This window comes from Sander vitreus, chromosome 8, assembly GCF_031162955.1.
Source record: "Sander vitreus isolate 19-12246 chromosome 8, sanVit1, whole genome shotgun sequence".
Taxonomy (NCBI): domain Eukaryota; kingdom Metazoa; phylum Chordata; class Actinopteri; order Perciformes; family Percidae; genus Sander; species Sander vitreus.
In genome coordinates, this window is record NC_135862.1 from 6,929,390 (window position 1) to 7,217,747 (window position 288,358).

The 288,358-nt window shown below is 40.1% G+C and overlaps 8 protein-coding genes across 17 annotated transcripts in view; 7 read left to right on the top strand and 1 right to left on the bottom strand.

Moving 5' to 3' along the window:
• The window catches only part of slc6a15 (solute carrier family 6 member 15), a 33,275-nt gene extending 17,858 nt beyond the window's left edge, over positions 1-15,417 (top strand). Inside the window, exons 7-12 of the mRNA XM_078256528.1 lie at positions 1,583-1,824; positions 3,911-4,109; positions 4,816-5,008; positions 6,937-7,096; positions 7,933-8,095; positions 14,102-15,417. Of these exons, the coding sequence (XP_078112654.1) occupies positions 1,583-1,824; positions 3,911-4,109; positions 4,816-5,008; positions 6,937-7,096; positions 7,933-8,095; positions 14,102-14,482 (1,338 nt within the window). The 3' untranslated portion in view covers positions 14,483-15,417. The remainder of the gene's footprint in view (positions 1-1,582; positions 1,825-3,910; positions 4,110-4,815; positions 5,009-6,936; positions 7,097-7,932; positions 8,096-14,101) is intronic.
• Positions 15,418-15,737: 320 nt separating this feature from the next.
• Positions 15,738-65,626, bottom strand: lrrk2 (leucine-rich repeat kinase 2). Of its 4 annotated transcripts, none has more exons than XM_078256525.1 (52): positions 65,057-65,620; positions 63,449-63,531; positions 62,410-62,519; positions 61,817-61,905; positions 60,664-60,798; positions 60,352-60,486; positions 58,653-58,784; positions 58,013-58,132; positions 57,328-57,488; positions 57,138-57,217; positions 56,810-56,916; positions 55,523-55,652; positions 55,149-55,273; positions 52,857-52,984; positions 51,740-51,884; positions 50,829-50,968; positions 49,509-49,634; positions 48,729-48,899; positions 45,475-45,739; positions 45,113-45,292; positions 41,503-41,618; positions 41,206-41,278; positions 40,613-40,800; positions 40,273-40,523; positions 39,019-39,167; positions 38,137-38,248; positions 37,790-37,976; positions 37,317-37,498; positions 36,529-36,752; positions 35,787-35,914; positions 34,166-34,384; positions 33,531-33,732; positions 32,426-32,514; positions 31,318-31,505; positions 31,025-31,179; positions 30,799-30,930; positions 30,209-30,400; positions 29,527-29,673; positions 29,315-29,427; positions 28,353-28,543; positions 27,895-28,055; positions 27,338-27,508; positions 26,668-26,768; positions 25,709-25,921; positions 23,265-23,458; positions 22,297-22,369; positions 21,835-22,025; positions 21,373-21,525; positions 20,520-20,746; positions 19,601-19,669; positions 19,378-19,514; positions 15,738-16,620 (listed from the first exon to the last, which is right to left on the bottom strand). In XM_078256525.1, exons 1-51 carry the CDS (start codon positions 65,202-65,204, stop codon positions 19,390-19,392), a joined length of 7,626 nt encoding a protein of 2,541 aa, XP_078112651.1. In that variant the 5' UTR covers positions 65,205-65,620; the 3' UTR covers positions 15,738-16,620; positions 19,378-19,389. The 4 variants fall into 4 exon arrangements, with proteins under 4 accessions (XP_078112651.1, XP_078112650.1, XP_078112652.1 ...); XM_078256524.1 differs by having other exon boundaries at positions 63,449-63,534; positions 65,057-65,619; XM_078256526.1 differs by having other exon boundaries at positions 38,137-38,230; positions 63,449-63,534; positions 65,057-65,618.
• A 20-nt stretch (positions 65,627-65,646) lies between these two features.
• LOC144521884 (proton myo-inositol cotransporter-like) lies at positions 65,647-78,480 on the top strand. Of its 5 annotated transcripts, none has more exons than XM_078256532.1 (13): positions 65,647-65,729; positions 66,739-66,836; positions 68,251-68,714; positions 68,837-68,996; positions 69,520-69,728; positions 69,910-70,018; positions 70,250-70,413; positions 70,770-70,884; positions 72,059-72,184; positions 72,612-72,730; positions 74,975-75,127; positions 76,415-76,587; positions 77,536-78,480. In XM_078256532.1, exons 3-13 carry the CDS (start codon positions 68,276-68,278, stop codon positions 77,626-77,628), a joined length of 1,860 nt encoding a protein of 619 aa, XP_078112658.1. In that variant the 5' UTR covers positions 65,647-65,729; positions 66,739-66,836; positions 68,251-68,275; the 3' UTR covers positions 77,629-78,480. The 5 variants fall into 5 exon arrangements, with proteins under 5 accessions (XP_078112658.1, XP_078112659.1, XP_078112657.1 ...); XM_078256530.1 differs by lacking the exons at positions 65,647-65,729; positions 66,739-66,836 and adding an exon at positions 67,789-68,119 and having other exon boundaries at positions 77,536-77,604; positions 77,703-78,480; XM_078256533.1 differs by lacking the exon at positions 65,647-65,729 and having other exon boundaries at positions 66,234-66,900.
• Positions 78,481-81,668: 3,188 nt separating this feature from the next.
• On the top strand, positions 81,669-136,085 carry kif21a (kinesin family member 21A). The gene is made up of 36 exons (XM_078256534.1): positions 81,669-82,042; positions 102,916-103,138; positions 106,911-107,093; positions 108,569-108,709; positions 108,943-109,074; positions 109,467-109,637; positions 110,369-110,484; positions 111,126-111,321; positions 111,482-111,671; positions 111,885-111,951; positions 112,889-113,075; positions 115,319-115,408; positions 115,499-115,613; positions 117,216-117,404; positions 118,036-118,235; positions 119,142-119,249; positions 119,371-119,439; positions 119,583-119,728; positions 120,086-120,230; positions 121,071-121,265; positions 121,434-121,535; positions 123,611-123,776; positions 124,414-124,434; positions 125,129-125,186; positions 125,542-125,596; positions 125,690-125,892; positions 126,514-126,639; positions 128,509-128,661; positions 128,966-129,040; positions 129,997-130,133; positions 130,631-130,805; positions 131,165-131,329; positions 132,355-132,472; positions 133,627-133,797; positions 134,063-134,262; positions 134,534-136,085. Exons 1-36 carry the CDS (start codon positions 81,999-82,001, stop codon positions 134,622-134,624), a joined length of 4,923 nt encoding a protein of 1,640 aa, XP_078112660.1. The 5' UTR covers positions 81,669-81,998; the 3' UTR covers positions 134,625-136,085.
• Positions 136,086-146,881: 10,796 nt separating this feature from the next.
• Positions 146,882-215,139, top strand: LOC144521887 (copine-8-like). The gene is made up of 20 exons (XM_078256535.1): positions 146,882-147,160; positions 163,580-163,620; positions 171,785-171,831; positions 173,112-173,215; positions 179,535-179,574; positions 185,305-185,381; positions 190,899-190,962; positions 192,272-192,375; positions 193,343-193,447; positions 194,593-194,634; positions 195,587-195,662; positions 198,055-198,111; positions 199,811-199,872; positions 200,146-200,192; positions 202,475-202,656; positions 209,663-209,790; positions 211,913-212,015; positions 212,984-213,041; positions 213,766-213,839; positions 214,273-215,139. Exons 1-20 carry the CDS (start codon positions 147,078-147,080, stop codon positions 214,483-214,485), a joined length of 1,707 nt encoding a protein of 568 aa, XP_078112661.1. The 5' UTR covers positions 146,882-147,077; the 3' UTR covers positions 214,486-215,139.
• Positions 215,140-234,646: 19,507 nt separating this feature from the next.
• On the top strand, positions 234,647-243,122 carry cpa4 (carboxypeptidase A4). The gene is made up of 11 exons (XM_078256538.1): positions 234,647-234,711; positions 235,792-235,873; positions 236,457-236,591; positions 236,718-236,816; positions 237,872-237,973; positions 238,071-238,172; positions 238,854-238,964; positions 239,198-239,288; positions 241,220-241,419; positions 242,113-242,197; positions 242,822-243,122. The coding sequence occupies exons 1-11, from the start codon at positions 234,647-234,649 to the stop codon at positions 243,007-243,009; spliced, it is 1,260 nt and encodes a 419-aa protein (XP_078112664.1). The 3' UTR covers positions 243,010-243,122.
• A 1,880-nt stretch (positions 243,123-245,002) lies between these two features.
• On the top strand, positions 245,003-264,643 carry smc1b (structural maintenance of chromosomes 1B). Of its 2 annotated transcripts, none has more exons than XM_078256536.1 (25): positions 245,003-245,126; positions 245,537-245,725; positions 246,214-246,326; positions 246,636-246,839; positions 248,343-248,581; positions 248,843-249,101; positions 249,755-249,919; positions 250,063-250,145; positions 251,065-251,272; positions 252,492-252,677; positions 252,835-253,026; positions 253,340-253,486; positions 253,777-253,914; positions 254,141-254,257; positions 254,634-254,740; positions 256,488-256,629; positions 256,739-256,884; positions 259,824-259,977; positions 260,279-260,377; positions 260,996-261,152; positions 261,349-261,503; positions 261,745-261,896; positions 262,607-262,676; positions 264,227-264,337; positions 264,438-264,643. In XM_078256536.1, the coding sequence occupies exons 1-25, from the start codon at positions 245,018-245,020 to the stop codon at positions 264,528-264,530; spliced, it is 3,735 nt and encodes a 1,244-aa protein (XP_078112662.1). In that variant the 5' UTR covers positions 245,003-245,017; the 3' UTR covers positions 264,531-264,643. The 2 variants fall into 2 exon arrangements, with proteins under 2 accessions (XP_078112662.1, XP_078112663.1); XM_078256537.1 differs by having other exon boundaries at positions 245,018-245,126; positions 249,779-249,919.
• An 811-nt stretch (positions 264,644-265,454) lies between these two features.
• On the top strand, positions 265,455-272,792 carry borcs5 (BLOC-1 related complex subunit 5). Of its 2 annotated transcripts, none has more exons than XM_078256540.1 (4): positions 265,455-265,988; positions 266,487-266,699; positions 267,622-267,779; positions 268,681-272,792. In XM_078256540.1, the coding sequence occupies exons 1-4, from the start codon at positions 265,931-265,933 to the stop codon at positions 268,912-268,914; spliced, it is 663 nt and encodes a 220-aa protein (XP_078112666.1). In that variant the 5' UTR covers positions 265,455-265,930; the 3' UTR covers positions 268,915-272,792. The 2 variants fall into 2 exon arrangements, with proteins under 2 accessions (XP_078112666.1, XP_078112667.1); XM_078256541.1 differs by having other exon boundaries at positions 265,460-265,988; positions 266,487-266,630.
• Positions 272,793-288,358: the final 15,566 nt, after the last annotated feature.

Below are 288,358 nucleotides of genomic sequence, written 5' to 3' on the forward strand. Positions count from 1 at the left end.
GTAATACAAAACTTCAACATGGAAACTGTGACGATGCCAACTGTCATTTGGCAAGACGGCGCATTGAGAGTCTGCATAATATAGTCTACAGTATATCCACGATGTTTCACTTCCGGTATTACTCCGGTGCCGCCAGAAATTCCACCTGATGTCCCTCATTCAGGCCGGATGTCCGTTAACTTGGGCTATCTTTGTGTTGGCATTTTAAACTCTGGTGGATTTCTGAGGACTATGGTTAACTGCTCCTCAGATCTGTGCAGGGTAAATCCAGACAGCTAGCTAGACTATCTGTCCAATCTGAGTTTTCTGTTGCATGACTAAAACAACCTTTGAACGTACAAATGTTCCACCAAAACAAGTTCCTTCCTGAGGCTATTTTGCAGAGGCGGCATTGCCGTTGCTCTGTCTGGCGCTTAGCACCGCCCAAGACGATATGTTTAAAGAAATACCAATAAACCAGAGCACCTTTTTCTCCCTTCCCGGAATGCTGTGTGGACTGGTCTGGCAATGCTAGACTAGCTAAATACAAACAGAAATGTTAATGTTACTTATTAAAAAATAATTGCGATAAAGGATTGTTGATCGATATGCCTCTTTAAAGCAACGTAGTAGACATATACATACATAAAGCATATAATAAAAATATGGAAAATGTATGCGAAACCACAACCCACACTAGCTAGTGATAGCATAACATCCAGCCATCATCGCCCCAAACAAATTTAAACATGTATTGGATGTATTTACGATATTAACAAATTAATTATTTACATTGTCAACTTTAATTATTAAATATCAGAACATTGCATTAATAAGTCTTAAGTTAATAAGTTTTGCCGGACCAAGAGTCTCAAACCTAAAAAATATTCAATTTACAATTATAAAAAATGAGAAACACGAATACACGTAATCTCAACTCAAGGTCCACTTACTTGCTGTTTTTGCACTTTCAACCACATGTCACAGTTCATCAGCGATTGGAACTGGCTTCCGTGTCATCATGACCCGCACAAGTGTAGAACATTTGTCAAATGCAAATCACTTACATTCACGGACATTTTGCTGCTCAGACATTTTATAATCTTGCTTTCGTCAGCTATAAATAAATAAATAAATGGATACCAAGCCCCAAAGTCCTGAAAAGTTTTTTTTTCTTGTGCATACAGCATTTTATCCTATTTGGTCATGTGGTGAGTCAGTGTGGAAAGTGATATTACTTTAAAGAAATTCCTGTGTAAGAAAATATCAGTGTTTCAACCTTGAGAGATGTATGTATGTATGTATATATGTATGTATGTGTGTGTATATATGTGTGTGTGTGTATATATATATATGTGTGTGTGTATATATGTGTGTGTGTGTATATATATATATATATATATATATATATATATGTGTGTGTGTGTGTATATATGTATATATATATATGTGTATATATATATATATATAAAATCAAAAGAGACATGAAATCTTTTTTGATATGGGATCTATAAAACAAATATAACCATATTCCTTCAATGATGACCCTAAATGTAGACTGTATTGCCAAACTAAGCCAACTCTTCCTGTGTTGTGTTTTCAGTTGGAGATCATGTTGGAGGCCAAGGTGTGGCGAGAGGCGGCCACGCAGGTCTTCTTCGCCCTGGGCCTCGGCTTCGGCGGCGTCATCGCCTTCTCCAGCTACAACAAGCGGGACAACAACTGCCACTTCGATGCCGTCTTGGTGTCTTTTATTAATTTCTTCACCTCTGTGCTGGCCACCCTGGTAGTGTTTGCAGTGCTGGGCTTCAAAGCTAACATAATGAACAGCAAATGTGTCGCACTGTGAGTAATACAAGCTTCCTCTTTTATTTACATATTTATAGACTGCAACTGCACTTCCTGCAGACCATCAAAGAGCTGATCAACAAGATCAGGTGGGAATGTAGCGGACAGTTAAGTGGTGATTGTGGCTTTTTGAAAGGCAAAGTGGCTCTGTAGTATTTGTATTCTTTAGACGTCGGAAAACAGTTTGGGGGCAAATCTCCTGCAGAATTTGATCAATTCTATTTTAGATAACTTAAACTGTTAAAGGACAATTCCAGCTCAAAATGAACCTATGGGTTAATAACATGTGTACCGAGTCGACCGTTCTCTGGGATATGTTTTCATGCTAATCGAATGTGACCAGTTTTATCGCAAACCGCTAATTAGCTTATAAAGCTAGTAGGAGTGGAACGGTACACTGAAGTCACGGTTCGGTTCATACCTCGGTTCAGACATCACGGTTCGGTTCGGTACAATGGAGGGAAAAGCATAACAAAATGCAGAAGGCAATTGTTTTTATTGTGCATGTCTCAGGCTGTACCACCAAGTGTCATCCAGTCTCTCCCCTGAGCTAGCTGCAACAGCCTGAAGTGTATAAAGTAAGATGTAAACAGTAAACAATAAGTAGGTTACCCCACATCATCTCCAGACTCCATCTGGAACTTGTAAACAAAATAAGACAATCAGCTAGTAGTGTGATATGGGAGACAAGCGCTGCTCTCATATGTTGATGCACAGAGCAGGGGTGTTAAAAGAGCAGCTTCGGTTACACAGAGCAGTTGGCGAATTGTGGCGTTAGCTTTACACGCTAACAGCGGAGCTAGTAGCAAACAGCAAAGCTAACAGCGGCGCTAAAAGAGGAGCTAACAGTGGAGCAAACGGCGAAGCAAATGGGCCTGGAAGCCATTTGTGGTCGAGGCAAGAAGGGATAGAGCTACAGTACATCCGTGTTTGGTTGTATATGGAAGGGACTAGTTTGCTGTGTGTGGACTCACTGGACCGACTCGACATGTAGGCGGACCTTGGGAGCTTCAGAGCTAAAGCGGGGCTACAGATTAGGTGTCCCTAAGAAACGCGTATGTAACAGTAGTTCCACATTACATTAATTCATTTGCACGCAAGTTTTATTTATTTTTATACCGTGTATTCTCCGTGTAAATTCATGTACCGAACCGAGACGCCTGTACCGTGTTTACATGTTTACTACATGTAAACTGAAGCATTAAGAACTTTGTAAGTGTACAGACAGTTTATTAAAAAGATGGTTTAGAAAGACGGTACCGTTCGGTATACAGGCAGGTGCCATCTTGGGAAAACAATCATGACCAGTCGAACGACGAACGCCGTGCTTGAGCTATGTTACTGGTTACTGGTTACACGGTGTTCGTCGTTCGACTGGTCATAACTGTTTTCCCAAGATGGCACCTGTTAGTGGTATAGAAATAGCGATTTCTTTTTACTTTACCAGTGGCCCGACAACTAGCTTTATAAGCTAATTAGCGGTTTGCGATAAAACTGGTCACATTCGATTAGCATGAAAACTTATCTCAGAGAACGGTTGACTCGGTACACATGTGTTATTAACCCCTAGGTTAATTTTGCGCCGGAATTGTCCTTTAACAGTAGTCTATATCCACGACGTTCCACTTCTGGGATTGCTTCGGTGCCGCTGGAAATTCTGCCGGATGCATGTCTTTTTAGGCAATGTCCGTTACCTTCCCCTTTCTTTGTGTTGGAATTTCCAGACAGCTAGCTAGACTAGCTGTCCAACAAGTTCCTTCCCGAGGCTATTTTGCAGCGGCACCGTGGTTCTGTCCGGCACTTAGCCCCGCCCAAGACGATTGTGATTGGTTTAAAGAAATGCCAATACACCAGAGCACGTTTTTCTCCTATCCCGGAATGCTGTGTGGACTAGCCAGTCCCTCCTCCGCAGCGCTGTGGAGGAAGGTCTGGCAATGCGAGACTAACTTAACATAAAGTCATAAAATCTGCTATTGACAGTCGTCATTTCAGCCAGCAAAATTTATGTTTTGATGTTATATATGCTGCGCGACAATGGAAAGCTCGACATGCTAACAAACTTCTGCCTGTTTATTTTTGTTAGAAACACCAACAAGATAGTGTCGTTGTTGGGGAATGGTATTGAACCAGGCCTGATCCCCCACCACATCAACCTCACTCACGTCAGCCAGGTCAGTGCTGAGGACTACCAACAGATGATCGATATCATCAGAAAGGTTAAGGAGGGCGAGTTCAACACGCTGGAACTGGAGTCCTGCAGCATTGAGGAAGAGCTCAATAAGGTACATGCAAAAACTGCAAGTCTTAACACATGTCAGTTTCATTCATATCCATTTAAACTGTTTAGTTTCTTTACTTACATGGGTATGGTATTTAGTCAGTGTGGTAAAGCATTAATCATCAGCGATTGGTACTGGCTTCCATGTAATCATGACCCTATCACAGGGTTTCCGCGGCCCTGCGGGGTCTTAAAAAGTCTAACATTTCAAAATCAAAATGTTAGGCCCTAAAAAGCCTTACATTCGCTGTAGTATTGTGTTCTAGGTCTTAAATAATTTTAATCAGGTCTTAATTTTCCTACGTCCATGCAACACTACCTCATTTTATTCTGTGGTGTTGTAGTTCGTTCTTCTGCTAGTCCAAATATAATTTCACTGTATTATGACTACAAATGAGACCAACATGTAACATTGCACCCAATCAGCTATCGTGTTATTGGTGCTAGTCTCGTTCTGATTGTACCACAGACATAAAACATGTGTCATGTGCTCACTTCACTACTGCTTAAATTTTATGTTGTTAAGCTGCTATGAAAATCCAACACTTTATGCTAATGTTTCACAATAAAAGCTCCTGAGAGGGTTTTAATGTGAAACAGATGAGTGTCGAGTTTTCATTATACTTACAAAACAAGGGAATTAGAAATAAAGGTTCATAAAATCCCTAAAAGTCACCCATGTCAAGCCAAATCTTCTCTCCCCCTAACAGGCGGTCCAAGGCACAGGCTTGGCCTTCATTGCCTTCACAGAGGCCATGACCCACTTCCCAGCATCGCCCTTCTGGTCCGTCATGTTCTTCCTCATGCTGGTTAACCTCGGCCTGGGCAGCATGTTTGGCACCATCGAGGGCATCCTCACTCCGCTGGTAGACACTTTCAAAGTCCGCAAGGAATTTCTTACAGGTTAATGAGACCTCTAAGTACCTCTTCTTTAACTCTTGCGAGGATCAAATGACTTTTAAAATGGTGATCTGAAGTGCTCTGAAAATAGTTTGAATGAACACATTTCATTCTGTAAAGTCAGTGCAATTGTACTATTTTTTTTTTTATATATATACTTAAATTAAGTCAAACAAACCGCTGTTTTGTCCTAGTCTGCAATTTGAAGGTATTCTGTAGAGTTATTTAAAGGAATTGTGATCCCTGTGTCACAACAAATGTCGTGGGTGCAGGAATTAGGGAGGCAGTAAAGTTAGGAAAATCTTGAAAAATTGGGGATTGGATTGCAAAAAGTCCCGTGCAGACTTCTTGGATGTTGAATGTTGAGGTTGGCTTAGTTTACCTTAATCCCTGGATGTCTATGAAGTGTGAAGCAACTCACATAGGAAATACACTCTTCAACTTCAAAGATGGATGGGTTAGTCTCATAATAATTTGAATATATTTGTTTAAAGAGAAATATGTATATTGTAATCCGTGTTGGGAAGGATACTTTCAAAACGTATTCCGTTACAAATTACATTTTTGGGCATGTATTCTGTAACGTATTCCGTTATGTTACTCAATCAGAGTAACGTATTCTGAATACTTGGATTACTTCCACATTGAATTGCATTTTATAAGTGTAGGAATGCGGCCATCACATACAGCTTACTAAACAGGCCTATTCTGGTGTGTTCTTCTGTTCCAACTGGCTGAATGTGTACCTAAACAAGCAGATAGATTGTTGTATTTGTAGTCCCGAACTGCATACTACAAAAATCTAACTGCAGTCTAAGCTACCATGAGCTAATTTTAGCTAACGTTAGCTAACATGTCAAACGGGGCTAGTCAGTCTTTCAACGGCTCTGGGGCTAGTAAATCAGCATGTAGGAGAATGTAAAGTCGCACGTCAACTATAAAATAGCAAGGTGACCAGTAAAACTACAGCAGACGACTACCCTTTGCTCATTTACTTACTTTAAGATGCTTCTTCAGGTTGGAGGTAGAGTAATTTGGACGCTGAAAGGAAGTTGGTTGCTGGCAAGCAGAGGTTGCACTGCACAGTTATATTTCGTTGTCCCTTCTCTTTATTTAATGTGAAATGCTGTTTGAATTTCCAAGATAGAAACGCATTCCTGCCCTGGCTCTGGGAAATGCATGGAGTTGCGAGAGTGAATAAACTCGTGAAACGGAGAAGGATCGTCATGTAATCCATTGATTTCAACAATGTAACTGTATTCTAAATACCAACTATTTAAATTGTAACTGTAACGGAATACAGTTACTCATAATTTGTATTCTGAATACGTAACGCCGGTACATGTATTCCGTTACTCCCCAACACTGATTGTAATGTTATGATGCCAAAGTCATAAACCCTCCACAGACATGAACTAAAGCTTAAACAGTCTAACCTATCATTCAACTTACCTTTACACTGCATTCAGAGAGAAAAAAAGGGATAAAGTACCCAAGGTTAGGAGAGTAGTAGAAATATTTCAGAAAATGACCACAGAAAACATGACCGGTTTGATTAATGATGGCTCCGTGGCTGTTGCACACTACCGTGAGCAGATGTGGGCCATCCCACTGGTCTTTTGACTCAAATAGCTTTAAATGGGTCCTTTTTATATAATATATATACTCTTACATATTCTGTTTGAGCTAGGTTTATCGCTACTCTTCTTATCTGAGTTTGGGTGTTAGTGGGGGGGGATAGTGCCACCTCACCTATTGAATTTACCAGTCATAAAGATGTACAGCATTGCTGTTTCCATCTGAAACTTATGTATGAATGTATCGCTCAATATAATACTTTTCACATTGAATGTGAACCTTTTTAGAGTGACATGTATTGTAAGATATCTGTCAGTACGCGCTGTAACTAACAACCTGCTCCTCTCCTGCAGTGGGATGCTGCACGTTGGCCTTCTCCATTGGCCTCCTGTTTGTTCAGCGCTCAGGGAACTACTATGTGGCCATGTTCGACGACTACTCGGCTACTTTGCCTCTGCTCATCGTGGTCGTACTGGAAAACGTGGCCATCGCTTGGGTCTACGGGATTGATAAGTAAGTACAGTACACAACATCATCATTACCTCATGGGTTTTCCTGCGTAGAAGATTTTTTGGCACCCACCCCCTAAAGAAACCCCCAAAGGAAAAATCCCTAGCACTGAAATGACAAGACTTATTTGACAGAATAGATTTCTGTCAAATAAGGTAACACAGACTCTTTGCCTTTACTGTACGCAGACTCATCATGCTTACTTTTGTGCATAGTCATTCCATCCCCCCCCCCCAAAAAGGCCCATTCTGAGCCGGGAAAAAACCTGCATCAACTTTTTATGAATTACTAATCTCTTGGAAACTGTAACACTGTGAGATATAATTTGATTATTTGGTAAACAAAACAAACTGCAGCCACAACCATTGCATTCTGTTTCTGTTTCAAATATTTTTGTCAAACAATAATTAAAACTTTAAATTAAATATTTGAATATGTATTTTTTATTTTTTTTTACACAAAGTTGATCACAAACTGAGAGCTGTGTTTCTACCTGGTATGAAGATTTGAATAGGCTTAAAAGCTTACAGTCTGCTCTCAGTTTTGTCTTCTACATGCTGTGAGTGATTCCCATAGGAACAAGCCGTTACTGAGATGGTTAACACAAACTCTTAGCCTGCGAAACCACTACTTATGGACCCATGAATGGCCATATTGTTTGAATGAAACGATTTAAAAGGAGCCATGAAAACACCATATAAATAGCATGTAAAGGCCATCAGGTATACTATAAAGCATCCATGTGAAACTATTGTGAGTTCTTTACCACAAACATCTGATCTCACCTCCTGCTGCGTCGCTCTGTTTTCTCCCCTCCCGCCTTGCCGCCACTCTCTCAGATTCTTTGAAGACCTGAAGGACATGCTTGGCTTCACGCCGTACCGTTTCTACTACTACATGTGGAAGTACATCACACCCATCCTGCTGCTGGTCCTCCTGTGCGCCAGCTTCATCCAGCTGTCCATGACGCCGCCCAGCTACAGTGCCTGGATACAGGAAGAGGTGAGTCAACGTCTCCGGCTCGTCTCTCCAGGGACCGGGGATCAATGGGGGTTGGAAGTTCTCCCACTTGTTGTTAAAAGCCTGGAACAAGTAAAAAGCAAATTTTAAAAAGGGTTCAAAGTAAAATGAGGCAGTAGATAGAAATGTGGGGGGGGAGGCAAAGTTTGCTCACGTTCAGTGCGTCCTTTAACCCTCAGACAATCAACAGGATGTGCCGTCTACCACAGAGACCTTCAAGCACCTGTTTGATCACAACAAGAGAAAACTAAGTCATTTTATAAGAACATTATACTGCATATAGGGTCACATGATGTTGTAAAGCAACAGTCTGAATTGCAGAAACTGGACTTTACGGATCTGCTGAACACAGTCAGCTCCCTAAATGCGGAGGTGTTTATCAGTGGCCCTCTACCGCCAGTCAGAAGAGGACTGTTGGCACTGAACAGATGGCTTTCAACTGCATGTACCGTCCACTCTCTGCGGTTCATTAACAATTTTAACATTTTCTGGGACCGCAGACATCTTTTTAAAGCAGATGGACTTTTCCTTAACGAGCCAGGAGTAAAGCTGTTCAGCGCTTCCCACACATAGACTAATGTGTGGCGGTGCGCCGCACTATCAACACCGGCCGCCGCACATTGCGTTTCGTTATTATTTATTTTTTTAAACGCTATTTAAAACACGTTCTTCTGCATTTCCGGCCCTGCTCTCCTCCGTCTCTCTGTCACTTGTGTCTCGCTCACACACACACACACACACACACACACACACACACACACACAGCCACTTAGCTGCCTGTAAGGCGACGTTGGAGGCTTAAAACACCATTGAGCCCACCATGCACACAGCGTCTGTCTCCATAAAGGAGAGAAGACGGCTGGTGAAATTCACAAGTTCACGAAAGGTTGGTGTCTATCCCCTGAACACCTTTTACACAATCACACATTCACAATCACCGACCCGTATTGAAAAGTATTTTCCGCGACTGAAAAAGGCACGTGTTGAGGATGAGGACCAGCCTGAACCAAATTGCTTTCTAATCTGTGGGAAACGCTGACCTCTAACCTACTTTACTTTCTGCGCCACACATCTGCTCCCTCGGCCAAGGACACGAGACAAGAGGAATCTAAACAAGAGGAAGACATAACAAAGCACGGCAGTGATTCACCAGAGCCCCCACCTGAGCAAAGATCTGACCATGGGAGACCACAGAGCAGAGACGAGAAATCTCAACCCCCCTCTTCACCCTTTCCCCTCTTCCCCCCCATCCCCATGTTGGAGTTCACTGAACAGATGAAGCAGCTGGTAGTTGCTGGAACCAAATTTACCCCCCTTCCTTCTCCCATCATTTGCCCCCGGTCAAAAGTAAAATGCCAGGCACCTCTGCCCCCTCAAGGACGGCAGCCAACTCCTCCTCCCCAGACTGATAAGGATGCTTGTGTACAAAATGCAACAAGCTTTAACCGATATATGCCGGGTCCAGGCTGCACGCCTAGTGGCACTCATTACTTTTTCCAGGCCAAGCCTGGGCCCTGTGTATTCAATTCTTCATCAATGTATGTTGTGATAGGTAATAGAAAAATAATGGTGAATCCACTAAGTGAGAAGAAGCACTTAACTGCAAACTTAGCAAATTTAGAATCCATTCCTGGTCAGCCACAGCCTGTCCCAAAAAATGGGACAGATAATTATTTTAACACACTAACACTAGCCTTACTAAACGTCAGGTCTTTGGCAGGAAAATCATTTTTAATCAATGATTTTATTATTAAGCACAATCTTGATTTTATATTTTTAACTGAAATCTGGTTGGACCTGCTGTTCTTATAGAGTCAGCTCCCCCTAACTTCAGTTTTATGAGTGAGAATAGAGTGAATAAGAGTTCAATTTTATTTATAGTATCAAATCATAACAAGAGTTATCTCAGGACACTTTACAGATGGAGTAGGTCTAGACCACACTATAATTTACAAAGACCCAACAATTCCAGTAATTCCCCCAAGAGCAAGCATTTAGTGCGACAGTGGCGAGGAAAAACTCCTTTTTAGGAAGAAACCTTGGGTGGTGGGGAAAAACTTCCTTTTAGGGAGAAACCTCGGACAGACCCAGGCTCTTGGTAGGCGGTGTCTGACGGTGCCAGTTGGGGGTGTGATGAACAATGGCAATAATAGTCATAATAAAGATAATGGAACAAGAGCATAGCAGGGCGTAGCAGGACGCAGCAGGGCACTGCAGAGCGTAGCAGGGTGTAACAGGGCATAGCAGGGCACGGAGCAGGACCACCGCGACAGCTGCAATCATGATTTAGGTGCCACCCTAATCCAAGGAAACGCATAAGGACTCCGGGGAATAAGCTCCCCAGAGCTAGGTTAGCAACAAGCATTTCTGGGACATGGATGCACACAGATGGAAAGAGAGAGGAGAGAGGAAAGGAGGTGGAGTCGCTATTTTGTTTAATGACTCGTTGCAATGTACGCAAATATCTTATGGAAATTTGGCTTCTTTTGAATATGTGGCTCTTCAGCTTAAGGTCCTCCCCTCGAGCTATATTTCTAAATATCTACAGGCCACCTAAATACTGTACAACCTTTTGATGACTTTACTGAACTGCTGTCTATACTCTGAATAAAAAAGTAATTATTGCTGGTGATTTCAACATTCATGTTGACAACCCCCAGGATAGAAGGACCAAAGAACTGTGTTGCGTTTTTGAGAACTATGGACTGACTCAGCATGTGACACAACCCACGCACAATAAGGGGCACACTCTGGACTTGATTATCTCCAAGGGTCTAAACATTTCCAAGGTTGTGATGACTGACGTTGCTCTCTCTGATCATTCCTGTGTTTTCTTTAACGGCACTATCTCTGTGCCCAAAAGTGTTCAAACAAAGGTAATCAGAAAACGGTATATCACTGAAAACACCAGTGAAACATTCATTCAGCTTTTCTCCTCCACACCCACCCTCTCAGGGGTCTCAGTCACTGAGCTTGTAGATAATTTCAACTGTACAATTACAAATGTTATTGACGCCATTGCTCCCATTAAGGTCAAAGATGTCTCTGGTAAGAAAAGATCTCCATAGAGAAATGTTATACTGGTGAGAACAGAAAAAAAGAGTGTTGAAAAGCTGAACGCAGGTGGTGAAAAACTAATCTCCAGGTCCATTATAATAACTATAAAGAGAGACTTCGCATTTATAATTTGGACTGCAAGGCGGTCCTTCTTCTCGGACATTACCGACAGAAACAATAATAATTCACATGCTTTGTTTGCTACTGTTGATAGGTTAACAAATCCTCCAGTACCAGTAGCATCTGAACTTTTGTCTACCAAGGCCTGTAATGAATTTGCCTCCTTCTTCAAAGACAAAATTCATAAAATTATACAGTGCCTCCATATCGAGTACAGGATGTGTTGTCACAGTGTTCACGCAAAACAAATTCCAATATGACACAATTTCATATGACCAACCATAAAAACCTGGAGGACATTATACAACATTTGAAAACCTCCTCCTGTTGTTTTGATATTCTACCAACGTGCGTTTTCAAAAATGTTTTGAATTGTTTGGCTACAGATCTTCTAGAGATTGTAAACACGTCTCTTCTCTCAGGTATCTTCCCACAGGCCCTGAAAACTGCAGTCATCAAGCCACTCTTAAAAAAAGAACAATCTAGACACGTCACTAATGAGCAACTATAGGCCGATATCAAACTTTCCATTTTTAAGTAAAATCATTAAAAAAGTGGTTCTCCAACAACTCAACCTTTTCTTGTCACTAAACAACAGTTTTGATGCCTTCCAGTCGGGTTTTCGACCACACCACAGCACTGAGATGGCTCTTGTTGACATCCACTTAAACACAGATAGTGGCAAAACTACAGTCTTAGTATTACTTGAGCTCAGTGCTGCATTTGATACGGTCGATCATGACCATGAAATATTACTAGACCGATTTGGAAAACTGGGTTGGCCTTTCTGGTTCAGTACTAAACTGGTTTGAATCATATTTAAAGAATAGGGACTACTTTGTGTCTATAGGTAGGTAATTATACATCTGAGCATACAAATATGACGTGCAGAGTTCCCCAAGGCTCCGTTCTGGGGCCTCTTCTGTTTAATATCTACATGCTTCCATTGACTCAGATTATGGAAAACAACAAAATAAATGTCCATAGTTATGCAGACGACACACTAATTTACATAACCTTATCGCCAGGGGACTATAGTCCAATACAAAAACTGACTAAGTGCATTGAACAAATTAACGACTGGATGTGCCAGAACTTTCTTAAATTAAATGAAGAAAAAACTGAGGTGGTTGTTTTTGGAGCAAAAGAGGAATGATTAAAAGTCAGCGCTGAGCTTCAAACAACAATGTTAAAATCAACAGACAGAGCCAGAAATCTTGGTGTAATTATGGAACAGCCACATTACGACAACTACAAAGTCAGCCTATTACCACCTTGAGAATATATCAAGGGTTAAAGGACTTATGTCTCAGCAGGATTTGGAAAAACTCTCACTAAGACCAAGAAAGTGGATCACATCTGAAGTCTTTACACTGGCTTCCAGTGCCTCAAAGAATTGATTTCCAAATACTTTTGCTGGTTTATAAATCATTAAACGGTTTAGGTCCAAAATACATTTCTGATCTGCTACTACACTATGAACCACCCAGACCTCTGAGGTCATCTGGGACAGGTCTGCTTGTTGTCCCCAGAGTCAGAACTAAAGCAGCGTTCAGTTTTTATGCTCCACATATCTGGAACAAACTCCCAGAAAACTGCAGGTCTGCTGCAACTCTGTTTTTTTTTTAAATCAAGGCTGAAGACCTTTCTTTTTGATGTTGCCTTTATTTAAATAATTGTTAATTTCTTATACTGAAGTTGCATTGTTGAAACTGTATGAAAATCTATATAAGCATATTAAGAGAAATTAAAAAGTAATACCGGTGGGACCGGCCCGTTCTGAGAATGGCAAGGATTGCGGGTGGATTATGTGTATAGAGCAACGGCATATACATTGTCCCATACTAGCGCCATAAAATCTCGTATTATATCTGCTTTTATATTTTTAACTGTTTTTAACTGCTCTTTAATGTTATTCTCATACGCACTGTAACTTTTATTCTTGTATTTTAATCGTTTTTATGTAAAGCACTTTGAATTGCCCTGTTGCTGAAATGTGCTATACAAATAAAGCTGCCTAATTTGTCCAGTGAGGCTAAAGCTTCTCAGCTCACCAAAGCAGCTAATTAGGTTCACCGGCAGCTGTACTAAGCCTCACTGTGAGACACCTTTACCTTACCTGAGTGAGCAATTGGTCATCATTTTTCTTGTGCAGGCTCTTAATTCCTTCAAGTAGACACCTGAAATAAAGTGATGAGAGCAGGGCTGCAACTAACAGTCATTTTCATTATCATAAAAAAAAAGTGTGATTAATAGATAATAGTTATATAAAATTCAATTATTCACAAAAACATGTGGAAAATGCCCCTAACGGTCTACAAGTCAAATGTATTCAGAGTACAGAAGAGTAAAACAGCACATCCTCATATTTAAAAAGCTGAGACAGGCTGTGTAAAACATATCAATAACAACCAATGGTGTCAGCATTTGGTGAGCACAATTGTTTATTTTCATAGGGCAGTATTCTATAACCTAGGTCTGAAATTGAGACTACTTCCGCTCAAATAATGACTTTTAACATCAGCCTTCAGGAAAAAAAGCAGAGGAGCCATTCAACACAATACAGTCAATATATTTAATGTATGTGGCTGTTGTTGAGGCCACCTACTAAATACATTGTTCACAAGATGAGGTAGGCTGTTACAACCTGGATGGCGTACTACCTCTGCTGAACAGTTTGTCTTGAGATAAACAAGTGTTGCCGCATTTAGACTCTTGAGTTATCACTAGGACTTTCAAAAATGACATTTCAACATTTGAAACCAGTTACAAACTTTGCTGTTTTTTTTTTTTCTTGTGTCTGTCCTCCAGGCCAAAGAGCAGACCTTGAACTTCCCTCCATGGGGCATCGTAGTCTGCATCTCCCTGGTGGTGATGGCCATCATGCCTGTGCCTGTGGTCTTTGGCCTGCGCTACTTCAACATCATCGACGACAGCCCTAGCGGCCTCTCCACCGTCTCTTACAAAAAGGGCCGCATCATCAAGGAGACCGCCCGGCCGGGTGAGGATGACGACACCAGCCTGATCCAAGGCAAGTCGCCCAGCGAGCAGCCCTCGCCAATGCCCGGCAACAGCATCTACCGCAAGCAGAGCGGCAGCGGTGGCCCCGACGTGGACACAGCACCCAACGGCCGTTACGGTATCGGTTACTTGATGGCCGACATGCCGGATATGCCCGAGTCGGACTTATAGACTGACTATAGTAAGCCCTGCCCGGCCATACCGCCTGGCCACTCTTCCCCTCTACCCCTCTGCGTGCGTTTAGTTGGCCGTATCATACATGTATATTTCACTTGTACTGTATATTCTTTGTAGCTATCGTAGCTGCTCTCTTATTTGTCGTCTCTGAACCTTATATAAAAAAAAGGTGTGGCAATAAATATCATCGTTGTCTAACTCTTTACCCATTTGCTTGGCTGCGTCCCAAACTCACCTCTAGCTCCTGCTCCCTCTTGCCTTTGCTCCCTCCTCCTTGTAGGTGCTACAGGAGAGATGTAAACAATAAGGTGGACGCTCCACCAGGCCTACTTGAACAAGAATCTGCAAAGAGCAGTCTGCAAAGGAGCGAGTTAGGGGTTCAAAAGGTCATCTTGGGACTGCACCGGTGTCTGTGAGCTGTGTATATCAAGCCAGCTTCAAATCCTGCTGTAAAAAAAAAACGGTTGTGTATATTATGATCCCTAACTGCTGGCCAACAAGTCCTGAGATTAGTAGCAGTGCAAGGCTCAAGAGATTTTTCTTGGTGAAAGTTCAGGTCAACTTGGTTCAAACAGTGAGAGGATGGCCTTTGAAAACCACTCCTGTGATTGTTTCAGACAAAAGTGTGCCTAAGTCATTTATATTTGTTTATAGAATACATGATGGACGTTGTATATTTAAAGTATTCTGTAAATATAATATAAATATTATAAATATATTTATCTTGATAGTTTGGATATCAGAACACCATGTTTTTAAGGTTCAGAAGTACTTCAAATCCTTAACTCGTGTGTCTTTGTTTTTTACTAATGTGCTGTCAATGTTTGTGAGGACTGAGTTCTCTTTGTAAATAATTTTTCCATGAAATAGCTTCAAATGCAAATGTCTTTTTTTCCCTGTCAAGATTAAAGATCTAATATGGTCCATAACCTGAAACTAATGTGATTTATTTTTTTATTTTTTTTGTCTATTAGAATGGCAGTTTTTCCTCAGTCCAAATTTCAGGTTCCCATTACATACATATGTCTCTACTCCTCTAACATACTTTTCATATATTTTAATGTGAATAACACAAAAACCACTATATCAAACATACAATATCACAACCACAAATACAAGATCCTTAATGTAAAGAAATGTACTCTTAAAAGAACAGAGGAGCAAACAAAACTGTATTTAAACAAATCTGTAAATCAAATAAGTAAATGTAATTTAAGCACTTCTACTTACAAAATTACACTTCTTCCACCCTGTTTTACTGTTTTTATTTTTATATTTATAAATAATGCTCTGACAATATAAACAGAGAGCCATCACAGTACATAAAATAGTTTGACACCATCACAAGCAGTTACTTTAGGTAACATGTCATAAAAACTTTGTACAAAGTCGACAGCATCTGATAAGTCCTGTGGAGTGAATGAGCTCACAGCCAAACACACACACACAGACATGAGAATAAATAATCAAATATACACATTTTTAGAGGCTTTTTTTTTCCTTTGGCTTTCTTTCCAGTTTGTTTCTTTTTCAAAAATCATATTATGGGTAAACAAACATCTTTATTCATTAGGAGCAGGAGGTTTTCCTAAACATCTGTGCTGCTCTCAGCCCGGAGAACAACGCAAATTAGACCAGCTGTGTCCCTTTAAGAAAAGTGTCTCTCTTCACACATTACAAAGATTGTTTGGTTACACTTTACTTGAAGGTATCTACATAAGAGTGCCATGACACTGTCATGAATGTGTCATAAACATTATAAACAAGTCATAAACGTTTGACATAACGCTTCTTTAAGTGTCATTCGGTTTTTGTCATGACAAGTTAGGGTTAGGGTTCATGTGTCATGACTGTCATGACAGTGTCATGTCACTCTTAAGTAGATACCTTCAAGTAAAGTGTTACCGATTGTTTTCCTTTTTTTTCATAAAAAAAACAAAAATCTTCAATCAATCAAGCATCAAGTTCATTTGATTGATTCATTGTCATATGTGCCCCCCCCCTCATTAGTTCTGGGTCAGTGCACTAAGAAGTAAGTATGGCTGTCACAAAATGAGGTAAAACATCTCCTTCAATGGGTTCTGCTGACACATCGATCCACTGGAGAGTTGATCCCTTTTCCACCAACAATCCTGTGAAAAACAGACAAAGCTAACTGGTATTGATATTACTGCCACCGCTACCACTACTGCTACTTAGGGTTGGGTCCCGAAACCCGGTTCCACTATGGAAATGGTTCCTGCGCAACCGGTAGGAATCCGACCGGATTAGAATGCAAATTTCGGTTTCTCGTTTTGGTTCCACTTAATGTGTCGACTAAAATATTTTACCTCCGTCTCTCTGAAACGGACGTAAAAATATTTGATATTCTCTGTAGTCTACCGTTAGCTAGCTACCGTACTATATTTTCCCTCTGGGCTCACCACAACGGACGTAAAGGCATATTAACCATTCAACAACTCAACATTTATTCTGTTGTTACTTGTTAATAGTGTGTTATTTATTGTTAAAGGTCCCATGACATGGTGCTCTTTGGATGCTTCTATATAGGCCTTAGTGGTCCCCTAATACTGTATCTGAAGTCTCTTTTATATAGGCCTTAGTGGTCCCCTAATACTGTATCTGAAGTCTCTTTTATATAGACCTTAGTGGTCCCCTAATACTGTATCTGAAGTCTCTTTTATATAGACCTTAGTGGTCCTCTAATACTGTATCTGAAGTCTCTTTTATATAGACCTTAGTGGTCCCCTAATACTGTATCTGAAGTCTCTTTTATATAGACCTTAGTGGTCCCCTAATACTGTATCTGAAGTCTCTTTTATATAGACCTTAGTGGTCCCCTAATACTGTATCTGAAGTCTCTTTTATATAGACCTTAGTGGTCCTCTAATACTGTATCTGAAGTCTCTTTTATATCGGCCTTAGTGGTCCCCTAATACTGTATCTGAAGTCTCTTTCCAAACATTCAGCCTTGGTGCAGAATTACAGCCACTAGAGCCAGTCCGACAATGAGCTTTCCTTAGGATGTGCCATTTCTGTGTCTGTAGCTTTAAATACTATTGAGGAGAAGAGAGGGGGGGGCAAGGTGGAGGGTGGGGGTGTGGCCTTGACCAACTGCCACTTTGCTCGTTTTCAAGCCATGACGTCTCTCTCTCTCTCATGAGCGGGCCAAATTATCTGGGTGGGAAAAGCAGAGAAAAGGGAGGTAACCTTTCCCCTTATGATGTCATAAGGAGGAGATTCCAGATCGGCCCATCTGAGCTTTCATTTTCTCAAAGGCAGAGCAGGATACCCAGGGCTCGGTTTACACCTATCACTATTTCTAGCCACTGGGGGACCATAGGCAGGCTGGTGGAACTCATTTTAATGTTAAAAAACCTCATAAAGTGACATTTTCATGCCATGGGACCTTTAAATGATTGTAGTTGTGAGTTAGGTGACTTAGGTTTACTTATTATATATTGAAGTACTTTAAAACGTTAATATATTGTTACATTTAAATAATGTTCAATTTAAAAAAAAAACTCTCTAAAAGAGCCTTTCTTTGAGGTAATTTTTCAGATTTTCAAGAATCGGTTTAGGAATTGGAATTGTTTTAAAAGTACCGGTTCGGCATTGGAATAGTAAAAATCCAAACGATACCCAACCCCACTACTACTACCACTGGTTCGGGCTGGGCAACTTGGTTGAAATAATTATCATGATACACAATAGGGCTGTACCAAATGTCTGGTTTTTTTTTTTTTACATTCAAAGCTTCTATTGAGGTTTTCGAATGAAGCTTTGAATGTCCGTCGTCATATTTTCTGAGGTCACCATCGCCCTAAAAACAAAACAAAATCCTGGAACAAAATCCTCAATTTGAATAAAGTGATTCATCAGATTAAATGAGTTAAATGAGTCATTTCATATTAAATCAATATTATCCTTTTTTTCGTAACTACTTTAGTAATTTACTGTAATAGTGTTAGAGCCGAAATAGGTTTTTTGTTTCGTTACTGTGGTTGTATAAATGTAATTTATGGTGCTGCTAGACCGCCTCGTTAACACAGGTGCTTCTTCTTTTTTCTTTCTTTCTTTTTTTCAATACACTTTAACTTTAACTTTTGGACTAACCCCGTCAGAAATAATCCTACCCAGCAATCACTGCGATCTAATTCTACAAATAGTATAATACTAATAACATTAGTGTAGCCTAATTGTCATCTGCAACTGTGCAGAAACACTGGGTTTAAACAGAATGAATGGACATGGAAGGAAAAAAAAGCTGTGCAGCATTCAAATATTGATTTAGAATTCGGTAGGTCAACGTTACTGGAAAATAAAACCATGTCAAATATTATTTTTGTCAACCATATAACTGGCCAATCAGGGCCTAGACAAAATGCCATGTTGTTTTTGCAGCAGCAGGCAGTGGTGGCCTACAGGTTAAAGAAGCGTGCTTGTGACCGAGTGGTCGCCGGTTTCAATCCCCAGACCGACAGGATAAAATGTGGGTGGGAAAAGTGAAAGAGCAGCACTTGTTCCTCCCTCATCACCTCCACCACTAAGGTGCCCTTGAGCAAGGAGCCCTTAACCCCAACTGCTCCAGTGGAGCTGCTCAGATCAGACTGGGGTTGGTACTGGGCAGCTTCCAGGTATGAATGTGGAACTGTGTGAATGTGACAGGTCGTCGTTGCAAATGAGAATGTGTTCTCAATTGACTTACCTGGATAAATAAAAGGTTAAAAAAAAAAAAAAAAAAAATGAAGCTTCAAACTTTTCGGTACAGCCCTATCATGGTTATATTACAGACATTTATGGATATTGTTAAGTGTGTGCAAAATGAAATACATGCCAATAACATTAAATAACAGCAACAGACATGACGTAATGGGAATAAAACATACAAATGTGTGGGCTCAGTCACGCTGGAGCTGCTCTTTCATTTTGGCTGCGATCTGCTCTCTTTTCTCGCAGTGTTTGTTCAGGTCTTTGCCCTCCATCGGCAACGCGCCGTTCCACACCATCAGCACCGACTCCTCGTCTAAGAGCAGAGGCAGGCTCACACTTTAGAGAAACTCACACAGCGAGACAACTGCTTTCATACAAACAATGAACCATTGGACTCACCAAGGTGATTTGTGTCTTGTGGGAGTCTTCTGCCCAAAATCAGCACCACATTCTTCCAGTTTAGTGTTTCTATTCATTAAAAAAAAAAGGATCTGTAGTCACTACCGACAGAAAAGCTTGTTTAGAGGGGGGGGGGGAAGAAAGACATATTGAATTTAATACGCAGGCAAACTGTGAGCAGCATGCTGGGCTGTTTCACACATTCTTTCACACAACAGCCCCAACAGACCATGACTCACTATAAAAAAAAAAGCCAAAAAGAATAACCCAGCTGTAGTAGAGTCTCCTTTTTTGTTTTCATTAATTTTCCTACTCAGTAAGTGTTTCTGCTGTGGCATTATGTGTGTCTTTAATTTACTCTAGGCTCAAATACTTAAAGAAATGAAACTAGTTTGCTGCTTCTCTAGAAACTCAGTAGAAAGCAAAAAAGATTGAAGTTGTGGAACAGAATGCAAATAAAACGTTTTTTTCCTCCAAAGTCTGAAGTTATCTAGAGGCAACTGAGATTATAACCATCACATAAAACATTAACATGTATGCTAATTAGGTCAATCATAAGGGTAAGGATTGTATTAGTTGGCACAATCCCTATATTAACATATATTATATAACAGATTCAATATGGAATGCAGTTACCTGAAGAGGGAGCCGTTACAACAACATAACCCACAACGTCTCAACAAAATACATTTTCGCTATTAATATGCAAATGAATGCAACATTGTGCCTCAAAAATCCATGAGATCATTTAGCAGGACTTTGAGGTTTCCATTCCAATAAATGTAAGCCAGTTTGTGTTCTAAGTACTAGAATGTGCCCTCACACAGACACCATGGCAACATATCGCCTGTATGACTTGTACATGTTGCACCATAAAAATAATACTAAATACACAAATGCATCAAAGTTAAGCACCCACCTATGAGTGCAGAGGCGATGCAGCGGATGGAACTGCAGACAGGGCCGATGACCTGCAACGGCTGGTGCTTGGAGAGCTCCAGCAGCAGCAGGTGGCCCCCTCTAGTGCCGATCCAGAGAGTTGCTGAGCTCTGCACCAGCAGGGCCTTGACTCTGGCCCAGGAGGGAGCTGCGTCAGCGGGCAGCTCCACCTCGCTGCCATGCCTACCTCTGCAGCCCGAGTCATGTCTGCAGGGACCAGGGAGAGGAGATACAGCTGCAGTCACAAAAACACCAGGGGCACGTTCGATCTCAAAATGGTGCACCGTTTTGTTACGGTTTCTTTGTTGAACGACGATATTTCTTTCTTCTTCTTCAGTTTAACAAAACGTGTTGCTACGTTTTGTCTGGGCTTAACATGGCCCTGAATCTCCAAAATGTCAGATTCTGGAAGGCTGTCAGTCTACAATAGCAGACAATGGACTATATTAAAGAAAGAACACCAGTAATTAAACTGTTTTTGTCTATTCAAGGCACAAACATATGTTGTTAGGCCCCAAGATCCTGTGTTGCTGTTGTTTCTGTACTATCCAACTTGATTTGGTCTTGACACACACACACATTTCCCTACATGGTGCTCATTCTCTTTTGTCTCTACTTTAATCTTTTGTTTTTGATAGCCAAAATGCAAAACACATCACTTCCTTTGTGCTGTGATGATGATAATATGATGGCTGTTTGGTCTTCAAGAAAACATTAAAAAAAACTGAGCCCTGATAACATTTATTATAAATAAATATATAACAAATATGTGTGTATGTGTGTGTGTGTGTGTGTGTGTGTGTGTGTGTGTGTGTGTGTGTGTGTGCGTGTACCTGATGATCTGAGCACAGTCAATGCAGTCCACCATCCTCTCGCTTCTCTTATCCCAAACCTCGACGGTTGTTGTCCCGGCTTTGCTCAGGTAAACATATTTGTCCACAACCATTCGAGACACACACGCTTCACCTCCCAATGACCGCGCCTGCCTGAAGGACACACACACACACACACACACACACACACACACACAATCCCAATGATGAACAGGTTTTTTTGAATCTTTTCTCCAAACAGCTACATTTTCATTTCACGCAAATAGCATTTATAATCTTTTTTACGCAGGAAACTGTTGAAATAAGTACAAAGTACAAATGCTCATTCCTCAGTCCTCATTCGACCTCAATAAACATCAGCTGTTTGAGCTGATTTGAACCAAAAACAAATGCTCTCTTTGCAAACCTGTTTCAGTTTAAACTACAACCTGCCCCTCATTCCCCTTCATGACATGGACTCACTGGAAGATGAGGTTTGGTCTTGTGTCGATGCTCTTGTAGACGTCGTAGTCGGCGGTGAAGGAGAGGATCTTGGTCCCGCAGCCGGCCCACACCGACCTGCTGTCCAGCGAATGCACCGACTGGCCCAGACACATGACAGGCGTGTTGACGGTTCCCACAGTGAGACTTTTAACCGGCTGCCCGTTCTCCTGCTGGAGGGAGGAGACCAAGAAGAAAATGAAGTTCCAAACTGCTGCTGCTGGATACAGTATCGGACATTTACAGCATGGGAGGACAAGGTGGGCAAATGCATGCTCTCGGGGGAATTGTTAGGTCTCTGTAAAATATACAGTGTGGTCTAGACCTACTCTACCTGTAAAGTGTCCTGAGATAACGTCTGCTATGATTTGACACAAAAAAAAAAATCTGACTGAATTTTGAGAACAAACACACTGGATTGTTTATTTAATATCTAATATTCACCTTGAGTACAGAGTCCTCATAAACAGTGAGAACTCCATCCGCTGTCCCCACCAGCAAGTAATTCTTCCTTTGGCTGAAAAGAAATGAAAAACATCAAAAGGCACTATTTAAAAAAAAAAAGAGTTGTAGATTCAGCATAATTATCTTGTTGTATCATAATGCACATACTGTATTATGTCATTTGCAGACTGACACAAAATGTATACTCAAATGAATTCTCATTGTTTCTACACATTCTCCTTCTGCAAACAGCCCTTAATCAATGAAATCAAATTATCAAAACTAGAATGTATCGATATGAAACATATCTCGTTGTGCTACACAATGAAAATAAAGTGCTTGAACTTGAACATGCTACAGATTATTAGTTTTATTTTAACAGCCATTAACTAGGATGCCACAATTTGTAGCCACAGTTATTCGGTAATGTGTTTCAATAGTCCTTGATGTTCAAGACTAGGCTGACAAGCCAGACCCACATCAAGATGTCGGGTCTGGGAACTCACCATTGGCAGGGCTCAATCCGAGGGGCGGGATAAACGGTTGTCTTTCAAATTCCCTCTGCGCGCAATAGGATAGCACTACAACCAACCAGAGCAACGAAGAAGGTAGCAGAGCTAGTTGATAGATTAAACTTTTGCCGTATCCGGTCGGCAAAACTCCGAACCCATCTTCCTTTTTTAAGAATGACTTCAGTGCCGTTCTTTGTCCTTTTCTCAAAGAAAAGCTTAACTCCAAGTCTTCCTCAAGACCGCTGTTCCCAGCAGCAGCAGCCATAAGCCCGCCCACCGACTCTATACATGATGTGATTGGCCTGACTAGAGTTTGGTTTTTCCAGCTCGCAAGCCAACGGAGAGTGCCTAGGACCCCCCCTGGCTGTAAATTAAATTTGCTGCCGCTAGGGTGCGTCTAGATTTCTAGGCTAGTACTCGTAGTCAGGCCAAAACCTAAGTAATATTGAATCTTACGTGTGATGAGGGTGTACATGGAAGTACAGTGAGGTGACAGCGTCTCTGACACTCTGCAGGTGGTGCCAAATCGATGTGTCCTGAGTGCTGATGACCACTAAGGAGCCGGATTGGGTGCCTGCCACCAGCCAATCACGGGACTCGGTCCGGATGTGGACGGTCACAAGACACAAGACGGGACTGTTGTCGATCTCCTGCAAGAGCGAGAGAGCCAACTTTAAAAACATGAAGCGAAGAGGCGTGCTTGATTTATGGAAAAAGGTAATTAGTCACCGTAAAAAAACACTCAAAGGGTTAAACAGTTAGTAAGAACAAAAAAGAAAACCCCCTGCCTGACTTAATGAAGTGATTGTGCACTCGTGTCATTGTGTGTCTGTGATAGAAAGCCTTCTATAAGCTTCTCCAGCATCTCTGTGGCAGGTGGTAACACCACCGAGTGATCCTACTGGGAATTGAATACTCAGCATCTAATTAGAGATGTTCCGATACCGGTATCGGTATCGGCTCCGAAACCGATACTGCCTAAAACGTTGGTATCGGGAAGTACTGGAGTTTATGCACCGATCCGATACCACGTAATAAAGCCCTAAAGAATATCTACGTTAAAGTAGTTTATTTATGTTCTTTTTCCGTTATAACTGACTGTCAAACTGGATAAAAAAAAGAACGTTCTGTGGCGTTCATGTTTCACAAAGAGTTTAACCTGAGTCAGACCGACAACAAAGATAGAAATAATATCACATCCATACAGGGATAGTAGTATACAGTTGTTAAAACATATTAAAATATATGACACACTGGTATCGGATCGGTACTCGGTATTGGCCGATACACAAGTTCAGGTATCGGAATCGGTATCGGGAAGCAAAAAATGGTATCGGACCATCTCTACATTTAATGATAGGGCCGCCTATCAGTGACACGGGTAAACCTAGTAGGCTGGACGACACCAACATAAATTTAAATAGCTGACTAAACATTCATAGATGGCACCTTATACCTGGTCACCGTCTATTCTCTGCATGCACATTCACATGGCTGCTATGATCACAGAATAAATGGCTATTCATTTACTAGGGCTGCAACTAACTGTTTGCTTCATTGTTGATTATTTTTTCGATAAATCGATTAGTTGTTTTGTCTATAAAATGGTAAAAAAATGTCAATCAGGGTTTAAGAGGTTTAAGATGACGTCCTCAAATGTCTTGTTTTGTCCACAACTCAAAGATATTCAGTTAACTGTCACAGAGGAGTGATGAAACTAGAAAATATTCACATTTAAGAAGCTGCAATCAGAGAACCATTTTTTTCATAAAAAAAACACTCAAACCGATTATCAAAATAGTTAGCGAAGGGTTGACAACTAATCCATGAATCTTTGCAGGTCTATAATTTCCGTGCATGTTTGAGGCAGTTTATGTACGAAACTTGTTTATGTGGTGCAAGTAATTTGAGTCACAGTCAATGCCACACAGATTATGCACAACTTTGCATCTTCATCGTCGTCCAGTAAAGGGAAAGATGTTTGATTAGAAGTGGAATGAGAAGGTAATCCAACCATATGTCACCTCATACTTCCTCATACTTAGAGGGCCATTATGCCAAGCGTAACAGAATGAAACTGCACTGCACTGAAAAATGCACTGGACTGATGCTAATATTAGGACATGATTTTAACGCTGAAGTACAGCGTCCAATATAAGAGTGGCTTTAGTTTTTGTTAAAGCCTCTGAACACAGAGGTAAAAACACAGGTGTTTCTGGTTATTCTGGCTGATTAGACTCTTTTCAGGTTGAATGTGGGCCGGAGCTTTGATGGGAACTTATAAGGTCACAAATTCTTTCTACCAATAAGGATGACAAAGGTGTCATTTGTCCCGCCCTAACAGGTGCAACAACACTAACAGTGGACTCAAGAAGATGTCAATCTCTCAGTCTAACCACACCCACACAGGTGTTTTCAGTTAACCTGGCTGATTAGAACTCTTCCCAGGAACGTGTGGGTGTGGCTAGACTGATTGACTGACATCTTCCTGAGTCTCCTGCTAGCTTTGCTGGACCTGTTGGGGCATGACAAATGACACCGTCATCATTCTTATTGGCAGAAAAGATTTGTGACCTAATAAATACCCAGCAAATCTCTGGCCCACCTTCAACCTGAGTCCAATCAGCCATAGTCTATATCCACGACATTCCACTTCCGGGATTGCTCTGTTGCCGCCGGATATTCCGCCATATTTCACTCTTTTCGGCCGGATGTCCGGTACCTTCTGCTTTCTTTGTGTTGGAATTTTAAACTCCAGTCGATTTATTCCTTCTCGAGGCTATTTTGGAGGAAGATCTCGCAAAGTAAGACTACATCAGCAATAATAAGCCCTGCTTTCCTCAAAATAAAACCGAACCAAACATGTGAGATCGAGAAAAGGTTAATGGCGCTGTTGGTACCTGTGTAGTGACTGTGCTGGTGTCCAGGTCCACGGCGGTGATGGAGCCTAGCCTCTGGGTGCTGCTGCCTCCACCCAGCCAGGCTCTGTGCCTGTTGGAGGGGCCATCCCTGCTGCCGGAGCTCACTGTGAAGCACTCAGCGTTGAACGCCCGGGGAACCACCAGCTCCCTCATCAGGCACAACATCTCCCCCGAATTCAGCCTATCAAACACCTACACACATCACAGAAGACACAAATACTTAAAGGACAAATCCGGCACAAAATGAACCTAGGGGTTGATAACACGTGTACCGAGTCGACCGTTCTCTGGGATATGTTTTCATGCTTATCGAATGTGTCTGTAGCTTGAAACAAGCTAGCGCAAACCGGTGATTAGCTTCTAACGCTAGACTATAAAGACAGTAGCGTTCATGTATACATGCGGGCACCATCTTTGGAAATAGTCATGACCAGTCGAACGCCGTGTAACCAGTAACATAGCTCAAATACGGCGTTTGTCATTCGACTGATCATGACTGTTTCCCAAGATGGCGCCCGCATCGCTACTGTCTTTATAATCTTCTTTAAAATCTTTTTAATAAACTGTCTGTACACTTACAAAGTTCTCAATGCTTCGGTTTACATTCGACCTTCATTATGCTACTGTGGAAGTGTGGTGCTATTTTCAGCCTTGTTAGTGGTATAGAAATAGCAATTTACCCTCTGCCCTGAAGGCTAGCGTTATAAGCTAATGACCGGTTTGCGCTAGCTTGTTTCAAGCTAGAGACCCATTCGATTAGCATGAAAACATCCCAGAGAACGGTCGACTCGGTACACATATGTTATTGAACCCTAGGTTCATTTTGTGCCGGAATTGTCCTTTAATGATGTGTTAAATGGTCTCTGAAATCTATACTTAAAGCCACTATGTGTGGTGCTGCATCGCTTAACGCGGTTACACGGTGTTCCGGTCCTAACCTGAGCAGAAGTGGGTCGACCCTGAGGGCTTTCCCTCAAACAGTCCTTCATCAGCGTCTGGAAGCCCGGCCACGGCGAGCAACCGTAGTGTTTCACTGGATCTGTGTAGAAGGCGGTGAACATGTCAGTAAATGTTCTGACTTTACCTTTCAAATCAGTGCAGAAATGAAAAATGAAAAATAAAAAAGAGATATATGGCATTCATAACTCATAACTTTGAACATGACTATTTATCTCACATACTATCAGAAAATGTTAATACAGTCAGATACGGTAAAAAAAAGAAATGTAATGATTTAATTAAATGAGATTCAAATATCTAGCAAGCTGTTTAACATAAAACTGGTCGCCATAAAATCGTGGTCAAATGAAAAATCTGTGATCCAAAAGACAACTACATTTAAAACACAAGAAGAGAACCTGTCATGACTGTCAAATCAATTGTCAGGTATTTTAATAAAAAGGTGCGATGCTGATGATGTATTCAAGTGCATCATCACATTTAAGAAATAGCATTTGTTTGAAATAGGAGTAAATTCAAATTTGATCTCACATCTCCCAAAAAAATAAATAAAACTCCGACAAAAATATTGGTGGGATAGTGGCTAACATCAGTTCAGACTTGCAGCAACACATTAAACACTGTACAACAGAACTCTTTCATTATTACCTGGCAGTTTCCCCTGCACTGCAACCTCATCAAACTCACTGGGGAACTTCATGCCGTCAGAGATGCGCTCACCACAGGTCAGGAGGTCGTAGAGCAGCAGGCCGAATGAGAACACATCAGCCTGCTGGTTATAGATCACGTTGCCTCGGGCAACCTCTGGTGCTCGGAAACCTGCCAGATATACAGCAATCCATTTTAAAAGCTATACAAAATGTCTTACACACAAAATAAAATCTGATTTGTTAGAATAACCTTACAGTATGTGACTGACAGTTTGACTGCAGTTTCTCAGAGGTGAGAGGTTTCATTTATTTTATTTTTTTATTGGGCCAATGCACATTAATCAACATTTCTGTAAATGTATGTCTTTATGGTGGGAGGAAACCGGAGCACGCGGAGGAAATCCCACGCAAACACGGGCAGAACATGCAAACTCCACATAGAAAGGCCCTGCCCAACTCTGCTGTGAGGCAGCAGCGCTAACCACTGAGCCACCGTGCCGGCTTATAATGACTCATATATAATAAAGATGTATAAAGTTTGATGCGGCGTCTAACCTGGCGTGCCCTCTGAGGTCCTCACTCCCATGCTGCAGCAGTACTGAGCGATGCCATAGTCGGTAATCTTGGCGATGATCTCGGAATCGGTCTTCAGGTTGAACAGAAGAACGTTGTGGGGCTTGAGATCCCGATAGATGATCATGGCTGCGTGAAGGTACCTGATCACACAGGTTAAACAATGAGCAGAGCAAGTTCCTTTCCAAACTGTCACATTTTTTCACAACACATATATAATGTGAAATGACAGTAGCTCTGCACTTAGCCTACATCAGATTTACACTGTATTGTATCATGTTGTAATGTGGACTGCAAAAGACTTCAATCACACTTTCCATAACTCGTCTGCAATCTCCAAACCTTTCGAGGAAACTTTGCAATACCTCCATTTATTCTAAAGAAAAAATGTAAAGTTGACAGGCTGAACAGGACAAGGAATGTAATGCCCAACTCTGTACCTGAGTCCGTCGGCAACATGCAGGGCGATTCTGTGCTGGAGCTTTAGGTTCAGGCTGCCGTTCTCATGTTCAAATAGGGAGTCCAGTGAGCCTCGCAGTGCCAGCTCCATCACCAAGACCTGAGGAACTGAGCCGGCTGCCAGCAGACCCACCAGGCTGGGGTGACGGAGGCGACCCAACACCGCCAACTCCTGCAGGAAAACAGACAATGAAAAGAAGTGAAGTAAGTCAAAGATGGTGGCAGTAAACTACATGTAAATAACTAGATTTCCCAAAGATGCACAAAAAATAGGGATTGGATTAATTGATGAATGTGATGGCAAATGTTGTTAAACAATTTTAGGCAACACTTGTCTTCCTGTTGTAGTATTCAATCATCTGCAGATGGACTCAGCAACACACGTACACGTACGTAAGTGCATGTATTATTATTATTATTATAACCTTTATTTATTCAGGGAGGGCCATTGAGAGCAAGCTTTTTTTTCCCAATGATGCCCTGATTACAGCACAAATAAATAATCTGATCATAAAACAACACACAAATTACAATGTGTAAAAAAAAAAGGAACAGTCCCAAAATTACAGTACATATAAACAAGAGCAGTCCCTACAGTACCAGTCAAAAGTTTGGACACGCTTTCTCATTCACTTGAATGGGAAAGCACGTCCAAACTTTTGACTGGTACTGTATGTAACACATTTTCAAGCATCCTCTTGATTGGAAACGAGTTGTTCTAATTTGAGAGAATCCTGAAATAAGATCCATCGGACAGGAGCGTAAAAGTTTAAAGCACTCTTTCGAAATTTACAATTGTATGCTCGAATGAGTGAGGATAGCTCTGAGAGCCTGTTATGTATTTCATTTCAGTGACTGCTGAGGTTGTCTTGAGCAAGGCACTTTGTCAATGTATTGTCCAGGACACATGCATCATGGGGTTTCTTATTTTAGTCAGTGGTACCTGTCTGAGGAGTCTGTAGATGTAAAGCTCAGATGCATGCTTGTTGAATATTTTCACGGCTACTTCTTCATTTTTGTAGACACCTCGATAGACAGTGCCAAAGCCACCGTCCCCTATAAAACAAAATATATTTATGTGTTATATATCAGTTGTATTTCAACATATATTTATTTTTCAATAACAGATATTATGTGGAAATGAGATAAACGAACCCAGACGGTTCTCTTTAGACATGTCTACATCCAGCTCTTCACTGTCCAGTATTGTCCCTGCAGGCTGGTCACTCAGTACCAAGTCAGGGGCGATCTGAGAGATGGGAAGTGTGCAGCGGGGGTCCTTTGAGTTCACCAACAGAAAATCTACGATCATAATGTAATAGACATAATAGATTTTAGATAATTGGAACCATGCATGCGGAATGATTCAAGTGAGGTGCTTCTGAACACTTTTGTATTTTTACGCCCTGCAATGCCCTGCTACGCCCTTCTACACCTTGTTATGCCCTGAACTGCTATTCAACTATCATTTCTAGTCATAGTTCCATTATCTTTACTGTTACTATAATTGCCACATACCAACTGCTATAATTATTATGAATCATATTTCTCTATATCTGTATCAGTGTCTCTGTGTCCCAACTGGCAGATGGGCGCCCACCAAGAGCCAGGGTCTGTCCGATGTTTCTGCCTAAAAGGAAGTTTTTCCTCACCACTGTGGTCTAGACCTACTCTATCTGTAAAGTATTTTGAGATAAGTCTTGTTAATATTTGATATTATAAATTAAATTGAATTGAATTTTAGAAACCAAACAATGTGTTTTGTACCAAAGTTTTATGGATTAAAAAAGAAACCGTCTTCAATTCATACTGACAAAACGTGTTGTTTTTTATGTACCATTGTCAAAATATGTGAAGAGGTCCTCGAGCAGAATCTTGCTCCACTCCTGCCCGTCCTCAAAGCTGTAGAGAGCCCACTTTTTCAGGAGAGCCTCACCACTGCCGTGCATGTCAGTGTTCAGCAGGCCAGGAAACCATTCCTCCAGCAGGGAGTCGATGTGATCCACCACCTGACCCAGCAGCACCTGGCCTGGGGGATACACATATAAACATATGTAATCATTGATATGAAAACAATAAATACATAAACAAATAACACATACATATAACTAAATAACATTAAGAAAAACGCTGCATGGGGCGCCCTGATAGCTCAGTTGGTAGAGCGGGTGCCCATATATAAAGGTTTACTCCTCAACGCAGCGGGCCCGGGTTCAACTACGACCTGTGGCCCTTTGCTGCATGTCATTCCCCCCTCTCTCTCCCCTTTCATTTCTTCAGCTGTCCTGTCAATAAAGGCCTAAAAATGTCCAAAAAATAATCTTAAAAAAAGAAAATGCTGTATGGATTATGGAGGCTGTGTGTCCAGCAAGATTTGAGTTTTTTTTTTTTTTTTTTTTAAATCTTTTCTTTGTTTTTTATCCACACCTTTGCGTGAAGAGGGCACAGTTATTCTGACGAAGCTGGAGGGGTTCTCCTCCACCAGACAGTAGGCCTCTGGGGACCAGCTCAGGTACACGCCTCTCCTCCAGTAGATCCGGTTCGGTCGCACCGCTTTTCCTGGATAACAGCGAGGGAATTTCTTTAAAATTTGTATCTGCAGAGTAGCATCCCCAATGAAAGAGTGGCTGTTTCTGCTGTACGTCCAATTTACCTCTTCCACAAAGCAAATAAGAAGAGACCTCCAGTAGGCGGCTGATCTGGCGAGACCAGTAATCCATGGGGAAGTACGGCATCTCGTACAGACGCACAATCACCTCTGAGTTCTCACAGTGAGGCAGCTCTATCACCGGTCTGTGTTTGGACAAACTGTAAGAGAAGAGATGAGTGGATAGAGATATGGTGATATGCCAATTTATTTGGTCCCTCTACAACAGCACAATCCAACAAAAAAAAAAAAAAACACAGACATCTGTAGCCGCAAAAAAACTGAATATAAAAACATACCTGCTGGGTATCAGTAGCTGGTCCTCGCCAAAGGGTAGAGCGATTTGAAACTTCTCCAGCAGTTTGAAGAACTGCGTCACGTGGCTCTTGGGAAAACATTTGGTCTCAAACAGAAACTTTTCCACCACTGAGCGCTGAACAACTCCTTTAGGATGCTCCCAGAACCCACAGCTCTTTAATGTCAGTTTCTACACAGAGAACAGACATCACCTGAATTTGTGCACCGGACAGATCTGACACATTCATTAGCAATCATGTACCTGCATATATGAGTGTTTAAAGAGGCCTTTTATGTGGCCTCTGACTGGCTCTCTAAATCTAGATTAGCTATTTAATAGAGTAGAAATAATGTGAATAATTTCTGCACCCTCTTTGGAGGCATACTTGTTTTTGTAACAGCTGAGGTCTGAGTATGTACAGTATAGAGCAGTGGTTCCCAAAGTGGGGTCTGGGGACCCTCAGGGGTCCTTAAGGGGGTTCCCAGCAAAAGATGGAATAATTTATTTTCACTATAATTCCATCCATTAGTAACACAGTCATGACTGTATGACTATTTTGGCCATGGGTTTCACACTTTCTGTAATAAACATGGACAAAATCTTTTCAAATGGGGGTCCGTGGTCTAATTTGTGTCAGTTTAGGGGTTCTTTATGTGAAAAAATTGGGAACCATTGGTATAGAGGATATGCAGTTGAATCACAACAATCTCTTTTAGATATAAAAACAACTAGGCTAGAACAATTGCCTACTAACGTAAAAGTGAGAATAGTTTGTTTCGTAGTTTAGATAAAACTGTAAGATGCCGTTTTATTTTATTTAAAGATTATTTTTTGGGGGCTTTTTCCCTTTATGTAGAGACAGTGGATAGACATGAAAGGGGGAGAGAGATCGGGGATGACACGCAGCAAAGGGCAGCAGGTTGGACCCGAACCCGCGCCTTATTCAACTCTAAATAGTTCCTGTATACTAAATAGTTCCTCTATAATCCTGTCTATTCTCACTTTCAAGATTTGAATCTGTTGCTTTGTTTGTTGTTGTTGCTAAGCAGAATGAGCTCAGTTAGCCTGAAGCATGTGTGATCGTGTCTGGGTGTTTCGGATGAAGCTACCTGGGAGATGATGTTGCACAGCCACTGTGGGTCGATGAAGTAGAGCTCTTGAAGCTGAAGTGCAGGATCATCAAAGTGCAGTAAAAGCCCTTCAATGTCAGAGGAGGAGAAACAAAAAAAACTGGCTTGGTCAGATATATTGTTAGTCTGGCTATCACCAGACCGAGCTCAATCTTTTAAGATTGAACATTAGTCTGGGGAGTCTGCTCGGTATTTCCTACTGCACAAGAGGCATGATCAACGGGCATAGTTCAAATGACTCTGTACGCAATTGGCTAGTCCTTCAACCAATCAGACCAACGATCCGGGTGACGTAGCAGCGACAGCGGCATCAACGGGTTGCTGTGCTTCGGTGGCCGCTATGTTGAATGTAAACAAGAAGCTGCTTGGTCGCTTCTCTATCGTCATCGTGTTAAACCCGCCAATAGCGCGCCAGGTGGATAAGCCAGTTTGTCATTGGTCCCCGCAAAATTGTAACGGAAGCAGGATAGATAAACGTACAGGTTTCCAGCCTGAGCTGCAGGGCGAAATCAAATCGCCGGCAGATCGGGCTGGGTTTACCCAGTCTAATATATTGTTGATCCCTGAGACAATATTTCAAAACAAATCAATCATGAAATGTCAGTGTGTTGTGGAATACCTCCATCTCCATATGGATTACTATTTCTCCTCCTACCAGCATATGAAAAATTGACTGCACGTGTTAAAGGGAAGACACAGTTAGATTTAAATTCATACAATAACAGGGATGTTATCTGAGCAAGACACTGAACCCCAAGTTGCTCCCCAGATGCTGTACGTAAAAAGCTGCCCGCTGCTCCTGATACTTAGGATGGGTTAAAATGCAGTAATAGAATTGCACTACATCATACTGTGTGTATGTGCCGATTAAGGAATACAGTTAGTTTGTTTTTGTTTTGAACAGCTGTGACTCAAAGGGAATCCAGGTTATACTGCAGAGTATTGTCTTGAAGTGCTGATGCTAAGACGAAGGAGAGCTGGGTGATATTATTGAATTAGGACGCTATATTCAATTAAAAAGGTATATCAAGGTAATGTAAAGGCCGGTTTGATGTTGAATGCAGCAGCCCAGAAACTGACTGACCGGCTTCACTGAGGAAGTGGACAGCGTGGGACAGCTCAGCTTCCTCCAGCTGCAGCTGACTCTCCTGGATGAGCTGCAGCAGCTCCTGGTGCCTGAGAACGGGGAACTCTGGGGGAACCCTGGTTCTCTCCTGCAGAACCCGGCGCTCCAGCTCCACGTAGCTGTCTGGAACCAACTGGCCCATCACAGGCTGGCCCTGGATCTGTGGAAGGGGAAGGAAATGATAAGATAAGATAAGATTAGATAAGCCTTTATTGTCTCCTACAGGAGAAATTCATCTTGGGCAGTCGAGAGAACAAAAAATGGCACATAAACACACAATAAACACACAGTAAACATGCATAAAACATAAGCACACATTTCTCATCCAAATGCGTTGATAAACGTCACACAAGATCCCCCTACCTTCTCCCACACTCGCAGAAGAAAGAGAACCCACTACACATCCTCCCCCTCATATTGCACTTAATTCTACCCAGATTGCACATTTCCCATTAAATCATGCTGCGATCAATAACTTTTAACTACTAATAATTAATAGTAATAATAATAATTATTAATATATTAATGTACAATATGTAGACAGAGGAGAGCAAAGAAAGAAAAGGTTTAATCTGCTGTTTGTGTCCTTTTACCTTGAAGCTGGTGACTTCCCTGGCGATGGCCTTGCGGAGCTTGGCCATGGCGTCCGAGTCCTCGCAGACGGAGACCATGTGGTAGTCCCGGATGGCAGGGAAGCCCTGGTGGTTCAGCAGCTCCTCTCTGATCTTGGTCAGGCAGGCCTGAAGTTGCAGCTCATCACTCACATCTGTGTGGGTTCCTACCAGGATGACGGGAGACAGAGGGGCTACGGCCTGAAATAGAGAGGAGTGTAGGGATTTTTCAAAAGAGGGAAGAAACAGCTACACATGTACATAATTGACATTACAAAGTTAGCTGTGGTTCCCAAAACATTTTTTAAGTTTGAAAAGTTAAAAAAAAGAATTTTGTAAAGGTCCTATAATTATGTTCATTTTCAGGTTCATACAGCTGTCTGAAACACTCCATTCTAGCGCCTGTCTCTATAAGCCCAGTCTGCTCCGATTGGTCAGCATTCCCAGGTATTACGCATCTGTGCTCTCATTGCCTCTGCACCGTCACTGCAGCCGGGGAATGACTGTAACAGCACTTTAGTGGCACTTTCTACCTATATGTAGTATAGTCGTTACATTACAACCATACGGACGTCCTGACAGCTCCTTTTAAGGCGCAGTTACTGAATGCAGCATTTCTCTGTGGATTGAGTGCTTTGATGTTTTCACAGTATTTATATACACCCCGATCTGCTTTATAATAAAAAAAGGCATTTTTTACAATATGGGACTTTTAATACAAGTGAAATAAATATACCAATAATGTGACACATTTCAGTTTACAGTTTCCATTATGAGATGCAATTTTGAAAGGTAAATACTACTCCAGTATTTAGTTTAATGCAGTGGTTCTAAACCTTTTTGAGGCCCCCCCAGAATAATGAGGTAGGTGTTCGCGATCCCCCCACCCCCCCCTCGACAATGAGAAAGAGAGCTGCATACCGGTGTAAGCTGTTTCGACACGCCTCCCCCTGCTAGTTTTGAGTGTTTTTTGTGAATGCTCTGATTCATAAATAAACACAAACAAATAATAATGCTTTGCTTTAATAATGTTCAGTTTAGTTTTAGTAGCTCTTTCTGTCCCCTTTCTGTGTTCCGGGACCTCCTGATGTACAAATGAAGCTCTGAATATAACAAATGAAAAGTACAAAACTCACACAGTAATGTACAAACCATTCCCCCGTCTAGTTGTCTTCATTTTTTGCTCCCAATCCATCTGGCGACCCCCAGAAATTATCTTGCAAACCCCTTGGGGGTCCCGACCCCCGGGTTGAGAACCACATGTTTAATGTATGTTAATAGTAGACAGGCTTGTTAACAAAGACCAAACACAGACTAAGTGGCAGCTGACTTAAAAGTACACAGAACAAACAAAAGAAATGTATGCTCTTTCCCATATCAAATTTTGTATCCTCCGTTACAATTATCATTAACTTACAATATATTGTAAAACAATGGCCTAAGAAATAATCAAAGCTTAGCTTCTACCAATAGAAACGTGATATTGCTGAAGCCTTTTGTTTTATAAATTGCTCAACAGGATAAAAAAAAAAAATATTTTGGAATTCAACGCTCCACTCCGATAGTCATGAGAACTACGTGAATCTTTGGTTCTATGACTCACTTTGATGTTGAAGAGCCAGGGCTTGAGTGCGTCCACCTGACTGGCTCCTTTGCTGATGTTGTATACCACCAGGTAGAGAGCTCTGGAAGTCAGGAAGTGAGGGTGAGAGCCACTGAACTCCTCTCCACCTGTGTGGTAAAGACATCACACCAGCTGAATGATGACCCAACATACCTCGCTATAAAACGTAAGTAAAACCCATTTTAATCAGTGTCACATGCATGACATAAGACGTATAAATCAAGTGATTACTACTGAGAAGAACTACCTATTGTTGATGACTTTTGAGCTAACTTCAGGAACAGAATTCAATCACTTTATACACAGTTCATACGGCTTTTCAGTGAACTTAAAACATCTCCATTAAAGTTTCTTAGGTTAAGTACCGCAGTGTATTGCTGCAATGTCAGAAAAAGAGAAATGGTTCGGTATCATGTTATAATAATGATATTTTCATGTTAAAACAAGATGTGTTTCATGTTACTACAACATACAAACGTATCAATACTAAACAATATACTATTTATTTATAACGTGAAACATTTTCATCTTAAAACGTTATAACTTACCCTTTATTGTTAGAATGAGGAAACTGTGTGCAAAGAATGGATAAATTGAGGAATATGGCTCATCTGTTTTTTCTTTTTTGGGCTGTGGCAGCAATAAGCTGCCGCAGTCAAGACATGAGGCCAACAGTTAGACATGGAAATGATGAATGAAACAAGACTACATGAGAGCCAACCTGAGAAGTCCCAGACGTTCAGCACCACTTTCTTTTTGTCCCGCTCCCTGATGGTCCAGTCCCGGACGTCAATGCCAACGGCATCCTGCTTCGAGTTCAACTGGGAGCGCTTCAGCTTCATCAGCTGCTGGATCAGGGTGGTCTTCCCGCTGCCAGCATTCCCCACCACGATGAGCTTCATCCGGTAGTACGGCACTGCCTTCTTCAGCCGCTGCTGCAGGAACCTGGGAGAGAGGGTGGAGGAAAGGCATTTATTATAGGGCTGCTCGATTATGGAATAAATCATAATCACGATTATTTTGGTCAATACTGAAATCACGATTATTCAACACACTTACACATTGACTTTAGACATTGACTGAAATATGATGCAATTATTGAACTTAAAAACAGTTAAACAAATCAACAGTGAGAACACCTAGAACTGTGAAATTTCCCTTAATACTTTTACCATTTGGACTTTTTTTTCTCACTCAGAACACAAGACAAAATAAGAGTATAGTAATGTGCAAAATAATCGTTTTTTTCTCGATAACTCTGTTTTCGTGTCATTAGGAGCCAAAATCGTAATCGCAATTTAAATTTTGATTAATTGCACAGCCCTGTTTTATTATGAGATTTATTTCATTTGATCTCTTCTTCTATATATTCAAGACAGAGTGATCAAACCCTGTAGCGAAAATAGCCCAGATGGGATTTGAGATTAATATCTAAAGAAGTGACATTCAAATAGCATTTCATTTTAATATCTTAACAATAAAACCCCAGCGGTTTGTAAAGCCCCTGACCTGACTATGTCTTTGGTCTTGCTGCCAATGAGTTTGAGGTCCAGCTGGAGTCGAAGGCCGTCCAGCGGCAGGTCCCACAGTCTGCCCAGTTTCCCCATCTCGTCAGGGAAGGACCGCAGGTCGGTGTTACGACTCACGTCCAGGGAGGTCAGATCTTCCAACACGCCGATCTGTGGAGGGATCTGAACAGAGACGGTACAACCATCAGAGTTATACTGCGCTTTCACAGCATTTATTAGTTTGATACTGATTAGTAATGGTAATCATTATTATTATTATTTATTTTCTCAAGAGCACCTTGGCAGTGCCCAGGAGGTGAACTGGCATCTCTCCAGCTACCGGTCCACCAGCGAACCAGCGACCCTCCGGTTACCAACCCAACTCCCTACCGACTGAGCTACTGCCACCGCCATTTGTGTTAGAACAATTAAAAAAGGGCTCATGATAGCTAGAGAAAATCATGTAAACTTTACCTCCGTGAGCTTGTTGTCACTCAGGTGGAGTTTCTCCAGTCTGGTCCATTTGTAGGTTGGCCCACTCAGATCCAGAACTTTGATACAGTTCTGACTGAACATCAGCTCTCTGAGGTTGCTGGACTCCCAGAGTCCCGGGCCAGGAAGATCAGAGATGCTGTTGGTTCTCATGTCCACTGACCGCAAGCTGGACACGCAGAAGGGAAAAATGTTTGTACCATAAGAAGAGGGATGCATGGAATCTTTATTATAAAAAGGTAAAATCAAGCTTTGAGAGTAAGTTAGTGTCCATGAGACATTGTGATAGCGATATGGAAATGTGAAAACCAGCTGAGTATCTGACTTACTTTGGGAGATTAAGGATCGCCTCAGGAACGCAAGTAAAGCTGTTGTTTGCTAGTTTCAGTGTGGTGATCTTGGATGGGAGATGTGTCAGGGAACCTGGAGAGGACAGTAAAGCTGTTTCAGGTTCAATTCACATAAGTACAATCTTAAGTCATAATGCAGTTGTGTGAAATGGGACACCCTGGTAAGCTATTTAAAGCTTGCGTAAAGGGGCCCAGACACTAGCCAATAATACACATTATAAATACAATCATATTGTTTGAATAAAAAAGTCAACAAGTATTATACAATAACATTTTCAACCTACCCAAAACGAAAAGAGAAACCATAACTACCCTAATCTTACCTAAGAGGTCCCAAAACATTTAGTCCATCAGTGTAAGTATTGGTCAAATTAAAGAAGCAATAAGCATTACGTTCATATTTTGTTTCTCCACGTCACAAAATATGAACGTAGAACAATTGCTCATTGCATTTTGGAGAAAAAAAATCCTCTCCTGAAATTCAACACTAAATTTATCAAGATTGTATGGATCCCAATCTCTAATATCTTTGACGGACAACTTTGATAAAAGCTCTTTTTTCAGTTTTTAAATATCGTCCGGACTGACCTGATAGGGGTGTTGTAATCAAATGAATTTCTTTCAAAATGTAAAATGCCTTTAAAGCTATGCCAACAGTCTGATCCTAATGTGTTTTGGAGGGAACAGTAATTCCATTTTGCTTAAATATTCTCTAAAACTGGGCGTTTGCTTGGTCTGTCCACAGAATCTTAGTCACGTGGTGCTTGAGTGTATTCCAGAGTACATAGCAGGCAGACGAAGAAGGCCCAATGCTTTTCAATTGCAGATTTTTGTATCTTCTAATCAGTTAATAGTACTCACAGATTTTGTTCATGGAGGCACTGAAAGTTTCTAGTTTGGTGCAGGCGGTCAGGAAGTCTGGAGAAATATTCTCCACGCTGTTCTTGCTCACATCGAGCAGCTTGATCTCGGGCAGAATCAGAGGCACACAAAGCTCAGTTATACTGTTACTGAAAAGAGAAGGAAAATATAAAAAAAATTAGACATATGGATGCATGATGCTTTCATAAAATAGTATGGTTATGTTTTTACTGAGGAACCTGATTTAACACGAAGAATACAAAAAGGTTAGATTTGTCCTCGGTTATTCAGCACATAAGAATAAGGAGTATGACTGCATGGAGGGGAATGAGATGCTAATAATTAGAGGTGTACAAAAAAATCGATTCACATTCGAATCGCGATTCATATGGAGGAAATATTTATTCATAATTCAAATTGAAAGTCCAAAGAGAAATTGAAAGTCCAAAGAGAAAACGAAGCAAGATCAAATTAAAAATATTATTTATTTTTTTAATTTTCCATTTAGCTTTTCCATTTGGATTTAATAATTGGCTTTTCAATTTCAATTTAACATTGGCTTTTCATTTGGACTTGACACGTCAATGTAAATGAGGAGGCGTGGCCCAAAGGCTGGTGGGAGGGTCTGAAACGAAAGGGGTGCAGAGGCACCTTATGAACAGCAGGGGGAGCTGACTGCTGGGGAGCACACTGTTGAGCATCTATCTGCAGCTTGGCCACCAGGCTGGCTTAGCCTCTTATTTCACATGATAGAAACTGATGATGTAGGCTAAACACAAACGACATTTCATATTAATCATATTACCTCTCTGTACTGATATAGAAGTTCATATCAGAAGCCACGACTTATACACAATTTAAGTCATTACACAGACCATTAATGAGTTGGCCCATCTCTGGAAATACCCCATAATCACTGGAGACATGCCCAGTGTTCTGCTATGCAATAAAATGTGAAAATCCAATTTCATAATTTCAAAATGTCCACGTCCTTCTATCTGAAATGCAAAAGTCCAGAGAAAATCTTATTATGTGTCTTTGTCATTTTCATAGCAACCAATACATCAAAACAATAAAAAGGGACATTCATGTGGGTGCTTTCACTTACAAACTGCCAGACTGACTTCATAACAACATAATGTAAGTGCTCAAATAGAAGAAAAAAAACACTAGAACACTACACTTGAGTGTCATACAGCCACGATGAACTCTTCGATTCCCTGCCCATCTGAGAATTTAAAACCAGCAGCCTACCCTTCCATAAACAGCTCCTCCAGTTGACACGTGGCACGGCCCAGCTCGTGAGGGAACGTGGTGATTTTGTTGAAAGAAAGATTGAGCTGCCGCAGTGATCGGCAGGTGACAGCAGGGTCAAAGGTCAGTAGGGGACCCACACAGTTACGCGAGACGTTCAGCATGCTCAGTGAGAGCAGAGACAGCAGCTCCACTGGCAGCGACTGGAGCTGGTTGCCCTGCAGGTCCAACCGAGTCAGACTCTTCAAACTCTGTCAAACAAAAAACCAAAAAGGTTCAGTGTTCATGTTCCTTTTATTATTTGATTCAGTCTAGTAATTCGAGTAAGACTGGATGCCACCTGGCAAAGAGCTGAGGGAAACGCCAGCAGTCTGTTGTGGCTCAGGTCCAGACGGAGGAGATGCCCCAGCTGCTGCTGGACGAAGCCATCATCCATCAGACAGGACAGGGAGTCCAACTCGTTCCCCGACAGGTCCAGAAGGCGGATCCTTTCCTTCTCTTTGGGAGAGCTCTCAGCAAATCCAAACCCTGAGGGGGCGACAAATCGTTAGCTAAAATCTGGAAAGACGGCCCCATAGGTGAAAAAGATTTCACATCGGCAAAATGTGTGTAGAGCAAGAAGCCTCTGTTGAAACAAAAACTAAAAATTGCTGCTCTGAAAAACCCTTTTAGATTAACTAAAACTTCTTGCATTATCCAACTTAAACTGGAATAATTATGGATGGCAAAATAACATGTTTTGAAATGTACACCTAACTTTACCTCCTTTTTTCATCTGTTAGTAGGCAGAGTGAGTATCCTGTTAAATTGTAGTAAGAACTCTCTTTTTTTGCTGTTTATTTTCTGTCTGTAAAAGGTGCTATAATCAAATACATTATTATTTAAAGAAAAATACTTTTTAAAATAAGTAGAAGTTGAATCTGATGGAGAAACCTTTTTGGCTTGAGCCAGTCCTTCCGTATCTCCTGTGTACATGCTCGCTGTGTTCCTTCTCAGTTGGACCACTCTGCAAAAGAAGAAAAACACCAGAGAGAAAAACTAAACAACGAGAGAAGAGGTGTACATTTGGGTAGGATTTACAGTTCTGTTACTGAGAGACTGCAAGGATATTTCACTTAAAAGTAATTGAAATCCTATCCTTTGTGATGTTAATTTGAACGCACTCCAACGAAAACAATATTCTGACCACTGTCCTAAACACAAGATGTAAATGAAGACGTTTTACGGTACCTCTGCACTGGCATGTCTGCGGCGTCCCTGCTTCCTTTTGAAGGACCCTTCTCTCAACTCTTCTGTCGAATTATTATGCGGCTTTGGAGACGGAACCCCTGACAGGGAATCACTTCCTACAGAAGGAGCAGCACACATTATTATCATCAGAAGGTACACAACATTTCAGTTTAGAAACCAATTCAAACCAAACTACCTCATATATCCTTTCACTGCCACAAAACAGTATGTTTATCCTCTCAGTTTGAGGTTCAGGTTTGTTAGGATAATATTTGATACTGTTAATTTAATTTTCAAAGGGTACTGAATATCATTTGCAATATGAAAAGTGTTGCTACTCAAAGCCCTCATTTCTTTCTTTGTTTATTCTTCAATTATCCTTTATATTCTAGGATTTTCACATTTATTTATATTTATATATATTTATTTCACATATTTTTTTGATAAGCTATCTCCATTGATTTAAAAAAAAAAAAAAAAAAGAATCTTTGTAGCCTTATGGCCCTGACACACCAAACCGATAATCGTCCGTCGGACAGTCTGGCGAGGTCAGTGACTCGAGTCTGTTCGGTGTGTTCCGTGCCGTCGTCCGTCGGAGGAGCTGTCAGCCTTCATTTTGGCCATCCCGACTTGCTGGGTCGGGGGGGGGGACAGTCGGACTCGGCTTCGGAACAGTGCTAGCCCGGAAATAACGAGCGGGATGAGTGACGAACGCCTCTCAAAATCTGACGAAAATCTTTTAAACTGACCTTTGTCGATCTGAAATGAAGACAGACTCAGCAACTGCATGGCCTATTTCTCGCTTAAAATGCTACTATTACTATCGGCTGGAGAAGCCAGACCCACGTGACGCGTTGTCATTTCCAGGTTTTCGGTCGGCCGTCTGGTTGGTGTGTCGGGGGCTTAAGACTGCTGAGCTAAAAAAATCTTCCAGACAGATGCATATCGCAACAAATCTATTCATAGGCAATGACAAAACGCACACTTTACAGAGAGCCTCTGTAGATGCTCATATTTATATCATGTGAGGCACTATATAATCACATATATTGGATGATCAACTTAAAGCTGGGGTTAGGCAGTGTTTTTGGCGTCATTGGGAAAAAAAAATCCATAACCAGCATATTGTGATTAAAGTGGTCCAAGAGAAAACTAGACTTCTGCAACTCCTCGTGGCTCTGCATTTAGGCTTGAGAATATCTAGCCTGTGACGGGAGACTTTTGCCAATCACAGGTCATTTTAGAGAGGGAAAGCCTTCCTATCCTCTCTTCTACAAATGCAGAAGCGTGTGCACATCCCTTCAGATGGTGAAAGCCTGATTCAATGGCAGAAAGTCCTTCAAGTGCTGCTATTCCAGCATTGGCAACAACTGTAACGCTGCAAAGGAGCGCAAAAAAGGGAAGACGGACTTCTCAAAAAGGGTCTAAAAGAGAGAATGACAATCAACGCAATAAACACGTGTCAATATCGGTGAAGCGTTTCAGAGATGGAGAGAAAATGTTGCTAATAGTTTCTGCTAACAGTAGCCAAAGGCTCATTAGCTAAGTCAAGTTCAGGTTCCCCGGTAAAGTCTACTCGAAGGTGCTGGAAAGGAGGGTTCGGTCGATGAGTCGAATCTCAGGTTGAAGAGGAACAATGCGGATTCCGTCCTGGTCGTGGAACAACGGACCAGATCTTTACTCGCAAGGATCCTGGAGGGAGCCTGGGAGTATGCCCAACCGGTCTACATGTGTTTTGTGGATCTGGAGAAGGCGTATGACCGGGTGCCCGGGAGATACTGTGGGAGGTGCTGCGGGAGTACGGGGTGAGGGGGTCCCTTCTCAGGGCCATCCAATCTCTGTACGACCAAAGCGGGAAGCTGTGTCCGGGTTCTCGGCAGTAAGTCGGACTCGTTTCAGGTGAGAGTTGGCCTCCGCCAGGGCTGAGCTTTGTCACCAATCCTGTTTGTAGTATTTATGGACAGGATATCGGCGTAGTCGGGGTGGAGAGGGTTGCAGTTCGGTGGGCTGGGGATCTCATCGCTGCTTTTGCAGATGATGTGGTCCTGATGGCATCATCGGCCTGTGACCTTCAGCACTCACTGGATCGGTTCGCAGCCCGAGTGTGAAGCGGCTGGGATGAGGATCAGCACCTCTAAATCGGAGGCCATGGTTCTCAGCAGGAAACCGATGGAGTGCCTTCTCCAGGTAGGGGAATGAGTCCTTACCCCCAAGTGAAGGAGTTCAAGTACCTTGGGGTCTTGTTCGCGAGTGAGGGGACAATGGAGCGGGAGATTGGTCGGAGAATCGGCACAGCAGGTGCGGTATTACATTCAATTTATCGCACCGTTGTGACGAAAAAGAAAGCTGAGCCAGAAGGCAAAGCTCTCAATCTACCGGTCAGTTTTTGTTCCTACCCTCACCTATGGTCATGAAGGCTGGGTCATGACCGAAGAACAAGATCCAGGGTACAAGCGGCCGAAATGGGTTTCCTCAGGAGGGTAGCTGGCGTCTCCCTTAGAGATAGGGTGAGAAGCTCAGTTATCCGTGAGGAGCTCGGAGTAGAGCCGCTGCTCCGCTGCGTCGAAAGGAGCCAGTTGAGGTGGTTCGGGCATCTGGTAAGGATGCCCCCTGGGCGCCTCCCTAGGGAGGTGTTCCAGGCACGTCCAGCTGGGAGGAGGCCTCGGGGGGACCCAGGACTAGGTGGAGGGATTATATCTCTAACCTGGCCTGGGAGCGCCTCGGGATCCCCCAGTCGGAGCTGGTTAATGTGGCCCGGGAAAGGGAAGTTTGGGGTCCCCTGCTGGAGCTGCTACCCCCGCGACCCGACCCGGATAAGCGGATGAAGATGGATGGATGGATGGAAGTTCAGGTTTATGTAGCTAGAGCCTCGAATCACAGAATTTCATCTCAGAGGGCTTTACAGGGCCACAAGTTTGCAAAGAAAACAGGAGGGTGATTCTCATGGAATTGGTGCTATATAAGGGCATCGGGATTACAATCACGATTGGGATGTTTGATATGAATGACTATAGTACTAGTTACTGCATGAAGGGAGTGGCTTGGGACAGGGAAGGGGAGAGCTGCAGGAGGAGGGCTGTATTTTCAGATTCTGATCTTTTGAAGTAAGCGGTCACACTCCAGATGAGCATCGCTGCACTCAGTAATACACTGAGACTAATCCCAACTCAAAAACATCTACAACTAATCAATGTGGCTTCTTTAACGCGCAACAGACTGTGAAAAAAAAGTTCAGATGGATGACGTTTTGTTAAATACTGAAGTGGAAAAACACAGGATATTACAGAGTATAAACGTCAGTGGTGTTTCTGAGAAAACAAAGTTAGAGTGAAGAGATATTACTGTTTCAACTGCTGGAGCACAATAGAACTACAGTATTAAATTTAACAGATTATTTCTCCTCAGTTCAGTTTTAGAAGAATTACATCTACTATGTATTTCTGTTATTCAGGCGTATACATGTAATAAAGTTCCACTTTAAGTCTGAAGGCATTTGTTCCCTGTGTTGGAACTAAACAGTGGATCATATTCATTTATATAGGTTAAACCGTTACTTTTTCAACTAATTTTAACTCCTGATGCATAAAAGTCTGACATCTATGAACTTTACCGTCACTCTCCATATCGTCAAATAAACTGTCGTCCATGGAGACGAAGCTGAAGTTGGAGTCGTCGCTCTCGTCAGAAATGTAGCCAGATGTGAGACACGGGTCGCCCAGAGATCTAGGACCACCGAGACTCTTGGACCTCTGGAAAGACTGAATGTACCTCGCCAAACTCATACCCTTACCTTAAAGACAAAACGCGGTACATGTACATTAGGACAGGGCTGCAACTAAATATTTATTCCTAACTGATCAACTGCTTGTTCGAGAAAATGTCAGAAAAGTCGCTCAGTTCAAATGACTCGTTTTGTCCAAAACCTGAATTTACAATGTTATAAAACAGAGAAAAGCATCAACTCCTCCTCACTGTTCTTGTAACGGAGACTGTATGTTCTGCCTCTTTCCGTCAGCAGGGGGCTGAGCCAGGCGGCATCCAGGCGGCCCAGCCGGAAGCCCCCGAGGCAGAGGGCGCTGTTGTTGAGGTCCAGACCCAGACGGCCCAGTAGCTGAATGACTGTGGGTCCTTCGCCCCGCTTCACGCTCACAGCCAGTGCCCTGCGGAGGTGCTGCTCGTGGGCACCTCGGCTGAGCAGGAGCTCCACCAGCTCCAGAGGGCCGCCTCGCTCACACACCTGAAAAAGAAAGCACAGAGTTAATGATTGAGATTGAGATTAAGATTGAACTTTATTCTATCTATTAGGGCTGAGTATTGAAACTGAATTTTGGTACAGCTTGAAAAAAACTGTCCAGTACCAACACCTGGCCTAATGTGTCTGGTTGCATTGGCAGTTTTGTTAGCTGTACTATTTGTATTGGCACTGTATCAAACATTTTCTAATTGTTCCCAGCTTTATCTATTAGTCTATAAAATATCTAAAACAAACAACGAAAACCCAAACAAACGTCCATTACAAGTTACGGCAGAAAAAGTTATTTTTCAATTTACAATCAAATGAAATGGAGAAAAGCAGCAAATCCCCACATTGGAAAAGCTGGAACCAGGAAATATGAAGTATTTCTACTTATTAAATGACAAATGTTATGAAATAATCCGATCACAATTGTTTCGTCGATCCTATCCTATTCATCTTCCGCAGAGCAGCTGGAGTAGATATCTTGAATGGAAGTCTACTTGAATCAAACCTCATATTGGTTATATGTGTTTAAAATTGGTGCACTGTAATTTGTTATGTGCAATACACTTGGCACATGTTTTATCTCGCCCCTTTTTATTGCATTTTTCGTATTTGTTCAGTTCTTATTTCAAATATTTTCTTCTTGCATACTTATGGATCGCGCACCTTTTTGTTGTTGTTGTGCTTGTCATTGATTACTGGCAGTATGAATGTGTGTATGTCTCCGTGGACTGCAGAAACTGAATTGCCGTTCGGGGATAAATAAAGCTATCTGTATCTACTGGCTTGACCTCTGTGAGCTGACTCTTAAAGCAGTTACGAGATCTCGGAGAACATAGTGACCCGAAGCAGGGTTGAGTTCACAATGTTCTCAAGGTTTAAGAGACACACAAGACTATGTACCTTTTTTAAGAACCGCTCCATTCACTTTGATGACGTAAGAGTAGATAGATAAGAAAGGGGCACCAGAGGAAAAGAGGATTGGTTCAAGGTAGGTTCACGCAGATAAATCTTCAGGAAGGCAACATTTTAACAATTTATGATACCAATACAGATAAGAGAATGTAACATTCACATCAACAAACAACCACATTCTGCTGATCCACTGACTAATGGTTCTTTTAAAAGGTTCAGCATTAGGGGTGGAACGGTACACTGAAGTCACGGCTCGGTTCATACCTCGGTTCAGACATCACGGTTCGGTTCGGTACAATGGAGGGAAAAGCATAACAAAAATGCAGAAGGCAATTGTTTTTATTGTGCATGTCTCAGGCTGTACCACCTAGTGTCATCCAGTCTCTCCCCTGAGCTAGCTGCAACAGCCTGAAGTGTCTAAAGTAAGATGTAAACAGTAAACAATAAGTAGGCTACCCCACATCATCTCCAGACTCCATCTGGAACTTCAATCAGCTAGTAGTGTGATATGGGAGACAAGCGCTGCTCTCATATGTGAATGCACAGAGCAGGGGTGTTAAAAGAGCAGCTTTGGTTACACAGAGCAGTTGGCGAATTGTGGCGTTAGCTTCACACGCTAACAGCGGAGCTAGCAGCAAACAGCGAAGCTAACGGCGGAGCTAACAGCTAACGGCGGAGCTAAAAGCGGAGCAAACAGCGAAGCAAATGGGCCTGGAAGCCATTTGTGGTCGAGGCAAGAAGGGACAAGCTACAGTACGTCCGTGTTTGGTCGTATATGGAAGGGACTAGTTTGCTGTGTGTGGACTCACTGGACCGACTCGACATGTAGGCGGACCTTGGGAGCTTCAGAGCTAAGGCGGGGCTACAGATTAGGTGTCCCTAAGAAACGCGTATGTAACAGTAGTTCCACATTACATTAATTCATTTGCACGCAAGTTTTATTTATTTTTATACCGTGTATTCTCCGTGTAAATTCATGTACATAAAATAAAATAACCGAGACGCCCGTACCGTTCCACCCCTATTCAGCATTATCATCAAATAAGTATATTGTTTTCCAGGTTTGTTTACACAAGAAGTGTTTGAGCCAAATGCTAACTTCAGCATGCTAACATGCTCACATAACAATGCTAACACGCTGGTGTTTAGAAGGTATGTTTGTTTAGAGTGTTAGCATGCTAACAATTGCAAGCTAGGGACAAAACAAAATGTTGTCCACTCAAACATTATTATTACAATTCATCCTGAGCATCCTTTTTTTTTTTTTTTTTTGTGTACCAAATTCTATGGCAGTCCATCGATTTGTTAAAGACATATCGGTCTGGACCGAAGTGGTTGACCAACCAACTGCCAATCCTAGAGAACCATGCCATTAATGTGAAAAACGTCCAAATATCCCACATCTGTTTTCAAAACAAGACTTTTTGAATTCTGTTTTGCGCTTTTTTGAGATAATATGCTAAAAGAACACAGAGTGTCAGGAGTGAAACCATAACTTCCCTCAACAAATTAAACATGATGTTATTTGACAAACATGATGACATTTGTCTAACTTTCCCTAGCCTAAATCCACGACATTCCACTTCCGGGATTGGTCTGTTAATTTGGTCCGGAAAATTTGCCGAAAGTCACTCTTTTTGGCCGGATGTCCGTTACCTTCCCCTTTCTTTGTGTTGTAATTTTAAACTGTGGTGGATTTCTGAGGACTATGGTTAACTGCTCCTCAGATCTCTGCAGGGTAAATCCAGACAGCTAGCTAGACTATCTGTCCAATCTGAGTTTTCTGTTGCACGACTAAAACAACCTTTGAACGTATAAATTTTTGACCAAAACAAGTTCCTTCCCGAGGCTATTTTGCAGAGGCCCCATGGCTCCTTCGGGCGCTTAGCACCGCCCAAGACAATTGTGATTGGTTTAAAGAAATGCCAATAAACCAGAACACGTTTTTCTCCCATCCCGGAATGCTGTGTGGACTAGCCAGACCCTCCTCCGCAGCGCTGTGGAGGAAGGTCTGGCAATGCGAGACTAAACTTTCCCTAACCCTGGCATGTGAGGTTTTGTGACCTCTGACCTGGTAGATGAGAGATTCTGTTTTGGTTTTCCCATTGATGTCTGCGCCCAGCTCGATCAGACACTCAGCCAATGTTGCGTCTCCGTCCTCGCAGGCCTTTTCCAGCATGCTGTAGTGTAGCTGTGAGTCGCACCACATCTTAGACAGAGCCAGGCACACCGATTTACGCAGCTTGACAGCAGACAGAATGGGAGGAGAGAAAATTAAACATGTTCCCGTACAATTCAGTTTTGTACTCTATGGTCCTGTGTGTGTACAGTACAGCCTGTGGGTCAACATAACTGCCTGCTGATACATAGTATGTGACTGAGACTAAAAATCTTGATATTTCCATGTAGATATGTCATTTTTGTTTTGTTTTTTAAAGAAAGAAAGGTAACACTTTACTTGAAGGTATCTACATAAGAGTGACATGACACTGTCATGAATGTATCATAAACATTATAAAGAGTCATTAACATTTATGACATAACGCTTCTGTCATTAAGTGTCATTCGGTTTTTGTCATGACAAGTTAGGGTTAGAGTTAGGGGTTAGGGTTCATGTGTCATGACAGTGTCATGTGTTCATGACAGTGTCATGTCACTCTTATGTAGATACCTTCAAGCTGCCCTGGTTCTTTTTGAAAGTAGCAGTTAAGAGACAAATACTCATCAAAAGTTAAGGGCTTTTTTTAAATATTTGTTGTGGTGAGAAGAGAGACACAGAGACACACAGAAAGAGAAACTGAAAAAAAGAGGAGGAAATAGTGGTTTTGTCGTGTCTAACCGTCTAACTCACAGCATTGTTGTTCTGGTCAGGAGTCTCTCTGAGGTGTTGGAAGATCTGCCTGTCGAAGTCTTCTCTCTGCAGCTCAGCAGCTGCTCCTGAACAGGCGTCCAGCATCCTTAAAGCCACCTGAAAACACTGCGAGACACAAAAACCACAGACAAATCATGAGTTTGCAAGCACTGAACTATAATCAGTGGCAGTCAAGAGAAGCCAATTCGATTTTACTCAAAGTATATAGCCCAAAATACAAATTTGCATCAAAGGGCTTTACAATATGTACAGCATATAACCGCCTCTATCCCAAGTCTACACTACTGTGACTGGATGTCTTTATCCAGACCACTAGCAATCAAATCACATCTACGTCTATATTTAAAGGTCCAATGTGTAGGAATTTGTCCCATCTAGTGTTGAGATCATATATCGCAATCAACTCTCTCGCGCCACGCAGTTCAAAGTACGTATTACAGCTACGGTAGCCTTCACGCTTCAAAAAGCCGGTCTCCTGCTCTTTTCAATATCCTTTTTCTTTTTCTGGGCGAAGAAGAAGACTCCTGTTCCTGAAATTTGGATTTTGAAGACGTGTGGTCCTCCATGTTTCCTTCTTCAAACTTGCCGGGGCCGGGAGGCGACGATACCCATTAGCAGCGTTAGCAGCACCTGTGAGTTTATTATGTGACAGCGAAAACACGAAAGGCGGAGCAGCATGTCCTGTGTGTCCCTTACCGGCTAACGTATTTCAAGATGGCGCATGAATATGGAACATCTACCCCAGTTCATGTGAATGCAAATGTAAAATTTCAAGCCAATAGGAATCCTTGGAATTGATGGTGGAGGTGAATATTCATGAAAAAGGACAAGTTTGTGAACGGGCAACACAGATTTAGTTAATGAACAACTAAACACGTTACACACTGGACCTTTAACATCATAAGAAAGCTGCCTGTTGGACTACAACTGTAAATGTAAAAAGTAGGGTGACAATATGTAAAGATATGGAAACAGATGTTATTGTGGTTTCTAATTCTGAGAAAAAATATGTAAAATTGTAAGACAAGTTCTCAAGTTTAAAGCAGGGCTGCTAGACGTGGCAGTAACAATATGTATTACATTTTGACATATTTTGTGTTTTATTCTCAGCAGTTAAGATGTTGTAGTTTGTGTATTTAGTGTGTAGTTAGTATTTTGTGAGTTTCAGTGGAGAGCTGCGTTGCCCATCTAACTGCCAGTTCTTGTCAAGATGTTAAGAATAAAAGATTTTAGGGTTTGCACTTGATGACAAAAGATTAGAACCAAATCATTAAACATGCATTGCGTTTCAAAGGTTACCTTCAGGAGCATCTCAGACTCTTCCCTGTACTGGATGAGTGAGGCGACCACAACGGAGGCCAGAACAGGTACGATCATCCTCGACAGCTTCTTCTTGGTTACGAGGTAGTTGAGCAGGGTGAGACCCCAGTAGTGTATCTCTGGAAGAAGTTAGGAAAGTTAGTGAAAGCACGATTAATCATCTTTAATATAGAAATAATCATATTTTAAATGTTCTGATGGGGAAATGTCTTTTGATTCCACTATCCAACAACTGTACATTCAGGTTTTTGCACACCTTTAGTCAAAGAAACGCAGATTTTACTTTTCCTCTGCATCTGATCATCATTCACCACATTCACTACAACTAAAGTACTTCCAAATCTGCTTTTATGGACCTAAACCTAAAGAGGGGGGCATAATGTTCTGTAAGTGAAATTATTTATTAGCACTTGCACATTGCACATTTTACCTCGATAACGATAATAACAATATTTTTTTTGTGATTGTTTTTTTTTGTCCTCATAGTTCATTGGCAAGGTATGTACTGTAAATACTCTCAAATAGGTGAGATATTTGAGATATTGGGATTTTTTCTAATTCATAAGTGCTTATTTTTGTGATTTTTAAATAATTGAAGGAAACACACAAAGCGGGAACTATTATGGCTATTTTTTTTGAAAAAGTATGAAATTGAAATGAAAGCACACATTGCTTGAAATGAAAATGTCACATTTTAGTTTTATAAAAATGACAGCTTCAGTATTTCGATGTCGATACATTTTCGATTAATCGTCCAGCCCTACTGCGCCATCCTGGTGTTGATCTTGTTTAAGACATTTAGCAGATTTTTCCTCTCCAATTCAATATTAAAACCGACAAAAATCTAATTTGGGTTAATTCAGGCTATTAATGACAATTATATACTGTACCTCGTTCCTGTGGGAACATTTGTAGTGTATGCAGCACTGTGTCTATCGCCCCCTGCTGGCAGAGCAGGTCCACTGCACCGGAGCAGTCAGCCAGAGCAGACAGCACCTTCAGACCGCACGTCTGTATGGTCGAGCTGCTGATGAACTGCACACAGACACAAACATATATGCTGTAAAAAATAAAAAATAACCTACAGCCCACCTACACCTTCAGATAAATGGTTTTAAATCATCAAATAGATTAATGAAATGGAAAGACTGACTTTTTTACTAAGACCGAGAATGATTTATACATTGAAAAATAGAAAGAATTGATAATATTGTTGTTGGGATAATGAAAATGGCAGTTAGATTTCCCCTCTCACCTTTAATTAATCTTTGACTTCATGCTTTTCTTTAAATGATTAACAATATCCAAATGATGTAGCGCTACATACAGAGTTGCCGTCTATAATTTTCCTATATTTGTGAACAGTATTGTTTCCTTTGTTACTTATGACATAAAGATAAGATAGAAAGAAATAAAAGGGTATTATCAAAAAAGGAACTGCGTAAATGTACATTTTGGAACTAAAGTCTTTATATGGCACAAAAGGCAGTTAAAAGTTGTACATATTATAGTTTATAATGGGGGTTGGACTTCCCCACTGACATGTGATGCCTTTTTTCTTGTTTCTACCCTTTTCAGAAGCTGTTTTTGTCAGTGTTAACCACCCAGCCCTCAGGCAGAGGGCTACCAAACATTCCTTCATACCAGTACAGCAACTGGCAAATTATTTTTGTTAATGCAATTACACCCTTTCAAAGTTCTGGTTACATGACAATTACTGTATAATTTCTACAATGAATGGATGAACTGTGTTGAATCTACAGTATGTAATGAATAAGAACTGTATGTACTGGCTGAGTATTTGTTCACTGCTTCTCTTTATGTGCAAAACAAAATCCCATGAGGGCGTTTTTCAAGCTCTGCCTTCATGTATTCTTGTTGGTTTCTGTGATAACTGTGCTATTTTATCAGGCCACATTTTAAAAAAAAAAGCCCGCACGGACAAAAAGGTGTAGAAAGGCTGTAAGAAAATGGGTAATATTTTGGGGTTGGTCGGTGTGTTCATACCCTGTTGAGAACCTCAAGGTAGAGGGTGTGAGCTCCTTCCACCACACACTGGTTTTTTAGGACCTTCAGTGACACGTCGGCCATGTCCGGATCTGCGACCGAGACGCCGTGCTCCCTTAAACTCCTTTCTAGGAATACAAACACACCAAGGAAACAAGTGAAGACAAAGAGGGAAACAAACCTATACACATCCGCTCTGTTATCAATCACTAATCTAATAAGGAGTGCTACGAGTGCAGTACTTGGAGCACAGGAAGAGCACATTATTAACTCATTTTGACAGAAATTTAAACAAATCGAGCTCCACTGAACCAGCTTTGTTCCATTTGTATTCCGAGAATCCTACATAATGTAAATGGAAACTTGTATTCGTAACCCTTCCTGAAAAGTAGCTGAAACTATCAGATTCCTAAACATGCACAACTGTATTTAGAGCTGTTCCCCCTTCAGTTCAATTGCCTAAATTTCATTCAATGTCCATTATTACAGCTACAGTTTATTTCCGCAACAGATTGAAAGACACAGATAAAGCCTATCATGTCATTACAGATTACTAAGGAGCAACATTAGCATTCATCTGGACTTTTGCTTCTGTCCACCTGACGAATCCAAGTCCATTATTCACTCTCATTTTAGCTAGTGAAAAATATCTGTTTCTTAATCTGTTAGATGTTCCGCTTTCTTCACCAGCTAGTCGCTAACCGAACTGTCTGATGTTTGGTGCTGGACCGAAGCACGTCAAGCCTGAGCTACCACCTACGAGCTAAGCATAGTACAGTTAACGTGACTCAGGATGATGCTAGCGGGCTCAGGCAAAGCACTATTTGGTAGAGCGCTACTCGCCGACCTGTGGATGAAACCAAATACCAACTACAGCTCTTGTGAAATGGGTGGCAACTAACTGCAGACCTGTCAGCATCGTAGAAGTCTCGGGTCTTAAAGACGCAATACGGTTGGCATGTTCTGAATTGTGCAATAATGACGGATTCATACATTTTTCTTTTGTTTACAGTAAATAAATAATAAACAAATACAAATCTTAAAGTCAAGTTCATAAAGCAACTTTCTTTGCATTCATTTAATTCCCAATCAAGATACACTGGTAAGAACTGCTTTCCATTGTTAATATGTACTTAAAAACTGTTCTGAAATGCAAAATAATAGAATTTTAATCATGTGCTTTTGAAATTTAGCGATTAATCGCGATTAAAAAAATTAATCGTTTGACAGCCCTACTAATTTCACATCACACACGTCATTTGGTTAAGTGTTGATGAAGAAAATGCTGATTAGTGAAACAAGCTTGCTGACTGGCTTTTACTTCATGTTCCACGAGCTCGGTCTGAACTTGGAAAAAACTGCTTTTAGTTTTAGTTAGGCCTGTCAAAATAACGCGTTAATTTCGATTAATTAATCTGAGAAAAAATAACGCAGATTAATCCATTCCATATTGACGTTTGACCTGGAGCCGTTCTAGCCACCATTGGACTGTAAAATGAAGGAGGGAGACGAGAATGTGCTGCCTGGATTATTAATTGGAACATTTACTTGTAAAAATCTTCTTCCTGGCTACCGAAATCTGGTGCCACTGATATGTCTGCGCTGCTCTCTGATGCTCTGAAGATGATACAGGCAACACAAACACCGCTGCACGTGACGCTAGTTAACACTATACTCAACAGCAGCTAACGTTAGCCTACCGCTAGCTAGTAGCTGGATTAAACACGGTTACAATGCTGACAGCTAACGCTAAACGGTGTAAAGTTTGACTGTGTTTTACTGTAGAGGATATATAGAGGGAGAGATGTAGAGGATGGATATATATATATATATATATGTATATATATATATATATATATATATATATATAGTGCACCCGACTCCTGGAGCAAATTACAGCACTTTCTTAAAATCAACTCAATTGTGCCTCTTGGACAATTTAGAAATCTGGTTCTAAACCTGCAAACATCTACTTGTAACTGCTTTACATAATTGTATTTTCTTTTGCATCCCTATTATCCTAATTTATTCATCAAATCTTTTTCCAATTCTGAATGTTTTATTGTCTTTCGATGACATTGAAAACTGAGAGTCGCCCTCAATGATCTCCCCAGGATAAATAAAGGTTGAATGAATTAGCGTGAGCAGAAATAGCCACCTTGGAGTAACAGAAATACACCAAAATAACACCAAAAATCAAACCGAAAAGATCAGCGTATCACCATCATCTGATTGGCAGGCAGGTCACCTATGGGCCGTGCATGAACACGACAGAAAGTGCACTTATGTTACCCGGGCAGAGGAAGACCAGGCTGGCCTGCAGAGCCTCCAGCTGGACCTCTGCCTGGAAGTTGTGGACCTTCATGCTGCTGAGGATCTGACTCATGGCCATGGTCAACTCATCTAGACTGGCTGTCCTACAGATATACAGTAAATCAATTATGAATGTCATTATTTTTGAACATTTTGAGGAGATACTGTTGCTTGATGTTCATGACATGACATTTTAATAAGCCAGAAAACAAAAATCCTACAAAGTACAAAAGGTGTGGATGATCTGTGACAAACAACTCTCTACTCATTGCGTCTGTTTTTTTGTTAGTTATACTAACTCGTGTTAAAACCAACAAGGAGGACATCATAGAATGGAAACGGTTTGTGCCCACCTTCCCTGGAAGAGCAGGTTGAGCAGTTTACAGGCGCTGACTGAAACTTCAGCTGAGGTTGAATGTCTCTTCATCATCTCCACTAAGTTGACGTGGAGGCCACTGGACAGCAGCAGAGAGCGCATCTTACCTGCAAACGGAGCAGAGCAGACTTTCGCTGTACGAGCCAAGATTTTTTTTTTTAAATATATATATATATATATATATATATATATATATATATATATATATATATATATATATATATATATATATATTTTTGGATGTTAAACCTGCAATAACCGATATTTTTTGGCAACTTGGGAGGCATATCATCACCTTTTAAGTTGATATGTGGAATTTGTTAGCAAACAGTTAGTCTATAGCCACAACTTTCCACTTCTGGGATTGCTCTCGTTCTGCCGGAAATTCTCCCCGGATGTCACTCTTTTCGGATGTTCGTTTTCCAATGTCCCATTACCTTCCGCTTTCTTTGTGTTGGAATTTTAAACTGCGGTGGATTTATGAGGACTATGGTTAACTGGTCCTCAGATCTCTGCAGGATCTGAGTTTTCTGTTGCACGACTAAAACAACGTTTTGAACGTATACATTTTTGACCAAAACAAGTTCCTTGCCGAGGCTATTTTGCAGCGGCACCGTGGCTCCGCTCGGCGCTTAGCACCGCCCAAGACGATTGTGATTGGTTTACAGAAATGCCAATAAACCAGAGCACGTTTTTCTCCCAACCCCGGTATGCTGTGTGGACTAGCCAGACCCTCCTCCGTAGCGCTGTGGAGGAAGGTCTGGCAATGCGAGACTAGCAAACAGGTGAATGCAAATCCAATATTCGCTCTCTTTTAGTTAGCTGTGTTTTTGGACTGTACCAATTCCTGAGGGAAATATCTGGCTCAATAACTGTTAAATGCTCCACTATGTTCACCAGCTAGTCTCTAACTAGGTTTGTCTGCTGTTTGGTGCTGATCAGGTAGTGTACAATAGGTTTTTAGAGCCTTTTCACTGAAAACAGCTGCGTGCTGTGGCAAAAATGGCACTATAAGAGGCGAGCTATAAGAATGAACCAAGACAGCAAAGTTGTGGGCCGGCCAGCTAAACATTAAGTTAAAACTCACTATAAAACTCCACAAAGCCAAACGGAGCTGCAGATTCGGGTGATAACTCTCTGTAGGTTCGCTACGATCAACTCCTTTCACATCATCACATTGTTTTCACATTGCAGTTTGTTTGATACATTGTTATGTTTAAAATATCAATTATAGCTGCTTTAGTGTGGACTGTTGAAGACTCACTGTTGTGTGTGAGGAGTATGGCGATGGCACTGGTAGCAGCTTGAAACACACTGGGGGAGGAGGAGTGGAGCAGCATGGCCGCCATCAGCTGTCTGTGAACAGGAGTCCTGAAAACAACCACACAACATCCAACAAATGACATTACATTCTCAAAACAGACATTAATAAATACAATATTTGTTACACATCTCTCATGATAGCACAGCACTAAATTAAACCATCAAAATCTGATGTCCCGCATTTACCTGATTCTAATGGAGGTCACGGATAAATTATTATATTTCTTTTGGGCTTTTCTGTTTTAAACATCTGTAGAAGATGTGTGTACCTCTCTTCCTGTTCCTCTTCTGAATGCTTCACGCCAACTCCATGCAGTAACAGATTGTGAATGGCCCAGCTTGCAGCTTCCTAAGGTAGTAAAAGTGATTTGCACAAGTTAGACACTTAGATGTTTTCATAAATGATTCTATGTTAAGTATTGGCTGTAGCTCCAGGGCCAGAAAAAACTTGGGACTGACCTGAACATCTGGCTCGGCAGCGTGGAGCTCCAGTGCCGTACAGCAGTCCTCCATCCAGCCCAGGCCCATGTCTTCCACCTCCTCCCTACCCCTGTTCTCCTCCTCCTCCCCTTCCTCCAGACCCTGCTCGGCCACTGCTTTGTTCTGCACGATGGTTGCGGCTGACAGACGGAGACAGTAAGGCGGAATTACAACGCTGTACAAGATCTAATCCAACCATCAAAGGTCTTCTGTTCTTTAAAAACATACAACTTGTTCTTCTCAACACTACCGAATAAACAATTTCTGTGCAATTTCCTACTGAGAACTTTGTTTGTCAGCTTGTTTTGCTAATCAGTAGATCATATCATAGCTAAAAAAGCCAACTGCATTTTGTTGGTTATAAACAAAGTCAAAGACTAGTAGTTTGTTTCGTTTAATTGGGTTAAATCTTCAGGATACACATACCCTAACCTGGAAACACAGTCTAGTCATGTCATGGCTATATTCAGCACCCTGGAAAAAACAAGCTGGTGGTACACGGCTGATGACTTGATGAAATCAATCAGCATAGTCCCAACATATAGAGAATATGCTGTTTTTGTACCCTAATGTAATTTTTCTTCTTGTGTATAATACAGTTATGTGCCGATGTGTAGGTCAAGGCATCAAGTTCAATAAAGCATATGGGAGTGTGCATCCTCACTGAGGTCAGCCAGACAGGAGAGAGCGGCGGCTTGCAGCTTGGCGTTGTCAGGGAAAGTCTGACAGGCTCTGACTACGACCCTCAGGACGCCGTTCAGTACCAGGATGTTGTAGTAACTCTCTACGAGATGACACAAAACAAAAACTGGATTAAACTGATGCATCCAATGAACCAGTCAATCTTAATTTGTCAACTGGCAAACATTGTCTTATCAGGATGAAAAGAAAATCCAAACACTGCCATACTGAAGGAGAGGATTCATTGATTTCGTAAACTGTGTTATCACCGACTGTCAACAAGCGTGGAGATAGTCCAAAGTTATTCAATTACAGACCATCTGAGAGTTTTAAACTCTCTAAAAAAGTGTTGACTACAGTTTACATCGGTTCCAGTGAAGTAAACTACAGAAACATGCAACCAAAACATATTTCATCTCACAAAGAATAAGTATTCAGCTAGTTGTGTACGTACTAGTTTATTTCTAACAACATGAAATAAGAAGCTTTTACATATACAGTACAATGTAAAGTATCTATCAAATAAAAAGCTAACTATAAAAAGCTAGAAATAAATAAATATATATATATATGTGTGAGTCTTAGTCTGTGGACATTTTGAACATTTGACCTGTGGGTCTGACCTGATGTAAACCTCCTGAACAGGCAGCAGGCCGTTTCCTGCAACTCCTCCACCTCGGAGAACGTGTCCATGGCGGTGACAATCACGCTGTAGCACCGAGCGCCTCCCGACATCAACATCTCCACGTTACTGCCTGGAAGAGAAAAGCTATACAACTCAAAATAACTACACCATCTCCGTTTTTTGTTGTTGTTTTTTTTGTTGTTTTTTTGCATTTCAAATTACAACCTTCATGTTATAACATGTAAATAAAAAATGTATGTTATTGTCATAATATGCATATTTAAGATTCCTAAACCAAAAAAGAATGGACTCACGATGGACAAAACAAGGAAGTAATAGGAAGCAAAGAAAAGACAACCAAGGGGTTTAGAAAAAGTCCCTCACAAATGACAGAGAGTGGTATCTCCTGGAATCCCCCCATGAACTGTGATAAATCGTACATCCGTGAAAAAACACAGATGAAAGTGGAAGAAAAAAATGTATGACTGAAAAAATGTATGACTGAAACTCTTTCATGTCTTTTCTTCATGTCCAGCTCCACTTATAATGCCCAAAACATGCAGTTAATTGGAATTCCAGTGTACAGCAATGTCTTGGTTTATTCTTTGTCATTTTCAACCTTTCACTGAAATAAAAGTAATATGTCATTTATTATGTTTCCTTATTTTACAACTGTAAAATATCCTTCTCAATAAATATTTTGGTCTTTAATACCCAAATGGAAGCTATCCCAAAGATGCTTGATAATGGTATGTTTTTAAGTCAAAAACAAATATAGGCTAGAATGCCATTATTTGATTGAGCTCAAACCTTCAAATATTAATATTGGGAACAGCCTTACAATCCACAGGGTTTATGTTACATGTTAGCTCAGTTGGTACAGTGGCCGCACATTAGAGGTTTACTCCTCGGCGCAGCGGCCGTGGGTTTGACTCCAACCTGCGGCCCTTTGCTGCATGTTGTTCCCCCCTCTCTCTCCCCTTTCATGTCTTCATCTGTGGAAATAAAGGGCCTAAAAATGATTTTGGAGAGCAAATACATAGTCTCACTAAATGAGTTGCTGTGTTAATCACCCTCCTGTCCCACAAAAGGCTGTTCTGATGCAGCAGCACGGCGCCACACATGTTTACTGGCATTTAAAGTATAATCTGATTAACATCAAGACATGTTTAAAAAGCGTTACAGTGACATCATGGTCTGGTGGTGAGGTTAAAACTAGACCATGTGAAGTAAAGAAAGAAAAGAGTTGATGTTTACAGCTTTAAAGCGTAACTTTTTGATATTAATAAACGTCTGTTACATTCAAGCCATTGCCAAATGAGTTGCTACAAAGCTAATTAAGACCATCGGCTCCACACAACTCTCTCTGTATTTCTCAGTATGGCTATGTTCAGAAGATTGTGTCGTCCGGTGACTTTCGCGCGCAGAAACTCGAGTGAAGATAATTACCTCTTCTGAAGAGTCCATCATGTTTTTTTTAATCCTCCTTGTCCTCCTTGGCTACTAGCAACTGCGTGGAGGAGGGGTGGGGGCGAGTATCATGTTGTGTAACATATCAACCAGTACATCAGTAGAGTGAAGGCACACATTCCTAAACTCCTCCACATGAAGAGAACTACTGAATAAAGTAGTAAAGTTCGTACTCCAGTTCTTTTCTCTCCCTCTGACACCTTGGTGTGTGTAAAATGAGGTCTTACCAGGACGAGCCAGTGGGAGCAGCACCTTCATGGCCTGCAGGTGCAGTTCGGGGCTGTCCGGGAACTTTTGCAGAGCCGCCAGAACCACAACGTGATCCTGGTTCTCCACAAACTCCACCAGGTGGTCATCACTTACTGGGAACACAGGCACAATAAAGATATCCAGCTACTGTACGCAACATTAACATTTAAGAAAATACATATCACTCTACACATTAGAATACAGTATAGGAGGATAGAGTGTGTGTGTGTGTGTGTGTGTGTGTGTGTGTGTGTGTGTGTGTGTGTGTGTGTGTGTGTGTGTCTGCTCACCTCTCTCCAGGAGGAACTGCAGAGCTCCACAGCCTTGGAGCTGCACCTCTTCACTGTTAGGAAACGTCTTCATGGCCTGCACCACCAGGCCAAACACATCCTCTTCCTCCTCCAGCACCAGCAAAGGAATCTTGTCTACATAACCATGAATTAAACAAGCATAAAAAATAAGTCGGATGCCTGTAAGAAAGCAGGAGTTAGGGGGAAAAAAAGGTAAAGCAAAAATGAATTATACCTTCAGGGCCACGAATCAATTATACAGTTTTAAATCACAATTTATCCACTAATTATTTTGTCACCTAATGGTTGTCTTCAAACTTTAAGTTTCACAATTTGTCGTGTGATAAGTAGTGAGTAACAATTGTAGATTTTTTCTTTTTGGAAGGAAGTATTTGACTTACTTGCTTGATTATTATCCACAGCAACTGACATTGTAGTGTCACAGATAAATCAGTCTTTTTCAGAAGCTTCACATCACACAAAGCAGGATGAACATAGGTCATTGCACATTAGATAACAAATGAGTTTTGTTTAACAAATAGATTATTTAAAGAAAGAGATGAAGGTGTTGCTCTAAAAATAAACTACAAAAAGACAATGAGCATTATGGAAGTGGCCTTTAAAAGATGAACCCAATACATACTAAATACCAGAAATGCTGTGGCATACACAGATTTATGTTATAACCAGATAATTACATTTTTACTCGATTCATTTTCTGTCAATAGTCCTTTTGTTTTGATCTGTGGCTTTGCTCTACTAATCAAATAATCAGATGAATAACAATAATCACATCCTGTCAGCTGGGCTTTAGCTATAAGTCAAAGAAAGGCTATTCAACGCGACTTTACTGCAAAACCATCCAATTATTAAATGGCTCCCCAATTTTGCACCAGTACTTTTCCGAGAGCTTGCACTATCTAACATTGTATTTTAAAGCACCTCACACGTTATTCTGTACTGCCTGTTAATATATTTCATCCATTGACCTTTAATGCTGTGACTGTTTGTTGTTCTGTCATGGGCACACTGAGGCAAATTCTGAACAACAAAGTATGGCAATAAAGTACTGAATCTTGGATCCATCTTCTAGTGCTCATAGCAGGAGTGATGCCCTGACGTGTTGTAGCATATCTCCTGTGTAGTCCTGTACCTGATCGGAGCAGGAGAGCCAGGGCTCGGAGTCCAACCATGGTCACTCTGCAGTCTGTCCTGTACTCAGATAGTACTTTCAGGATCTGCCTGGAAAACACAGCAGGACAGACAAAAAAATGAACCAAGGCTGCAGCCAAGACACACTTGTGTACTCAGAACTTCTTGAACATTTGGTGGAATACAAAGTGATATGAGATTTTCTAAGAAACCTTAAAATCCATGAAACTCAACATCACAAAGCAACCAACAAAAATCAACATTATGCTTAATAACTCTCAAAGTTTTTACTTTTGTCACTTCTTTTTGGGACAATTACCTTTTGAACTAACAAGACTAAGAGTTTACAGCCATGCCAGTAGCGCTGTGAGGTGCTGCTTTGAGCTAAATGCTAACATCAGCATGCTAACATGCCTACAGTGACAATGCTAACATGCTGATGTTTTAATGTTTACTATGTTCACCATCTTAATTTAAGGTGTTAGAATGCTAGCATTGGATAATTAGCACTAAAACACAAAGTACAGCTGAGGCTGATGGGAATGTCAACTAACAGTAGTTCATCACAGCTACAGCACCTATGTATTTACTTACTGGTGCACTCCCAGTACATCCCAGTCCTTGGCTGCCTGCAGGGGTCTGGTCAGCTGGTCCAGCGTATCAGGGCATATTTCAATTAGACGACACAGCAATGACCAACCCACCTGTAGCAAGAAGATTACACCGTCACACAATAGAGGCCAAAAGGCAAGTCAAACTATCAAAATAAAACTATAGATGAAGAAGAAGAAAAAATCAGCTGGTGGAAGTGCAACTTAACCTGCAGATGCTTGCCAATGTGAGGAGTCAATGTCTATTTTACATTTAAGATGCTCGAGCAATTTTCCAGCTGAAGACCTAAAAATGATTTAAAAACTTGTTTGACTTGATTGTAACAGAGCCAAAAGCAATAAGCCTTTGTCCCTATCTAAAGCGTTATACATATGTATATAAGCAACAGCTGAATCGTTGTTGCTGTATGTAAAACAAATGGTCAACAAAAACATGTTTGAGACAAAATCCTGCTAAATGAGCATTACATGATTTACAGTATCTGACAAAATACAACACACACAGCTCTGACAGCTCAAAAGCCCAAATAAAAAGGAGACAGCTCTTAGGGAAAACTGTGTAACAGCAACAGGCGAGAAACTCAGAATACTTCAAAATCTGATTTTTTTTATCCCTAAAATGAGTCTGTTATGACTGACTCACAATCTGAGTTTCGGTTTTTGTTATGCTCCAATCTCACCTCTGATAAGCTGCAGTCACAAGACCCCATAAACATGCTAGAGCAGGTGTAGGCATGTCACCTTTGGATGACTTTTAAGCTTAGTAGGTGATGTTGTTGTACAAACTTTAACATCTGTGTGTGTAGTTTAAGATTGCACACTATTCTGTTTCCTTTCAGAACATCACAAACTGATACTTGGACATTTGTCATTAAAAAAAAGCTGTGTTTAAAGCCACCACATGAAGTCTGTTCTCTCTGTTTAGGCAGACAAAGTTCAAGATGGCCGAATAGCACACTGCTGATGCAAAAAGACAACAAAATAACACAATGTGAGATGAGGTTTCTGATGTCCTACAGTACCTGCTGGACTCCTTTGCTGTTGATGTAGGACACCAGCACCACCATGAGGGGGACATGGACATCTTTGTTTTCAAACAGTTCAGCTGCTGCAACAAAGTATAAGACGTGATGTGACAAGTTAGCTTTGAATGAAAGGGACGCAGTCTTTTACACTCATTTTTATTTTTGAATGCGTATAGTAAGGCTCGGATAATAAGCAATAACAAGGATCAATCAATCGCCAATCAACTAAATGTTTCAGCCCTAATTACAAGTCCTGCGTTGAAGATTTGAAATACATTAAATAACATTAATATTATCAAAGAAGTATGCTTGAGTACAAAAAGTAAATTATGCATTTTGATAAGTTGTGTACCATCTTAATATTAAAAACCAGTTGTTGCTCTGTTGGAATAAACACATACCAAACTTTACTATAGCAATGCGTCTGTGTGTCTCTATGTGTCATATCTTTATCTGCAAACTAGCAACTACAATTAGGTGTTGAATGTAGTGTAGTAAAAGTAAAAGTACCTAAGGTTAAAATTTCAGAAAATAGAATTAGTAAAAGTCCTATAATTATACTTAAAGTTATAATCAGTGCAGACACCCAAACTGCCAAGTAATACTATCTTACGACCAAACAAAGTCACTCTAAAGCAGTGGTAAAGTGTTGCACTTAAGTACATTTTTGAGGTACTTGTACTTTACTTGGAGTGTTTCCATTTCCTGCAACTTTTTGCTCAGCTCCCCTACATTTAACAAGAAAATATTGTACTTACTTCTCCTTTACATTTATCTTACACCTGGTTACTTTAGAGAATAAGATCTGACCTACAAATATATGATCAGTTTATAAAATATGATGCACTATTACAGATTAAACTACTGTACCCCACAGTGTATGAAGATAATAATATCAACTCCACCAACATTAAAAGTAGAGATGTTCCGATTCCGCTGGTATCGGAAAGTACTGGAGTTTATGCACCAATCCGATACCACGTAATAAAGCCCTAAAGAAAATCTACATTAAAGTAGTTTATTTATGTTGTTTTTCCGTTATAACTGACTGTCAAACTGCATAATAAAAGAACGTTCTGTGGCGTTCATGTTTCACAAAGAGTTTAACCTGAGCCAGACCGACAACAAAGATAGAAATAATATCACATCCATACAGGGATAGTAGTATACAGTTGTTAAAACATAATAAAATATATGACACACTGGTATCAGATCGGTACTCGGTATCGGCCGATACGCAAGTTCAGGTATCGGGAAGCAAAAAATGGTATCGGGCCATCTCTAATTAAAAGTATGCTTTACATGCTAATGCATTAGAAATAATAATCCAATAATATAACAATAGAAGTGGACATTTTTCTGCATAATGAGTACTTTTATATTTAGTAGCCAAAAAATAAATCTGACAATATCTGTACTACGATTTTAAATGCAGGACTTGTGATGGAGTATATTTACACTGTGGTATTACTGTTTACTTAAGTAAAGGATCTGAGTACTTGTCCCACAAATGCGGTTTAAGTCAAACAACATGGCTAAAGGAAATCGTGCCTGTTCATGATGAGCAGCAGCATGATGCACATGCAGGAAGAATGGGTTTCCTACCATTGTCGGTGTGCGCCATGAAAAGCAGGTCCTCGATTATTTGTATTAGTGTGCACAGTTGTCTGTCTTCTTGCAGGATTTTCAGCCTCACCAGAAGTTTCTTCAACCTTTCTTCTAACTCCTCGTTGTTAACCATGGTCTTTAACATGCTGTTTTCCAGCTGAGGAGTTGCATTTAAGTCAATCAGTAACGTTACAATCCCTCAGAACCGAGCTTCGGGTGGGCCAAACTGCTGCAGCATTATGCTACAGTAGCATGGGAAGAAACGAGTAAAGTGGCACTCATTTCATTACATCACATTACTTAATATTAGCTATGTTACATCATGTTACATTAGCTACAGTAACATTACGGATAAGTGGCAGGCCGTCACGACTAGAGAAGCTGTCAGTGTGACGGGGTTTCGGTTCAGATGTTGACATCACCGTCCTCGGCTAACTTTCTTCTGGCAGAGAAACATTTTCCTCCTCTGTAGACTCTCTGTTGTTTCTGTGGGAAAAAAACACTTCCACGTCCTTTCTGAGATTACGACAGCCGTGTTCCTTCTTCCTTAAAGTCACATCATATGACTCCGGTTAGAAAAAACTTCCCGTCTGTTAAAGAGGAAACTCGAAGCAGACCGCGCAGCACGGGGGGGGATGAGAAGAATCCGCGAAACCGCGTTCCACTCTCGGTAAAGTTTGTAGGCAGTAGGCTATATAGATTATAAAACCGAATAGTTTTTTAACTCGATTTACGTTGGCTGTGATTGACAGTTTACACTTTTAGGGGCTATCGAGTGGCATTAAGCTGCCTCCCACACCGGAGTCTGATGTCAGTTACTGATTTACCGATTTATAAAACAGTTATAGACTTGGCAGTGATTTGCGCCGTATTACATTCAAAGCAAATGCAATTTGAATGTTTGTTTGCGAATGGACAAATATACTAAGCCAGTAGAGCAAATATCCAAACGTTTTACAGCTAAATTGAAGCGATATCTAAATTCGGCATACATCACTTAACACAAAACTGCGATTAATTCTTCATTTCTGTCGGTTCTTCTCTCGCCACCGTCGTCTTTAATTTGTATTGCGCATCTATCAGTGTAACTGCGGTTTTGTGTCATATTACCAAGTGTCCAATTTAGTAACTGAGTAAATATTTTTTGTAAATAATAATAATAATAAATAATAAACAGTGAAAGATAGGGACTAAAAAAGTGTTTTATTGAATGTCTAAATCTTTTACCACATTAAAATGTTGTAATTCACATGATTTTTTTCCTGCTTGTTATTCCTGGAATGAAGGCAGGTTGAATTAGTCAAAAATGGAAATAGCAAACTTCTTTTAGGGGTAAAAATGCAAACATAAAATAACTTTAATTTGCCTATGATATACAAATAACCAAATAAAAAAGACAAACAGTTAATCTGATCTTCTAATAAAAAAGAGGGGAATGTCCATACTAAATAAAACCCAAATTCATCAGTCATTTTCTAGGATAAGAAATCGCTTAATATGGAAACATGTTGTGAGTGCTTCCTCATACTGCGCCGCCTTAATATCTAATTCGAGCAATGCAAATCCCTACTGTTTAACAAGCATGATAGGGTAACGCAGCTGTCTGCTGTGAGAATCATAGTGGAGGCACAGGTAAGTTATCAAACAATGTAAATGGGCGTGTTCCTCCTTTCCTGAAGACTGCAGGCTGAAGCAACATCATATGATCAGTCCATCGATCCGGAGCTATACGCCAAACTTCCTGTTTGTTGAAGAGGACACAACAACATTGTTTCAGGTCAGGATACGCTTTTCACTGGTCTAGTTCGGTTAATTTTGCACGGATATCATCTGTTTTATGTGTGAGTTTGACGTTTCATATTTATCTGCCGTGAGTGATAATATTTGTTCCAGCCTGTAGCTAGTTCAGTAAAGTTGGAAAGATTCGAAGTTCCGGGGTTCCGAGTAATGTCTCCAAAACTACTACTCCAAAACTAAAACAGCTGCTGATATAGGCTACAACACAGCCTACTTTTGAAAAAAAGCGTTTGCTTAATTCTGGAAATATTCAATATAGTTAATAAAAAAACTAAGCTACTTCACACATAGCCTAACTAGTTAGGTTCATGCTTGTACACACTTAGGCTACTTTTGAAGAAAGAAATGCTTTTGCATAGATTTTCTCACATACTTTACTTGTAAGTTGTAAGTAAGTTTGTATCAATAAATAAAGCACTAGGTTACCCTACTACTAATACATTCTCAGATATTAGTTGGCTTTTGAGATATTCTCATCACCCGCCCAAACTGGCAACCCTCTGTGTAAAAGTGGAATAGATTTACTTATGTATAGGTCAATTAATCATGTAAATAAAATAAGTATATATTTGTTTTATACAATTAAAAAATAGAGGGATAAAAATTGGTCGGCCACATGTGTGCCGATTTGTCGAGTAGACAAATAAATGGTCCGAACTTCTGTTTTCACATATATAATATTTACCGATAAACAAGGATTTACAAAAAATGATAGATTTTAAAGGGAGTTTGGCGCTGCGTTCTAAAGAAAGTGACAGTTTCTTCCAAAAATGAATGGGTATGGAATGATTTGGAATGCTAATGACGCATCTTATTTAATAGTTATTGTATTTTTTTTTTATTTTTTTTTTTACATTATAACTCGTGAGACAACTTTGTTTTTTATTTTGTAGGCGGTTGCTCTTTTTGCCTCTGGGCTGGCAGCTGGCAGGTGACGTAAACATTAAACATGGCCGCCGCTCTCAGAGCTAAGCGGTAGCAGTTGTAAACATTCGTTGAAAGTCAATTTGAAGCTATGGTGTGAAGCCATTAAAGTGCACTGCCACCGTTTAGGCAAATTTCTCACATGACATGACAGTGAAATCTGCTGTAGTCCTACTAACAGAACCGCAAAGTCGACCACAGGGGCTTATAACGAAATGTTGTCGTTAGCTAAATTTAGTTAGTATAGCTGTTAAAATGTCGAGTATTTGGCTTGCTCCCTGTTTCTTCTCTCGAACTGGACCGCAAGAAAATGCCAGTTGAAGATTATTTGGACGTCTGGTATTGCAAATAATGCAGCATAAGTATCTCCTTTTGTTTGGGCCCACTTTGTTACCAACTGCTATGTTTTGAGGCGGATTGTATGCGCTGACAAATTATCTTAACTCCTGGTTTTCCCCCATGTCCTGCAGCCACGATGAATACAGTTTGAAGCACATGAGCAACTCCATGGGCGGCAGGAGACAGAAAGCAGAGGATGGCGGAGAGCAGACTCTTATTGCACCTCTACCTGCTACTGGTGGGGACCTCCTGGACCAAGATGCCTCCACACCAGGGTTCATCTATGTGTTGGCGTTCTTCTCTGCCCTGGGAGGATTTCTCTTTGGTTATGACACCGGGGTGGTCTCCGGGGCTATGCTGCTCCTGAAGGAGGAGATGAACCTGAGTGCTCTGTGGCAGGAGCTGCTGATTTCCAGTACTGTTGGGGCTGCGGCGCTCTCTTCCCTGAGTGGAGGCTTCTTAAATGGTTGGCTGGGGCGCAGGATCTGCATCCTTTTGGCCAGTTTCATCTTCAGCATCGGTGGCATCGTCTTGAGTTTAGCCCCGAACAAGGTGGTTCTCCTTGTGGGCAGAATCACAGTTGGTTTGGGCATAGGTGAGTTGGTGTCATTTGGATACATACATCCAGGTAAAGTGAGGGGAGTATCACATAGGACTGTGGATCATGTAACAGAATAGAATTAGAACTTATTGTCCCTTTCTTGATTTCCGCATCAGGCATTGCCTCTATGACAGTTCCTGTATACATCGCCGAGGTTTCTCCCCCTCACCAGAGAGGTCAGCTGGTCACCATAAACTCCCTCTTCCTCACTGGTGGCCAGTTCATTGCCAGTGTAATCGATGGAGCTTTCAGCTACATGAGCCACGACGGCTGGAGGTATGCACATTGGTTCTACCACTACACTGTCTTCACTGCTAGTAACTTTCCAAGAGAGGTGTTTTTCTTTAGTTTTGTTTACCCTGTCTCTTTATTTGTGAAGATCGTGACTGATACATCTGCATTGTCAATATTAGCTTGTCCCAGATATATTGATATTGGCAAATTGTTACAAGAAACCGCAGTAGAGAAATGCCAAAGGTTTTGTTTGAGGTTATCTAGTATTGGGGTTGCAGTTCTATAGTTTGTCCACCTGAGAGCACTGACAAGTTTATTGTTCAACTGTGAGATATCTTGGTCACACTTATTAAACTTTTGCAACTCTAAAATATTGTTATTGGGGCTCCGCTTAAAAAAAAAAAAAAAAAAAAAAAAATATCCAATATTGGTAGGCTTTTTGTGCACTCTGATGTTTGCTTGCTCACAACATTGTATGGCTTTCAGCGGTGGCAGATGTCTCTTGTAGCGTCTCACATCGGTATCTTTCACCCCTTCACTCCTTCTCGTTCTCTCTGCACTGTAGGTACATGCTGGGTTTGTCCGTTTTCCCAGCAGTGCTGCAGTTCGTCGGCTTCCTCTTCCTGCCGGAGAGCCCTCGTTGGCTTCTCCAAAAGGGCAGGAACCAAGAGGCCCGCCAAACTCTGAGCCGGATTAGAGGGGGCCAGAACATTGACGAGGAGTACGACACCATCAAAACCGTCATCGAGGAAGAGGAGAAAGAGACTGGTGGAGGTGAAAGATTTCTGTGAAAACAGAAGAAAAAAAAAATGCCTTGACAAAATGAGCTTGTCTGTATGGGACAAAACTGCCTTTTGTGCAAAGTGACATCGATAGCCAAACATAAAAAAAAAAAGTAGGTACATGAGTGGAATTTTTAATAATTCTTAAAGATTTTTGGCTGTTTTTTCTTTAGGACGCTTTGTTATTTTGCGGATCCTTCGCCATGGCCCGACTCGAAGGGCTCTTATCGTTGGCTGCGGCCTCCAGATGTTTCAGCAGCTGTCTGGGATAAACACCGTCATGTAGGTCGATCCCATCGATTTACCTTGTAATAGCTCCCGTTTAATTATCTACCTACTGTCTGACAACATCGCCCACTATTGTAAAAAGCTCAAGTGATAGATCAGAGCCTTTGTGTTTTTAAGATGTCCTGACCTGTCTAACTGGAAGACCCTCTGCTGAGATTTGGTTGGAGGTTGGAATGCAAATTGATTTGGCTTTTCATTGAACCTCTTCACTCTTTTTTTTTTTAGGTACTACAGTGCAACCATTCTGCAGATGGCGGGAATACGGGATGTTAAACAGGCAATCTGGCTGGCTGCTGCAACTTCTGCTACCAACTTTGTGTTCACCTTAGTTGGAGTCTGGCTGGTGGAGAGAGTGGGCCGTAGGCACCTGACCCTTGGCAGTCTTTTTGGTTTGTAATTTAGATATTTCTACAGTCATTTAAAGCTTTTCAAAATCCAGTGATTAGTTGATTTAAGTCCATAACAGCATAGAATCATTCTAAAATAGAGCAAGTCTTGCTTAGATTTTGATGTTTTATTGAGACACTTTATATCTATTAGGTATTGTGTCATGTTACCATAGCATTTAGTTATTATTAGTATTCAGATGGACAGGGAAAGCCACTAGGATACAATGTCTTTCTCTATATTTTATTCGTAGTCTTATGCAGAAGTCTCTGTAGAATTTATTTATCCAGAATTTATGGAGACATTTTTTTTTCTTCATCAGAGCTTTATTTAGTGTGTTTTTTTCTCTCTAATGCAGGTACTGCTCTGAGTCTGACTTTGTTGGCCGTCGGATTCTTGCTATCTGCCCAGTATTCTCCGCCTATCACCCTCCACCCAGTCGACTCTCAAAACTCAACCTGCAGATTGTATGGGTAAGAGAAGCTACACAGTCATTAGAATTATTACCATCAACCATTCATATTCATTTTGAGACATTAGTTTACAGTTTTTCTCAGTGATCCTGATATTGCTCCTGGCATATGTAGGCAATGTGGCTTCATGTCAAGATATGGCCAGTCCAGTATCCCCTTGGCTTGGTTCGTTGTTCAGTCCCAAAGAGTGAAATCTTCTTTTTATTCTCACAATTTAGCTTCATAAAGGGTGCAATTCATCGTACTTTCTACACTGACAGAAGCCACAGGCGTGTTTAATGTTGATTTAGTGTAATTCACCGGACATGACTCACTTTTTCTCCACAAGCAAAATTTCTCGAATCACCATCACTCTCTTCGCCTACACATGACCCAGAGCTGAATACATCAAATCTGGCCACCTTTTCAAGTAAAATGTTGAAAATGTTCCCGAAAATTGCAAAGATTAAAGATGATTTTTTTTGGGGGGCTTTATTGGTAGGACAGCTTAGACATAAAAGGGGCGAGAGAGGGGGAAATAACATGCATCAAAAGGGCGCAGGTCGGAATTGAACCCGCGGCCGCTGCGGCGAGGAATGAGCCTCTGTACATGGGGCGCAAGCTCTATCAGGTGAGCTACCCAGGTGCGCCGGAAAAGTAGGTTTTGACACTTGACTTCAAAAGAGTTCCTGTAATTACTTAAATATCATAGTGATACTTTCTTTGTACAACAGGCTTCAAATTGTGAAGTTACAATTCATGATTGATATCAGTGAAAAGCTGCTCCTTGGTAAACCTTTCGGAATCAAAAAGTATATTTCTATCTTTACATGAGTCCTGTTTCTATTACACAAATATTCAAATATCCAAAAGGCTTTTGGAGCCACCCATATGATCCAAATGCATAAAAAGCACTTAAATTGAGCTACGTTTGACTCCCGGAGGTGTACCTGTATTCACTTGTGTTACGATTTGACCAAAGATCCATCTCATTGTTCTTCCTGCGTCTGTGGTAATTGTTTTCAACTCGATGTAAAGCTTTACTACCTTATCACGAGTGAAGTTATTATCACTGCTGACAGAGCGATACGTGTGCTCGTCTGTTGCTCAGCCAATAGCGCGGCATCCTTGTGTGGCTAAGTGTGTATTTGAGAGTTTGTAAGTGAGATGTTTCACATTCAGCTCTGTCCTCAAGGTCCTGTGAATTCTGCATGTTGGATCCGGACTGTGGATTTTGTTATCGTGAAAACAGCACCGGAGTGTATGACTCCTCCTGTGTTCCTGTCAATCAAGTGTCCACAGAAGACGCCGCCTGGGGAAGGTCAGACACCGCTTTTTCTGTCTAGTTGTGTCACAGCACATACTCCCAACATCCACGTGGCTGTCATTACAACATTATCATTATGTTTCAGATATGTCTTTAAAATATACCTACAGTAGAAGCAGCTGTGATCTGCACTGCAGTTAGATTGCTTTACACATGACATAATATCCAAAATAGCAGTTAATAAAAGCAAAAAAAGGTGAATTCACTCGCTTTCAGCATCTCTAAAGTTGAAGCTGAAGGAGTCACATCGTCTTTGTGCTACTGTACTTGATGCTCAAAATGCAGAAATCAAATGCAGCAGAAAGAATTGCCTGCAAACCAGATTTTTTTTTTGCTGGACTATCAAGATTGAGTTGAAGTAGGTCAATCGGCAAAACCTTTAGAGAAATGTTCAATTCCTTGCAATGTTTCTTTCATCCAGGTGTTCCAACCAGACAGAGGCAACTGATAGCCCCCTCTGGGCCTACAACTACTGTCCAACATCGTACTCCTGGGTCGTCCTGCTGGGCCTCATCCTCTACCTTGCATTCTTTGCTCCAGGTCTGGAACGACTTTGTCATTGTCTTTCAAAATTCTCATATCCAACAGTCTTCATATATATATATATACACACACACACACACACACACACACACACACACACACACACACACACAGTGCTCAGCATAAATGAGTATACCCATGCTAAATTTGACTAAAAAGAGGAATAAAAAAATCATCTTTGGAAATTGATCTTAATGCCTTAATTAAAAAAATTGTAAAAATCCAACCTTTTAACAACACCAATTTTCTTTGTGAATGAATAATGTATCGTAAATAAATAAATGTTCTTCCTTAAAATACAGGGGGCATAAGTAAGTACACCCCTATGTTAAATTCCCATAGAGGCAGGCAGATGTTTATTTTTAAAGGCCAGTTATTTCATGGATCCAGGATACTATGCATCCCTTGGCCTTTTGGATCATCACATCCCCTTCACCATACCTAGAGACTGGCATGGGGTACTTTCCATAAAATCATCTCTCAATGCAAATCAAACCAGCTATTAGGCTAACTGAAATAAAACCATGTCAATCTCTAGGTATGGTGAAGGGGATGTGATGATGTGGGGCTATTTTAATTCCAAAGGCCAAGGGAACTTTTATCAGGATACATAGTATCCTGGATCCATGAAATAACTGGCCTTTAAAAATAAACATCTGCCTGCCTCTATGGGAATTTAACATAGGGGTGTACTTACTTATGCCCCCTGTATTTTAAGGAAGAACATTTATTTATTCACGATGCATTATTCATTCACAAAGAACATTAGTGTCCTTAAAGATTGGATTTTTCCTCATTTTTTTAATTAAGGCATTAAGTTCAATTTCCAAAAGATGATTTTTTTTTTATTCCTTTTTAGTCAAATTTAGCATGGGTGTACTCATTTGTGTGTATATGTGTGTATGTATGTATGTGTGTATGTATGTATATATGTGTGTATATGTGTGTGTGTATATATATATATATATATATATATCTATATATATATATATATAGATATATATATATATCTATCTATATCACACTACAACCTAAACCATCTGTTATTGTTCTGAGCTATTTTCCGTTTAAAAATAAATAAATTAATAAGTCATATTTATGCAATACATTCGCGAGGCATGAATGGCAGTGTGTATATGAATGGGAATATACTGTATTTGTTTTTTTTTTGTTTTTTTTTACTTCTGCACATATGTGTGATAATATGTATATAAAATACAGAAATGAATGATAATACATTTTATAAAATTGATAATATTCTGAGGGTCCTAAGAACAAAATAAGAATAAAATAGAATGTAAAAAGGATAGGTGTAATAAGCAAATGCTTCAACCTACACCTTTTCGATCAGTATTGATTATAAACGAGTTAAGATGACACTGCATGAACTAAGGTGACACTTTTTTTTTTTTTTTTTTACCATTTATGTTATGTATTTTTATTTTATTTTTATTTTATTATTTCAGGACAATGCACATTTGATGAACATGTACAGCAGTACACGTAAAAGTGCCAGATTGTAGCCCAAGGGCTAATTTCCATCTGTAGTCCATTAGGCAGATTGAAATTACAATAAAAAGGACAAAAGGCATATAGTAGTAACATTTGTTATATAAAACAGAGTAAAACAGGATGAAATTCATTAGTATGTTCTACTGGGCTAATACGGTACAGCATACAGGTAGAGGTGATTATATGTTTGGTTAGCTCTAAGCCAGCTCTAAGACAAAAGATATACAGTAGTAACATTTGCTATATAAAACAGGGAGAAACAGGATGAAAGAAAAAGAAAAACAAGACAATTCATTAGTAAGTGTTAAAACAGAGACACAATTCATTAGTATGCTCTACTGGGCTAATACGGTACAGCATGCAGTCAGAGGTGATTGCACGTTTGGTTAGCTCTAAGCCACACCTTTACCTGGCTCTTAAAGGTGGCCAGAGTGGGACATTCCCTTATACATACATGTAAGTGATGTTGTGTATTTATGTGATTGATTGACTCATTGAAATAAACTAAACTAAACTCAGAAAAACACAAAAACATCACACACCTTTCACTTCACTGTGACACAAACCCTGTTGGCTGATACAGGAAACAGTTGCCAGATAAAGGGAAGGCTTGTTTATACTGGACCCTGAAAAAAACAATCTTCCTGCTAACAAATGCCTAACCCATTTATTATGTGTATGATCACGAAAGAATAAGAAAAAACATAATGTGTTGCCTCTGTGTGTTAGGTATGGGCACCATGCCTTGGACAGTGAACTCGGAGATCTACCCACTGTGGGCTCGCAGCACCGGCAACGCCTGTTCAGCCGGGGTCAACTGGATCTTCAACGTCCTGGTGTCTCTGACCTTCCTTCATGTCGCTGAGTATCTGACCTATTACGGTAAGATGATGGTAATTACATGTCACATCATGAACTGCTTTTACGTGTGAGGTGAGGCATTTTTTTTTTTATCAGAAAAGCATGTGTTCGTTTTTATCATTATAGGTCGATTTTAGCTTTTTTTGAAATGGTTTTAACCCTCATTGTGTTGTTCCCATTTCAAACTCAGCTATACATTATTCTGTGTTGCTCACCCGGATTCCCCTGGTTAATCAGTTCACTTGGTACAGTTTTCTTCCAGTTCTGCTACTGATGTATCTCTGTTTCTTTATTTAAGAATGTGTTGTCTGGGAAATCATCCCCTGGAACTTTAGTGGGAAACTTTTGCTTTAGCCTGATCCTAAAATGTTTTTAGTTTTTTTTACTCCTTGTATAACCAGGCGTGGATGCCGTTTATGGCAACAGGACAGTGGTGAGGGAGATGAGATGAAGTCCTGGTTTGCTTTTCTATAGAGCAGTGTGAAACACCAACTATGCAGCAATACATGTTTCATTCATTCTGTCAAAGTGTCCTCGTGAGAGTGAGACATCTCACTTCTGTTCCATCTTTGTTGGGAGTCGCACATGCGCAGCAGCTAGGTAAGGACTGCTAGCCAGTCAGAAGCAGAGTATGAGGGCGTGCCGCGCTAGCAGCTAGGCGAGCATTATAACGTGTGTTACAAAGTGACGCACGTTTGTCTCTGAAGTAAAGGCTGGACTACAATAGAGCTGTTTGGAGCAGTTTGTGAACAGTGTTTTCTGTTGGAGATGGTAAGTCACTTTGCGGTGGACTTTGGGCTTTTTCACTATGTAAACCTATAACTTGCACAAAGACAAGAAAACAAGATATATAACACAATGAAGGAAAGGGAAAAAGCCAAAAAGCATAATATGAGCACTTTAAATTGAGCAAATCGTTGGGTCGTTCACAAAACCAGCTTGGGGCATTTCATTTTCATCTAACAAAGATTGACATTGTGACATTAAATAAACTGAAATGCTAAACCCCAGTTTGCATTTTCCAGTTTTTAGGTAGCACATTGTCATTTGTTTTTGAAAATGAAAATGATCTTTTTCTGCTGGACGCCAGTTGAATTCGGTAACACCTTTTGCCTGTGTGGATGTGGAAGTCATGTCACCTTAAATCTCATATGAACCCAAACCTATCAACCAACATTTATCCATTGATCTTTTTCATTTTTTATGTTAATGTTGTCCCATATTATGCATACGCAAATGGCAGCCATAGCTCAGAACCATGAACTGTAAAAAAAAAAATAAAAATGTACATGTTCATCTCTCTTCCAGGGGCGTTCTTTATGTACACCGGCCTGGTTGTTTTGGGTATCCTCTTCATCCAGGGTTGCCTCCCAGAGACCCGGGGCCTGCAGCTGGAGGACATCGATAACCTGTTCACCGGTCAGCTCTGCTCCTGTGGAGCCTCCTCACCCCATGACAAAGGCCACGTCCACTACATCCGGGTAAAAGGCAGCAACCACCTCCAGTCTGACAATGACGCTTCAGATGTAGATTAGACTGAGGAGATTGTCTCTTTCCACTCTGTCCTTTGGTTTGCTGATGTGGGGAGGAGAGATAATCACGTTGCCTTCTGCTGGATGCAATCAAGCACCAGCTAAAAAGGCCTGAGCTCTCCGGTGATTGGCTATAAGTGGAACTTTCCCCTCACTCAACATCTCTGCTTTTTTTCCGTTTGCCTTTGTCTCACCTGGGAGTTGGTCTGCTTTTCATTTTTGCTTTTAGATAGATAGATAGATAGATACTTTCTTGTGTCCCATCATTCCCTCTGTCATCATAAACGGGAAATATTGGAGCAAGACTTTCCAGGGTTATGGTGAGCAGGGTTGATTGGACCGGTGTTGCTGATAATGATTATTCCAGGAGAGTTATAGTTTGTCATAAAAAAATCAGGTGACACAAACAGATTATGGTACTTTAATGGAAAGTCATTGTTTACAGTAGCAAACTGATCTGTATTTTTAAGGACATTAAATATAAACTTTGGGGAATGACTTTTGTCATGATTGCCGTTGAGCATCCATCTTTTGTCTGGACTCTCAGACTTTTATTTAGATACCACGCTATAATACGTTTGTATTCTAGCCTTAATGATCTGTAGTTTTAAATTCATGAAGATTACAGATCCACACATGGAGAAGTGAACAACTCTATCATTGATTTAATTTATTTTGACTTTTTCATATCTGTACACATTCTGTAGAACTCGTTCAAAACACATTCCTGCTGAAATCACTAACATGGGTTTAATCTTTTAATCTGTGCTGGTGTAAAACAAAAGAGTTGATTAGCCGCTGCTGCTATTGTTTGCACAAAGGGTGTCTTCAAATAAAAAATAAGATATTTATATGGCAGAGTGCGAGAACGAGTTGCTCAAATCTTTAATTTTCTAGCAAGGTTCAGAAATCATCCCAGCACAATATGGAGCGGTGGGGTCAGACAGTGCCATAGCCTACATAACTGTAAGTACTGCATCAAGGTGCTAATAACTTCTGCTACCCTACATACACACACACATACAATATGCCTTTTATAATGATTAATATCTTTGTTTTTGCAGCTCAGATAATGGTGACCAAGTAGCCCTGAACAACTTAATAGCAAAGCACCTTTACAACATCCTATTTGCACAGGCACGCTTCAATTTGCACTTCAAAATCTTAACTACAAGATTTGTTTAAATTCTGATGCAGTCTTGTTTTTTATTAAACTGCAAGCTAGAAATTGCCATGCCATGTTTGTGCAACTGATGTGTTCCCTTTTTAAATGTTTTATTTTAGAACAATCATTATTTTCTAGTGATGTTTTTTTTTTTGTAATGTACGGACATCTGGGGATGTCTAAACTGAAGTTTTCTGATGAGTAAAATATTTGGAAATAGCACAAAAACATTAATATTATGGGAACAAAATCTTCCAATATTTCTAAACACATTTTGTGGTTACAGATTTCACACATAATGTCATATCTGTGTGTGTGTGTATGTATGTGTATATATATATATATATATATATATATATATATATATATATATATATATATATATATAGTTGTTGAAAACTCACCAACCTGTGCAAGAACTTAAAAAGGGAAAAAGTATTACATTTTGTATTGGACATTGTACATGTATTCAAAATACTGACACAGACATTTTGTACACTTATGAAGTTAATGTATTGTTAGGTGGACAGTAATGATGAGTGTTATGATGTTGGTACTGTTTTGTTTACATTTTGCGTATGAAATGCTCATGCTGTATGTACAATTACATTCCATGTCTCTTTGATAATGTTCTGTTCTGTGATCTTTGGGAAATAAATATACACACTTTGAAGCAATTTAAGACAATGTATTGCATTTATTTTGCAAAACGTAAAGGCTTTGAGTAAGTGTTTACATTTCAAAAGTCAGATGAAATAAAATAATAGCTTCTGTGTTAGCTGTGTTAAAGGCAATCTTTACCAGGTTAAAGGGTCAGTTTCCCTCAAATTACAAAAAAAAACAGTATTGGGGCAGAAACAACCCATTTTTTCCTGAATCATTAATTTGCAATTAATCTAGATTAAAGGTGCTCTAAGCGACGTTGGGTGACAGCACTTCTTGTTGACGTTCAAAGTATTGTCAAACAAAACAAGGCTAGCTCGCCCCTCCCTCCTCCTCATCCCGCCCCCTCCCTCTCCCTTCCGTGCACTAACCCCCCCCCCCCAAATCCTTCTTGTCAGTTATTGGCTGGAACACTGTTTGTTATGCTTGGTGGTGCAGGTTGGCCAGTTTGTTTTTGTTGCCGTTTGTGGAGGATGGGCTGTCTACAGAGACTGTGTTTTTTTTTTTTTTTTTACAGTGTGTTCAGGGGACAGGCAGCTAGCGGATAGTGAGGAGATGTTTGCTGTATGCGACAAACAATTGTGTAGCCTACAAAACGCGTCCCATCGCTTAGAGCACCTTTTAATTGAAGCTACAAATGGAATTCCCTTCACCACAAAATTGTACTGGGGTGAAGGCAAAGCAGTATCTGCAAACTTGGAAAAGTAAAACCAAACCTATCTGCAGGCTAGATACCACCAGAGTTCAATTATTTGTATATATAATTTGGGTGAACTAGCCCTTTAAATGTTGTTTTAAGGTTCAAGAAAATGTGTCCAACCATTGTGTAACCTGTGAGAGCTTCAGCTAAGGGAAGTCTATGATTTGGAGTGTAAACGTAACAGTTGTAGATGTTAACCCGAGCCAACACATCATCAAGTTATGAAGTGATAACTAACTCAGGCTGGGATGGTATTTCTGACCACATTGATACCCTGACCGGCACAGTGCAGGTTAGCAATGAATGGGAGAAAAACCAAAAATGTTTTGACTAAAAAGTCATATTATTTGGTTTCATTTCTGTTTTGTGAAGTTAAACTAATTTGGGTATACATTTTCAAACAGTCTTTTGAAAACTTAGTCAGATTTTCAGTCTCTGTGGAGCAGCCAGCATGCAGTCTTTGGCTTGGCTTCACTATAATATGCACTGACGTGTGTGTAGTCATTAGTGAGCCTGTAGTTTGCCATGCCTTCCCTGTCCCGGTAACTTGATTGGGCTTGTAACGGGATTCCTGTATTCATGGTGTTATTACAGCTTTGCTGTGGCTTAGTTTTTTTTATAACAGTATTTTTACTATGCTTTTTAACACATAAACACCAACACGGACAGACAAACAATACACAGTGGCCCCAGAAACTAAATATCTAAATATAAATGCTATTATTGCAAGCTATGATTTCTTTTTAAAACAATATTTCCTTGTCTTTGACCAGTATTTAAGTAAGGGTGTCCAAGTCTTTAAAAAATGTCATCCATTGTTATATTGTTGCTTACAATTGTGTTGATAAGTCATGTCCAGCAGTTTTGCCCATGTAGATGTTACATTATGTTTAGGTTAGATTGAGTGTAATATACACTGTCCAATTTTAAATATATCAAGTTTCCGCAGAGCAACAAGATACGTGTGCTAACAATTACACAGTAAAATGTGCCAAAAGTTGGGTGAGCATTCCTATAGAAGCCCAGTATTCATGTTAAATGTTTCATGTTCAGTGTTTACCTATCAACAAGCCCTGCAGTGGGTGTCAACTGGGCCCTCTGAAGGGAGACACCATTCTCTTTAAAGCGTCCTTTAAATCCTGTATGTAATCAAAAAGACATTCTGCATCAGCACCTAAGAAACTTCCTCAAAAATCAGTTATGGTCCCTGTTCTTGTTGTAGTGTACCCACTGTTCCACCACTTAGTGTCCTCACACAGTGCCATGATGGTTCATATCCACTAGGTGGCACTAAACGTTCCCATAAGTGAGTAAGTAGTGAACTAGCATACAGACCATTACTTTATAGATTGCACTAACCTGCAGGTATGTATTTCGTATGCATAGTTTAATACTTTTTAATGTTTCATATGGACTTTATATACAACACTTTTATTCTAATTTTAATATGTTTATGCAATATGTATCTTGTAAATTGTCTATGTAGTTTGTAAGTTTTGCTTTTTATAATAACAAACTTCAGTAGGCCTAAATGAAACCAGTTTAGATCCATGTTGGTGTTTTAGAGATACAACCTCATCATAAAAGTATTACACAAATGGCAGGATGTGTTTGTTTGTCTTCATGCCAAATAAAACTAACTATATCAGATTGATAAAAAAAAAAAACTACCCCAACATTGAAACATGTTTGATTATTTGCTAACTAATTTGTATTGTTTATTATTACTGCTTTAATGCTGTTTCGTTTTCGTTGTCTGTTATTTCTGTGTTCCTTTAATTGTAAAGTGCACTAAGACCATGTTTAATAGTGATTTTACACTTTAAATACAATAAGATTGATTGATTGTTTGATGGCAATGCATTTAAAAAATTGCATTAGTTAAAAACATGACGTAAGATTAAGATAATGTACTTTTGATCAATTACAATAAGAAAAACAATCTGACTACACAGCTGGAACAAAAGGGGAATTTCATATCAATATCACAACAAAGGAAATGACAAAAATGATGATATTAAAATAAAGTTTGAAAAAAATACAAAATAAGAAATCTCTAAACAAATTAATTAAAATAAAAACCCCAAAGTGCTGCAGAGACTTGTTACATTTGGCAGTATACTGTTCATGTGTTGACACTTAAATCAACATTTTGATTGATATATGACCTGATATAGTGTAATCAAATGTATCATGTTTTTAGGTTGATTGTGCAATTAACTGTATAGAGCAACCTAAATCACGTGATTACGCATTTAAATCTTTACAAAAATGAAAGTGTATTTCCAGTTCTATACAAAAAAATGTGAATAAACACCCTTGTTATGACGTCATATCGCAGCCGTTTTTCCTGGAGAGGGCGTGGCTTGCTGACGCATTGCGGCTCCCTCCCAAGTGCGTAAACGGGCAGCAGCAGCAGAGAGGCACGGCTGCGCCCGTGAGTGCATTTTTGTATGTGTGTGTGTTCACGTAGACGCGCGCGGCAGTGGCTCACCTAGCAGCAGCAGCAGCAGTAGTCTACATGTGGGCTCGAGCCGGAGCTGAAGCATCCGGACCGAACTGCGCAGAGATGCGGTGCACGTAAACGCGACATGAGGACACACCACCTCACCTCCCCACGCTGATGTCATGGTTTAAAAACACCGTTAAGATATATTTTGTTTGTTTTGCAATGGCGGCGCTGAAGTCGAAGTGAACAGCTCCGTTGCTCGGTCCGCTCGTCTGCCCGGGAGTGCACAGTTTTTTTTTCTCACTCTTTTGCCAGGGCAAGGAGCCAAAACAGATAAATCCGTTTTTTTTGTTCTTTTTCAATCAAGTATCGTATAAGGAATCATGACTTCGGGGCAGGACGATAGCTCAGTCCGTGTGGCACTGAGGTAAGTCACAAACATTCTTTTAATTGTCCATTAACGCTAAATGCGTAGCTGTGTCTTAATTGCCCGGTGCCACCTGTCAGTCAGTGCTGCGGGCCTAGCAAACACCTGCAGGTCAACAGCAGCATCTGACACACACACACACACACACACACACACACACACACACACATATATATATCTATAAATGATCAGCCTCATTTCATTTTAGCACGGTGGCCCAGTTCCAGCAGGGCACCTCTTCATGCTGCCACCGGCTTTTCAGGACAGATTTTCGGTCTGTTTTGTGGTGTACCTCCGCTAGGATTTGCAGTTTCCCAAAGTGCGATGCACAGTATGTTTTCTGTGTATGCACAGATACACACACACATGTCTCCAGCACACTGACTCTGGCATGCACGAAGATGGATGATATCATCTATTGTAAGGGCTGAGCTATCAGAGAAAGATGGAGTGAGGGTGGGAGAGAGACAATCAGCCAGTGTCTCCCCTAAATCCTGGCCTCTCCTCAAAGCCTCCTGCAGAGAGACAGTTAGTCGATGAAAGAAGAGCTTCACTGACAGCCAGGTTTAAGGAAAGGACAGTGGGCCGTTCAGTGCAGCTCGGGTAACGCTGTCAAGTCTGCTCTTTGTTTGTAGACAGCCCAGTCATGGCTCTAGTGATTCAAGCCTGTTAGAATCTTAGACATGTTTGATGTATCAGAAAAGAGACTTCCTTTCCTCCAAGTACATACGCTTAATGTACTATTGTGCTAAGTAGGCCGCTCCCACCCAGCTGGTGAGGTGGCACAGTGACAGTGGCATAATGGAAAACCAGTCTGTCTCTCTGTAGCTAGCACTCAAGGCCACTCAGGGACATTTAGATCATTATGAAATGATAGAGAATGGCTGTATTGTTGCATTCATCTAGTCTCTTTCTTCTGTATCCGTTCGTCGTTTTCCTTCTTGTCCAAGCTTGGATTTGCTCATTTGTGTCTAATACTCAACCTCACGCGCACTTGTTCACAAAAGTGCATCATCATCTTGTGTGCATGTGGAGCAAGTTTGTCCAGAGCTTCCTGATTCCATTTACCATTTTGAAGGGGGAAATCCACATTTGCATCCTGTTGATGCTGCTTTTTGTTTGTTTTTGTGTGGGTTGTTTTATTCTCAGAAATTTTGCCTTCCTTTTCCAGCGTGTTTTAGCAGAAAATGTTTAATTGGGTAAAACATATCTTCAGCAAAAGCCATGTTTGATGTTTGGACCATTTTTAAAAAAACAAAACCACAAAGAACAAGGGTTTCTTTCTAGAGAGGCCATTTTGTGCCAACATTTAACATTCATACAGGGAGAAATCCACCGTAAAAGAGAGACTGAGAGACACCAGTTTATACACCAACTATGTCAATAGATGTCAGTTTGTTTTGAGGAACGGGGCAAAAGTCATCCAGGGGGGTTGCATGAAATCACCAGGCTGCCTAACTGACGCAGAGTAGAACATGCATCGATGAGGGAAAGTGATTCATCCAAGGTGAATTACGTTTTAATTACTGAACAGTTCCTGGAGCGCGCTGCAAATCACAAATCAATATCTATCTATTACCAGTGGGACCAGTGTCGCAGAGTATCGGAGTGTGCCACGTAATACAGTCGGGTGTCTCTAGCAGGTGACCTGCTTGTGCCTTTTTTGTTTGTCCCTCTGAAGCTGCACTGTTAGTGGAAAGAAACCTCCTGGTGGTAGCACTAAGCGACCATAAAAATAACAACTCCTGTACTTATGTAATGCTATACAATACAGTTGCCTGGCAATTAATACTGCCAGACTCTGAAAGGTCCATTTATGTTGAGACTACTGTGGTGTTTTAACTAATTTCTGTGGGACAACTTGAGGCTGCAATTTGTAGTATTGTTGCACAGGACTGGATCTATAGAATACAAAATAAATATTGAATTATTAACCTATCTCAAATGGTGTCTCAAATTTCACAACTCTTATGAGTGTGTGAAGCAAAATAACTGACACATAAAGCCAGTTTCTTACCCTAAATCTGATACAGAAACTGCTAAACTAATTCTGGCCACTAACTAAAGACACTCACACATACATGCTTGTCCAAACTGGACATAAGTATCTGTTCAAAATGACTTGCACTTTCTAAAAGACTCTTTCTAAGAGCGTGCAAATTGCAGTAGAAGTGTGGATAGCATTCATCCAGTAAGAGGTGGATGTTTTGTGTTGTGGTTCCAGGGACTAAAATTACAGCTCTGATTTTAGCACGGTACAGTAGGCCTACATTTCACTCTGTATGTAAAACTAGTTCTTTTTATAAGACATACCAAGAGAAGCACAGTTGATCTTTCTCAATAATATATTTTAGGCTTTAGACCTTGACTAATCTACACCACTGAAGCATTCAGGATATAATAATGCCTGTTAAACCAGGGTTGTAATCAGTATAATGGGGTTTATGCAGCTTTTTCCCCATGTAAGACACCTAGCTCTAGTGATAGGTTTGCAGTGGCATGTTTTAACTGCTACTAACTGAAAAAATAGTTTGTCACGACTGTTGACAAGTCTCACCTAGCACGTGCACAACCAGTTCAAATTGGGTGTGACAGTTCATTCGCTCAGCTGCTTAAAAAAACCAAATAAACCCAACGGGCTCCAACATATTTGGGTATGCTCACTATGCAGGGTAAGTGTGTGTCAACAAAATGGCTTAAATGCAGTGGAAAACATGTTGCGCTTATCTTGGAGACCAGCGATTGCAGTGTGCAGTTTAAGCCATAATGCTTGATCCCAGACTGCATAGTACCTTAAACAGGGTTGCTTACGGAATGAGGGGTCCACTTGAGGTTGTTTAATCGGTTTAAGACCCAAGCTTTTCTCAACAGAGGCCGTCCTGTTCTTTCAAACTTCCACATAGGGAAAACCGAGTTCAAAGCATTTGCTTCCAACTTACGTTTGCTTTTTACATTTGAGTTTTCCCATTCACAGAAAGGCAGAGCGCTGATGGTGCATTGAGAAACGCAGTACACCTCAGTATATAGGTTTTACTGCAGTGGGCTTATTTGCACAGTGCAAGACGCCACAATAGTCTGTCTTAAATGGTAGGTGTACATTGAGGGGAAGGGCTCGGATGCAAGCAACTGAGGACTTGTTAAACCTGCCTGCTTGGGGTGATTACTGCAAACAGCAAATGCTGTAGTATATAGCAGCTATCATTTATTTTCAAGGCGGTGTCACATGAGCAGTGCAGATCAAAGCGAGAAGGAGTGACTTGGTCTCTGTTTATATCTGCTGTAATAACTTTGTGTGCTGCTGTTGCCAAGCTCATTAACAACACAATAACATGAAGTAGCCTTGAAAATCAAATGATGTATCGCATCATGAAAAGTCAGTCTTTTTTTTTTTCTTTCCCCCTGTAAGAACTTGATTTTGATGCTCAGCTGGAGGGCATAACAATGATGATAAATAAATGAAATAGGCCCCTAAACCTCTTAAGGCTTAAGTTGCAGGCATACTTTAATGTAATGACATGGAAGCATGCAGCAACTGGTACGTATAAGTGGCTAAGTCTAAGCCTCAGGTTGTAGCTCACAAGCCAACTGTAGATAGGGTTAACTGTGGTAGAAAAAGCTTGTTAAAATGAGCTGCACAATTAGAGCAGATATCTGCTACTACTTAATGACCAGGCCTTAACTCGGATGACCCTGACAGCTGACAATAGCTGTCAGGGTTTACAGTGCAAACGGAGGCACGGGGCCTCTCAGCTAAGAAGATAAGTGGGTTGCAGAATGACAAAAAAACTAAACTGGAAAAGAATAGGTTTCCTCAAAAAGTCCAATATAGCACAAATATGCTCATTTTAAATTAAAACTATATTAAAAAAAACAAAAAAACATGACAAATTGCCAGGTTTTTGTTTGAAAAATAATCATGGTTTAGCTTTTTAAATAAATCCTGACAAAATGTAAGAGTAGGATAGTTATTTGAGCAGAATAAAAATACCAGCAACATGGTCAGGACCAGTAGTAGGACTGGCAGAGGACCAGTGGGAGCTTGGATACGGGATGTTGAGATGTGTGTTTGTTACCCATGGCATCACCATGCAAACACAAAAGCCCCGACGGGTCTAAAGCCTCTCCAGACCTCATGCTTTGTTCACATTCACTGAGGTGTGTGTGTGCTCGTGTGTGTGCTCCCAGTATTGTAACTATTAGTCCGGTGTAATATTCATACCCATTTGTGTCGATACAGTTTTTACATGTTGGTGATGTATGTATGGATATGACACATGCCTTTGGTGTGGGAGATCTGGGTTCGATTCCCACTGCGGTACATCAACCAATGTGTCCCTGAGCAAGACACTTAAACCCTAGTTGCTCCAGAGGCGTGCGACCTCTGACATATGTAGCAATCTTTCAATTCAATCTAATCAATTTTAAATCTTCCACACCACCACCACCGGGGAGTCTGGGTTATTCTTTGTTGCTTTGTCCGGAGTGATGAGCGTTGGCTGTGACTTTTGTTGTTTGCATCCAGCTCTGCATCCTCGTGCTGTGATCCACATGGTTTTAGTGAAGAAATGGCCTGAAGGGGAGCTTGCATTGCGCTGTACTGTATTACTTCTCTACACATGCCACACTTGAATTTTAAGTGTTAGCCAAAGTGTTAGCCAAGTTACCCTGACGGAAGCTATGAATAACACCTGCTTTGCCTGCAGCACTAGTTGAAGGAGGTGTGTGTGTGTTTCCAGCAAGCCAGGTGGAGCTCAGCAGAGGCCAGCTTTGAATAGACTCTGCTCATTACAGTGGAAGATAAACTACATCACTTTGTTTTTTATGGTACTACAAGGAGTGCTCCCAGACAGTATTATTTAATAGTGTTGCCATTAGAGTTGATATACTGTGTGTATGGATGGATGGATAGATAGACAGATAGATATGGATGGAGGTATATGCTCTCTTTTTCTGTAACTAAGCCCTTCAGATGATTTGCTTAAACTGTCAAAAGTGCAGCAGTTAATAAAACGTACAGTCCTTGTTTAGTCTGTCAAAAAAAAAAAACGGAGACAAATGTTCTTTTGCAAGTATCCGAGCTTGAGGGGACATCTTTGGTTTGCTTGCTTTGTCTAACCCAGCAATCCAAAACCCAAACATATTCCATTTACAATGATACAAAACAGAAAATTGCAGCAAATTCTAACATTTGAGAAGCTGGTATAGTAAATGTTTGACATTTCTGCTTGATAAATGACTTAAAGTGTGTGTGTCTCTCTCTCTCTCTCTTGACATTTAAACTGTTAGTTAGACAAAACAAGTAATTTGAAGATATCTCCTGGTTCTCTGGGAAACGTTTTATAGACTAAATGGTTAATCAAAGAAAATATTTTTTTATAAGGAAAATAATCATTACAGCCCTACAAACATTCAAAACAAAGTTGGGGAAAGTAGGACAACAGACTTCTCTGCAGTAGAGTGTCCCTGCAGCAGGACTCCAATGATCACATATTGAAATGAATCTTTAGTAACTGACTTCCGTCATGGTGACAGGCTGCCCTGTAACACAGTCATTTGAGTGAAACCCTGATACATTTTTGTTCCGCCGCCATGACCCTCTTGCTAAACCGAAGGTTCTTCTATTCCAAGACGATGCCTAGCATAGCCTACACTTAAACTCAACTTGCCCCAAAATAGACTCACGACTGGCCGCAGCATTGCTGGAAGACCTCAGTTATCTATATCACAACCTCTAAAGAGTCAGCGCATTTCTGCCAGACGCATCTGCACCGATGCAGAGAGCCTTCAACTGTGGAGCCACATGTGGACACGTTTATGACAAGGAATGGATTTCCCCCCCTCCCCAATTATGTAGCATTTAGGAAACAAGCTTGTCATGTAAAATGATTTAGAGGTAATTATAGAGGAGCTTACATGTACACCACACCCATGCAAATATGTTGCTGCCTTTTGTCTTCCTCCGCTGCTCTTTTTTTTTTTTTCATTTTCTTCCTCCTTGCTTCTTTTTTCACTCCAACACAACTCAGTTGGTGTGCTCACTCAGCCTTTTCCCTCACTGACTGTACAGATCCGTCCAGTTAAGGGGCTCAGCTAAAATGGATGAGGGTCTAAATGTGGATCTGGTGCCACAAATAGGATGTGGATGTAACTTAACGTCCATCATCAAACTGCCAGCAGAACGTCACAAATAGGCCTAAGACAGTCACAAATAGCTCTTGTTTGCATAGTGAGCTGCCACCTTGTTATTTATGTCAGGAGGCTGTCCCTGCAGTTAACAGGCAGGGCGCTGGTCAGGCTGTGTCCATTAAATGTGATATTAGACGTTTTATCTGTGGTATCGCCGACATCACTGGCCTGATTTAGATGATGCATCATTTATTAAGTTTATTAAAAACCAGCCTAATGGGTTGATTGAGGTGGTATAATAAAAACGTTGTACTCAACGGTAACATCTCAGATGGGGCAGGTAACCAACACTTATTTTCATCCTAAAGAATCATTACACCTATAAAATGTTAAATACATCGCAAAAAATACCCAGAGTCCAACGTCATGCCTTTCAATTGCTTGTTTTATCCGACCAACAGTCGAAAACCAAAAAAGGAAAGCAGAAAAGTTGTGGAAAACGGCAATTATTTGGCATTTTTGCTTGATAAATGACTTCAGTGATTCATCATTTACCAAATTGTTACAGATTGCACTTATTGTTTCAGTGCTCATCTAGGATACCACTGGCTCAGTTTTTATAGGATACTTTGAGAAATTAGCCATAATTGCATTATGTTGTAATGTAAAAAGAATTGCACACTGGTGAGACTGATGAAGTTAAATCCTAAAGTTTCAACCTTTTTAAGGCAGCTAGGGTTAGGAGATTGTTTCTATTTTCATATCGTCCAATACAGGTAACTCGAGAATGGTGATGGCTTTGTCATTGCAAGCAATACAGTTAACGTTACATGAATAAACATTTATAAAAGAGTGTGAACATTTTATTCAAAATATTTAAACATTTAAAGAATGTATTTAATAGCAATGTCTCCTATGTTCAAGCAACGGCTTCCTTTTAAATCAGAATCAGCTTTATTTGCCAGGTATGAGGACACATACGAGGCATTTTGCTTTGGATTATACATTGCTCACCATGTGCTTACTCATACAAAACAAACAATATACACACACTATAAACAGAAACAATATAGACAGGTTGAGGTGTATGTGCTTGCTTGGTGTGACAATATCCCAGCATCATGTTCGGTTTAACATTATGATCTTATCTTTTAATATCCCAATCCATATCATAACCATAACGTTATCTACGCTTATGGAGTGCAGAGCAAAACCTTGATGAGCAGGCATATGGAGAGCAGAGACGCGGGGCGTCAGATCCATGGAAAAGAGACAATAAACTGGTTTCAGCAGGCGGACATGCAGCTCCACCAGAAGCTTTCTAAGAGAAAATGTAAGTCACCTTAATATCTGCTTGCCAAAAACCGAAGAAAGAAGAAAATACGATTCATACGATACAATCGGCACAAGCACACAGGCAGCCACATGAACTATACAACAGCTTCTTCTCACACCTTTTGTACAGTGAGGTTGTCAGACACGTTCCTGTGTCAGACAGTCTTGCACCTAAAATGCAGCCGTGGATTAAACAGCGCGGAAGGCAGTGTATGTAAATGACCTGCTTCACCACCTGCTGGCATCATGTAGCAGCTGTCTGAATCTGCATTTTCACGAGGTGTTAGTAATTAGAATTTTGCTGCAAGTGCGTACGCTCAGCGTGGGTGTGTCTTTTATTAAACGTTTCGGTGTTGATTATCCACCCGCTGGCAAATAATGGCAAGAAAATAAAATCGTATAGCTGACAAATGGTTAACTGTATAGCTGAACTGACTTCTACTCGACCTCGGCTGATGTGTTTACCTAACCTATTATCTGCTATCTGGCTGCCTTGAAAGCTGCAGATGGCGGCAGGCTGATGTGTCTCACACACTCACACTCACTCTCAGGGCTAGCTTTTGTGTCGCTGGCCTGTGGTTGACACAGAGATGGGACTCCTGTGTCAACACCACATGGTTGAAAGACATTGCAGTCCAGACTCGGCAAAGCAGGCAGTGAAGTGAAATGTTTGAGTCCATAACATGCAGCCACATACATCATACTGTTATTTCTTCGCTTTTTTAAATTATTATTATTATTTATTATTTATTATTATTTTATTATTTATTATTAAATTGGATGATATATGTATTTAATATTTGTAATAAATTATTATTATTGTTTATAATTATGTGGTCTGGAATAAGCTCATCTGTGTCATAGTACAAATTCAAGGGTGACTGAGAGGCATATACAATACGTTTTGTAGTGAAATTGTATGTCTAATACAGACATTTTGTGCACATTTCAAACATCTTTAAAATACTATTATTTGTGAGTTTTGGAAAGCTTCTCTAATAGCATTTAAGCATGTCTGTGACACTTAAAGTGCTTATATTATGCTTTTTGTTTTTTCCCTTTCCTTTTATTGTGTTATATATCTTTTTTTGTGCACATTAAAGGTTTACAAAGTGAAAAAGCCCCAAGTCCACCCCAAAGGGACTTACCATCTCCAACAGAAAACACTGTTCACAAACTGCTCCAAACAGCTCTATTGTAGTCCAGCCTTTACTTTCGTGACAAACGCTCGTCACTTTGTAACACACGTAACGCAATACGCAGTAACGCAATTACAGTAATGTATTCCTTTTTGCTGTAACGCAGTAATATAACGCATTACTAATTACAATTCGGTAATATTATAGCCTACCCGTTACAATTTCAGTAACGTGAGTTACAACGCATTTTAACGCAACATTTAGTGGTGTTTTGTTTTTTTAAGAATTCACCAACACCGCGAAACATTTCTTCACAGAAAAAAAGAAGCTGTGAGTATTATTTTCTGTTGCTGTATTCGATGGTTGAGATGAGTGCAGAGACAGATACATTTGCGAGATGGACATTATTTTCAGGAGTTATTACGCTGCGTTGAAGCGAGCTGTCCCGTCACTGTTTCCATGGTCAGAACCAGAGACGCTACAGACAACATCTGTGTGCCAGCAGGTGACGGTGCGTCAGCGCGGAAAGCAGTGTGTCCGAGCTGCTGACAGATATAAACATGTTGGGAATTAATGTTGAGGCTTGCACGTAAATAGCATTGCATTTTATCAGCCGTGGAAAGTAACTGCTGTATAAAGTAAGAGTTTATTTGTTGTGCTCGATGATCCAAATTTAATTAAACACCCCTCATATTAGGTTCAACGTGTGTGTGTGTGTTTTGGATGAGTGTTTCCACTCCTGAAAAGGATGCATCATTCATGGCACACCGATGTGTCTACAAATAAAGTGCAGGCTAGAAAAAGAGGGAGGCTTTAAACATATTGCTGTACCATAACTTTTAAGTAATGTGATCATTTAGAGTTAAAAGTCTGATCTGCTATCTTTTCTGTGCCATGTTCACACCAGGCATTGTTTGGACCAAACTCTGGGACATTTTACGCTTCAGTCAGATTTGTTGTGGCAGGTGTGAACAGGCGATTTAAACGTTACAGCAATGAGGGCTCTGAATATTTTCAGGGTGCTCTTCCAAGTGAACTTGCAGAGAAACAGTTGACTGTCTTTGCCACAAAAGTCTGTAAACTTGCAAGTAACAGATCCATGTGATAATACACCCCTACTAAATACTTAGTAGGTTTATTCAAACACTACATTTAGGTTGCACTGACATTTTAAAATGCCTGATGTTATCTTTAGTACTGGTCTTATTTATTCTATTAGTATGAGTCAGCACAGTTAACCTTTATACCTTTTTATAAACAAAAGCTGATTTTTGGCATGCAAGTTGGCTTATCAAAATCCAGAATTAGATATGACCAACAAAAGAGAGCCCTTTTCTTAATAATTGTACATGCATTGTGTGCATACAAAATGTGCCACTGAGGGGAAGAAATCCCCCCCCAACACTGACTCCAGCCCGCCTGCCAGTTTTTCCTCTCCATGTCGACAGCTACAGATGATCCCTGACACCTCCTGTCGCCTAACCTTCCCTTCCTCTGCCCGCCCCTGGTAATGATGGGGTGGTCTGCTCCCTGACCCTTGACCTGCAGGAAGCAATAAAGCCGTTATCGGCGTGCCACAGGGACTTTGCGCAGCCTCGTTTGTTTTTGAAAGCACATTTTCCAAAAGGCTCACAAGCTCCAGGATCAGTGGGACATCCATGTATATGCAAAGCTTTATTAGAGGAAGATGAACCAACAAGCTTATGTCAGCAGCAGGGCAGTGGCGGCCTCCATGAACTTGGTGTGCAGATTATACAACACAGCAATGTGTCCTGGCAGAGGCCTGGGTGTGTGTCTTGTTTTTTCAAGCTCTGGCCTCGTGTAAAAAAAATGTGATGAATTTGTTCTCTGTATTTAGTGTTTCTCTGTAGCACACCTAGTAACACACATGTCTGTGGAGATGAAACCTATGGATAAAACCATTAAAAAATATGACTCAGATTGAGGTTTATGATCCTCTGTTCTAAGAAAACGTATTTGAGTTTGATATCCTATCCCTGTTCTTGCTGTAGCACGCCAGAGTTTGTTTTGAGCGCAGACCTGTATTTTGTGGCAAGTCTAAGTCAAGTCTGTCAGAGTAAGTTTCATGTCTCAGGTCCTTGACAGCAAGTCAAGTCATAAGTCTTTTATTTAGAATTTTGATTATTTTTTTTGGCCATTTTAGGTCTTTATTTATAGGACAGCTGAAGACATACGTCTTTAATAAGCCAATTACAAGTCAAGATTCAGGTCTAACGTGCCATTTCAACAATTTCCTTTCAAAGCTGTGTTGATACTGTTTATGTTACCTGGCCTAATGATTTTCAATTTTTGGCTGTAAGTGCTTTGAGTGGTCACTAAGACTAGAAAAGCGCTATATAAAGGCAGTCCATTTACCATTGTGTGACTATGCAAAGGCCTGTCTGTCATTGGATTTATTTATTATTCTGGGATTGTACCAGGTCAAAAGTTGTGAATTGAATGTTTTTGCTTTAATAAGTCTGGCCTCAGAGCAGTCAAGTCTCACTTTGAGTCCAAGTCTCAATTCTCTGTCTAGGGAAAGCTTGGTAGCATGTTTGTATATGAGGACATCAAATATCGACTATTTTTCAGTAATATCATATTTCTGCGCAGAAATGTTTTGGTTTCAGTCATTTTAGCTATGCAGGAAGAATTTAAGGAGTTGGGGGTTTGGTTTCCTCCCGCTCTGTCTCCCCACAGAGGGACAAGCTTTTACCTGTTTAAGCGCACTAAGAAGGCAACCTTCGTTTGTCTTCAAGTGATTAGAAACCCCCCCCCCCCGGATGTGTCATTAAGATGTTTGACAGGTTTAAGGCATATTTATTTTTTCTTTCCTATGTGAATTGTGGGTCTAGTGCACTGGATAGTTTTTTTTTTAATGTTGTAAAGATATGTACATTCACAACTGATTTTGGTGAATGTAAAAAAAAATATGAATGTAAAAAAAGTCTTTTTCTAACATTTGTGATTTAAAATTTGCTAATTTTGAATAGAATTTCCTATTCTTTATTTATTGACTTAAATGATGCTGCACAGACGCTAAAAAAGTCTTTGCACTTGAACTGGGGCTAACCCTCTCTTCCAACTCGGCTTTGGGCTAATTAATATTTCATATCTTCTAAACGCAAGCTGGATTTTTAACCCAGACTGAGTTGGCAGCTTTGTGCAATTTAACAGAGTCTAAAGGCCTGGCTAAGTGGTGGTTACACTTTAAAAGAGGTAAAATGATCCCTTTGGGTAAAGAATAATTAGATCATAAACCCTTTTTGATGCTTGTGCTTCAGTCACGAGGATGGAGGCACAGAGCAAACGTTTAATTCACCGGTTGGGTTGGGAGTGAATTAACCTCATGCTGACGTCTCTGACGGGTGGCAGGATGCTGAGCGAGTGGGTCTCTCTCTGGTGCCCCTCCTCTTGGCATCTTTTAGTCGGCCAGACCAGCTTTATATCCCACTGGGATCGGATTATGACTTTAATTCTCCACTTCCATTACCGGTCACCATAGCAACCCCATCCTTTATGTCACGGAAAGTACAGAGTGTTTCAGTGCTGCACAGACATAAAGACATATTGGTACAGTATTAGTAAATATTGAATCCCCACAGATAGGAAGTCCAAGCTTTTATCAGTGATGGATGCGTTTTTGACTGTGGCACAGTTTGCATGTGCTCGTGGTTTTCTTGCAGCCCGTCTGTGGCCTGGTGTTCAGTTTAAGTACACGGTGCTCTGAGCTCTTTGTCTGGTGCTGTAGGTGGTCCTGTCTGGCTGAATAGGCAGAGCATGAAACCACTTCTAGCAGGGTTTCTGATACTAAAAATGTACCTCGTCATTGTACTGCCAAGCAGTGTAAAAGCATCCCATGCCACGGAGGATCTTTGTTATGCCTTTTTATCCTGCACTGGTAATGCAGAGCTTTCTTTTAAATTCTGTATATTTGGGCCAAAGATGTCTTTCTTTAAAACAAAAAAAACAATGTTGCCAGGCAGTTTTGAGGCTGTGGCCAAAATGCAGTAGTCCTCAAACATGCTGTGAAAACCAGGACTGTATATTAATATCCACTTCTGCATATTGATGTCCTGCTTCTGCACAGTTCTGACAGGTGACTCACTCGCCTTAAAATGCACACATGCTATCAAGTCTATCACGTGAAATCCAGATCATTCCAGCTCCCACAGTGTTAAGTCTTTCTCTTTAAACCTCCCCTATTGACACACACACACACACACCAGCTGAGCTCTGTTGCACTAATCCACGTAACGCAGAGGTGATTTCTTGCATATCAGCATGAAGTGTCTTTTCTATGACGGCAGTAGAATTGTGGGATAGTATAATATAGTGCAGTTTAAGTGTGATGGTAACAGTACCTAATTAGTTTATGTTGTGTTTAAGTGCTGTGGAAATGTTTAAAATGAATGGCAAAGATGCAATCAAATAAATTGTGATGTATAAAGCCAGACCTCACTGTAAAGGTCTGCCATACTTATATGCAAGTATTGTAAGGTAGGAAGAAGGGTTTTAAACAGCAGCTTCAGGCCTTATTCCTGCAAAGAAGGCCTTGAAAACAAACTTCTTTAAATCTTCATTCTGTTTAAATTAAGTGAGATTTATGGTATTTTGGCCAATGTACCATCTTATGGTTTTTAATATCATACTGTATGTTTGGTTGGTTTTTATGTAATGTTAAAAGTTGGTTAGCAACATTGTTATTGTTATATTGCATGGGAGTGAAACTACTGTATTGTGTACTGTATGTAGAATAAGTTCAGGCATTTTTTTTAGTTGTACTACCGTTATCTTTTATTTACCAGGAAAAGTAGTTGTTGGTTAAGGTAACAACTAATAGGGATTCAAATAAACCATAAACAATAGCCTTTTTGTGACAGTGCTGGATGCAAAAATTAGTGCAATAAAGATTTTCTTTATTAAATGTGAACGTTTTGCCTGGAAAAAAAGACCAGTTAAAGCTGTCTTATACAGCAAGTGAGCACAAACACAAATTGTGGATAGTACCTCTCCAGTTAATGCAGCTTTTGCAGTAGTTTCATATTTCATGCAATAGAGTGATCTTTGGATCTATGGCCTCTCCCTTGTGGTGTTTTGAAAGTTCCTTTTCTGAGGTTGCTTTACACACCTGAGTTGAGTTGTATTTTTAAATACTTAAACGTTCTCACCAAAGGCACAGAGGACTGCGGGGTTTGCCATTTCAGGACAGTGATTGACAGATTAAGACAATGACAGCAGTCAAAGAGCTGTAATTAAGTACATGTTCCTGTAATTTGTAATTTACCTAACCAGTTCTGAATTGTCCTGATGTCGTAAACCGAAAAGGTAAACCCTGCCCTTCTGTGACACGATGCCCTGTTAAAAATGATTTTCTGATGTGTCTAGAGTTGCAAAGATTAATCAGTTAGTTGTCAACTATTAAATTAATTGCCAACTTTGTTTGATAATCTATTAATCGGTTTGATTTTTTTCAAAATTCTCGGATTCCAGCTTCTTGAATGTGACTATTATTTTGGTTTCTTCACTCCTCTATGACAGTAAACTGAATATAATTTGAGTGTGGCCAAAACACATTTGAGGACGTCATCTTGGCCTTTGGAAAACATTGAACGCCATTTTTCAACTAATCGTTTAATCGAGACAGATTAATCAACAATTAAAACAATTGTTAGTTGCAGCCCAAATGTGTCCTACAGTGAGTGAAAGGTGGGAAAGGAAACGGGTGAAGGCTGACGGCCTTGGAGCAATCACCTGCCCAATCAAAGCTTCCCTTTCCCGGCTGCCTCACTACGTTTACAACCACAAGGAGGCATGTAGACGCCGACCTTCAGTGTCTGGCAACGAGCCGACGAAGACCCACGCGCTTTCTCTCTTATTACCTTTTCTTTCTTCTGCACACGCTCTCTTTCTCTCTGTCCTTCACATACGCCTGATTGTCTCCTCAATGAAGGACAGTTATGCTTAAAGTTGAGTGGGAAGCCCAGTGGCAGGTGACATCATCCCATGCAGCCGCACTGCTGCTCTCAGCACATCTCCACATAAAGATCCTGTTTACTCTACAGTCTGCAGCGACCACTGGAGCTTCAGCTTGTGTGTGTGTGTGGCTTTGATTTTTGGCGTGTGTGTGTGTGCATGAACAAAGGTTGCTCTCTATCTAAGCAGTGGCCAGGTTCTCTGCAGTATGGCTCTCTTTCTCTGCAGACACAAATGAAGTGAACCTAAATGACTGTGAAAAATGTATGGCTTCATAAATCTAATTTCTACCTTTAGTATTGTGATGAGCTTTTATTTATATAATAGTTGTCAGTACATGGAAACAACAGAATTAATTTAATAGTCACCGGAGCAGATATTCTTTAATGCAAGTGCGATAAAAAGCACTTTCATGGAATGACTAGCTTGACAAAAAAAAGTAAATAATATGAAAGTGATATCTGGCGTTAATTATTAATCTATTTGTCTTTTATATGGAAACATGACCACCAGATACTGTATGATAAGAATAAGTCTCCTGACTACTAATAATTTCTTTAAATACTTATTTTTGTCTTTTTGTATTTTCATTTATTTGATGCCATCTATCTGTTCCAAATCCTTAAATCTCGTTTTATTTTTTGCAAGATTAGAATAATTTACTTACTGGATAAGAACTGTAGATGAAGCTGAAGGTAGTTCTCTCACACCTCTCTGTCCTTCACCCCTCCCTTGATGATTTATTGAGTGCAGTGAGGAGGAGGAGGGATTGGGTGGGGTGGGGGGGGGGTTGGCAGCAGGTTTGGGCGTGCTCTTGTGTTCATAGCTGAACGCCAGCAGCTCAGAAACAAGCTGTGAAGTTTAGGTGCATCTTTATCTGCTCCTCATGGCCAGACATCAGGTCTCTGCTACAGAGACCCTGCATGACCCTTGACCCTGACCCTCACCTCAACTCTGCCCCGGCTCCCCCCTGCAACGCTCAAAATCCAGAGCCCCTGAAATAGGCAAGTCACCACTGTTGCTCAGTTTACTCTGCACTTATTATGCATTATTGATGATAATCAATGGGGTCTATTAATCTAAACTTATGCTTATGAAATGGCTGCAATTTCAGCTGGTTCTTAAACTTTTTGTTATCAAAATGTACACATTTTCCCCACACAAATAGTCTAAATCCACACAATGCCTACATTGTAACTTTTGACCACTCATTTCAACATAGTATTATTCGCTTGTATTTTACAAAAGAAATCGACTATCTTACAACTAATGAACCGGCCATAGAGCCTTATTTAGTGTGGTTAATGACACTGGATTTTGAAATGGCAAAAAAAAAAAAAACTCACTTTGTTGTATTTAAAATGTGCTTTATAGCATTCATTTGGACAACAATGTCTTTTAACGCAGTATGTTCATTATCATTATGATACAACGAAGTACGTACATCTGAAAGTTGACAATGTAATTTAAATCTTGTAAAATAGATGTCTGGAAAAAAAGAATATACATTTCCTACAACTTCACTCCAAAAACGGCTACAATTTCGCAAATTGTATTGTCATTATTTTAGACAAAACTATCTAATCTAAATGTTTGCATTAATGGGAAACAAATCTCCACCAAAATCCTGATGGTGCAGCAAGAAGTCTGACTGTACATGTATAGATGAGAAGAGAGTACATTTGGGAAATGCCATCAGATTCCCGGGTGTGAAAGTTCTGTGGGAGAGTACCAGACAGGATTACACACCCAATTAGTGAGCTAAATTGTCTGAAACAAAGACCCTCCCCCCCCACACTTGTGGTTACTGGAAAGGATTAGATTTCTTAAATGCTCTTACGGTCCACAGAAACATGTAATTGGTTGAATACGGTGAATTTGTCATGGAAGATAATTGACTTTCTTTTGACTGGGGATCACGTTTATTGTGCATTAAAACAGCACTGTGAGCAGGGTCCAGAATTAACTTTTTTGTCCACCAGCCAAATGGCTAGTGAATGTTCAAATGTTACCAGCCACTCACAAATGGATTACCATTGTTTTTTGGCTGGTGAGTGAAGCAAATCTACCAGCCACTTGCATATATTTTACCAGCATTTGGCTAGTAGATGGTGCTAATTTTGGTCCCTGCCCGTGAGATCCAAACAATAGAACACCAGCTCTGTACAGAGAAGCATTAAAGAGATTTGTTTCTTTGTGTAGTGTTGTTTACACGGGGTTTAGCTATATTCTTAGGATGTATGATTATAACATCCAGCTACTCTCACTCGTACCTGAAGTTCTACAGAGGACACTTCAGAATCACAGGAGATTGTTTAGCAGAGATGGTAAGCCACTCCTGAAACATTTTATGTTTTATATCATAAAAGTATATTTATTTTCATGATGTTAGCAGAGGTGGTCTATGTTTCAGGTGAGGAACCACAGCTCTGCTGTAACACTATGGGAAACACTGTTGTGCCAGTAACCAGATAAGTTCCATAAATAAACTTAGAAGGGCACTCGGAGAGCATAGATCTCCGCCAAGACCATGTCCTATCTCGCAGTGTTAACGACAGTGAAAAATAATTGTGTATCCACCCTGTGATTTGGATCTGCTCCAAAGTTTAATGGTTTCTTCCTTGGCCCATGCCACATCCTTCCATCAAGTTTCATGGAAAAGCGGGCCAGTAGTTTTTTTTCGTAATCCTTTTTTCCTAAACGGAGCCAAAAACGAGGTAAAAAGAGATGATTGGGACATCCCGAGACATAAGTCTCTGAAATCAACCGAGTAAAAAGACTTTGGTAAGACGTGCACCTAATGTACTTTAACCTAAAGCTTTCATTTTCTCGTCGTTCTAAAGATAGTATGAAAAACAAACTTTGTGCTGATTGTTCATGTACTCAAAGTGCAAAGTGATCTGACCACAGCACTCCTATAAAACTGTAATTGTAGATTTAAACCAACTACTAATCTTCGCTAAAACTAGCTAACGACCAGCTTCTACTTCATAATGAATTCTTAATTGATACTGAACGCAGCTTCCTCACGTGTAGTGCTCCCTTATTATAATTTATCCAGCAGTGCTTTCATGTCTTACATGATTCATTATGCTCATGTTTATATTATTCAACTCAGCTTTTTAGGCTGTAAACAAAATTGATTTCCCAGGAAAATCTTCAATACTTTAAGATATTAGTCTTTGTCAAGTGCAGCTTTTACAGTTTAAGCTACTGTTGTATCATTACTGTACATTAAATGTGGTTTCTTGATATTTTTTGAAACGAAGAGTGCAACACAGGAATCAGCCTAAATTTCATGATGACCAACATTAGAAGCAACCAGCAGTCCAGCAGCCTGAAAATGAATGTAACAACACATACTCTTAACCCTTGAAGGACTGTGTGTTACCAAAAACGGCCACTAGAAGAAAAAAATAATAGTTTTCATTGTAAGCAACAATCTTTCATCCTCTACACCACTCAGTGAGTTGTTTTGTAGAGTTATTTGCGGACATGACCTCCAGGCAGGACATTACCTCTCCTCCCTCGCCTCCGTCCAGCCGTGTAATCCTGCAGCCACGGCGTTATTGTCAGCGCTGGGATCCAGTGTCACACAGACGGACACAATGGCCGCACTGTACTCCCCTCACAGCATTGTTCTCCCCTATATTTGGAGGCACAATGAGGTCCTTATCCACACAGTACTGAGAGGCTGGCAGGACCGCTGTCAGGTGCTTTTCTTCCAGGCTTGTTAGTGAGCTGAACCCACGAGGAGAGTTTGTTTTAAACGTCAAAGCGATAACTTTCTGAAAGATTGGTCCACTTGGTCACAATTAACAACAATGTGAGGAGAACATAGATGCTGATGCTGCTGTGTTACATTCTAACACTTGACGTAAGAGTAATCCTGGCCCGTGGCTGGTTTTTCTCCTACCAGTAAAATTACTTGAATTGCATTACTCAGTTCCTTCATTCAGTTCATATTGTGATGGGACAACAGCAAAGTTGTGGTGCTTGAGGTTTAGGATTGATATCCACTACATTAGAGTATGTTTAATGAAGCATGAGGTTAAAAGTAGAAACGGCTCTGTAGATTCCTGCACACCGCTCTTGGAAGATATTTATTGAATCCGTACATCAACACTTCGGTCCCTACAGAACCTTTCCAGAAAATGAGTTCTTATGTTTTCATCATCTCTAACCTACTCACAGTCTGAGGAAGGCCTGAGGGGACTGACCCATTTATTTGATCTACTGATTCAATAAATGTCACCTTGAGCGTAAGAACAGTGTGCAGGAGTCTCCTTTAGATCAGCTTCTCCCCAATGTGCATAAGAAATATTGGATGTGCAAATCTTTTTCTTAAACCTTCCCAAAGTAAGAAGGGAGATCTTATGTTAGGGATGAATTATAAAAAATATAGTTACAATATAAATATGTATAACAATATGACACATTTTGGCAAAATCAAATTTAAAATGACCAACTCAATGCAATGGACTGTGTTCTATACAGTATGTTATGCTTTACATCCGTCAAAACCAATACTTCAATACACAATTTTATTAGTTTTAAAATCCTTAATATAAACAATAACCGTGTGTAAAATGAAAACAATAACATCATATTGATGTTTTTTTTCACCGAACAATAATGTTGATTTGGAGCTGGTAGTCTTTTGATTCACAAATTCCTAAAATGTAATGTCATTATTTCAATATAACTATGGTATTGTTTCAAATATAACTGTTGTGGGGGGTGAGAGTCGTATAACATGCTCAAATAAATGATCCCTTTTACTGCAACACCATCTCTCTTCTTCCTCTCTCACGTCAATATTAAACTAGTTAATCCCTGCCAGATTTCAGTCATTCAGGCCAAAAGTACAGTAAAGCAGTACAGTAAATCAGTACATATTAACCCAGCTGGCAGGTTTCATGGGACAAAGTATTGGGTCAGATTAAAATGTTGACCCTGCCATCTTTGCTGTACAAAAAAAAACGCACATCTGCAGCAGATGAAAATGTTTGCAATTACAGAAACAAGTTCAGTATGTTTCTGTGATTTAGGACGGTCAAAATAACATGGATTTTGGAATAATAGTTTCACCATTTAGATCTCAAAGAGGGTTTGTTTCCCAAATACTGATCTGTAATGCTCTGCAGGCACTGGACTGAACTCAAACTGTCAATCATCATCAACTGAACTGTACATATCCTTTGTAGGGGTGGGCCATATGGCCCTAAAATATATCATATTTCAGGGTATATCTGCGATAATGATATTCTTATATGAAAAAAAATGCTAAACAATATTCTATTTATTTTCTATTTTAAGAACATACAATTGAAACAAAGTATGTGTTATAGTGTATGCCAGCATTTTAAAAAGTAAAACAAAGTTATCTTTCCGTTCTTTAGTTTGTAAACAACAGTAACTCGTAGTGAGATTCAGATTCTGTATAAAAAAGTGTGTGTGTGTGTATATATATATATATATATATATATATATATATATATATATATATATATATATATATATATAGTACGACAAAGTACACATCTAAACAGTTGCCAAATTAACAGCCATTTACCCCAACGAGTCAGACTATTGCCATTCTCACAATATTCATTTTATCATATCATTATGATATTAAAAAAATGATACCGAATTATACTGAACTCCTTATTCTCTATACATATTTTTCCGTTCATGTTTTTTCTTGTGTGTCCATTGTTGTAATAGTTTATGGTGCCTGTTTGGTTGTTTCTTTCCTCTTTTTCTTTTGCACTAGAATTGAGCTACCATGCTAATGGGCGGGTGTCAAAAATATGCAAATGCAGTGCTTTAATTACCATGTGTGAACCAACTCTGTCTCCAGTTTACTGCTTAATTAAGCAGCTCCCTGATTGTGCTAACTTATTCAGCAGCGCGGTTAGAAAGATTGTGGGGTGTGATTCACAGGTTTGATGCCCACAGCAATCACTGTACTTGTCAGCAGCTACAGTAAATGTGCCACCTGTTTAATGTGCCCTTGAACATAAAAAAAGCGACTCTCAGGTGTGACTTGAAGGGGGAAGAATATTAAAAACGCATCAATATGATGCAGTCCAGGACTAGCTACTTCTGCATTAATAAACACACCATTAAATTAACACTTCTCTGAAAAGCTTTAACAAAAACTGGCCATTATAAGCTTTGTAAAGGTAGAATATGTGGCAGATCTTTAAGATTTTAAAAGTGTACCTAATCAAGTGTACTTGTGTACCTCAACAAGCTCTCGTCTCCGTTTTTTTCCCCCTGTTTTTTCTGTAGGATCCGCCCTCAGCTGGCCAGGGAGAAGATAGAAGGATGTCACATCTGTACGTATGTGATGCCCGGGGAGCCTCAGGTGATCCTGGGGAAAGACAAGTCCTTCACCTACGACTACATGTTTGACATGGACTCCCAGCAGGACACCATCTACGCCGCCTCCACGGAGAAGCTGATTGAGGGCTGTTTTGAGGGCTACAACGCCACCGTCTTTGCATACGGACAGGCGAGTCTTTGTCCTCCGTGTCACAGCAGCAGTGCTGATGGTGGTGCTTTTATAGCTGGGTGGATGTACGTAGGGAAATGGGCTCTGTTCATTTGTGTGTCTGAGGAGAGAAAGATAAGGGGTGTTTGAGAGGTGGGGAGTGTTGGCCTTTGGGTAAAAGGAGACCAGAGGAGACTTCAGTTGTGGAATTTGAACCGTATAACCCTAGTTTTAAAGGAATATTGTTGAAATATTTTGGGAAATACACACAGTTGCATGAAAAAAAATCAATGCTACCCTGTTGTCAGTACATATGCATTCATACAATATGAAGCTACAGCCAGGATGCATTTAGCTTAGCCTAGCAAAAAGACTGGAAATCGCTAGCCTGGCTGTGTGTGTAGATAAAGAAAACCTGCCTACGTATCATATAACGTGTTACTTAGAGATACTGGTAGTCAGATTTTTTAACATTTAGACAAAGCCAGGCTAGCTCTTTCCCCTGTTTCTAGTCTCTGTACTGAGGTAAACTAACTGCTGGCTTTAACAGATATGAGAGTGGTATCCAACTTCTCTTAGCAATAAAGTGAATAAGTGAATTTGCCAAAACTATTCCTTTTTTATTAAAAATATTTTCTAAACAATATGTATGACAATATAGCAGTGTTGGTTTTGTTTGTTAAACCCCAAATCAGTTGCAGTTCTAAAAGGAAAGAGAGGCCCCAGGAAGAGCAGCTGAGGAGGATAAACATGCAATAAGAGTACACAGAAGTAACAGTACAATAGAGAAGTGATCCCTACCAGTGGTACTTGTACTTGCTAATTTGGGAAAATGGAAAAAAAATAGATAAATATAAAATAAAACCACAAATCGGATTACGAACTAGTGTTAATCCTGTGAAATTAATATTTAATATCAATATAATGCCTAATGTGTTCTTGGTATTTCTTGTTTATATCCAGTGGCGTTTCTCTCTGAAGTGGATTAATCGATTTGTTTATTGACAGAATTTTGATAATTTATTATTTCAATAATTTTTTTTTAAGCAAAAATGCCAACATTTTGCAAGTTCCAACGTGCAACCTTTCTTTGTCTTATATTGTAGTAAATCTTTGGTTTTTGGACTGTTGGTCAGTCAAAATTAGAAAGTTAAATATGTCACTTTGGGCATGCTTCACTGTTTTCAAATGTTACATAGCTCAAACGATTCATTTAGAAAATAATTGACAGAATAATGGATACCGTACATTCTTTCTTCAGTTACTCCCCCTTCTCTTCCACTCCCCCGGCCCTCCAAGTTCAGCACATTGGGCCTCATAGCGCCCCCTCCTCTCCTTTACCTCCTCTTAGGTTTCCGTGGTGACAGAGCTCCTGCTGTATGGCACTCACATGATTCAAAGTGAAGTGAAGCGCACACACACCTTTTTAGACAGCTATACATCTTTAATGCGTGTCCATATTAACCCATATGTCCCCAGTAACTGCTTCTGTCACTGCTGAAACACAGAGAGCACAGACTGCTGTTGGTTTGGCCTGGATCAGACCTGTTTGCCTCTGTGGCTTCACAGGGACTAATCTAGATTTAGACCGACTTACTGCATCACAAGAACCCTGCCCGGTTGGGTTGCAGATATAAACAGAAAATAATGATGTATAGAGTAGACCGTACATGTTCTGTCTTCTCAAAAGGACTTTGGTATTTGGTGGGTATCTTTTTTAACTGGTTTGTTCTTTTTGCAATGCTAAACATAACATGCTAATTGGAAGCATGTCTATGCAATGCTCTTAGATGTAAGCAATACATTTCAAAATTGAAGAGTGAAGGAAGAGTGCAGGTAAATGGTTAAAAATATCTTCACTGACACAATTGACTCGATTGGCCTGAATGAGACGACATTCTTTTTAAATAAAGAGACGGAGGTCACCTTTTTTCTTGTCTGGGAAAACTCGCTCTACAACTACATGCATAGCCCCCAGCTTCATCTCAGGGGATGTCAAAAGGCATTCTGGGAATTTTAGGAAGTAAAAAATCACATTAAAATAGATGGAAAACAAAGTAAAAGTAAGTAAATCAGAACTCTACAGAACTCTATATGATGAACTGTAAGTTCCGATAATAATATTTTTTTATTTGTGTAGCTTTATTAAAAGCTGATTTACAACGTGTGCTTTACAGGGCCGAAGCATTTGTGGACATTTCTGTCCCATCACGGACTCTTTTTTTTATTTAATTTTTTTTATGGTTCGGGCCCTTTAGTTTCAATTGTGGAAAGTCTTAATGCTACAGCACACAATGATATTTTAGACAATAGTGTTTTTAGACAACTTTGTAGCATCAGTTTGGGGTAGACCCTTTTCTGTTTTAACATGACAAAGTCCGCTCTATAAAGAAATGTTTCCCCCAGTTTGGTGTAGAAGAACTTGACTGGCCTGCACAGAGCTCTGACCTCAACCCCATCCAACACCATTTGGGATGAACTGGAACGCCGACTGTGAGCCAGACCTTATTACCCAACATCAGTGGCTAATCTCAGTAATGCTCACTAATCCCTGCAGCAAGGTTTCAAAATCTGGTGGAAAGCCTTAAATCAGAAAAATGAAATATGTTATAGCCGCAGATTAATGCCCATGGTTTTGGACCGATGTTCAGCAATCACGTAATGTTCGGGTGTCCACGTACTTTTGTAATTGTAGTGTAAAATCAAACGGATATCACAATAAAACATTAAGACAAGACAAATCTTGGAAACAGTTGTGATATTTCATGGCTTTTCTCTACTACAAACTGTCAAAGAAGCGTTTAATAAATATAAAAACAAACAATATATACATAATAATTCAAGAAAGAATTTAGTAATTAACATTAACATTTAGTTAGTCTTTGCAACATTTTACTCCTCAGGAAAGTAATCCAATTAGAGCTGAAGATCTTTGCCTGAACCCGACGGGACCCAACGGGTTCGGTCTTAATTTTGTATCATTTTACACGGGCTCGGGCCGGGCTCGGTCTTGCGCTCTGGGTTGCGTGGTAAATGAGCGGTCAGGTGATGTGTTTCGATTAGCGCGAAAATGGATGCTGAGGAGGTGAAACAGAGGCTGGCCTCCAACTTCCAAGTGGCCTATAGCCTACGTTAGTCATGAATAAATGAAAAAATAAATAAATGAGTCATTCTTGACGAAAGACACAAGAGCTGTGTGCGTGCGGCGCAGTCTCCTTTTTTTTTTTTCTTTCTCTCCCTTTTCCACCGAGTGGTGCGTGTGCCCGCTCACGGTGTGAAGCGCGTGTCCACGCTATTCTCCGACATGCACTCTAATCACTGCTGATAGACGGCCTTTTGTGTAAACGGGTTTGGGCTTTTAAAAAGCTGTCAATCAAAATGTACTTGTCGGGCTCGGTCCTTTTCGGACTGAACTTTTAAGGCCCAATTACAGCTCTAATCCAAGTCTTTGAACCCTTTAACAGCGTACTTTGATTTAGCATTGCGGGGACTCCACGGTAAAAAAGACAAAAATTGATACAGCATAACCAGAGATATCTTTTTAATTCCACACATTCTTCTTTCTTGTCAAACCTGACTCTTTCATTACCCACAAAGGGACATCCCTTGAAGCAGTTTATGACACAGGCATCTCCCTCTGGAGCCACAGAAAGCTCAATACAACTTCCCAAGACCTGTAAAAAGTCTTTGTTGAGTAAAATCGGTGGAGTTTCCCTTTTTTAAGGCAAAAGCACGGTGATCCTGAATGAATGAATTGGTTCTTTTGTATGACATTTTTCTTCGCCCCATTCAGACGGGTTCAGGGAAGACCTACACCATGGGGACGGGCTTTGACGTCAACATCGAAGAAGAGGAGCTGGGTATCATCCCCCGCGCCGTCCACCACCTCTTCAAGGGCATTGAGCAGCGCAGACAGGCCGCTCAGGAACAGGGACGCCCCGTACCTGAGTTTAAGATCAACGCCCAATTCCTCGAGGTACACAATGCTTCACTGCACCACATTTTCTTACTTTACATGCTTCTTTAAAGCTATAGTAGTTTCTGTCGCCCCCTTGAGGAATTCTAAGTAATGACAACCAAACTGATACAAGCCTTCCGTGATCGCGCTTCACGGAACCTGGGTATCTGCAGTCCGACATAGGTTATAATGTATCCCGGTCAAAAATTCCTGGACCTTATCACAGGATCATAGGACATGAAGTAATTGGCCATCCTCTGTCTTACGCAAGTTATGTTTTTCAGCATTTTGAGTGTTATTTCTTATTATCTGCTCTAGCTTTTCCATTGAAGTTGCTTCTTTTATTGAAAAACATAACATTTTCTTGAGGGAGGACCCCCAAACCCCCTGCCAAATACGTACACACAAGTCTTCCACAAACCTAGGGAGAACACTGACAAAATAAAACAAAGTATAATCTTTCTCTCACTTGCATTAGGCTTTACAGATATGTCATGGGTCAGGTTTATATTGTTGACACTGCTTGTTCAACTAGCTTTGACACCAGCGCTCCATCATTTAAGAAATATCCACACTGACAATTGAACTGCAGCAGCTGTCATCGTAGGGGTTGGGAGGTGTTAAAGGGGGGGATGGTGGTGTCTCCGTCTGGACAGGAAGAGTTAACAGGAATGATGCGAGTAGACAGTTGTGGCGGTCCATCAGACTGTTACAGTGTTCAGATTCCTAGAGAAGACCCAGAACTGAAGAGCTGAATGAGTTGTGGCCAAGAAATATGGATAGGCACAGAAATCAAACACTAGGCAGATGGCCACACCATTTTTTTTTTTTTTTACATGGCAGTAGTTCATATCTCTCCAGATTTTTTTGTTAAGATGCAAAAAGCTTTTTGGAAACGGCATCCAAATCTTTCTGAGGCACTGAAACTCAATGAAACCGTTTTTTTTACCATGCGCTCACATCCAGAAGCTTAACGAGCAGCGAGTTTGGCCTCTCAGGCAACAAACAGGCTGCTGTCGAAGACTTTTCAATGCTGAGGATGAATCAAGGAATTTTTTCCAAGAGGCTGAGAGGGTGCAAATACGATCTTTTTTTTTTTTTTTTCTTGAAAAGATCTGAGTATGTTCTGCAGAAGAAAACTGACTTGAGAGTGCAGATACATGACAATATAAACCTTTAAACTTATTGGTAAAGCTGGTTGGGTCTGAATATAAGTGAAACCTCCAGACAGTTGCCAACTCAATTTTTTGGGAATACATTTATGTACAGTTAATATTCTCTTAAAAAGATGCTAGAGTAAAGCTCAGTGCACTTTGTAGTAAAGATGCAAATTACAACATTATAACCTATCAGGTGCCTATAAAGGGGACTAAACATGATTTTAGAATTAGTTTAACAATACATTGCATGATGTATCTGCCTGCTTAACAACCGTTTTTCTTGCACTGTGTGTTTGTGTGTGCGTGCGTGTGCGCGCTATGTCTCTCTTGTAGCTTTATAATGAGGAAGTTCTGGATCTGTTTGAATCCACACGAGACACGAAGCAGAAATCTCACATCAAGATCCACGAAGACGCCACAGGGGGAATCTACACAGTAGGAGTGACCACACGGAACGTGTCCTCCGAGGCTGAGGTGTGTAATTGCCATTGTTAATGACTAAAATGTATATTTATTATTGGATTCAAACTCTTTAAAGTCAACCTATTCGCCACCACAAGTCCTTTCCAAATTACTCATTATACTCATAGTATTCATTCCTGCACTGATTTTAACTTTTATAGTATTTTTAGTTTTTTCCTCCAGCTGTATCAAAGTAAGTTCGACCAGTGTGTTAAATATTTAAAGCTCTTTCTCTGCCTGTTCAGATGATGCAGTGCCTGAAGCTCGGGGCTCTGTCTCGCACCACAGCTAGCACTCAGATGAATGTCCAGAGCTCTCGATCCCACGCCATCTTCACCATCCACCTGTGCCAAGTTCGAGTCTGTGCCTCCGACAATGTGAGTACAGGCTCGGTATCATTTAAAAAAATAAATAAAAAAGTGTGTGTGTATGTATGTATGTATGTGTGATATGTGTGTATATATATATATATATATATATATATATATATATATATATATATATATATATATATATATATATATATATATATACATACATACATACATACATACATACTCATACATACATAAACAAACAAAGTTTTCATTTGCTGTTATTTTTTTTTTTTAAATAAACCTCCTTAACATCCTGCCATCTAATTTCTCAGATGGCAGGAATCCCATTTTGCAAAGAAATTAAGATGGCACCATTATTGGAACATGCTATCCTTGCAGTATCCTGTATGTCTGTGTATCTAACAGTGTTTGTGTGTGTCATTGTCACTCAGCAAGAAAGTGAGACTGATAACAGAGTCTCCAACGGAAACTCTGAGATGGACGAGTACGAGACGCTGACAGCCAAGTTTCACTTTGTGGATCTGGCCGGTTCTGAGAGGCTGAAGAGAACCGGAGCGACGGGCGATCGAGCCAAAGAAGGCATCTCCATCAACTGTGGACTGGTGAGCTGCCTCTGCCTTCCCTGCATCACTTCAGTAGGATTTGTAAAGCCACTCAGAGAAGCCAGAGTCAATGATATGCTAGGGTTTGCTTGCCATCTAGTGGCTGTTTTTCATAAATGTTCACCCTGCACTCAAAGGTCAACAACTACACAACGAGAAAAATACTCCACAGAGAAAAGACAACCGCATGTCAACATTTTAACATTAAACACATGAGTGGCAAGATTTACTGAATAAAACCCTTTAACTGATCTTTACTCTTTAACATGCACAATCTTCAGTCTGGCGCTCTGTCAGTATCAAATCAGTTTAAAAGGGTTCTTTCTCTTGAAAAAAGGACATATACTAAGTATTTTAAATAATTTGTAGAATTTTATTTGTTGATACCCCTGTCATTACAGGGTTCCCACTATTTACATAAAGTTCTGGAGTATTTTGAGATGTGTTTTCCCGATGGAGAATGTCAGCACAATTAATACATTTAGTGGTAAAGGCAGGGATGACCATGGGACTTTACAAATGGAGCAACACATTTGTTGCATTTAATGTTGATTGTTTGGCTCTTTAACATTTTACAATGTATCCCCTGCAAGCTTAACTGAGGTGAAAACCAGACTTAACAAACACACGTATTTGGTTAATGATGTCATGGAGTAAAATGCAACAGATCGAGAGCCTGTTTAGTGAACCGTTGCATCACCTTGAAACATTTTTCCTCTCTGTTGCTGCAGCTCGCTCTGGGGAATGTAATCAGTGCTTTGGGCGACCGGAGCAAGCGGTCCTCACATGTGCCTTACAGAGACTCCAAACTCACCCGACTTCTACAGGATTCATTAGGAGGAAACAGGTCGGTGGAAAACTGATTTCACCTTTTTCATAAAGTACCATCTGTGTCATTGTGGACCCAGAGAAGTATTGGTGGTAAAGGGTTTCAGAGTTGTTGTTTTTTAAATCAGCAAACCAAACTTTTCTCATCTTTAAAGGAAAATAAGAATTAAACCCCACATTTTATTACAATATTAATGCAAACATGAATTGCAGAAGAAAGTAAAAAAGAAAACGTAACACAAAAAGTTCAATATCAAGTTTAAATGTTTTTCTTTCTCATCATAAATGAAGAAATCTAGCATTTCTTTTTGTAAAGCATGTGCAATATTGACATACGTCCATTGGTTAGGAATAGGAAGAATATTCAGAAAGAAATGGACATTTTAAAATCAAATCAAATGAAATAAAAATATTACTCATACTTCCACGAAAGCGTGCAGCGTTTTATCAGAATTAAAGCGTTCTGGTGTCTTGTACCTAAACATGAGCATTAAAGTAGTTTTTCTCTGCTGACTTTCACTTTGTTTGAATTGTGTTTTCCCAAAATCTATTATACATCAAACACATAGGTTTATACATTTATCAAAATGTGCATCAGTCTTTGTCAGAATTGTGCAGCTGAACAAACATGAATAAATATCCGTCTCCTTCTTGTCTCAGCCAAACAGTGATGATCGCCTGCATCAGCCCGTCTGACCGGGACTTCATGGAGACGCTGAACACGTTAAAGTACGCCAACCGAGCCCGGAACATCAAGAACAAGGTGATGGTGAACCAGGACAAGGCCAGCCAGCAGATCAGCGCTCTGAGGACGGAGATCGCTCGACTGCAGATAGAGCTGATGGAGTACAAGACGGTGAGGAGAGAGGGGGAGTTCAAAGGGCATGGAGTGCATTGATAGAATGAAATAAATAAAAAAAACAACCAGGGAATATGTCATATCAAAGGGAGCTATCTAAAGAGAGTAACAATCTGTTTTCTGTATTGCCTCCTTCCACCCCCCACCACCCCTGCAGGGTAAACGCTTGACGGGTGAGGACGGCGTGGAGAGCTTCAGCGACATGTTCCACGAGAACTCCATGCTGCAGACGGAGAACAGCAACCTGAGGGTGAGAGTGAAGGCCATGCAGGAGACCATCGATGCCCAGAGGGCGCGCCTCACCCAGCTGATCAGTGACCAGGCCAACCAGGTCCTTGCCAGGGCAGGTAGGTAGAAACCTGCAGACTCTTCTGAGTAACTGGCAAATAAGTATTCCACATTTTATTATTATTTACTTTGGTCTCTATCTTGGGTGTGAAGTGCTTTATTCTGCTCATTGCAAAGTCCCAGTGAATACAGGATGTGTGCAGTTGGTTTGGTTAGAAAAGCCATTGTACTCTTCCTCTGGCTCATCTAAAATTGTTGAGATTCTCTTCCAGGTGAAGGTGGAACTGAAGAAATTGGAAACATGATTCAGGGTTACATCAAAGAGATTGAAGACCTCAGGTAAACAAGTCTAACTAGGTTATGTAAATGATAATTGTGCCCCAATTCCATTCTACATACTGTACTTATTCCATAAGGTAAACTAATAATACTTTGTAATAATCTATACAGAGTTTTTTTGTTAGCTTTTACACAAAACATTTGACTTTTTTGTATCATTAATTACTAATAGAAAATAATACAAGACCTGCTGAAGGATGTTAATCAAACTGTGAATATTGAATATTACAGCAAACTTTTTTTTACAAAGGATTTAATAGGTTTAATAACATTTCATTAGAGCTGGCTTTTCTGGCTATTATCAGCTCTTTTTATTGCTGTTTTGAATAGCATTGTGGGACAATAGTGTCCATCAACATGACATGATTTTGTGTACATTCCAACAACTTTGATTGTATTTAACTGTACGTTACTTTTCCAGTGTGAATGCACTGCATACACAAAGCTTACTGAGATGTTGTATGAAAGTGGATCACATTTCTGCAGTTTGTCTCAATGCCCTCTTTTTTACAGTTGTGTACTCAACCCCATTATTTATCAAGTGCTCCTCTCGAATTACTCTTAAAGTAAATGATGACTTGTAAGCAAATATAAAAGATGTGTCAAATTTGTAAATAGTTCTTAAACATGAATTTATCCTACGCTTACCGTATAAGTGGGACAGAAGAAACATTTTGCATCATACTTAAGTGTCTGGTTTACAGAATTTTTGGGCTCAGAAATATTTACCTCCATGAGAGACACACAAGAGTGAAAGGAGGCATCGGAATATCCTTTGGGGTTCCTCCTTTAAGATTTGGTGCACATAACGACAAATAAATTAAAAAAAAAAAAAATTAAGGCAACTTGGTATATTTTCAAGCTCTCTGCCTTGGTTAATATATGTATGATTATATGTGTGTTCCTCCCATTTGTGCCCCTGGATTTCCCCCATCAGAGCCAAACTCCTGGAGAGCGAAGCCGTGAACGAGCATTTGAGAAAGAATCTGACCCGTGCCTCCAATCGTCAGTCGTTGTACGGAGGGCCCGCGCTGCTGGCCCCCGAGAAGGAGACTTCTGACATCATCGAACTCGCCAAGAAAGACCTGGAGAAGCTGAAGAAACGAGAAAAAAAGAAAAAAAAAGGTAATAAGAAAGGGGGGAAAAAAAAAAAAAATGAGATCTAGGATCGGCTGTTTTTGACTGGAGGTGTTATTGCAGGTGTGCATACATTTGAGTAACGTTTCAAACTGGAATGGCACTTTGATTGACTGTGATTTTTACAAAGTATAAACCATTCCAAACATTTCAAAGGCACGTCACTGACTGCTTCACCCAGATGTCAGTTTGACTTTTTGTACATTTTAATAAGAAATATATGGCAACAGATTTTGTACATTTGTAGGTGCATATTTAAATACAAGTAGACCTTCAGACATGATTGTAAACTGAGACACCGTGTAGCTCATAGATGCTTAAATAATTGTGCGATTTTATTGACTTAATTTATAGACAATATAGAAACAGTTGACATACAAATGTAATGTTTGTTATGTAGACTAATGTTGTGACAGTATTCTAGTGCTGATAAACATAAGAATTTCATTGCAAGGAGTAAATCCTGATGAGAAATCTACAACAGCATTAGAGACTGAGGCGAGGCTCCAGGTTTGGAAAGATCAGAGTTGTGCTGTGGGGCACTTTTAACGGGGATTAAAGGTGGTGTTTTCAGTGCAGAGCCTCCTCTGATCATTCTTCCCTCCATTCTTTCTTCCTTCGTTCATCTCTTGCTCCCTTCTCTGGTTTGAACCTTCACCCCTCCCTGAAGACTCCAGCTGCTGTTGGAGGAGAGAGAGAGGGAGGAAAGGGAGGAGGTGGTGGAAGAGGTTGATGACGCCAGGTTTGTCAGAGCTTCCACCCTCCTGTTGCCATTCCCATCCTCTGCTTCCCCTAATCCAGCATTTAATTTTGTACCTTTTTTTTTTTTTTTTATTATTTATTTTGCGCAGGTATTTCCCCACCTGGAGTGAGACTCGCTACCATAAAAACACTTTCCTTCCATAAAACACTTCTTTTTACTATATATTAAGCTCTTGTCTCTCTTTGGATCTTCTGTGTGATCCCCTCAGCTCACTCTGACTCCTCACGCTACATTCCTGCTTTCTTTTTAGTCTTTGTTTTTATATATATATATTTTTAAGACAAACTAGAATGTATCTGTTAGGAGTGCTTTTCAACACAAGATAAGATTTGACAGTGAAGAGGTAGAAAGGAAATAGGGAGAGACATGCAACAAAGGTCGGCGGTGACATTGCACAACGATTCAGCTGCTACCAAGGCACTCCACAATTTTACTTTTTAACATCAACCTGGTCAGGGAGTGCAGAAGAAGATTTGCCATTTGGCAAAATCTGCCACATTTCACAATGAGGTCATTTAATATAAATGTTCCCTAAACAAATCTCTTAGTATTTCTACATTTTGACCAATTAAAATACATTTTGGATCATGAAGAAGAAAGAGAAGTGAGTTTATGTATTTTGCTAACTTTTTTTTCCAGCGGAAGTTCAGAAAAATGCATCAGCTAGAGATCGATATGACTATGTATGATATGTAGTTACACATGCAGTTATTTTACCTTATGGCAGAGATGTGGCAACATTGCGGTTACGTGGCATGCACTGTGAGCACTTGGCAAACAAAGTGCTCCAATGTTTTTATTTTTTTAACATTTTTCCATTCAGATTATTAATGTTGAGTGTTTGACACTTCCTAAAATATTAATGTCTTTCCCTCATCATAGACTTTAAAAAATATTCCAACATTGGATGATAAATGCCTCTTTTCCCTTTCTTGTGTTATTTCTTTTTTCATTTTGGTCCGCTTATCCAGATGATTTTGTGCGAAACACCACCTAAACATTACAAACCCTCCTTGTTTGGATACAATATTAATCCAACAGATATGCTCCATGGACTTGATTCACTTTTTTTTTTTATTCTTTCCATGTTATGTTTTGCTTTTGCTGGTTTTGTTCAGACTAATGAGATGCTCCCCTCCTTTGTTAAAACAATACGCTGTCTTTTCCACAAACAAGCTCATGAAAACAGAGCAGCGTCATCTCTGTGTATAGTTCATCATGTCACGACATAATATATTTTCTCAACAGTACAAGTTTTATAGCTACATAGTGGTGAAGTCCATAAAAGTTTGTTTGCCAAAAAGACAGTGTTGCCATGCATTATGTCGTTTACAAAACAATATCTTTATTACCTGCAGATGCTTCTTGTTCACATGTGTTACAGTACTTTTGGAGGTGTACCATGTGCTCTGCTCAGTCACACAGGATAAATGACGTCTCTGATTCTCAACCATGTCTGAATCTTTCAGTGCCAGCAAGGAGGAAGTTCCTGACAACGAGCAAGAAAAGGGCACAGAGAAGGAAATGACGGAGCGAGTCCACGAGGAAGCAGAAATTGTACGATTGACTGCCTCTTGTGTCATCTTTACATTCAAACACCGTAAAGAGTGCCTTCAGATATTAAATCATTAGTATGTTATGTTGTAGGAGGTCCAGGAAGGCAGCGACCACGAGGAAGGGGAAGAGGAAGAGGATGAGGAGGAAGAGGAGATGGATGTGGAGGATAGCTCAGATGATTCTGACTCTGAGTCAGATGAAAAAGGTATGAGGGGTAGAGTGTCTGGTCTCTCTAACTCTTTCTTTTTAAGAAGCTGCTGATTCTCCACAAGGGGGAGCTGTTCAATCACTGACAGACCAGTTTTATTCTCAGACTAGTTAACTCTCCAACCAACATGTTCAGTTCAACTGTGATGAAAGCTGACCACTTGTAATGGTTTCACTCAAGATGCATTAAAGTGCCAGATAAGCAGCAACAACTGTTGCTGTCGCATTAACTCTTGATGTTTGGACACAGCCTGTCTTGTATACAATGTACTACAAAATGAAGAGTAATGATACAGAATTATTGTACTGCAAGTACAACCTTTAAGTCTTCTTCTAGCTACCATACATCTCTACTTGTGTATTTTGGATGTCCGGCACCAGCACACTGACAGTAGTTAAGATGGTGTTACAACCCAGAAACACTGGTCGAGGAAGAAAAACAACACAATGCCGACGTAATAAGCATAATTCATTTCGTAAACTTGATGAATGAAATTGTTCCGCACTGAGGCGAGCAACGAAGGGAGAAAGGGCCAGTGGGTGAAGCCAAATAATCAAAATAATTTATTCCCTAAATGTTGAGTCGAGGCTGTTTTGCTCACTGAGAATTGTTAACTGTTGTCTTGCAACAGGGCACACTTGAAATGGTTTGCATTTAAAGGAACAGTGTGTAGGATTTAACGAAATTCAGCCTTGGTGCAGAATTACAGCCACTAGAGCCAGTCCCACAATGAGCTTTCCTTAGGATGTGCCATTTCTGTGTCTGTAGCTTTGAATGCTATTGAGGAGGAGAGAGGGGGGGGCAAGGTGGCGGGGGGGTGGCCTTGACCAACTGCCCCTTTGCTCGTTTGAAAGCCATGATGTCTCTCTCTCATTGGTGGGCCAAATTCTCTGGGCGGGGCAAAGCAGAGAAAGGGGAGGTAACCTTGCTCCTTATGACCTCCATAAGGAGGAGATTCCAGATTGGCCCATCTGAGCTTTCATTTTCTTAAAGGAAGAGCAGGATACCCAGGGCTTGGTTTACACCTATCACCATTTCTAGCCACTGGGGGACCATAGGCAGGCTGGTGGAACTCATTTTAATGTTAAAAAACCTCATAAAGTAAAATTTTCATGCCATGGGACCTTTTATTTAGTGTATAATCGCCTGAAACTAAGACTCATTTTAGCTAGCTTAGAAGTAGCTCTCCGTATCTACATATGTTAGGGTCCTCTTCCACGGAGTCCACCATGCACCGCCATGTTTCTACAGTAGCCCAGAAGGATCAAACCAAACATTCTAGAGAGGGCCTTCCGAGTTTTTACGTTACCTGAAGGCCACCATAGGTTCTTCTACACGCTTGGAAAGGCAGGGGTGAAGAAAGGAGTATTCATTACTATACCTCATTACTATATGCCACTAAATCCTACACACTGCTCCTTTAATCTGCAGAAAACAACCATCAACTCATGTTGATAGCATACATTGGATAGTGGAAATAAAAGAAAAAGGTTCTTTTTAAGTAATAATTCCAAAGGGGCATGTACTGTAAAAGAGAGATTTGTGACTTTAACACCACTGTGGACGTGAATACGTAATCTGATCATGTGTGTCCAACAGAGAACTTCCAGGCCGATCTGGCCAACATCACCTGCGAGATCGCCATCAAGCAGAAGCTGATCGACGAGCTGGAGAACAGCCAGCGGCGTCTGCACACGCTCAAACAGCAGTATGAACAGAAGCTGATGATGCTGCAGTGCAAGATCAGGGACACCCAGCTGGAGAGGGACCGCGTCCTCCAAAACATGAGTAAGACAAAGACGCCAGAAGGGGGAGTCATGTATCGCTCACTGGGAAGAGAATTGTGCTAATACCCTGTACATTTATTTACTGGTGCTCAGGCAGTTTGGACAAAAACATCCACCCAAATGTGGGTTTGGCTTTTAATGTCGGTGCTTTTTTGATCATCTTATTTCAGTCTTAAAGCGTAGTGTATTTAAGTTTTAGCCCGTCCTACTTGCAATTAGAAGTATTTATATCTTACCCTTATGTTTGATCTCAGTTTTTGTTCTTTAGTAATGAAAAAGCACTGCAGAAAGCTCGATACTTTATGTACTTCAGAGAATCCTTTTAAAGTGAATGCTGTCCGCCAGCAGCCAGATGGTGACAGTTTATATTTATCAGCACTAATGGATCAAAGCATTGTCTCTCTTTAAAAGCATGGAGGAGTTTTCAACTTGTCTAATTAAAAAAAAAAGCACACAAAAGAGACTTTGACAACTGGAGATAAAGGTTTTTGACTGTTTAACCCATTGCATAGAATATGCAACGCAGTGTGGGCGCTACATAAAAAAGCTTCCAAGCTTTTTAAGCTTTATAGCATTCTGTCTCTTTAAAAAAAAGATCAGATTTCCATGACATTTGTGTTGCATACTTTCAGATACAGTAGAAACTGGCACAGACGACAAGTCTCGCAAGATCAAGGCTGAATATGAGAAGAAGCTGAGCGTCATGAACAAAGAGCTTCAGAAGCTCCAGTCGGCTCAGAAGGAGCATGCCCGTCTGCTGAAGAACCAATCTCAGTATGAGAAACAGCTGAAGAAGCTTCAGATGGACGTGGCGGAAATGAAAAAGACGAAGGTGTGATTGGTTGTCCTCTTTTAAGGGTGATTGTGATAACACTACTGTAATGCTTCCGGTGGAAATTTGAGGCCTCTCTTACAGCTGTCTTCTTTTGATAGTAATTCTTTTCTAGAGTTAAGTGTGTTTGGAAGGATGTGCTTCTATTGGGATTAAAATAAAAGTTGAGATGAACTTGATATTAATCAAGTCTGGGCAGCATCAGAAACGTGCATCATTTTAGCTTATTGTCACATCTCTTCTGTCGTGTGTCTCAACTATCTTGTCTCGATTTGAGGGTCTTAAAATAATGAAAATGTACAGTAGGCCAGAGTGGTTGCTGACAGTAGTCAAAGGATGAAGAAAATGTAAAGAGAAAGGATTCAGCAAATGCACTATAAATCAAAAAGGATTTGACACATTTTATTTAAGATTACTTTATTTGTTCCTAGGGAAATTTGTATTGGACATTAAGGCTGCCACATAAAAATACATACAATGATAGTGCAGTAACAGACGTAAAGTGCATTCAAATACGTGAAACCCTGCCCCTCATTTCACACCCTCTATGTCCTGAGTTTAGGGGATTCACTGATAGAGGGATAAAAAGGTTCTATGCCTAGTCAGGCAGCTTCTCCTGTATTTATGGAACCCTACAGCGTCTACCTGTTGGGAGCGGTTTGTATTCTGAACAGGACATGGGAAGGGTCCACGATATGATTTTCTTACCCTGTTTACCTATAGTCTTCTCAAAAGAGCATTTAGAGGGAAGCTTCCCCACCCACGTCACTTTGATTGCTGTGTGTGTATTTGTAAGAATGAACCTGGCTAATGAGAACCTTCACATCAGGATATTGACTTACTTTCACTATATTTATGTGTGTATATAATATGACTTTTTCGGATTTCTTGATTTGATTGTTCCAGGTCCGTCTCATGAAGCAGATGAAGGAGCAGCAGGAGAAGAACAGGATGAACGAGTCTCGCAGAAACCGAGAAATTGCTTCGTTAAAGAAAGACCAGCGCAAGCAAGAGGTTAGCCGTCTACGTACATCCTTTTTTGCTTTAGTTGGCTGTAATTACAACTTAATTTAACCTGAGTCATGAGTTTCAGTACCATTATTTAACTGTTGTTAATACTGTCATTGTGTTACAGCACCAGCTAAAGTTACTGGAGGCTCAGAAAAGGCAGCAGGAGCTTATTCTGAGGAGAAAGACAGAGGAGGTGAGTAGCAGCAGAATTGGGTTGGATTGTATTTTTACATGGTGTCTGCAGAAATACTTGCTGATACATTATAGATGCAGAAATGCACGTGGTATGCTTTTAATGTTCACCTGTCATGTTTCTGTTTGCCATGTGTGTGTCAGGTGACGGCTCTGCGGAGGCAGGCCAGGCCCACCTCAGGTAAAGTCATCAGGAGAGTCAATGTCCCAGAATCCGTGCAGGACTCCACCCACAGACCTCCATCTGGACGCTTGTACTCCTCCGGCAACGCTGCTCCCAACGGCACTCGGTGAGTCTGTGTGTGTGCATGTCACGTTTCCAGCGATCCTACTAAAAATAGATGCTTTTATCAAACCAAAATAGGCCAGGTTTTACCCTTGCAGCATTGAAATACTGTACACGCAAGTGTTCATAAATAAGACACCTGCAGCATCATAAATCACCCTGGAATGTAAACTCCTCCAAACCCCTAAAATGTAACATTAATCTCTCTTTGCACGTTTTGACATTATTATGATGGATTCTAATGCATAATTCTGCATCGGGAATCTGCATCTGAAACATATTTATGAATTATGCACATCATCCCTGAATGTTAAATGTGTTCAAGTGTTAAATCCATCACTGACTGATGTTGTGTGTGCAGGTATACCTACAGGCGCACAGTCGGTATTTACTCCACCAGAATCGCACGTAATAAATGGCAGTCTCTGGAGCGGCGGATCACGGACGTCATCATGCAAAGGATGACCATCTCCAACATGGAGGCCGACATGAACCGCCTCCTCAAGGTAAAGCTAGAGCAGTGCGTTGTTCTACTATAAGATGTCCTAATCTGTCAATCACAGGACTAAAGAAGGATAATGACCAGCTTGACCAGCAGGAATTATCTATGAAGGCAAGCAAAGGAAAAGGGTAATATGCTCGCCATCCTCAACATCAATACTGTCAAGTGCCCTCAGGCAAGGCACTCAACTGTCAACCTGCTCTGGTGCAGCTTCTCATTGGTGGAAAACGTGCACTTGGACCGTCTGTTGCAATAAATGTGTGACTACTGTATATATGACCATATATGCAGTATATATGCATCACCAACAAAAGGACATACCAAGTGTAAAACATAATCCTACACACAACAGTTTACTTTTAATATAGATTTACACAAATACAACACGTTAATAGGTAGGTATTAGGTTGCTGTTTACATTTGATTACTGTTAAGCCTGAACAGTCTAATACCCAAATAGAAGTATACACTTACTTTGTGTTTCAGTTGCTAGTAAATTCTGACTAAATTCTCTGCTGAATCAAAATGATCTGGCATTAAAAATGCTTGAGAAGTGTCTGGCTGATATATGTGAGAAGGCTGACACGTTAATGCTGTTTAGTCAGTGAGAACTGAGGAGTTGAAAACAAAGGTTTGTTTTGGGGAAAATGATGTCAAATCCTGACCTCAGAGGAGGCTTTAACTACTGCTACATCATCTGGTTTTTGCACGATGAAAAAAGACCTTGGCTTGTTCCCTCCCCTGTACTTCTGCAACATTTACCATGTTACACATTTAGAAATGACTTGATGGACTGCAATCTGTTAAAATTTCTGAAGTCAACAAAGTGTATTTGTGTTCATAGCAACGAGAGGAGCTGACCAAGCGTAAAGAGAAGGTCATCCGGAAGAGGGAGCGGCTGGACAGGGAGGGCCCAGAGGCCGAGAAGGCAGCGCTTCCCCTTAACGAGGAAGTGGATGCGTTGACGGCCAACATTGACTACATCAATGACAGCATCGCAGACTGTCAGGCCAACATCATGCAGATGGAGGAAACCAAGGTAATAACTTTGGGAATTGGTTAAATGGAGGAGAACATGAATGAAACCAACTACTTTTTAACTATTTTATGTGATGGAAAGTATTCTTTGTCTTAGAGAGTTTCAGAGAATTTAGTTCTTCACAATTTTTTTTTGTTTGTATGAATTTACACTGGGTTTTTTTTCCAGGAGGAAGGCGACACAGTGGACATTTCTGCTGTGATTGGTTCCTGTACCTTGACAGAAGCTCGTTTTCTGTTGGATCACTTTATGTCCATGGCTATCAACAAGGTACCAGCCCCACAATCACATTGGTACACCACAGTCTGGGCTTCTTGTTGCTTTTCAAAAAACGTGAATACAATCATGGATCAGCCAATGTTACTTGGTCATGGTCTGTAGAAGCCATTTGGCTAAATCTGTGAGATTTACAGTTGTGTTCAAAATAATAGCAGTCCAACATCACTAACCTCCATAAATCAAATTTTTTGGTAGAAGTGATATTTCTACATGTAAGTGTTGTAGAGTCAGAAAACCAACAGACCCAACAGTCATGACATGCATGCTGCTCATTCTGTGTAATTGAATCTGTAATTGAAAGGGGCATGTTCAAAATAATAGCAGCGTTGTGTTCAATTAGTGAGGTGATTGATTCTGTGAAGAAACAGGTGCCAATTATGGCCCATATTTAAGGAAGGAAGAAAGCAAATGTTGTACATGCTGTTTATAGTGCATTTCACACTGAAATACTCAGCAAAATGGGTCGTTCCAGTCATTGCTCTGAGGAACAGCGGACTTTGATTAAAAAGTTGATTGGAGAGGGGAAAACATATAAAGAAGTGCAGAAAAGTATAGGCTGCTCAGCCAAAATGATTTCAAATGCCTTGAAATGGCATCCAAAGCCTGAACGACGTGGGAAAAAACGGTCAACTACCATTCGACTGGAACGAAGAATAGCCAAAATGGCAAAGGCTCAACCAATGATCAGCTCCAGGAAAATCAAAGAAGACTTAAAGTTACCTGTGAGTACTGTTACGATCAGAAGAAGGCTATGTGAAGCAAAGCTATCAGCTAGAAGCCCCCGCAAAGTCCCATTGCTGAAAAAAAGACATGTACCATGACAGTTTGTCCGACGACCCCCATGCACTGAATTCAAGCCACAGTACACTGTGAAGACAGTAAAGCATGTTGGTGCAAAAATCATGTTATGGGGGTGTTTCTCATACTGTGGTGTTGGGCCCATTTATCGCATACCAGGGATCATGGATCAGTTTCAATACATCAAAGTACTTGAAGACGTCATGTTGCCTCATGCTGAAGAGGAAATGCCTTTTGAAATGGGTCTTTTAACAAGACAATGACCCAAAACACACCAGTAAGCGAGCAAAGATTGATGTTATGGAGTGGCCAGCCCAATCCCCAGACCTCAATCCCATAGAAAACTTGTGGGGTGACATAAAAAAATGCTGTTTCTGAGGCAAAACCCAGTAATGCAGAGGAATTGTGGAATGTAGTTCAATCGTACTGGGCTAGAATACCTGTTCACAGGTGCCAGAAGTTGGTCGACTCCATGCAACACAGATGTGAAGCAGTTCTCAGAAATAACGGTTATGCAACTAATTATTAGTGCAGTGATTCAAAGTAAAGCAAACACTTGAGACATTTTTCAGTTTATACAGTAAATGTTTGAGTTTGTAAAGAAAAATGCAAATACTGCTTAATGTTAACAGCCTAATGTTCCTTTTTCTTCACTTTCTGTAAAGGTATAACACAAACTTTGGTCATGTTTTGATTTGGAATTGAATGTGCAGTGTTCCAATGCAATGATATTATGGAATTAAAAGCTATTCTAAGGATTTTAAACATTATTCACTTTTTTTAAAATCACACTGCTATTATTTTGAACACAACTGTACATCAAGATAATGTCCTTTAACATACACATGAATGGATTACTGAAGGAGTCTACCAGGCCTACCAAGTGGCAGGGGCCCCCCTGGCCTTCACCTGCCAGATGTCACTTGAACGGACACATACTGACCACGAAGAGATGCAAAATGACCAGAAAGAAATGCAAAGCAACTGCAAACAGACAAAATAACTACAAAGAGACACAGAAATACTACAGAGACACAAAACCACAACAAAAGATGCATAACAACTTAGAAAGTAAAGTGGCTTTTTTTTTTTTTTTGTAACCTTTCAATTCCAGCAAAATTTCAGAGAAATGCAGATTGATAGGACTATGGATGCTATGTAGTTACACATGCAACTATTTTACCATATCGCAGAGATGTGGGTGTAAATTTGAGATGGACAGTGAAGAAGAACATCAATATTGTATGTCTGCGGTCTGACCTCTTCAGGGTCTCCAGGCAGCCCAGAGGGAGTCTCAGGTGAAGGTGATGGAGGGCCGGCTGAAGCAGACGGAGATCACCAGCGCCACACAGAACCAGCTGCTCTTTCACATGCTGAAGGAGAAGGCCGAGTTCAACCCCGAGCTGGATGCCCTGCTGGGGAATGCCCTGCAAGGTAACGACAGCGTTTGTTCGGGTTGAGATTGAAGTGAAGATGAGGATCAAAAACCCGGGCCAGAGCCCTGGTTTAACCCAGCACACCTCCTGGAAGTCTCATTAATATCAAGTCAAGGAAAACTGGGATTCAGATTTTATTCTGGGACGACGACGTTGTTTCTCTCCCACAACAATTCTGTTAAATACTGTAAATTTACCATTTACACGCGTGAGTTACAAAGCACTTGGCCTTTCAGGAAGTGTACTGGGTTACTGGTCAGTTGCATGATTGGGTTCTAATGACATGCTCTCGCCTGTTGCCTTCTGCTGAATAAAAGCTGGCCTAATTATTGTCCAACTGGCACATAATCCCACTGTTAACGTTATATTACTATAATACAAATTCCTAAAAGTGTTATAGATTACAGTTTATTTGACAGAATTTTTTACCACCACATTTCTGCAACTTTTTGTGTTGTAAATGCAAAAGTATGTTTGCCAGCCTCTCTTCAGTAGGATGCTCTGTTTACAGTAGTTGCACTTTATTTTCTTTTTTAGAATTTCGGGGGACAGTGTTTTTGATTTGTGCATTGCCTTTTTTCTGTTCCCCCAAATTTTCCTTTTTTTTTTTTTTTTTTTGTCTTATGTTTATACAGAACTAGGTAACGTCCCGGCTGGTAAGTGAAACCACATTAGACTCTTATCTGTGTTACGAATGCATGGTTCCTTCCCTTTGCACTTTGAAAACTAACGAAACATAATATGGAACAGGTGCATGAGGTGCAATGCAACCAAGGCTTCCCTCCATCCGTCTGCTGACCTCTCCCTTCCCTTCCCCTCGTCTGGATACTCTACCTCGTCCTCCTAGCTCACCATGTGCTACAGCCTCCATGCTTTAGCATCCTGCTAACAAAAGACCCTTCCACAGGAACCATACAACATGGATATTTTAGCTTTGTCAAACCCTGTAGGTCAGCGGACCCCATCAGGAGCAACGCACTGACTCCTCCACCTTGTTGTCTCATATACACATCTCTCTTTTAACCCTCCCCACCTGGCCGCTCTCTGACCTCTGACCCTTTCCCATCCAGTGAGGACCAAGTTTCTGTTTGTCAATAAAACAGCATGGCGCCGCGCTGACATCGCCCTCATCTGCTTCCCTTGTTCATCTTTCTTCATCCATTTTGAGCTCTGTAAAAAAATTAATGAAGTAAAGAAAATTGCATCACCCTTTGGTGAAAGTGAACAAAAGGATACGTTACTTAGCCGTAGGAAAAGTGTACTTGCTAAGAACCCTTTTAGAAAATCATAAGCAGTGATCTTAGGGTTTTCTATCAACTCTTCATATTATTCACTGATCTCATTTGGCAGACAATGGGGATGATAGCAGCAGTGATGAGTCAGCCCAGAGCCCTTCTGCAGAGGGAAAGTAAGTTTAAGTATTTGAATCTTATGATACGTTTATATTATGTTGCATTATTTTATGTGTTATGTTGTTCTTTTATTTATGTCTTTGTTGTGTTGTCGTGGGGTTATTGTATGTACTGTATATGTCTTGTTCATGTAAATGTTACGTTATTTTATTATGTTTAACTTTTATGTTAATGTTATGTTACATTATTTTATTTGGATGTTGCATTTCTGTTTTGTGTTGCGTTATATGATTTGTTAATGTTATGTTTGTATTATAAGTTTATATTTAATGTTACATTGTATCTTTTCTGTTATGTACTGTGTGTTTTTACAAATGTTTATGACATATAAAACTCGTGTATCCCCTTTAGCACCTTGACGTCAGATCTCATGAAAATTTGCGGAGAAACCAAAACAAGAAATAAGGTATTACAATGTGTCTATGCCGTATTCTCCGCATACACCAGTATTTCCTAAATTACTTCTTTTCTTAATTTCTTTCTTATCTGTGCTCCTCAGGCTCGTAGGAGGACCACCACTCAGATGGAGTTGCTGTACGCAAACAGTGACTCCGCCCCTGACGCACCCACCGCAGACTTCTCCAGTCCGATGCTGCCGTTAGCTGAAACACCGGATGGGGGAGGAGACATGGAGTCGTCAGGCTCATCAGTCAGGGACTACACAGCTCTCTCTCCCGGCTTTTCCTCTAAAATGGGCAGCATGTAAGTCCAGGCGCGGCACTCTCTTGCTAACACAATAATAATTACTGCTTCCTTCCTTCCTGCATGTTTGATTTTGCTGCACCGTCCTCTGCTTTAGTTAATTTTGTTTCACATTATTCATGAGCATCCTTACATCAAACAGCCATACCTTACTCCAACTGATGAGTCCTTTGAAGTAAAAGCATGTAAAGAGGAGACAATATTAACATTTGTATGGCTTATTTATTACATACCCTGCAAAAACGGCCTTTTTTATTCCTTAATGCAGCTCGGTTACACACTGAAAGCAAAAATACTAACCAGACTGCTTTACTTGGCTTGTGAAAGGCCATGCTTCAAACAAAACAAAAAAGACTAACTGACTAAAGTAATAGAACTATGTTTTAGTGTAGCACAAAATCGACTGTCCTCAGTAGTTAAACATGAGCTTGTCGAAGAACCACCTCTGTTTTGGGACTTTAAATATCAGGTAACGTGTTTCTGTGTGTACTGCATGCTAATCTCTTCATTGTTGCCGTTATTTTATGATCATTTTACATCCTTCTGTTGTTTTATCATTATTTTTTTGTACACTGTCTTTTGTGTTGTCTGTGGATAACTTTATGAAACTGAAACGATCAGTTCTGGATCCAGAACTTCGTCAGGGATGGAAAAGCCATCGCCAGAGCCTTCCCCGTTTTCTCGCAGGAAGACGTATAACAAGTCACAAGCAGCGGCTGACAGGGCAAAGGTCAAGGAGATTAAACAGTAAGAGCTTGTCGCTGACGTTGTGGCTGCAAAGCCGAGAAAAAGCAAAAATAACTTCAACTCTACTAATTTTTCTTATCTTGGTTTCCTGATTTGAAGAAGCATGTGGTCTCAACTAAATCAAAAATGCTCTGCGCCTGGTGTGATTACCTTTAACTTGCCAAGTTCTATGCTGAATTTAAAGTCCTAATGTTCCTACCTAACTTGGATGTCTCTTTATTGAGTAGTTTTGACTCAAATTCAGTGTTCAACTTGCTGATCAACCCCTCTGCTGCTGATCTACTTGTGATACACATTTTTATTTATTGAGGAAATCTCTGTCCTTTCCCTTTCTTTGTCTTAACAGTAGATATTTGTAAGCGAGACTGAAATGAAAGAATGTGCCGAGTAAACTGCTCTGATAAATTTGGCTTTGCATCTGCTGAAAAATGATTGTGTTTAAAACGTTTCCCGTCATCCTGTCTTACAAAATATAACACTGGAAGACCGAGATTACTTTATAAATTGATAACTGAATTGTATTTTCGTGTTAATGATACTATTGAAAACAGTTACTTAAGTTTAATAGTTACTTAAGTTTCATTATTTTTACTTAAGTTGTATTATTTTTAAGCATTTGTTGGCACGTTTACCTCTGTGCTTTACACATCGGCTGTTTTCCAACTTGAAGCAACATTTACTTTCATTACTTTACTTTCACTCTGCACTCTGACACGCATGTTCAGTGTGTGATGCACTCACACACTGACCGTACTGAATATTGCTGCATTCATGTCATATCTATGCACTATGCAATCTCAGATTTCCACTGGTTACCAACACTACTCAGATTGTCTGGTTATGCATTTAAAGGTCTCCGTCACAGTGTAGAGTGGTTTATTAAGTGGCATACAATAGTTTTATGACATGGCATTTTGTGATTTGAGGAGGATCAAGCTATTATTCCTTTTGTTTGGAGGTTTACCTTTTATTGATCGACCGATTTTGTTTTTAGATTTATTGTAGGGACAGACAAGAATCCTGAAGAAAGAGAAGGAAAATAACATTCAACAAGAGCTCCTGAGCAGAACTGAACCAGGGATGCTGTAATTACACGGTATATGTGTTGACTACTAGGCTACAAGGACTCACCAGAAGAACTTAAAGGAGCCCTTTTGGCTACAACGTAGCATTTACTCTGCCACCACCCAGGCTAGATGTGACATTTTTTTAAGGATAAGAATCTAAGTAGTTTATTCATTTTTCATCCATCCGACCATTTTATTTTCTGGTGCATGACGGCTTCAGTTTGATTTAAGCTGCTGATAGAAGATGGTTTTTATATAAGGTGCATTATGCTAGTGTTAAATTCGTCTTGGTATTATTGTTAGACCAATAATTGTAAATAATTGTTTCTCTTGTTACAGTGAAAAGCCTTCAAAACAAACGCTGTAGCTTGACAACACTGAAGGAGGGTCAAGGGTCTGAGGATTTCTTTTATGTAATTTTGGGCTGTAAAGATAAAGTTGACCATGCTGAAACTGAAACTAGGCTATGAAATCTCTGGGATGTGTTAGGCTTTTAAATAATTAAAAAGAAGACCTTTTGAATAGACTGCTGTGAAATGTACTAAGGAATGTTTTCTGTGGAGCTCCACTGAGGCAGGATCTTTCACATTGAACAGGAAACCTCAGTAATGTCTTCTTTAGGGCTTCAGATGAATCTGAATGCGCTAGACTTTTTTTTTTCCTGTCCTGGTGGTTGCTCCCATATGACGTGAATGCTGCATATGCATCTCCCTTCTGTCTCCATGTAGTCCTCCCACACTCCTGCAAATAGTGTGTAAACAGCTTAGCACACACTTTTATTATGCTGCAGCTTAATTGGCAGCCCTACTGTCTTCCTCCACATCCCAGTCATCAGGAACCAGAAGAGCAGCCTGCCTCTTCCTCTCTCTGCTACCTCTTGTCCCAGTAACCACGTTGCTGCGTTTAGCCGTATAACAGGGTATCTGGGCCATACTGCAAACGTCCTACAGGATAAGTAAGAACTAGAGATAAGCAGAATTGAAACAAGCCTGCAAGAGAGTCACATTAGAGTTTGGAAAAGATGCTGCGGATGAGTAGGAGCATTGCATTCCAAAATCTGTCACTTTTGTCAAATTCCTGCCTTATTTCCCAACTTACTGTATCACATAATACATAGGCTCACTCTAGAGTTAGCTCTTCTTGAAGTCAAGTTGTACCCAACACAGAATGATTAAGGATAAGGAACTTGGTCAGAACAGGAAGTAATTAGTGTTTAATTCAGTAGCTAATCAGGTATATTGGATCCTCTTACTCTCCAGGATGAATCGATGCCGCCACATGTCCTTCAACCACATCCTGCGTTCTGTTTCCCCTCCTCTCACCAATCCACCCAAGTACAACGTTTTGTCTTTTTTTTTTTTTTTTTCCTCTGCCACAAGGTTTACTAAAATTTCACTTCTGGTGTACAGGGGACCACAGACACACGCGGTGTGGATTTCATCTTTTTTCTTATGAAAAACAAGCATTTTATCAAGCTCCTCTCCCAGTGGTTTCGTCCCACTCTGCTGTGGTGTCCTGGCACAAAACCCTAGATTTACCAGACATGAACAGTGAATGGGGTTAAAAACAATAAATGCATTTCCTTTCTATAACCAATAGGTAATTACACTAAACCCAAACAGTGTCATTTTGTTAAGCGTGTTACTGCTATTGAGCCTGAGCCCTCAATCTCTTTTTATGAGCTGTTTTTTTATTTCAGTGAGCCTTTTATTCTGCACAACACTTCTTTTAAACCTCATTCATTGAAAACTCCTAAATATCGACGTCTGGATCCGTGGTACACCATCAGCTCATCCTGCTGCTCTGCTGATGCTGGTAGCTACTGTTGGAGAGTTAGAGAGTAATGATTTGTACAATTACACTATCCGATGCCAATTTGTCAACACGACCAGCCAATTAGTGATCGATGTGGGTTTCGGTGATGCTTTAGAACTTAAGGTCCCTGATGATCCGACACCGCTGGTTTCAAATGATCATCTGTCTTTGTCTCCTTGGGTGTTTTTTAAAATAAAAATCTATTATAGGCTGGAAATGCTTCTGATGGTGCAGGGGTATTATGGACTCTCTTCTTTTCTTCAACACACTAAGGGTGACTCTGTTCACAACTGTCTCATTAGTCTTTGGTCTGTTCTGTCACCTCTTTCTATTTTTGATTCAGTCACAAGAGCTGCATGCTGTGCATGACTGGTTGTGTGGGTGTGATTTATATCTGAGCTGCACTCAGATTATTAGACAGTGTTATGTCCACGCTGCACCTATTGATGTGTGTGTGTGTGTGTGTTTTCTCCAGGGGCGTCATTAACCCGGTGCCACCCACTAAAAGCAGTCGGTCTGCGACGTTGCAGTGCGTCCACGTGGCAGAGGGACACAGCAAAGCTGTTCTCTGTGTCGACTGCACTGATGACCTTCTCTTCACCGGATCCAAAGGTAAATACCCACAATCCTCTCTCCCTCCTACCTTCCCTCACCTCTTCACTTTTTATTACACTTTGACAAGCTGTTATGCTTTTATATAACCGCCAATAAAACCTGACAGGTATTAATGAACATTGTCATATGCACAGTGTGTGGATAAATGAGGTAATAGGATGAAATGACATCGTACATACAGTAAAACTCTTATGGTGAAGGAGCTTTTTATGATGATGACTGGAGGTAAATATATTGGCAATCAACTAGATTAAATATTTAAATGATCATGTATCCCCATAGCTTCTTATTTAATTTATTTTTTTACCAGATAAAACCATTGCTCTTTGTAACTTTTGTTTTGTTATCATTGGGAACAGGGTTTGTGTTTTATGCCTTGCTGCAGAGCTGCACTCTGTTGCTCCAGTTTTGGCCTCCTCTTCTCAGCATCTTCCCTGCATTCCCTAAATATGTAACAAATGGAGATGGAGATGATAGACTGTGTCTTCTTGCAGACCGGACCTGTAAGGTGTGGAATCTGGTGACGGGTCAGGAGATAATGTCCCTGGCTGGTCATCCCAACAACGTGGTGTCAGTCCGCTACAGCTCCAGTTTGGTCTTCACTGTCTCCACCTCCTACATCAAAGTCTGGGACATCCGGGACTCGGCCAAGTGCATCCGGATACTAACGTGAGTGCGGCGGTCTTGGTGGAGGTCTGCGCTCTCCAAGTACCATGATTTCCAACGTTTTTTCAAAAGTAATATGTACAAAAAATGCCCTTAATTATCTTAAAAGAAGCTAATACCTAAATATAAATTTACATTTAACAGTATGCTTCAGCTCCACGTCTGTAATGAGATTTTTTTTTATTTTTTTTTTTATTTTTTTTATTTTTATATAAAAGTAACCGTTTCTTGACAAGATCACAAGTAACAAATTCGGACTAATGTCACATCAATTTGAAAGTCGCACCTACATCCATAACGTCTGGGTGAGTGTGGGAATGCCTCTGCAGATTCATACATCAGTGTCCTCCATGTGGCTCCAGGTCCTCTGGTCAGGTTACTGTTGGGGATGTCTGTGCGTCTAACACCAGCCGGACGGTCACCATCCCAGCAGGAGAGAACCAGATCAACCAGATCGCTCTCAACCCCAATGGGACGGTTCTGTACGCCGCCGCCGGAAACTCAGTCAGAGTCTGGGATCTTCGAAGGTAAGCAGAGGGGCTGAATTTAAATACATCGTCAGAGAAAATTCAGACCGTGATACTGCACATTGATCATTTGGGCTTTTGGCAACTGTGTCTGTGTGTGTCTGTGTGTGTGTGTTTTTTAGTCGCTCTAGCGATGTGGTTTTGGGATGGCAGTCTCTTTGATCTATAGTGAAATGTCTTCACAACTGTTGGATGGATTGTCATGACGTTTTGTACATGAAGTAATTATCCCAGAGAATGACTTTAAATGAGTTTGGGGATTTTTCTTATAACGCCACCAACCAATACAATTTTTTACTTGCCTTTAAAACTTTATGATTAAAAACATTATTACCATTTAGTTAATTTGAAATTCAAGGCTTGTTGACTATTAACATTGCCTCACTTTGTTAGATCAAAGAACATACTTGTTATTTGTAGATTACTCTCAGCATACAGTAGCATTACAGTCAACAGTAGTCGTTTGTTGCCGTTTGTTGTTTTTTTTTAAGTGAAAATATCTACAAAGTCAATATAAAATTGCATTTTTACTGGAAGAAAATGTAAATTCAAAAAACAGTGTATTAAAGTCTTATATGAAACAGTGCTAACCGTTGATCATTCTCTGCATTTTTACTGCATTCTGATACCGCTTCAACATTTTCAGATGTACACACACCTTGAGTTAATTTACCGCCCAATTTCATTACGATGTGAAACCTGACAGGCATCCAATCCAAAGCTGTCATCCATTATTTACAGCCAGCTAGTATACGTTTTGATGAATTGTTCCTCTTAGAAAGTAAAAACATTTTATAATCAGCAGTCTGGATGATTGAAATAACTTTAAATCAATATGCACTAAGATGAAATGCTCCGAACTCAATTCACAAACTTTGTTTACCCACGTGACTTTTTTTTTTTTTTTAACATGAGTGAATTATTTATGAAGTAAAAACTGTTTAGGCACCATAACCCGGTATTTAAAACCTTGTATTTGATTTAATATCATTTTGTTTTTGACGTGGCGTTCCCCTCTCTGTCAGGTTTGCATCCACAGGGAAACTTACCGGTCACCTGGGTCCGGTGATGTGTCTGACTGTGGATCAGTCTGGAAACAACCAAGACCTGGTGATCACCGGGTCCAAGGACCACTACATCAAGGTGGGTTTGTCTGTCTGTATTTACACCCAGCACATGCTCTTAAAGGGATAGATCGGATATTTTGAAGTGTGGTTGTGTGAGGTACTTATCCATGCCGGTTGGCACGCCCCCAGTTTGGGAATGCAGATAGGAGTACAGACACGGAAGCTAAGCAATGTTCTGCTGTGGACAAAGGCAGCACGGGCAGCATCCAAACGTATTGTAATTTTGTTGTGTTACTGTTTTGAGTTTGGTGAATTCAAACTAACTCTATAAAACACCAAAGTCGCACAATAACACAAATAAACTAACCGATGGAGGCAGCGGTAGACCAGCAACTCCGGAGTTCTGCAAGGTAAAATGACTGTTTTTGTCAAAGGAGTCTGGTGGCTTTGGAGAAAGCATATATGGATATAGCGGCTAGGTACAAGGTAAAGTGGTTAAAATATTGTATATAAAATGTACACTTAAATTGATATTGATTTTTTTTTTTTTTTAGATGGCTAAAATGCATTTTGCTGCTGCCCCTGACCACAGCAGTAAATTGCTTAGGCACTGTGTCGGCACTCCTGCCTGCTCCGCCAAACTGGGGGCTTTCCGACCGCCATCTACTGTAGGCAGTACAGTGACTATGGAGAAGTACCTCATACTGAAATACCCCATATCACAAAAACAGAACTATCCCTTTAATGTTTCCAGTGAGTCCTGTCTAAGAAAGCCAAAACATTAAACGTATGATTTATGGGGGCGCCTGGATAGTTCACCTGTTGGAGCGGGTGCCCCATGTACAAAGGCTGAGTCTTTGTCGCAGCGTCCGCAGGTTCGGCTCCAACCTGCGGCCCTTTGCTGCGTGTCATTCCCCCTCTCTCTCTCCCCCTTTCACGTCTTCAGCTGTCCTATGTAATAAGGGCCTAAAATGCCCAAACAATAATCTTAAAAAAAAGAAAAGAAATTGTGATAATGACGTAGGGTATGATTCAAGGTTTAAATATACCATATAAGGACTTTGGAAGTTCCATCATGCCGGGTTAACTTGAGTATAATAAAACTAATGCTCTAATCCTCTTTGAAAATAAAGAGCTGCTGTAGCAATGAAGTTTATATGTTGGATTTCCCAATAACAAAGCACTGTATCTGTAGCATGCCTTTAACATGCCGTGTTCTGGCTGTTGCAGCTGTTTGATGTGACTGAAGGCTCGTTGGGGAGCATCGGCCCCACACACAACTTTGAACCTCCCCATTATGATGGCATCGAGTCACTGGTGGTCCAGGGGGACATTTTCTTTAGCGGCTCTCGAGACAACGGCATCAAGAAGTGGGACCTGGACCACAAAGACCTGCTGCAGGTACTGGATGATGATGATAGAAGATGGTAGATAAACTGTATACATACATTGCAAATATAGATCGAGGAGACTGATGAGGGATGCAATGAAATATTTGTTTTGGTATTTGATTGGATGCAGAGTTCTGAATTCATTTGTAAGTTTGTGTGTCATCAACAAGGCAGCTCAGAGTGCTTTACACAACACATGAAAATGCATTGAGAAAACATAAAATAAATAAAATAAAAAGATGAAAATAAAAACCTTCATTCCTTCTCTCCAACAGCAAGTCCCAAACGCCCACCGTGACTGGGTTTGTGCGCTGGGTGTTGTTCCCGGGTCCCCGGCCCTGCTGAGCGGCTGCAGAGGTGGGGTGCTCAAGCTGTGGCACACGGACACACTGGGGACTCTGGGGGAGCTGAAGGGCCACGAGAGCCCCATCAACGGCATCTCTACCAACAGCAGCCACCTGTTCACCGCCTCTGAGTGAGTCTCACAACAACCAGACACACACCAACACACACACTTTCCGTGGCTGTCAGTTAGCTTTAGCATACATTTTTAAGATTCTGGTACTAATGTCCTGCTTCACTTGTCATTATCACGTAATTATATTTCATATGTTTTGGAGTTTTAAGTTCAGACGCATCACTAGGGTCTGGAAGATTACGTAGCATCAAACCTAGTGACTTGCCATCTGTTTACATATGGTTACTAATTTTGCTCTTTCTCACTGTTTCGTGTTCCTGTCTTCCAGTGACCGGACTGTGAAGATCTGGCGTGCACGTGGTGGTCTGGACAGCACTTTAGAGGCGGTTGACAATGCAGACGAGGTGGCCAGTAACTGAACACCCTGGAAGGACACTAAGAGCATCTTTTGATGCTGCTGCCCTGCACTTTGACCCTTAACTTCTCAAGCCCAATGCTGACTCCTAAAACACATACTCTCCACGCCATGTAACGTTTATGTCTGAGCCAACAGGAAAGTAATCTCATCTCAACAGAAACTAGCACATTCATTCTTTTCTTAGACTCTGTGTGCTCAGAAAGTCGTAATCGGTCTTAGTTCACCGTATCGTTAACGATTCTTTGCAGGATAAACTCATATTTTTCTCTTTTGCGCTGTAGACGTTACGTCACCGTGGATCATGATAAGAACCTGTACTCACAAGCTGTTTATTTAAGAGTTGAACATGTCACACACACAGAAAATATTTCTGCTGCTCAGCTCTGTGCCAGCATAAAGTACACCTGCGGGCACATAATTACCCAGGAAAAGGGTAGCAGTGTTAGATTAGAAAAAAAATAGACAGGACGAGGAGTTAGAGGAGAAAAGTGTGGCAGAGCTAACGGGTTGGTAGCTGGTCTTCGCAACCTGGATTGTTTCTCTGCAATCGGAGCAGAACCAGTGTGCCCCCCCCCCCCCCTATCTAACTAAATCTATCTTCCAGCCCAAAGGTAGAAAAAAAATGACTTTGTATGGTTTTGCTCACAGCCAATCACCGCAAGCGTTCTTCAATTTAATGTGAATAATGTGATTGGCCCACTACTGCAGCAACTACACATACTGTGGTGTGCTGAAGTTGAGCGTGGTGTATTTGACCGAATTGGCAACTCAGCGTGCCGAGATGCTTCCGTTTACATGATGGGTATCAAATGAAGTGAAATAGAACAAAAGAAATTATCAAATGAAATACTCTATTGCTATCACTTCAAGGGTACTGTGTGGTAATTTTTCTAATTATACACAGCCCTAGTAACTTCTTTTCCCAACTCTATTTTTACTTAAAATTAATTGAAATTAAATTAACCTAATTGGGGGGGGGGGGGGGCTTGGGAGGTGCTGCTTGGCTGATTTTATTACCTTAAGTCAGCCCTAGCTGCTCCCCATCCCCCCCCTTTCCAGTCTTTATGCTAAGCTAAGCTAACAGGCTGCTGGCTGTAGCTGGTATCAATCTTCTCATCTGATTCTGTAAGAAAGTGAATAAGTTTATTTCCCAAAATGTCAAACTATTCCTTTAACTATTGAGCACTTGTGAAAACCAACACAATTGGTCTTTGAGATGCACTTAATTCTTCGTAAATGTGATCAGGGTATTCTACACTTATTTCATCGTATGTAAAATTGTATGTTCACTCTTCACATATTGCAGTTAACACTCACTGAATCTACACTACTGAGTTGTCGTCTAAAGCCCATGCTGCTAAGTTGTGTGCTCACCTTCTTCTCTCAACCCTACAAGAGGGCTTCTTGTCATGGACTCCGGGTGAGGTCCGCTCAGTACTGAGCAATGTGTGTGTGTATGTATGTATGTATATATATATATATATATATATATATATATATATATATATATATATATATATATATATATATAATGGTATCTTTTTGTTTTTGGAGAGGAGAGGCCTTCAGACTCTGCCCGTGTTGTGAGCCTAACCACATCTGTCTCCCAGTTCTAATCCTTGTGGGGCCTTCCTGGAGACACCCCTGGTCTCCCTGATGTAACTGATGTGTCTGTCGCGATTGTGAGGTGTCACTTTTGAATGTAGGCATTATCGAAGTACGTATCTGATGTATGTAAACAACGTATTAAAAATGAAGTCTGACTGAATGTTAGTTTTGCGGGACCACGATCTGAGCAGTCTCACACGAGAGCCGAGAGGACCAGAGTTGGAAGTAAGACTGACGAGCTTTAAAGCTTTGGACGGAGCTTTTCCTCCAATGAGGTGGCAGATTGTGTTTACTGGCCTACGGTTAGTTTCTTTTCTTTCTTGGTTTCGTTTCAATGCTGTCCCTGTTCCACATAGCCTGGGTGTTCCCTCTCTGGAGTTCTAGAAGCCATTCCCAAGTGGCGGACTCTGTAGCGATTCTAATGTCAGATGCCTTGGTGAGAATAAACACCATCTGTCAAAAACAACCTACTCTGTGTTTTTTTTTCATTTAAAGACGTATTAGTTGTATTAATATATCTGCAGGTTGGTTACATACTTACAAATATCTACAGTTAAATGTGTTGTGTGTTTTTTTTCATTCAAATCTGCCTTACATTATTTTTAGTTTTTCTAATTTTTATTTCTGGCCGTTGGTTTTCCTCAAGTTTAGACAGAGCGTTCCATTTGTTGTTCATTTGCTGCACTTTAAGTCGCCCTATTTAGCATTTATGAGCAGTATACAAACGTTAATAAATCCTTTATACTACACCATAATAGCCATTTTTAAGTGCTTATTGATGTACAGGGAGTTAACAATTATAACCTCTCATACAACTCTTTTACTATGTTGTCCATTATTTGTTTATACACCAGCCTCCACTTATGGGTGCCGACGGAACTTGTTGTTGTTGACAAATACATTTAATAAGCAGTTATATCTGCTTACAACAACATGATGGTGTTTATAAAGCAATTATCAAATGTTTGCTATAAATGCTTAAAAGGGGGGGGGGCTTAAAATAAAGAGTTGCCCTTATTTTCTTGTCACTTTCTTTGTAAGAGTTAACATGCATTCTGCTAGAGACAAGCATGGGAACATCCCCTACAAGACTCCATTATTGCTTATTTTTGCTGACAACCCATAGCTTTTACAGAGATGAAGGTTGTTTCCTAATGCCACTTCTTCTGTTATTAATCAAATATGCAATATGTTGCAGTTCTTGGGACTGTGTCTACAGGTTTCTCCAAAAATCTTAAATCTTTTCACAAGACCAGAATGATTAGCATGCAACACTGCTGTTAAGAGCTCTTCATCCATATATATATATATATATATATATATATATAAATAAATTCCCAGAGTTGCTGTTTCTTTTCACACCTGTTTGCTGTAGGTGAAGCTACTTTCTGTGTAGCAGATACTGAGGTTTAAGTGAGGAAACAAGTCTTGCCTTCAGATGTTTGAAGCGATGACCACAAGATGGCAGTAGCAGCACCTACAGGACTGACCAGAAGGTTTTTTTCCTCCTTTTTTTTTTTTTAAATCCTCAGAGCTGTCATTGTCCAGAAATACTTTCATTTACATTTTAGGCATCTGGCTAATAAGAGAAGCAGTAGAATAGCTTAGATTCCTTCACTGACAAACCCAAGATTCACAAGGAGGCCACAGGGCAAAAATGAGCTGTGGGTTCCGTTGACCAGCGAGTTGGACAATAACAAATCTATTCAGGTATTTACACTATGTAAACTTTGACACTAGACCATCTACAAGACTGTATTATTACATACCATCTGACATAATGATTATGGAGCTGTTGGAGCCCCTGTGGGTCTGGAGCATGAAGGCTTTGCCCAGTCAGTAATTACAGGCAACCAGGCAGTGAGGAGTGCATGGTTAAAACAAAAATTATAACCTTAATTACTGTACACATTACATTTCAAGTACTTTAGTTTGGTCCTTTATGTTGTATAATTAGGCTGTTTTTAAAACTATTGTAGCAGCAATAATTCCACTAGCCTATGTTGTTTTGGACTGTTGCAGTTACATTTTACTGCACATTGTACTGTGGAACAAGAACTTTGAGTCCTCCAAACCATAAGACAATATACTGTAGTTTATTGCGTGTTTCAGGGGAGGACAGTCTCCTTTTAAAAGCAGATTTAGCTGATAATACTTCTGTACTTTTACTTGAGTATGATTTTGAATACAGGACTTGTAATGGTGTATTTTTAGATTGTTGTTGTTGTATTGGTACTTTAACTTTTAAAGGGTCTGAGTACTTATTATAGTGGTACTTATTATATTGGTAATATAACTCTACTTGTTGCCTGGCCCCAATGTTACTACTAATATAACATCTTACCAGTTATAGTGTACTGTAGACTGTATACAATAACACGTATGTTGCTGCTCCTTTTTTAATAGTTGTTTTTGGCGATGGGGAAGTTTCTGATCCAAACCAGGATCTGAGGGTAGAGGGTGTCGCATGCTGTAGCCTACATATCGTAAAGCCCAGATTTTGGGCTGTATAAATAAAAATGACCCAATACTTACAAGTCTAACACATAGCTGTGATAGTCCCACAATCCAGAGAGAACACTCATACGGAGACTTTGCCTAATGAACGACTCGGGGGGGCCATCAGTGTCTGTTTGACAGGCAGCACCAATCACCGGCCTCCTGATGGGAATGTTACAGCGTCGACTGTGTGGATGACACTGAGATAATGTCGGGTTGAATTTGACCCAAACAACTCAGCAGTACTTTTTGTGCCAGGAGTTTACAGACACCAACTCTGAACAACTTTAAATCACTTCCACTATACACAGACTTACCTCTTGTTTAACAAAGCCGTTACCATTACTGCTACTCTTGCTGACTTTTTCCACAAACGGCAGATGTGTTCATTGGTCAGTAGCCTCTTTCTTTGATGTAAGGCTATTAATCCTCATTTAAAAACAGCACCACCAGCTGATTCTCAAGATGCAGAGATGTGCACAATTTTACTCGAGCCCTGCTGCTCACTGCTGAGCCCCTTAGAGAGAGATTTTGACCTGCCTCAGCACAAGCTAGATATGAAAGACCCTTTTACACTGAACAATGTCAAATCATCATGAGGGTAACTTTCATTAACGTGGCTGTGCCCTTATCAGTAGACTACTAATATTTGACTATCATTACTATTGTTTTGGGTCTACAAGCCATTCTCTTAAAAAATGCTAAATGCAACTTTGTGAAGAAAAACAAACAAACTTAAAATGTAGTGGTAGCAACTGTCAATCAAGTCATTTTTCAAGTAAAACTGCTAAACATTTGAACATTTCAGCTTCTCAAATGTGAGAAGTTGCTGCTTTTATTTGTCTTACATTACAGTAAGTCGGATATCTTTGGGTTTTGGACTGTTGGTTGGCCAAAACAAGGCATTTTTTTACGCCAACTTGGGCTCTAGTGGGTCCTAGTGATTTTTGATGTTTTAGAGACCAAACGATTCATGAATTAATTCAGAAAATTATTGGCAGATTAATTGATAATGAAAATAAATGTTTGTTGCAGCCCTAATATATACTACACTGTATTTAAACACCATTACATGAAAACAAAAGTATCATTTTATTTACTTTTTCTCAAATTTTAGCTTGATATATTTAATATCTTTTGAAAGTTTGGGATCTTAACTAGAATTTAAAATAAAGTTCAGCGGGTTTGAACAGCTGCACAACATGAGCTTGTAATAATGGACCCACCCAGGCAGGGTTAAGGCCGTTAATAGGTTTTAGAAAAACTATCACAAGACCATGTTTCTTTCTGGCAAATTAAAAGAAAGGGAGATTGAAGAGACAGTCATTAGACGCTGTCAGAGCAGCTTCGCACTCTGATAATTTGAAATCTATTTGTGGCACTGAGGCAGGAATATAATACAATTCTGTCAGTCCAGATACACTGGCAGCTTAAAGCAAGAACGACTTTACAATGTAAGGGATTAAACCCAAATTCAAGTCATGCAAGCATTTTGATTAAAGTCAAACTACTTGCTCAACTCAAGCTTCCGATTCAGATATTAAAAAGAATCCTAAAAAGTAATATTTCTGCCATCCAAGAAGAAATTGGCAAAGTTTCCAATAACTTTTAAATACTGTATCAATCAAAGTGTAATACCAAAATTATTAATGACTCCATGGCCAATATGGATCTCCAAAGACTTAATAACAAAAGCTTGGGAAGAATTATAAATTTATCTTGGAGGAAGTACGAGCAGTTCCCCGGTAAAGTGTTAATAGAATAGTTCCCTAATATTAAAGCTGTGTCAGGCAGCTACACCAAGGAGTTGGACAAAGCCCTCTCAAATCACCACTTCATCTGGATCACTCCCTCAGCTGCTGTACAAAGCTCTTATTGAACTACTGAATAAAGGCTGAGATCATTTAGACCCATCATGTCTTGCTCTCAGCTAAACAAAACAGATTAAAACAAGACACGTGTCTACAGCCATGTTAGCGCCACTGTAAGAATGTACTCAGGCACAGCCGAGCTTTGAGCTAAATGCTCATGTCAGCATGTTTTTTTTTAATCTCAATGAGGCCCTTTCCTGGTTAAATAAAGGTCAAACACCTGTTAGATTTGCCAAATAAAGAGCCATGTGTTTTTTGTGGGGTGATTTTGGTTTCACTGACATGCATGTTCCAGACCCCTGAGTGATTAAAATGGAGCTCCGCAGCATCCTTTTAGCTAGTCGTTCCCAACCTTTTTTTTCTTATGACCCCTTAAAATTAAGCAGTTACAACTTCTCATCACATATCTCATAAAGTCCTATGTCAGTAAGTAATTCCACCTTCTCTGATTGTTTTAATAAAAATATTTGTAAAGGCCTTAGAGGAAAAACAAACAAAATGTTATTACCCCAAAGAGGATACAGCCATGTTAGCAGCTCTGTAAGGCTGCACTAAGGCAGAGTGGTGGTTAAAATCTCATTTTATTCTCTTAACTGATTTTATTTTGGTGTTTTATTGTTTATTGTTTTGAAATGTCATTCTAACACTCTCTGAATTGCCTCTGTGTTAGCCCCCCCCCAGAAGGAAATAAAGGGAAAAAACAACTATTTCTCGGTGCTAAAACGATACATTTAAAATGGTGCCTGAACTGAAAGAATTATATATATATATATATATATATATATATATATATATATATATATATATATATATTTCAAATTAAATGATTTATTAAAAATGTAATAGCAATAGCTTATAACAATAACTTATTTCACCAGTAAATTCCTGTTAACGACAAAAAAAACACTGGATGGGAAAAGGGTATTTTAGAATTACTTTGAATGCAGCACGAGGCTGAGTCTGTGTTGTTTACAGCGGCAGCTACAGTCTGGTGTTACAGTCCTCTCCAGTGAAATACAGACACACTTTTACACCGTTTAGCTGTCAGCATTTTAACCGTGTTTACTCCAGCTGCTAGCTAACGGTAGGCTAACGTTACCTGCTGTCGAGTGTAGTGTTACCGTAACTAGCGTCCCGTGCGGCGATGTTTCAGTTCCCTCTAACGTCCGTTACGTAGATGACATTTTCCCATTCAAAACGGCGATTTTCGCCGAAAAACGACTAGTTTGCAGGTATGTAGCCTAAATAAATAAAGCTGCCTTGCTTTTAAACTGAACGTTGTCAGCATGCTAACATGCTCACAATGTCAATGCTTTTTGTTATGTTATTCATTTATATGCAGATCAAATCCACAAAATACATTACATACAGTATGATGTATGTGCGATCACGGAAGGCTTGTATCATGTGGACGCGCCAACAGTTTTGTTGTCATTACTTAGAATTCCTCATGGGTGCAACAGAAACTACACACTATGGCTTTAACTTTAGTTTCTTAAAATCCCAACCGACTTGTGTTATTCATTTTTTCTTAATGTCTTTGAGGAAAATAGGAGTCAGATCATCTTGTGGCCATTGTGTGCCATGTGCTGAATTCAGGATGAGGCTGTAGTGTAACTAGGCATAATTTTTGCCAGACAATTACACTGAAATTGTGAAAGCCTCATTCAGTTACTTCATCCAAAATGTGACTCAGAGAAATGCAGAAATATTGAGGTTTCAGCTCCGTCATAAAAAAAGAGTTATGTTATAGCTGTTAAATGGTAGTAGCAGATTAATGCTCATGGTTTTGTATTTCCAAGTGTCCAGATACTTTATTAGGATGCCCACATACTTTGGGCCATGCAGTACTGTAGATTATAGCCTATACATAACTTTATGCTTATGTTTGCAGTTGTTTTGCTTGGTTTTAGAAATAGAAAAGGCTGAAAAGTGGGGATGTATTGACCAAATTACCTGATCTTAACATTATATCAACTACTACAGTGCCCGTTGAAAATATGGGGGGGGGGCGGTCTCTAGCTCACCCAGTAAGAGCGTGCGCCCCATGTAGGCTGAGTCCTTTGCAGCGGTGCAGGTTCGAATCCAACCTGCTGTCCTTTGCTGCGTGTCGTCCCTCATCTCTCTGGCCCTCTCTCTCCCTGTCTATCCACTGTCACTTTCTAATAAAGGGAAAAAGCACCAAAAAATAATCTTGAAATGTGCTTGTTTGGAACGGGCTGATTGCTTGGCCTGTGGTATTGCTGCTTGTAGAATTCTTCAAAACCAAATTGTACCCCAAAATTACTTACAGAAGGACCCCAAACCACTTAAAGCAACACTAAAGCACTTTTCCCACTTCGGTCCCCCTACAGGTTGGAAGCGGAATTGTCTATTACCGCTGTTGTAATGTCTCATTATGTCTCATTCGAACTACAAAGCCGCTACCCGATCTGGCAAACAGCGGTAATGAACAATTCCGCTTCCAACCTGTAGGGGGACCAAAGCGGGAAAAGTGCTTGTTGCTTTAATATGCAACTCCACTGTAGCCTGCTACTGACTTTCTGATTTGCCTGATCAAGAACATTGCAGATTCAGAACGTAATCACAAAATATCACATTGAAAATGTGGAGTAATCAGACATTAGCATCATGGACTCATGGCAGTGCGCTACCCACCCGGCCCGTTATGAGAGCTAATCAGCACATGCTGTATCTGTGTTCATCAACCACCAGAACTTTTGGTTAAGGGGTCTTAAGACGAAAAGGTTGGGAACCACTGCTCTGGACAATAACAGGATGCTGAGAAGCAACATTTTGATCATTCAGAGGGCTGGAACATGCAAGTCAGTAAAAAACACCCCACAGAATACACATGGCTCATTTTTTATCTAACAGGTGTTTGACCTGTAGAATGAACTTTCTGTCTATTACTTCAGACTAATTGGAGCTGACACATTAATTCCCATTTTTAGCTCTCATTTCCATGCTGGACTGGTTAATTGAGTTTGTTTTGCTCATCAAGTGGTCTTTGTCATCTGGCTCTGAAACTGGCCTCAGCTCACGTGACACACCTTACCTGACCTTACCTTGTTGATGGAAGCAGCTAGCTTCATGTGGGCAGAGAGGAAAGTGTGTTGCAGCAGGTACACAGAATAGTTATAATTCATGTACAGCCCAGTGATTACATAATTACTTTTGTGTAATTCCGTTTGGTTGTCAGGTGTAGACGTTTTCAGGTAGGGCTGGATGATATTGCCAAAATATTGTATCCCGATATATAGCCTAGGTAATTTCATATTTTGATAACAATATACATGACATAGCATGTTTTCTGGTTATTCAATAAATAAATTATATATAAAATAACCACATGGTAAAGCCTAATTGTGTATACTCCTGTGTAAATACTTGACAAATGAAACATACTGAGTATTTTCTCATTTTATTAAGAACTTTAGTGCAAAATGAAAATAACGTGAAAGGATCAGAATGTAAAGCGGCTCCCAAATGACGTAAATATTGCCATAATGCAGTTCGGCTGCTGTTTTTTTCAAAAATGCAATAGAAATGATATCGAAAAATATATAGGCCTTCGATGGGCATTTTTTTAAGGAAGGCTCAAGCTGATACGCATTGGTGTATTTCTAATGTCTTACCCTGCTAATTAAAGGCCTTTTATCATTTTTTGGAACCAACCTTGAGTGTCTGGACATAGTTTTTCTATGAGTTTTTTGTCATAATTCTTCCTCCATTCTGTTGAAATTTGTATATTGTTTTGATCTATTTTCAACAACACAAGGCCTCTTCACCCCTTATATCCCTCTGAATTAACAGTCAATCATGTCAAAGTCTCATTTACATTAATTCCGTGGAGGCCCCTCACCTTAACTATAACTAAAACGTGTCTAATCCAAACTCTTAGTAATGAATTGATTACATGGTTTCCTTGAACCCTAATTTTAACTTTTTTAACAGACTTGGATGGAGGATTAAAATTTAAGTCAAATTCGCAGAAGTTTTATTCTTTTCCCTTGGAAATCCTTATATTTTCATCATATTTTCAGACATAGTATAAAATATCTTCCTTTAGACAGTATTCTCAGTTTTTCCTGAGAGTTACTTTGTTCTTATCAAAAGATAGCCTACATGTACTTCCGTTGATCCACACCAGTGATCCCTCTTCTAGTGTCATCATCAGGTCAGGTTGACAGAGAACATTAGCTAGCTAACCATCTAAAAATAAATAAATAAATGAATTAACTTGCCAATACCCAGAAGGTATTTAAAGCACTTCATTGTTCTAAAGGTATTTCCAGAATCCAAAATATTCCTGAATGATAAAAAAGGCTATACATAGATGTATGCTGTATATATATTTTTTACTTGTCTGCCGCAATTTCCTTCCGTTTTCAAAATCAAAACAAAGATGGCTGCCTGCCGGTTACTTAGACAAGAAACTTGGGAAAAATCCCATTTTATCGTGTAACGTTAATGTTAGAGGATACATTATTGTTTCATCCAGATGTTTAGAATAATATTCGAAGATTCTGTTCTGTACATTTTTAAAGACCTTCTGGGTTTTCCAAACATGACCGAAGCACCAAAAACGTTAGTTTAGCTAGCTAAATTAACGTTAGCTCTGTGACCTGAATGTATGCTAAAGTTAGCATGTCTGTCCTGTGTTAAAGGGGTGGTTCAGAATTTTGGACATAGGACCTCATTTCCAAGTTAGCCAGTGTGTTATTTATCAGTGTAGACCATTTTCAACACTTTTCATCCAGTCCTTCCAGTTGCAGAGTTCGCTGGTGCTAGGCTAGCGCAAGTCAACAGTATCTGCTAGCCTGCCACTAAAAACAGTGTTACCCACTCCACAGTATACCCGAGGCAAATAAATGATAACGCCAGACTATCGATGTAAATGTCTGTGTTGATAGAATAATGTTAGAAATAAACTACCCTTGCATCACATTACAATAGTTATACTTTGTTCCCTGTAGTTGGTAGCATAGGCTACAACAGTGGCAGAGTGATATTACCTAGGCTACTGAGAAAGCCAGTTTCCATGACAATCACATGAGTTTATTTAACTGCCGTTGCAATTTGCATGTAAACTGTCCGAGCTTACATGACTTTTCTGTCAGCAGTTACCTAAAGTTAGCAGTTAGCCCAGCCAGGTATCTACCAAGAGTGTAGCTATACCGTTAGCTAACGTTGTCACTCTCCACAATGCATTGAACGGTAACGTTATCTCCATTAAAGTTGTCTGTCTCAATCTATCAGTAGCAGCTAGGCTGTTATGAAAGGGGCTAGCTTTATTAGCTAGAGTAGCCTACCAAAAGTTATTACCTGTTCATCAGTAGCTGTTGGTGCATCTGGAAAGACTGATGAAACCGCATTTGTTGTCAGTGACTTGTGGTCCTTTAGATTGTGGGGTTTTTCAAAGTCGTCTGGTCTAAAATGATCACTACACATTTTCCACTTGAGTAGAGTCTCCGCCTTGATGTCCAAGCCAGCAGCAAGAAGCCACAGTTGGTTCCTTTCTGGATCTCCCAATGGAAATTTGTGGAAACTTTGTGGTGCCCATCTGTTTGGTTTATTTTTTACAATTTCTAAATGCACACTGAATCACCATGTTGCCTAGTCCTTAGTTTCCAATCCAATGCTTCAATACCAATGTACTAGGCTTCTACTAAGGTGTCCCGACTGTAGTGCACATTTACATCGATGGTCTGGGGTTATCATTTATTTGCCTCGGGTGTACTGTGGAGTGGGTAAGACTGTTTTTAGTGGCAGGCTAGCATACTGTTGACTTGCTAGCCTAGCACCAGCAAACTCTGCAACTGGAAGGACTGGATGAAAAGTGTTGAAAACGGTCTCCACTGATAAATAACACACTGGCTAACTTGGAAATGAGGTCCTATGTCGAAAATTCTGAACCACCCCTTTAAGCTGACTTTTGTGCTTTTTAAAGTTGATTTTGACTTATAGTTCTGCAGCTCAACCCTTAACTAAACTACACTTTTCCGTTTCAAGCCTTTACCCGCCCAAAATAATCCAACGTTAATTTCCAACACCAAAACCTTGAATTTGAACTAAACATGGCCCTTCTTCTGATTTTTTTATTGGCGGTTGGTAAACATGGCCCTAATCTAATCTAATGTATCTTTGTCAAGCTATGTGATCCTGTGTGGATGAATACTGTACACTCCCCCTTTTATATGTAGCCTATGTGTGTGCATGTGTCCTCCCTCCCCTTCACACAGTCCTCTCTCCTCCGGAGCACCGAGGCGCACAGAGACGCCACTCCAGCGCGCTGCAGCTTCGCGTTCCTCTATCTCTCTTTCTCCGGTGCTTCGCGCTTCCAAAAACAAACGACTTGTTGTCTTTTCGTTGCAAGGCTCCCCCCCTCCCTTATCATCTTAACTCGGTTCCTCTCATGTCGCCTTTAAGGCGCTGGATACGGGGCGATTTGTGATCGACCAAGCAGCAGCTCGATGAATATGGCGTGTATTGGGGACGCAGACCCTTTTACCGCTGCGATACCTGCCACCAAAGTTGAACTCACGGTTTCTTGTCGGTGAGTACAAACTGCTGTTTTCCACACAGTCTACTGCTGTTAGAAATACAAATGACATGTTTATATATCTGTTTGAAATTGTTGAATAGTTTTGATATTTGACACTTGACCGGGAGTAAATGTCGGTCACTGCTGGATGTAGTGGAGAATAAAGGCACCAGGAACTACGTTCGCTACCGTTTAAATTGCTGTTATTACTGAGTTTAGCCTGATATACATCCTTTTAGGGTTCAATTATCTTTCTATACAGTAGCCTAGTGGAAGTTGCATGGTAATATAGGGACTTCGATAGGGTTTGCCTATGATCGCCAGATGGAAATCAGAGTTGACATGTATTTACTGTACTGCTCTGATACAGATGCCATATGCACATCTGTGGGAATTTATGTTTTATCACAGCAAATAGCCACGTTTTCGTGCCTGGTAATAATCCACAAATTCTATGGATGCTGTGGGTGCAGACTGGATGAAGCAGGCATGGGCAGTGTGTTTGGTTCGGATGGTAGATTTACTACTGAAGCACTATCCTCTCCACTCCGTTGTTATAGCACTAATAGTAGAGGGATGTACTGTAGGTGGGGTTGGGAGGAAGAGAGTTATTTCTGGATGCTGCAACTGGCCGATAAGACACACCTCCTGTAGTCACCCCTAATCACAGTTTATGTATTTTATTAAATAGTCTATCTATCTATCTATCTATCTATCTATCTATCTATCTATCTATCTATCTATCTATCTACTGTATCTATATTAGAGATGAGACACTTGAAAATCCACAGATCCACAGAAAATCATTGACTGTTCCGATAATAGATTAATTGTAACTTTTCAATCAAAAACACCAATCGTTTCTGGGTACAGCTTCTCAATGTGAGGATTTGCTGCTTTTCTCTGTTTTATATGACAGTAAAGTGAATACCTTTGGGTTTTGGACTGTTGAACAGACAAGATAAAGATGTCATCAGATGGGACTATGGGAAACTGTGCTAGACATTTTCACTGTTTTCTGGACCGATTGATCAATTAAACGCAAATAATGCATAGAGATGAGTAACACAAATTAAGGTAAAAACCAACATAAAGTGTCTTTTTAAGGTGTTTTTCCAACACATGCTTGCAGAACAGCCCCAGTTTAGGGCTGCAACTATTATTTTCAATATGGATTTACCTGCATATCATTACCCTGAATATAATTAACTGTTTATTATCATTTATTCCTACTTTCTAGCATTTTGTTGACCATCAATATTTTAACTCAATTAACTGTTTATGCTCTACCTCAGTGCTATTTAGCATTGATTCTCCAACGTCTCTGCTGGAGGGATGAAGAGCATTCTCCAAAAGATATTACCTCATTTGATGTTTTAATGATGATGGTGGTGGAGAGCCCCTTCTGGCACATTGCTCCGAAATCTGTCACAGGTGTTAAGTTGGGTTGAGATCTGATGACTTTGATAGCTATAAAAAATTATTTAAATCATATATTATATTTTATAATTATTATTTTTTTTAATCAAACTACAGTTGATTTATTATTGACAGAAAATGAAACCACACCACTTCTGATAACTGATTAATCGTTAGTCTTTTTTCAAACACAAATGTGCTTTTTTTCTTTGATTTCTATGATAGAAAATCTTTGAAAGTTCTTTTTTCACCCAGAGACACAAAAACAACATCACCCCAAGGTCCACATCATAGCTCTTCTGAAGCTTTCAATCCTACTCCCGATCGTCATCAGCAGATGGAGTTTGCCCAGTTGTCATGGAATTGTATTGCTATTTTGAGCACTTTAAGGTCTGGAATTGAATTGGCTGGAAATATAAAAATGATAATTTTTTGGGGTTTCTGACTGTTGGCTGGACAAAATAATCAATTTGAATACCGCAGCTTGCACTTGAGTTAGGGTTGGGGTAATAGCCATTTTTCATCTTTTTAATGCTGTTTTATCAACCAAAAAATCAGGAAAATACACAGCAGATTACAGGATAAGAAAAGTATTTGTTAGTTGTAGCCATACATCAAACCATTCACCTCTCCTTCCCTGAATGGAAGCATCCGCGTTCGTTTCGTTTCGTCACTCATTTATTCACATTTCTTCCTTTAGTTTGTCACCTATCGCTATAATATCAATACAGTTTTGAGATAGGAGAGTGTCATATCTAGGACTTTTGATATTTTAATATTATAATATACTGTAGCTGAGAGTATGTCTTATTATGTTCTCTTCAGTTCTACCCCTGATCATCATATCCACACTACTATGATCACTTTCATGTTTCTTGTGTGTGAATGAAGCACCTAGGACTGTAACTAACGGTTACTTTTATTGTCTGTAAAGTGTTCGAAAATAATGAAAATGTAGGCCTACATCAAAATTTCTCAAAACCCAAGATGACGTCTTTAAATAGCTTGTTTTGTCTGTCCAGCCAATATATATTTAGTTTAGTATCATATAAAACAGAGAAAAGCTTCAAATCCTCATATATGAGAAGGTGCACCAGCAATGTTTTCGGCATTTATGTTTGAAAAATGACAAACTGTTAATCAATTATCAATATAGTTGCTTCTTAATTTTGTCTATTAACTATTCCATGAATCAACTAATTGTTTCATCTCTAAAAGCACCAATCACCCCTAAACTATCTTCCATAATATAATGATTGAAACATGGTGCAATATCATTATATATATATATATATATATATATATATATATATATATATAAATATAAATATAAATATATAAATGTTGAGGTATTTAAATGCAGTCAAAAAAATTTGTGTTATTTGATTGTTCACTATCATCCATCTCTATAGGTTTAGGAGGAAGTTGTGTTTTTTTGAAAGATGTCATTTTACTGGAAAACTAAGTCTTGTAAACCTGTTTTGAGACACATAATGAACAGAAGAACAAAGAGTTTGGACTGAATTTAGTTTCCACTGACCTAAAATCTGCCAGCTGCTGCTGGAGACCGAGCTGCTCCTGTTGTTTTATGTCGGCCTAAGATAAAAGCCTGGTAATGACTCGACAGAAGAAGTCAGCCTGGTAATGACCTGAATGATTTTGAGATCAGAGCCTGTGAAGACTTTTCTTCTAAAATGATGAAGCCACCATCTGGACAAAATAATTGTTCTTTTGAAATGATGGCATCATGAAAGAAAAGCAATTTTGTTAAGAGTTATGAATGATCTAAGGGTGTGCCAATCAATCGGTACACTGGTCGGTATTGACCGATATTTAGGATTCCTTGTAACGGATTGGACAGCTTTTGTCAAAGAATGCTGTTGCTAAGTAACAGTAATGCACTTTTGTTGATTGGTTTTCAGCCTTAGTCTGTGAGTCACGGACACAGCGCTAGTCCGTGTGTCATGGACAGAGCGCTAGTCCGTGAGTCACGGACACAGCGCTAGTCCGTGTGTCACGGCGCCGAATGGACCGTGACACATATAGCTGAGCTGAGGTAAAGAAGAAAGGAAAATTATCGGTTAAAAAAATGTGGCAACATATTAAGAACAGTTAAGAGGCCCGCCGCGGAGTGAGCAGTAGCTATGAATGTACAAACTGTTGAGGGCGAAGTAAAGAAAAAGAGAAGGTACTTTTCGAACAAGTGGCACATTGATGACGAAGGGAAAACGAGGGAATGGTTAGCCTACCTTCCCGACGACCAGTCCATGCACTGTATTTACTGTCGAACCTACGTGTCGTCAGAAAATGCAAACAATTCGTTCGTTAGATTAACAACTAACCTTAAACTAGAAGCAATAAAAGACCACGAGTCATCCAAGTCTCATATCAAGTGCACTGCCATACAGCTGGCGAAGACGGGACCCCAGGAGCAGAGTGTGACAATAAAGGCTATCTGCTCTACACAGGCTTTTTTTCACCTCACTTTTTATTTGCCTATATTAATAAAATATGTATTAATGATAATAAAAAATAATGTATTGAAGCAAATCAAAATATGTTAGTGCACTTTCTTTTATAAATTTGAATTCCGGAAAAAGTGGCAGGTAAAAAATATAAGTGGCTGGTAAAATTGGGCATCCACCAGCCACTGTGGCAAAAAAGTTAATTTCCCATCCTGGTTGCAGCCATGGAGCACAGTAAGCGGAGCTCTAAAGTGTGGCTTTATTTTCAGTTGGAAAAAGCCCGGTAAAACTGTAAATCACCATTGAATCAAAATAACATTTTGTGAGAAGAAATCCCCTTAGTCTGCTGCAACAGCACCGTTTGACTAATAAGTGCAAAATTCCAGGAATATTCAAGGTGGAAACTTTTCATGGCAATTAACTGGAATGTGGAATCTGGAAATTACTGGGAATAAAATGGAAATGTTGTTGTTATGTTCCTCTTATCTGTGAAATAAGCATGTGACCCGTTTCAACTCCATCCCTCAAAGAATCGGTAAGATAAGAACCGGAACCGAAAAGAAGAATTGTTAAAATCAAAACAATGCCCAACCATACCGATATATTCATTCTGAATAGTTTGTTCGGTGGTCTCTAAGGCCAATCAGAAGAACCAATCAGATGACGCAAAACACATGAGACAATTTTTCTACGCGCCCCTAAAATAGCTTTGGCGATCTGGCAGTTTTTCCAGATGTCAATATATTTGCAATTTGCAATGTGTGTTCCAAGGAAATCCATTGTGGAGGAATGCAAGTTTTATGGCAGTTTTCAATGCTGTGAGCTGCACAAACAAACCACAATCTCATTAGCCTTCATTGTATTGAGTTGGTGGCTGAATTCTAATTGACAGATATCTCAACACCTCTGAAGATTGAGACAATATGTTGAGAAAATGTTGTTTTCTAGGCTTAAAAGCTACTTATTTATAACAGAAGGCCTGTGTTACAAACTGGAGGTGTGGAGTGTAAAAGGCAGGAGTGTTGACCAGACAGTGAGGGTCAAGTGCAAGATGCTATCGATATGCATTATGGTAAATGTAAAATTCAGAATTTTTGTTGCATGACCCTAACAGACAGGATAGCTTGCTCTCTGCTGCGTCGATTTTGACCATTCCTTTTTTTTTTTTTTTGGTCTCTGCACGTACCCCAACTGAATGGCAGTGCAACACTAAATCACAGGAGCATTCTGAAAGCTGGAAATCTTAGGACATAGAAACAATGCTTTTCAGCCTGGTATGAAATCACAGATTAAACAATATGCTTCGGGCTGCAACTAATGATTATTTGAATTATCGATTTGATCTGACAATTATTTTCTTGATTAATCGTGTGGTCTGTAAAACATCAGAACCATGAAAAATGGCCATCACGATATCCTAGAGCCCAAGGTTCTGTCTTCAAATGTCTTGTTTTGTCTGACCAACTTCTCCAAAATGCAATTATATCCATTCACTATAATAAAAGATTAGGAAAAGCAGCAAATTCTCACATTCCAGGTGGAACTTTAAAGTGTTTGCCATTTTTGCTTGAAAAAAGGACTAAATTGATTATGAAAATAGTTGCCAATTAATTTTCTGTTGATCGACTAATTGTTGTGGCTCTAATCTGCATAGCTTTGACATTTGATATACTTTTATAAGTTCCACACGTGGTCATTCTGTTCTATACCACCACCTGAATACCAGTGCTGTCATGTTTTCATCCGTAAGATGAAGTTTCCACTTTTTGACTGACACATCCATTGCTTAACCATTTAGATTTACATTTTATTTTCAACTAAAACAACCGATTGATCACTCTTTTTTAACTGCAGAGCTGAGAGCAGAGTCAACAGCCTCAGGCTCAGTCAGCACCCTCACCAACACAAAATTTACCAGCCCTGAGCCGGTGGGTGGTGTGATTTTCCCACTTTGGTGTGTCTGCTTGTCGGCAAAGCTACTGAAGCATTCAGTCTAGATAGATCGCATCCTTCAGTGAAAGCCCTCCTCCACTCAATAAATCCAAACCCTGGCCGCACTCATCATGCGTGTAGTCAAGCAGAAGAACTGACAGATTGATTAACTCAAGTCTAATATTGTGCATCAGTGAGAAGAAATCCCCCTAGTCTGCTGCAACAGCGCTGTTTGACTGATAAGTGCCTATTAGGGCTGCAAAATTCCAGGAATATTCAAGGTGGAAACTTTTCATGGCAATTAACTGGAATGTGGAATCTGAAAATAACTGGGAATAAAATGGAAATATAGTTTTTATTTGCTCAGGCTGTATTTGCCATGTCATATGCAGATAGAAACAAAACTTATACCACATCTTAAGGAGACATAATCCATACATTTGTCAAATACATTCAATGTGAAATGCGACATGTGGTGAGTTAGCTAGTTAACTAATGGGGAAAGGCTACTTTGAATATTTGAGATGACAATGTAAGCTGTGTGCAAACTAAGGGTTTAAAGTGCTCATATAATGCTCATTTTCAGGTTCATAATTGTATTTAGAGGTTGTACCAGAATAGGTTTATGTGGTTTAATTTTCAGAAAACACCATATATTAGTTGTGCTACACATTGCTGCAGCTCCTCTTTTCACCCTGTGTGTTGAGCTCTCTGTTTTAGCTACACCATCTTTGTTGGGAGTCGCACATGGGCAGTAAGTACTGCTAGCTTGTCAGTTGCAGAGTATGAGGGAGTGCCACGCTAGCAGCTAGGCGAGCATTATGGTTTGTCACGGAAGTAAAGGCTGGACTACAACAGAGCTGTTTGGAGCAGTTTGTGAACAGTGTTTTCTGTTGGAGATGGTAAGTCCCTTTGGGGTGGACCTTTTCACTTTGTAAACCTATAACATGCACAAAAAGATATATAACACAATAAAGGTAAGGGGAAAAGCCAAAAAGCATAATATGAGCACTTTAAAGTGAATAGCTAATTCAGAAAAAAATAAATGTTTTACAATAAAGAATGAATAGGTGGACCCTTTGGGTGGAATTAATTAGCATTTCTCAATTAGCATGCTAAATCTAGCTTCATCCCACATGGTAACAGCTTGCTAGCAAAAACTAGCAGAAGGTGTCAATAAGTTATAAATTGTGTACTTTGCTTTAGGCTACTATCTGCTGGTTACCTGAAATATCATTAAAAAAATATTCACTCCAGTAGTATAATCAAAACTTCCCTAGAAAGATGCAGTCCTTTGACTCAGACAGTGTAGCAGTGTTGGCTGTAGTGTTGGCTGCACATGTGGTGGGAGAATGCACTGTACATGCAGAGGGTTGTAATTTCACAGAGTTCCTATTTAATGGGATGCTGGCAAATGATCTGCTGAATGCAGTGCATGGTTACAATTCAATTAAATGGGCAGTTCGCTATTAAAAGGTAGGATTTTTAAATTAAAATTGTGTTTAACGTCCCTCGAAAAATTTGCGTCACTTTGCAACTCTTGTGCCTATCACTCCCGATCACAAGTCCTTGATGATGGTGATTAGTTTTGTCCATGGATAGTAAACAGCGAGCCAGGCAGGCCTTTAGAGCTGCAGATGGTCGGTCCTCTGAGAATGTTTGTGCACAATGATGTCGGTGTTCACTGTGGTGTGGCTGTCAGCTGATATGAGTGGTCCACAGCGGAGAGATAGCCGTGACCTTTAGGCGCAAAAGGTGGGAAGTGTATCCCGTCGAAGAATTGACGTGTTGTGATGTGGCTGTATTGAAGCTGGACGCTGACCTGCTGAGAGATTGGTCAATCTGTCACAGCCGATGTTGCTCTTTCCACGAGTGAGGTGAAGAAAGAGACAGAAAGACTTGTTGAAACAGAGAAGGAATCCTGTATGCATGTTTCTCATGTTTTAGTACACACAAACAACCAACATCACTGCAATATTAAGCAAGTTTACCAGACACATTTATTTGCTGTAAAGCACTTTTGTGTAAAGTGCTAAATAATTCCCCAGAGTCTTAACTGAACACGCAGAAATGATAGACTCCAGAACTTGCCTGAGAATTAAGGATGTCTCGTTTTTGGCATTTTTTAACTGTTCAGGGATCGGCATTTACCCCGATTATCTTACTCCGATCATTTATATCAGCTTGTAGCGATCACCACCTTTAATCACACACGCCCTGCACCACAGACAGACTTCCTGGATGCCGGCACTTTCAAACCAAGATGGGCGCGTGGCCACTCACCAGTGTCTATCCAGAGTGTCTCGTAGCTTGCCAGCCCTTGGCAACAAGTAAAATAGTAGTAATAATAATAATAATACAATTTATCTGTAACGCAATTCTCAAAGTGCTACATAGAAATGCTAAGGAGAAAAAAGTATTAAAACTAAAAGAAACAACAAAAGGACAAGGAAAGGGGTAAGAAATCAGCCAAAAGCTCTGCTGAAAAGGTGGGTCTTAAGGCCACGTTTAAAAGCATCCACAGTCTGTGGTGTCCTCAAGTGGTCAGGGAGAGCATTCCACAGCCAGGGAGCAGCTGAGCCCATAGTACGGAGCATGGTCCTGGGGGGTTTCGGGAGATATGCTGAACCAGAGCGGAGGGAACGTGTGGAGGTTTGTGGGGCGGGGAGTTCCTTGAGGTAGAGGAGAGCATCACCATGGATGCACTGGTGGGTAAGAAAGGAAACCTTGTACTCAATCCTGAGTGAGACCGGAAGCCAGTGGAGTGATTTGAGGATGGGGGTGATGTGGTCATGTTTGCGCACCCTCATTAAGATCCTGGCAGCGCCTGCATGAGACAAAGGCATGAACAAGCTTTTCGGCAATTACTCTAATTCTCCACCCTTCTTTGGTGATTTCACCAGGAAACCGCGCTTTCAGGCCGTTATTCCCTGGAGCCAACATCGGTAAACATCCTAAAGAGAACTGTTTGCTGCACTAAGTGAACTGTATTAAGCTTAAGACATATTTTAGTTACTGTGTTTACTTAGTTATTTTTGTACAACAAAAAAACGGTGTGCAGCTCTATTATAAGTATCAGATCGGGACTTGGTATTGGCAGATATTCAATATTAAAAAAATCGGATCGGGGGGGGTCAGAAAAGCTGATTGGGACATCCCTACTGAGAATTATGATGTTTTTAAGCTTGCTTCAGTATCAAAGTAATCCAGTGATAGTTGATAGCTGTACATCCATGGGTACAGTGCAAACAGGAACTGCTAACTACTTCGGCATACTTTCAGTGGTGCCAATTTGACAAATAAATGGGGTTGTAGCCCACAGCTAACTGACTCCATGGCAACATCATACTTCCTGTTCACAATCCCCAAAGCCCCTAAGTTATGGGGACTGTAGTTCGGGGGGAGTAGATTGTGTCTCTATCTGAGTGGTACTGTAGCTGTCGATAGATATAAGTTTGTAGGTTTAAGGAGGTAAATATGGTGACGTGATCGTAGGAGTTCTGTATCAGGAGATAAAATGTATTATAAGAATGTCTGCCAACTAATCACAATGCACAATCAAAACATACTTATTACAATGTGGAATTAGACACACACTCTAACTTTATGTTAAAAATGTGTAAGATTAATGTAATAATATAGATTACACAGAATATAATATACAGAAACAACTTACTACTTTATTATTTGAAAAGAAAACGATTTCTATGGTGCCGGGTTAGGGTTACGGTAATTGATGGCTAATTGCAGATTTTGTCCGACTGTGTGTCGTAGTTCAGCAGGAGCTCAGCAGGCTAATCTGACAGCGGCCGGTGCTGCCTCGCCGCCCGGTGTGTCCTCCTTCACAGACCCCGGCTTGCTGTGAGCTAGATGGATCTCCGTTACAACCGGATGCCCGCGGCACTCCATTCCCGTACAAAATCACCGTTTCTGGGTTACTGGACTACCAAATGCCGAGGCCCTGACGGAGCTCCAGGGCCTGCAGCTAGCCGGGATTTTTACCCATAGGTTTGAAGGGACACCAGCAGCTAACTAAACCTTTCAAATTCACAAAAATGCATTAAATTGAAATCGGACACAAGCGTTAGCTTTGTAAGGCCTTAGGGTAGCTGTTATATAAGTGGCGTGACGAAATTGAAACTGTAAATATATTGTAGTTATGCCGAAAGTCTAGCTAGCTAGCTAGCCTCGATCTTTAGCTACCCATAGGATTGAATGGACACTAGCAGCTAACGAAACCCCTCATATTCACAAAAATGCATTAAATGAAATTGGACACAAGTGTTAGCTTTGTAAGACCTTAAAGTGCCCATATTATGAAAAAAACACTTTTTCTGGGATTTGGGGTGTTCTTTTGTGTCTCTGGTGCTTCCACACGCATACAAACTTTGAAAAAAATCCATCCATGCTGTTTTGAGTGAGGTACGGTTTCTGAATGTGTCCTGCCTTCAGTCTCCGGGTGAGCTGTTCAAAATTGGCACGGCTTGTGACGTCACAAGCCGAAACGAGCTGGCTATCCGCAACCGTTAGCTCGTAGCATTAGCGTTAGCATGTTAATGCTAACGCTAGCATGCTACCTCGTTCTCAATAGCAAAGCTCTGCTACAACACACACAAGTTCACCATAATCTACAAAAGAACTACTTACATGTGCGCCCTCATTTAGAAGTCTCCCAGCTAATCCTGCCTTGTAACTGACCGAAGTTGGAGAAACAGCCTTTCTTTTACTGTCTATGGAGCTAGCTAGCTGACATGATCTACATCTGAGCTACTGCGCATGTGCGAGTGCACTCAAAGATAGTACAGAAGAAGAAGAAGAAGAAAAGAGGTCTCACTCTGTAGCTAAAACAGAGACCAGGTGAAAAGAGGATCTGCAGCAGTGAGAGCAGTACAACAAAAATATGGTGTTTTTTGAAAATTAAACCATGTAAACCTATTCTGGTACAACCTTAAAATACAATTATGAACCTGAAAATGAGCATAATATGGGCACTTTAAGGTAGCTGTTATAAGTGGTGTGACGAAATTCAAACTGTAAATATACTATAGTTATGCCGGCAGGCGGCCAGCTCCGTGGAGCCCCGAGCCCCGGTTGTCCAGTAACCCAGAAACGGTGACTTTCTCCTGGGTATGGAGCGCAGCGGGGCTGCCACTGTCTCGTCAGACTGTGTGGACCTCCTGAAGTCCGACACGTTTTACCAAATTTGCAATTAGCCATCAATTTTTGTAAAATGGTCCATATTTGAGCTTTATATAGTTGATTTCTCGCATAAAAAAGTCTCAGAAGGGAATTTAGTAACGAAACATTGCAGTGTCTGAAATATGAGACCTGCTGTCTCGTCTCCAATGTATCTGTATGTGGTTCCTCAACCAATCAGCGCGCAGCATACCATATTTGGAAGAAAAGCTCTCGTTCCATATAGGGCCAAAACACAGGGATGCATAAGGGCCCATAAAATAGCAACTGGGCAATTTTCAGCCCAATTAATGTTACATACCCTATTAGGAGACCTTAAGGAACAGTGCAAAATACCCTATGTAATCATTCTATCACCCCTTTAAATGGTTGACTTGAGTCATAGTCAAATGAACACAGGACTAAAATAAATTACAGCAGCGAGGCACTCTCTACACTGTTATAATTAGGTGCAATAATTCCTCGGGGTACAGGTTATGTTTATGTAGTTTATCACTTTTTCCTACTGATTCATTATTCTTTATCTGTCTTTTTTCACCTATTGTTTCATACACTTCCACTCTATTTTTCTTATTAATGAACAGGTAGATCTGTTGACTACCAACTAAAACTAACTACAACTTCAAGTTCAAACACAGCTTTAATGAAACCAAGTGAAATGAAAATAAAGATGAAGATTCCCTGTTTCCCCTCCACTTCTCCTTTCCAGTGTTGCTTCACCTTGTGACTTTGCTACTGGTATTGGTCATCGGTGTTACAAATCCTCCACCATTTAGGTGGAACAGAGCAAAGAGCATAAAACCAACAGATCAAGGCAGTCTCATGTGTCAGGACCAAACCACACGAGGCCCAGTGGGGGTCTTGCTGAGCGGCTGCATTAATGAGCTTTGAAGTAGTCATTTGGCCTAATTAAGGCCCATCCAGCCACCGTAGTTTCACCTGGTTACCTCAGAGAGCCAATGAGGCTCCATCACAATACTAACCAGCTCACCTCCTGCCCCCTCTGTTCCTCTGCTTTCATCTTTTGCACAGCCACTTTTCTCCATCTCTATGATTGATGCGGGCAGATTTGATGACATTCTGTTGATCAGTGTTTGATGTGATTTTAACGTGGTTAGGGTGCTTCAAGCTTAAAATAATCCAGGGAATTTTAGACTTTCTGAGCAGGCTGTACATACATGACCGTATAACATAGAGCATTTACATTGATGTAATTTGTTGTAATGCTTTATAGTTAATATACATTCTGTAACTAATGTGCTTAGAAAATGTGCACTTACAGTGGTTGCAGTTTCTATCTATTCTTATTTAATGGGAATGATGTTGATCAGCAGGGGTGGAAGTCTGTTCCAAAGTTGCTCCAACATTATTTTTTCACATTCACACGGACTTCTTACAGTATTTTGTGACTTAGGATTCATTTAGTTCATTATTGGATGCACATCACTTTCCCAACAGCACACATACAAACACAAACACAGAGAATCTGACAAAAACGTTGAGAGTTTACAGAGGGTCTCAGCTCAGTCAACAGCTCAGAGCTTTCTTCAGACTCAATAGACCTGATTGATCTGGTGTTATCCTCCCAGCAGGACGAGCATGTGCTGTTCATTACTGAGGGGACCTCTTTATTAGATATTTAGCTCCACAGACAACTACAACAAACACTAACAGTAAACAAACCTGCACATTGGCTGGAAGGCTAAATATCAAACTAGTGGACATAGGTTACGAGATGGGAGTGGCCACAGTGGACCTCTCTGACTTTACGAAGCAAGAAGACGAGGAGGTTTTCTAGTTTAGAAGGTTTCCTCACTACTTGTGCTCCCGTGGAGTCTGGTGAGCGGAGGCTGGCACTAAGACTGCCCGGGTTAATGCTTCCAATCCCATAGGTGCCACCCAGGATAAAAATGTACTGGAGACTAGGCACTCACATCCATCGCATAGCATGTGTTAAAGTAGTTGGAGGAAGCTGAATGGTTGAAAATGGTTGTGTTGAGGGCTGTTTCACAAGTTTGATGTACTGTATGCTGATTTTAGACTAGGGATGTCACAAAAAACGGTACGTCGGTACCAGGTCGGGACCAACATTCTGACGGTACTCGTTTTTCAGAAAGTTGAGAGAGAAAAAAAAATGACATGTCACAGTTCTAGATTTTTGGTATCGTGACATCCCTAGATCACATACCTGTTGAAAGTATGGATGTCACAATACCAAAAATCTAGTAGTCGATACCGATACCACAGAAAGTACACAATACTCAATACCAAAATTGTGACACAGTCTGTAAAAAGTCATCAATACCGATACCAGTGAAATTTCATGATTCTTGAGGGTTAGGGTACCCTATTCTTCACATGTAGCACACAACAGGAGATTGTGTGTGTTGTGTTCTCACTTACTTCATAATTTGGTCATGAACAGACTCTTCAAGTCTCTTGCAGTTCCCTAAATTTGTCAGATGATTTTGGCCTGGTCCTTACCTTCAGAAGTTCCGGAATCTTGTTGTCTCTCCAGTTAGACATTTTGACGTCTTTATATAAATGGACCTTCTTGATTCAGATTATTTTTTCTTCCGTTTTGGGCTACGGCATAATGGAAACGTCATTGTCCAATTCTCTGGACAATGACCTGCTGTATTCACACTTTGGGCTAAATTGGACATTACACAGCTGGCAGGGCAAAGTCTGTTTAATGTCCAGTCCAACTGATTCGGACATTTGTGATCTCACATACGACGCCTCTGAGTAATGTCTAGATAATTTCAGGGTTGCGGAGCATGTGTGAAAGGGGCTTTAGTGACCGATTTCACATTACACACAGTCATTTGCCCCTTTATAAAAAATAATGAGTGGTGCAGCATTAAAGCACCATAGTTGTTTTGGCTGTTTTATATCATTTACTACAAACTACATGTTTGTTGCATTAGCAAACTCATTTGCAAATCCAGTTGCTTCTAGAATGTTTTTGCCATCTTGACTAAAAATGGATTTCTGTTAATTTCCACACAATATGAACATCTGATTATTTCTTTTCTTGCTCAGCATCTCATTATCTTGAAATATAAAAAACACCTCTCCTCCTTACTTTTAAGGCTAAAAAATGGGTAAAACGTTTAATACAATATGGAAAACCCCTCTGGATTACGTAACCTGTTTGACAATTAAACATTAGGGGACTAAAATAAAATTACAGATTAGGGCTCTTTTTCTTGCTGATTTCTCCAAGCGCACACTCATTCTGGTGAAATCCTATTGGATCCTTTTTAGATATTGTTTTAGGGCTTTTTTTCCTTTTATTAGAAAAAGAATTCTCACAGACGGAAGTCCCCCCCCTCCCCTCTCTCCTCTTCTTCCTCCTCACATACAGGTATTTGTTTGGTACATGTTTAGGTGGCTGTGATGTCACTGGTGGGATTTCAAATGTAATTCTGGTGTCGAAGAGGGACCTCGTAAATGTTTGATGAACGACAAGGCACTCTGCTCAGACCGCCCAGACGTTTCCAGGGCTGCCCGCGGTGGAAAGGGCTTTTTAAAGAGTCACCCATCTCTATCAGGGCCAGGTGGAAGCCCAAGGGTGCACATGAATCAGATGGAGGTTACCATATCCATATAAGTGTGTACACTTCTGCCAGCAGTCACACACATACAGATGCATCCTTGTCTTTCATACACTCCTTACACTCTTTTATTCTTTTTCTTTCCTTCACTGGGTCTCGTCCCCTGCTTCCACTCATACTCCTCTGGGAGGAGGAACCGAGTACTGTATTATTTTTTATTGGACATTCATGCCATTTGGCAGGTGAATTTGCCCACTTCTCACTCCTGCACAATCTCTCAGACTTTCCGCTAGTCATAAACACAGCCCCGATATGACTAGGCCTGATTCCATCGCTTATTATCATTTATTTAAGGTCTCAGAGCGGGGGAAAAGCCAGGGTGCGTGCCCTGACAGCGAGTCAGCAGAGCGTGGCATTTTAACCATCTGGGCCACACTGGGATCAGCACAACACGAGTGCCTGATCTAGATACATCACTAGCCATCAACGGCTTCAAGACACTCGCTGCTTGTCATACAGGACAGGATGGGCGACAGAACGCTCGCCCCGCAGATAGCATGATAGCAGGAGCCTCTCTCCCCTATCTTACCCCTTCATCTCTCTTTTTCTCTGTCAGCAGAGCACAATATGGACAAAGTCACGCTGCTGCGATTACTGCAGCTTAAAGTGATACTCGGAATCTCCCTATTAAGAATCAAAATCACATTCTGTAGGCTTGTAAAGTGGCTGTAAAAAGTTTGGTGTGGCTCTTATTTCATGGTGCATGATGGCTAAAGTCAACTTAAATTCATGTCAATCATAGCATTCCAAATATGAACTGGAAAAAAGCCATCACACATATCCACAAATACTTGTCAGACCTCACCTGCAGCATAATTCATTTCTTCACTTTCCATTTATATGCACAGTACGCTCAAAACATTCATATATTCAGTATAAGTTATAAATGTTATCCCTGTATTAGCTTTTGATGTGGTGTAAAATAAATGGGGTAATGTGTCCCACTGGACTTGCTGCTGAGGGCCGAAGAACTCATATTATTTTGTCTTTCTGGGTTAGCTTATTGAAAGCTTTATGTGGTTTTAATGTGAGATTTGGCAGGAGTACAAGCTGAGTCAGTCAGTGAGTGAGTGAGTGAGTGAGTGAGTGAGTGAGTGAGTGAGTGAGTGACGACTGGTTCAGTTCAGCCCTTTTGGGTATTGTTCACCTCGTCCCTGTCCTCCTGAGAACCTGGACACTGTAAGCAAATGACACTGAGTTAAAACCACAAAGGCCAACCACTGACGTAACAGGCCGGGTTTCCCTTCCCCACCCCAAGCTGCTCCTCGGTTTCTTTCTTCTCCGGTCCCAGGCAGCTGTGAGTTGTCGTCTTTATGTGCATATTTAATTCCTTCAGAGCTGTTTAACCGTGGAGTACCTCAGTGGTGCTGAGCATCTGCCAGCGATGGGACTCTTCGGTGCATTTATCCCTCCCCATGCAAAGAGCAAAGGCTGGAGTGTCATGTAAATTTGATGGCAGCCTCCACTGTTGTTGTTGCTGGCACCCAGGGATTGCAAAAATGTGAAAAATAGGTACTCTCTTCTGCTGTTTTCTCTGTATGTTTGAAATATAAATGGGCTCCACTTTAAACTCTTTATAGTCTTTTTGATGTTGCTGCCTCAATGACTGGATGAAATGGCTTTTGTTAATCAAGTCGGAGGAGGATTATGGTTAAACAAGTTGTCGGGGTCAGTGAGGGAGCTAATGAGGTGTGGTTTAGTGATGTTATAACTTTCTAGTTCCACTTCCTTTGTTGAAGTGGGAGAGCTGTGCAATTATTTTTTATGTCAATGTGTCTCTTTGTTTTCTTGTTTTTCAGAAACCTGCTGGACAGAGACACATTCTCTAAGTCTGATCCAAGTAAGCTTGACACACACACACACACACACACACACACACACACACACACACACACACACACACCAGCTCACAGCAGGACAAACACACAACACACACACACACACGCTCTGCCTTGCTTGTGTGAATCAGTAGACATTTGCATATGTCAGGGGTCGTATTCGTCACTGTTCTCGCTCCCAACGTGAGTGAGGGGAACCAGATCATCCTCACACAAACCAGCCACTTCCCTCCTACAGATTAAAGGAAACACACACACACACACACACACACACACACACACACACACACACACACACACACATTCACACAGACACACTCCCTTGACAGCAGAGGTTCAATTTGGCGACTGGTCCAGTGGTTTTTAAAGGCCCAGTCTACAATCCAACATTAATATGCCTTGATAGAGAAACGTAAAGTGCTGGATTGAAGATGTTTTCTATTATATATATTGTGCAATCTGATCCTGGGGTTATTTTTTAATCAATTTGTTATTGATTATTTTATTTAGGCAAAGTTTGTGTATGGCTGCTTGTGTTTAGACAATATTTAACATTTGAGAACTTTGCCTGTTTTTAGGAAAACATATATTCCTCAAATTAGTAAAAACTAAAAATGGTAGGATATAAAGGTATTGTTCAGTTATCGGTTCCAAAAATGTCTTCTCAGCACGACTAAAAATAAAACCCAGTCTGAGTAAAAGCTGAGAACAGATCCTCTTATACTCAAGTAAACGGGCACATGTGCACGCACAAGCTTGAAGATTGTAAAGTAGTTCCTTGCTGTTTTCATCTGTCGTGCCAGCTTTGTTTTCTGTAACAGACTGTGACAGTCCTGTCTGTTAAAAGCCCTCTAAAAAATAAAAAATAAACATGATGGGAGGAAAACACTCGTTGGTTGGTGTTTGGTTACCATGCACTATTCTTCAGCATCACCTTGCTTCATTCCCGAAATATTCAGCACTTTGCCGCCTGGGTGCTGTACAGTAAACCCAATGGTGTTTTAGTGTTGGCCGGTGTTCATGAACCCATAATTGATGAGCTCTTAGAATCGCGGATTGGACCTTTAAGTGTCAGACGGTGGGAGAGGAGGATGAGCATCCCTGCCCGCCCCAACATTTATGCAAGGAGGCACTTGTGCTGCGTCCATGTCTCTGCTCTGCTGACAGCACTGGCCCCAGTCACACAGCATTATACTGCCTCAGCAGAGCCACACACACACACACACACACACACACACACACACACACAGTGCACATATCCAGGGCCTCAGGCAGGCTCACGCACCATATTCATATTAGCTTATAAAGCTGGACAACAATCCAGTGTTTTGTGTGTTTATATGTTTGTGTGTGTATTTTAGCCGCTGCAGGAATGTGAATGTGCTTTGATCAGTGTGCTTCAGCAGATTGGAAAAGGGCATTTAGCAGACAGGAGCATTGCACCGTCGCTATCTCCTACATTCAAAACAGAGATGGTGTTAGCAGTGCTATTGTCAAGCTGTTTCCCCCATCATCAGCCTGGTGAATAGGAAGAGTTGAAGGTGGGCCGGTACAGATGGCGAGAATGCATCCATTCATGGCGTGATGTAAAGCTATTTCCCCCACCCCGCACAATAACGCAGAGACCATGTGTCATTCACTGCATCATTGAAAGATTAAAGGATGTCTGTATATTCAACCAGCTGAGCCCTGGCTTGCTACACACCACCCACAATGCAACATATACAACATCCAGACTGACAGTCTGCCAAAACACGGCAAGTTTGAGTACTTCTGCCACCACACCAGACGCAGGGTAATTAAGATGTTTTTGGGGGGTTTTTTGCACTTAAAAACAGTGACATTTTCAACACAGCTGTGAGTAAAAAAAAAAAAAAAAAAAACTAAATGTTTGTAATAGTATAGTATATCTGGGCTCAGCAGGAGCTTCATTCTAAAATATGGAAATGTCAGTTTTGGAGGAAAAAAATGGAATTCATCAGATGATTTTCACTCACAGTCACAACTATAAATGAGTTGATGAATCTATGATTAAATCAGTCATGTCATGTCATCAGTAGGTGGTAGCTCATATATTAAGTCGGGCGTAAATTTAGAATTATTTAATGCTGTAATTAATGATAATGCTTGTTGCCTCAGTAAAAGGTGTTGCCTTCATAATCAGCTCAACTCAAGTTCTTTTTTTAGAGGGTCTGATTGCCAAGTGTGTGTGTGTGAGTGTGTGTTTTTTGGACCCTGATTTTAGAGATGTTATGCTACATTTAAAAAAGTTTCACCTTTTAGCTTCAGTGAGCCCCTATCCTGTAGATAAAATGTAAATTTCTGTCTTTATACATTTATATATTTTTTTTAAATGTTGTACACAAACTGCAGGTTTGAACAGCATTAAAGTGTAGAAGTAACATTCTATCCTACATTACATTCTATTCATTCAGAACAAACTTTTTTTCTTTACTCTTTGCAATGTAAACATAGTGTAACTATAACTTAGACATGGTGGTTGGGTTTACATTAGGGCTGAAACGATTCCTCGAATAACTCGAATAATTCGATTACAAAAAATCCTCGATGCAAAATGATTTGCCTCGAAGCTTCGTTAAATCAATGTTACCAACGTTGTATTGCTGACGGACGGTGTTTCCACACGGATCATTATTATTGTCGCACACCAGACGCTGCTCAGTCTGCTGGCGACACATGCCAGAGCGTAAATAGTGAGGGGCTAACGGTAAAGATCCATTTGTCCGACACGACTGAAGCGTGGTGTTGCGACGTCATACATCCATGGTTGATGCTCCACGCCCCTGACCGGCAGCTGATTGGACGAACGCGTGTCGGTTTGGCTTCTCGAGAATTTCAACAGAGTGTCATGGCGGCGCGTTGAGAATACGTTCTCGTATTTTACGAAAATAGTTCACTGAAACGTGTTTCTGAAAACATTTCAAGCGAGAAATAGGCCATGCAGTTGCTGAATCTGTCTTTATTTCAGATCGACAAAGGTCAGTTTGAAAGATTTTCGTCTACTTCTGCTGGATAGTCGCGTCGCGTTCAACGGATTCATTTGCATAAAGATCGGCCAACTTTTGGACGCGCAGCATTTTTTCAAATGCCCGGAATGCTTTGCGTGCACGTTGAAGTCGCTTGACGTCACCCATAGGAATAGAGTGGAGCGCAGCGTGACAGAAGCGCCGCACGGTCAAATGGATCTCTACCGTAAGAGAAGAGACAGGCTGGAGAAAACGACAGAAAGTGTCCAAAGTTTGGAATCAGTTCAAACGTGATTAAAATGAGAACTCTGTACAGTGTGTCTACTGAAAAACCGAACTAGCTTACCACAATAATAGCACAACGTCAATGCTTCAGCATCTCAACAGAAAACATTTCTCATCCATTCCACGAAGTGGACCCGACAAAAGTAAATCACGGAGTCGTATGGACGATGAAACTACACCAAACACAACAACTACCAAAATCAAAGACAAGAAAATACGTAGCAGTGACCACAATTTGATCTAAAAGGCCGACTTGTTGACCATCCCGTCGGAGAAACAGCTGATTGTTGCGCACCATTTTCTCTCACTCTCTCTCTTCACGGAGAAACAGCTGATCAACGATCTACTAGCATAAGTGTAACAGAGCTCAATCTATTTTAATTTATATATTTGATTACAATGCATTGTAATCAAATATATAAATTAAAATAGATTGAGCTCTGTTACATCTTTATATATTTGATTACAATGCATTGTAATCAAATATATAAATTAAAATAGATTGAGTATAATTAATATTTACATATACATATATTTACATATAGGCCTATATACAGATCAGTCTCAGGATGAAACTTGTAGTTCTGAAAGTTAAGTTGCACAACTTAAGGTAATGTTTAATATATGCCTTAGTGTGAGGTTGATGTCATTTCACAAAATGTTTTCTTTAAAAATTTTACAATGTAATATGGCACTTAAATGCACTTCATATGTTTAGTTTTTTGAGAGATGATATTGTAAGCAATGTAGGCAACAAAAATGCTTTTTTCGAAAAGTTAACCAAACTATTGTTTATTATTGCTCTTCAATAAAACAAAAGTATTTCTTATCCGATTACTCGATGGAATAATTGATAGAATACTCGATTACTAAAATAATCGATAGCTGCAGCCCTAGTTTGCATATGTTTCATTACCTTTGTGGCTGTTCAGTGGAAGCCTAGCTGACTATTTTGACAATTTTGAGGGGGTTTTGAATAGGGTTGGGTATCGTTTGCGTTTTTCCGATACCGCTGCTTAAACGATACTTTTAAAACGGTGCCGGTGCCTGAACAGATATTTTTAAACCGACATTAAAGATCGGCTTGTTTATTGCTAAGGCCATATGGTCAAAATTAAAGATTTGATAATAATGTATTAACTATAACTTATAACAATAACTTATTTCACCAGTAAATTGCTGTTGAACTACAAAAACAACTACCAGATGGGTAAAGTATTTTAAAATAACTTTTAATGCACCATGAGGCTACCTGTTTTAACTGAACGCACTGTCTGTGTTGTTTTAATTCTGACAACGGCAGCTGCTGCGCTGCAGAGCAGACTGTTACGTCCAGGTGTTGGAATCCTCTACATTTAAATACAGTCACACTTTACACTGTTTAACGTTAGCTGTCAGCAGTTTAACCATGTTTAATCCAGCTGCTAGCTAAGGTAGGCTAACATTACCTGCTGTCGAGTGTAGCGTAAAGTCAGGCACCGAAATTTTCGTTCTTATTCGGTCTCGTTACTACCATTTACATTGGCACCGGAGCCCTATTTGCACCGTGTTTCGGTACCCAACCCTAGTTTTGAAAGAGTTTAATGATCCTTCATAACCCGTTACAGAGCACCGCCGTCGGCCTTCATTTTGGCCGATTTGACATGTATAATCGGCGGGGCGGACACTGCCGGCAGTCGGACTCAAATAACCCATCTGATTGGTAGAGTGCTAACCCGGAAACGGGGAGCGGAATGAGCGTGACTAGAGTCTCTCAAAATCTGACGAAAATCTTTTAAACTGACCTTTGTCGATCTGAAATGAAGACAGATTCAGCAACTGCATGGCCTATTTCTCACTTAAAATGTTTTCAGAAACACGTTTCGGTGAACTATTTCAGTACAATATGAGATCTTATTCTGAACCAGCCGCCATGACAGTCTGTCTTTGAATTTCCGGAGAAATAAGACCCACGTGACGCGTTCGTCCAATCAGCTGCCGGTTTTCATTTTTGGGCGACAATACAGATTAGCGCCGCCTGCTGTTATGGAGACGTATTATGTGTCGTCGCTTTGGTGTGTTCCTTCCGAGGCACTTTTTTGACACAATTTGGAGAGACTGATCAGCCCAACTGCCTTTTTTGCGGTCGGCCGTCTGGTTGGTGTGTCTGCAGCTTTACACTCAACACAAGCTACCAGGCTAATGTGTGTTTTTTTTTTTTCTTTTCTTTTCCTTGTAGTGCGTTCGTGTGACCAGATATGACAAGGACGCACAGAGGTTGTTGTTGTTAGTGGCCTTTTAGAGTTAGCGATGATTGTTGCTCAGGTGGAATGGGTTAGAAACAGGTCTCCTTCCTCATGAGGTGTGTTTTAAAGATTATTCTCAAAGGATGGTGCTCACATAACAGCAGTTAACAACAACAACAATACAAAACAGAGTAGTTTGAGGTTTGTCTGTCTAGATGTCAGTGTTTTTTTTTTGTTTTGTTTTTAAGATTATTTTTTGGGCATTTTTAGGCCTTTATTTTCACAGGACAGATGAAGACCTGAAAGGCAGAGAGAGAGAGAGGGGGGAATGACATGCAGCAAAGGGCCGCAGGTCGGAGTCAAACACGCCGCCGCTGCGTCGAGGAGTAAACCTCTATATATGTGCGCCTGCTCTACCAACTGAGCTTATTTTTTTTTAAGCGAAAAACAGTAAGAGAGAATTATTAAATAGACAAAGTACAGGTTACTGTCTTCACTACTGCATTTGTTTTAAATGTATCCAACTGGATTGGATTGCACCCACTATTTGTAAATCCATTACTAAGTCTTCCTAACATCATAATAATTACTAACTAGTTTTAAAATAGTTATCAACTAAACCAGGTTGCACCATAAAAACTGACAAAATGTCTTAGCTATTCAGCTCCACCCAATCAACTAATGTTATGTAAACAGGAAGTAAGTATAGCATCACGAATTGTAAAATAACAAAACAACAAACATACGTTTTTGGTGTCAATCTATATATTAAATTAGCAGACATATTTATATAACATTATATAAACTTAGCACAAAAAGTAAGGCAATTTGTGTTTGGTAGTTTATTTCTCTGTGGTAACAATGCTTTTTGGCAATAAATCTTATACCGTTGTAAAGCCTGTTTAGTTCCCTTTCAAAGGGTGCCCCATTTGTAAGGAACATGCATTTGTGGGATGAGCAGCAGCGCTGAGTATGTGGGTTGCGCCCATGAAAAATTTGCCAAATCTTCTCTGCCAATGCCAAACAGCTTATTCTGCCATTGACTCGTTTGGTGTTTGGTGGATTGGATGATTGAAGTTTGAAGAAACAAGACATATTGGCAATTTAACAATTTATTCATTTCACAAACAGGAGCCTCAGTAGCGTGGGGAAGAACCATACACAGCCACAACAGCCTGGCACCTCCTCCTCATGCTGGTCACCAGCCTGGTCACACACTGCTGTGGGATGGCATCCCATTCTTCAACAAGCATTTGTCGCAAGTCAGCCAACGTGGTTGTGTTGGTCACTCTGACACGAACATCACGCCCAAGCTGATCCCAAAAGTGTTCAATGGGGTTGAGGTCAGGACTGCTGGCAGGCCATTCCATCCTCTCCACTCCCACATTCTGGAGGTAGTCTCTGATAAACCCTGTCCTGTGGGGCGAACGTTGTCATCTTGGAGGATAGAGTTCGGTCCCAGACTGTGGAGATATGGGATTGCCACTGGTTGCAGAATCTCATCTCTATATCTCTCTGCATTGAGATTGCCTCCAATGATGACAAACCTTGTTTTTCCAGTGAGGGAGATGCTGCCCCACACCATCACACTGCCTCCACCAAAAGGTGTTACTGTATCGGTGCAGCAATCATCATAGCGTTCTCCCCATCTTCTCCACACTTTGACCTTATGATCCAACTGCCGTAGGCTGAATCTGGACTCATCACTGAACATAACGTTCCTCCACATGTTCAGGTTCCAGTCCACCAAACACCAAACGAGTCAATGGCAGAATAAGCTGTTTGGCATTGGCAGAGAAGATTTGGCAAATCTTTCATGGGCGCAACCCACATACTCAGCGCTGCTGCTCATCCCACAAATGCATGTTCCTTACAAATGGGGCACCATTTGAAAGGGAACTAAATGGGCTTTCCAACGGTATAAGATTTATTGCCATTGAGATCGCATTTCTTTTGCAAGAGAGACCTGAGTCATTAGAAGAAATAAGATAAGATAAGACCCACAACAAAACATAATGACGTGTCATACGACACACATCCTGTTGATTTTTGGCAGGAATTTGTTGTTCTATTGCAATTTTAAAGGATTTTAACTATAATGTATTCATGTTAAGACATAGTTCATGTCTTACTTTAGCAATTCCACCATTCCACCACTCACATGTTTATTATGTAAACATTTTACCAGTTAAGACAGATTTCCAAGTGTCTGGTCCCGGGGGTTTGCAGAGTTGTGAGTCTCTGCCACGTGACAGATGTGTGTGATTACAGTAAAGGCTGCTAGAATGCAAATGAAATGTCATTTTAGTGCCAGCTGATTGCCTCGCTGTGTTTTCACTAGCGGCCCGTAATCAAAATACACTCTAAAGACTCCCTCGGACGGAGACGCTGTAATGTCAATAAGGAGGACTTTCTTCCACCCACACAAACACTCACTAACCCGGTCCCCATCCTCCCTCTCCATCCCTCCTCCCCCTTCTCTGAAATATCATCACGCTGCAAGGCAAAGTTCTAGTGACATTTAATTATGGAGTTTTCCTCTCTTATTGGGGTCTGGGGAAAGAACACGTTCTCAGCTGACTTCTCAGCGTTGTTTGCACTGTTAAATAGTCTTCAATCAATCTAACCCTCTCCTGTTTCTCTCCCCTACTCTGTTTCTAATTCAACAGTTTGTGTGCTGTACACTCAAGGAATAGCCAACAGGGAATGGAGAGAGGTGAGTACAGGGGTGGGGTGGTGTGGGAATAATTTATTAAGTTATTAAATTAAGCTTTCACTTAAGTTTATTAAGTGAAAGCTTCCAAGGAGCTTAAATGGCAGCCTTTCAACAAGTCTTATTGAAAGAATACAATGAGTTTTTAGGAGGCTGGCCTGTGAGCCACCTTACAGTATCTAGTCAATGACAAGAGGGGCAAGTTTTTTTTCTTGCACTCTGAAATGCTAGGTCAAGACTGTTGGATCAATGTGTTGGTTTGAATTTATCACATTTAAACCAGCTCACGCTTTCTCTTTCGTTTACTTGTTTTGTGCCGAGAGACCTAACAGTCACACGCAGGCATCTCTTTTCAGACAATGTAGAAATGTTTAATGACATTGCTGTATCATCCATGAGGCATTCATGTTAAAATGCTTGTGTGACAAAAATAGATGTAGGTGTTTGCCATGTACTCTGTCTTACCTGGTAAGTGAGGCTCGGGACCTGAGTTGTCCAAATTATATTATTGTGTTGGTGTTCTCTCTCTTTGTTTGGGTTGATGGCATTTTGGAGCAGGTCTAATTATTCTCGGGTCTCTTTCAGATGGAGCCTGTTTCACAAAAGTGGTTTGTAAGCATTGCTTGCTTGCTGCTTCACACTTCATTGCAGATTCACTTGGGAGTCCTACAGATTCACAAGCATTTTTTAACAAGGGAAACCTGCCGAAATAAACATCTCACGTTGCAAATTGCAGCTTGCATGTTGCAAATTATGTGTGTTTTGAGAATTTGAAAGATCTATGCAACCTTTGGCTCGTTGCTTAGCCAGCATCCATCACTGAAGTTTACCAACTGAATGTACGTATTAGTGAGCACATCAAGTGATCACACGACTATTACAAACCATATCTGCCCTGTAAAAATTTGGTTATTCTAATTAGGCAAAACTTTAAAGTTTGGCCTGAGGGTGGCACTGGGGGGAAAGGCCATGTTGTTACCTTCATCAAGATGGTTTGTCCTCTTTACAGTGGCAATTTTTGGACATTTCAGACTCAGCTTGTCAGACTCAGAACTTAACTGAAAGACTTAAGTGTAAATTCAAGTGGTATTAGACATTTAGCATTCAACATGTGGCATTTTGGCACATTGTTATGTGTTGTTATTTTTACAATTCTGTGTCAACGACAATGGAATTTTCAACGGCTGGTGTTTTTCTGGTCACTGGTGTTTTTCTGGTCTGTAGTTTGTTGAATGAGTCTTGCAGTCAGTAATCAAACGTCACCTGTCTCATTTCTCTTCTAGTTTGGCAGGACAGAAGTCATAGACAACACCCTCAACCCTGACTTTGTCCGCAAATTCATCCTGGACTATTTTTTTGAGGAGAGGCAGAATCTACGCTTTGACCTGTGAGTTAACAATTGACTTATGTATGTTAGTGTTTGTGTATTTGTGTGTGTTGTGCAGGTGTGGGTGCTGCTCTGTGTGGAGCAAAGTTAAGCTAAGACTGAAATATTCATGTTCTGCGCAGAGGGAGATGTAAGTCTTCTCCCTTTTAAATAAAAGTTTTCATGCCACTTTTTCCACCAGCATTTCCATTTGAATCCATCCCATTCCAACAATGCAGTGAGACAAAATAGGGCCATGTGCACACGGTGACTCATACACTTGGCATTTTGTGATAATTATGATCTATTTTCAGTAATGTTCATTTTTCACCTCGGCATCCAAAAAATATAGCACATAAAGTGAAGGTAATAATAATGATAAAGTTGTTGCTAAGCTTTTTTTTTCACATGAATTTACCAACATTTCTGTAATCTAGCTGGTAAATTAGTAGCAATCCTCACCTGGCTTATTGGTTGGAAAGTGAGTGAGCCTCATTATTCAGTGCATGTGATTGTGATTGTGATTGAATAATGAAAACTGTCCTGATTGGTTCATTAGGCTCACATGTGTTGAGGCTGACAGAAAAGTTATTATTTTAGTTATTAATAGAACATTTACATACTCTTGTGTCCACATAAGATACACATGTATTTTGCTGTTAAAGGTTTAAAAAAACTCATATTTCCTCATTCAGCCCTAAAAGTCGAGCTGTCCAAGTAATTATGATGATCTGGATTTTTCTCTATTGTGTTTCACGTAGTTTCACTATATTTTCCCTTGAAATATGGAACAGCACTTTTTGTTTGTTCACTTGTTGGCCTGTCAGCAGGGCTACATGCTGCTTACAAGCTGTGGGAGGTTACAATGAAGGTCAAGGACAGATGCTAGCTGTTGGTTGTGCGTGTGTCACAAAACACTGAATTGTTGTCCAGCTTTATAAGCTAATATGAATATGGTGCGTGAGCCTGCCGGAAGCCCTGGATGTGCGCTCTTTGTGTGTACGTGTGTGTGTAAGTAGTGCATTGTATTTAAGTTGCATATAAACAGTCTGTGTCAGATAAAGTCTGCATGTATACCTTTATGGATAGCATAAATGTGTTCAGATATATAGATGGATTTTTGTGTGTGTTTATGAATCTGAGCATATGTGTGTGTTGACATCTGTTTTTTAAGAGTGTGTGTGCGTCTGTATATATGAGCATACCTGTTCAGCTTTTTGTGTGCTTGGCAGGGGAAAGTATAAATTATTAGTGTGATATTTTGTATATGTGTGTGTGTGTGTGTGTGTGTGTGTGTGTGTGTGTGTGTGTTTGTTTGTTTTTTTGTTTGTGTGTTTAACCATCTGCTTGTATGTGACCGTGTGCTAGACAAATGTAGTGCAAACGTTTTCCAGAGTATAATGCAAGATGTTAAAAACTGATAGAGATTAGATGATGGGGATGGAAGATGATTTTGTGTGTGTGTGTGTGTGTGTGTGTGTGTGTGTGTGTGTGTGTGTGTGTGTGTGTATGTGTTGGGGGCCTACTCCCTCTGGGCTCGTTGTGAGTGGGTGAGCATCAGGCCCTGTTACTGTCTGCTGGGCTGATGGCCCTATGATCACTTGCAGCGAGAACAGGGCTGGCTCACACACACACACACACACACACACACACACACACACACACACACACATACTGAGCTGTAACATGCAAACACACATTTCTCATTAAAGAACCAGTTTCCTCAGCCTCTGTACTGAGGACGTTTTACTGTTTCTTCTGCAGCTCCCCTAGCCCTTCATCACCTCCACCTCCCTCACTCCCACTCAGCTCCTCACATCCCTTCAGGACATTCATACACAGCCAGACAGCACAGAGCTCCCCGCAAACTGCCAGCATAGCTGCTGCTAACCCATTCCATGCTCTTTTTACCCAAAGACCCCAAAGCCACGACACACTTTGCTTCCTCTGCTGCTATCCATGCCTGGAAATCCTGTTAACCCCCATCTCACTGCCGGCCATATTCAGTGCTCCTCTTTGCTTTTCCTTTTTTTTTCGAATTGAAACTTGAGATGCTAACTGAAGCCAGTGTAAGCCCCCCGGGTGGATGGTTGTCTAATCAAGTGTGGCAAATTGGATCAGACCTCCAAACATTACATGAAATACTCTCCCAAAAGGAATAAAAGAAGGATACAGCTGTTTATTAGATTGAACTTATTTTACTGTTCTTTCACTGGATTGAAGATATTTGAGAGTATTGGTAATCAGTGATATATTTTGTATTGAAGACAATTTTAAATTTAAAAGTACCTTAAATTCATTAAGAAACATGCTTTTCATTTTTACATATCAATTTTTGTAAACTTGTATGTTGCTGGTTATGTACATGCACTTTATAGTATCTACACCTAACAGTGTGCCTAAATAAGGTCAGAGGACTGTAGTTTTACATTAAAATGAAATGATTTTATTTAATAGAAGAAGCCACACTTGTGTGATGAAGCATTTGTATAAAATGCAGCGTTATAAATAGGTAACAGCAAGTGTGAAACAGCAAACATTCAATTTGTGCATGACAAGATTGAGAATACATGTATTTTTTAATCTTTAAACCACATGGAATCATAAAATACCTCATCAGTTATGAAACATTATTGTACTGTAATCTAAATCGGCTAAAAGAAAAGTGATATATTTGGTTTCACCATATTTTTGGTTTCCCCTCTTTGCCAAAATAACATACCACAAATAGATCCAGGATTTAATAAAAACCAATATCAAAAAGCCAAATCAGAAACAATGAAGCCTAAACCCAATATTCTGCCATAATTTCCTGTGATTATAAGTATGACAGACACCAATGTAGGTTTAGATGTATTTCAAACAACAAATGTTTTTTATTTGAATTGCAGAAAATCTGACCTTTATTTTTTATTATTTGTATGACCCATCATTTGGCATTAGCCGTTTTTTGTCCAAGGCAACATACAATAAGTGGATTCAGTCTCTAAAGAAACACCTACATGGCCTACAAATTGGAAGTTTATATTCCCTTTCTTTTTATAGCAGTATTTTTGGTTAAAATACCACGTTCTAGATAATCTGTCAGGACCAATTACAGCACCGACTATGTGCTAATAAAACATTTGTGTAGCATCTTGTATCAGTCGGTATGAAGGATTTATAAAGGGTTTCATAAAGTATCAGTGTGCTGTTGTCTGTTGTTTAATAATAATAATAATAATAATAATAATAATAATACTTTATTTGATATAGCACTTTTTACAGACAGAGTCACAAAGTGCTTCACATGATAAACATTTGTTAAAATACAGTAGGATCCAAAACAGAAAATAAACAAGCAAAAACAAATACAATACCAATGAAGGTAAAAGATTAAGAGACTAAAATCCCCAAATTACAAACATGAGACAAAAGCGAGTTGAAACAAGTGTGTCTTCAGCTGCTTGCCTCTCTGGCCCTGTTTGTTTGTGTGCCATCATTAGTCATCATTGCTCAGTTCAAACGGAGCTCTGAGCAGCCGCTCCCCCCGCAAGACAGACAGCACAGGACCAAGAGAAATCCTGTCTGGCCCAGTGCCGATGCCGAGTGATGTCATCCCCATAAACACACCCATACACACTCAGTCACACACAGCAAATGTGCACTCATGAGGCGCCGTGGGACATGTACTCCTGCACATACTCGTGTGTGTGTCTGTGTGGGTGTGTGGACATGTAAGGCCAAATCATCATACATTCTTCATATATGTTTACAATCCATCTATAATTTGGTTATACTGATTGTCAGTACTGTCATTTTACTACGTTGGTCTATTCTGTACACACATGTCTGTCTGTCCAGAGAGACGGATCCCTCCTCTGTTACTCTTTCTTCTTTCTTCAATTTTGTCCCTGTTAAAGGTTTTTTCGGGGCACCTCCTGATCTGAATCAAGGATCTAAGCATAGAGGGTGTCATATACAGATGGTGAAGCCCCTTGAGGCACATTTGTGATCAAATTGACTTGACATCAGTACATATATCAGTAGTATGTGTTATAACATTAGTTACATCACTGTATTGGACACAGCATCTCCCAGTTTTGTCAGCAGGCGCCTTATCGTACATGGCATGCTGTCTGTTGAAAGAAACGCTCAGGCTCTCCCTTTAACATACTCCGCTGCACGCCGCTGCACACACTCCACAGACATGCATATTGACACACACACCTGAGACACCCAGGAAGGTGGCGGGTTATGAGAAGTGTATAAAAATGAATTGCTCTCCGGAGAAGCGAGTGGATTACATGGTTTGCATGATGTTACTTGTAGTTTTGGATGATTGTTCTTGCATAAGATGGACAAGTGTCTCAGGTGGAGAGAAGCTATGATGGTTGAATCCTAATATAAACGTATTTTGTAAGTCTAGCAGTCCTGTCAGGTGGAAGTCACTTTTCAGAAAAATATCTTTATTTTTCTAAATTGGCAACGACTGCCGATTATCGGGTTGGTGTGTCAGGGCCATTACACATCAAAGTCTGTTTACAGGGAGTACTACTGCATATGTGAGAACATTTTTAAAACGGTCCATTGTGAGTCAGGCAGACTGTAGTACAGTACTGACAGCATGTAATACAGTAGAAGTGCAATGATAAATTGGTGCAGTACTCTTTTAGTGCAGCGGTTAGGTAAATAATTTCTCAGTTTCTAGTTTTGTTAAAACTAGACCACTGTCTGATACTGCCAGCCACAGATGTATAATGTAGTGATTGCCATATGCCGCTTTCAGTTTTTACGAGGTAGTGTGTGAAATGAAGTGCAGCACATAATCCTACAAAGAAGCAAACTTAGAAATAATGGTCTTGTTCTGCGCAGTTTGGTGTGAAAGCTCCGTTAGAGTGATCAGTGTTTCAAAATGTGACAATGCGCTGATGAGATGCATCATTTCTCTAAGCGTAGGCAAAGACAAGCAATCAAACACTATATAATTTAGCTTTTGCCAAATGCAATTTAAAGGCTGAAATGGAGCACTGAGATGCTTTACTCTCTAAAGTTTCATTAAAAGTGGCATCCAAGAGATCGTGCTTAGGCTTACTGTATTCCTAAATATGTTAACTATAACTATAACTATCTGCCAGCTGTCAGAATCAACTTAATTATGTTGACACATACAAGGAATCTTACCTTGCTTGTCAGCAGCTCTCAATATACTTACACACAGTGATGAGAACAAATGTACAGGCAGATGCAAATATAACTTACAACTCAACATAGCTAAACATAGATAAGCATAAGCAGTTGAGTTTGGCAATGTGTTATAATTTTCCAACTGGCCACCTACAGGTCAACAACCAGTGATTGCCGATATATTTGCGCAGGTATTCTGGCTTTACACACTGTTTTTCCCTGCTGTCTCTCTTTGCCGTTGCTTTTTGGTTTTTTGTAAGATTATTTTTTGGCCATTATTTTGACAGGAAAGACAAGACTTGGTGAAGACAAGAAAGGGGTGAATGACTTGCAGCAACGGGCTGCAGGTTGGAGTCAAACCTTCACCTGCTGCGTTGAGGACTAAACCTTTATATATGGGCACCCGCTCTACCAACTGAGCTATCCAGGTGCCCTCGTTGCTGGCTTTTTGTGCTAATGGGTTAGCTCGCTGAACGAGTCTGTTGCTGAGCAGCGGCTCTCACTTGTAGGCAAATAACAAAAATCGGCCAAAAGAAGAAGAAAAACACGTCAGCCAGTCGCCGATATATTTGTCCAATCGCACAACCCTATAGATAATAAACATACAGTATCTTTATACAAGTAAAAAAAATTGTATATGTAGGGTTGTGATCTGGTTGTACTGTGCTACAAGTAGTGCAAATAATACTGTAATAGACATGCCTAAACATTGCTCCTACAATGTACGTACATGTACATACTTGGAATAACCTCCTGGATGTCCATCCATCCATCTATATATGCTTATCCTTTGCAGGGAGTACTTCTTTGATGTATCTTTTGTCCACCTTTAATTATTATAACAATGTCATATACAATGCCATGCAATATTTTAAATTTGTCATTTTCCAGTGATAGATCTCTTTAATTATTCTTTATCTGTCTTACTGATACTCAGGCCACTAATATTGTTGTAGCCTCATGCATTAAATCCGGTCACTAAAGCTTTTGGTGCCGTAATCACGAGCCTACTTTAATCTTGAACAGCTTCTTTGCAGTGATTGGCGGACGAGTGACTTGCATTAATGACCGGTGATGAGGGCGAGAAGCTTCTGTCATTGACTACTAATTTGTGTTTTGGCAGCCACAGACCTGCTGCTCAAACCTTTCATCTCTTCTTTTCTCTTCTCTGCAGGTATGATTTAGACTGCAAGAGCGACAACCTCTCTAAACACGTGAGTGTCTCCTTCATCGTGCATTCATGGAGATATTATACAGCCAAATGTTTACCCTTCCAGTACAATTGCAGCCTGATATGAATCAGAATGTCAGAGGTAAGAGTGGTGTAACAGGAACATTTGTGTTGGCATTTAAACTCTCCTGGAGAAAATACATTTCTGGCCCATACCAAAGACATTCAGAGGGTTTTTACACCATAGTTTCTGTCTCAGTAAAATGAAAATGTAAAAAAAAGTAAAATTGTATACAACAACCTGAATATTACTTTCTAGCCCCTCCCATTCCGATCACGTTTTGACTGCTATGGTGGCTGAACCCAAAATTAGCTCTTAGTATCTCCATCGTTTACACGCAGCTGTTTTAGCCACTCCAATATTAACTTTGGTCTTGTTGCTTTGCCTGTCACATTGTCGTTTTAATTCTCTTTTTCGCTTCCCTGGCGGGTAATCTCCCCCAGGCACTCCTCACGATGCTGGGTGCCACTGAGTGTAAAAGCGGGAAAGGCGGAGGTATGTCCCTCTTTGGCTAATGTATTTTAAAGATGGAGGCTCAACATGCCGGCCGTCATTCGAGCGACTCGCCCGTATGTATTCTGAATGATTCTAAATGGCAGATTCTACGCTTACAAGATTAGTTGGTGGAAGTAATTACACATGAATGAGCACACATTTGTGAAAGAACAAAGTTTTTTTGCTAAGAATCAACTAAAAAAATTACACAATGTAGGTTTAAATAATATATTTGGGTATATATGAACTTGTGGTTGAGAGACAATTATATATTAAATGGAAAAAAAATACATAAATACATTTTAATAGGAGAAAAAGAAGAACAAAAACATTCCATCATCAAGACAGCCATCTCTGTTGTCACATAGGATCTTTTATACTTTTCTTTTACAGTAGTAATTGTGTATCATGTAAAGTCATGTCATCAGGGTCTAATTAGTCTCGCATTGCCAGAAGGTCTGGCGAGTCCACAGCATTCCGGGATGGGAGAAAAACGTGCTCTGGTTTATTGCCATTTCTTTAAACCAATCACAATCGTCTTGGGTGGCGCTAAGCACCGTACAGAGCAACGGCGCCTCTGCAAAATAGCCTCAGGAAGGAACTTGTTTCGGTGGAACATGTGAACGTTCAAAGGTTGTTTCAGTCATGCAACAGAAAACTCAGATCGGACAGATAGTCTAGCTAGCTGTCTGGATTTACCCTGCAGAGATCTGAGGAGCAGTTAAACATAGTCCTCAGAAATCCACCAGAGTTTAAAATTACAACACAAAGGAAGCCCAAGGCAACGTATATCCGGCCTAAATGAGTGAAATCCGGCGGAATATCTGTCAGCAACGAAGCAATCCCGGGAGTGGAATGTCGTGGGTATAGACTAGGGTCTAATGAACTCAGTACGTCGTGTACATTTATCTAGGTGTACTCTGAGGGAGTATGTCAATTTCTCCATTATATATGTTTGATTAAATATCTCTATGCAATTTAGCCATTTACAAGTTATGTTTTTAGTTTTAGGTTTCTTGCTAATTTTTTTTGTGAATGGATTTGCTCTGTCCAAGAGATGTTTGACTAAAACAATGACTTGTTGGTTCATTTTCTGTCGATTTCCTCATCGATCTGGTTAAAATAGGTGCCTTTTTAATTTAACAAAGAGAGGACATTGGAATAAAAACATTTTGTAGCTTTGGGCTTTCAGCACTGACTTCAAGAGTGATAGATAGCTCATCAATCTTCGAGGGTTGGCAGTAGCTCAGTCCATAGGGAGTTGGGTATCGGAGGGTCGCTAGTTGAAGTCCGTGTACGCACCAAAGTACAGAGTGTGGTTTGTTAGCTGGAGAGATGCCAGTTCACCTTCTGGGCACTTCCAAAAGCACCTTGGCATCAATCAAAAAAGGTATACATCAATCAAAAAAGGTATTAAAAAAAACTTAAAATGAAACACAACAATTTACAGCTACAATTTGACAGGCTTTTTTCAAGTCTAAAACACATAAATGTTAGAGACAAGTGTCTACTGACAGGCTTTAATAAAGCAATGACATTATGTCAGCTTTCTCATTCCTTAACAGACATTTGGTTCTGCTTATGCTCAGTTACAGTTTGCAGTTGTGCAAACGGCCTGCATGCCCTCCTGCCACTGCTGCTGATGGATTGCAGGTTAAAGTTACTCCCAAACACTATTCAGCCAGCCTGTCTTGGTCAAGCCATCTTGATTTAAAACCTGTAACTTCCGATTTTGCCCTTTAGCCACATCCTTCACTTTCAGTGCACCCAGAAGCCCCAGCAGCATCCTGCTCCAGTTCTGTCTATAACCTGGGCTCTATCGCCACCCCCAGCCCTCTTCCTTTTACCTGGCTTCATACTCATTGCCAACTGCAGGCAGTTCTTTTCCTCAGCCTCAACCCCAGCGTGCCCCCGGGCTTCTACTGAGAGCGCTGAACAATGTGAGCCTAGCGACTCCCTCGCAACATGAAGGCTGAGGACGCTTGGATGCGCCCTGTCATCGCTGTGGATGTGTGGGATTGGAGATCTGGCACGCAGTGATGGCTCCATTGTCAAGGCACAGTCAATCCCCAGTCCCTTTAAATAACAGAAACTAGAGGGGGAAAAGTACAGTATCTTTCTTGGCAGCATTAATGGCAGCGGTTGAGGATTTCTTCCTCTTTCCGTTACAGCAGATGTTTTCTGGTGCCATATGGTTTTTCTGATGCCATATGGTTTTTCTGATGCCATATGGTTTTCATACCTATATGAATATATGCAAAGACAGAGCATACAGTGAAATCGAATTAAGGGCTGTGTATCTTGTTGTTGTAGATGAAGTGGATGTTGCATTTTTGTTCTGACAGACACTTGTTACGGCCCTGTGCACAATCCTTTATTTTTATTTTATTTTATTTATCTTTATTTTGGTGGTAAAATATACCAATATCCTTCCTACAAACACTAATCTAATTTCAAAGTCTTCATTCATTATTTTAAACGTGATGTTTAGCAAATGAATCCAGGCAGGGACATATCTTCTTTGTTTGCAGGCAGTAATTAAGTTAACGGGTTATGTGTTCCATCACGACTATTTGAAAGCAGTCAGGGTTTTACTGCAAACTTTTATTCCCCTTATTAAATGTACTATTGCTAGAAAACAACATGCAAGTAAAACAATCTATTAAAAGGTTTTTGTGCCATTTTCATATTTGTTACTGTTCAAAATGTGGGTCAAAAAAGACTTCACCAGACTTGAGCCCAGGGCTTCACTGGACTTTAAACAGTGATTTCCAATCTGGGGTCAGGACCCCTCTAAGGGATCTGAAGATAAATCTAAGGGGTTGTGAGATGATGCTACACAAACGTAATTTTTTTTAAGATTATCTTTTCTTTTTTCTTTCCTTTTTGAAATGAGAAGTTTAGAGGGGAAAACACTCTTACACTCATACCCATACTTGATGCATCCTGTAATGCGGGGTAGCAACAGAAACGGCTTCATTTTAGGGGGTTACAAGCCAAAAGAAGTTTTGGTCTTAAAAGGATGTTCTGGTATTTGTCAACACTGGTTTTATTTCAATATTATGACTGTTGGTGGTTTTGATTTTAGTCCTCACCTCCTAAATGTTTGCGAAACGCAGACTCTGACAAAAACAGAATTTGACAATGAGCTTCAACAGCTACAGCAATTTCCAAGGGACTACTTTCTATTATAGCTTTTGGTCTGACTCAAAAACAAGTGTTTGATGTGATCTCTGAGAGCTTAAGTTTTTGGGTTGTAGGCACTTTTTGTAATGTACAATCTTTAACATTTTAACTGTACTTTTGTTTTATTTTATATATTTTGGGCATTCTTCATATTTAGTTTTCATTGTTTTGAAATGTTTATTACCATGGGTGGGGTTGGCTGGTTAGCCACAGCTGTTATCATAGTGCCTATCAGCCTATTGGTGTGTATTTATATATTATATTTATAACACACACATACACACCAATAGGCTGATAGGCACTATGAGTCATATTTTTGTTGGTCATGATTACATTTTAATGAATGGTAAAAAGAGTAACTCCTGCACACAGACTCCAAACCAATGTTAAACTTCAAGAAGGAATACAGGACTTGTGGGATTTATCTGTGATCTTTTTTTACTAGAGATACCCTTCTAACCTCCATTTCTTTCCCCCTGCCACTACTGAGCCTGTTAATGTGAACCCCCCTTAGCCTCTGGTCTGAGATAGCTGAGGCGTAGCAGGCACTGGGCTGGGGCTGCTAGCTAGCAGCACATTTCTTATGGAAAGGCCAGAGCATTTTTGTCATCTCCTTTTTGTTTCGAGATCTCGGCATGGGGAAAAATTTGCTCAGCACCCGCAAAGATCTTTAGAGCAGCTTTCTGCCCGCCGGACTCAACACGGCTCATCTGTCAAGCACTTTTACACACACACACACACACACACACACACACACGCACACACACAGACTGTATATGCATGTTTACTCACGCACACATGCACACACAATCTTGCAGGGGAGGCGTCAGTAGCAGTGCGTGAACAAACCCTCCTTGCCTGTTGTAAACAGACTTTTTATCTCCCCCTCTTCTGTCTCTGCTCTTTGTTCTTCTTACTGGCCAAAGGCTCTTCCTCCCCAAACTGAATCCTGTCTTATGGTCACCCTACAGTGATCAACAAGGACACGGGACCTGCTGCAATGTGCAAAATATACATGAAAAAGAGAAAGAAAGCCAACAATATGACTCTTTGTTACAAGACCAACATTGAACGACTCAGACGATGAAGAACTTGAAATACGTATACAACCTGAGTAGCTATTATTTCAAGACTTATTTTTTGTGTTCTGTATGCCTCTGTAGTGTTCACATTATGTGCATAAATTGAGATAATACAATTTGGGGTTTTGTTCTTTAATAAACAGCTTTCTCTTTGTTTCTCCACGTGTCCCTGTTGATCTGTATCATGGTCATTTGATCAGTCAGACTGAAGCAACAACTAATCACATAACTGGCTCACTACTGTTTGTCTTGATTGACGAAGATATTGTGATGAAAATTGGCAGAATGGCTGCAACTAACAATTATTTTCATTAAAGGTTAATCTGTTGATTAAGTGATTAATTAATCAATAAATAATTTTGTTTATAAAATTTCAGAAAATTGTGAAAAATATCCCTTGTAATTTCTCAGAGCCCAAGATGACTGTTGATTGATTTATCCAACCAACAGAACAAAACCTAAGAATATTGAGTTTACTATCATATTTGACAAAGAAAAGAATCAAATCATCACATCTGACAACCTGGAACCAGAGAATGTTGACTGAAATGATTAACAAAATGTGAAAACAGTCCATGAGTAACTATCTTCCGATCGATTAATTGACTAACTGACTAATCGTTTCAGCTCTAAGCGGCAAAATATGAAAAAGCTGTTGGAATTTTGAAATAAAACTGCTGGAATTAAATACAAATGATTCACTTATTGTGAGAAAGAGCAGAAACCAATAAACTCAGTTTAAAACATGTATTGGAATATTTTACAATTTCATAGTTATGTGTAATGTCTTATTAATTAATTAATTTAATATGAAACATTTTGAGTTTCCATTTTGGGAAACCTACTTTTAGCTGTGTTTGTGTGTTTGTATGTTAAATGAAGAAATATATACAGTATATATATACTAAAATGTTTCTTTATTTCTGTGTTTACTTTTTCACACATTTAGGACTTCCTGGGCCAGGCGTTCTGTACGCTGGGCGAGATAGTCGGCTCCCTGGGAAGCCGCTTGGAAAAACCTTTGATGTAAGTAGTATATCATGCACACAGGAAAACAAACAAACACACTCACTGCTATTTTAATTCCACACTCATAATTGAAAGCGAATGGGCAAAAGGCTTGTATTGCATTATTCTAAGCAGAGAGCCACTATCGTTAGGTGCAACAAAAAGCTGTTTGGGCTCAGGTTCCAATTTTAGATTCAGTTCCATTCAGTGGTGTGAATTGAAAATCAGCATGTCATTTTAAGATCACTTGCTTTGAAGAGAAGCAGAGCAGGGGCATGAAAACAAGCCAAGATGTTGATGAAAGCGTACAGTGTCTCCATCAGCCAAATGAGATGAATAGTTAAACAGCAGCAGGCCTAATGACAGACTGTAAACATGTCGAGATGGTAAACAGCGTGTAGTGAAAAGGGACAGTTCACCCAAAGGGAACATGTCAGTGGTGAGCTCCCAGCTCCACGTATAAAGAAGCCTAAACTGAACTGAAGCTTCAACAACTGAAGCCTTAAGAAATTATCACAGACATTTTTCATCTGAATAAATGTCAGATTTTTGCTCTCTAGTATAACAAAATAGTTAAACCTGTAGCCAGTTCATGAAATATTTCACTTTTGTGGCTCTTTGTGTGGTTATTCTAAGTTTAGAGACACCCTCTATTGCACAGGAATTCCCCTTTCTCTCTTCCTATCATTTTTCCAATCACTCTAATATCACTCTATCTAATATTGACAAGAATTCCACAAAAATCTTGAAGAGACTGAAGAGACAAAGACGTGTGTTATCCACAGAAATCCAAATGTCATCAACAAAAGGTCTGCTGATACACAATTAAAGATTACTTAGAGTAGGGGTGAGAGTCAAAAATCAATCATTTCTTAGTACTGACCGAACTGTCAGTAGTATCAAATACTACAAAGTCACGAAAAGTTGGCATCAAAGGCTTGGTCTTCTCAGTGGCGTTTACTTATTCTCTGAGACGACGTCGCCAGATGTGAAACCTGATTTTAATAGTTTTGATAAAGTTGTGCTGTATTGTGTTTAATCAAAAGTCTTGTACGGTTGTCTGTGTTAAGACATGATTAAATAGTGAGGGTTTTTATAGAAAAATGTGTTAATAAACCAGGGAATGAAATCATCAGTCAATTTCATATTAATGTCAGGTAAATGGTATATGTTTGTATGTATGTGTTTCATACAGGTTAGTGCAGTTCAAAAAGCTTTACAGGTGACTGAAAATGTAATTATACAATATAAAGAATAAAACAATTCAAGTATAAAGATATTTAATTAAAATATATAATATTATATAATAGTAGAAATGAAAGACATGAAAACAATCAAATATACAAAAGACAATAAAAATAATAAAAACATAAGACAACTAATAAAAACATAAGACATAGAACTAATAAAACTATACTGTAATTACTGCATGTCCGTTTTCGGATGTCCGTTACCGTTAACTGCTCCTCAGATCTCTGCAGGGTAAATCCATACAGCTAGCTAGACTATCTGTCCAATCGGAGTTTTCTTTTGTACAACTAAAACAACTTTTGAACGTACACGTTCCACAAAAACAAGTTCTTTCTCGAGGCTATTTTGCAGAGGCACCGTGGCTCCGCTCGGCGCTTAGCACCGCCTAAGACAATTGCGATTGGTTTAAAGAAATACCAATAAACCAGAGCATGTTTTTCTCCCGTCCCGGAATGCTGTGTGGACTAGCCAGACCCTCCTCCGCAGCGCTGTGGAGGAAGGTCTGGCAATGTGAGAATACTGCATACCCATCATCCCAAAATGAAAAGGAACCCATAAAACTTTTACATTTTGTAAAGAATGCAACCTGATTTCAGAAAAGAAATCACTCTTAGCAAACTTCATCCACACCAGGAAAAGTTATTGCTCACGCACAACAAATACACTTTCTGAGGGGAGACATTTTACTCTTAAATCCATCGAAGGCTCCTCATAAGACATGGCCCAAGTTCTCCAATATAAAACAGACACATCTTTATTAAAGCACAACCCATAATCTGGAGTGTCTTATATTATCTCAGCTCTCTTTCACACACAGCAGAACTGCAGCATCTTTTTTAGCTTACTGAAGAGAACAATTTGTTGTTGCTTTTGTTTTCCTCCTGAGGCAGCAAGCCATCAGTAGTCTGACCCTCACCTCATCCCCTGTCCTCCAGTGTCCAATGTGTGTGTGTGTGTGTGTGTGTGTGTGTGTGTGTGTGTGTGTGTGTGTGTGTGTGTGAGTGAGTAAGAGAGAAAAAGAAAGAAATTGAGTGAGAGAGAAGTGACTGTATTGATGTCTACATCCATGACTGTCTGTCTCTGTGTGTGTGTGTGTGTGTGTGTGTGTGTGTGTGTGCGTGTGCGTGCGTGCGTGCGTGCGTGCGTGCATGCATGCTTGCATGTGGAATCAATGAACAGTTGCAGCTGAATGGGCCTGCTGAAGAATGACACAAGTATGATGTAAAAATGTGTTGATGTTGCAGAGTTATGTAATCGCCTCGGCCTGCACTCATTCACTCAGATTTGTTGTGTGTGTGTTTGTTTTGTCCGTGCATACCCGCATTTTTTTTATCCGTTTTTAGATGTGAAGATATTTTTAGATATTCTTTAGTATTTAGTAATGCTTGTGTGCGTGTGTGTGTGTGTGTGTGTGTGTGTGTGTGTGTGTTGAACCCCAAAAAAACACATTTTACTGTAAGTCACACTGACAGTAAAATGTGTGTGTATCACACTTCTGCTCAGTCGAGTGGTGGCGCATCACAAAACTAAAGAGCAACAAAGACGACAAACAATTTAATTGTAAAATGATGTCATGGTTTGTGTACAATATGAATCTGTATGATATAAATATATATATATGAACTTTAGTGACTAAAAGGTCATTTCACAATACAGTCTGAGTCACAGTCATTAACTTTGTTTAGTTGCTGCTTTTGGGTGACGCTCACTGAGAAAGCTTTTGGCAGATCATGTATCCAGGTGCAATTTTAGGACTCTTTAAATCACTGTCTTACCATTGTGACTTTTACATTTTTGCTACGTTTTTCATTTCATTTTCATTTCATTTTTTTTACATCAGGGAAAGATTGTCATTATGGTTAAGAAAAGAAGGAATATCTAACATTGTTTGCGGGTCTGTTACAGGACGTGTTTCCTGCATTAAAGCTGGCTTTACTTTCTGTCTCATTTAATAAAAGGCATACTACTCCCTGCATTGGCTCTGAATGCTGATAGTTTAAGCATGTTTTTGGGCGTGTACAGTGGAGAGGTGACAGAAAATGAGGGGAGAAAGAGGGTAAATGACGTGCAACAAAGTTTTCTGGCCCGGGAATCGAACTGGGGAAGTTTTGATAAAAGTATGTTGTATGCTTCTTAACAGCTACAGTAGGCCACCACGACAGCCCTATAAATAAGCACTGACCAGACATACTGTACAGACAGAGGGATTTCTGTAGTCAAGGTACAGTAGCCAGGTTGTGCCGATCCGAATAGTGAACTGCTTTTCTGGAACATTGGCGTTCTTCCAGACTGGGAAATAGGACAGTGGCGTATTATTACTTACAGAAAACACTATGGATAGCAGTAAAATACACAAAGACAGACAGGTTAACCTACAATAACAGACAAAGCAAACCAGACAATTAACAAGTGAAGAAATCACTTTGTGTATTTCACAAGTACAAATCCATAAAAAACATTTTGGTTATTAAATACAATTTTGTGTCACGATCCTGGGTTTTGTTTTGTTTCCTGTTTTATTTTGTAGGTTCTTCTAATGTGTCATGTCTTGTGTGTTTTACCACCCTGATGTGTTTTCCCTGTCCCTTGTTACCACCCTCCTTTATTTGTGTATATGGTGTTCTCTTGTTTCAGTGTTAGCTTGTCTGTGTTTGTTCCTGGCTCAGTGTATCTTCTAGTGTCAAGTGTTTTTAGTTTTCTTGTTTTTTTGGATTCAGCCTTATGTTTATTAAAGCTCGCTTTTTGTCCTGCCAACCTGCCTGACTGGTCTCCTGCTTTTGGGTCCTCATTTTCAACTCTCAAACTGTGACAATTTTGAGTATGGTGCAGGTTTGTTATTTCTTCAACTTGCTGCCTTATTAATCTAGAATATGAGATATATAAGCTTTATTACAAATAAGATATCAATTATCAGCACACATAGGTATTGCAGTCTAAATCCCATTTCAGTGGAAACCATGTTCTGATGTATTCAGCCTCTCCCTTCACTCAACAACCTCACATCCGCTCCTCCATCTTTCTGACTCTGTTCTTCCTCTTCACTGTCCATCTCTTTCTTGTTCCCCCATCTATCGGCCATTTTTCCATCTCCCCCCTTCCTGAGCACTCTCTCTGCTCGTACAGTGAATTAATTTCACTGAATGCTTCCCCGTGCATCAAAGGATGGCGGTGTGTCTCAGGTGAGGGGGGTATCAAAGCATCGCTTCAATTTGCCATCAGTTTCTCCACCTCTCGTTTTGTACTGGACAATGCTTAGCCAAATGAAATTATCCCACTTCCTTGTTCTGAATCAGGCCCGGGGTCTGTGGCATTCATTTGGTCTATTTTTAGTGGTCAGTCTCCCTTGGCTTTATTGTCTGAATATTACGCTTCACCAGCTCAGGATGTAAACAAACATTACAGCTGAAATGTCACTGTTTGTGGTTACATTACGTTGATGTTCTTTTTTGAAGGTGTTTATTCAGCATAAATTATTATTTATTTAGACAATCAGGCAAATAAATGTGAGAGAGACTGAGAAGAAGAGAAATTTGATTCCAGGTCTGCAGGGGTCCCAGTTGATAGAACAGGGTGATACATTGATACATTTTTTTGTGGGTGTTTGAGCATTTAAATGACATTTAACTGCAGAATAAGCTTACATTCTCATAGAGCTTGATTATCCGTGTCATAAATACTTCTGTTTGCCTGAAACTGTTATGTGTGCCTGTGGTGGATTAAAGCTACATGTAGAAAAAGATATTATTCATCATCATCTAACCAATAAGCTCAAGCAGTTGTGAAGTGCATATAGATATACTGTATGTACCGTTGAATGTGCAGTAGAACCAATGTAATTATGATATATACAGTACAGTCGAAAAATAAGCCAGTATGCACTATGTACAATGTAAAAAAGCCATTACAGCATGACATGACATGACAGGTCAAAGTTTCCTTCTCTCACTTAGATACAGATCAGTACATAACAAGTTTGCATGAAGCACAACATATCAGCAAACAGGGTTATAAAGTGCATATAGTTGTGTAAAAAGCAACGTTTTGTTGTTAGGAGACAAAAAAACAAGTTAAAAATGAACTTTAATACAATATAGTTTCTACATAATCTGTATCGATATCATTTTTTAGTTCTCTCTTACACCACCTAGACAGATTTTCCCTGGAACTCTGTTGTTTCAAAACATTGTCCTACCTGCAATAAGCCCACTGTTAGAGGCCTTTGGCATCTTAAATGTAATGGGAATATTATTATTATTTATTTATTTTTTTTCTCTTTTTTTCTAGTGGGATACCGGGGAAGAAATGTGGCACCATCATAGTGAGAGCAGAAGAGCTGAGCAACTGCAGGGTAAGAGTCTGTTTGTTTCCCCTGTTGATTCATTTCAAACTAGTTGTCAGATACATTCCTCTTATTAGACCAACCTTCTGGTTCTTATATCTTCCAAAGTGACAAGCCTGACCCATCTGGTACTCCACGCAGTTTAAGCTTAAAAAAAAAAACTCTGAATAACGAGGAGTCCTTTTTGGCTGAAATCACTTTTTTCAATTTCATGCAAAATGAACTCTTATATGAATACAGACACAAAGGAACATTACATACACTCAGTTTATTTGGTACACCTAGCTAAAACTAATGCAGTCTTATACAACACTTCTGCGATAAAGAGAACACACAGTATATATAAAGTAAAAAAATACGACTGTGCTGTTGCAAGCCAGAAGAGGCATCAAGCGCTACCACATAACAGATACTGTGCTTCATTTTAACAAGTTATGTTCACTTTAAAAGATTTGTAGTAACTTTTGCACAGAGGTTTTTGATTCTGTTCGCTCTGAACGCAAGAAAATCCACTTTTGTTCATGGTAGTAGTTGAACGGGAATACTTTTCAGTTCCAGACACAGCCGACTGTTTGACGCTGTTGTCATGTCTTCAGTTGAACTTTGTGATGAGCCGGACTGTGACTCTGTCTATTTGAATCCCTCTTTATTTCAAAGAGAAAACAAAATCACCTCGAAGATTTGGACACTGTTAGAAAAATCCGCTATTTCTGAAAAAGTACATCACCATGATGGTCCCATTTTATTGTTTGGTGGTGTTTTTTGCCACGTTTAGATGCATCACTTCACAAAAAAATGCTTCTAGTGACGTAATAGCAGATTTCTTTTCTCTTGAGTGAATGTCACATTTTGGGGGCCTTCCTTCAAAAGTTCAAGAAATTGCTTAATCAAGAACACAGGGAAATTCATTGAAAATAGATAATTCATTCTAGATTTAAGATAATATCTTGGTGTGTCAGAGTGGGGAATTAAGCCTGATCATCTTTATTTTATCTTTTTGTGTCTGTTTTGGGGCAGATGAAGTTCAAACCAAATTTAAGCTCCCAGAACTCAGTGGGTGAAAATATAATGTTTTCAATGATATGTTTGTAGATGTAATCTTGAAATATTGTACCAGACCTACAAAGTGCTAATACAAAAATCTAAAAGATCGAATCGACTTTTTAAAAATCGCAATTATTCTCCAAGGACTATAACAGAATGTATCGACAGCTAATAAACAACAGTATCTAATATTACCTGTTGTGATAGCAAGTTGTGTCTTTCCTTATGACCGGAGGCTGTGTGTCTATATTTTGGTTACTTTCCTCCTTTTAAGGAGTCGGTGATGCTGCAGTTTTGTGGCAACAAGCTGGATAAGAAGGACTTCTTCGGAAAATCTGATCCTTTTCTCGTCTTTTACCGCAGTAACGAAGACGGATCGTAAGTTGACAAGCAGCTTCCCCGTGGTATTTGTGGATGTCAATTTGCTGAATAAACAAAAGCAGCTATTTCACTTTTACACACACGTACGCAGAATGTCTAGATGCTTGAAATGGATAAAGATGGAGCGTGATTTTTCATGCTCCAAAAAGCTCCCATGCAGAGGATATAAAGCCTAAACCGCCTATGTGATGTTACATAATGCTCTGTGCTGTATATGTGACTTACGCCGTCCAGACATTAACAGGACAAAGCAGCAGAATGAGGGGATGAGCAGAGATAATAGGACAGAGTTGACAAGAGGAAAATAAAAGGAGATAGGATGGATAAGATGGAGTTAAGTGAAAAATGTGTGTGAAGGTCGCACTTTCTTTGCACCGCAGATGCTTTTATTCAAGTCGACTTCAGCATCGTAGGGAAGACACATTCTCTTTTTGTGCAGCTGGGTATTTACTGATGCAGCCTAAATGTTCAGCTGCAGGGTATAACAGCAGCATGCTGCGGTTACAAAGAGCCAGACTAGGTGCCACATAAAAAAGAACAGGAAGCTGTTATTTCAGCCAAAGATCATGCTTTATAAAATACTTTTAGCATTGCACTCCCCTTAAAAACAAACAGAGTAGGTGCACTCAGGGTTTTGTTTTCACTTTGTTTTTGTTTGCTGCAGCATGCATATCTGCTCTGCAAATCACATCTCATGTGTTCTCTTTTGGGAAAGAAGCACAAACCAAAAGGGAACATTTTTTATATTTTTATATATTTTGGTTTAATGATGGTGCCCCGCCCCTAGTTTTGCATTAATTCAACGGGTCTTATGTAGACGAAGACCTGCCAGATGCTACTATTAGCAATACATTTAAAAACACGTTGACATTCTTTTTGACTACAAAAATGGATCACTAAATGTGATTTCAGTTAATCAGGTCAATTTTCCCACTGTCAACAGCTTTGTGTGTCTCACTCTCAGGTATACCATCTGCCACAAAACAGAAGTAGTGAAGAACACTCTGGATCCGGTGTGGCAGGCTTTTAAAATTCCTGTCCGGGCGCTGTGTAACGGAGACTACGACAGGTATAGCAGGCAAACGCAAACATTACACTGAAAATTGTTAACAGTAAGACTGATAGAAAAAAAGTAGAATAAAAGAGTAATTTTGATGTATAAATACTTGACATATTCCTAGAAATAGCAGAACAGTTACCACAGGGACACAAATATATTTTTTATTTAACTGGGTCCTAAAGGGTGCAATCAGTAAGGTTTTGTCTAGTGCTAGCTTTGTTTGCAAAAATAAGACATGAGGCTGCTCTTAATAGTGTTTACTTTAGATAGTACTGACACCTTTAATGAGTACAAGTGGCTCAGGCGATGTGATGCTACGATCTAGCATTAAAAAGCTAAAGTTAGTTTCTTCTTATTAAAAGTGTCATCAGTTCCTGTATGAACTTGAAAAAAACTACCGGGACAACGGGAGTACCACTGTACTGTGCCTGCTGTCTTTGAAACAACTTACAGCAATGCTGTAGCAAGCTAAACGTTGCTAATGTTACGCCACATCAACAGAAGTCCCCAAATTTACCGACATCCAATCAGAAATAGTATCAGAAAACTAGAGTTCCTCTGAAAGCTCCGATAGATTGAACTTTGCTTTTAATAACGTGCCTGAAAAAGCACAAAACCACATAACGACATGGACAAACATGAATGCATCACTTGAACCAAAGTTTGCCGTTTAAGGTAGTTCATTGTCATGGTCGATATATGGTGCTATATTGACCATGCACAGTGTTTTTAACGCAAGCAACTCTGCGATCATACAACCATCTTGAGTTCTCTTATGACATAAACACTTGCAGGTCTTAAACATGGGATATTTCTCATCATTACCTTCATGAACAGCGACATAAGACTCATTGGTTATGTCATTCTCACACAGATTTAGAGCACTGGGCGGCCTATTTGAGTACTTCCTAATTATACTTTTTCTAATTCTTTTCTTATTTGCCTGGGTCACACCAGGGTATACTGATAACAACATAAAAAGAAAACTCCCGTCTCTGCATTACGTAGGCTTGTCCACTTAGGACCCCAGCCTTCCACGGACCAGTTACCAGTTTTTTAAGCAGAAAGACTGTAAATCAGCGGTGCTAATTGGTTTTTTAATTGGGATTTGCCTCCCCCTCCCCCTCCCTCGTCTCTCTTCTCTTTCCCTACAGGAGTATTAAGGTGGAGGTGTACGACTGGGACAGAGATGGAGGGTAAGGGAAACATCGCTTTCTTTTGTACTGTTAACTTAAGTGATAATGTCTGCACTGCATTGTCTGTTATAATGCTCCATTCATCTATACAGTATTATCATTTAATTGACATCCTGCTGTGAAATAAACACCACATACATTTGCCACAAGGCCTGGGGAAGAGTAAATGTCGTAATTACAGATGATCGACGTATTGTGGTGACTGTATTATTTCTTTATTTATTAATCCTACATGCCATTCTAAGATATAAAGATGTTTCTCTTGATGACACTGATGCTCCGCATAAATAAAAAAAACTGCCCTGAAATAACAAGAGCATATGCGCATTTGGGATAATAGTCACAGATCCCACCTCAAAATGTTTGTCCTCATACACCCCACTTGTTTTTCACTATGAGGGGAGATATACTGTAGAAACATGTCACTGTAGAGCCCTACACAACACCCCCTACTGCTTTAAATATACATTAACTATTAATACTGCTTAAACAGTCTTTTGAGAGATAACTTCACAGAGACAGTCGGGGAATAAAGACGGGGTAGGGGCACACTTCACCCCTCCATTGTTAATTTCACAGGCAGTTTTTTGACACTTCAAGGGCGTTTTGGTTTGAGCTCCCACAAATTCCTGACCCCGATTCCAACGCCGCTGATTATCTCCATGAAATTATGAAATTGGTTGCTACACCCACGCCTCGAGTAACCAAGGAGCTTGTTAGTAAAACTGATTTCTTCTGTACTTTGACAATGTGAATATACTACAAAGAAATGAATCTCCAGCAGACACTTTTACTGTTATTATGGGTTCTTTGATTTTTGGTTTTATGGGCCTTTTCTTAGCTTCTGTTATTCACTTTAGTGCTTCTCACTATGATGCAGAATATGTAGGGGGTTTTCAGTTCGGTAGTAAATGTGACTGTGTGTTCCGTTTTTTTCTTTTTTTTTTTACAGCCACGACTTTATCGGTGACTTCAGCACTAGCTACAGAGAAATGTCCAGAAGCCAGTCACAGTTCCACATCTATGAGGTGATATTCTTCACACACACACACACACACACACACACACACACACACACACACACACACACACACACACACACACACACACACACATCCATTCATTATCCTCTAGTCCTTTCCCTTGCTCCAACCTGACCCTAATAAAATAATAACCATAAAACCCAACCCTCAGACAGCCCTTTGAAGAAGTGAGGACCGGACAAAATGTTCTCACTTCCCAGAAATGTCAAATCTCAAACTTTGTCCGTGCGGAGGAGATCCATACGTGATGTGGGAGCATTTTATGAGACAGAGCATGAGGTGAAAAACGTTATAGTTCAGCTTGAGAGGAGACACAGCACAAATAACCTGCCACTCTGCAAAAGGTAACCAAAAACTTGCTTGTGCACTATGCATGTCTCGTTGCCCAGTGTTCACTTCTACAGAGTTGTGTCCAGAGGAGAGCTGTGCTTTAGACCCAGGCTTCAGTGCTAATGTTACTAGCAGCAGCTCAATGTGTAGAGATACATTTGAAGTGAATAACAATATTTATGGAGGCTAGCAACAGAGGAAGACCTTGGCTAGCATGAACTCAATCGGCCCAAGGAACACAGGTAGATCTGACTAGCCACATAAGTCAGGTGACTAAAGAATTTGTGAATGAAAGGAACGTTAACAGAGTGGGAAGTAACGGAAGATTAGAGCGGGAAGAAGTAGGCTAGTAGAAATTCACCAGTAGACAATTAAAGGCCGACTGTGAGAGAAAATGTTTTCTGTATTGAACCTTTGCAAAAAGCTTTGTGTAGATAACGACTAGGGCGCCCCACTTTTCAAAATCCCGTTTGTGAACTGGGCTTTAAAAAATGTGCCTTTAAAATATTGGGTAACACTTTACTTGAAGCAATCTACATAAGAGTGACATGACACTGTCATGACACAGTCATGACACATGAACCCTAACTCTAACCCTAACCCTAAGCCTAACTTGTCATGACAGAAACCGAATGACACTAAAAGAAGCGTTATGTCATAAACGTTTATGGCTTGTTTATAATGCTTATGACACGTTCATGACAGGGTCATGGCACTCTTATGTAGATACCTTCAAGTAAAGTGTAACCAAATATTGTTACATTGTTTGCCAGCAACAGTCATTGTACCTCGTCGACAAATAAAATTGATTGATTGATATTGTAACTTAGGAGGCAATTCAGCCTTGTGTGCCTGGCTGTTTTGTTTTAATGAACACTTTACTATTGCCATTTGCTCCTGGTGTTAATTTCCACTGTTTTAGAAGAGGAGTGCTGTGCGGTGGACATGAAGGTGGTTCATGTGATTTCCACAGTTACTGATAAATATATTAAAGAAACTTTTTTTATTAATTAATTATTATAATAATTAATATTTATAATTTTAGAACGGAATAAGTGTTGTGGTAGAAATAGCGTTTAATTGTGTTCCCCACCACAGCATTTTTTCCCCTACGCTGGATCTTAGGGTACTGCCCACCTGCTAAAATCCCACTTTAAAACTTGCCTCTAGCGAGTATTTAACAGGCTGCTATGCCCTAGCACCAGTTCCTCAAAAGACTGACTTGTGTCTCTTTTTCTCATGCTCAGTCCAGTTCACTGACCTGGTCCATTAATTTCTACACCAGCTGTGTGTGAGCAAGCCATAAATCACAGAAGGTCAAGAGTCAGTTAAGGTGCTTATGAAGCACAACCTAAATCACTTACTGTAGAGGCAGGAAGAGCAGGGCGCTCTCTCTCTACTCGTGTGACGTAACGTGATATCAACTCGTCAGACTTAGTCTCCTCCCTTGTCGAATCAGCTCTGCGCTGGGTTTTCTCCAGACTTCCTCAACCTCCTCTTTAATCCTTTCATTCTGTTTATTTGCCATGAAGGGTTTTTTTCTGCAAAACTGCTGAACATTACACATCTGAGGTACAGATTGTAGGCAAACATTGAAGGAGTGTCTGTGACATTACCCAAATTTAGCTCTAGGGACTTAAACTTTAGGCAAAGTGTAAAACGCCTCGGTGCAGCTTACTGTATGTAAGTGAGGCCTGAGTGAAATACCTGTCAAAAAAACCAACACAAGAACTCAGAACTCTGAATATTCTCATGATCCGGACACACATTATACAAAATAAAATGATCAAACTCAAACATCCTGTGGAAGAATTAAGGGACGTGAGCATTTTCTGAGAGATGTTTGAGGTTTCTAATGATATCAGTCTTTTGGAAGTAGTGTCTCGTGAAATAATATACTGTGTGCACAGAAATTAAACAAAGCTAATTCCCTACTTTAGTTTAATTATGCAGCTGAATAGAGTCTGTCGATTGAACCAAGAAGATGACATGACTTGGATCACCCACTCCTCACTGAGACACAACAAAACTTGTGTTTTCTCCACAGGTGCTAAATCCAAAGAAAAAAGGAAAGAAGAAGAAAAAGTACCAAAACTCAGGAACGGTGAGTCAACAGTTTGTGCAGTTGTAAAATGTTTTTCACTTACACTTAATTGCTATTAAGAGTTGCAGCCAGACCTATCTCCGCAGCGCTGACACAGCTGTGCCCATGCATGCAAAACTAGGTGAGCCCAGACCTCCAGGGGTCTCAAAAGCCTCACACTCAATGTGTGTCAGTTGATTTTTTTGGTAATTGATTGCAGTTGATATATTACTGCTGAAGTACAATTTCAACTGTGTCTATGATGATGTCTATTATGTTGTCCAAATCTCTAATAGTGCCGGCTTCAAATCTGGGTTGAACATGTATGGCCTCACTCCAACAAAATGATCAACTTCATGATTGTCTTCTTCCTCCGTTTCATGCCTGTCCGATTCGTCACTTAAAGGACATTTCCGGCGCAAAATGAACCTAGGGGTTAATAACACATGGGTACCGAGTCGACCGTTCTCTGGGATATGTTTTCATGCTAATCGAATGTGACCAGTTTTATCGCAAACCGCTAATTAGCTTATAAAGCTAGTTGTCGGGGCACGGGTAAAGTAAAAAGAAATCGCTATTTCTATACCACTAACAAGGCTCAAAATAGCACCACACTTCCACGGTAGCATAATGAAGGTCCCTACTGTGTAACCAGTAACCAGTAACATAGCTCAAGCAGGGCGTTCGTCGTTCGACTGGTCATGACTGTTTTCCCAAAATGGCACCTGCCTGTATACCGAACTAAACTATCTTTTTAATAAACTGTCTGTACACTTACAAAGTTCTCAATGCTTCGGTTTACATGCAGGGACCCTCATTATGCTACCGTGGAAGTGTGGTGCTATTTTGAGCCTTGTTAGTGGTATAGAAATAGAGATTTCTTTTTACTTTTGCATTCCCCGACGACTAACTTTATAAGCTAATTAGCGGTTTGCGATAAAACTGGTCATATTCGATTAGCATGAAAACATATCCCAGAGAACGGCCGACTCAGTACCCATGTGTTATTAACCCCTAGGTTCATTTTGCGCGGGAATTGTCCTGTGGCGTCGGCGTGGCGAGAAGTCCTCCACAAGAGATGGCAACAGGCAACAGGCTTTCTTCCTGCGGTTCCATGTTTAGCTGCTGTCACTCTGGCTGGGGAGGGTGGAGCGTAACGCCCCAGCAGCACTATTTTGCTACTTTAAACAGCAATAAATATCCGAGACAAGTCCCTCCCTAACTTTGTGTTTTTACCGGAAATGCATAAATATGCAAAAATAAATAGCGCTCTGAAGAAAAACTATCTCACTCTTTCTGTTTGCATCGAATTACCTCTAACTAACTAACATAGCAAATCCATGACCAGGTAGTATTCCAGTGTAGCAGTACTGGTTGGTTTCTGGGTCTTTGATTAAAAATGAATGAAACTTTCATCTACACAGTATAGTTTGCCTTGTGCACTGTAGCAACAGGGGCCCAACAGCAGGTTTTTGCGTCTGGGCCTAGGCAGTTTATCCCGGCCATGCTAAACAGGTTTTGCTTGCAAGCACTGAATGAAGTGATTGAGTGAGTTAATCAAGCTAAGCAAGCGGTCACCTGTTTGTACCACCACAAAATGACACAACTAGGAATGTATGATCGTTGGTTTAATCTGTGAATCCGGAGCTACATTAACAGTCTCTGTTCATACTGTAAAAAGTGATTCTCGTCTTAATCCTGCACTTTTCCTGACTGGCAGGTCACCCTCCTGTCCTGCCTGGTGGACACTGAGCTCTCCTTCCTGGACTACATCCGAGGCGGGTAAGTTCACAATAAATAACCGCACATGATTCTGCAGAGATGAAGCATCAGCATTACTCTCATCATTAAATCCAGAGTCCCGTGCGGTTGTGATGTGATGTGACTTCAGAGACTCAGCTGAGAGGATTATCTCTTAGCTCCATTATTAAGACAGCTGCCGATAACCCGCTGCTTAATTGCTCGCTTCTGCATGCTTTAAAACATGCTGTGATATAATGTGGCGTGATTGATGGTTTCAAGTTACACTTTATTTTATTTATTTTTCTCTTGTAGGACTCAAATTAATTTCACAGTGGCAATTGATTTCACGGCATCAAATGGTAAGTGTTTTAAAAGCGTTTGCTCTTATCATTGAGATCCCTTAAGTGTATGGAAGAGATGAAACGTTGGTGGTTAACACTCTTTAACACACTTTTTATTTGGTGTGAACTCCATAGTGGTTCCTTATCAGTCAGTTTTAATTGACTTATTCTAATGACACTTCACTCCCTTTTAGACAGAAAAAAGGCAAAGCAGACGAAAGTTGGACAATTATTTAAAAAAACTATTACTTTAAATTTCTGAGCTCAGTTTGGAGTTCTCTATTAACCACAATTTGTACAATTTGTGCCTCAGTGTAGACGGAAACACGGATTACACCCACATTTTATCAGATTTTCAATTTAGATCATTGTCACCATGTAGTCAGTGTTGATGAAGCCTGTACATTTATTAAGTGACAACAATTTAATGAAAAACAAGCAAATTCTGCGCAGAAGACTTTCTCACAGATGAGTGATGATTAGTAAGTTAATATATGTAATACAATATTGGAGACATCATTATGTCACAGGAGAAATGGGTGGCTTTCTTTCCTGCCATCAAATACGTTTTCCACATCCCCGTCCGATATTATGCAGATAATTACGTTATTTCGTTTGTTGGAAATTGGGAACATGCTGAAGTTGTGTCAACAAGCTGAAGTTTCATGTCTTTTATAATACTGCACAAAACAGTCCTTACACATTCATTGCAAATCAAAGGACAAGGCCTGCGATATTCTATGTTTTCCTTATTATAAAAAAGAACATGAAACACAAAAACCAGCAATGAATTGAGATCCTTTTAACAAGTATTGTCTGTGTAACCTGAGCCTGATATATCTTACTATTCTGAGCCATAGAGCTCCATTACAGAGTGCTGCAGGGATGATGCATTTTTGTTGGCCAACCTAGAAGTTAGTATCACCCTGGCTTCCTCGACAAAAAAACATTGGGATTTTTACTTTGGATTATTGCAGAAAATAAACTCTGTGGCAAACAAAAGGTTATGACATGTTTTGTCCAGTGAGATCATTTTCACAAATGAACACCACGTTATGAAGAATTATAAAGCTAATGTTATATATGTATATATAATATATATTATATATGTATATGTAATATAAACAAACTACACGTCGGTCCCATGAGTTCAACGTCACCATCACCCAGTGGCATGTGGCTAAGGGTGTAGAGAGGGTCGGCCCTCAACCACGAGATTGGTTGTTCTATCCCACCCTCCTCCAGCCACATGTCAAAGTGTCCTTTAGCAAGACACTGAACCTTTAGTCACTCCCTGGGCGCTGTCTGTTTATGTGTCCACTGCTCCTAATGCTTAGGATGGGTTAAATGCAGAGATTGAATTGTATGTGACGAATAAGAATAAACTTTCTGTTTTTCTGTTCAATAGCTTCCAAGTGATTTCACGTCCTTGGCGTGATGACGTTTAATGTCCCCCAACAACCTCTGTTGTCTCATTTTACCACTCATTAGTAACCGTTTTTTTTTAAGACACGAAAAAGCTTACAAATTCACGAGTGGGGTATTTACTAATGTATTTTATGTCATAGAACAAAACGTGAAAATCTCTCTTAAGTGGTGTTAACCACAGACCTTATTTCCGGCATCTAACCAAAAACCCATTCATAAACCCATTGACTTTGACACGAGGGAACCGGAAGTGTAAAGATGCTAACTAATTTATGGGTTTCAGGACTCATTGCTGCAGCACTCTATTGTTCAATAAACCATTAAAGACACATTTATGAGCTGCACCATTACACTGGGTGACAGGTTCCTTTTTTATGATGAACATGGGAGCTGTAGTTTATTTTGATTTTGATTGTCAAAAGTAAGAAGAAGAAAGAGTAGGTTTTTTTGCAAATTACATTTTTTATAAGACAATCCTGCATGATTTCTGAGTAACTGCATGTCATTTCATTTGTTTATGACAGTGGGAGAGACGTTTTTGAAGGGTCAGCAGGTCACTGTAGCTGTAGCTTGTTAGTGTAGTTGCGAAATTGCAACAGTGGCTTCATGTCACTTAGCTTTACTGAAAGAAATTGCGGTTTCTCACACCACCCACTGAGGCTTGAGGCAACCAGTAAGATTATTTCTGCCTCCACTGCAGCTGTGCCTTAGAGAAATGTTTGTGTAACTAAAACTCCAGTCTACGTTTTAACCCCCTTCCACCCACTCCCCTTTGTTTTTATTTTAATATGACTCACAGCCCAGGGGGAGCAGGCATAATTACAGTTTGATGCTGATGTGTGTTTTATTGTGTTGAACCATTCGGGTCCCAGGCAACCCGTCCCAGCCCACCTCGCTTCATTACATGAGCCCATACCAGCTGAATGACTACGCCATGGCACTGCGGGCCGTCGGAGAGATCATCCAGGACTACGACAGCGACAAGATGTTTCCTGCACTGGGCTTCGGTGCCAAGCTTCCTCCAGACGGACGGGTCTCGCACGAGTTTGCCCTGGTGAGGAAACAACTTTCTCCCATCATTTGCATCATCCAAACATCCATCCACACAAATCTTCCAATCATTTATCCTTCCAAATATAGGTACATACTGCGTCTCTACATAAACCTAAGTAAAACATGCAAATACCCGTTCATGTATTCCACATAATCACCTTAACCAAACAAAACCATGAGGAAGAGGCCACCACCAGGTCAGATTTGGCAGGAAGTTGCAGGATTGATTTACAGCATAAAATATTTTGCTTTATGGCATAAAGCAGGGAAGTGACACTGTTCTTCCACTGCTTATGATGCTGAGATTTCTTGAAATGTTGAATAATGGAAGTAGGAAAATACAAATGAAACACGACTCCACAGCCTTGCAGCTCTGTGAGGTTGTACGTAGGCATTGTTTTCCTTTGGACAAAGTCATGAGGATACATTGCTTGGGAACCATGAATGTCTGTTTAAAATTGTGTGCCAATCCATCTGGTAGATGTGGACGTATTTGATCATGGATAACTGAAAATGTTGACCTGCCGTTGGCCCTGAAGGAAAAGTCAGGGGATCTCCAAAGTTATTTGGGATTTATTTTCTAGGAAACATGAATGTCTGTACCAAATTTCACAGCAATCCATTTTATAGTTTAGATATTTATTGTGTTAAGTTAAATCAGAGACAAATTCTTTGGACATTTCATTTAAAATGTGGTGCTAATTTGAACAACATTAAGATTAGGACTGGCAGTATGAAAACAAATTTGGATTGTTCTCAGACTGCTGTTGGCACTGAGCATAACTTGTAATGGCTTCCGTGCCAGCTGGCGGAATTTTGTCTGTCACAGTGAGAGCACAGGCAACTTGCATGTTTAATCAAGACAAGTTGTAGACATAAAATTATACCAGAACTATGTAAAAACAAAATCTGTAAAAGTAAACTGAAAACACACAGCATGCAGCAAGTCACTTTCATACACAGATGACCAATTACTGTAAAGGCAACAGTTTATTGGTGGGTGGTAAACGCTGCTGTCCAACAACAAATGCAGCCAACCAGCCTGCGCACACTTTGGTGATGGAAGCCAAATGAGCTGTTTAGGTTTTGGCTGTGACAAAGATAGTTTCATTTCTTTATGGAAATTAAACCAAGATATGACAATTATTTGATAATAAATGGAAATCATGCACATAGTAAGCATTAAGGATCTGGATTAGCTGTGTCTTCCATTCAACACCATTAGCATTCAACCATGCATCTTTTTATCCTTATCTTCCACCCACCCATCCATCCATCCATCCATCCAGCCACACCACTTTGCCAATGTCAAGCGCCTCGGGGCTGTAGACATCCTGATCACTCCTCAGCCACCCATTATCCTCTCCCTGGTCTACTGTCACTTCCAGATGTTGCTCCAGAGGCGTTTACAGCCATTATAGCTGCTCAACATTTTGTTTCCTTCGCCTTGTTCCCAGAGGAGCCAAACCTCGAGACAAGGCGCATATGCATTAATCTAACCATTAAGGATTTAACTTAGTCAGCTCTTAAAGAGGAAGGCTGCAGCTGCGTAGCCGCAGTGGTAGAAAGCCACCACTGAATCGGACGTAATTATTCAAGCTCCATTTACAAAGCAAAGGAGTCTCATGTGCACAGTTCGTACTCAACCAAGCAGAGTTAGTCAAGATGGTTTCATACTGAGATAATTAGAAAGCCCCAAAACATATGGGTATCTTAAATAATGAAATGTTTGCTTCTTTGTGAGTTTCTTTTGGATAGCTTAAAACCAGTCAACCAGACATCAATTTTAATATTTGTTTATTTTTTTGCCTCCATGGCTGCAAAAATACAAAAACACTGCAACAACTCTGGTTCAACATCTTAAAACAAGGATTTACTTAAGAAGCCAGTTGATGAGCTTCTCTTAGACAAGCTCATTCTAAGACAAATTATCATCATGTTTTGTCTTGTAACCTCTATAAACAAATTGTCTCTTACCACAATTGATAGGACCAAAATGCTTTTCATGGTAGTTAAAAAATGTGAAATGGCTCACGCCCAGGATATTCTTTACTGTTGTGCTGCAACTAGAGAACCAAACTGTCGACATTTCCCTGAAATATAAGTAAAATGTTTCATAATTGGATTTAACATCCTTAAGGTCTTCCAACCCTCTAGTACCTCTTATAATAGGTAATATTTTTTTTATAATATTGTAGTATTATTGATGTTATGGCCCTCAGGTGGCCATTTTTATGCATGTAATCCTGTTATCCTGTAATTTGCAGCCAAAACAAGCCTGTTTTGAAAATAAAATGTAATTCCCATCCCAGCCTTTTTCTCATAAAGGGATATAAAATCTTGTATACATTTTTTTTTTCTCCTTCAGGGTGGTACTCTTCTTATTCATCTTAGCGCCACTGTGTCTGAATATCAAAACAAATATTCAGATTCATTTTTACTTTGATGAATAGTGTTAAATGTCTGTACCACAGAGATGTAATTTAAGCAAGTTATTCTAAATGCAGACTGATCTTATGAAGTGGCGTATGTATGACACGCCAATTGGTATGCCGTTATTAGCATGTTATCAAGACACACACTTGCTTTTCAGCGTGTTTATCAATGCCGTTTGTCCTCCATTGACTTACATTACCTTGCGTTTGCGTGTGAATTGACGCCGTAGCGAGTAGTATGAAAGGGCGAAAATCCGCGTAGGGAGGTTGGTCTGGGTGGTGGGTGGGTCAATCACAGGACTTTCACACAGGAGAGTGGGGATCGCACCCTGCGTGTGATGTTTCCTTCGTTTTCCGCGTGTGTTGTTTCCTTACCACGTTTTTCTTTTCCTAAAACCAACCCAGTTCTTCTTTTCCTAAACCCAACCCAATTCTTCTTTTCCTAAACCCAACCCAGTTCTTCCTTTCCTAAACCCAACCCAGTTCTTCTTTTCCTAAACCCAACCCAATTCTTCTTTTCCTAAACCCAACCCAGTTCTTCCTTTCCTAAACCCAACCCAGTTCTTCTTTTCCTAATCCCAACCGTTTTTTCTTTTCCCCTGCGTGTGACGTTAAAACCAACCGTAGCCTCGCGATAACACGTAGCCTCGCGATAACACGCCACGTGGCTTTAGAAAGTGGCGTGTATGTTTACGCGAAGTCATGATGCCACGTTGCTAAATGCCCTTGAATGTATTTAACATATTTTTCAAAATATTAGCTGGCTGACATTAACTCAATGACAGTGACTCGCTGTATGTAAACTAACTTACCTGGTGGTGCATAGAGAACACCTAAATCAGGAAAGTAGCTAAATATACTCCAAACAAACAGCATCAGGATTCATCCTGAAGGAGAAAAGCTTGTGTTATCTTTGTAAATGAGGTTTTGCTTTTTTTAGAGTTCCAGAAATGACTTTAAAGTGTAATCAAACTCATAGACAACAGAATAAGGCCATTGACTTTTGATTTGCTTTGGTACACAAGAAAAATAACTTTCTGTCTGTGTCTTCAGCTTATATCTTACCTTATTATTATTAAGGTAAGAAAAAGAACTAAAGGTACAAAGCGGGATTAATAAAGACTAAAGGCTTTCTTGACTCTGCCGAATTGTGTTGCAGCAGCTGTAAAGAGATCATTGATGCAAATATTATGCTGTTGGCTGTTAAAGATTCACAGAGAGGTGACGTGGAATGTCACCTCTCTGTGGGGGAAGGAGCCGGAACTTGTGCGGGAGGTGGAGCGCTACCGGTTAGATCTGGTGGGGCTTACCTCTACGCACAGTCTCGGTTCTGGAACCATACTCCTGGATAGGGGTTGGACTCTTTTCTTCTCCGGAGTTGCCCAGGGTGTGAGGCGCCGGGCGGGTGTGGGGATACTCACAAGCCCCCGGCTGAGCACCGCTACGTTGGAGTTTAACCCGGTGGATGTGAGGGTCGCCTCCCTACGCCTGCGGGTTGTGGGGGGGAAAACTCTGACTGTTGTTTGTGCATATGCACCAAACAAGAGTTCGGAGTATTCGGCCTTCTTGGAGACCTTGAGTGGAGTCCTGCATGGGGCTCCAGTTGGGGACTCCATAGTTCTGCTGGGGGGACTTCAACGCGCACGTGGGTAATGATGGAGACACATGGAGGCGTGATTGGGAGGAACGGCCATCTAAACCAGAGTGGTTGTTTGTTGTTGGACTTCTGTGCTAGTCATGGATTGTCTATAACGAACACCATGTTCGAACATAGGGATGCTCATAAGTGTACTTGGTACCCAGAGCACCCTAGGCCAAAGGTCAATGATCGATTTTATAATCGTTTCATCTGATCTGAGGCCGTATGTTTTTGGACACTCGGGTGAAGAGAGGGCGGAGCTGTCAACCGATCACCATCTGGTGGTGAGTTGGGTCAGGGGTGGGGGAAGACTCTGGACAGACCTGGTAAGCCCAAACGGGTAGTGCGGGTAAATTGGGAACGTCTGGAGGAGGCCCCTGTCCGACAGACTTTCAACTCACACCTCCGGCGGAGCTTTTCGTGCATTGAACCCGAGTGGACAATGTTCAAAGTTTCCATTGCTGAAGCTGCGGTGAGGAGCTGTGGTCTTAGGGTCTTAGGTGCCTCAAGGGGCGGTAACCCACGGACACCATGGTGGACACCAGTGGTCAGGGAAACCGTCCGACTGAAGGAGTCTTTCCGGGATATGTTATCCCAGAGGATTCCGGAGGCAGTTGCAAGGTACCGAAGGGCCCGAAGGGCTGCAGCCTCTACCGTGAAAGAGGCAAAGCAGCGAGTGTGGGAGAAGTTCAGAGAAGACATGGAGAAGGACTTTCGGTCGTCACCAAGGTGCTTCTGGAAAACCGTTCGCCACCTCAGGACGGGGAAGCGGAGAACCATCCAAGGTGTGTACAGTAAGGATGGGACGCTGTTGACCTCAACTGAGGACGTAATAGGGCGGTGGAAGGAGCACTTTGAGGAACTCCTAAATCCGACTAATACGCCCTCTATGGTAGAGGCAGAGCTGGAGGATGATGGGGGATTGTCGTCAATTTCCCTGGTGGAGGTTGCTGAGGTAGTTAAACAACTCCACAGTGGCAAAGCCCCAGGAATTGATGAGATCTGTCCAGAAATGCTTAAGGCTCTGGGTGTGGAGGGGTTGTCTTGGTTGACACACCTCTTCAACATTGCGTGGAAGTCTGGGGACGGTGCCTAAGGAGTGGCAGACCGGGGTGGTGGTTCCCCTTTTTAAAAAAGGGGGGCCCAGAGGGTGTGTGCCAATTACAGGGGTATCACACTTCTCAGCCTCCCGGTAAAGTCTACTCCAAGGTGCTGGAAAGGAGGGTTCGGTCGATAGTCGAACCTCAGGTTGAAGAGGAACAATGCGGATTCCGTCCTGGTCGTGGAACAACGGACCAGATCTTTACTCTGCAAGGATCCTGGAGGGAGCCTGGGAGTATGCCCAACCGGTCTACATGTGTTTTGTGGATCTGGAGAAAGCGTATGACCGGGTGCCCCGGGAGATACTGTGGGAGGTGCTGCGGGAGTAAGGGGTGAGGGGGTCCCTTCTCAGGGCCATCCAATCTCTGTACGACCAAAGCGAGAGCTGTGTCCGGGTTCTCGGCAGTAAGTCGGACTCGTTTCAGGTGAGAGTTGGCCTCCGCCAGGGCTGTGCTTTGTCACCAATCCTGTTTGTAGTATTTATGGACAGGATATCGAGGCGTAGTCGGGGTGGAGAGGGGTTGCAGTTCGGTGGGCTGGGGATCTCATCGCTGCTTTTGCAGATGATGTGGTCCTGATGGCATCATCGGCCTGTGACCTTCAGCACTCACTGGATCGGTTCGCAGCCGAGTGTGAAGCGGCTGGGATGAGGATCAGCACCTCTAAATCGGAGGCCATGGTTCTCAGCAGGAAACCGATGGAGTGCCTTCTCCAGGTAGGGAATGAGTCCTTACCCCAAGTGAAGGAGTTCAAGTACCTTGGGGTCTTGTTCGCGAGTGAGGGGACAATGGAGCGGGAGATTGGTCGGAGAATCGGCACAGCAGGTGCGGTATTACATTCAATTTATCGCACCGTTGTGACGAAAAGAGAGCTGAGCCAGAAGGCAAAGCTCTCAATCTACCGGTCAGTTTTTGTTCCTACCCTCACCTATGGTCAGGAAGGCTGGGTCATGACCGAAAGAACAAGATCCAGGGTACAAGCGGCCGAAATGGGTTTCCTCAGGAGGGTAGCTGGTGTCTCCCTTAGAGATAGGGTGAGAAGCTCAGTTATCCGTGAGGAGCTCAGAGTAGAGCCGCTGCTCATTTCGCGTCGAAAGGAGCCAGTTGAGGTGGTTTGGGCATCTGGTAAGGATGCCCCCTGGGCGCCTCCTTAGGGAGGTGTTCCAGGCACGTCCAGCTGGGAGGAGGCCCCGGGGAAGACCCAGACCCAGGACTAGGTGGAGGGATTATATCTCCAACCTGGCCTGGGAACGCCTCGGGGATCCCCCAGTCGGAGCTGGTTAATGTGGATCTGGAAAGGGAAGTTTGGGGTCCCCTGCTGGAGCTGCTACCCCCGCGACCCGACCCCGGATAAGCGGACGAAGATGGATGTTAAAGATCACTTTCACGTCACTTCATAACGTTCCCATGGCAACAGGGGAAAATGGCTGCTCTTGTGTGAAGTAAACGCAACATTTTTCAACTTTCTGCTAAGATATATGTGACTTTTTTGCAACGATAATGCGGGGATTATGAAATCATGCAAGCCCTGCATATTTTGCGCGGAAATCGGCAATTTATGCGGCGAAAGTGCGGCGTATTTGAAAAAATGCGGCCACCGCATAAATATTCGGACTTTGGCTGATGCTGCATTTTTCTGGAGGGACTGGCTATCTTGTAAAATCTAATCAAAACAAGTTTCCCACAAGTGTATCACAAGAAATTGAGACACCCCAAAGTTTTCTACGGCTAGACAGTCTGAATCTTCTCTCACAGCACTTTAGAAATGTTACATCTACATTTCAGTACTTTTCTACCACACTTATTAACGGTTTTGTCTTTGTTTTTGTGCAGAATGGTAACCCACAGAACCCATACTGCAGTGGTATCGAAGGGGTGATGGAGGCCTATTACCAGAGTCTCAAGTCTGTGCGTCTTTACGGACCCACCCACTTCTCCCCTGTTATTAACCATGTGGCCAGGTAGGTCCACTACAATCACAGCCAGGGACGTGGAACATGTAGGCTGACACACGCAAATGTCATGGAGCACAATGCCACCACGTAATTTACAGTTTTGCTGTGGCTTTGGGGAAATTGCAGCCATGTGTGTGGGCTGCTGGACAGCAATCTGTGACGCAAAGGGAGAGATTAAAATAAATGTGCTAATAGCTCCGTCACCTAAAGAGAATCAATAATCACGGTGGTGGTTTGGACAGCTACAACAGTCCTTTAGTAGGTGACGAGTCTGCAGGATGACTGATGGGCTGCTTTAAGGCAGTGCTGCAGCACAAGGCACCACGAAAATCTGAAAAACTGTCAGCAGCACTTTCTCAATTTACTCAAATAACCTGTGATAAAAAAGTAATGTGCTGTTTTGTAGTACAGTATTTTCCAACTTCCACCTGACGTTCCCTATTGCCCGATCTTGTCTCATGATCCTCAAGACTGACTGTGTGTGCCGGCCGCCCCCTCAATCTGAGAATAGCTTCATTGTTCAGCGCTCTCGTCTGATGATGATGCTTTATTGTCAGAACAAGTCTGGCATTTTTTCTTGCATCCCAGTTAGCATCTGACTAAAACCCAGGAAGACATGGCTAAAGAAAAAAGAAATTACAGTCACATCAGATTCCTAATTGTCTGTCTTGACTGTGTGTGCGTAAGAATGTTTTCACCCTGGTTATATAACAGAAAACTGTTTAAAAAACACTAAAACACTTTAAGTGTTAGTTTAGAGCTAAAAAAAATAGACCTGACTCTAAGGTGTATCAGTCTATTTAAAGCATAAACCATACTGTTTTCAATACATCCTGTTTAAGGTTTAACAAACAGCTTTTGTTTAATAGAATAAAAGACACCCATAACTATGTACTTATTGCTTTATATTCTGAAAATCTTACATACTTATTTTACATGACCTACATTATTTGGGCACAGCACCAGTACTAACACTGTAATTGGAATTTATCCTCAAATAAGATTGTTTTTAGTGATCACTGAGGGGGCAATAGCCTAATATTGGACACTGTAATAAGGTAATGCAATGCAGAAGCAATGAATGTGATTTGAGACAAGGGTGCATTATAAAGCTACTCCAGCAAGTTAATTACGTACTCCCATAAAGTTGGTGATATCCTGACTTTTAGTCCCGAGTATGGGTCAAGCTCCAAAAACAATGGATCCTACAATTCCAACAAAGCCACACTTCTTGTTGCTGTAGATCCTCCCGAATGTCTTAAAGTGCTCATATTATGCTCATTTTCAGGTTCATAATTGTATTTAGAGGTTGTACCAGAATAGGTTTATGTGGTTTAATTTTCAGAAAACACCATATTTTTGTTGTACTGCACATTGCTGCAGCTCCTCTTTTCACCCTGTGTGTTGAGCTCTCTGTTTTAGCTACAGAGTGAGGCATCTCACTTCTGTACAATCTTTGTTGGGAGTTGCACATGTGCAGAGTATGAGGGAGTGCCACGCTAGCAGCTAGGCGAGCATTATAACGTGTGTTACAAAGTGACGCACGTTCGTCACGGAAGTAAAGGCTGGACTACAATAGAGCTGTTTGGAGCAGTTTGTGAACAGTGTTTTCTCTGGAAGATGGCAAGTCCCTTTGGGGTGGACTTTGGGCTTTTTCACTTTGTAAACCTATAACATGCACAAAAAAGATATATAACACAATAAAGGAAAGGGGAAAAGCCAAAAAGCATAATATGAGCACTTTAAAACTCTGCCTCCAGTTTATAACTCAGGCTTTCTGTTAAAAAAATGTTTAGCCTCCAAGCTTAAGCCAACATAATATGATGCCATCCTTAGAGTTATTTTCTCAGACTTTAGAAATCTCTTCCAGAGTCACATAAGACAATTACAACTGTTTCAAAGGCTGAGTAGTACTCCCCGTGACCAGTTAATTGGTCTTGATGTGTCAAATCAGCGGTGTGCCCTTTCTAAATGATGTAGAGAGGCAGATTTCAGCAGAAAAGAAAACTGTGAATATCCTTTTTAATGTTAATATAATGTTAAAAGAAGTGCCGTCTTTCTGTCTGCCTCTCTTTTATTTCTTTTGCTCATTTGACCTTTGAACCCCCCGCCTCTTTCTCCATGCTAGGTATGCGTCAGCAGTGACGGACGGCTCACAGTACTTCATCCTGCTCATCATCTCTGACGGCGTGATCACGGACATGGCACAGACCAAGGAGTCCATAGTCAATGTACACTTTTAGATTTAAACTCAATCTATGTACTGTATGTTTTTCCAAGCCATTTTACAAGGCTTTAAAAAGAAAATGCAATTTACAGTATCATGGACATCAGCAGTCCATGTACTGTATGCTCATATTAATTCAGTTAATTTACTGTAAAACATGTGAGAACCCCTGGAGGTCCAGCTATGATGAAGCCACTAATGGAGATCCTAATAAACCAACACGCAAACAATAAGAATATGTAAAACTGTCCTCTTTTAGTGCTTCTTCATTAATGAAAGGAGTGAGGGAAGATTTTTTCATACACTTTATATGCCTGTGCTCTCGCTGCTCTGCATCACACAGCCTCTCCTACACCCCCCCTCCCTTCCAACGCCTACTGTGATGTAATGTTATTGCAAAGTACGATTTTTAGAGTAATTGCTGTATTTAGTAGCCCACGGAAGATCCATGCCCCTCATAAGATCCATGCCCCTCATATCTCAAGCAATTTGGGCATCCATCTAATAACCACTGGAAGTTATGAAACAATAAAAAACCCTCAATCATCCTTCATCACTCGAACTGTACTTTGCTGTCCCACTCAGCTAAGATTTAATAAACAATATTGCGATGCAGGGCGGCTGCAGCTCCGGGCAGGGGAAGATGTAAATGGGAGTCATTTTTAAGCTGTCAAGCTTTGGAAAGATTTAGACAAAGTTGTAGATGCATGAAATTAGAACTCTGGCCGGACGAGAGGCTTTATGAAACAGGCTGCAGAGGGATTTGGACACACCCTGTCTGTTATAACAATAGCACTTCATTTTGCTACTGAGCTTCCATTCTATGGGTTGTTAGCTTAGTTAGTACAGTAATTCGCAGGGGTATTTCACTGATAGCCTGTGGCGTTCAAGATAGCAAATGGTGAAAAGAATGAGCGTTGCTTCTTTCCCCGCCTTTGATGAGCCTATTTTGTGTCTTTCCACCCTTTACAGGCTGCGTCTTTGCCCATGTCAATTATAATAGTTGGTGTTGGACCAGCGGAATTTGACGGTAGGCAGGATGAAGATCGCGTGTGTGTGCATGCTTTTGTGTATGTGTGTGTTTATTTGCATGCGGTAATCCTTTGCCTTCATTCTACTTCCTATCTCGCCTCCCACATGGTTCAACCCTTCCTTGTGTAGCTCTTTTCTTCTCTCCTCCATTCTCCTTCCCCTTAATTCCCCCCCCCCCTCCTCCTCCTCCACTGACTCTGAGGTTAAGTGGATGTGAAAATTCTCATTTGTCAGATTAGAGGTGGTGATTTTCTTTTTTTTTTGTTAATGGACAATGGCCACATTTCTCATCTCTCTCCTGTGTTGTCATGTTTACAATTTACGGAGCAGTCCCCTGAAAAAACAAGCTCACCTACGATGAGCAATTAGCCCGCAAAGTCAACAGGATTCAACGATTGTCACGCTTATAAAGTCAGTATGCATGGTTGCATGATGTCCCCGTTTTGCACATCGCTGGCTCTGCTTACACATATTCTAGCATGTTTCATGTGTACGGTTGTGTGCAACTCATGGCCCGATGGCTTCACGCTCAGCGACGCAAATTCTGTGTACTCATGCCATGTTTGGCATTACCAACACTCCAAGGGAATGTAACCCAGTGGCACGCTAATGGCTTCAGCAGATTAAAACACACAAACTGCAAGCCATGTTTGCTCAGCTTAGCTTTGACATGGCTGTTGGAGTCTCCTGACAGGGCGTGACTGATGTGCTTCCCTCCTCAGAAATGATCGAGCTGGACGGGGACGAGGAGAGGATCTCATCCCAAGGACGATATGCAGAGAGGGACATTGTTCAGGTACAGAGTATTCCCAAAGAAGACATGGTTGGCTGGCTGTGAGACTGTTAATCCGCAGAATGTCTTCACAGAAATGTGGGATTTATGATTAATGGGAGAAGGTCATGGTGCTTGACCCTCTGCTGTGCTCTTGTTCTCGGTCTGCCCTTTCTCTGTCTTTCTCCCGCCGTCGCGTTCCTTTTAAACTATATCTATCTTTTCCTCTGCATCCTTTTCATTCTGTTCTTTTCTTTTAATTTATCTTACCTGATATCGTATCTGACCATATCCTCTCCTCTCCTGTTTCCTCTCTCTCTTGTTTTTTCTCCTTACCTTGTATTATCTCCTCTTCCTGTCTCCTCTCTTTGTCTCCTCTGCTCTCCTAGTTTCCTCCCCTCCCCTTGTTTCCTCTCCTCTCACTTTTTCCTCTCCTTGTTTTCTCTCCTCTCCACAGTTTGTTCCTTTCAGAGACTACATTGACAGACGGGGAAGCCACATCCTTAGCATGGCTCGCCTGGCTAAAGAAGTGCTCGCCGAAATCCCGGATCAGTTCCTGTCCTACATGAGGACCCGAGGGATCAAACCCGGCCCCTTGCCACCTCCTTACGCCCCCTGTCCACCACCGGCTGTCCACCCCCTCCTTTGCAGACGGGTAAGCAGGATCTAAAGGCAGAGGCCTCGCTCCAACGCCGGCCAGCCAACTCTACTGGTCTCTGCTCTCCTCTCTCTGCTTCTTCTTCTTCCTAGTCTTCACTGGAAGCTATTGAGCACACGGCGAACCTCGCTCGCTCTCTCATGTTGCACTTTCGGGAAGATTTTTCCACGAACTAAGGGCATGATGCGGATAACCTTGAGTGTAATGCTTCCACTTTTTAGAAGACGGGACTTTTCCTTCTTTCCTACTTAGTGGACGAAGGTGGGGGATTTGAAGGGTCTTGGTGGGGGTCTGAGATCACCTACCTCCACCAGGAAGCGTGGTCAGGACAGAAACGGACCACTTGATGCTGTCAGACTGAACGGGGTCCATATCGCCGAGGCCCTTTTTTGAAACACTGTTCATCGGCTATTTCTATTTCCACTTCCTCTATCTTTCACAAAATCATGTCGCTCAATATATAAATGTTTACAAAATTGAGGACTGGAGAATTTTTTTCAGGAGGAAATTTATACCGGTCAATGTGAAAACCTTTTAGATTCCTATTTTTTGGCTGCAGAAACTGGATGTTGTGACTTTGTACAAAAACATTTCTGGCCCCTAGTGCCACATCAGAGTGTACATTTGTTTGTTATTAATAAATGGAGCATGTGCTAGTTTAAGAGAAGCATGCACTGTTGTCCTGCACTCAGGGCTTTGTCCCTCCCACACAAACCCCTTCCTCACCACCTCACCACCACTGCCATGTTCCATTAAGAACAAACCCATCACCCATCTGAAATCTTCCCACTCTCCTACCTTCTGCTCCGTCCACCTGCCTTGACTCGAAAGGAAGCTGTGCTCCCTGGGAGTCTGGTCAAATCAAATGCAGCAGGGACTTTAACCAGCCTTACTTTTTTGTCAGAAAACATTTACAGGCACCGTGTCCACCGTGGGTTCTGGAAATGTGGATCTCCAAGCCCAGAAGTCAAAAACACACATCTCACTACCGAACCTGACTGTGTATTACGTTTTAGAGTCTTTTCATTTTTATAGAACAACATTCTTCAGAAGCATTTTTTGTTTTGTTTTACGTCTCTCTACCTCTCACTTTGTTTAGTATTGCCGAAAAAAAGGTTGTTTAAATAACAAAGTGTTGGTGTGTCAGTCTGTCGAGTTCACAGTTTTACCTTTCACACATTTACCTTTCTTCATATAATATGTGCCAAATTGTAGGTTGAGAATTATAGCACTTTGGTAGCTATCAGATCAGGTTACTCACACCTTTGTGTTAGCAACACACTGTGAATATGTGCACAGAAAACAGTTAACCAACACACTAAAATGCAAAGATGCTTTTATTTTCCCAGCTATTCATTTGGATCAAAGAAGTGACTTTGCAGTTTACATGCAGTTTAAAAAAAACTATTATATTTGGGTTAATTTGGTTAAGGCAATACCCTGATTTCTCAAACGCCATGTAAACACCTTACCCCGGTTAAAATCGGAGTTCTCATAACCCAGTTAACAGAGGTAGAGAACTCCTTCAGTAACCGGGGTATTCCTTCATGTATACACCTTAATGATTGGTTTAAGCGTCTGCGCAGGCTTCAACTGCCCCTCCCCATTCCGCTGGAGTGCTTTTTGAACCAGACATAATTCGTCAGCGTGCTGTGAGCCTTAAGGAGAGGATTAACTTTTCCTGCTAAAGATTTCCCATCTTGGTCAGAAAACACAGGGGAGACATTTTGTTTCTCTCACTATGACTTTAGAGTCGGTGCTCGCTCCGAAGCTAATCGCCGTCACTCTCTCACTTCTCCCTCACTCTAGCACACTCCCCACACACACACACACACACACACACATGCCGGCTCGACGCACACACCAGTGCACAAGTATAAACATCAGGCCACTTACGTAGGCTACGGCGAAAGCTCTGCATGGAGCGCAGGCAGACACCATACAACAAAACAGCGTTGCCATAATCAGCGGGCCATCGGCAGCAAAGAGCCTGGGGTCCATCCAAGGCAGCAGCAAACTCCGGTAGATGGCTAAACCGAGCAAAAAAGTGGAGGGACCGAGCAGCCCCTGCTGCGGCTGTTGGCTAACGTTAATGTTAAATAGCTAACGAAGTTAGCTTGCTAATTCCACACAACACTAGTTACAGATAACGTTATAATGAGCCGAATAAGTTGTCAGTCATCTGGTGGGAAGACTGTGCTGTCCTACGCTATGACAAGTGTGTAAATAAAACATGAAGTTGTTAAATTTTACCAGAGCTCGTCTACGGAGAGCCTGTTCACTCCCTATTAAGCCCCATTGTACCGAATTTGGTTGCAGTTCCACCAGAGTTCCACTGTGGGTGATCGCGGGCGAGTGCAAAATGAATGGGAGTCTATGGAGCTAGACGGCTAAGTTTGTCTCTATCGCCTGATTGTTGTTAAGAAATCTCAGATTTGATTGTAGTTTTTGCAAGTTCAACATGGATTATAGGTCAAAAGTTGAATGAACGAGTACTTGTGTCCTTTCGATTTCTTAAAGGTTGAGTCGTTGTTGCCCATAACACGTTAGCATTCTGCTAATGAATGCTGATTGGTCAGTGAAGGACTGATTCCGACCAGAGATCCCGCTTAATGGCATCCAAAGCGGAACCAGAATGTCAGAGCTCGTATACGGGCATTCTCTGAGAATGTTAAGGTGGACTTTTTCTTTCTAGCACATGTATTGACAGGGAGAGCCTAACCTGTTGTCGATGCCTCGAAAGAAAAAAGGAAGTGACTCAGAGCTTGCCGTAAAGCAGTATCAATGCCCGTACGATGTGTATGACGTCATTGACATTTTAAAAGGCTTTTTAGAACAAAAAAGCGACTTTAAAAAAATTAAACACCCAGCAGTGTGTATTTTCTTAGCCTCCCCTTTCGAATGCAACATTCAAATTACTAGACAAATAATGTTATCCTGAGAAAAGTGGATTTTGAGGGGTATAGCTCTATAGACCTCCATTCATTCTGCACTTTCCCGTGAGCGCCCTCATATGGAGCCAGAGTGGAACTGCAACCAGTTCAGAAGCCGGAAGTTTCTTGAGAGTGGAAGTTCTCTCCTTATTAGACATTCCCTGATTTTACTAATTTAGTAATCGGTTTGTGTAATTTTGACATAGGTCAACCGGAAGAAAAAGCCATTTGTGCATTGGCAGAGCGCCACCTACTGTACCGGAGGTAGAGTTACTCCTGTCATTCTTCCTATTCTTCCCCGCTCTTGTATACGGGGAGAACTGGCATAACCCGAAGATCATACCCGGGTTACTGCTGTGCATGTAAATGCACTGACTGTAAGCACATTTTGTAGTTCCATGTTGTCTAACAATATTGTAACTAAGGACGTTTTCACACCTGCCTCCTTTAGTTCGGTTGAATCGCACTAGAGTTCGTTTGTCCCGCTGGTGCGGTTCGTCAGGGCAGGTGAGAACGCGGCGTTCACACTCGGGTGCGCACCAAAAGCGGACCAAACAAGCGTACCGAGACCTGCTTGAAGAGGTGGTCTCGGTACGCTTTCAATCAAACTCTGGAGCGGTTTGTGGTGAGAACATGATCTGTACTCGAACCGCACCAACTATACATACTCCGCAATTCTCAGCTAATGTCTCCTGTAGTTAGGTGTGTTTAGCAATCTGCGATGCAGAAGAGCAGCAAACTGTAGCAGCTTGCAGTGTTTCTCTCACAGAAATAGACTGCGGTCAAGCTCGGCGTCTGTCACTTGTATCTCCGTGGTCAAACCAGCTGCTGCTAAAATTGGAGACAGACGCCAGCAGAGCAGAGCGAAGTCTCGGTGACCAGAGCAGACGTAGTCACGTCTCTCGCCAAACAATGTCTGATCATTTTAATGAAATGAGCTGGTTTAACCATGGAGATGTAAGAAATATGCACTAGTCCAGAACACAGGACGTCTTCCTGTATATGCTTTCTTGCTCCCGCCCCCAGACACATCCGACCAAAAAGAGGAGTGGACATTCTTGCGTGATTTGTAATGACGCATTTTGGTACGCTTTGATTTTTCCAGGTGTGAAACCAAACCAAACCGATCCGAGGGCAAATCGCTCCAAGTTCACAAGCTCACCAACTGATTCGGACCAAAGCAAACAAACTACAGGTGTGAAAACGCCCTATAAGCCTGTAATAATCAGTAACACCTAAGGTTTAGTAGCAGGTAGCTAGTCACCTTAAAGGAACAGTCACCAGAAAAAAACAATGTTTTCAGTATCAAACTCTCACCTCCTGAAGGCTTGAAAGGTGGCTCTGAATACTTCGGGGATGACGGAAGCTGTTCTCAGCTTAGATTCACAACACTTGGATGGATTTCTGTGGCAGAGATCTCCCTGTTTCCACATTGGCTCACCCCCCTTTTTGGATCAGTTTCTTGGTGTTGTAGTCATTGACAGCTTTTTCCCCAGATGGAATAAACAGCTGAGCCCCTCAGAGTTTTGTTGGTGGGATTAAGAATGTGGCAGAGCCTTAAGAAAAACAGAAAAATTACCTCTACAATTGGCAAAATACATGGATGAAATCGACACAGCTGTACAGGTTGTTGTAAGTCGACTTTCAGCATATTTCACTGATGAATGTGTGACAAAGGTTAAAGGCCTCAATCAGCCTCTTAGTATATGGAATAAGGTCCAACAAGAACACAACATTCATTTTAAATTTGAACTATTTTAAGATATAGTTCTATTTATATGTCCATTTATATAAGATTTCTGTATTTTTTTGTTTTGTTTATGCTCTTTTCACTGGTTTGAAGTAGCTCATTTGGGTTTCTGATTAGCTGAGTTTTTGATTGTTCAATTGAATGATGAAGTGAAAACAAAATGGCAATGTAATCGGATTATCTGGTTAATAGTAATCTTGCATTGCCAGACCTATCTCTCTGCTGTGGAGTAAGATCTGGCTACTCCACACATACATTCTAGGATAGGAGAAAAAAACGCTCTGGGTTGTTTTCTTTCTTTAAACCAATCACAATCGTCTTGGGCGGCGCTAAGCTCCTGAGCGACGGTGGCTCTGCTAAATTGTCTCGGGAAGGAACTTGTTTTGGTGGAACATTTGCACCCCGAAAAAGAAAACGCCACATACAACATTTAATGAAGTTAACTGTAACGTTAACCTTAACCTGAGCTTTTTAAATTAACTAGATACGTGGTTAAAGGTAATTTGCTCTTATCAGTGTAACGCCGTCTGTACTTCGTTCATAGCAATCCCCGCCAATCGGTCCCATAACGTCCAAGTTAGAGAGTAAATGCTGTAAACCATGCAGAACAAAGAACCGTGCAAGCCTGCCTTGTTGCACAATCCAAATTCCTTATTAAAACTTGCCATTTTTAGCGTGTAGCTTGTAGGGGTGGGGAAAATAATCGATTCTTAGATGCATCTCGATTCTGATGAGTTAATAATCGATTTAAAAAAAAAAAAAAATCAGAAGACAGAGTGACTGAAAGAGGATGGTATTATGGACAACAACTTAGAGTTTAGGCAAGAGTGCAGAAAAAAACACACAAAAATGGCCAAAAGGAAAAAATAAATACATTTTGTATATATACACATGATCTAATAAGACATACATAAAATAATTAGGCAAAACACATATAGGCTGTTCATCTACCAGTTATCCACCTTTAAACATGACTGAGCCTCTGACATGGAAGATTACTGGGAGAGAAGGTGACTTTCACGAGCATGTTTAAGGCTTAAGCATGGAATGACTACAAAACAAAAACCTCAGGAGACCAAACATTTCATTAAAACTTGTGTGTGACAAATACTGTATATGTCGAAATCTAAGCTTTGTCTAGCTGCTTTGTCTAGGAAATGATTAGCAAACTCTGACTAGCAAACTCAGATTTATATGTATATTTTTAAAAACCACGCATGGAAATGTACATTAAAAAAGTGTTGCATCGATAATCAGTTTAGAATCGAATCGTTGGCCTCTGAATTGGAATCGAATCGTGAGGTGCCAAGAGATTCCCACCCCTAGTAGCTTGCTAGCTAGAAGTTTGTTGTTTCCCAAAGAGAACGGAGTCAGACGACGACAACACACGGAGAGCGGAAGGTGAGGGGCATCCTCACGTCAGGCAGTAATTCTGGAAATGTACTTCCGTTGATCCAGACTAGGTTAATAGCAACCCAGTTTCATGACAGAAAAAAAGATATAGAAATTTCAAATATATCTAGCAGCATAATCCACTTCTTCTCTCTGTCTTCCGAGCAGTATTATCATAATAATATGACGAAACACTGCTTCCGTTTGTTGATAGCATGGTTAGCTGTTTAAATCTGTGGGGTCCAAGGTTGTACATCTTTATATGGACATCATATTTTTGAACCATCCATTGTAGCTGTTGTGAATCCAAGCTAACCAGAGCTGCTGTCCTTTGCAAAAGAGCAAGCTACAAACTTTCCAGAGCCTACAGTACAGGTGGTGAGTATTTGATATTCAAAACCTAGTTGTTCGGGGGGAGTGTTACTTTGAAAATGGTAAAAATACTCAAACCCAAAACAGACACATTGCACATTGTCACTTTTAGCCAAGTTTCAGAGTAAAACTCAAATGCAACCTTGCTGTTTTTCCCATTAATGTGTACATGAAAACTTTCCAGTGTGATTTTAAGCAAAGCACAAACCATTTCCTATCAGAAAAGCTACAGCCACCGTATCCAGAGGCCCTTTTGAACTTGTGTCAATGTGTGAAGAACAGCGTTTATACATTTGTCTGTGTACTACGAACTATAGATCCTATCAGTACTTTTTAGGGCCCTATTCAGTCAAGGAACCAATGTAAGAGAAGGTTTACAACATTTTTCTAAACTTACGCCTCAAAATCATCTTATACTTCTTGGCTGATGATGCTTAATTCTGTGCTGTCTACTTATAAACTGCTTGTTAAACATTTTCTTAGACATTTATACACTATACAAATGTTTGCCTTTTTTGTGTTTTCGGTCATTATACTGTATATGTAATGCTGCTTCTTTACTGCTGATATAAGTATTACATTTTATACTGAGGCCTGTAATCATATTTAAATCATGACTAACAGGCCTTATTCATGTTTATACATAAGTTATTCATATTTAAATCATGAATGACAGGCCTGTATTTTTCTATAAGCAAATGGTTAGATAATAGTGTTTCATGTGTGCAAGATGTTTAAAGTAGACTTGGTGATCAAGTATACTCCGTAGCAACATTCTTCTGCCAAATTGGACATATTGTTAAGTGTAGCATCTCATTGTTAGCCGAGACTCGTTCCTGAACAGCTAGTCATTCAGTTTGACTGAGTAGGGTTCCTCAGTGTGGGAACAGGTGGTCTGGTAGATTTTGTACTCTTCTGTATTGTTGTTTTATTGCGGGGATGTACGACAGCGGGGATGTCGAATTGCACAATGTAGCACACAGTCTCAAGTCTGGTATTGGACTGGAACAACACCAGACTGAACCAGATCAGACCAGATCAGGCATATATATATATATATATATATATATTCTGTATATAGTGTATGTCTGTTTTCTGGAGAGTTGACTTGCAGCGAACTGCTGGGACTCTTGTGACTCTTCTCCTGAAACCCAAGGCAGGGCCTTTCATTTATTTATCACGACACAATGTCAATTTCATCTTACACTCTCGTATACGCTGTACATCCAGTACATGTATTTGTATATGAAACATGCATGATACTTGCATAACAAGGCCAGGGTTGAGTGAAGATTAAGGTTTTTTTTGTTGCTTGTTTTCTCAGAGAAACAGTGGTTTCCGAGACGTGATATTTAACGCAGAATTAACAACTTTTGAAATCAGAGTTTCTCAACCTTTTCTGTCCTGTGACCACAGTTTTAGGTCCAGGATGTCAAGCTGTTATGGGACTTTGTGAATGGCATAAACAGTATTCTGTTTCAAGAACTTAGCGGCAGCTCCACATAGATTATTTCGAAACTAAAATGCTAAAATCTCTGCCCCGGCTGTGCAATCTCCTTAATTTGCTCAATTTCTAATTTTGATAATAGAACATGTTCAGAACATTTAAATCCGCAGACAATCCTAGATGAGCCAGATTTTTTGTACAAAGTGCAGCATGAGAAAATAGTAGAAATACTTGTCTCAAACTGTTAAGAGATCCTAGACTACTAGCCAAAAACATTTGGCACACTGTTCTTGGGTCATGGCCAAAATCAAACAAATGTGACCAAAAAACACAACATCCTTATCTTAGATAACGATGACAAACAGTATTGAAACCAATTGGCCGTTCGCTAAGCTTCGGACACTTCTCAAACCGCTTTTCTACCTGATAAGTGTTGATTTTGCCAGCTGAAATGAAAATTGTAGCTAGCAGCTATCGTCAGCTGTCGGTTTTGAATTAGCTGCAGCTGTAGCTAGCGAATTAAGCCTAACGTTAGCTTGATGAGGTGTTTTTAGAAAGACGGCTCCAGCCAACCTTTTAATCTTTACAGCTGACTTGATTTTAAACAATAATCTTGTAAAAGGGGTCTTACTTATGCACTTAATTGCTGACATCCATGATGCTCAAAAACTAAAGCTAAAGCTAATAGGTCGCAGGCAAAAAATTAGCATCCTCGCCAGTCGATGATCCAAGTCGCTGACATGGAAATAAAGAAACGTAAAAATTATTTGTCTTGTAATGCAGTGTAGAGCTAGTTAATGCTAATGGATATGATAAAGAAGAAGAAAGGATAAAAGTGTTATGTCATTCTAACATAACCCTGTTTTGCTGCTGTTGCAGTTGCTGGACTGTAAACTTCCCTAAGTCTAATTGTAACCCCAAAACCTAATTTAGTTGGTAATGATGTACTCGTTGGCTACACTGGTTAACTGGACTAGTTAATGATTGAAGCTCAGATAAATAAACCATTTTCACATTTCTTACACTTTTGCTCCTGTTTTTGGTTTTGGAAAGGCCGAAAAAAAAGATAACCCTCCTCCAAACTCTTTACAATGTGGAGTATCACTCTTAATACAGCCAATCTCACACAACATGTGGAGAAATCCAAAGCTTGACAGGCCTGAGTTATGGTTGCTAAGCTATTATTTGACAAGGAGGGGATTAACAAAAAGTAAATAGATTTTTTAATTTGACAAAATGTTTTAAACAATAATAAATAGATCAGTCCCACAAGGGGTTGAGAAATTCCAGATGACTACAAAGCTATATCATACAACTACATGACTACCTTATTATTCTATGATGTACAGCATAGGTATAACAGTATGTAGATCTTTTTCTTTGGTACGCACGTATTTGATGAATGCTGTTTGCACAAGATCCCAGTGGAGTTTAAATCTAAACATAAAACGATGGGTTTGTCACGTGCGACTGCAATGTGTGAAATCACTGTTCCTCTGAGGCTGTCAGTGTAGGAGTGGCAATCAAAAGCATTTCTTGTGTAGGAGACTACAAGTCAAACAAAAAAACCACAACAACCCTGGCTACCAGTGGACAAACAAGCTTTAATGAAGTAGGCTTACACCTCGCTGCCTCCCACCACTCATCGTTGCATCCATGTCACTTTGCCAAGGCGGTACCGTGTCAGCATGCCAGGCCATATGAACGCCCACGTAATCTTCACACATACAACATGAAAGTTATTTACTGTACCTTATAATATTAACAAAGTGGTTTAAATGAATGCTCGTGATGAATATCCTGTTTTATTCAGATTTTTTTTTTTATAGCATGCATTACGTTTGCATGTGTTGATTTTTTTCTAACAGAGACACATCAGTCAAAAGAATTGACCTCTTCATGTGTTATTTTGGACTATTTTAGACAACTTTTTGCCTTAAAAATCTCACTGATCAATCTTAGAATTGTGCAATGCCTTCAGATGTTTCTTTTGAAGAGTGATTTTTTTTGTTTTCTTTTTCTTTTTGTACGCTCATGCACAGCCACTCATCATCAGACATCATCTCATTACATTGTTCGCTCAGACCCAGTGTTTGAAGAGGTGTGAACAAGAGGGAGAATGATTGGAACAACTGGCATCTCAGCAAAGGGACAGAAACATACAGCTGAGAATAATGTCCATGTCTCATACAGCCATGTTTAAAGTTACTACAGATCTGTATTTTATCATAAAGTGAAACAGTTCATCCGTCAAAATGTATCAATCCACCTGTTATTTTCCATCAGCCCTTAAAAGAGTGATTCATGGCTTCTGCATGATGCTTGTGATTACACTAATAAAAAATTATTTGTCCATTGATGATGCATAATATGTACTTAAAATCAGTGCTTGAGGTCAGTGATATTGTATGACAGCACAGGTTTTACTGTTCTAATAGGAAATATGAAAGCCACTAAAGATTGATTTAAAATGACTATTTCTGTAAGAATTGAAATCTTTAAATAAATATTCATATCAAACCTGTTGTTGTTGTTTTTGGTAGATCACTGGATCCTCAGAATATCACACTATAAAAATAAACTAAACTAAAACTCATGTTGGGCCAAAAAGATATTTGGGTGCCTGTTATAGTGTATTATTAACTTGTTCATCTGTATGGTGGCCTGTTGTAAAATGCAAAAAACAACATTTTCTCTTGTTAGAGAGGACAGGCATCTGTCCTGGTTGACGATGCAAATAAAACCTTTTTAAACAGCGCCAGCACGCTGGAATAGATGCATTTCACACCGTTGCACCTATTAAGTTTGCATCTCAAGATCTAAAACGTTGTAACGGTGTGACTGGCAGGCTTATTCCAAACACTCCTTCAAATGTGGCTGAGAAATGCAGCCTCTCTTATGCCTGAATTGTGAGGACAAAATGAGTGTTGTCTTTTGCAGCCTCAGTATATATCTTACCGTCAACCAAATGCCATGAAAAGACAACAACATGGCTGCGTTCAAAATTGCATACTAAGATTCTATTCATACGTATGATGTAAAATTGAAGTATGTAGTATGTAAAAAAAAAAAAAAAGATATGATACTAGATAAGTATAGAAATTGAGTAATATTATTATTGTGTGCGAAGGTGGATAATCATGATGATGGTAAGCATCATTACCATTAGGGTTGTCATCATTAATTATGATATTATTTACCTTAAGGTGGCAATTGCAATATATATAAGCACTGACCCTAAATGGGTATATGTAGGTGTGTATGTATGTATGTATGTCTGTGGGTATGTATGTATGTATGTATGTAGGTATGATGTAGGCATGTTGAGATTCGTCTTTTGCTTTGTTTTGTTTGTTTTTCTTTCCGTTTGATTTCTTTTATCTTTTTTTGTCTTGTCGATTTTATTTCCTTGTAAATGAGTTTGTTATTTTAAAAAATGTGACAAGGGGGGGCCTTATATAAGCTGAAGCTTCTGACCCTACCCTTTGGTTACGACCAATAAAATTCAAGAATTCAAGAAAATAATATGTAGTGTGTTCCAACTGTATAGTATGTGGATTTTGTGTACGCGAGAAATGCCAGCATGTATACTACAAATTAGATTAGCAGGAATTTCTATGAGACGTGAGCTTACTGGACATACCCAACCGCCCCAAAATGCATTGTGGCTTGTCAGACTGTCCGTTGGATAAAATAACTATGAATCATGGCAAGTGACTTTAAGGTACAGTTAAGAGGAAATATATAATGTAGTGTAGAAGAAAAAAAACACAATAATGGAAGAGGCGTGCGTCAGAGTTGTTTTCTGCAATCATTTGAATACTGCTTTCAGGTCCTCAAACCAACCTTCAAAGGCCCCTGAATCTTTGTATTCATTTATCAAAATCTTTAGTATAAGTCCAGTAGTACACTTCACTAGTTAGTGCATTTAGGCTGATTTGAATAACAGGAAGGCACACACAAAACAACTCTGCCAGGTGAAACATCATTTGACTGCCTCTGGCTGCTGGAAATAGTCACTGATGTCACTTTTAAAGGGCATTTTTTTATCTACAAAATCTCAGTGTTTTAGGAACTAATTAAAAGGGGTCTGTATTTAAACTCACATGGATTTTCTAGTTCATCCAAAGGGTTTTGGGTTCATGAAGTTTTCACATAACAACAGCAGTCAGACATTGGTGGAAGTGCTGTCATTTACAGAGGTGTCTCATTCATTGAGCCATCTGGAGTTTACGGTTGAAGGATTCCTCAAAGCCCTTCCACTTTTTACATTATATGACACTGACATTCTTTGTGCGATCACATTTTATTGAATCTCTGCTTCATTATTTAGTATCGTGTGGAGCGTCAAGAGAGTAACGTTTGTGGCTTTTCTAGAACAAAAATAACAAAACATCATGGGACCATCTGCTCCATTGTGCAGGAAACCAGACCTCCAAAAAGATATGGTTTGTGCACAAAAGCATCTCATGCGAATCTTTTGTTTTGTGTGTCGTATTTTGTTTATTCCGTTGTTTGCTGAACTGACCAGCCAGTCAGAGATGCAGAGGCAATGTTGCGTGTGTGAGTGTAGTAGCCTCCTGTCTTTATGAATTCCCATTCTGACATTTCTCTTTTAATTTGAGGCATTTCTGCTTTATTATCTGGCACAGTTGTTGCACGCTTTCAAAATAGCAACAAAACAATCGGTTTTTACTGTTGGGACGTGATCTGACATGCTAAAAGCGTGGGCTGCTGTGACAGTGTGCTAATTACGACCAGTAGACTTCTCCCTTCCTAGTTCCAGTCCTGTCCAAGATTTTAATGAGTGCTCATTGCTCTCTGCACTGCACTGTGTTTATCTGCATATGACTTTTAACTTCATGTTGAGTTATTATATTATTATGGTCGCCTCCCACTTGAAGCTATAATCAGAAACTTTAAGCACACACACACACACACACACACACACACACACAAACACACACATCAAAAACATGGTAAATTGTTATATCCCCAAATCACAACCAAAGTGGACATCTGTTGAATTTGCTACTAGGGATGCTAAAACTGCATTGTGACTTTGTGACGTAATAATAATCTTTGCTCGTGTAGCACCTTGATCACGTCACCTACCCTCAGGAACAGTTCAAAGTTTAAGAGGCCTTTAAGGACACTAAGGGATCAGAAGTTGGCCACTTGGCCATGCAAGGCCTTGCATGTGATTAATTGTAACTTAAAATGATTTTGGCAGCCAGTGTAATGAAGCCAAAATTAGGTGATGTGTGAAAAACGTCTTTTTTTCTGGTCAGTAGTCTGGCTGCTGAATTTTGTACAATTTGGTGCTGTTCAGTAGCTCGACTGTAAGCAAATCCTCACAATAATCGAGGCGTGAGGGTATAAAAGCACATAATTCTCTTTGTGGTACTAAGTAACACAATTTGATCACATTTTCTTCTAATTATTGGTATTCTAAGTGGATAAAACGTGACTGAACTAATGTGCCTTAACGACCTTAAAGACCTCTGTCTTGTCAGGATTTGATTTTTAAATGTTATGGCACATCCAGTCTTTTACATCATCTAAGCAGCTAAGGAGTGAAGTCCACTTGTTGAGGTCAGTTGACTTTCCATACTAAGGTATGGAAAGAGATGTTGTGGTAGTGGATAATCGGTAGGTGTAGCATGTAGAGAGTAAATACAACAGGTCCCAGAATTGTTCCTTGTGGTACTCCATGTTTGATCTCAGCAGTTTGGCAAGTAAATTTGCCAACACAAAGTATTTCATGTAGGTTAAATATGGAGAAAACAAATCTAGAGCAGTACCGAGAAGAAGCCCACTATTATCGTCTGTTAAAGGAATTGTTCAACAATTTGGAAAATACACTTATCACCTTCTTGCTGAGATTTAGATGAGAAGATTGATTCGACTCTCATGTCTATACACAAAATATGAAGCTAGAGCTGGCCGGCGCTTAGCTTGGGTAGTAACAAAATCCAGCACCTCTTGTCATCACTGTGAGGTTGCCAGGCAACCAGCATTGACAAAAAATAATGAAGTACCTAACCTGTCATTTTTACGAGATATTACCTCTCATCTAATCAAATCATCTCTAGCATTATCATTAACAGACCTCATCTACCTCTCAGCAGGAGAGGGGATAAGCATATTTCCCAAACGCCCAACTATTTCTTTAATAAGAATGGTGTGATCGATGGTATCAAACACTGCACTGAGGTCAAACAATAGTAACACAAGCAGTAAATAGTAAAACCAAAAGCAACGCAATAAACCATCTGCACATAAAAGCACATCTATCTACATCTAAGTGTCTTTTTTTAAGAGGATACTGATATGGCCAATCTACATAGATCTTACAATGACTAATAACTAAATAAAGGCAGAAAATATCTGTCAAAGATGTAGCTTCCCGTAAAACAATTTGATTAATCCTTTTTACACAGCTCAAATTAGAATCTAGCCTAAAAAATTTGACTTTCTAATATGCACCTCTCAGGGAATCACACGTCCCAGCTTTTCTCAACACAGGATCTACCTGCCTTGGGCACTGAGAATCTAAAGCAATAAAGCAGACTTGAACAAGCTCAGCATGAATCTAATATCACTTGAGCCGATATGGGGAACTACTTGAGTCTCCGAGCTGCCGTTATTGCCAGTTTTATTTCCCTTACGCTCCCTTACAAGCGCATCAACTGCGAGATGCCTGCACGCTAAAATAGGCGCCGATGAGTAATGGAATAAGGAATAGTGTGTACAATTTTGATGACATGCACCTCAAAAGCCTGCAGCCAGCACACAAACATTCACCAACCCTGCAGAAGGCAGCGTCTGTCCACTCCACTCAGAGAGTACAGGAATAGAAACATTCTGGCAAGTACAAGGCATGGTCTTCTTAATATGAATATGAAACATCTCCTTACTATTCTTAGAAGTGGATGGGGAGGGTGTTGCCAAATATAGCCAGATCGTTTTGTGCCTGCCATTCTATTTTTACACACGCTGAGGCCTTCCTGGGCTGTTCTGGTCTTTTCTTAGACTATTACGTAATAAATAAATCTTAAGGCATGATGCAATAATCGAGAGTTAGACCCAGAATGAAGTATTCCATCATCCAATCATGTGTAATGATGATTAAAAAAGGATGAGACAGATTTAGAGGGTTTTGATGCAGGGTGTGTTGTTTGGATTTCTGTGAAGCAGTTTGGCTGTTTTTGCAAAAAAACTGACTAATGTGTGCTGGATCTTGACAGAATTAAACAGCCCAAAGGACAGTTTGTCAGCTTGCTGTTAGCAGGATGGTTGACAGGAAGGGTAGGTCGGAAGGTAATGAGTTAGTCCGCCCTACGAAGCAGCTCGATTGGTTGGGGTTAGGCATTGACCTCGAGTGGTCAAGGATAGCCAATTAGTCAGGGGATAGGACCTGAATAAATCGGGTTACTTTCCCTTGCATAAGCATGGACGCCTCGTCAATAGTAGTGTGTCAATGCTATTGAAGGGCGGGCCTTTCCTAGAAGTTGCGTGCGTTCCATAATAACGCTTCGGTGAGACATGTCAACTTGAGTATGCAGAAATAACAATATTAAAGAGATAAAATGCTTATTTTCAACATTAAAATATACGCCTTGGGACGGTTAACATTCACTGCTCGTCTCATATTAGAAACAAGCCTGCCCGGTCTCTGCATCTGTAATGTCGCACAGATGTACAGCTCCATCAAGATTCAATTGGCAGAAATAGAGAATGCAAATGTGACAGCGCCATGGAGGATTTTCTCGAGACGCGGCTCTGTTTCAGAGCTTATATAATCTTTATTCAGATCAGTGTAAACGCCTGAATGCATATTTTTAACAAAGTCAATGTGAATGTGAAATACTGTCAACAAAGCAGCATAATGAAAAGGGACAATTTTGAGTTTAGATTGTTTGTTTTGTACATTTGACAAAGGTTTGCCGATGTTAACACATTTACCATTACAAATTGAGCTGCCTTTTAAGCACTTAGTATACGTATTTTAACTGCTTCAATTGAATAATATTAAAGCATTTTTTTTATATTAACAATAAATCGAATGACTTAGTACTGTAAAAGGAGTCAGTAGAGTTCTGCATGGAGCTTAAACTAAGACCCAAACCCAGTCCGTAGCCACTCCTTTCAGACCTGACCCGACTAAACCCGCCTGATACTGCCGAATTTGAACTCCAGCTTGTATTTTTGTTACTTCTTCTTCAAACAGAAAGGGAAATGGTTGCTTTGAAAAGTCTTTCTCACAGAGCTAAAAATGATTTGTGTTGATAACTTGCTAAACATAATTATGAAGATATGATCAGCACTGATACAATGTGTAAACTATGGTAACGGCAATCTAAAATATCAACATCCTGTGTCAGTCCCTCAGAATCAAAGATCATTTTGGTAGCCAACATTCATTATTCAATACAAGAGGCAGATGATAAGCTAATAGTTTAGAAAGTTCAGCCTCATGTCACAATGCATTTTAAATCAGAGGTCTTAATCTTACCTTTTCACGAGTGAGAGAAAATGTCACCTCCTGGCTCTCACCCTGCTCTCATTATGTCTTGTTCAGACCCAATGTTGAAAGTTATTCTCAAGATGAAGGGAAGTTGGTTAAACTTCAGTGCTCAGTCATGAAAAGAACAAATTGAGAACACATTAAGGCTGATATCTAAAATGACGGGAAATATTTTTGCCTTACAAAAGGAAGTCACCGTTGACTGACTTCTCCTTGCTTCTGTCATTTGACCACCAAATCATCTTTTCTCTCTCGTACAGCAGTTTTTATTGACAGAACAAAATCTAAAATACAGATCAAAACAACTGATTGTGTTTTGGCACACGCTCTGTAATGTCTAAGCTATGTGCAAAATGAGATGAACAAGTGAGCAATAAATGATTAATGGTCAATTTACTGGTGGGCCTCTGAAATATTGAGAGAGAGCTCAGCCATGAAATGCAATGTAAATGGATCTATTTATAGTGTAGCAGAGGAAGTCATGTGGAACAAGCTAGTAGGGGGTGCCTTGTTCATATAGCTTTTAGAGGCAAATGACAGGGGAGGGGGAAAAAAAACACACTCTACACCCACATTTGCATGTAAAGCCACTTTCCATGGCGACATTAAACTTTTAGACACACAGCAGGAATAGCGATAAATAATTTCCACATTGAGAAAGATGGAATGCCCCAGCTCAACTCCCACATCACCTGCAGCCTCCCACTCCGATTAAACCCTCCCTCCCTTCCCACTTTGTCTCATGGGATTGTTTGGGAGTGAAAAGAAATTGAAGCAATACGTTAAAACCCTCTTTTTATTAATTCTGAGAGCAGAGAATAGTTTTGCAGGGTGTCACAGCAGCTGGTGGGAGCTGGGAGGCTGTGTGATCCACATTCTGATATTAGCCAGCGGATATCAGGATGAATGAACACAAAACCTAAAATCCTAACAAGTCATAAAATATGATTGTTTTTGCACCACTGGGGATGAACTGTAGACTGTGTCCTTATCACTCTCCTTTTTACTACATTATCAAGTACGAAAAGTTGGTGTAATGGTTACTTGTTTGGTTAACACATATTACAAGAACCATGTGATATATACTATCCATTCACCATGTATATGTGGTTGACTGGGTGTTCAATTGTAGTATGCTGTGTTTGAAGATGTAGTCACTGATCTGTAGCTAATTTCTCAAGTCTATAATAAGAAACATAGGTATACTTTTAAGCTGTAATTACATTTAATAATATCATATATAGGGCTGCAACTAGCGAGTATTTTCATTAAAGCTGAATCTGCCTATTATTTTCTTGATTACTCATTTGTCTTCGAAATGTCCATCACAATTTCCCAAGGTGCTGTTTTCAAACGTACTGTTTTGTCCGACCAACGGTCCAAAACCCAAATATATTCATTTTACTATGATATGAAACAGAGAAAAGCAAAAATATATATAAGAAACTAGTACCAGCAAGCATGTTTGGTATTTCTGCTTGAAAAGTGACTCAAACAATTAATCAGTTATCAAAATAGTTAACGCCAACCCTTGCAGCTCTAGTCTTTATGATGTATAGTTTTGTAAGTAGTTCCCCACTCACTCGTACTCACCAACTCTAATAATAACACAAAAAAACCTCACTGGGTGATCAATAATTTAAGATTCGGGGTAATTCAGCTGGGTAATTCCAGCCTACTGTAGAAGTTTGGTAGTGCACTGCCATCTACTGGCTACTATGTCCACATGCACGTTCATTAATCTGCTGTTACCACAGCTTCCACTTTTCTGGTTTCAGGCTTTCCTCGAGATGTTGGAACATGGCTGCAGGGATTTGCTCCCATTCAGCCACAAAGCATTAGTGAAGTCAAAATCTGATTTGGTGATAAGGTCTGGCTCGCGGTCGGATTTCCAGATCATCCAAAATGTGCTGGATCAGTTTGAGGTCAGGGCTCTTTACAGGCCAGTCAAGTTCTTCTACACCAAAGTGTGGAAAGTATTTCTTTATGGAGCTGGCTTTGTCATGTCAAAACAGAAAAGACTCTTCCGCAAAACTGTTGGAGCAAAATTGGAAGTACACTATCGTGTAACATAACAAAAAAAAGATTTCCCTGTTAGTGAAGCCTAACCCTGAGTGGAGGTTTATGGCACAACTTCCCCTATTACCAAGGTGCATGGAGAAAAGAGGTAAAAACTCCAGCAACACTTGTAGTATATAGAACATTATTGTTGTAAGACCCTGATGAAGGCCACAAGCTGAATAATGTTGGTCATAAAATAAAGTTGTTTTATATACTAAAAGTGTTGCTGGAGTTTGGACCTCTATAGCCTGAACCACCCATCAAATCTGAACCATATAAGTCTGCTTACCAGATTTACAGTTTTAAATCTTGCTAAATTAATGTATTCCTGTGTTATGTTGCTATCTAGAATTGTCTAAAAGTTGTTAGTAATTAATCAACTACTGGAGAACCATGGAGTTTTCCACCTAACATATTGTCGACCTATTTCACCCAAGTAAATATTCCTTAAACACAGGGGCAGAGCCAGAGGTTGTCAACAGTCAGGCTCAGCCCAAACCTAGAGGGATCCAGGGCAGTGTTGGGAAGGATACTTTCAAAACATATTCCGTTACAGAATACAGAATACATGCCCAAAAATGTAATTTGTAAGGTATTCCGTTACATTACTCAATCTGAGTAACTTATTCTGAATACTTGGATTACTTCCACATTGAATTGCATAAAGTGTAGGAATGCGGCCATCACATACAGCTTACTAAACAGGCCTATTCTGGTGTGTTCTTCTGTTCCAACTGGCTGAATGTGTACCTGAACAAGCAGATCAGTCCTTCCAGAAAAATGCGGCACGACACCTGTCGTGCCAAGGTACAAGGTACACAACTGTAACGGAATACAGTTACTCATAATTTGTATTCTGAATACATAACGCTACATGTATTCCGTTACTCATCAACACTGGGGGCATGCTCCCCTGGTGCAGTATTTCCAATTTACAGCACATATATGCACATATGTTCCTACTTCTTAAGCTAAAGTCTTTAAAAAGCCTCTTGGATCAGCTGGGAAATGCATCGTCGCAAAGCTGAAAACAGGGCTGATTTTCTGACTACATGAAAAGCTGACTTTTAAGAGATCCGTGGTTCTCACAGGACAGCGACACTACAAACATATGATGATCTAAGGATACCGAAAGGAGTTAAAATTAGCACAACCTTAAACATCTACTGTACACCAGTAACATGCAACATACACATTAATGCAGCAGTAATATGAATCCAGAAACATCAAATATAATAGTAAAAGCATGACCCCGGATCATTTTACTGCACAATTTCTATTTTTACTTTTCATACATACATTTTGCTGATATATGATATATTTTTACCTAAGTAAAGTTTTGAATGCAGTACTTTTACTTTTAGTGCAGTATTTTCACAGAGTGGTATTAGTACATTTACTGAAGTAAAGGATCTGAATACTTCTTCTTCTACCATTTGTAACTAATTGACAAATGTTTTTAAGTAAGGAAAGAATCGGTGGAAACTTCCACCATCTGCAGCTGAGCACTGGACAAATGAAACAAAGCTTAATCAGCAAGTTTGTCACTCAAAATAACATTTTTTCCAGACAGGAGTGCTGTGTGATTATCAGCAGAGTACGGGAACAGACCACCTGTCACCTGAGGGTATTAAGAGACTAGAGAAACAGAGGCCAGACTCAACAGTCCAGAGATACGTACAGACGAGATGAGAGGCCTCTGGCTGCTGTTGGTGGTTGTGGCTGCGGCCACAGCTGAGAGGGTCTTCATTGGGTAAGTTAATCTGTGCACATTGCAAAAACACACATGTACTGTGGGTTTTTTTTTTAAACTTGCCTTTCACGTTGAAATTCATAGCTTTTGTGTTTGGTGTAACTGACACAGATGTCGTTAAAATTCTTATTTTATAAAGAATATATAAAGACATTTTTTAAAGCCAGCCAGGGGTTTCAATACTTCACTGAATGTTTTTGTAACAGTTCATCTTTTCTTTTTCTTCTTACTTACAGTATATTTTGCACATTCCATCCTCTTCTTTTTTCTACTTATGTATTTTATGTTTTGCATTATAACGTTTCATGATGATTCTTTACTTTTGCATCACTTGTTTTGTTGCATTTTTTTCTATACAAAATACCTGAAAACATGTGACAATACACCCGTTTCTGATTTTGATTCTTATTCGAGAATGAAAAGGGGCACTCCAATCGACATTTGTGGCATCTGACAACCATCTCCAATAGTCAGGAAAGATAGAAATAAACCCAAACTTGCTTTGATGCAGAGTGTTAACTTTGCTGCTGCTCCAGATATTTTATGAGAAAATGGTTAACACAATTAACACAGTAAACCATGAAAGGGTGTTTCTGATATTATAAAGTGCATTTGCTCTCACGAATAAATAACTATTATACCAGAATAAACGTAATGTGGAGTCCATGACCTCAGTGTACCATTTAGTTTAGGAGAACATGCAGTCTTAGTCATTGAATAAAAGTATTTAGAGACTTGATTTGGTGTTTTTCCCTCCCTTTGATGCCTTTCATCGAGCATGTCAAATAACTATCCAAGTACATTTTTTACTAGTATTCAACGGGCAGAAAATGACTAGGTGTTTTGTTTAGAGAAAGAGTAAATCATAATAAGAGTCGTATCAAAAGGATCGGAGTGGGAATCATGGGTCTGGGTACTAAGTGTTCTGCACGATTAATTGCTTTTTACATTGGTTAGCAATTAATTAAATATTCCTCTGCTGTTGAACTCACTGTTGCCTTGCCTTGAATAAGAGCATCAACCAAAAGCCTAGGATATAAATAATGATGTTCAGACTCTGAAATTAATTTCTTCTTCCAGAGATCAGGTCATCAGGGTCAATGTGCAGTCTGAGGAACAGATCCAACTCCTGCAGGCTCTGGAGAATCAACAGGAGTGGGAGGTACACACGCACACACACGCACGCACACACACACACACACACACACACACACACACACACACACACACACACACACACTCCTCTCATTTTATTCAAATTATGAAATATTTGTATATTAATAAGACATAAATTGATGCAGATTTAGAAGCAAGCACGTACAATAAATAAATGTTGCTAGATTTTATAGCAACAGATTCTGTTTTAGTTAACTTGAACTCTGATTAAATTAATTATTTAGATTCATTCTGGGAAGTTTTGTAGTGATTTGATACTTTGATACTTTATGTCTCCAAGCTTCTGCAATATCTCAACGTGGATTTTGGAGATTTGGAGTTCCATGATAGATTATGCAATAGGATGAACAAGTTCACAGATTCAAAAATGGTTCAGAGGTCAATAATGCACTGTGCCTCAATGGCTTTGTAAGTGAACAATAAACTTTAAGATCAGTTCTAATGAAGGGCACCTAAAACTGGAGTGATGTGTTCATGCTTACTGAATCTATGTGAGGATATGAGATACGACACTGAGAAAGTATTAAAGTCCAATCTGTGATTTCTTATCATTACCTGTCTGATCCCAGCTGGACTTCTGGCTCCACCCAGTCTCCACTGAGCTCCCTGTAGACATCCGAGTGCCCCGCTCCAGTGTGAGCGCTGTGACGGAGTACCTTATTGCCCACAACATCCACTATTCTGTCATTATAAACAACCTTCAGGTATAAAATCCTCCAAATATAATCTAAAAAGTGTCCAAGTGTCTCTGATTATGTGTCCTGGTTTTTTTTATTTATTTTGAGACTATGACAACACTGAATTTGAGGTCTCTTGTGTGTCACATTCAGGAGCTTCTCGATGAGGAGAAAGCTGAGATGGAGGAGAACCAGATGAACGAGTTCAGCACCAGGAGCTTCAACTTTGGAGCTTATCATCGTCTGGAGACTGTAGGTTTTTTTTTTTTTTTACAAACACACAAGTTACTCATGACTCTCCAGATAAGAGAAAGCCAAATAGACAAATAGACAGTGGGGGACTCGGATTATTTACTTGAATAAAAGTGGCAAAACCACAGTGTAGAAATACTCTCTTACTTAAGTAAAAGTACAATAGTATTAGCCGCAAAATGGACCAACAAGTTTAAATACTTATTATACAGAATGGACCATTTCAGAAAACAAGATATATAGTATTAATTAGTGATGCATTTGTACATTTTAATTACTTTATATACTGCTGGGTAGCTTAATTCATAATAATACATCAAACATTATTAGTTGATTTATATTTTGTATAATTAATCAAAATCTTTAACTAAACTTTAAAATAAATGTGGAAAATATTTGCCTCCAAAATGTTGTGGCGTATAAGTATACAGTATGAAGTACCTCAAAAATGTACTTATATATTGTATATATGTACCTATAGTGTACGTTTACTGTACTTGAGTAAAGTGTAGAATTTGAATATTAAATGTGTTTACTTGAGTATATGCACAGAGAGCCACAAATGTAAAGAAACCATTGTTGATGGTCTTTTTTTTTCACACAGACACACACACACATTTATTTATTATGTCAGTTAGTTGACTAGTCAGTTAACAGACAAGTATTTGAATAGTATTTGAAGATGTTATTGTTTAATGCTGAGATTAATGTCAGATCATCAGGGTAACCAGTGTGGCACATGGATAAAAAAAAAATATACAAAAAAGAATACATCTTGGAAATTTGTTAAGTACAGGGGTAAACTAAAAGTGAGGATGACAAATGATAAAATAAACCAGAAAGATTTACTTTTTAACAATTATTGTCATCAGAAATTGGATTTTTTTTCTTGTGGGCAATAGTGGTCTAATGCAGTAGTCTAATGTAAATACAGACGTTTCATGAACTAATCAATTCATTGTTAATTTTTCAACCACAGCACACCTACAGTATTTCTCTTTAGTATCATACATTCCTCATTTGTATTGAAATGACATAACTTGTCTCCCATACAGATCTACAGCTGGATGGACACTCTGGTGGCTCAGTACCCTAAACTCGTCACCAAGCAGGACATCGGGAGATCGTACGAGAACAGGCCCATGTATGTTCTCAAGGTAGGACATACCTCACACACACCACACCTATACTCTATATCGTTTCATCCATTTTTATAACAGCAGGAGTTTTGATTCTGTTGACATTGTGGTATAGTTCAGCACTGGGGGAAACAAGCGTCCTGCCATCTGGATCGATACAGGTATCCACTCCAGAGAATGGGTGTCTCAGGCTACCGGAGTGTGGACAGCCAACAAGGTACAACATGTCGACGAGTTTGAGCGATAGATTGAGTGATTTAATTCAAATGTGTTAGATCTCATCCAGAGGCTGTAAAAAGAAACTGCCAGAAGAAAAAGATCTTAGTGATGCATTTAAAATAAGTCTTATTACTATAAATAGAGCTGAAATGACTAGTTGATTAACAGTAATTCACTTTTTTTAACAACTGATTAATCATTTCAGTCAATTTCCAAGCAAAAATTGCAAACTTTTAAACTCTTAAACGTGCTTTTCTTGGTCACATTCATTGTAAATAAACCATCTTTGGGTTTTTAACGGTTAGTCGGACAAAACAAGAAATCCAAAGATGCCACTGCTTTTTTTCACTCTTATCTTCCATTTTACAGTCAAAATTATGATTCCAAAAACTAATCAGCGGATTAATAGATAATGAAAATAATTACGTACGTAATAATAACGTTAACAAGAAATCAATATCTACATTTTCCCCACAAAAGATGCACACTGATATTGTTGTTTCTAGACTCAACAAAATGTGTTAAATGCATTCCTTCTTTTCTAGTAAATAACCTTTTATCCGTTTTCTACATTGTTAACTCTGGATAAAACTGTTAACTATACTGCACAAGATATGAAAGATTGCTTTCTTTTTTTGAGAATGTAATTTCTACAAAATAAAAGCCTTGTGTTGCTTAGATTGCCACTGATTATGGTACCGACGCCTCCCTGACCTCCCTTCTGAACACCATGGACATTTACATGCTGCTCCTGGCCAACCCTGACGGCTACGCTTACACCCACTCCAATGTATGTTACTATCATTCAATGGACACTTATTGGACTTGTAAAACCTGATACATCTTTGCTCTTATTTTCTTGTTTTTTTCATGTTGTGTTTACCAAAACCCAATATTTTGATGTGTATATTTGAGAGGGAAAACATGGTTGACATAAACCAGTTTACAGTTTAGATCCTAAGAAAAAAACATGACAACTGCCCAGTTATGTGCTTGACTGACTTGAAACTGTGTTATGCACAGGACCGTATGTGGCGTAAGACCCGCTCCAAGAACCCAGGCTCCGTGTGCATTGGAGTTGATCCCAACAGGAACTGGGATGCGGGCTTTGGTGGTCAGTATAGAAAAAGACAGTTAATGCTTCTCATGTACTTTGTGTTGTATAATGTTGTTATTGTACTAGATTGTGTACTGGGGGGGGGGAACTACTTTGTCTGAAAACATATGCATTTTGCAGACACCCATCTAGAAATGACCTACCACATTGATAAGTACAGTACATTTTCTAAAGGTTAAAATATAAACCCCTCAGTTTTACACAATCTTTGGTCTTTCTCAAACAGCTTTTCTGTTCCAACAGTATTACTAAAATAAGAAACATTTTTCCAGTGTTAAAAATAGTTTCAGCAGATTAACATCTTGGTTTTTCAGATGAAGGTGAAACAAAATGTTGGACACAGCATGTGAATATACAGTCAATATACACTGTTTATTAAGTACATCTAGTTAATGCAGTCTAATACAACAGCTCAACAGTAATGCTTTATTCTGAGGAGTGTTTCCAATATTTTGTCCACCCCATGACCAGAAAAGAGTAGGTAGAAATATTTGAAACACTGCTCAATACTGTAAGCACAGTGCAATTCAACAGCACCACAAACTACAGACTCCCACATGACCTTTTGTCATTAAAATGCATTAGTTTTAGTTAGTTGTACCTAATAAACTGACAGCTGAGTGTCTGCATGTAAGATCATGTATGTCATGATGTTATGATGTCCATTGTAACTCACAACATGTTTAAAGATGCAATATGTAATACTGACAGCTAGTGTTTAAAATAGTTACTGCAGTACAAATTCAAAATACTGGAGAGAATCGTCTCCCCCGCCCCCTCCTCCCCAGAATCGAAGTTCACGGAGGTTGCCAGGCTGAAACCGCAGCATCCACAACAATGTTGCTAGACGCTTGTCTCATATAGGACATTACTTCACAGCACAGCGTAACTGTTAGATGCTGGCTATATTGACAGTCATAAAAGCCTGTGCTCACGCAGAGCTCTGTACCCAACTGACAGACGCACTTTTTCGGCTTAGAATCACGGTAGGAACCGCTAAAAACACAACAACCTCGCCGTCCTCTGCATCCGATGGACAGACACACTTCCTCAGCTTAAAATTAGCTAAGGTAGGAACCGCTAAAAATATCACTACCTTGCCATCCTCTCCACCCGACTGAACACACTTTATTTGTTAAACTTACGGCAACAATCGCTAAACACACTGCAAACTCACGGTTGTCCCGATTTACAGCCCCCTTTCTCTTTGCTTAAAATAACTCACCGATGTCGACTAGCTACGGCCACTGAACAGGCTACACATTTTAAACAGCCGTGGCCCGCTTGCCTGGTCCTCGGGTAACGTTAGCAGTTAGCAGGGTTAGCATGGCGGCGTTAGCCAGGACCAGTCGGGATGACTTTACTGGCTGTGTTTCAATTGCTTTTGCAAGTAACCAACTTGGGTACTCTAGCTATATAATTCAATGTGATTACACGAATGTTGAAATGACATAAAATGCCCGTCCCTTGTAGCCGTGAAAAATTAGCCTGAAGCTAATGCTTACCTGTTCAGGAGGAAATTAGCCAACTCGGCGTCCTTATGGCCTCTAGCTGTCTCCATCTTTCAAATACATCTCCAATATTTACCTGGGGTTTGTTACGTCTCTGGTCACGCAACTGTTTTTTTTTAGGTTGGGTAGAATCTATCTCCTGTTTGTTTGTTTGCTGCTTTCATGGCTGTACTAACGTTACAGCTGTGGCACTCTGGGTTTACGTTTTTACAGGTATATCTGGCAGCCTGGCTGTCAAACTGGGCAGTTGATAACAACACAGGTCAAAACACAAACAGAACGGAACGGAAATTTCAAAAGGAGAAAATACTGGCTAGATAATAATACTAGATCTTATGACGCATTGGGGTAATTTTTGGATTTATTACAGTAAATATATTACATATTGGACCTTTACATTTTGTTTTCTCCCTACAGGCCCTGGTGCCAGTAATAACCCCTGCTCTGAGTCCTACCGCGGCCCCTCGGCTCACTCTGAGATTGAGGTAAAGAACGTGGTAAACCTGATCGAGAGTCACGGAAACTTCAAGTCCTTCATCTCCGTCCACGCCTATTCCCAGCTGCTCATGTACCCCTATGGCTACTCCTGCGGGAGTGTGCCCCATCAGCCTGAGCTGGTAAGGAAGGAGAAACATACAGTAAAGTGTAAATTGTGAGGAGGCACATGGAAATTAAATCTGACACATTTGTCTCATGAAACAAAGTAGTTCTCAGACAGGAGAGTTGCAAAACAGAGAGGCAGCTATATCATCTCCTTATAAAAATCGGTGCCCTCAGGAAGACAAGAGACTCGGGTATTATAACCTGATTTAAAAAAAAAAATTGTTTACTTTAATGATTTAAAAAAAGCAATATCCTGCCTTTTGACTGCAGACTACTTTAGTTGTACAACTTGGGGTTATAATTTCTTATCTAATTAAAGTTTTATTGCTAAAAATTCAAATTATTTGCTCCAGGATTGTTAAATTGACCATTTATAAATGCATCACTACTATACCAAATGATCTCCCTTAACTCAGCAAAGAATCGTCTTTTTCAGCAAAACTGCTTCAAGTTTTTGTGCATATTAACGCTGAGAAACGGTAACAAAGCCCTCTGAGACTTTAAGAAGAGAATTTATGGTGTTGGGCTATATAAATAAATAATAAACGTTCACCATCCTTTCTATTTTTTTCTGGGTATTTTAAGAGTGGAAACTCTAAAAAGCACTGCTTTATGTCCTTTTTTTCTGCATGTCCCCTTCTGCACCAGTATTATCTCTGCAGTGTATCTAACTACAGTGTTTTCTTCTGTTTTTGTTCCCTATACAGGACTCTGTTGGCAAAGCAGCAGTGCAGAAACTCACTTCCCTGTATGGTACCAAATACAAGGTTGGAAGCATCTGCAACATCATCTGTGAGTAACATTTTTCTCTTTATGTCCAAATTTAAATTCACCTCAAAGTTAAGCAGATGACAAACTGCTGAAATTTGTAGTGATACGGCTTACTTACCTTTAGTTAGTAAATGTAGTGGGTACAATAAATACATAAACTTTAAAAACAAATTATTAATTGCAATTCCTCTAAAATATATGATTAGTACTACTCATATAGAAAATAGTACTGATACTAGCTACTAATACTGATATATTAGAGAATAGTGGCTTATTCTAAACGTATACGTGGGCCAATAAGTAACAAGAATTTGAAAGGACAAATGTACCAAAGACATGTTTGAGGTAATTTAGAAAACAATGTCATTACATACACTAAGTTGTCCACCAGAGAGCACTGACAAGTTCATTTTCCAACTATAAAATGTCCCACACCAATATATTTTTGATCATAATTCTTTAACAAGTTCAAGCAATCAATAGCAAAATTGTTTATTTTCATTTGATGTGTTCATGTAAAAAATGTAATACATATCAGTATATTGTCATTGGATTTTTAAAATGTTATTCGTGTCAAAAAGCCTCAAAAAGCCCTGGTTAGTAGAGATGCTACCATCATGTCATCAGCTCACCTCTTCCTCTCAGATCCAGCCAGCGGTGGCAGCATTGACTGGTCTTACAACTTGGGCATCAAGTACTCCTTTGCCTTCGAGCTGAGAGACACTGGTCGCTATGGTTTCATCCTGCCAGCCAATCAGATCATCCCCACTGCCACAGAGACCTGGCTGGCTCTGAAACACATCATGGAGTACGTCCGTGACCATCTTTATTGATCGCTATAATCTGTGGAAAGAGGATGAACTTGAAAATCAATTGACACAGAATACATTTCTCATATTTCTTTGCTGATGTATGACATCTGAATTCAATATTGACCAATAAAGTCATGAACATTTTGTTTGTGTTTCCGTCACTCCTTTCATCTTTTTGTGTTCAATTGTTTTACACATAAGGTCAAACTGTGTGTGAAGGGATTTTTTACCTGAGACTTGACTTGATAATGTAGAGAAATACCAACTTGACTTGGGTTGTAATTACCTGAGACCTTTTTTTGATTTCTAACTTATTACTATATTTAAATGAAATGATGTACGTACAATATTATTAGCTGTGGTGGAAGAAGTACTCTGATCTTTTATGTAAGTAAAAGTAGCAATACCACAGTGTAAAAATACTGTTACAAGTATTGTAGTCTTGCATTCAAAATCTTCAATAAATAAAATCTTAAATAAATAAAAGTACCTATATATAATACATAAATAAAAAGAATAGTCAAAATAATTACGTAGTCACACACTGAGAGTACTAATAATTATTTTGACATATTAAAGTGGCTATATATAACTTTTAAATGTTTCTGAAATTGTGTAATGTTCCATCTGATGATCATAAATGACCTGTAACAGCAAACTACATTAACAGTGAAAAGAATGCTATTTTTATATAGTTTTTATTAATGCCTTTGTCCGGATCCAATTTTTCCCGAGAAATTACAAAATGATTTACGGCAGGTAAACGGCGCTACAGAGCACACATTCTGAAGGGTCACAGATTTCAGCTGAACACCGGAAAAGCCTGTGAGTATGCAGGTAAAAGGTAGCAGGAGATGTCTTTATGTAGGCCTAAATGTATTTTAATTTTATTTTAAAAGTTATCTGCTGTAGTTATGGCTGATACTGGGGCAGGGCAATCACAGAAAAGAAGGAAATTAAACGAAGAACAACTAAAAGTTAAAAGGGAAAGTGAAAATCCGAGTCACACTTGGTCGGGCTTTCAACAGATGGAGACAATTACGGGATTGTAAATGATTCAAAAACGTCCCCAAATTGGCCCTCAGGTATGTAATATGTCTATTTTGTTCATAAAATAACTTTAGATTGTGTGATGTGGTTGGTCAGTAGCCTAGATTAAATTACGTCCCCCTTCAATTTAGCACAGACGTGTTATTCCTTTTAGTTCGTGTTTGTGTTGGCCTACTATTTTCTTTTCACTTGTCCCCCCTGTACCTGTTTCATGAAATACGTTATATTAATCTAACTTATTACGTTGGTTGCTACAACAATCTCTTATTGCTTTGGAATTGTGACACAGTGACAGTGATACCCGGTTTAGCTCACGATACATCCAAAGTAGGCTAAGTTACCGTATGCAACACTTGAAATGCAACATGCATCTGTAAGGTACTCTCTTATTGTAAATGAATTATTATCTGTCTGAGCAAAACATTCATCGCAACTATATGACCTCCCCGTAACCCTAACTCCTAGACCTTTACAACAGCAAGTGTGGTAAAAACCCTACCGCTTTTGTCCAAAGGGGCCGCTGAAATCAACACAAACTGAAAGTTACATATAGTCACTTTAAGTCATTATTTTGAGAACGTTTCTCATAGTTTGAGATACTAACTCACTTTTGAGAAAGTTTCTCAGTATTTTGAGAAACGAAGTTCTGAGTTCTGAGATATGAAGTCATTATTTTGAGGAATTTTATAATTATTTTGAGATACTAACTTACTCATTATCTTAAGATACTAATTCTTATTTTGAGATACTAACTCATAATAATGACTCAGAGGATCTTTTTTTCATCACATTGGCGGAAATGGGCTTCCATACTAACTGCATGACTAACTGATATGCAAAAGAATATAAGTGAAATATGTTATGTGCTCGGGTGGAAAGCAAGTTGTGCTTCCCGCGATTCCCGCCTCTCATTACCCCGTGGCTTTGAATAGGTGACTGACAAATTAGCCTTGATTCACGGCAGCAAAGTGAGATTAAAATGGGCTACTTAAAACAAATTGATATTGAAAACTTCAAGTCATGGCGAGGGAAGAAAGTCATCGGTCCGTTCATGCGATTTAATTGTATAATTGGCACAAATGGCTCTGGTAAGTGAACTTTTTACATTCAATGCTAGCTAGCTCTCTAGCGAGCTATGGTTAGCTGCCAATGCTACTAGCTAGCTTTAGCATTTGAATTAATCAGTTGGGTTAACGGTACTCTAGCTAGCTACTTGAACTGTGCCCGTTCTCGGACAAAGTTTTACCATATATATCCCACTTTTTTAGAAAATTAACAAACTTTTAAATCACTGAATGTAATGTCAGAGTGAATTAAAAAACTAGGGCATACATTTACATTACAAAAAATAGATATATATTTTAGGGAATGTTATGTCAACATTATGCTTCTTAAATTGAACTGTTAGGTTAGCATAGCAAACTCAGCTATAACAGAGGCAACTAAAAGCTTTAAAAAGCTAGTTCAGAGATATGCTCAAGATGTAAAATCACACCAGGCAAGTCCAATGTGATGGACGCCCTGAGCTTTGCCATGGGGGAGCGGGCTGCCTCTCTCCGGGTAAAGCACCTTAAGGACCTGATACATGGAGCTCATGTCGGGCGGCCGGTGCTCGACACCGCCCGCGTGGCTATGCGATACTGCGACGACGATGACCAGGAGACCGTCTTCTGTAGGAGCATCATAGGTACGTTTACTCATTTTAGCTTATGAGTCTCTACATATTAATCAGCTTTTGTAGTTACATGTTAAGGAAGCCTCAGTGTTTCAAAACAGGACAGGCTAAGGGAAATACTGAATCAAGAAAAGCCTCCTATAGGTAACGTTTATATTATATAGGTTAACGTTAGTCATATTAACTAACCTAAATGACACAGGTGCTTGCTTCTCTTTGCAGTGGTCTGTTTGGTGTTTTTAGGTTCATGAAAAGATGTTTGCAAGTCCCAGAGTCCTTGAAAGAATAAGAATATAAAAATGATGTTATTTAGGTTAAAGGAGTCCAAATTTCAATTCAATTGTTTTTAGTTTGTGTTGTACTTGGCATTAAAATGATCTTAAAGAGTTGCAAAAGAAAGAAATCATAATCCCCTAATTAGTATCAAGTCGAAACAAGTACAGTAACACAGCTGCTGGCATAACTGCCATTTGTTGTATTTTTGTATTGTATTATTTTAGGTGAATCCTCTGAGTATCGCATCAATAGTGTACATGTGTCTTTGGCCAAATACATGGAGGAGCTGGAGAAGGTCGGCATTGTGACCAAAGCTCGAAACTGTCTGGTGTTCCAGGTAAATACTGTCATAAACATACAGGTTTGTAAGATCAGATGTGTCTATATCCATTATATTCATGCATTTCTGCCAAGCCCATTTTCATTCTGTGTGGACTCTAGCTGAAAAAATGTAAAGTGCTGTGACTCAATATGTAATACAAAAAACACACCTGATATGGGCACTAAAACATACATTTTCATCATCAAGAGTTAACAAGATTCAAGTCAGCACGACACAAATACAATATACACGCCAATATATAATGGCTGGTAGTAATAATAATAGCCTTACAAACAATTTGTTATTCATTATGCTCCTCACCAGGGCGCAGTGGAGTCCATAGCTCTGAAGGACCCAAAGGAGAGGACCAAGATGTTTGAGTGCATCAGTCAGTCGAAAGAGTATGCTGCAGAGTATGATCAGAAGAAACAGGCCCTGCTGAAGGCCAAAGAGGACACACAATTTCACTTCAACAAGAAGAAATCTGCTACTGTCGAGAGGAAACAGGTGTCCCAGGAAAAAATAGAGGTAAATTCACACAAAATTACGAATGCGATCTTTCTGTACATCCCGCATCTGTGACTTGTTCACTGCAGTCTCTAAAGTCACCACACACTTTTATTTATTACACAGTTATTTTTCCTGCCAGCTACATTCATAACCACTCGCAGTCAAATGTCTGGCTGAGAGCAGGTGGCTGGTTTTTGTTGCTGAGGAATCTGGAGGACACAATGCTACTACAGTACTATCACACATAAAAACATCTTGTTTTTCAGTTTGGTCCAGTTAAGAGGTACTCATGAAACAAGGTAGTTTGTCGAACCACGAATGAAGACAAAAGTGTAAATAGCTGTTCTGACATACTAAGGTGGGGTGAAAAAAACTGCTGTAATATAGGGGGATAATCGTTAGGCACACAGTTTTGTATATTCTCCATGAAGTGGATGTGATTGTCAGATTGTCGGCTTTGAAAGACTACAAAAATTGCTGGACCAGCCCCCTGCCCGAGGGGGGTGTTGGACCATCAAATAAGCATTTTTGTTGATGCATACTAACACTTTAACTGCTCTCAGATTGGATTTTGAGCTCAATGAGCCAAGCCACTGTTTCTGATGTAGCTGTGCTGCCTGCATTGTGATAAAATGCTGGAGAAGTTTGGACTGCATCCTAGGCATAGGTGTTCAAATTGTGATGCAATGTGACTGTAAAGTAGCACATTATAATGGATATTGAAATCCCCCTGTCCTGAATTGATGGCTGTATTTCTCAGGCTAGTATTGTAAAATACAGCTATAATGGTCATAAGTAGCACTTAATGCATATTTACCCCTTTATGAACCTCATGTTATGCCAGAGATTAGCTAAAGCCACAAAATTGTAGATTGTCCAGTGTTGTAATACTCTGGAAATCCACCTGAAATTCTTTTGATACTTTGCTCTTTTGGTTTATTTGAATTTTTTTCCTCTAATGGGGTTTAATGCTGGCCTTCATTCTGGGGTGTGGCCCATGCTGTCTCTGTTGTTGTATCAGCAGAAATAAGTGTATACTAGGGCTGGGCAATATATTAATATAAATCGGTATCGTGATATGAAACTAGATATGGTCTTAGATTTTGGATATCGTAATATGACATAAGTGTTGTCTTTTCCTGGTTTTACAGGCTGCATTACAGTAAAGTGATGTAATTTTCTGAACTTTCCAGAATGTTCTCGCAGTTCTATTATTTGCCTTTCCACATTACTGATGATTATTTATCACAAATCTCATTGTGTAAATATTTTGTGAAAGCATTAATTGTCAACCCTACATATCGTCGCAATATCATTATCGAGGTATTTGGTCAAAAATATGGTGATATTTGATTTTCTCCATATCGCCCAGCGCTAGTGTAAAGTGCCCTAAATTACTGATGATGTGTGTGTGCTCACAGGAATTGACTGTTCAGCATTAACTGTAGTTTAGTTGCCTCAGTTTCTCTTCAGCTTACCTGTCCATCGATTAACTGGCCCCACTACCTCCCACTTTTCCAGGCCCAGAAGTACCAGGCGCTGTTGGATGAACTTCACCAGAACCGCCTGCAGCTGAGCCTGGCTCAGCTCTGCCATAATGAGAAGGGCATCAACGCTCTCAGCAACACCCTGAGGGAGAAACAGCAGGCTGCAGCTGCTAAGAACAATAAACTGGTGAACGCAGAGCAAACAGTCAAAACCTACAAGAAAGAACATGGACGTTTCAGCAGAGAGCAGCAGCACATAGAGAAGGAGATCCGGTGTGTGTGTGTGTGTGTGTGTGTGTGTGTGTGTGTGTGTGTGTGTGTGTGGATTTGAAAATTATAACTGGTAAAAAAAAAGTATTAACCAGTATCAGAAAATATATAAGTATAGCTAATGGATATTATTTAATTTGTCCCTTATCACCTGTTTTGTTTCTCCATGTAGGGATATATAGCTCTAATGGAAATGGCATATAATATAAATAAGTTGGCGGGTGTGCCATTAACTAGGAATAACTTAGGTCTCCTCTCACTCAGTGCCCAGGAGCATATCCTGTCCCAGTGTCGATCCCAGTACATCAAAGCCAAGGTAAACACCTCCCATCACATGAAGAAGGCCGAGGAGGTCCGTGATGCCCTGAGGAAGAGTCAGAAGCTGATAGCTAGTAAAGAGCGGGAGCTAACAGAGGGACGGCAGGAGATCTCTGAACTGGAGAGGACCTGGAAGAACTATGAGAAGCAGATACAGGAGAAGGGAGCATCCCTGGGGAGAGACGTCGAGCTGGATGAGGATCAGGTGAGTGTGTGTCAAACAATGGCAACCCCGTTCCTGTTTAGTCAAAACAGAAGTCAGTTAACATGATGTAAAATATAGCCGCTGGGAGGTTGGAGGCCAGGGTTATATTGTTTTTGTTTTGCTTAGAACATATTCTAAACATACTAATAAACCCAGTGGACTGTATGTGAAGGTTTACAATCTGTTACTCACATAAACTGTCTACATATCCATATACATACATTTTACCCAACCAAACATTTTTGGTGGCTTTCTTTGGTGGTGACTGACACGTAATGAGTTAACAACACAACAACTCTTTGGCAGAGCTGCACTGATAGGTCACATTTTTAGGTCACACTTTAGTTCAGATTATTTAGTCCTAATATATATAAGAGATTTTTTTTCTTCTTTCTGATGTAACTATATACTTATATTAAATATAAACTTGAATTTCCACTTCGTAGATCTAATTGAATCTTAATTGAATCACCCATGCTTATCTTGCAACTGAATACGTATTTACCTGAAGCAAAATTGTATTATGTTTGTGGATGGCCAACGCTCATGAATCAGACAACATTTTTTTGTTAGTAAGCATTAACAACTGCATTACCTAACTGAAATCATAAGGGACAAAAAAAACTGACATTGTCATACAGTAACATCCTTAGCGGGTTTTTGCATTTCTGCCACAGTTAGAGCGATACAAAGAGCTGAAGGAGCTGGCCCGAAAGCAAGGGGCTGTCCTCAGCCAGCAGGCAGAGAAACTGCACTGGGAGGTGAAAGCTGACTACGAGAAGATGGCTTTCGACCAGCGCCGTAAGAAGGAAGTGGAGGTACTGTTATTGGCACATTTGTGCTGCCACTACACATCTTTGAAGTTAATGTTTATGGATGAACAGCTGCTGAAAAACACATGTATCCAATATGTTTTATAGCCTCTTTAATTGTACCACTCTTGGAACATCATCTGTTGTAGGTTGCCATCAGGAACAACCAGACTCAGCTGGAAGATTTGACACGCAGAGCAGAGAAGCTAGAGGAGTATACCACCTCCTGCAAGTATGTCATGTGCACACCTTACACCACATGGCTGTACAATTAAAAGCCTGTCTGTCCCTGACAGTCAGGGAGGTGTTGAATAAACTCCATGGTTATTTATCAGTGACACATTATATACTTTAAAATCAGGATGCACCATCAGAGAATGAAACTGAGAATACTTTATAGAGTTAAAGGAACACGCCCACTTATTGGGACTTTAGCTTATTCACCAAAACTCCCAGAGTTAGATAAGTCCATACATACCCTTCTCATCTCCGTGCGCGTTGTAGCTCTTTCAGACGGCTCCACCGGTAGCTTAGCCTAGCACAGATCCTGGAGGTAACCGGTTCCAACTAGCCTACTGCTCCGAATAAGTGACAAAATAACGCCAACATGTTCCTATTTACATGTTGTGATTTGTATAGTCACAGTGTGTACAAATAACAAGGTCACATGAGACACAGACATCTTCTAACCGTATATAAACTGGGAACTATATTCTCAGAAAGGCGAAGCACTGCTACTTCTGCTACTTGGGCTGAGTGATATGCTTGCAGCACCTGAGAAGCACCGGACAGAGAGTAGAAATGCTTCACTTTTCTGAGAATATAGTTCCCAGTTTATATACGGTTAGAAGATGTCTGTGTCTCATGTGACATTGTTATTTGTACATGCTGTGGCTACACAAATCACAACGTGTAAATAGGAACATGTTGGCGTTATTTTATTATTATTATTATTATTCGGAGCAGTAGGCTAGTTGGAACCAGTTACCTTCACGATCCGTGCTAGGCTAAGCTACCGGTGGAGCCGTCGGAAAGAGCTACAACGCACACGGAGATGAGAAGGGTATGTATGGACTTATCTAACTCTGGGGGTTACGGTAAATAAGCTAAAGTCCCAAGAAGTCGGCGTGTTCCTTTAATGCATGTTTCAGGTCGTCCCTTGAAGAGTACCTTCAGCGGGAGGAGAGCCTGAGTGCAGAACTGCAACAAGGCCGCCAGCGAAGTGAGGAGGTGAACCAGGAGCTGGGCCAGGTGCTGGAGGAGCTGGGGAACGCCCGTCTGGACAGTCAGGAAAGCAGACGGCAGCTGCAGCGCAAAGAGCTGCTCGAGAGGCTCCGCAGACTTTACCCTGACACTGTGGTAAGATACAGAGTTGCGTAAGAGTAGGGAGTAGGGAGTAGGGAGCAGGACACTGAAGACATGGATTTTGAAGTTTATTGTCTTAGCAAAACAAAAAACACCACACCGAACAAAGTTATCTAGCTAATGTTACTTGGCAACCATCACTCTACTGCGCTGAAAACAAATTTAGCATTTGGTTATTTAGAACTTAATCAATTCATGACCTTTGTCTTTTTTAATACTTACTGAGGGCTATATATTTTTTTATGATTCTTTTTTGGGCTTTAATTGATAGGACAGCTAGGTGAGAAAGAGAGGGGAAGACATGCAGGAAATTGTCACAGGTTGGATTGGAACCCTGGACCTCTGTGTCAAGGAATAAACCTCTCAGTATATGTGTGCCTGCTCTACCCACTGAGCCAACCTGGCCACGAGGGCCTTATGTTAATGCTACTCATAATGGCTGACTGCATCTTTAGAGAGACGCATTATTTATTTTAGAAAGCGAAACCTTGTAAACCAGATAATTATTTGTAAATATGAAACTATTCTGACTAGAGGTGTGACGCAGACACCGTTTGCTGCAATATAATATAATGGCAAGATCATGTGCAGTCACTGTACAGTTAATGTTACACTTCTGAGACAGACAGGTGTTCTCTCTTACCCTGGTGACTGACTGACAGGCACAAGACAAAAGTATTCATATGCCCTGGTGACTGACTAACAGGCTGAGGTTGTAGGGCAAGCCAAGGGAACTTTATTTCTATAGCACCTTTTAGCAACAAGGCAATTTAATGTGCTTTACATTAAAGAGTAATTAAAAGCAGTCATTAAAACTAAACAGGCTAAAAAAAGAATACGATACAAATACAAGAATAAACATTATAGTGCTGTGTAAGAAATTTATAATTATTTGATTTAATAGGTTGTAGGGTCGGGTTTGGGAGAAGAAAGGGGCGCCACAGTTATTAGGTCTGAAAAAGTTAGTTATACATGAGAGAAGCCATTTGAGTTTGTGGCAATACCTTTCATAGTGCTCATTTTTCATTTTGTGACTTTCGATTGAATAAAAGACGATTTTTCCAGTCATATTTCATCATTTAAGTTTCCTTTAAAATAGTGTCAAAATCTCATCTAGTCTCGTTCTTGTGAACCCAATCTCGTGTCTTGTCTCGTGAGCTGAGTAATTCTGACCCATTTTTCTTTATTCATTTCTTTTTCTTTCCTGTCCCAGTTTGGTCGTCTTTCTGACTTGTGCAGCCCCATCCATAAAAAGTACCAGCTGGCTGTCATCAAGGTGTTTGGCCGCTACATGAACGCCATTGTAGTAGCCTCAGAGAAAGTGGCCCGTGACTGTATCAATTTCATCAAGGAGGAGCGAGCCGAACCTGAGACCTTCCTGCCTATCGACTACTTGGAAGTAAGTACTTTATTTGGATGGGTGAAAATGCTAAATGGTAAAGAAGAGGAGTTGTCAGTTTATGTCAGTATGCAGAATTGTTGTTTTTTTTGCCAATCACAGTAGCACACACATGCATATGTAGTGTCAATGATAACCATCACTACTGTATGACCAGGTAAGTCCTCTGAATGAGCGACTGAGGGAGGTGCCCGGTGCCAAGATGGTGGTCGATGTTGTACAGTTTAACACTGCCTCAGGTGCTGCCCAGCTGAGGAAAGTGGTGCAGTTTGTCTGTGGCAATGCATTGGTGTGTGAGACCATCAAAGAAGCAAGGAGTGTGGCCTTTGACAGGCAGGAGCGCAATAAGGTAGGCTTGGCCCTCGGCCACAGACAGGGGACTCAGGATCAGATCAATCCAATAAGTACAACAATAACACTTTGCATTTAGATTGGTTCTGTCATACTGCTGCATTGCTGCTTACACCAAATGATTCCACTGTCGCAGACTATTTTCCAATATCGGAATGAAATCATTAGAGTCTTGCTAGAGTCGGGGTGCGCTCCCGTCGTCTCAATCGTTTGGTGTAAGGTGGTAACCACTGCCTACACTCTTGAACTTGCTTACTGACTGACATGTTGCGTTTACTGCCAGCAGACATGCAATCATATGTTTTCTCTAGGCGGTATCTCTGGACGGGACACTGTTTTCAAAGTCAGGAATGGTCTCTGGAGGCTCCAGTTACCTTCGAACCAAAGCCCGTTGCTGGGATGAGAAGGACATGATGCAGCTGAAGGAACGCAAGGACCTGCTGGCAGCAGAGATGCGCGTGAGTCGACACATAAAATGTTGAATATTTGATATAATGTTAACTTCAGGGCCTTTAGTCTTGACCAGAGTTTTTTAAGTCTTAAATGAATTAAGTTAATTTCCTGCCCTGTCTACACATGATTAAAAAAATGCTGAAATTGTTTTGTTGTTTGTGCTTTTGCCATAAATTATGTCCTATCATACACATACTGTGTATTAATTGCTGAATATTTCCTCAAGAACGAGACGCACAAATGGGCCGAAACATCTATTTAAGAGTGCATAATTCACTTTTTGGTCCTGTGACAGAATTTGATGAAGCTGAGGCGGAAGGACTCAGACCTGAAACAGATCATTGCTGAGGCTCAGGGCCTTCAAACCCGCCTCAAATACTCCAAAACTGACCTGGAAAACCTTCGGAAGAAAGCCATCCCTAAATACCAAGCGGTAGGGCCACAGAAATTCGTCTTTCTCAAATGTAATATCATAATATAGGCTGTGTTCGTTGACATGGCTCTATAGTATGTGTACATGTAAATCATGGTGAATCACTTTCACTTGAAATCCCAAAGCATAATATATTTACAAGGATATAGGATACAGGAAGCAGAGACAAATTCAAAGTATCACAGTACTTACTCTGTCTTGTCATCCCCTGCTGATTTTTTTTCAGGATATTTCTCGTATGGAGAGTGAATTAGCAAACTTGGACTCTCAGATCCAGATGCAGCAGGAGAGTGTGGAGGCAAAGGATACAGAGATGAGGAAAATCAGAGTCCAGATCAACCAGGTAATGCTGTTTGAGCACTGTCTTCAATCTATTGTGTGCCATTTTTTATATCATAAGGTGGCGATTTTGTTTATTTTTGAGTCAGAACCACTGCCCAAATAGGATTTTTCAAGTGCTAAATAAAGTATTTCACCCAAAACAACTAAATCTATCGGCTCAATGTCGATATTGTCTCATCTATCTATATTTTTGTCATCCTGTAATTATACTATGTTGGTCTATTTAGTACACACAACAGCTATTGAATGGCTGTCAGGCCTGGGAGAGGAATACCTCTGCCGTTGCTCTTCCTGCAGTTTCTTCTGTTTTCCCTGTTAAGGTGTTTTTTGCAATTGACTTGGCTAAACAGTGAATACTGTATGCTCTGTGTATTCAGATGGAGGACTTGGTGTTTTCTGACTTCTGTGCTGAGATCGGTGTGGACAACATCAGAGTTTACGAGCAGGAGCACCTAAAACAGCAGACAGAGCTTGACAAGAAGCGGTACGGCAACCACACAGTAGTATCTTCAGTACCAAATGTGCTAAACTTAACCAGCTAAAACGGTGCTGATACACTGAATGAGAGGAACGTAACGTGAGGAAATATGTATGACTTTAGATCAAGAAAAACACAAGAAATATTTTTGGATTGGCTTTTTTTGATACAGTGACAGTTTTACTCTAATCGACAACTGTTGAGACCTGAGACCCACTTTTTAATCTCATAACATTCCTTGTAAGTTTATTGTTTGTAAGTAAGTTTATTATAAAGATCCTTTAAGAATAAAGGATCTTTATAATTATTCTGAGTTTTATTAATGTAATTCAATTATACCTTTAGCTATAATAATATAATGTAATTAAAATAAACATGAATTTCTTTTTGCTTGTTTAGCAAATTGGCAAACTTTTATGTAACTGTAGGTTCTGAATAAATTTGTGCGTCGTGGTAATTACATGACTTGTGTTGCTACTAAAATGATGGTATTTGTATGCATGACACGGTCTAAGGTGTTTTACAACATGAACACCATGAGCCCTATCTTGCACCCAGCGCAATTTACTTTGTACACCGACGCATGTATCATTCCTATTTTGCACCCGACACACAGCGGCCTTTTCCCTCCACAGACTCACGTCAGTAATAAATTAGGGAATGAACGTGCGCTCCCGGGGCCGGTTCAGCAAAAAGAGGAGGCGTGTTCCGGCGCAAACGTTCCCTAGTGCTATTTTGCAGTTTCAGAAAACTGATTCGCCACAGACCAGGAAAAACCTAGTCTAAAGTCAGTGGTACGTTATTCAGATGCTATTTTAAGGGCGCATGCTTGGCCGTAATGTAGAGTGTGCACATACACTTTGCTTCTCTCATCTCACGGACCCAGCAGTTCCCATTTTTGCAAACCATACATAAATACAAGGAAAAATATGACCTTGTTTTACACATTTCCATGAATCATGGATGTGTTGAAGACATAAATGAGGAAATATTAGAGGGCTTAAGTAGATGTGATGTTGAACTGCATGTGCCGATGCCACTTAATCCAAATGTCCCAGCAGCAGCAGCACGGGAGAGGAGAGACAGAAGAGCTGCATCATCTATAGTGAGGTAATCTCGGTCTAATGGTAGACTACATTGCAAAAATATCACCATGCATTCATAACCTCGTGATTCAGTGAGGGTGAGCCCAAAACATCGGAAAGTATGTTTTTGTGACATTTCTTTATTTACATTTTGACAAAAAGAAAAATCAATAGCAAACGTCGGTCTCCTCGTCGGTCTCCTCGGCGGTCTCCTCGGCGGTCTCCTCGGTGGTCTCCTCGGCGGTCTCCACGCCCAAACCACACCTATGAGTAATGTAGCTACTTCAGACCAACCCATTTTATTAACAAGGCCCGGAAACCACCCTGACTCTCTCCACATCCCTGGCTCTTCATGCCACTGTACTCTCTCTGCTGTAATGCTCTTTTTATTTCTATCTTTATTTTTAATTTAATACATACTGTGTACATATACTTATACTTATATTGTTTATACCTATACTTATATTGTTTAATATTCCATTTAGAGAATGTGTGACGTGCACCAACAACACCAAAACAAATTCCTTGTATGTGTTAAAAAACGTACTTGGTAATAAAACCCTTTCTGATTCTGATTCTGATTGAGATCCGCCCACAAAGCTACTTGCATTTGATACTTGCGTTTCAGATCGTTAAAATAGGGTCCCTTGATGTGTCTCTTCTTTCAGGCTGGAGTTTGAGACTCAGTGCACTCGCTTAAATGCACAGCTGGAGTACAAACAAGACCAACTGGCGCAGCAGAAGAAGAAGCTCCACAAAATGGAGGAAATCATCGACAAGGAGGACAGAACCATGGCTGAACAGAGGAAGGTAGTCATCTCAGGCATTCATTCTGTGTTATCATCGTCAAACTGCCTCCTGTAATATGGGTAAAAGATGCAAATTAGATTTTGCAGACGTTTTTGGCCTGATGTTTTAGGATGAGGAGAAGATGCTGGTGGCGGTGGAAGAGGGTCAGAGCAAGCTGCTGGAGCTAAAGAACCAGATGCTGTCTAAGAAGAGCCAGGTGGTCGCTTCCAAAGCTGAGCTGGACAAGAAAACCCAGAGCCTCCAAGAGATCAACAGGTAACACTACCACCAATACCACTTACTTTGTTGTTGTGCTATGATTACTGCCACCACTGCTACTACCGCATTGGTCCGAATATAAGACGACCCTGATTATAAGACAACCCCCCCCCTTTTTCAAGACTCATTTTTGGAAAAATACTTTATAAAAGCCAAATGTTGTTTTCATAAAGAAAATAATTGTATTTGAAAATAATTCTAATAAAAACACATTGAATAAAACAAGGTAGGCTGTTGTTTTTTATCATCTTTTAAATAAAATATTTTCAATATCTTTTTAGATGAAAGTATCACATTTAAATTAACAGTAAATACAGTATTTCCAAGGCCTTCAGCTGAATGACTGCTCTGGTAATGGGCGTCCCATCATTCCGTTTTTTCAGTCACGTAATCACACACTTGTCAATCTCTTGGAAGCGGCCGCTTTGAGGACCATGGTAAGATTTTCTCTGGCTGTTTGCATTTTTAGACGGTGTAACATCTCCATGACAATAGGGATCGGCCGATGTGGATTTTTTTAGTGCCAATACCGATTTTTTTTCTTCAGCCTTAGCCGATGAGCGATACGGGCTGCTGATTTTCTTGAGCCGATATTTGGAGCCGATACTGCTTTTGCTCCCTCAATTTACATCATAAAAATGTAAACCCTGCCACACTGGATTTGTTTTCGGAATCTGCTCTGCCATTTCTTTAAAAATAATAAACAAAAACACAGATCAGTGTCACTTCTGCAATCATCTTACATTCATATCACCCAAATTATGTGTGCAATGTGCATCATATGGATGGGTGCACTGCATATGGTTAACTGTACAAGGGTAAAAGGCTTTCATCAACATCTACAACACAGCCTTGATGATGCATTGCTTGCTGACGTATTATAAGACAGATATAATCAGGTTATCACAAAATGTCCTTTGTCAACACATTTAAATAATTTAAAGTGCCCATATTATGAAAAAAACACTTTTTCTGGGATTTGGGGTGTTCTTTTGTGTCTCTGGTGCTTCCACACGCATACAAACTTTGTAAAAAATCCATCCATGCTGTTTTGAGTGAGATACGGTTTCTGAATGTGTCCTGCCTTCAGTCTCCGGGTGAGCTGTTCAAAATCGGCACGGCTTGTGACGTCACAAGCCGAAACGAGCTGGTTAACCGCAACCGTTAGCTCGTAGCGTTAGCATGCTAATGCTAACGCTAGCATGCTACCTCGTTCTCAATAGCAAAGCTCTGCTACAACACACACAAGTTCACCATAATCTACAAAAGAACTACTTACATGTGCGCCCTCGTTTAGAAGTCTCCCAGCTAATCCTGCCTTGTAACTGACGAAGTTGTAGAAACAGCCTTTCTTTTACTGTCTATGGAGCTAGCTAGCTGACATGATCTACATCTGAGCTACTGAGCATGTGCGAGTGCAATCAAAGATAGTACAGAAGAAGAAGAAGAAAAGAGGTCTCAGAGGATCTGCAGCAGTGAGAGAGAGCGATGCAGTACAACAAAAATATGGTGTTTTTTGAAAATTAAACCATGTAAACCTATTCTGGTACAACCTTAAAATACAATTATGAACCTGAAAATGAGCATAATATGGGCACTTTAATATGCAACTCAATTTCAACTCAATTTGGTGGGGGTCCCTGCTCCGTCTCTCTTTTAGCTAAGGGGCCCTTTGTATATATATATGCTCATTTTATATATATATATATGAGCATAATATGGGCACTTTAAGAAAACAAACCTGAAAAGTAGCCATTGAAATTAAGTGCTTGATTTGTAATTTAAGACTGCCATGGTGCTAGTGGGGGAGGGGCAGTGCATGGTCTGCACGTGAACTGCAGCGTCTCCAGCAACACAGAGCTGCCTGTGGACGCCTGTCTGTAAATAATGCTGGGAAAAAACTATCGGCGAAAGCAGCAGCCGCGTATCGGCCGATGCCGATACAAGTAAAAACACAAATATTGGCCCGATATATCGGTTGGCCGATAAAATCGGTCTATCACTACATGACAACACCTCATTGTAATTCCGTTCTACTTCCGACTTCCAGGCTTTTTGTAGCTGGATATATCATTTGTTGCGTCTAAATATCAATGTGGATAACATTAGTGATATTGAGATGCTTGCTACAGTTACACTTCTAGTGATAAGTCGGTTTTATTATTTTATTTTATTTCTCTGAGTCACTGCTTTGTTCTAATGCCGCTGGGCGCTCTTTCCCTTCAGTCACTCTCTATCTCTCTCCACCATATAACGTTACCGTGCTTTCGGGCGCTCGTTGAGGCTCCGTCTGAAAGCTTTTTTCGACCAGCTGTTTGTAACATGGATTATGGATCATTTTATTTCTATAGTTTATAGCTGACTTCTCTATTGGCTGTTGAAACAGGTGACGTGCCTTACGTTCTGCGACTTGAACAACTGAAAGTCTAGACCCCGATTATAAGACGACCCTACTTTTTTCAGATTTTTGTTCTAGGAAAAAAAAACGCCTTATATTAGGACCAATACGGTACTTGCTGCTCCTGTCAATGCTGCAGCTGCTGTTGTTAAAGAGGGTACTTTGCTAGAAAAAATTGCCTATTAGTTGTTAATTAGTTGTTAGTTTGTTTCAAATATATAATCTGTGATGTAAATGTAAACAATAGGGTAACCCTAACAACATAAATAAAAAACATTTAACTATAACTTAAACATGCTATTACTGCAAACATTTTGTAGAATCTTGCCTCTGCAATGTCATTCATTTCTAGTTTAAAAGGGATATTGGTGTTCATTTATTGCATGGTAGATCTTTTTTTCCTGGTATTTCATGAACTTACCATAAAAAAATATTCAGTTTTTCAAAAATGACTAGATTACTTATGACCAAAATGATCAAATCCTACAAGAAGTCAACATTTTGGAAAGGTATTTTTTCCCATCTCTCTTTCTCTCAGAGAATTGGTGAAGCTTCAGCAGGAGGTTATGTCTGCAGAGACGGCCTTGGAGCAAAAACGCTTAGCCAGACACAACTTACTGTTGTCCTGCAAGATCCAGGGTCTGCCCATCACTCTGCTGTCAGGGAGCCTCAATGAAATCAGTGAGGTGCAGGTAAGACAGAGAGAATTGACTGTTCTTTGTCTTTTGTGAATTACCATTTCAATACCAGACCTGTACTTTTTATTTTGGAAAAGTAATGGCTATCAAATTGAGCTCAAATGGTCATATTTTGAAAAAAAAGAGGGAGAATGTAATAAAAGGAGCTGTAGAAACCCTCACATTAGAGACTGGGAAACCAGACTGATTTTTAAGAAACTAAACGTGAGTCATGAAAGTCATGAAAGTCATGATACTACTTAAAGCACTTGCGGTGCCAGTCTTACCTGATGACTGATTATTCTCTTCTGTGCAGCTGGACACAGAATCTGAAAGTACTTCAGCCACCATGAGCTTCTATGAGAGAGAGGCACAACTAGTCATCGACTACTCTGGCCTTGATGCAGAACTCAGAGTGAGACAGCAAGTCTAATCACAGTTTTTATTTTTATTTTTATTTTGTATTGCTTTTATCCTTTTTATTTGCATTTTTGTATTTGTCATAATTTTTTATAGTTTTATTTGTCTTGTCTCTTTTATGTTTAGCATCTGTTGTCTTCTTGTTTTTATTTACCAAATTTTTGTCTTGCTTTTGTTTGGCCCTACTGTTGTTATATTGACCTCTGGGTATCCTGCTTTTGCTTTGCTTTGTCTGTCAAAGCACTTTGTAAACCCTGTTTTTAAAGGTATTATATTGTAGTTATTATTATTATTGTTATGCTGGGAGGAGGCCTTGGGGAAGACCCAGGACTTGGCCTTGGAACACCTCGGGATCCCCAAGTCAGAGCTGGTTAATGTAGCTTGGGAAAGAGACGTTTTGGGGTCTGAAGCTGCTGAAGCTGCTGCCCCTGCGACCCGACCCGGATAAGCCGATGAAGATGGATGGATGGATATTATTAGTATTATCATTATTATTATTAATGTTATCATTGTTCAAATTTTCTCTTAGCACTTTTCTGTTTATTCATATGACCAGAAATGTTTCACAAAGCCTTTGTACAGTACAACATGCACTGAATTTGTGTGTGTACAGAGTCTGCAGGCAGACGAGGAGGTGGAGGCCTACATGGGGCGGCTGAAGGAGTCAGTGTCGTCCATTGAGGGAGTGCTGCATCGCACCACTACCCCCAACCTGAAAGCTTTGGAAAAAATGAGGGAGGTGAAGGAGAGGTTACAGGGAGTAACAGATGGTATCTATGAAGTTATTCATTTCAAAATGAGACTCTTAATTGGTGAAATATACCTACTATAATCTGCAACAACAAAACATGTTTTACTAATCAAGACCACATAGTTTATATATTTAACATCCTATTGAAAAGATATACTGAGTTGTAACATGATCATGATCTGCTTTTTCAACTTTGTTTCCTGTCCCTCACTCAGCATTTGATGCCAGCACCAGAGCAGCAAGGAAATGCAGTCAGAAGTTTGAGCAAGTCAAAGCCCGTCGCTTACAACTCTTCAACCAGTGCTTTGAACATGTGTCTGTCGTAATCGATCAGATCTATAAAAGAATATGCAGGAACAGCAGCGCCCAGGTGAAGCAACAAAACCTTAACCACAGAAACACACCCTCAAGTTTCTGTTTTTATTGTGTTTAACTGTATTGTGTATAATAAACGTTCCTAACCCGCTGACCCTCATGAAGGGCACTTCAGCTACTGTAATTCTAAACAGTGTAAACTGTACATAATTCTCGTTTGCACTGGGCATTGCAGAAGGTGTTACAAACAAGAACAACATGCCTTAAATGACAAGATCCTGCTTTATGTGCTACAGGCCATTCTGAGTGCAGATAACCCTGACGAGCCGTACCTCGGTGGCATCAACTACAACTGCGTGGCACCGGGAAAACGCTTCATGTCCATGGACAATCTGTCTGGTGGAGAAAAGGCCATCGCTGCCCTCGCCCTGTTGTTTGCCATCCACAGGTAACACTGGGCTCACAATCAAAACAGACTATATTACATTATATTACAATACATTAGATCATAATAGGGGAAACTGGAGATTTGTGGTTAGTGTATAGCAGAGATAACCGACTTAGATCAACAAATAACTCAAGATACTAAAAATTGCACATAAAAGGACCAGATAACAAGACTAAAGGTTAATAATAAGTATTTAATGACCGATTGACATACAACCATCATATTTCCCAAAATCTTTGTTTGCTTGATATTAATTTAGCTGGATAATTATCCCCCACAGCTATAGAAATAAAAAATAAAAAGGGAATTAGCACAGCTGTTGACACACCATGAAACATCTTTCAGAAACTACAATCTCTTCTTGGGGAAAAGAAAACATTTGGCTTGGTGTACTTAACTTGTAATGACTATGAGTTATTAAACTGATGAATGGACTAATAAAGTAAAGGCTATGTAACTTTGGAGAGCTGTTGATCCTCTCATCATTAACTTTATGCGAAGAACTCTCTTCTAAAGAGACACTTGACATCTCCCTGAATCCGTCGTCGCTGCTTCCTCTTTTGATCTTTTTTTTTCTTTCTGAAGCACTTTATCCCACATTATCGAATACTTGTTGCATCTGTCTTTAACGGCGGTAGCTCTGACAATTGACCCATGTTGTTGGTTCACTGTGTCTGTGCTGTTTGGCACACTGGTGTCATGTCTCTCAGCTTCCGCCCTGCTCCCTTCTTCATCTTGGATGAGGTGGATGCAGCCCTGGACAACACTAACATTGGCAAGGTAAGATTCCAGCTGTGTCCAGAGTTTACAATTAATACGATTATTAATATAATTACCGTATTGGTCCGAATATAAGACCTTTTTTTCCCCTGGAAATACGTCTGAAAAAGTGGGGTCGTCTTAAGTTTGGGGTCTAGACGTTTTTATGTTAATACACCCACAACAACAGATGCGTGTTGCCCTCTTAACTGAAGCGAGTCACCGTCCCTCACAGTTAGCTAGTGCCAGGGCCTGAAACATGGAGAGACACAGCGATCGTCTCGAACAAAGTCTCAGCTGGACTTAAGCTAGCTGATGGTCACGCTACGACTCAGCTGTTCAAGTCGCAGAGGCTGGTTTTAGAATGTAAGGGTCGTCACCTGTTTCAACAACCAATAGAGAAGTCAGCTGGTAAAGTCAGCTATAAACTATAGAAATGAAATGGACCATAATCCATTTCATTTTGTTACAAACAGCTGGTCGAAATGGAGTTTTACATGGAGCCTCAACGACCGCCCGAAAGCACGGTAACGTTATATGGTCAAGGGAGACTGAAGAGAGAGAGAGAGAGCGCCCAGCGGTGTTAGAAAAAAGCAGAGAATCAGAGAAATAAAATGTGTTTTTGCCGATTCATCACTAGAAGTGTAACTGTAGCAGGCCTTTCACTATCACTAACGTTATCCACATTCATATTTAGAAGCAACAAATGATATATCCAGCTACAAAAAAACCTAAAAGTCAGAAGTTAGAACGGAAGTACAACGAGGCGTTGTCATGGAGATGATACACCATCTAAACATGCAAACAGCCAGAGAAAATCTTACCATGGTCCTAAAAACTGCTTCCAAGAGATTGACAGGAGAGTGGGTGATTACGTGACTGAAAAATGGAATGATGGGATGCCCATTACCAGAGCAGTTATTCAGCTGAAGGCCTTGGAAATATTTACCGTTAATTTAAATGTGACACTTTCATCTAAAAAGATATTTAAAATATTATTTTATTTAAAAGTTGTTAAAAACAACAGCCTACCTTGTTTTATTCAATGTGTTTTTATTAGAATTATTTTCAAATAAAATGATTTTCTTTATAAAAACAAGATATGGTCTTCAAAGTATTTTTCCAAAAAATAGTCTTGAAAGAGGGGTCGTCTTATAATCAGGGTTGTCTTATATTCAGACCAATGCGGTAATTGATTCCCTGCTCTGCAATGTGAGGAATTGCTGCTTTTGCCTATTATATTGCCTATTACAATATTTTTAGGTTTTGGACGGTTGGTTTGACAAAACAAACATTTTAATGAGTTGCCGTGAGTTAAGGGAAATTGAGATGGACATTTTTCACTTTTTTTTCTGCCTTGGGCATGGGTTAAATTGTGTAGTTTTTGGATTTCCAGCAACATAGTTTGCAATTGAAACAGCACTAAGATTATAAAAAACAACCAGAGTAATGTCATTATTAAGGTTTTTATTTATGATAAGGTGTGTGTTTGTGTTTAACTGAACACCATTATATTTGTTCATGGATTATATTTGTGCATTACCTTGTGTGGGTGTTCTGTTTATATCTAGGTGACTAGTTTCATCAGACAGGAGTCCAGGGAGAACATGCAGATCATTGTCATCTCCCTGAAGGAGGAGTTTTTCTCCAAGGCCGACGCTTTGCTGGGAGTCTACTCAGATGTAAGAAACTTGGAGTTGGAGAAGAACTTTTTAATTTCTATGTTAAGATAATACAGTTAAGATAATACAGTCAGTCACTATGGTGTTCTCTTCTTCATAGTTTGATGAATGCATGTTCAGCCGCATTCTTTCCCTGGACCTGCGACCCTACCCTCTGGTTGAAGAAAACAATGGGAAACAGGAGGACAAGTAGAAGACAGGACCTGTGTAGCCTGGAATCACCTTCTATAATGCACCCTGCATGTATGTCTCTTGCATTTTTGTTCTTTGGCCATATGAGTGGTTCTCAGTGTTTTCATCTTTAGACTATATGAACAGGAAATATAGTTATCTTAAACACCAAATGGTGATTTCTATGTTCCATTTTAAGCTGTTTTCCTAAATTTATTTTACTGAAAAGATAAGACAGTTTTAGAGCCGGTTCTGTTTATAGCTACTTACATGTGAAAAATCTTGCAAATTTGGTCAATAACAAGATCCACAAAAAATACAGCAGTGTTCTACGAATTATAACATTTAAATGGTTAGATGGCAAATACAACAGCATGCAAAGAGAACTGTTCATGTTTCTAAAATGTTGTGAATCTTGTTTGTCTCTGTGATGTTTCATGTTAATTCCACAGTGATAAATATTGGCATATTGCACCTTTGTTTTTATACTTGTTCATTTTACTTAAAAGTGTTTTGTATTTCAGTTGTGCATTTAAATGTTACTTTTGTCCTGTTCATTAAATCTACAGTTAAAAATGTATGTATTTTACTTTCTTTTCTTTTTTTTTACAGTAAAGCTGATCAGTCAATACAAATTAATAGGCAACTATTTTGATAATCGTAATTTTTCATGCATACATTTTAGGTTTTGGTTCTTTAGATTTTTTTTTGCATTGAGTACTTTTACTTGTGATCATTTAAGTACATTTTGCTGATAACATACTTTTACTTAAGTGACATTTTAAATGCAGGACTTTTACGTGTAATGGAGTACTTTACTTTGTGGTGTTTTCTTTTTTAATCACATTGGCGAAAATGGGCTTTCACAGCATACTTGCTCCACCACCGACACTAATGGGGGGGTAAAGTTAGAGGGTGGCTTCTGCCATGTGCTGTTTACTTTAAGGCTTCACCAGCAGTAGGGGGGCGGTAATATTATGGTCTAGATACAATGAAGAGGATCCCGTGATCAATATTTACGGAAGTGATGCCTCCTGAACTCAGTCTGTCATTTCTGTTGTTAATTCCTTAAGATACGTGGGGTAACGTTATCACTCAACTGCTTAGCTAGCTTACTTAATGTTAGCTTCAAAGGAACGTATGCTTAGCTACCTGTTAGCTAGTAAATGGTAGCAGGAACAACTGACGTTAGCAAACATCGCTAACTAGCTAGCTTGAAAATCGCAGAGGCAACAGCTACCCGGCCTTACAGTTGCTCTCCTGCGGGACATGGTTGTCGTGTTTGTCCGGGTGTGTTTGGTCATGTGAAGTCTTTGCAGACGGTTAGTTATAAATTAGATATTTGGGGTTATCTCGCGGCCGTTTCTGGAAACGTTAACGAAAGCTAGCTAAGCGCTAGCTTGCTAGCCAGACGTTAGCACCATGGGAGCCGAACAGAGTGGAGATGCTGAGCACAAACACTCCGATTACAACTCATCGGGTAAGATAACGTTCTGTAACGTTAACATAAAAGATATATCGTTTTAGAAATTGTCATCGGTTTGTATAGGACAACCAAGCATAAAGCGTGCTATAATTGATGGAAAGCAAGTTAATTAATGTGAAGTAAATTTACTGAAGTACTGTAGGTATTTATTTACTTGAGTATTCCCATTTGATACTTTTACTCCACTCCACTACATCCCAAAGTGATATGTTGGATTTCTTACACTGCATTTACTTACAGATTCCAGTTACTTTCTTGTACATAAAATATCTCTGAAATGGGCCACTCTGCTTAATAAATACTCTTACTTTTGATACCTTTGCAAATATTTATTTGAAGTCTGCTTAAATTAATCAATGGAGTATTCCTAAATCTTAAAAATCTTGTTTAAAACATTCTCAGATTTACCTGCTAGTGATCTGATTGAAACAAGGTGAGGTGACGTGAAGGAACTACTTCCTTTTGATATTAACAGGAATATTGTCATTGCAGTGGTGCCCTCCCCAGCAAAGCAGAAAGCAAAGATGGATGATATCGTCGTCGTGGCTCAGGGGACCCAGTCAATGCGAAATATCCACAACGACCCAGATGTCATCAAGCTTCAGGAGATACCAACCTTTCAGCCACTTTTAAAAGGCAACTTTTTAAGTCTTCCACCTGCTGACATGAATTATAGTGTCATCTTTCAGACCGACAGTTCATTAGGTACACCTTGCTAAAACTAATGCAGTCTTGTAGAAGTTTGCACACTTGAGTCAACAAGTACTTACCCACAGCAGAAATCCATATTCTCGAGCAAATATTTTAATTATGTGAAATTGTGTGAAAATGCATATTTATAAATCATAAAACCACCCAACCAGTCAAGGTAGATGGCCGCCCACCTAGAATCCACTTCTGTTCAAGTTCTGTTTAAGGTTTCTTCCCGTTAAAGGGGAGTTTATCCTTGCCGCCGTCACCAAGTGCTTGCTCATGGGTCTTAAATTAAAGAGTATGCTCTAGACCTGCTCGTTATAAAAAAAAATGTCATGAGATAACTTCAGTTGTGATTTAGCGCTTGTAATCAGTTGTAATTTTACAGAATAGGCACCATTTCAGTTTTAGACAAACTAACTTGCATAACTTACAGGTGCTAGATTAAAAAACAAACTGAAGGTAGATGTCAGACAACAGATATGCACACTGCACTGATAGTCGCCAATAAATTAAATATATCACATGTTTTGATCTCTGCAAATCTTATGTCTAAAAAAGATGAGTTTGAGATCAAAGTGTTGCTCTATTAAATTATTTTTATTGGACGCTAATAGAGTGTGCAGATCTTTCATTTGACTTCTATCATTTCGGTTTTAATATAAAAGATATTGAGAGTTTCATGTAATTTTCAACAAGCTCCCTCCAGTCTATTTTCAAAGCTAATTGTCACTGCAACACATTAGCGCTGTGTTAGAAGTTGGATAATGAGCCAAGTTTCCTGTGTCAGCGCACTTCTGAAATACCAGAGGGCTAATTCGGTTAGATCCTGTGCATAGCTAATTATAATATTTACAATATGTTAATGCTGTTGTCAAGTGTTACTCTGTTCCATCATGTCTGTGTAAGTCCTTTGCTTTTTCGCTTTCCACAGGAGTGCTGAGTGGCCAGACGTCACCCAGCAGTGTGTGTCTGGAAAGGCTGGATACTGCGCAGGTTATGCAGCTCTGCATTCGCTACCAGGACCACCTACACCAGTGTGCCGAGGCCGTGGCCTTCGACCAGAACGCCCTGGTCAAGAGGATCAAAGAGGTAAGGCTGTGGTCGGGTTGGCTCAGTGAGTAGAGTAGGCGCACATATACTTAGAGGTTTATGCCTCGACGCAGAGGTCCAGGGTTTGAGTCCGACCTGTGACGATTTCCTGCATGTCTTCCCGCTCTCTCTCCCCTTTCTCACCTAGCTGTCCTATCAATTAAAGGTGGAAAAGCCCCCAAAACAGAAAAAAAATCTGAAGGGGGTAAGGCTGTGAAAGTACAGCCTGATATATTTACCAGGCAGGTTTCTTATTGCTCATTCCACAACCATACTAACTATTGTGTTCCCTATTGGTTTATGGCAACATGGTTAAGAAATGTATAAACCACCAATATAAGCCGATCAGAAAATCAACATCAATTTTGAGGAGCAATTCATCATTGGTTGAACAAAACAAAACAATTTCAAGACATTACCTTGGGCTGTGGAAACTTTTCCACTGTTTTTGGACATTTTGTATTTACTAAATGATTAAGTAATTACTTTATATTAAAAACAATAGAGTAATCAGTAAAAAGTAACAAGTTAATAGGAAAGAGCTCACACAGTCTTAAGTCTGCAGTGACTAACAATGTATTACATGTGAAGATATTTTTCATTTTCTGTGTTCAAGGAAAGGTTATGTTGAAACTCTACATATTTATTAGACTCTTTTTTTATTGTCAGGATTTCATATAATCTTAAACACCTTATTTTTTATATTTGAATTTAAATTATATTACTGAAAGATGCTTACCTGAAAGATGCTTGCCCTGCACATTTTTGTATTATGTTAATCATATTCATGCATTAGATGTTGCTGATGTAGTATTGTATTAGATGTTTTAAGATGATTCATCAAGTCTCATCAAATGTCAAAGATTATCTCTCTTTCTCTCTCCCGACTGTTTCTTTCCAGATGGACTTGTCAGTGGAAACCTTGTTCAGCATAATGCAGGAGCGCCAGAAACGCTACGCCAAATACGCCGAGCAGATCCAGAAGGTAAACGAGATGTCCATGATCCTGAGACGCATCCAGATGGGCATTGACCAAACGGTGCCGCTGATGGAGCGCCTCAACAACATGCTGCCTGAGAGTGAGCGCCTGGAGCCCTTCAGCATGAGGCCTGATGGGGATTCTGCCACGAAGTAGCCTCGTTAAAGCCAACACAGCGGTTTCTTACCTGAGTCTTCATCCAATCCTGTGGCCAGGAAGAAGTGCAGGTCTGTCCAGCTGTAGGGATTATCCATTACATTTTTTTTGTTATCATAGTAGAGGTAGAGCTTAGGTGTAAATGTGTTAGACTGCTATAGTCAGCTCTCCAGGTCAGATCTATTTATTCTTTTACTTAATGCAGGACGTTTTGCTGAGCACACATGCTCCCAATCAGCAACATCATACTTACTATAACACTTTTACTCAGCACACACACACACGTTCATACCTGAGTTTAACCACAACCTTCTGCTACTGGCCACTGAGCAGCTCTACATGGAGCAATTTATGAAGTGCTGCGATCAAATGCAGAGGGCCTTGACATTATTTCTTATCCCCTCCTTGCACGGAATCAAACTGGTAATCTTCCAGGCACACACTTTTTTTAGTAAGCTAAAGGCAGGGGATGAACACTTTTAATTGAGTCAGAACTAACTCCATATGCTCAAAAACTTGCAGACGTGTTGCAGGTTTTAGAGACTCAAATCAGTGTGAGTGACATTAAAGTATCTCAAAATGTTTCCTGCTGCTTTGGAGATTTGCACAAACCTCCCAAAAGATCTGGTCAGGAACTTGCAGAGGATTGATTTTAGATCATGCACTTAACATTACAAATATTTGTTGTTTGTGATCCTGATATTCTTATCGCTTTCACGCCATATGCCTGGCTCACTGTTTGGAAATCCCTTCCACGAACTGCTTGCATGCAGATTGACTGCTTTTAATTTTCTGAACAATATCGTTGCATCATTTTGGAATATTATGATGAAGAGACTCATGGAGAGAACCAAAACGGATTATTGCCATTGGATTACACAAGGAGCATGGATGTACTGCACATTGGAAGTAAAATGAGAAACCTCTTCTTGGACAGAGGGTAGTTTAAATATTCTCATGAACAGTTTTGTGATACGAAAACTTGACTTGAATTTATTTGGAGACTTGCTATTTTGCTGTTTTCATGCAAAACAGTGAAGAAAATGACAAAGGACCGAACAGAGAACCTGACGCTTTTAGGTTTTTCAGCAGATTGGTACAGAAGATCAATACAGAGGTGGACAGAAACCATCCTAGCAAGTTAACCATCGCAGAGTTTCCTGCATTGCAATTTCAGCATTAACTTTGCATGTTTGTTAGCTCTGTTATCACACATGCCAAAGAATCCCAAATCCTTAAAGATGTAAGTTGCACTTTAGAGTCTGTCATATCTTTGGTCTCTTTGAGGAAAGTGATCAAGTTTAACTTTTCTGCTTTATCTGTTGAATATTTGTTTTTTGTATCATACATTTTGCTTGTTAGGCTTAATAACATTTTCTCTCTTTCCTCTAGAGGTATCTATCGATGCAGATAGTTTTTTTTCCATTTGTCCAGGTATTTTCCAAGAGGTGACTGACATCTTATTTCTGATGCACAGAGCGATAAAGATAAAGACATTAATCAACATATTTGGAGAAAAGGTGTTTGTGTTACTTGGGATAATCCAAAAAACACATGGCCAACAGTTTTAGTATATACAACTTTTTAGGTAGAAAAGTAACCAGGACATTGTTTCTGAAAGACAAACAAAATGTCATTCATTTGTTGTATTTGGTGGCAGCAATCTAAAAACCTGGCCAAATAAAATCAAAACTATTTGCATGGCTAAATACCACTGAAGCTAAATGAGATTTTTTTTTTCCCCCTAATTTGGGTGAACAAATTTAACTTAAACTACATTATTATTGGTCAGTTTGTGTGGAAATATAAAATAAGACCCCAAAAAAGTGTTATTATTGCAGCAGTGTTTCTGTATGGGCTTGTGTAAATCCACCAGATGGTGCCAGAGATAACTGGAGTCTGTGGCTTCATATTTTAAGGTTAGAAGTCCCTAAACAGCTGTTTGAGTGAGGATTAAAGGTCTTGAGAACTTTTTTCTTTTACATTTCATAGACTACATGATTAACCAAGAAAATAATCGGGAGATCAATTGCTAATGAAAACAACCATTAGTTGCAGCCCTACATTGCTTGCTGTTATTATTTGTTATCTCTTAACTGTTGTGCACCTGGACAACTCACCATGAGCTGTCAAGTTATAAGCTGTGGCACAAATGCATATTTAACAGGGTTTTTAATTTAAGTTTTACACTTAATGTAATTTGCCACCTGACTCAACCATGGCCAGTCCTTTAAAGCACCCAGAATCACTGCTTTTTCAAACTCAGTTTCCGTGAGAATTCTCTCTTTCCAGTTTGTGTTTAGAAAGCCTTTGTCATTGTACATAATACTATTGTACGCAATTAGGAGTGCTAATTCTGATCAGGGCGATAAAAGACACAGAAAAGACAAAGAAATGTTGTGTTTGTGATACTAGCAATGTCACAGAAGCCTCGAAGCCTGTTGTATGTATCCTTTGAGGATTACACCATGTATGCATCAAACCCAAAGACCAAATCAGAATTAGGCACTAAAGGATTTTGGCCAGAAAGGTTACTGCTAATGGTGAGTGGCTCCTTTCTGGAGTCAGTGGTGGGTGGTGTTATTTTCCCATGAGCCATGTAGTCTGATTAGAATTGTTGTGTACGTTGTTGAATTTTTCATCGGTGTATAAACACCCTGAACTCAATTACACCTACAAAAGAATCCTCCTCCGGCTGGCTTGCTTTGAGGTACGGAATTAGCCCGTTCGTTGACATAAGGGACATAAGACAGAAACGAGTTTTCTTCTGAATTTAAAGCAGGACTCCTTTGATATGTTATCGCCTTTCATGTGTAAATTAAAACGAGTGAAAAATGTCTTAAATGGCCTTGGGGGTATTGTTTGAACATTGGAACAGAAATGGAAATTGTCATTGCGTTCTGTGGCGAGGAGGTGTAAAAGTTCCTCAGAGTCTTTGTAATATAGACGCTCAGAGCTGGTTATTAACGCCACAAGATGATACAATACAATCTGCCACCAGGAAATTCATTCTATGAAATGAAAGAAAAATCCAATTTCCCCTGTATACTTCTCATTTGAGTATAAATCAAAGGCTGGTTTGCTCTCTTTTTCCTTCCTGTTTTGCCCACTCAAAATTGGACTCATGAAAGTAAGTCTGGGCTTCTTATCCTCATCATCTTTTAGGGTGAAACTCAAACCTACGCTGATGCTTTTTTTTCCTTTTTTCTTTTTTTTTTTGCTTCGATAAGAGTCAAATTTTGAGTTTCCAGACAACACATCAGTGAAATGTGTAAAACATACAATATCATTACATTTTAGTCACATAATTCAAAGTACTTCACAGTACTTTTCAATCTGTCAGAGGTCATACATAAGAGAAAATAATATTGATATTACTTTGATAGTTGCTTTAGCTGAAACAATCAGTCGATTGACAGACAATTGATCAACATCTTATTCATTGTAATTCTTTATATAAAAATATCTTATTCCCTAGTTACAGCTTCTAATTTGTGAGGATTTTTTTTTTATCTTACAGTGTGTGATTTGAGCTGAAACAATTAGTCGATTGATTAGTCACTAAACAGATCATTAATTAGCAATCAGTATTATAATGGATTTATCGACTCAGTACTTTTTCAAACAAATATTGAAGGAAAATTGACAGGTTCCAGCTTCTCTAAAATGAGAATTTGCTCCTTTTTTGTTTTTATGATAGTAAACTGACTGTCTTTAGGTTTTAAAATATTTGCTTGGACAGAAGAATACATTAAAATACAAAAACTCTGGGAAACTATAACAGCTATTTTCTGATCATATATCATATAATCAAGAAAATAATCAGCAGGATTTTTGGATTGACATCTTCAATACAAGTGATTTGGAGGGTTTAAAAAGATTTCCCTCACCCAGTCCCAGGACTGTTGTGAACACTACCAGTGAGTATCTTAAAGAAAGGCCAGAGGCGTCCCTTAGATGATTGACTGTATTGACTTTCATCCTGTAAAATTACCCAGCACTGCTTTTTTATTTGACACCCAGTCACCTCCAGTGATAGATACCCGGTGGAACCTCCCTCTTGAGCTGCAGCCAAACATCATCTCTCTTACTGGAGACATGGATTCTACCTCAGACCAGATCTGTCAGGGGACATCTAATAAAGCACTTTGTTGCTTCATTGCACAGTCGTGCTCTCAAGGACACAGAGCTGCTACAGCAGACGAGGAGTGACGTGTCCTTCCACTGAAATACCGCTGCTGTAGTAGAGTTTAGGAGGGCAACAGTATATCAGCTGCCTGCCTGTTACAACATCTGTAACCAACAAATTCATTTTCAGTTCTGGAGTTTCATGCCTTAGACCGGCCCACTTGACGACTATATTAAAATAATGTATTTAAAACTTTAGTATAAAAGTCTGCAATAGCGCACTGTTCTCTACAGCCTTGTAATTTGGTGTATTTTTGTTAAATATCAACTTTTTCAATTTAGTGCAAATACAGTCAGTGTAGCTTCACAATTCAACCTTTATTTTATCCTCGAGAGATCATTGAGGGGTGACCCTCATGTCATCGAGTATTACAAAGACATCTTTACAGTAACACCATACCAGAATCTATTTTCTGTGCAAAAAAGTGTTCACATATATCCAAACCTTAAAATGAAGTAAAAGAATAAATAAAAAGACAAAGAATTAAATAAAATGTATTGCACTTTCTAATGACACCATCTTCTATTTTTTCTTTGGATAATATTACATATTACTTTCATCCTATTCCCTTACAATTGTGGGCTTTGTATATTTACTATCCAACTTTCAAGGATAAAAGGCGTAATTTGGGCATAGAAAGTGGTTTTATTGTAACAAATCTGATCATGTTTGCTTGTTTAACAGCTTACAGTAGACGTGCCTTCCACACTGATAGCAGCTATCCCTAAGTTGCACACTACTGGGTCCTGGCTCTGCTTCTGACACAAAATCACATTTTATAAATGTTATAAATAAATCTCCCCTTTTTACAAAGCTTTTTGATCTAGGCAAGTCAATTTCATTAATGTAGTGCCGAATCACCTGGCATCATTGATTATCTCAGGGCATTTTTCATATAGAGCAGGTCTACACCATACTCTTCATTACTATTAATTCTAGTTCTTATAATATTTAATCAATGAGCAATCCTACCTGCCCACTCTGGAGTTATGAGCTCATAGCTGCAGCTTGGTACTGGCTCTTCATTGTCACCGTTAGCAGCAAACTAGACTAGTGGTTGCTGCTGAAGAGCTACAAGAAAAAGTGAATTATGATTCATAAACATGGTTTGCAGGCAACTTTGTCTTATGTTTTGCACGACCGCTAGCATACTGCACTGCTCGTAAATAGCTTAGCTTACCCATCTTATTGTCTTCATTTGGCGTTTACACTCAAACTGCAAGATGGCTTTAATGAAAAAGTTGCTCAGTTAAGATCATCTGGCCGCGTCACTTTCTAGAGCTTTCCTTTTCTTTACCTTACACACCTTATCTTAGCTTATATCTTATTTTTATAGCTTCTTTTTGCTCGTGGATCGCATCCTCTACAAAGCACCATTGACTGAACTGTAGGAGGAGATGGTTTGTTCGTTTTTTTGAGCAAGCTGCCGCCGCCGTTGGAATCCAAACATTACATCATAATAACTAGACTACACTCTGCGAGTGGGCTGCATGAATGTAGAGAACGATGGTTTGCAAGAAAAAATAAATACTGTAAATAAAAAGAGTGGGCTGCGAGTGCAGGCAGCCTAGGGACAGCATCCATGATTTATTTCGGCTATGATTTCAACCAATACCATGACTGAACACCGGCGGCCCTCGCGACCAAAAAAAACAGACCGGCCCACTCCCGATTAGCCAATCCGGGCCTGTGTCCGATTGTGTAGTTTTCATATTAAAATAAGTAATGTCCTTTATAATCTCTTGCAAAAATATTTACTTTTTACACCATTCAAAGAGAATACATAACAATTATTGAAACAAACATTTGAAACAGTTTTCAAAAAATTGGTCAAGCAGCAAACATCTTTAACAAGACAGACTTGTTTGTTAGCAAGTCTCAATATGAAAAGGGCCAGTATACTTCATCAGAACTTCTTGTCGGCTGGTCGAATAGCTTCAGAAACCCCCTCCCATCACACCTTTGAGACATCAGATTTGGGAGGCTGTGTCTGACCCATGGTCCGACCGTTTCTGTGACTTTCAGAAACCAACGCTCCAACATTAACACCTAGTTTTATCTCTAGCGGTTTTTCCATCCTTTACACAACTATTTCTGTCATTTTTCATCTACTAAGTTACTCAATGTAAATACTCAACCAGGTGCATCTAAGCTTTAAGAAAAGTGTTTATGTAATGACAGGTACGGTTAAGTGCCTGCACAGATGTACTCTGTTATCATGAATTAGGGCAAACTTGTGTGGTAATCTAAAACATTGGCTGTCATAACAGAGAAGCTTTTTGCCAGAGCATTTTTGTAGTACTGTTAAAATAATAACACAAATAAACTGTTTAAATATATAGAAACCACAAAACATGTTAACACTTAAATCAAAACCGGAGGTAGTCAGGTCGCTGTGTTTCAGAAAAGCATTAATTATTTTGCTGGCATTTCTACTAGTTACAAGCCTAAATGTGGGTATTTTAACATGTGATTTAACACATTAAACTTTCAGGCCAATGTACAACTTCAGTCAGTCCGGTTCAGTGTCAAAAACTATAATTTATGTTCCCCTGAGCATGGCACTTTGCCCTCAACTGTTCCAGCAAAGTAGCCAGCAGCACATAATCATTGTAGATGCGGTTATTGGCACATTAATAATGTGTAACACATCCTCCCCCACAGTTAACTTCCCAAGTCATTTGTGTAAATAAGGTCATGTTCTGGTTTAATAACCGTAATAAAAAAAGAAGAAACAAAGCTAGGATGAGGACATTTTACACCAGATATAGCATTGAAATAGTTTGAGAACTTTTCTTTGATCAAACGAGGGACAGTGAGAGACTCAGATGGTGATTCAGTGCCACGGGTGACAGCATCATGTCTCATCTGATGCAGCCTGTAGCATAACAAACATCAGCTCATTACAGCATCAGTTCGGATTGCCTGCTCTGAATAGAAGAGAGGTGACACTGGCTCATAACGTGTGAGGGGAGGGGAATGTGTGCTGCCATAAATTGTTTCTTTACGCTCAGTGGTCACAGTGTCAACCCAAAAGTAGTTGAACTTTGGATGCACTGGGTTTTGAGTAGAGCATGTCTATGAAGGTAAATATGGTGCAAAATGTGAGAGCTCATAGATGTGATGTGAGCACCTGCAGAATATGATGTGATAACTTGTACAACAAAAATTGAACTTGTGATGTTAACCATGTGTGAGAAGCTGTAGTCAAGCAATCTGTTTGGTTCGAGATGTGATCCAGACATGCAAACAATTTCCAAAAAGCCACACTTTACCACAGCAGGCACTCAGCCGGCAAGTGAGGGGACCAAAGTGGTTGCTTGAAATCATCGTAGTGGCCTAGGTGTGCGCAGTTTCTCCACTTCTTAAAACATTTCCAGCTTTCATCTTTTCATCTATCCATTTTCAGACTCTTATCCAGGTCACAGTGGCAGCAGGCTAAGCAAAGTCAGAACTCGATATGAAAGATACTCAATTTACCAGCAAATCCTTGTTGCAGAGATTTATGTAAATAAGAAATGGCTGGATGTAGAACGAAAGGGACGTCACCTGTTTTAACAGCCAATAGCAAAGTCATTTTGTAAAGTTAGCTACAAACTATAGAAATAAAATGATCCATAATCCATTTTATTTCTATGTTACAAACTGTTAACTGGTCGAAAAAGGCAGAGTTTTAGACGGAGGCTCAACATGCGCCCACAAGCACAGTATGTGGTCGAGCGAGCTAGAGAGTGACTGAAGAGAGGGAGCGCCTAGGACAAAGCCATGAATCAGAGAAATAAAACGTGTTTTCGCCTTTTCATCTTTAGAAATGTAACTGTAGCAAGCATCTCACTATCACTAACGTTATCCACATTCATATTTAGATGCAATAAATTATATTTTCAGCTACAAAAAGCCTGCAAGTCAGAAGTTAGAACGGATGTACAAAGAGTCGTTGCTATGGAGATGATACACCTCCTCGTCACATTGGTGTGAACTGGCATGTTTTAGAACGCTGCAGACCGGTGCAATGCAAGTAGTTGCAAGTTTCGTCTCGTCTCGAATCTTTGGTCTGAACTGAACTTAACACTCCAAAGTTAGGCTAAATTTTGTAGAGGGAAAAACATGCACGCCATATTCAAAGGGGTCTTTTGACCTCCAGATATCTGAATGAAAATGGGTTCTATGAATACCCACGAGTCTCCCCTTTACAGACACGCACACTTTATGATAATCAAATGCAGTTTTTCTTTGGAAACTACTGTTTTTTTTTTTTTCAAATGATGCACAGATTCTTAAAAATAGTTCATATAGCTGCTGTAAAATGGGAAAATAAATCTCCCCGATCCCCCCTCGGTCTGGGCTGAGCCCCGGATGTTTACAACATCTGGCTCTGCCCCTGGTTAAGGTTAGTCAAAGATCATGGTAAGGGTTGATGATGGGGCGACACATTGAAGGCATTTATAGAGTTGCACTCGATTGTAGACACAAAAGTGATGGAAAGAGACCTTTTTCACAGCAGCCATTTTGGATTGTCATAGCAAGAAAAGCACAGCTATAATTAATAACATTAAAAACAACTGCATTCCATTTAGGTGAGCTAGTTCTAGGGAACTGGTACTGTGCATACTGGCTCACTATCATGGCTTACTGGGACACACAATGTGCTTTTACCTGTGCTTTTCCAAAATGTCTGACGTGACCAAGATCTGTAGTCGTGTGAAGGATGAAAAAACATAGCTTGAGAGAGCAGTATAAATCCCGCCTACTCTCTCACCTCCACACACCTGGCCAGTCTCTACATAAAGTCAGCATGATGGTTGGATTGTATGTTCTGCAAAGTTCAAAAAATTGTCAGACGCAGCTCCCTGAATTCCCCTGTTGGAAGGGTGGTTTCCGATATTGTGAAAGTATTAGACAGATCACTTTGTTTGGGTCACACTGAGGCCTTTACACTATGGTAATGTGGTTAAAAAGACACTTGGTTGTTTTTCTCCGAACAACCGTTTTTTTTGTGAAGACTACGTATTTAATCCATAATTCATAGAAGAATAAGTGGAGGGAACCCGTTGAGACAGGAGCCATGTCCGTTATATTTTACTCGCTCAGATGAATGAGTCAAACAAGCCGCTGGGAGTTCTGCTCTCTCTCAGTGCAAACGCTTAGTGTTACTTATTGTAGGACATTTACACATTCAGGTCCCCAAGCTCTGATGTTTTGCTTATTGATGTACAACTGTCAGTTACAAATGTGGCTTTTTGTTTACAGCATCTCTCTTTCTCATCTTACTCGGTGCTTTAAATAAAAAATACATAAACTATTGATTGTCACTAGTCCTATAGACAAGTAGAAAACTATCCAAATGTAAATAATGTTACTTAAGTTGTATGAAATGCTATCATATATAGTTTTATAAGTAATGCAACTCTTCACAATGGATTTACTCAGACACAATAAAACAGCTTGTGATGTTCTACAATGGTGATGCATCTCAAACAATGACATGAGCACCACACTGTCTGATTGTGGGGCTCCATTTAAGAGGGAACACATGTACTGCTTCACTTCAAACAATAACAAGTAGGAGGAATTCATTATTTGTTGTTATTCATTTGCAAATTCAAACTTATCCTCTACAAGAAGGCCCTCCTCTTCAATCTCCACTTCACCGGGTGCTCCAGCTTTTTGCATGTGTGTGTGCTTGAGTCTTGAAAAAAAATACATCATCACATCCTATATCAATTATGTTGAGTGGTCTCTTCACATTGATTACCAGATAAGAGGTTTAGCCCAATCCTTTGTTCCAGAAACTACTACTGTAGGCAGATGAGTTGGTGTATGTCGGTGAAAAGGCTGTGGAGGACCCTCAAGGTTTGATCAGAACAGAACTCATTGAAAGTGTTGGCCTACAGTGAAATGTCCTCTGTGTTTGGCCGTTTCCTAAACATGGACAAATACCCAAATCATTTAAAAAATCATTATCATCTAATGCCCAACACCACATTATCTGCAGCTTCTGGTTTTCTGTTGCAGTTGTTTATGCCAAACATCACTGGAGAGTAAAATGATTTCTGCTGCCTCCATTTGAAAGTGGATCAGAGAGTTTATCTGTCGAAGACACTTTTAGGACCATAACAGAGTCTTTCTTCACATATGTCTGGTGACATTCTATATCTTCTAAATCCAATGAAAAGACTAAAACCAACAATGAATTGATTGTTGTGTCTGTGTATCCAACCTGTTATAACTTACTCCTCTGTGCCATAAAGCTCCAATGTTGTCCCAAATTTACTAAAAACAGTTAAACTGAATGACCTTCATTACCATAAAAACGGTCGTACATATGTTTCCACTTACCTGTAGTGCTATTCATCAGTCTAGATTACTACATTTTCTTTCTCCAGAACTACACCCACCATATCACCGTGCACAAGGAAGCATACTCATGGATGAGAAGCGCGAGATGTAAGCATTTATGAGAAGCAGCCTAGGCCAGAAGTAAATACTTCACTTGCACATACATATATACTTCACTTGCACATACAAATATACTGGTACTAAACACTTGCACATACATATATACTTCACTTGCACATACATATATACTGGTACTAACCACTTGCACATACATGCAATAGTTCCGGTTACGTACAAGATTGTTCAATTTAGTGTTTGGGTTTGGTATGTTAATGTCCAGCATAAGAACCTGGGAGGACGGTGAGCTTCTGTTGGTTATGTGACTTTGATCATATTTGTCCCAGTGGCAGCGGTGGAGCAAGTATTCCGATCCTTAACTTCAGTAAAAGCACTAATCTGTGCACACTGAAAGGACTCCACTACAAGTAAAAGTTCTGCATTCAAAACCTTGTAAGTATTATCAGCAAAATGTACCTAAAGTACGGTACTCCACCACTGCCCAGTAGGTTTTTCTGTCACAGGTTGCTGGAGCCAATTCAAGCCTTCATTAAACCAGACTGCAACATGCAAACTGCACCAACAAATCAACGAGAATACACAGGTACTTCTTGCTGTGGAGCCAAAGCACTAAAGACTTGGCTGCTGTTCCAGTATTATGATAATGTGAGACTTTATTGATATCTGCTAGCCGCCTGTCTCTAGGGAGGTCAACTTGAAGGATGAGCAACAAAACGGAGCAACTGAGTGACTTGCTCAAGGATACATCAGAAGGTTTTAACCTTTACGTTCTAGCTGGGTGTTAATCTAATGCAGGTTTCTCCACCTTTTCTGGCCTTTCCATTAACAGTTAATATTTTTCTAAATCAATGCTGGAATTGAACTGAACATCAGTCAAAGATAAAAAAACAGAAAAGCACTGCTCTTTGAAGTAAAGATGCAAATCATTGCATCAGAAAAGTATCAGGTCTCTATAAAAGAAACAAAAAATGATTTTAAGTAGGATTACAATACAGAGGTTTATTTAAATGTTTTGTTATACTACCATTATTATGGAAAGCACAATAACCAATGTTATCATAGTTTGTTATTTGCTTGATTGATTTAAATGTATATCATTTTATGTAAATAAAACCCTTAAGAAGTATCAAGTTACATGTGTTCGACTATTCTGTATTTTAATCAGAGTTTGTATCCTGTTTTCAAAACATGTCAGGATGTCTAAATGTAATATATCAAACCAATTATATAAAGCCTTTTTTTTTTTATTAAATTGAATATACTGTATAGCAAACAAATATTGATTAGGGTTTAATACATGAGGCACCCTGGTTGACTAGGGGTTAAGGTACCAACCATTAATTACAACATCACTGGTTCGAGTCCGGCTAGGCACCATGGTGAATGTCGTTCCCCATTTCTCTCTCCATTGTTTCCTGTCATGTCATTTCTGTCAAAGCTCTAATAATGGCATAAAATGTCACTCAAAACTTCACAGTTTTCTCTGAGCCCAGGGTGACGTCTTCATATTGCTTGATCTGTGTGAACAAAACCCCAAAACCCAAAGACATTAAATTAACGTGATATAAAACTACTAGCATTAAAACCAATAAATCAGTCTCGAATCTTCTGCAAACTGTTGTGGAAGTTTTCATTGCAACAGGTGTTAGAGGTTTTGGAAGAAATTAGAATTTGTGAAACAATATAAAGACAGTCGAAGACTAAACCAAGTTAGGTTTTTGTATTTTATTATAAACTTGCAAGTTTACAAGGAAGCACACAGTTCATAAAAGGCACGCAGCGCTGGTGTGAAAGGTCTGTTTAACGAATAAAGAAAAACACACAGTATATATGCATCTCCAGTGAGATAGAAAGACATGCCCCCCCCCCCTTTCTAAACATGACTCAACATTTCTTGCAATCAAACATAGTCAGACATTCAGGAGCCACTTCACTTCTTCCCCCCTGTACCACTTTCTACCCAAAGGTTTAGACATCCCGTTTATCTCAACTATGTGAAAAGTCTCAACTATCCAGGGAGAAATAACAGATAGTTAGGGTGACCTTGTAGCCCCTATCTGTTCAGCGTACACGTTACGTTCCCAGACTTTGTGGCTCTTACTTTCAACATGTGAGGAAAAGAAAAACTCACTTTCAGCATTGTGAGAGAAACAGTAAAAGAAATTATACAAATAATATAGAGAATCATGCTTAAATGTAAATTTGCCATCACAAAACCCTTCTGCACATCAAGTGGACCTTGAGGTCCCTCCCTGAAGATTTAGAAACTCTGGTAAGATGTTGACCACTGCTATTACCATCAATTAAAGATCTTTTAAATATATTACTGAATAATTTATCTAATTTCAGAAAACCAGACCCTGAGAATCAGCACAGAGGGAATTCTGGCCAGTGTTTCAGGTGAAGAGGAGCGGCTCACGTCTCGTCCACGTTGCTGCCTTTCATCTCGCTCGACCGGGTTAAAATGTGAGTTGCAGTTGCTGAATATTTACTTACGCTGGGAGCTCTTGCAACCCTTCAAATGGTCAGTTATGAAATATTCAGACCTCATCTCTGTGGGGATGTAGCAGAAACACAGCAGGAGCTTCGACAGCTGATTGGGTGACTGAGTTTCCCTTTAGCTCGTGTTATGACTGCATTCACCTTTTACACTGACAAAGCTGACATTAATGGCTACCCTTCACGCCTTTCAAGCATGTAATTATGGTACAGGCAGTTAGAAAATACAGCAATTGGCAGTATAGAGAGGGGAGCATTGTAACTGAGAGGACAGTTATCCATTACCGCTGATAAAAATAACACTGAAACAATTGGGATCTTGAAAATACGGTACAGGGCTATATCGGCCCTTTTAATCAAAATGGAATTATTCATGATTTTTGAATATCAGCTAATGATATATATATATATATATATATATATAACATGCTGTTATATATTTGTTTTAAAAGCAACTATTGTAGATTAAATATTTCAAAAACATAAAGTACACAGTAGTACACAGGAGTAACCATTTTGCCAGCTGATAAGCAAATCTAAGATGTCCAACATCTCAGAACTACAGAAAAACCCTTTTAATTCCAAGTCCAGGCTTTAGTGATCTATATCTATAATTGTCCTCCATTTGCTGCCACTCATACTTACCCCCAAGTGACATAATCCATGGGAGAACTAAATCTGGGATCAGTTGCATTGTTATTTTAATCAGGGCAGCAGTTTTCAGATTACATTATGTGCTTACATAATTGCAAAAGGGTTCTCGCCTGTTGTAGAAAGAAGTGGCTGATCTTTAATGCAATATCTCCATTGGCCATTATCAGCAACCATTCATCCAATGTTCCAAAGGCACGTTCTGTTTACTAATCTGATATCATTTTAAAAGGCTAACTGAGAAAACATTGGAGAACCCTTTTGCAATTATGTAAGCACATAATGTAATCTGAAAACTGCTGCCCTAGTTAAAAAAAACAATGCAACTGATCTCAGCTGGTATTCTGTCTATAATGGATTAGAATGGAAATTTCTAAGTGACCCCAAACTTTTGACCGGTAGTGTATATAATATGTCTCAAAAACATGTTGCCTTAAAAACTCAGTTGTCACATCCTTTGTTAGCTTGGACAACTACAACAATGAAAAATGACCAAATACATGTAATAACACTGTGAATCACTGATATAATGAATTTTAACTGGCTGACTTTCCCCCCAGCTGTTGCTCTAGACAGATCTGTATCCAGTGTTTCAGGGGCCATTCACACCGTTGTCTGAATTCTAATTCTGCACCCAAAAATCAAACCAAACACACAAAAGCTCCCACTCTATTTTCACAACAATAAATAATCGGGACAGATGAAAAATTACGGCGAGGGGAATCAATTCCAATTCAAAGTTTCTGACAAGCTAATGGATTGAGCTCAGGTTCGGCCATGGTGGGGATGTAAAGTGCTGCCCGCCGCCGGAAAGGCAAAATCTCAACTGCTGCTATGATCCACTATGTTCCCTCTCTGATTGGAAATCTCATGATGTATGGAGGAGATGAGGGAAAGTATTGACTTTTTTCACCACGTACAATCATCGCTCTCATTGCATACCTCAAGGTCTCGTATTAATCATTCATTGCATCTGGAATTAATGCTATTTTCAGAGGTGGAAGATGTACTCTTTACTTAACCAACGTCACAAAGTAAAAGTCCTGCATTTAAAATCTACTTAAGTACATAAGTATTATCTACTAAATGTACTTAAAATATTGAAAGTGAAAATGCAATTGTTTTACAAAATAGGCCCTTGTAACTGATATATTACTTTATCTTACATTAGTAGATTGTTAATACTGATGCAATAATGTGTAAGCAGCACATTTACTGTTGTAGCTAGGCAAGGTTGAGCTAATTTTAACTATTTTATAGTTTGGTCAGTAGTTCCCAGGTTGGGCCCCCTCCAAAGATCACAAGATAAGTCTGAGTGGACGGACTGAAGAAAAGTTCTGCTACACAAATCTATATTCATTTTTTTTTTAAACATTCTCTAATCTTTGATTTTTTTTAAATTAAGTTTTGGAGAGTTTTACCTCTTGGGTGCCTCAAACAGTTTATTAAAATGAAACCAGACATTTAAATGGGAAATATCTCTTTAGTGGAGCTTCTAATGATATAAACTGTAGACATCTGAACTATGACAAGGAACTACAACCAGATACAAGCCAAACAGTTTGGGAACTACTTGTCTAATCTTATATGCCTAACTGAAAAGTAACTCCAGCTGTCAGATAAATGTAATGGAGTAAAAAGTACAAAGTAGCATAACATGGAAATGCTCAAGTAAAAGTACTTTATGGTCCCATATTGTAAAAGTGAGATTTCCTTGTCTTTTTTTTATTATAAAGTAGGTTGAGGTGCTAAAAGTAATGCACCCAGCCCGTATTCAAAAACTGTACCTTAAAATGAGCCGTCAGGACTTCCTCACAGTTGTGATGTCATAACTTTACTATATTTAGGTAGAAAGTGCTGCTGCAGTGCCATTGGAACCTGAAAATGAGCATAATATGAGACCTTTAGAAATGTACTCAGTCATTTTCCATCACTGGCTACTTTATATATGAAAGAAAGAGAGCAAACTGTGAACAAAGTGTCTTTGAAAACTCAAAATTACTCAGCGATGTCATAAATCAGACGAAAACATTCAATTGGACTTGTTTGTAACTGTGGCTGTTACTCATTCTATATCTGTCTGCAAGGACCAAGTTATAGTCATGGTCTAAACTTTGTTTGGCAGCTAAATATGATAGGATCTTATTTTGAATGAGTTCCAGATGGAGGAAATAGTAAGTTGCATCAGTTATCAGCTGGATAAGGCAATTCAATCTCTTTCTCCATCCTGACCCTCCTTCCCATCTCCTGTATTTGCGATTGTCAAATTGTCATCTGTCGACCTCAAAATGCTCTCAGAGCAACTTGAACTTTTAAAACAGTTAATTAAGATTTGTTCTGACACATTTACAGCTGATTTCTCAGGCAGGAAATCCATATTCATATTTCAGAGAGAAGAAGGTCATGCAGCACAACGCCAAGAGACCAGTCACCCGTGGATGTCTTTGAGCAGGACTTTGCGTCGCCTCATCAATTTTTAATTGATTTATTCATCTATTCATGAATTAGCTTAGCTTGTCTCCAAAGCACACCTGCATATCTAAAGTACACACCAGTCCCCTGATGTATAATTGCATTTCCTTGGTGTATCAATAGTCAGCTGACTGTCACTCATCATCATGGCTGCTAATGGTTCCAGGTTATTTGCTGCTCAGAGAAGCTGACGGGAATTTTTCGCTTAATGAAGTCGTTCCCAAGAGAAGTTATTTGAAATTAGAACACCTAAGTTGCCAAGACAAAATGCAGTAAATAATGGCTTAAATCAGGCATCTGGAGAATATCGAGGCATTGATGCGTTTGGGTTGTGTTTCTACAAAATCACATCTCAGAACGAAAACTCAGAGAGGAGGATATTGTGGATTTGTGCAATTTATACGTGCCGCACTAGTAGGGTGACCAGATTTCCCGGAACTAAAACCAGGACACTTTGCACCCGGCGGAATTTCCTGCGGCACCGGAGCAATCCCGGAAGTGGAACGTCAAAGATATAGACTAACGTTACACTGACACTAAACTGACCACCAATGCAACTAACGGCTGCAGTCATGCTAACTATATCCCATCTCCAAGGCCAAACCAGCTTATTTCATTTAAATACTTTTACTGTGTTCCCTGACACTGCCCTTTGCTCTGCCAGTCCTGGCTTCTACAAAAATATTTAGGCCTACATAATTACAAGAAAAGTTTGCAGAGAAAGTATTTTTTCTTTTGTAGAAAAAGTAGCTTCTGTATCTTTGTGTAACCTCTGTTGATATCATTTTTGCAGACATTTTATCTTTCTTTATTTTTATTTTTTAAGTTTTTTTTCTACACATTTGTTGGCTGTAGGCTTTGAATTATTTATTCTAAATATAGTGTACACTTAAAGTGAACTTTTCTTAGGTGGCTAAAATACATTTACCAACAACGTATTTACAAGCAGTGAACCTCAGTGGGTCTGAGGCCCGGCTTTCCCCCTCATCCAGCTTTGGACAGGAGATTCAGTCATACATCTGCTGTGGATATTTACCATGTGTCCACAGAAGATGACTCCTAATGATTTATCCGACTCTTCCTTTTCTGCTATCTACTGTTGTGTGACCTGGAAGAGTTTCTGGGCCTAGAAACCATCCCTGTAATATTTTGTATTATTATTATTATTATGAACCTCAATGGTACAGCTTACTTAGTATTGGTAATAGTTTCTAGTTATTTTTCACTCTGTAACGTTGCCCCAAAGTATCTCACCGTTATGTTGCTCATTTAAGTCATTTCATTTTATTTATTCATGAGGACAACACAATTTAATTAACATATCCATAAATGTGCCAGTGTGCCACACATTTTCAACCAATGAAGTGACAAGTAAAGAAATATAAACACAAGACAGTAAGATGCTCAAATGACAACAATAGCAACAAAATGATTATGCTCCTGATAGTGTACATATGCAGAATAACAGGAAGCAGTAAAACAGTGAATATAATAACAACATCCACCATTTAGTAGTCATGCAATTGAGTATGATTAGCATTAAATATCAACAACCAATACTTTTAATCTTAAAATGTTAATAGAAATAGTTAGTAGTTAGTAAGTAAGTAAAATGGGAAAATCACACACTAAACACGTAAACCATGCAGCACAAATTCATAGGACATATATAATATAAAATATATAAAGAAATATGATAATACCACATTGTTAATAGAAATGCAGATACATCCTTATATACGCAAAGCAGACCATCAGCAGGCATAGGACACTGGACAAGATAGCAGAATAATAATAATAATAATAATGAAAATACATTTTGTGCATTAAGGGGGTCATAAGAGTTATAGCATTTTCACATTTTTATTTCACTTCAGAAACATACCGGAGCATTAAAGCTCGTATGAACAGCAATACAAACTAAAGTAAAGTGACAATCTAAAGTTTATGACTAATATCGAATCACAGTTATGAATTACAGTTTAATAATGTGTTAACAGGCCATAAATTGGTTTTGCACATTAACTACAAATTGAATTCACTACAATTGAATACATTACTGCTGACATTTTTCTATACCATACCTTTGTTCATTGGTTTTATCACTGCCGGGTTTCAGCTCATTTCACAACAGTATGGTAATCAACTAGCAGTGACCTAAATGTGCTTTAGATACCTAATCCATCTCAGTAAACATTTATCAGCTTTTGTTTTTGTCAAAGCTGCACATTATTGCATGGTAATTGTGTTGTGGTTGCAGGGTGGGATGTTTTTTCTCTGACATCTGAGATTTGAGTTGATATTTTACAGCTTTTACAATTTCTTTGTATCTTCTAGGTTTGATTTTCTCACACTATCCAGCGATGCATTGCTGCAGGTGAATCAAATATTAGCTGGCAGTGTGCCCTTGAGTGCATCACCAAAGGCGATGTTCAAATAGTTTGAGCTAGCAGCAAGAAAACAGCTTTACTTAAAGTGAGTCTTGAAAAATCTATAATGTCAAGCTCTTTTTTATTTAAGATTATTTTGGGCTTTTATCGCCTTTTATGACTTAATGGCAGCTAGAGAAACGGGTAAGTGGGGAGAGAGACACATAGGGTGGAAGACATGCAGCAATGGGCCAGTGTCTTTAGGTGATTATTCTGAATACTGGAAATTAATAGAAACAAGTGGCTGCTTAGAAGTTTGGAAATAAAAAAAAAAAAGGGTATTCTTTAGAAAAACATGTAGTAAACATGATGGTTAAAATACCTCATTCATCCCTGGAACTAACTGTGCTTTGAGGAAAATGATCAATATTAATCTTTAAAATATATACGAAAGCTGCTAGAAGTAAAAAAGAATTGTACAATAACAGTTTTACTACAATATTTATAAAGGGACAGCTTCCGCTGTATTGTAACTTCCGGAGTATTGTAACAGCAGGGACTCTGTGTTGATGCGTGGTGTTACACGGTGTGATCTGAATGATTTAGGACCTTACATTCTAAAACAGCTGCAGCACATTTTCAGATTCCCAAATATGACAACACCGAGAGAATTTCACGCCTTCAACTCAAGCACATCTCTGTTTTTCATGCCGAATTAAAACGAATATCACATGAGAAAATGGCAGCTTGGAGAATATATGTAATTTACATTTTAAGGGGCTTGAAGGCTAATTATAATTGCAAATTGGCAACTTGACTCCTGGCCCTCTTTCGGCATAGACCCAGT

Excerpts from the sequence above, each read along its gene's own strand:
- LOC144521887 (XM_078256535.1), top strand. The coding sequence starts at position 147,078 with ATGAATATGGCGTGTATTGGGGACGCAGACCCTTTTACCGCTGCGATA. Across the intron at positions 202,657-209,662 it reads TCTCGCACGAGTTTGCCCTG|AATGGTAACCCACAGAACCC; the intron begins GTGAGGAAACAA and ends GTTTTTGTGCAG. Across the intron at positions 212,016-212,983 it reads CCAAGGAGTCCATAGTCAAT|GCTGCGTCTTTGCCCATGTC; the intron begins GTACACTTTTAG and ends CACCCTTTACAG.
- LOC144521884 (XM_078256529.1), top strand. The coding sequence starts at position 68,091 with ATGCCAGTTGAAGATTATTTGGACGTCTG. Across the intron at positions 69,729-69,909 it reads GGAGAAAGAGACTGGTGGAG|GACGCTTTGTTATTTTGCGG; the intron begins GTGAAAGATTTC and ends TTTTTTCTTTAG. Across the intron at positions 72,731-74,974 it reads CCTTGCATTCTTTGCTCCAG|GTATGGGCACCATGCCTTGG; the intron begins GTCTGGAACGAC and ends TCTGTGTGTTAG.
- smc1b (XM_078256536.1), top strand. The coding sequence starts at position 245,018 with ATGGGCTACTTAAAACAAATTGATATTGAAAACTTCAAGTCATGGCGA. Across the intron at positions 253,027-253,339 it reads ACAGGCAGGAGCGCAATAAG|GCGGTATCTCTGGACGGGAC; the intron begins GTAGGCTTGGCC and ends TGTTTTCTCTAG. Across the intron at positions 253,915-254,140 it reads CCATCCCTAAATACCAAGCG|GATATTTCTCGTATGGAGAG; the intron begins GTAGGGCCACAG and ends ATTTTTTTTCAG.
- lrrk2 (XM_078256524.1), bottom strand. The coding sequence starts at position 65,204 with ATGTTAAAGACCATGGTTAACAACGAGGAGTTAGAAGAAAGGTTGAAG. Across the intron at positions 41,279-41,502 it reads GCAGACATGCCAGTGCAGAG|AGTGGTCCAACTGAGAAGGA; the intron begins GTACCGTAAAAC and ends CTTCTTTTGCAG. Across the intron at positions 19,670-20,519 it reads CATCGCCTCTGCACTCATAG|AAACACTAAACTGGAAGAAT; the intron begins GTGGGTGCTTAA and ends TTTAATGAATAG.
- kif21a (XM_078256534.1), top strand. The coding sequence starts at position 81,999 with ATGACTTCGGGGCAGGACGATAGCTCAGTCCGTGTGGCACTGAG. Across the intron at positions 115,409-115,498 it reads TCCACGAGGAAGCAGAAATT|GAGGTCCAGGAAGGCAGCGA; the intron begins GTACGATTGACT and ends GTTATGTTGTAG. Across the intron at positions 124,435-125,128 it reads ACTAGGTAACGTCCCGGCTG|ACAATGGGGATGATAGCAGC; the intron begins GTAAGTGAAACC and ends CTCATTTGGCAG.
- borcs5 (XM_078256540.1), top strand. The coding sequence starts at position 265,931 with ATGGGAGCCGAACAGAGTGGAGATGCTGAGCACAAACACTCCGATTAC. Across the intron at positions 265,989-266,486 it reads CTCCGATTACAACTCATCGG|TGGTGCCCTCCCCAGCAAAG; the intron begins GTAAGATAACGT and ends TTGTCATTGCAG. Across the intron at positions 266,700-267,621 it reads TCAGACCGACAGTTCATTAG|GAGTGCTGAGTGGCCAGACG; the intron begins GTACACCTTGCT and ends CGCTTTCCACAG.
- cpa4 (XM_078256538.1), top strand. The coding sequence starts at position 234,647 with ATGAGAGGCCTCTGGCTGCTGTTGGTGGTTGTGGCTGCGGCCACAGCT. Across the intron at positions 235,874-236,456 it reads AGAATCAACAGGAGTGGGAG|CTGGACTTCTGGCTCCACCC; the intron begins GTACACACGCAC and ends GTCTGATCCCAG. Across the intron at positions 236,592-236,717 it reads TCATTATAAACAACCTTCAG|GAGCTTCTCGATGAGGAGAA; the intron begins GTATAAAATCCT and ends TGTCACATTCAG.